We start from the raw sequence: 216,657 nt of genomic DNA on the forward strand, positions 1-216,657 counted from the left end.
GTGTGTGTGTGTGTGTGCACGCACACACGCTCACGCACCGAGCACTGCCCTTAGGCTTGCAGTTTACCGGTTATGGTATTGGGAGCTTGCGTCTGTTAAACTGGTTTTGGGGAGGCAGAAGTGCAAGTTTTAAAACTTAAGGGTAGAGAAGCTGCCTTCCAGGTGGGCCACATGAGTCTTCTGAAGCTGTCAGGTCCTGTCCCCCTGTGGTGTGTGGGTCCCTCCATGGATGGCAGGGCAGCCCTCCTCGTGTTGAAGCTGGCGCATGGCCCTGTCCACGGGGCCTGCCCGCAGAAGCAGCCTGCTGGGCTGGGCCCAGCGGTAGAACACTCGCCTGCCATTTCAAATACCTTAGCACCACGTAAAAATGAAGGTACTGTGTCCGTCTATAGCTAAAGATCATTTTAAGAAGTGCAGGGAGGTGTGGTCTGTCATTTCCGCAGCAGTTCCGCATGCAGGAGTTTCCCCTAAGCGTTAAGGCAGTGTCCCCCACGTCCACCTTGGAGATGGAGGTGTTTGTCGGGAATTGCCAACCTTGAAGAATTTTGAGCCAGCTGCCTTGGGGATCAGCACAGCCATCCAGGAGAGGGGCACACAGGTCTAGGGCTGCTCACACGTACTGCCGTTCAATAAATGTGTCATGACATAAAAGGATCAGAGGAGTGTGGCACGAGGAGATGAGGCTTTGGAGCTCGGTGGGGCTGCGTCCTCAGTGCGGTGGGGACCTGCAGAGGCAGACTCCAGTGTGGGTCTGTGGCTGAGGGGGAAAGTGAGTCCAGCGACCAGCTGCCACATTGGGGGCCTGCCTGGTTGTCCAGGGCCTCAGAACCACCTGTCGGCAGCTTCTCGGGCTCATGTTCTTTGGTGTCTGGGTCAGATGGAGATCTGCGATTGCTGAGCTGAGCCCTCAGGCGACAGCTTCTTAAGGCTCCATGAGTTACTAAAGTGAGGTGTGCAGGGATTTTTTTTAATAACGTGGTTTGGGTTTGACATTAGAGCCAGTGTTGACATATCAACCATGAAAGACCAGATAGTAAATACCGCCACTTGGGGCGTGTGACACCCGTTGCCACTGCTCAGCTCTGCTGCCCCGGCGGAAAGCGAGCACGGGCACCGTGCTGTTTGCAGAGCGGGTGCAGCCATTTGCAAGGGGGGCCATCTTCATGCTTGAAGTACGCCTGCAGGCGGAGGCAGGAGGGTGGCAAGCTTGAGGCTGGCCTTGGCAGTTTAGCGAAACCCTGGACTAGATAGATCCCTGGTATAAAAACTACTTTTCTCCAGTGGAGAAAGTTTGAAGTGAGATGGCCACCACAGTCCAAGTAGCAAGGAGGTCCCAAATGACCACGGAGCCAGGCCTTGCTCCTGGGGATAGCATCTGTAAGCATATTTCAAATACCATTGAGTTAGGACTCTGTCCCCAGGATTTTTTTTTTAAGAGAATTTTTTAATATTTATTTTTTAGTTTTCGGTGGACACAATATCTTTATTTGTATGTGGTGCTGAGGATCGAACCCAGCGCCCTGCGCGTGCCAGGCGAGCGCATTACGGCTTGAGCCACATCCCCAGCCCCTCCCCAGGGTTTTGTGGGGCCATTATGTGGCAGGGCCTGCCAGTCTGGCCCTTCATCTCCTTAACCCAGCACTGTCCAGCAGAACCTGCTGCTGTGGTGGAATGTCCCCTCTGCTCAGGGCAGTAGCCCCTGGCCACATGTGGCAGTCTGGTGTCGTTGGCTGAGGAAGCAGGATTCCAATTCTGACTCCAGTCACCCACGGCTACGGCTGCCGTGGTGGGGAGCACAGCGCCAGCTGGTGCCCTCGCCTGGAGTCGGTGCAGACCATGACGGCATCCCTGCCAGGCAGGCTGATCCTGCCAGGCTTGAGGGTAGGATGGCTGGTGACAGCCAGCACTCATGAGCACTGCACCCTGCCTTGAGTTCAGCAGTGGCATCTGGGCAGTTCAGGGACCAGAATCGGGGCCTGGTGGCAGCTCAGTACTTGCCCGGGCCAGAACATGTGTTGAGACCCAGTTTGACTCGCGCCTTCCACTGCTGCCAAGCTCACCTGCCAGGGCCAGGTGCTGCCTGATGGGCCTGAGTATGGAGGGCCAGGACGAGCTTAGGAGACGGTGCAGGAGGAGGCCACAGCCCCATGTACCCCAGCCTGCTCTGCAGCCAGCTGTGGGCACAGGAGAATTATGACGGCTTGCCGCAGTCTGGCTGGGTACAAAATCACGAGCCCCTCACAGCTTTGTAGATTCAAACAGCAATTCTTTATTCCCGAACTCACACCGGCACTCTAAAATTCACGTTCTGGGCCAAATTCACGTTCTCTACTAGGCTCTAATCAGCAGGATAGGCCCTATTCTCTGCAGGGTACACCTTAAACCTGGAACCGCCCTAAACCCAAGGACAGGATACTCTCTAAAACCTGATCCGCCCTAAACCCGGATCTGCTCTGGTCCTTGAGCAGGGTCACCTTTCTCAAACATACATGCAATGTCACAACAAATGTCCAAGGCAAGTCCATTTCCTCTAAGCAACATGGGGTACGCTGGCAAGGAAATTTCGATGCGTCATTCCTACTTGGCAATGGCTCTCAGCAATGGCTACCTCTATAGAGAGGTGGAGAACGTGGTCAAGCCTCCCACCTTCCTGCACCGTGGCCAGGTGTGGCTGGAGCGGTGGTGGGGAGCCTGGGTGTGAACTTGGGAATATTTGTTAAGGCTGAGTTGTGATCAGGTATGACCTTGGGGGTGAGCTAGGGGAATTCCATCATTCAGACACCTGTGCCTCGGGCACCTGCAAACACCTTGAAGAAGAAAAGCCTGTTTTCAGTGTCATTTCTACTTTTTAAGAGGTGACAAGCTGAGGTGTAGCTTAGTGGTATATCACTTGGCCAGCATGTGCAAGGCCCTGGGTCCTGTCCCCAGTGCTACAAGTAACTAATAACCAAACATCGAGAGACCTGGCAAGTGACACTTCCTAACCCTGGGCAATCTCCGTCCCAAGGGCGCGGGATGGATTCATGGGATCAGGAAAGAGTGCTTGCTGATGTGTAGTGACATCCCATCATAAGTACAACTATAATGCACCCATAAAACGTGGGGCAGGGTGAGGAGTGCTGGGCTGGGCACACCTGCAATCTCAGCGGCGAGGGAGGCTCGGGCAGGAAGATTGCAAGGTCAAAGCCAGCTTCAGCAAATGAGACCCTGTCTCAAAATTAAAAAGGATGGGGGTGTGGCTCCAGATTGAGTGCCCCAGATACAAAAAAAAAAAAAAGGAAAATTCTGGGTAGAACCTCTCAATGCACCGTGTATCTGGTCACCCTTGAAGCACGATGGCTACCTCTCCGGAGAGCTTGCCTGGTGCACCAGCAACCCACATACAGAGAACTGGAGTGGAGGACCCCGCTCCCGGCTGTGGACCTGGCTCAGAACCCAGTCAAAGCCAGCACGGAGGGTTGTGGCGCAGAACAAGGAAGGCCTTCGAGCTCAACTGCTGATGGGTCCAGTTCTGGGACCATGGCCTGGCCAGCAGGACTGCTGAGGTGAGCACCTGTGGAGCCACCACGTCCCAAACAAGGCCGTTCCTGGGGATCACTGAGGCTGGGTGGCCTCGCCTGGACCCGCCACTGCCCACGGTGTCGCCGGAGCCTTCTGCTGTGTCCTGACTTGACACCAGGGTCCTCAATTAGGACAGTCGGGACTCCCTCAGTCTCAGCCAAGCACCAAGGTCCCCAGGAAAGCTTCGTCACCGAATCCTAAATTTCTGTTTGACTGTGAAGCCCAGGCTCCAGGTACTGCGGGAGGTGCTGTCTCAGGATTCGGCTTTTCCTGTTCGCCAAGGGGAGTGGGAGAGGCTGCGGTCTGGGGCTTCCCACCTGGAGGAGTCCCTCTGTCCTTCCCTCTAGTACTGTGACCAGTCCTCTCTGCTTCCTGAGGCGGTACTTCCTCCAGCCGGGGCTCTGCACACGCACTGGCCCCCCCGCCCTCCTCCACACCTTTCCTGCCCATAGGGTCCTGTCCAGCGCCTCCTCCTCAGGCCTGGGGCAGTCCTGTCAGTGACGCCCACACCTCAGCCCATGCCCCCTCACTGCTCCCTCTGAAATTCATCTGTCTCAGCCAATTACTGAGGCCCCAAGTGACTGAGATTCACCCCACTGGGAGCGATGCTGACGGAGATGGCACTTTCATGGGTCACAAAGTCGAGAAACCGGCCAGTCTCCTTTATCCCATCCCCCTCTGTCCTGGTCCCAGACCCCAGTTTGCCCAGAGGGTCCCACTGATAAGACACTGAGGCCTTGGACCTCCATGGAGCTGGGATGGGGCCTCCATAGGGACTTGGCCCTTCATCTCCTTAACCCAGCACTGTCCGGCAGAACCTGCTGCTGTGGCGGAATGTCCCCTCTGTTCAGGGCAGTAGCCCCCGGCCACATGTGGCAGTCTGCTGTCTTTGGCTGAGGAAGCAGGATTCCAATTGACTCCAGTCACCCGCGGCCAAGGGCTGCCGTGGCGGGGAGCACGGCGCCAGCTGGTGCCCTCTGACTGGGGTCGGAGCACACCATGACAGCATCCCTGCCGGGCAGGCCGATCCTACCTGGCCTGGTCCCCTCCTAGTGTCCACAAGCCTCCACTCATCTCTGCCGTGTCTTGAGGTACCCACTCGAGCCACTGGCGCCCAGATCTAGGGACAGTCACAGCAGAGAGTACAGGACAGGACTGAGGGTGGGGGGGCTGGGGGAGAGGGCTGGGGAGGCCATGCTGGGGCCCCACGGAAGGTGCCCCAGGTGGTGGCTGCCCAGCACTTGGTTCTGGCTAGAGTGGGGGGGGAGGCAGGAGCCAGCTCACAGGTGTCCTCACGTGGCCCAGCCTTAACCACTGGAACTTGGCCAGGCGGGGTGGCCCACAGCTGTAATCCTAGGGATTGGGAGGCTGAGGCAGGAGAATCCTGAGTTCAAAGCCAGCCTCAGTCACTTAGCAAGGCCCAGTCTCAAAATTTAAGAAGATGAAATGTGGGCTGGGCCTGGGGCTGAGCAGTACAGCGCCTAGCACTTGTGGGGCCCTGGGTCTGGTCTTCAGCATCACTGAACAATGAATAAATAACATAAAGGTATTGTGTCCAATTACAACTGAAAAATAAGCACCCTTTAAAAAAAAAGGCGGTACCTGGCTCCGTGGTTAACTGCCCTTGGGTTCAATCCCTGGTACCAAAAACCAAAATAAAAAAACAATCTTGGTCTGAGGGTGGCAGGGTCTGGGCATGTGTCAGGCACAGTCCAAGCTGAGGTGACTGACCCTTGCCCAAACCAATCGCAGCCCCCAGGGGTGAGGAGGGCAGGGCAGACTTGAGCAGGGCCATTGCAGGTCCCTGCAGGGCAGCAGGGACAGGGCAGGGGTCTGGGGTAAGAAGAGGTGGTGCCCTCTGCAGCCACCCTGCCCCCAGGAAGGGAGAGGGAGCTCTCTGAGGCACCCAGGAGAGAGGCTGCAGGGTGCAGAGTGGGTGGGAGAGGAGACCCAGGGTGGGACCCCAGGAGGACAGCGCAAGCCAGGGAAGGGCAGCTCAGGGAGATGCCCACTGGGGTTGCACTTGGTACCAAGTGCTAGACCACCAGCAGGGCCAGCTGAGAGCCTGGGTGCGGGTGGGCGAGGGCAAAGGACAGGCCTCCTGGCGGACAGCAGGCTGGAGTCTGCGCTGGGCATCTCAGGGACAGGACCCTTCCCGTATCCAGCCAGCGCGGCCTGCGCGTCTGCCGTGCTCCAGGATCCTGTGGGCCACACCCCACCTCCCTGGTGACTGGAGTCAGAGGAGGCCATGGCATGGCCGGGCGCAGGACACACGTGCAGGAGCGTCAGCAGGTTTATTTCCAGGGCAGGGGTCACACGCGTCTGTAGTGGTAGAGATGGTGTTTGCACACGGGGCAAGAGTGGGTCACGTCCTTCAAGCTTCGAATCCAGAAGGGCACGAGGCAGCAGCCCAGGCAGCACCTGCAGCCATAAGGCATGGCCTATAAGTGCACCACCCTGGCCCTGGCCCTCACTGCCCTCGGGTGGCTGGCCCCCCATGAGCTGCTGGGCGCCTTCACAGGCCAGGGATTCCCCACGGTGGTGACAGGCACTGCTGGGAACCCTCACATGGCAGGCGTGACTGCCAGTCAGAGGGCATTGCCGCCTCTGAGTGTGGCAGTGGCGGACATCGGGACGTCCTTGTCCTTGCTCCTGCCTGTCCTCCACAAACTCCCCTGCTGCCCACCTGGCTGCTAGATGCCAGCCCTTTCTCCCAGCAGGGCCTTTTGGAGCCCAGGGCCAGCCACTCACCCACACAAACAGAGGCCTAAGCACATTAGCCAGTTGAGGACTCCATTGACAGGGGTGGTCTCCGTGACGATTTGGTTGCCACAGTAGGGACATGTGGTGCGCATTGGCAAGGAGGTGGAGATCCTGGGCAGGTTGGTGTATATTCCTGGGGGGAGGGGCGAGAGGCAGGTCAGACCTGCACCGCCTCACCCCACCCTTGGGGCCAACCTGGCTGGACACACCACCCCCGCTGTGACTGCTTGTCTTTTGGTTGTTCCTGGTGGTCATCTAAGCAACCAAGACCACCTGGCTAGGCTCGTGCCACCCGTCATCCACCTGCCCATCAGCCTCAGGCTCCTTCCCCCAGTCATGACCCCCTGGTGAGCAGGTGAAGTCAGGACCCAGGGGGTTTGGAGCACCTCTTGAGTCTAACCCAGGTCCCTCTGTCCAGCGAGTTGCCCAGCTCTACCCCCGCTCGCGGTCAGCCCCCTTTCTCAACCTGCGGGGTAGCCCGAGTCTGTTCCCATGCCTGTGGTGGGAAGAACAGCCAGCCTCGCCGCTGGACTTGCACCTGGACGTTGGCCCACAGGTGCGCCTAGCAGCCTGGGACGTCGGCCCTCCCAGTGTCCTTTGGTGGCTGGATTTGTCAAGAGCACGCTGCTGAGGCTCGGGCGCAGCTCAGGGAGCCTTCGCCCCGCGTGCATGGGACCCGGGGGAAACCCCAGCGCCTCAAAATAAGCCCCAGAGCAAGAACAAGAACGCTGGTGGCGCTCCACAGTGTCCTGGAGCAGAGCCAGGTCTGCCTGCACCCCTGCCTGGAGAGGGACGGGGCTGCGCCAGGGTGAGCTCCGAGGCAGGGGAGGGTGACGTGCCCCGCACTTGGTAGGAAGCTAGGATGGGGACTTCACGGTTGTCTGGCGCTCTCCAAGAGAGAGGTCTTTGTCACTGTGTCACCCTGAGGCTACCTGTGGGGATTTACTGTCCACTGTGGTCTGTGTGAGTGTCTCTCAAAGGTCCATGTGTCCAAGGCTTGGTCCCCAGGGTGGCGCTATTGGGAGGTGTGTGGACCTTGACTTAGGGGCCGTCCTCAGGTCACTGGGATCTGAGGACGCTGTAGGACCCCGGTCCTTCTCTGCTGCCCAGACCGTGATGGAAACGTTGGCTCTGACATTTCCTCCCTGTCATGGGCATCTGGTTTCTGCAGAGGCCCAGAGCAGTGGGACTGGCCAGCCGTGGACTGGAACCCCCAGGCCTGGGAGCCAGAGCAAACCTTTCTCTGTGCATTAGCTGCAGCAGCGTGAAGCTGACCCTCAGTCCACCCTGACCGTTCTTTGGAGTGCTTGAGAATTCCTTGGAAAATATGTAGAATCCCCAAACCCAGGCCCCTCCTGGGGGTCTGTGTTCTCCGTCTCTGGGATCCAGGGTGGAGGTGATGTGCTTGCAGGGAGTTTACAGGCATCTCCTGAGCACCTACTGTATGCCAGGGTGTCTACTAGTGACCACACATTGGACAGAGTGATGCTCAAGGCCACTGACATGGGGACAGCCTGTGGGAGCCACAGAGAGGCCCTAACCAGCTGCAGGGCCACGGAGCCATGGGGCCGGGAGGAGGGCTTTCCAGCGGGCAGTTTGGGCCCATGGTCAGGCCAGGGGCCTGTGCCAATCTGAGCGGGAAGTGTGTGCGAGGAGAGAGGTGGCTGCACTTTGCACTCACCTGTGGGCTGCTGAGGGCGGGAGCCTCCTGCAGGAGGGTTGTAAGGAGGCGGTGGCCCTTGAGGAGAGAGGAGGGAAGAGCACCCTCAGCTGCCAGGACTGAGTGCCCACGGGCAGGTGCCCACTCCAGAGGGCAGATGGGGCCTGGAAGGATGCGTCAGCTTCCATGGCTGCGTGGCCGTCGGTGGAGGAGCTGGATTTGAACCTGGGCACGTCTGACTGCACTGTGCCCTCGTGTCCTGGCATACAAGCTCTTCCTGGAGCAGCACCAGGTGGCCCAGGACACAGGAGCTCGGGGCCGTCCATCGCCAGCCGCGCTCAGAGCTGGGTGCTTAACACACTTCCTACAGTCCTCCTGCCCGTGCAGCAGGGTGCTCCCCTATTCCAGCAGCAGATGTGAGACTAGACTCAGAGAGCAGGTGGCTTTCCCAAGGTCCCAGTAAATAAGTGTGACAGCCCAGGATGGAGCTGAAAGGCCCGACTCCGGAGTCCACGCTGCCATTGTGCCCCTTGCCTCTGTCAGAATGGCTCCCACATGGGCTGCGCCCAACTGCTCAGGAGGAGGCCTTTATGGGTCCTGCCCTCCACTCTCCCAGACTTGCTCCCTGAGCCCCAGGGTCCTCCCGCAGTGTCGGGCTCCCCACCTGCTCAGCGGGCCCCAGCCCCTCCTCCCAGCCCCACCTTGCCCCACAGGCTCAGGAAGCAGCTCCTGCGCTTTCCACAAGGGAGTCCGGAGCCTGGGACCCGAGAGGTGGGCAGGAGAGGGAGCCCCCTGAGCGTGTGTGGGCAGAGGGTCCCGTGTCTCCAGGGACAGCCCCGTGGCTTGTCCTGCACAGGGACGCAGCCTTTCTCTCCACCACCGGCTCTTCCCGCCCCTCCCAGGAAGGGAGGCTGGAGGCTGGAGGCTGGAGGGGGCTCCTGGGCCTCCCACCAGAGCTTGCTGGGGTGGGGGCAGGCGCAAGCCCCTCCCCGTCCTGCCCAGTGGCTCCACTCCCCAGGACAGGGAGAGGTCCCCGCATCCACAGACAAAGGAGGGTCAGAAAGAAGTCCCCCGGGCCTCCCCCAGGAGTCACTCCCAGCTGTGAGCAGCACTGCCCATCAGTGCCCTGGGGTCCTGCCGACCCCTGCTGGCGCCACCAGGCATCAACAGTGAGAGGTGACTGGGGGCTCTCCAGGGCCGTGTCCCCCAGGCCGGGCAGTGGCCTGGCCCCGTGTGATGTCCGCAGCCTCCTGTCCTTGTGGGCTCAAAGAGAGTGTGTGCTGCCAGAGGCCTTGCTGCCCGTGTCCCTGTGGGGTCACCTGGGTGGTGGGGCGGTGGGACTTGGGGGGTGCTGATCCCGGGGATCAGCCCTGGCTGGGCCAGGTGGCCCCATCCCGCCTCCTGCTGCCCCTGGGCCCCAGCATCCCCCTGGCCCTGGCCACTCCCAGCCCCCGCCCCTCACCCTGAGGTTGGTTCCATTTTGGCTCCTCCTTGTTCCTCTGTTTCAGCAGTGGTGTCCTGGTGACCTGGGGTTCCGTGTCCTCATTCTCCTGGTCCTCATCCTGAGCAGTCCTCATGGTGAGGCCTGGCGGCCAGAGACAAGCAGGAGAGCAGCAACGGCCTCCCAGCTGCCGGCTGGGTGACTGACCACTATTGTGATGTCTGCATGAGGCCAGAGACTGCCTTGTCCCAGCTTCCTGTGGAAGGGGCGGGGGCCACCCACAGGCTCAGTCTCCACTGCCTCCCAGGCTGGGAGGACTCCTGAGGCCAGGGGAGTGACCGGGAGCCGGGGGCGGGAGTCCTGCCACACCTAGCTCTTCTCCGAGGGACCCGTGACCAGGACGTCCACGTCCTCGGGTTTAGAAACTTCTTTAGGTGTGGGCACATGTGTGCATGTGGGGGTCCACCTCACCAGGCCACCTGACTCTTGTGCTGTCCAGCTCTGGGGACTTGGGTGACACTTGTCTGCACCTGCAGCCCTCACCTCCTCTGCTGTAAAACAGGCAAAATAATAGCAACCCCACAGGGCCCTGGAGAAACAGGCTACACCACCTGGATGCGCCCAGTGGACGGTCATCTTCAAACGAGAGCAGAGCAGAGCTGGGTGTGGTGGGGCAGGCTGCAATTGCAGCCACTTGGGAGGCTGAGGCAGGAGGGTCTCAGGTTCAAGACAGCCTCAGAAAGTTAGCAAGGCCTTAAGCAACTTAGTGAGACCCCGTCTCAAAATAAAACATAAAAAGGGATGGGGATGTGGCTCAGTTGTCGAACACCCCTGGGTTCCGACCTCCTACCAAAAATCAATCAATCAATCAAATGTAAGAAAATAAAAGAAGGTTGGCTGGTGGGGACCAGAGGAGCTCCCGTGACCGTGGCTGTTCTCAATGCCAAAGGCAGCAGAGCCGCACACAGGGTCACGGCTACTGGGGAGCCAGGACCACGGGGTCCCACCAGGGACTGCAGGACTTCTCCCTTTGCCAGGGCACATGGGAGGACCAAGGAGAGCTCAGCCTGGGTGGACAGAACCCACGGTTATGCCAAGTCCCGGGACCCAGCCTCCTCGTGCCTCTGAAAGGCCACCGCTGGCCACACCTGGCAGTCGCAGACGTGGGACCCGGTCTTGCTCTTTCCAGAAACCCTTCCCCAGAGTGAGCTGCCATTTGTGACCAGGCACCGCGCTGTTCAGTGCAGTAGCTGGGAGAGCCCCCTGTGGCTCCGTCTGGAAGTCACCAGGTTCCTCCGTGTGGCTACTCCTCAGCTGCCAAATGAGCAAGAGAGAGATGGGAACCTGGCAGGATGTGTCAGGAAGGAGGGGAGAGGAGGAGAGGAAGAGGAGCTCCGGGAGGAGTGTCAGAGAAACACCAACAGAAGCTGGCAGGGCACACAATCTAATTCCAGCGGCTCAGGAGGCCGACGCAGGAGGATCCTGAGTTCAAAGCCAGCAGCTCAGCAGCTCACCAAGGCCCTAAGCAACTCAGTAAGGCCCAGTCTCAATATTTAAGATGATGAATTGTGGCTGGGCCTGGGGCTGAGCAGTACAGCGCTTAGCACTTGCGGGGCCCTGGGTCTGATCCTCAGCATCAAGGAACAATAAATAAATAACATAAAGGTATTGTGTCCAATTACAACTGAAAAATAAATACCCTTAAAAAAAAGGTGGGGGTTGGGGATGTGGCTCAAGCGGTAGCACGCTCGCCTGGCATGCGTGCAGCCCGGGTTCGATCCTCAGCACCACATACCAACAAAGATGTTGTATCCGCCAAGAACTAAAAAATAAATATTAAAAAATTCTCTCTCTCTCTCTCTCTCTCTCTCTCTCTCTCTCTCTCTCTCTCTCTCTCTCTCTCTCTCCCCCCCCCCTCTCCCTCTCTAAAAAAAAAGAAAAAAAAAAGTGGTACCGTGGTTAAGTGCCCTTGGGTTCAATCCCTGGTACAAAAAAAAAAAAAAAAAAAACAACCCTTGGTCTGAGGGTGGCAGGGTCTGGGCATGTGTCAGGCACAGTCCAAGCTGAGGTGACTGACCCTTGCCCAAACCAATCGCAGCCCCCAGGGGTGAGGAGGGCAGGGCAGACTTGAGCAGGGCCATTGCAGGTCCCTGCAGGGCAGCAGGGACAGGGCAGGGGTCTGGGGTAAGAAGAGGTGGTGCCCTCTGCAGCCACCCTGCCCCCAGGAAGGGAGAGGGAGCTCTCTGAGGCACCCAGGAGAGAGGCTGCAGGGTGCAGAGTGGGTGGGAGAGGAGACCCAGGGTGGGACCCCAGGAGGACAGTGCAGGCCAGGGAAGGGCAGCTCAGGGAGATGCCCACTGGGGTTGCACTTGGTACCAAGTGCTAGACCACCAGCAGGGCCAGCTGAGAGCCTGGGTGCGGGTGGGCGAGGGCAAAGGACAGGCCTCCTGGCGGACAGCAGGCTGGAGTCTGCGCTGGGCATCTCAGGGACAGGACCCTTCCCGTATCCAGCCAGCGCGGCCTGCGCGTCTGCCGTGCTCCAGGATCCTGTGGGCCACACCCCACCTCCCTGGTGACTGGAGTCAGAGGAGGCCATGGCATGGCCGGGCGCAGGACACACGTGCAGGAGCGTCAGCAGGTTTATTTCCAGGGCAGGGGTCACATGCGTTTGAAGTGGTACAGATCGTGCTTGCACACGGGGCAAGAGTGGGTCACGTCCTTCAAGCTGGGCATCCAGAAGGGCACGAGGCAGCAGCCCAGGCAGCACCTGCAGCCATAAGGCATGGCCTATAAGTGCACCACCCTGGCCCTGGCCCTCACTGCCCTCGGGTGGCTGGCCCCCCATGAGCTGCTGGGCGCCTTCACAGGCCAGGGATTCCCCACGGTGGTGACAGGCACTGCTGGGAACCCTCACATGGCAGGCGTGACTGCCAGTCAGAGGGCATTGCCGCCTCTCAGTGTGGCAGTGGCGGACATCGGGACGTCCTTGTCCTTGCTCCTGCCTGTCCTCCACAAACTCCCCTGCTGCCCACCTGGCTGCTAGATGCCAGCCCTTTCTCCCAGCAGGGCCTTTTGGAGCCCAGGGCCAGCCACTCACCCACAGAAACAGAGGCCTAAGCACAGAAGCCAGGTGAGGATTCCTGGAACAGGGGTGGTCTCCGTGACGACTAGGTGGCCACAGTAGGGACATACGGTACGCATTGGCAAGGAGGTGGAGATCCTGGGCAGGTTGGTGTACATGCCTGGGTGGGCGAGAGGCAGGTCAGACCTGCACCGCCTCACCCCACCCTTGGGGCCAACCTGGCTGGACACACCACCCCCGCTGTGACTGCTTGTCTTTTGGTTGTTCCTGGTGGTCATCTAAGCAACCAAGACCACCTGGCTAGGCTCGTGCCACCCGTCATCCACCTGCCCATCAGCCTCAGGCTCCTTCACCCCAGTCATGACCCCCTGGTGAGCAGGTGAAGTCAGGACCCAGGGGGTTTGGAGCACCTCTTGAGTCTAACCCAGGTCCCTCTGTCCAGCGAGTTGCCCAGCTCAACCCCCGCTCGCGGTCAGCCCCCTTTCTCAACCTGCGGGGTAGCCCGAGTCTGTTCCCATGCCTGTGGTGGGAAGAACAGCCAGCCTCGCCGCTCGACTTGCACCTGGACGTTGGCCCACAGGTGCGCCTAGCAGCCTGGGACGTCGGCCCTCCCAGTGTCCTTTGGTGGCTGGATTTGTCAAGAGTACGCTGCTGAGGCTCGGGCGCAGCTCAGGGAGCCTTCGCCCCGCGTGCATGGGACCCGGGGGAAACCCCAGCGCCTCAAAATAAGCCCCAGAGCAAGAACAAGAACGCTGGTGGCGCTCCACAGTGTCCTGGAGCAGAGCCAGGTCTGCCTGCACCCCTGCCTGGAGAGGGACGGGGCTGCGCCAGGGTGAGCTCCGAGGCAGGGGAGGGTGACGTGCCCCGCACTTGGTAGGAAGCTAGGATGGGGACTTCACGGTTGTCTGGCGCTCTCCAAGAGAGAGGTCTTTGTCACTGTGTCACCCTGAGGCTACCTGTGGGGATTTACTGTCCACTGTGGTCTGTGTGAGTGTCTCTCAAAGGTCCATGTGTCCAAGGCTTGGTCCCCAGGGTGGCGCTATTGGGAGGTGTGTGGACCTTGACTTAGGGGCCGTCCTCAGGTCACTGGGATCTGAGGACGCTGTAGGACCCCGGTCCTTCTCTGCTGCCCAGACCGTGATGGAAACGTTGGCTCTGACATTTCCTCCCTGTCATGGGCATCTGGTTTCTGCAGAGGCCCAGAGCAGTGGGACTGGCCAGCCATGGACTGGAACCCCCAGGCCTGGGAGCCAGAGCAAACCTTTCTCTGTGCATTAGCTGCAGCAGCGTGAAGCTGACCCTCAGTCCACCCTGACCGTTCTTTGGAGTGCTTGAGAATTCCTTGGAAAATATGTAGAATCCCCAAACCCAGGCCCCTCCTGGGGGTCTGTGTTCTCCGTCTCTGGGATCCAGGGTGGAGGTGATGTGCTTGCAGGGAGTTTACAGGCATCTCCTGAGCACCTACTGTATGCCAGGGTGTCTACTAGTGACCACACATTGGACAGAGTGATGCTCAAGGCCACTGACATGGGGACAGCCTGTGGGAGCCACAGAGAGGCCCTAACCAGCTGCAGGGCCACGGAGCCATGGGGCCGGGAGGAGGGCTTTCCAGCGGGCAGTTTGGGCCCATGGTCAGGCCAGGGGCCTGTGCCAATCTGAGCGGGAAGTGTGTGCGAGGAGAGAGGTGGCTGCACTTTGCACTCACCTGTGGGCTGCTGAGGGCGGGAGCCTCCTGCAGGAGGGTTGTAAGGAGGCGGTGGCCCTTGAGGAGAGAGGAGGGAAGAGCACCCTCAGCTGCCAGGACTGAGTGCCCACGGGCAGGTGCCCACTCCAGAGGGCAGATGGGGCCTGGAAGGATGCGTCAGCTTCCATGGCTGCGTGGCCGTCGGTGGAGGAGCTGGATTTGAACCTGGGCACGTCTGACTGCACTGTGCCCTCGTGTCCTGGCATACAAGCTCTTCCTGGAGCAGCACCAGGTGGCCCAGGACACAGGAGCTCGGGGCCGTCCATCGCCAGCCGCGCTCAGAGCTGGGTGCTTAACACACTTCCTACAGTCCTCCTGCCCGTGCAGCAGGGTGCTCCCCTATTCCAGCAGCAGATGTGAGACTAGACTCAGAGAGCAGGTGGCTTTCCCAAGGTCCCAGTAAATAAGTGTGACAGCCCAGGATGGAGCTGAAAGGCCCGACTCCGGAGTCCACGCTGCCATTGTGCCCCTTGCCTCTGTCAGAATGGCTCCCACATGGGCTGCGCCCAACTGCTCAGGAGGAGGCCTTTATGGGTCCTGCCCTCCACTCTCCCAGACTTGCTCCCTGAGCCCCAGGGTCCTCCCGCAGTGTCGGGCTCCCCACCTGCTCAGCGGGCCCCAGCCCCTCCTCCCAGCCCCACCTTGCCCCACAGGCTCAGGAAGCAGCTCCTGCGCTTTCCACAAGGGAGTCCGGAGCCTGGGACCCGAGAGGTGGGCAGGAGAGGGAGCCCCCTGAGCGTGTGTGGGCAGAGGGTCCCGTGTCTCCAGGGACAGCCCCGTGGCTTGTCCTGCACAGGGACGCAGCCTTTCTCTCCACCACCGGCTCTTCCCGCCCCTCCCAGGAAGGGAGGCTGGAGGCTGGAGGCTGGAGGGGGCTCCTGGGCCTCCCACCAGAGCTTGCTGGGGTGGGGGCAGGCGCAAGCCCCTCCCCGTCCTGCCCAGTGGCTCCACTCCCCAGGACAGGGAGAGGTCCCCGCATCCACAGACAAAGGAGGGTCAGAAAGAAGTCCCCCGGGCCTCCCCCAGGAGTCACTCCCAGCTGTGAGCAGCACTGCCCATCAGTGCCCTGGGGTCCTGCCGACCCCTGCTGGCGCCACCAGGCATCAACAGTGAGAGGTGACTGGGGGCTCTCCAGGGCCGTGTCCCCCAGGCCGGGCAGTGGCCTGGCCCCGTGTGATGTCCGCAGCCTCCTGCCCTTGTGGGCTCAAAGAGAGTGTGTGCTGCCAGAGGCCTTGCTGCCCGTGTCCCTGTGGGGTCACCTGGGTGGTGGGGCGGTGGGACTTGGGGGGTGCTGATCCCGGGGATCAGCCCTGGCTGGGCCAGGTGGCCCCATCCCGCCTCCTGCTGCCCCTGGGCCCCAGCATCCCCCTGGCCCTGGCCACTCCCAGCCCCCGCCCCTCACCCTGAGGTTGGTTCCATTTTGGCTCCTCCTTGTTCCTCTGTTTCAGCAGTGGTGTCCTGGTGACCTGGGGTTCCGTGTCCTCATTCTCCTGGTCCTCATCCTGAGCAGTCCTCATGGTGAGGCCTGGCGGCCAGAGACAAGCAGGAGAGCAGCAACGGCCTCCCAGCTGCCGGCTGGGTGACTGACCACTATTGTGATGTCTGCATGAGGCCAGAGACTGCCTTGTCCCAGCTTCCTGTGGAAGGGGCGGGGGCCACCCACAGGCTCAGTCTCCACTGCCTCCCAGGCTGGGAGGACTCCTGAGGCCAGGGGAGTGACCGGGAGCCGGGGGCGGGAGTCCTGCCACACCTAGCTCTTCTCCGGGGGACCCGTGACCAGGACGTCCACGTCCTCGGGTTTAGAAACTTCTTTAGGCGTGGGCACATGTGTGCATGTGGGGGTCCACCTCACCAGGCCACCTGACTCTTGTGCTGTCCAGCTCTGGGGGCTTGGGTGACACCTGTCTGCACCTGCAGCCCTCACCTCCTCTGCTGTAAAACAGGCAAAATAAGAGCAACCCCACAGGGCCCTGGAGAAACAGGCTACACCACCTGGATGCGCCCAGTGGACGGTCATCTTCAAACGAGAGCAGAGCAGAGCTGGGTGTGGTGGGGCAGGCTGCAATTGCAGCCACTTGGGAGGCTGAGGCAGGAGGGTCTCAGGTTCAAGACAGCCTCAGAAAGTTAGCAAGGCCTTAAGCAACTTAGTGAGACCCTGTTTCAAAAAAAAAAAAAGAATATTACTATATTACTTAGGAATAAAAGAGAATATTCATGGCATTTGCCCGTAAATGGATGGAGTTGGAGAATATAATGCTAACAGAAGTTAGCCAATCCCCAAAACCCAAATGCTGAATTTTTGGTCTGATATAGGGAGGCTGACTCATAGTGGGGTTGAGAGGTGAGAGCTTGGGAGGAATAGACGAACTCTAGATTGGGCAAAGGGGTGGGAGGGGAAGAGAGGGGCATGGGCGTAAAAAAGATGGTTGAATGAGATGGACATCATGACCCTAAGTAGGTGTATGAAGAGACAGACTGTGTGACTCTACTTTGTATATGACCAGAGATATGAAAAATTGTGCTCTATATGTGTAATATGAAGTGTAATGCATTTTGCTGTCATACATAACAAGTTAGAATAAAAATAAATAAGGACTGGGGATGTAGCTCCGTGGTAGGCACCACCCCCCTTTGGTTCAACCCACAGTTCAGGAAGATGATAATAATACTAATAATAATAATAATAATAATAATAATAATAATAATAATTTAAATGCGGACAGAGTACCTGAACAGGCATGTGACTTGCCAATAGGGACATGGTGAGAAGATCAGCATCACTAGTCTTCTAAGAAATACAAACTAAAATCCGGGCACCCTGCTGTGTGTGGGGCCATGTGTCTGTCATCCCAGTGACACTGGAGGCTGAGGCAGGAGGACTGCACATTTGAAGCCAGCCTGGGAAAGTTAGCGACTCTGTTTCAAAGTTAAAATCAAAAAGGGCTGAAGATACAGCTCAGTGGAGAGTGTCCCTGGGTTTAGTCCAGGACCAAGAGAAAAGCACGAGAGAAAAGGCCAGAAAAGAAAAACCAGGCACCACTGGAAGCTGACCTCCCTAAGAGAGCTGAGTCCTGGGGGCAGAGGGGCGGCCAGCGGAGCCCGCGGTGCTGTTCTGGTGCGTGCAAAGGGCATGTCGCTTTGTCAAAGGGTCTCTCTTCAAGTTCAGCCCGCGTCCACCTCTGACGGAGCGATGAGAGCACGTGTCCACCAGAGACCCGACTGAGGCTGTTGGTCGCAGCCAAGGGCAAAAGAGCCACAATTCAGAAACAGACCAAGCCCAGGGCTTTGAAGACCCCAGCATAAAGGAAAGAACTCGGAGGACTCGACCCAGAGATGTTGGACATTTCATCATGGTGTGCTCCTCCATTGTTGATGGGTCGTGCCAGGGAGGCCACCCGGGCCCTGCCAGCAGGGGGAGTCCATGAGACAGGCTGCACACGGGCACCCCCCAGGTGGTTCATGTTCTACTTTACAACCAAGGTCCCTGGGCTTTGATCCTCTCTGGGGAGAAGGGAAGTGGCCAGCCACCTTTAGACTCCGTTTAGAGTCCTGCTTATGAGGGGTGAAGGAATCACAGGTGTTTATACCCTGGAATATCGTCAGCAGTAAAAGGGACAGGCCGCTGACATACTGCACAAGATGCACCCACCTCAAAACCCATGTGAGCAGAAGAACCCTGCCCTAGAGGTACCCATACTCTACGATCCCGTTTACTTCAAGTTCTGCAACAGGCCAAGCTAAGCCATGGTGCTAGAAATCAGAAGAGTGTGTGTGTGTGTGTGTGTGTGTGTGTGTGTGTACAGGGAAGTGCAGGGTTGACTGCAAAGAGAGAATTTCCGAGAATGAAGGAAGTATTCTTTTATATTTATTTTATTCTTTGTTACCAGGATTGAAGCCAGGGGTGTTTAGCCGCTGAGTCACATCCCCAGCCCTTTTTTATCTTTTTAGACAGGTCTCACTAAGTTGCTTAGGGCCTCACTTCATGGCTCAGGCTGGACTCAAATTTGCGACTCTCCTGCCTCGGCCTCTCGAGCTGTTTTTTTTTTTTTTTTTTTTTTAAAGAGAGAGGAGAGAGGGCTGGGGATGTGGCTCAAGCGGTAGCGTGCTCGCCTGGCATGCGTGCGGCCCGGGTTCAATCCTCAGCACCACATACCAACAAAGATGTTGTGTCCACTGAAAACTAAAAAAATGAATATTAAAAATTCTCTCTCTCAAAAAAAAAAAAAAAGAGAGGAGAGAGAGAGAGAGAGAGAGAGAGAATTTTAATATTTATCTTTTAGTTTTTAGTGGACACAACATCTTTGTTGGTATGTGGTGCTAAGGATCGAACCCGGGCCGCACGCATGCCAGGCGAGCGCGCTACCGCTTGAGCCACATCCCCAGCCCTCGAGCTGTTTTTTAAAATTCTTTTTTAAGATAAAGGAAATGGCCAGTTGAGATGGCACACACCTGTAATCCCAGCAGCTCAGGAGACTAAGGCAGGAGGACCACAAGTTCAAAGCCAGCCTCAGCAATTTAGTGTGTGTGCGGGGGCGGTCCTAGGCAACTCAGCGAGACCCTGACTTTCAATAACATATTATGAGGGGCTGGGGATGTGGCTCAGTGGTAAAGAGCCCGTGGGTTCAATTCCTGGTACCAAATAAATAAATAATAAAATAAAACAAGGAAGTATTCCATCATGATTACATAGGTATATTCATTTCTGAAAACTCATCACACATGCCCACATGAATGATGAGAGTTTTAAAAGATTGACAGCATGAAATTCTGACAGCGATGGTCAAGACCCCCAAACTCCCAGTATACATTGTTGGTGGGGTTATGCAAAGGTCTCGAAGGTTCTTATAAAAGGAAACAGACATTGGGCTGTTGGTAGAGTGCTTGCCTCACATGCACAAGGCCCTGGGTTCAATCCCCAGCATCCCCCCGCCCACAACCCCCCCCAAAAAAAAAGAAAAGAAAAGAAACATCTACCCATGCTGCATAGCCTCTGCTCCTAGGTCCTAGGAGTGCCAGAGAAGTGGCACATCCACCCCCCCAAAAAAAAGGTAGATGAACAGCCCCAAACTGGAATCATCATCATCATCATCATCGCTGGGGTCTGTAAACAAGAGGATGGATAATGGTACCTCAGGCATTTGGGTTAATATGTAAGAATAAAAAGAGGACTGGCTGGGGTGTGGCTCAGTTGTTAGAGTGTTGCTTTGCATGCACAGGGCCCTGGGTTTAACCCCCAGCACCACTAAATAAGTAAATAAAATTTAAATAAATAAAAATCCTACCAGCAACGGCCTGGATAAGTCAAGGACACATTATTCTGAGTGAAGGAAGCTTCATTCACGAGTGCACCCCATCCAGGAGTGCACCCCGTGAGAATTCATGTGCATGGTGGAGCAAATCGGAACTCCTTGCCAGAAGTGGGGGCTAGGAAGGGTGGAGGGGCCCTCTGAGGGTGACGGTGATGGAGTCACACAGACATCTGCTCTGTCCAAATCCTGGGAATGGTGTGATACAAGATTTAGGCATTTCATTGTATGTGCACATCTTATCTGAAAGAGACCTGTCAATACATACTGAACTCTAATGATATGCAAACCGAGTGTTGAAGAATAAAGCACACAGGCGTGGACAACTTCTTTTTTTACTTTTTAACTGTGTTTGGCACTGGGGGTTGAACCCAGGAGCACTTTATCACTAAGCTACATCCCCAGTCCTTTTTATTTACTTATTTTTATTTGGGGGCAGGGCCTTGCTAAATTGGGTCTCAGTTGCTGAGGCTGGCCTCAATTTTGGGATCCTCCTACCTCAGCCTCCCGGGTTGCTGGGATTACAAGTGTGCACCATAAACCCTGTGTCAACTTACTTTCAAACTGGTCAACAAGAAAGAGGGGGAATAGCTTCTGAGATGGGCAAGTGTGTGCAACAGGAAATATAGTTGGTGCTCTGTATCAGATTACGGGGATCAACAAACCAGGATCACATGCAGGGTCTTCACTTTTTTTTCTGTGATTACTCCCTAAATCATAGAGTGTAACAATTACCTACATAGCGTTTAGAGTATGTATAGTGCATAGTTATTATAAATAATCTAGGGCACAGGGATGTAGTTCAGTGGTAAAGTGTTTGCCTAACACACACACACACACACACACACACACACACACACACACACACGTGATCTTGAGATGATGGCAGATGTAGGAGCACATCCTTAAGTGACTCAGGAGGCTGAGGCAGGAGGAGAAGCTTAGCAACTTGGTGAGCGCTAAGCCACTTAGGGAGACCCTGTCTCAAAGTTCAAAACAGAAAAAGCTAGTGATGTGGCTCAGTGGTTGAGCTCCCTGGGTTACATCCTTGGTACCAGTAAATAAATAAATAAACAAAACTTGGGGGAACTGCCTAGGTTATATGCAAATGTGCCATCTTCCATAAGGGACTTGAGCATCCTCAGATGCTTTTTGGTGTCCTGGGGGAATCCTGGAAGCCAGTCCCCTTGGATATAGGGGACAACCCTATGAACACTGACCAAGGCAGAATTATTTGAACTTTTCTGTACTTTTGTATATTTTTACAGTAAAATTGGGAGGGGACCAAGAAGAATTAAAAGAAAAAAAAGCAGTTCTAAAAATGGAAACAAATAACAGTAATTGAACCTAACAATGTAACCATTTGACCAAAATCCAAACAAAGAAGACTTATTTAAATAACGCTGTAACAGCATCGACATCTCTGTGGGAAAAATTGTATTTGATCAACACAATCTCCTGGCATCCGCAGGGTCACGCCCCAGTTTTGATTCTATGACCAAGGTTGCCTGGGTCACACACAGGCTGGGTCACTGGCTCGGGCTAGGCCACCAGACTGGGGCAGGGACCACTTGCCTGGGAGGGACTGGTCGACACAGGTTAGATGTGAAAATGAGCAGATGGACCAAGGAGTGGATGAGCTGCAAGCTCTGTCCACTACGGCCCACCCCATTGACCTGAAATGACATGGACATCACGCTCAGCGCCTGGGGTCCCTGCATAGACCTCAGGTGGCACATCTTAGGAGCGACCTGGGGACTGCCTTCTCCACTAGGGATTCTGAAAGGGACAGCCCCATCCCCACTTGGACAGAGGTCTGGGGTTCCCGCAGCCAAATCTGAGCAGGAGAAGTCCAGTGGGAATGAGTCGGGAGCCATCGGGAATGTGCTCTGCCTCTGCCTATCCCAGACCCGGCCACCAGAGGACAGCACCAGGCTGCCGTGTCTTGGTCTCTCTTCCACCTTCTGGGCTTGGCTGGGTCCCCCAGTCTGGCCTTGGTGCTGGGGACCCATTTTCCCATCTGCCATCGCCATGCCTGGCTGAAAGGATTGAGGTGGCACGAGACAAATCATGACACCAGCCCAAAGTTACACAGCACAGCTGTGACAAAGCCAAATTAGACCTCAGCCTCGGGGCCACCAGGGCACCCTTGCCCTGGGTTGGGGAGGCCGGTGGACTTGGGGTCCCCAGTAGGCCTCCTCCTGAGGATCAGCTGTCTTTGCAGGTCAGGAGTCCGTCCGGGAGGGCTTTTTTTTTTTTTTTTAACCTCTGCTCCTCCAAAATGAGGCTTAATGGGTTAGGCCTTGTTCTCCAGTCCCCTGTGCTACAAGAGTGTCACGGGGTTTCACTGCCTGTTGGATACAATTTAGCCCTTCTGCTGGGGGGAGCTGGTTACAGTCCCGCCACTCCAGCAGGGTACCCCAGGCAGGCATTGGCACCTCCCTGAGCCTCAGTTTTCTCCTCTGAAAATGGGTCTGTGAGGATTGGTCCCTCACAGTCTCCTTTCTCTTCAGTGCCAGCACCTGCTGTTCCTGTCATCTGGAATGCTGTCCCCTCAAATATCTGGCAGCTCATTTCCACTGCGGAGCTTTAAGCTCACTCACCGCTTCTTCATGGGGGGCAGCCCTGGCCCCTTGCCAAGAGGAGATGGTTCCTCTATCTTATGCCTGGTTCAAGTTGTGTTTGTTTTTCACAGTGCTGGAGTTTGAACCCAGGGCCAGACAATACTAGGCAAACACCACGCAGCCCCCAGCCCTGGTTAGACGACAGTGACAGTTACCTGTCTAGAGTTCACTGCACACATTCATTTGGTTTCTTTCTTTTTTTGACGGGGGGAGGGAGGGGGAGAGGCAGAGGTACTAGGGATTGAACTCAGGGACACTGAACCACTGAGCCCCATCCCAGCCCTATTGTGTATTTTATTAGAGACAGGGTCTCACTGAGTTGCTTAGCGCCTTGCTTTTGCTGAGGCTGGCTTTGAACTCACGATCCTCCTGCCTCTGCCTCCTGAACCGCTGGGATTACAGGTGAGCACTCAGCACCAGGGGCCAGCCTATTTAGCTTCTGATCATTGTTGTTCCTAAAGTGTCCCCTCTGGGAAGGTGGGGGTCTCAGTTTTTCTCACAGCCATCTACCAGGTACTTGGCACAGTGCCTGGCACAAAGCAGGCGCTCACTCAAAATGCCAAGCCAATGATCCATGGGAGGGCTGGGTGCCTAGCACACACAGGCTTGCAGTGAGCTAGCGATTAATAATAGGAAAGCCACAGGATGATACCTCACCAGGGTCACAAGGCCAGGAGGGGAGCAGGCCATCTCAGGAATGGAGTGAGCTTGGAGTGTTGACAGCCCTGGCTCCAGGGAGGCCCACCTGGTCCTTCTCCTGCTGTGCCATTCTGGACACCCTACTCACCCTCTCTGGGCTATGCTCTCTTTTTGAGCATAAGACACTGCAGCTGCAGCTGTTTAAGGAGAAAAGGGGACAGGGATATTTTTTTCCTTCCTGCTCATCCTCTCTTCCCAGAAGGGCCTGACTTGGGCCAAGCAGTGAGATGATAAGGAAAAAGGAATGCAGAGGAATGAGCTGTAACTATTGCACAATGCGAGGGGCGGGGCTGGAGAGAGGAGAGACCAGGGGGAGGAGAGACCAGGGGGAGGAGAGACCAGGGGGAGGAGAGACCTGGTGGAGGAGAGACCAGGGGAGGAGAGACCAGGGGAGCAGAGACCTGGGGGAGCAGAGACCTGGGGGAGCAGAGACCAGGGGGAGGAGAGACCAGGGGGAGCAGAGACCAAGGGGAGGAGAGACCTGGGGAGCAGAGACCTGGGGGAGCAGAGACCTGGGGGAGCAGAGACCAGGGGGAGGAGAGACCAGGGGAGCAGAGACCTGGGGGAGCAGAGACTAGGGGAGGAGAGACCTGGGGGAGGAGAGACCAGGGAGAGCAGAGACCTGGGAGAGCAGAGACTAGGGGAGGAGAGACCAGGGGGAGCAGAGACCAGGGAGAGCAGAGACCTGGGAGAGCAGGGACCAGGGGGAGGAGAGACCTGGGAGAGCAGAGACCTGGGGGAGGAGAGACCTGGGGGAGCAGAGACCAGGGGGAGGAGAGACCTGGGGGAGCAGAGACTAGGGGAGGAGAGACCTGGGGGAGCAGAGACCAGGGGGAGGAGAGACCTGGGAGAGCAGAGACTAGGGGAGGAGAGACCAGGGGGAGCAGAGACCAGGGAGAGCAGAGACCTGGGAGAGCAGGGACCTGGGGGAGGAGAGACCTGGGAGAGCAGAGACCTGGGGGAGGAGAGACCTGGGGGAGCAGAGACCAGGGGGAGGAGAGACCTGGGGGAGCAGAGACTAGGGGAGGAGAGACCTGGGGGAGCAGAGACCAGGGGGAGGAGAGACCTGGGAGAGCAGAGACTAGGGGAGGAGAGACCAGGGAGAGCAGAGACCTGGGGGAGCAGAGACCAGGGGGAGGAGAGACCTGGGAGAGCAGAGACCAGGGGGAGGAGAGACCTGGGAGAGCAGAGACTAGGGGAGGAGAGACCAGGGGGAGCAGAGACCAGGGAGAGCAGAGACCTGGGAGAGCAGAGACCAGGGGGAGGAGAGACCTGGGAGAGCAGAGACCTGGGGGAGGAGAGACCTGGGGGAGGAGAGACCTGGGGGAGGAGAGACTAGGGGAGGAGAGACCTGGGGGAGCAGAGACCAGGGGGAGGAGAGGTGTTGGCGGAGGGATCCGGCGCCTGGCTGCAGCCCTGTCTCGGGGCAGTGAGCCTTATTCTAAATGGCCAGTGAGGTGGCGCTTTGGTGTGACCCTTGGGCCCAGGTTCACCTCCTGGTATGACCAGTTATTGCCTTTGCCTTATGAGACTCGGAGTGAGTGGATCTGATCCTCGCTTCCCCATCTGCAGAAGGGGACAGTAGCTCTGCAGAATGGCGGTTGAGGCTTTCAGGAGTAAGACGCGCCCGGCTCGCAGCGTGACTGTGTGTGCACGTTGCCCACAGGGCAGGGGCCCCAGAACCTGGTAGCTGTGGATGTCCCCAGGGCCGAGTTAAAATATGAGCAACAAGTGTTGCCAAAGCGAACCTGCGTGGGTCCCGGGCGGCATGAGGCGTTCTGCACTGGACTCCTGCGTTTCCCTGCACCACTACCTTACTGGGGTGGCTCCTGACACTGCCCCATTTTAGAGATGAAAACTGAGGTGCCAAGAGGGGACGTGCCCCGTGGAAGGTACATCGGGACAGAGTATGGCTCCTCAACCTGCCACCTACCTGTCCTGGGAGCCTGTGTTCCTGGCCACACGGCTGGACACTCCCCTCCACATCCCAGGAGATGATGTCAAGTGGCTTCTCAGAATGATCAAAGAGTCAGAAACAGGAAACGCTGCAAAATGTGCCGCAGGGTGAAATCTCCAGTGCTGTCCCCCCACAACCTGAAAAAATGGTCAGATCTGGGCTAATTCCCATCACCTCCAGCCCACTGTGGGGGTGGTGTCTTCAGCTGTTCTCTGCCAGAAACGCCAAGATCCAGATGCCCTTTCTCTGAGGCACATTTGGCAATGGGCCCTTCACTATCCCAGATCGGAATCCACCAAAACACACGACCTCAGACACCCATCCACAGAATCCAGTGCAGCTGGGCACGGTGGCCCGTGCTTCTAATCTCAGCGACTCCGGAGGCTGAGACAGGAGGATCGCCAGGCCCTGGCCAACCTGGGCAACTACATGAGCCCCTGTCTTGCAGTACAAAGGGCTGGGAGTGTAGCTCAGTGGTAGAGCACCCCTGGCTTCAATCCCCAGTAACGAAAAACAACCACAATGCAATGCCCCAATTGTAACACAAAGTAAAAATGGAAAAGCAAAGATCTGGGGAAGTGAAATCCGCATGCATTGTGTCTTCCCAAAGTGTGATCAGTGCCACTCCCCTTTTTACCCCCCCACCCGACCCCAGGAGGAATGGGAAGGCATTCACCCAAAGACCTGCAGTGGGTGGGTGGCTCAGGGCAGCCCAGACCAGGCACAGCAGAGCTGCTGTCACAATAGGGTCCCACGCAGCAGGAAGAAGGGATAAACTGTCCATCCTGGGTGAGTCACAAAATGATTGTGCTGAGAGAAGACGCATGGGGCAGGCAGGGAAGGAGTCCCTTTAGAGCAAACTCATCCTCAGTGGCAGAGAGCAGATGTGTGTGGGGTGGGGGCAGAAGGTAGGGGTCACCAAGGGGCAGAGGACCCTTGTGGGGCACGGTCCTGTAGCCCTGTGTTTGCAGGACTGTACGGAAGCATTGAACCCTAACAGACTGTCCAGGGCAACGACGAGCATTTGACCTCAGGCTGGTACCCAAACAGGAGGGTTTTAAGGCAGGGACTCTGTGTGACACCTTGATGTGTCATCGTGTCTTGGTCCAAATCCACAGAACAGCAACACCATGGTGGGGGGGCCCTGATGTGAACTTGGACTTTGAGTGATTTTAAGTTTCACCACTTGGAATCCATGTCCCAGGTTGGTGCAGGGAGGTTCTGGAGATGGGGCTGTAGGGGACATGTGGGAAGCACAGGGGTACTTTCACCCAGTTTAGCTGTGAGCTTAAAATGCCCTAAAAAAAAAACAGCTTATTTAAAAAAAATATCCCGAGGGATAAGGCATCATTAAATCAAATATTGCTGGGACTTCGTTTTGACATTTTGAGATGAGGTCCCTGTGTTCACAGAGCCCCTAGGGGTGGGTGTGGCTCTCTTGGGGACAGGGTGTCCAACACAGTGGCCTGGTGTGGTTCTCAGCAACCCAGGCACATAGGGCTCTTGCCTCCCCCCAGATCCATGGATCTTCTGAATTTCCACTTGAGCATTAGAACAGGGCAGAGTACTCATGGGGTCCAGTGGGTGGAGCTGGAGTTGAGACTGGGACTATTCTAAGTGCCACCAACACGTGGGTAGGGCGTGGAGCTTGGGCTGGGCCGTCTTTTGTCTGCCCCCCCCCCCCCCCCCCCCCCGCCGCTGCTGTTCTCCAAGTCACAAGTCTCCCCCCAGTGTCCCAGTGGCTGGGACCACCCTCCAGGACTTCCTGCATCCCCCAAACACATCCCGGAGGTGATGGTGCGCCGTGAACCAGTAAGACAAGGGCAGGAAGAGAGGGGTGGTTAGGATGAGCCTGCTGCCTGCCTGGAAGGGCCCTGTGACACCTTCCTGAGCAGCACAGACTTCCCGCTCAGTGTTCAGCCCTGTGTCTGCCCTCTGGAATGCGGTCTGGGTGGACACTTCTTATTTCTAGATGGCCACTGCCCTGGAGGGATTCCCAGGATCCAAGGCTTGCTGACCTCCTAGTGGGTATCAGGGACCAGCCAAGGCTGCCGGCTGTTACCTCCTTACCACTCACAATGGTCATCTTACAGATGAGGAAAGCGAGGTCCAGAAAGGCCAATGGACCAGGAAGGGCTGTTCACCAGGGTAGCTCAGCAGACAGACCTGAGTTTCTTTATCTGTACAATGGGACAAGAACACATTCACTTTGAAGCATTCTGTGGGAGGACAGACAGACATTCCTACCCTGCTGCAGTGCTGGGGAGGAAGGGTGCACACCAAGGCGTCTTGACAGAGCCACAAGGGGAGCAGGGTTCAGCATCTTCTCTGGGGTTGCTCCCCAGATTCTGGACGGTACCCATAGAGTCAGGGTTATGGTTAGGTGAATGCGGTAGGCACTGAGAGGGCCCTGTTAGCACTCACCTGTATTTGAAAAGTTTATATTTTGCTAAGGGCAATGGCATCTGTAATCCCAGCATCTCAGGAGGCCGAGGCAGGAGGATTGCAAGTTCAGGGCCAGCCTTAGCAGTTTAGCAAGGCCTTAAACAACTTTAGTGAGCCCCTGTCTCAGAATAAAAACTGAAAAGGGGTTAGGGGTGTAGTTCTGTGGTGACGAACCCCTGGGTTCAATCCTTAGTACCAAAAAATATTTTTAAAAATAAAAATGAAAGTGTGTCGAAATGTATCATTTGTCCTGGGCTGATGAATTTTCATAAAGTAACCACCCCAGGGTGTCCCTGCCCCCAGACTGAGAGACAGAACCTTACTAGAAACTGGAGTCCCATGGGTCACTGCCCACCCCTGCCCAGGGGTCCCTTGTCTGATTTACAGCTGTTTTCAGTTACAGTTCACCCATGGAAAGTGTATAATTCAATGGTTTTAGTACAATCACAGAGTTGTGCAACTATGGCTTGATCAAATTTGGAGCATTTGTCCTACCTTGAAAAGAAACCCTGTACTGCTGGCTCTTAGCCCCTATTCCCCACCCCCACCCCCACCCCTGGCTTTTTTTTTTTTTTTTTTTTTTTTTTTTTTTTTGCATCACTGGGGATGGAACCCAGGGCCCCTGCATGCTAGGCAAGCGCTCCACTACTAAGCCCCAAATCCAGGCCTCCTAATCTACTTTCTGTCTTCATGGACTTGCTTATTCAGGATATTTGTATCAATGAAATCTATGCGTGTCTTTTTTTATTTTTTATTTGTTTTAATTAGTTACACGTGACAGTACAATGATCTTGACATATCATACATTTGAATCAGATGGGATATGTGTGTCTTTTTGTGTCTGCCTTCATTCATCTAGCATGTTTTCAAGGTTCACTCATTTTGAATCAATACTTTTTTTTTTTTTTTTTTGGTAGTCCTGGGGAATGAACCCAGTGGTCGCGGTGTTTTGCCCCTGAATTACATCCCCAAACCTTTTTTAAAATTTTGAGATAGACCTCATTCCTTTTTGTGATCAAAAATTTTCTGTTGTACAGATACACATCATTTGTTTATCCATTCATTACCTGATGAACATTCGGGTTGACCCTGGGCCTTGCACCTTTGAGTTACAGTCCCAGTCCTGTACTCTACCCTTAGCTAATGTTTTTCTTTTTTGTGTGTACCGAGGAGGGAACTGAACTCAGGGGCACTCAACCACTGAGCCACATCTCCAGTCTATGTTGTATTTTATTTAGAGACAGGGCTCACTGAGTTGCTTATCGCCTTGCTTTTGCTGAGGCTGGTTTTGAACTCCTCCTGTCTCAGCCTCCGGAGCTGCTGGGATTACAGGTGTGCGCCACCGAGCCCAGCCCCACTCCTTAGCTATTAGTAATAATGCTGCTATAAAGATCGGGGAACAGGTCCGCTTTTGCGCGATCATACACTTTTCCTTGGACATACACCTAGCAGTGGGTCTGCAGGTCGGGTGCTTCTAGATGTCACTGTTGGAGGTCCGTTAGACTTTTCCACGGTGGCTTTACCATTTCCCTTTCCCGCCAGCAGCATGAGGGCGCCTCCCCCTGTCGGTTTTGTTGCTGGGCCTCGGCCACCACTGGGCCTCAGCCTGGTGCGGAGTCTGGGGTCACCGGATGGCATCTCCAGCGGGACTGCAGCGCCATCCCCACTCCCGGGCCTGTGGCTTAGGAAAGCCACCGGATACCTCTCCTCCCTCCCGCCCCCGGGTCCTGGGGGCTGGGATCGCCTTCAAGGGCCGCAACCATCAGCAGGTGACCTCCAAGAGCCTCGGTTCCTACCCTGCAAAACCATCAACACCATTTGCCTCCTGAGATCGAGGACTGCAGGACGGAGTGGAAACAAAAAGAAAAACAAAGAAACAAAAGCAAGAGAGAGAGAGAGAGAGAGAGAGAGAGAGAGAGAAAGAACACACCAACTGCTCTCCCGTGGTTTTCCGATTTGGCTCATTTCTCCCCTTTCCTCCCCTCGGTGTTTTGCTAGTTTGTTTCCCTTTTGTCTCGTCCTTTCTGCTAAAACCCAGGGCCGGCACATCTGGACGGGGAGTCCCGGCAGGTGGGGACAGGCTGGCGACGGTGCGGCTCTCCACTCCCCGGGGCCAGGTTCCACCGCGGGCGCGGCGCAGCGGGGCGGGGGACGGCGGGTCCCTCCCGGTGGGCCAGCCCCCGCGTCCGGTCCCGGCGTTCCCCGGCCCACACAAAGGTCCAGCGCCGCGGGCCTGGCCCCGGCCCATTGGCGGGAGCCCTGGGGGCGGGGCCTAGGCGCCCCGCCCCGCCCCCGGCCCGCGCGGCTCCCGCAGTCGGAGCCCAGCCGCGGGCGCAGCGAACGCGCAGCCAGGTACGAGGCTTTTCCGGGACCCCGCGAGGGGCCTGGGGCTCCCCGCCCGAGCCCCGGGAGCGCAGGGACGGGGCCGCGGCCTCCCTCGCTGGTGCTGCCCCCCGCCGGCCCCCCGTGCGGGGTCTTCTGGCTCCCGGCTTTGGGCTCCGGGCCAGTTCCTCCCAGCCCCTGCGAGATGCCCGGCCTCCGGGGCCTGACTGGGAAGCGCGGGTCCTCTCCCCGGGAGGCAGGGGTGGGTGTGGCCGCAGCTGGAGGGATCCGAGGCGAACGTCGGGCAGCACTTCCCGCCCGGCCACCTGTTTTCTGCGCGCTGGGGACGCGCTCCCCGTCCCCCCACGGCCCTTGCCTGTGGGCTGGAGCGTGAATGGGGTGACTCGTGGTGCGGGGGTGGGCGCGGGGGGCGCCGCGCGCGGGAGGCGGAGCCAGCTCCCGGCCTGGCGGGGCCGCACCAGCTGTGGGCTCGCGGGTGGGACGGCGGCCAGGCCCGGCGGGGGAGCCGCCCTGGCGCCGTGCGATTGGCGGCATCGGGGGGAGGAGGGACCGCGGCGCGCTCTCGCTGGTGTTTTTGCGCCGGAGGGTGCTGGGGGGACGACTAGACGGAGGAGGAAAACTTCATCCGCGGGTACAGGCCCCCTCTCCAGCGCGGCGCTGGCCACCCAGGTGCGCAGGTCGGGGATGCACCATTAATTTTTAAGTTTTAAAAAGGAAAGTTCTGGTCCCACAGCTTTTGGGGGGTTGGAGTGGGTGCGTGTCCTGGGAGAGGTGAAGGGCAGCCCGCTCCGCTCCAGGCCGGGCCTCGGTTCTCCTGCAAAACAGGAGGCCTCTCGAATCCTCGTCTGCAGATTGGGGATAGAACTTTTCCTAGCAAAAATGGGTGCGTGGGAATAAAAGGGCTAGCCCAGGCCGCAGAAACGCTAGGTCCACTCTCCCGCTGTTTTGATATTTCCCAAGTCTCTTTTGATGTCTCATCTTGCCCTTCTAAAATGATGGCCAAGCCGAAGCCAGGTGGTGGTTGTAAAAACAATAGCTTCGAATTCAACCCTCCTGCTTAAAATTGTCCTCTGATGTCGCCATTGTATTTACCACAAGCCACAAACTTTTCAAGAGGTTTCCTGTGATGTACCCCCACTGCCTCTACAGCTTCCCTCGCTCTGGGCCTTTGCCCCTCTGGGCCTTTGCCCCTCTGGAGCCCGCGGCCTGGACTCTGCACCCATTAAAACATCTTTTCAGACCCGGCTCAGCAGGTCCCTCTCTGGGCCATCCACTCCTGGGCTGCCTGAATGCCAGTGGATTCTCCATGCTGACCCATGTGTCCCTTGTCAGCAGCACTGGCCTGGTCGCTCCTCAGGGGAGTAGATGCTCGGGATCAGATAAGCTGAGTTAGGCCTTGGGTCCTTGGGTCCTGCAGTGGAGGTGAGGGGGAGGTGAGGGGGAGTGGAGTCCCTGGGTCCTGCAGTGGAGGTGAGGGGGAGGTGAGGGGGAGTGGAGTCCCTGGGTTCTGCAGTGGAGGTGAGGGGGAGGGGGACAGCCTGTTTGTCCTGCTGAGTGGCAGACTGAGGGCATTTGGTCTGCGTCCCCCACACAGGGGCAGGAATGGGAGGGAAGACTCTTCAGCTCAAGGCGCCCCACAGCTGCACCATGCCAGTGCATTGATGTTGACTGGACAGGATCGTCGCACTGTCCACACATCCGCACCCCAGGATGCTTCAGGGTTCTGTGCATGATGGATTGCTGTCCCCGGAGGCCTCCTGGTTGAGTGCCTTGTGGGGCAGTGGGTAACTCTCTGTCACCTGGATGGTCAAGGCTTTCGGGGTGCTCATGGGGGGTCAGGAGGCTGGTGATGCTGGAGGGGCTGCCTTGGGGTCCTGGAAAGCTCCCCTTCAGGCTTCTGGCCTCTTTGCAGTCAGTGCCAGCAGGGAGTGGGGGGGCTGGGGCGTGGGCTGCAGCTGAGGAGGCCCGCCCACCCCTGCTGTCCCTGTGCTCCCCTTTCTCCGCCCTCACCAGACCCCTGCTCAACAATGGAGCAGAGTGTGGCTGAGCCCTGCTGCTGTGTCAACCTTTGGCTCATTCTCGGCCTTGCTTCCAGGGACCCTCTGTCCCAGGTCAGCTGACCCCGCCCCGCCGCCCTAGGCCAGTTCTGCCAGCCCCGGCTCAGTGGGGCTGACTGTGCCATCAATCTAGAGGCTGGCCCCAGTCCTGCTGGGCAAGAGAATCACCCCATGGACCAGTGCCACTCCCTCCCTGGGAGTCCCTTAGAAATGCAGACTGGGGGTGGGGACGGGGAATATACCTCCTCTAGAGGGGTTCTCTACCCAGCACCTCAGACGCCACCATCACCTGAGAATCAGAATCTGCATTTGAACCCATGAAGAGTGCACAGTCCTGACTGTGCCTGGGTCCTCACCTGGGAAACATGGCTGGTGGCAGTGTCTCCCTGTTGGGTTCATGTGAAGATTAATCTAGGTCATGTATGTAGGTGTCCCCTGGAGCCCACACGGGCCAGAGGGCAGTGGCTTTGGATGGGTAACAGCACAGCCCTCTGCCCCCACAGCGGGCCCTGCAGCCTGTCCTGCCCGCTTCCGCAGTGTGGCTTTGTGTCCACCCCACCTGCCAGAGTGTCCACACCATGGGCTGCAAGGTGGCTGGCAGGGTACCCGGCCCTGGCCTTCCCCAGCCAGAGACCCATGGAAGGTTCTGATGCCCGCCTTTTGTGAAACAGGCGGGGAGAGGTCTAGCTTTGCCCAGGAGTGGACGTCTGACTTGAGCCAAGCTCCAGTCCACTCCTGCATCATCTGCTTCAGGGAAGGGTCTGAGGCACAAGAAGGGTGCCTGGTGGCTGTTGGAGTGGCTGATGGCCCCTCCAGCTTCCTCCTGAGATGAGCACCTGGCTCCTTGGCTCCAGAGGCTCCTCCTGCGCGCGGCTGGTGGGCCTCCAGGCCAGGGCAGGAGCAGGACCTGCAGGGGGTTAACAGGGCTCTGCATGGTCAGGTTCTCTGGCTCCAGTTATGGGTGTGGGCCAGGTGGGGGTCAGGCAGGTTGCAGCCCAGTGCCAGTACCCATCTGAATTCCCAGAACCTTCCAAGAGGAGCTGTAGGGACTATGGAAAATTCCCAGGCTATTTTAGGCTGAGGCCCCCTCTGCCTCTGATTCTCGGGGTAAAAGCCCAGTGACAAACCCCTCCCTGGGGACAGTCAGGGTGGGGAGGGCTTCCTGCCCACCAGTCTGTGGGCCCTTGACACTCATCAGACATGAAGGGCATGCGGCCAGCTGCTCACCTCGCCCACTGCGCCCCCCTGGGGCAGGTGGCAGGCTGTGTCCTGGGCTGTTTCTAGCTCAGTGGTGGCTCAGAGGCCCATGACTGCAGAGGAGGAGGTTGGGGTATCCAGGGTCCCCTGGTGCCCTGCAGAGCCCCGCTGCTGGAGGCCAGGAGCCACCCAGTCTGTGTGCACGTGTGTGGGTGCCCGTGTGCAGACACCCCGCACACGGGCGCATCCCCCTGTACTTGTGCAGATGTACACTCGCACAAGCACATGCAGACACCCCCCATGCGTGCACACACACCAGCACGTGTGCACACAGCCCGGCAGTCATGACATGCCATGGCCATGACATTTGGTCCGAGTTTGGTGCAGGCCAGGGCCCCCCTCAGGCCCTGAGCCTGCTGCAGCCTGAGCTTCAGCCTCACCCCCTGCTGCTGCGGGGACTGGGAGGGGGCATGGCTGGTCATGGAGGTCAGCCCTGCCTTGTGCTCCGGGCTCCAAGGCCACCCTTGGTGTTGCGGGGAGCAGCTGGCAGCAGGAAGCCACCCATGCTGGTGGGTGGGGCGAGGGCTGTCGCACGCCCACCTGGGGGTGCTCCTGGGTGACTGGCTGGCTGCACAGCCCCTGTACAGACGGACTCTGACCCAGCTGTCCCCACAGGGAGGCCATCTGTGTGCTCCCCCTGACGGGCCTGTTCCGGCTGTCCAGGTGGCTCCTGAGCGGCTGGCTGGTGGAGGTTCCTCGGCCTTCCCATCCTTCGCACTCCGGGTGCCTTAGGGTTAGGGTGATGTAGGACTTAGCACGTGCCCAGGGCCCTGAGAAGCCAGGAGTGGGGGGCGAGCCCCTGGGACATGGAGAGACCCTGTGTGGTCCCCACATAGCTCCCCCGAGGAACAGGGATTTCCAGTGGCATCTCAGGGGAACTGGATACATTTGGCTCCAGCTGCCTTTTTGTGGTGCTGGGGATTGGACCCAGGTTGTCCTGCCTGCGGGGACAGTTGTACCGCTGAGGTGTGCCCCCAGCCCTGTGGGGCACGGTTGGGAAGTGAGAGGGCTGAGGTGGAGAAAGAAGGGGCTCCCTTGTTTGGGGCCTGTTTTGTCAATCCAGGGAGCATGGTGTGGGCATGTGTGCACAGAGGGGCCGCCTCCTCACCCACTTTCACCCAGCATCCCTCCCCAGAGCCTTCCTGCTGGCCTTGGTCACATGGGGCCACATGAACCTCAGGCCTTTCTTCCTCCTCCTTCAGGGGGCTAATTGGCTCTCAGCTCCAGGCCCAGCATGCCCCCCCCCCCAGGCAGGTGCACCCCTCTCTGCCCATCGCATTCTCTCCCCTCTGCCTGCCTGAGTCAGTGACAACCTGTTGATGGCTTTATTCACCTGTTTGTTCTCAGGCTCCAGGTTCAGCCCTGTGTCTCCAGTGTCCTGAACAAGGCCTGGCACGGGCATCTATTTGTTGAGCGACTTTATGATGGCCCTTACAGCTGACTGTTGCTGCTTACTCATTCTGGGAAGATTTGTGCCCCACGTTGAGCACACATTTTTTTTGTTCCAACTTTATGATGATGGTGTGAATTCAGGACTATTGTAATTTGCATTTACCAGACACAGAAACAGAGGTTGAGGGAGGTTAAGTAACTTGCTCAAGATCACACAGCCGGCAGGTGATAGAATTTGAAGTCAGGTGTACCTAAGAGAAGAGACGGGGGGAGGCTTTGCTTTGAAGGGTGGAGGGCAGCTCCCCACCTTACACTGGAGCCACTGGGTCATTGTGGTCCCACTTGCTGTCCCAGGAGGCTCGAGGGGGTCCTCCCGTCCCCTCCCCTCCCCTCCCCTCCCCTCCCCTCCCCGGACCCCCCTCCTTCCCAGAACTCCAGTCACGGGAACATTCTAGGACTCTATGACCTGTACTGCTGGCTCATGCTGGAGCCTTGACCTCCAGCCCAGCAGCGGGCCTTTCCGAGGTGGGGGCTCCCTGGACGCGTGGTCCTGCTTGGCTGCGGCTGCAGCGGAGAAGGGTCAGGAGGTAGCTATGTCACTCCCTGAAGAAGGCCAGCCGGCCCCCTCCTCTCCCAGCCCGACAGAACTGAGGGGAGTATGGGAGTGTTGGGAGGCTGTCTCCTTTGGAAGAGGAACCTCTTTCCCCTGAGGACGGAGGCCTGGGTCTTAGGTGGCCTGGGCATGGGGCCTGAGTCACCACGGACCAGTGGTGAACGGGGTCTGGGTGTCAGAGCTTCCTGCCACAAGTAGCTTGGTTCCCAGGCGGAGAGCTGGGATGCTCCAGATGGTTCCTATCTTAAACATGAAGCCCACCGGGTTGCTTCGGTCCACCTGCCCCTGGACTCGAGGGGACTTTTGAGCTCAGGCCTGCCCCGGGCTACCCAGCAGTGTCTTCCTCTGCTCCTGAGCAGGTGTGAGTGATGCCCATCGCGGCCCCTTCTCCAGTGTGGAAGGGACTTGACCCAGGGCCCCTGACCTGGGGTCGTGGCTCTTTTCGTGACCCTGAGCCGAGGCTGGCTGGAGCTGGCACCTCCACGTCCCGTCCCAGGTTTTGGGCATAGAGCCGGGTCCCATTTACCACCAAGTTGCTAACTGCCAGGGTACAGCTGTGGAGCGGCCTCCTGCCCGGCCACCCGGGGGCTGCTTCCTGGGGAGGCAGGCGGCCTGGCGGGACTGCCTCGCAGGCTGGTGGCTGGGCCAGCGGGCGAGCTCAGAGTCCCTGGATCCGCCCGAGGGCCTGGTGGACACTGCCTCTGGAGCTCTCGGAGGTCTCTGGGTGAGCCTGCCGGGCCTCTCGGCAGCCCCTCGGGGCCGTGTGCTGGGGTTTGAGCGCTCTGCTCCGCGGCCTCCTTTCCCCGCAGCCCTGGCACACAGTAGGGCGCCAGGAGTGTCTGTCAGGGGGAGTGGCCTCACTGGCAGAGGGTTCCTGGCCTCCCTCCCCTTCACGGCATTTGCCAAATGTCCCAAGTAGGCCAAGGTCTGTGCCGCGAAGGGGAGGGAGGCGGGACAGAGGGGACCAAGGCTGCCTTTGTCACTGTCCTTGTCTTGGGGGTGATCTGGAGAACGGTGACAGAGGGAAGCCTGCGGCCACATAAGAGCCCTGAGCAGGCCCCTGGCCCACTGGGGTGGGCACGGTGATGGTCAGGGGGCCGAGCGAGTCTTGGACGGCCACCTCAGGTGTGGAGAGGAGGATGTGCTGGCCCCACCTCCAAGGTCTGACCCCTGAGAGCTCCCTGTCTCTCTCCAGGTCAGCAATGTCATCTGAGCCTCCCCCCCCGCCACAGCCCCCCACGCATCAGGCTTCGATCGGGCTGCTGGACACCTCTGGGGCCCGAGATCGGTCACCATCTCCTCTGAGAGGCAACGTGGTCCCGAGCCCGCTGCCCACTCGCCGGACAAGGACCTTCTCAGCGTGAGTCTCGGGCTGGCCGGGGGACGCTTCCTGAGATGGGGCTCTTGCCCAGGGCCAGAGGTCCACTGTCCAGCCACAGCTGGGCCTCCGAAACCCCTGGGGAGTCTTGGGAAGGGGGTAAGGGCTGGTGGTGAGGACCTTCTGTCCGAGCTCTGAGGACACTGCTCTGTCCATGAGAAGGGCCACAGGCAGGGTGCTGATGGGTGGGGACTCCTGGGGCGTCAAGGTCATTGCAGTCAGCTGCACAAGGGCACAGCACCTGGTGGCCACAGGGCTGCAGGAGACCCACACAGCGCCTGGCAGGTGCAGGTTGCAGGCCCCGTGAGTGCAGCCTGCTCTGTAATTACGCACAACCTGTGTGACTGTACATGGCCGCTCCTTGGGCACAGCTGTGGGCAGGGCTGGGATGAGCTGGGTGTGTCCCAGGAGAGTGGGTGGCTGTCCGGGGGCTGAGGGGGCCTCTGGCACCTCCTTCTTCCGTCAGGACGGTGCGGGCTTCGCAGGGCCCTGTCTACAAAGGAGTCTGCAAGTGCTTCTGCCGGTCCAAGGGCCACGGCTTCATCACCCCTGCTGACGGCGGCCCCGACATCTTCCTGCACATCTCTGAGTGAGTCAGCAGCAGGTCTGGGCAGCCCTGGGCTGGGCCAGGTGGGGCCCTGGGTGTGAGGACATGTGGCCAGGCATGTGGAACTCTGCCCGTGACCAGCTCTGTCCCTGTGTGCATGTTGGTGGGGCTGTGACACAGATTGAAAGCAGGTGTGTGTGTGTGTGTCACAGCGACTGGGTACGCCTGTGAACAGTGCATTGGCTTTTGTGAGCGTCTCCCCGGCCACGGTGCCCAGGTGGACGGGGTGTGTGGGGCTCTGGAGCTGCTGGGTGTGCCTGAGCAGTTGGGGGCACCCCTGGGAGGCAGCTTCCTGCCTGGTTCAGGGGAAGTGGCCCCATGGGGGGGGGGGCTCCAGGAAGGAAGTCAGGGGCTGGACCCTTTCTCCTGCCGCTGGCTCATTGACGTCCTTCCTTCCTGAGTGTCTGGAAGCCCTTGGGGAGCCCAGGGCGGCCCCACGTCCCCAGGGCTGGGAGTGCCCCGCAGCCCATCCCCACAGCTGGCCCTGCAGCTTCTTATGTGCCGGGACTCTTAACTACACTTCTGTCCTAAGCACTTCCCAACCCCCCATTTTTTTTCAATTTTGGGGATGGAGCCGAGAGAGGGAACTGAGGGGGCCACTCCACACAGCAGACCTGGAAGGCATGGAAACTGTGCTTCTAGAACTGGGCCCCTGCCAGGTGCTGTGGCCGGCGCCTGGAATCCCTCTGACTTGGGAGGCTGAGGCAGGAGGATCCCTTAGCAATGTAGTGAGACCCTGTCTCAAAATAAAAAGTACATGGTGGGCACGGTGACGCATGCCCGTAATCCCAGTGGCTCGGGAGGCTGAGGAAGGAGGATCTCGAGTTCAAAGCCAGCCTCTGCAAAAAGCAAGGCATTAAGCAACTCAGGGAGACCCTGTCTGTAAATAAAATACTAAACAGAGTTGTGGATATGGCTCAGTGGTTAAGTGCCCCTGAGTTCGATCACCAGTACCTAAAAAATAAAAATTCAAAATGCTGAGAATGTGGCTCAGTGGCTGAGCGCCCTGGACTCAAACCTTAGTACCAAACAAAAACAAAATCAGAAACCAAAAATAGGCCAGGTGTGGTGGTACACGCCTGTAATCCCAGCAGCTGGGGAGGCAGAGGTAGGAGGATGGCAAGTTCAAAGCCAGCCTCAGCAATTTAGCCAGGTGCTAAGCAACTCGGTGAGACCCTGACTCTTAATAAAATACAAAATAGGGTTGGGATGTGGCTCAGTGGTCGAGTGCCCCGGGTTCAATCCCCGGCACCCCCTAAAACAAACAAAAGTAACTGGGCCCCTGTTGCACGTTTTTCTGCTGCCAGGGAGCATCAGCCCTGCCCCCCCCCCCCCCCCACAGCATGCCTGCATGACAGGGGTATTAAAGGGCCCTCTGCAGCGCAGACAGGAGGGGACTGCTGAAGCATTGCACTTGTGTACGTGGGTGTGCAACTGTGTTTACAGGCTGCCTCTTTTCAGAAAGAATGTCTCGTGGTTTACAAAAAAGTTAGGAAGACATGGGTTTGGGGGCATCCAGGAACGACGGAGATGCCGTGCCACCTGGTTTCACTGCAAGACCTGGGCTGCGGCTTTATTCCTGAGCTTCCTGGTGGCCAAATCAAACACAGAAAGCACTTGGACTCTCTAATAAAGCAGCCCAGTTCTGGGGGAGCTGGCTGGCCCTGGCCTTCAGGGTCTGAAGGGGACTTTCCTCCGGGGTCTCCTGGAGCAGCAGCAGCAGGATCCCAGCCTTGCCATGAGACAGTGACTCTTCCTGTCCTCGAGACAAGAGGGGGACCTTTCTGGGGATGGTCACGAGGGAGAGAAGCCCTCCTGGGACTAGCTGGAGGGATCACAGGGACTTTCTGGAAGGCTCTCTGAGTGTCTGGGAGTCCAGCAGAGGCTCGGCTGGGAGCCCTGAGCGGGGCTGGGGCTGAGGGAGCCCAGCATCACAGTCCCTGGGAAGGGGCTGGTGGGTCGGGGCTCCCTGGCCAAGACCTGAGGCTGGGCACAGGGTGGAAGGCCTCAAGGCAGTCCCTTGGGAAGGGGGCCTCTGACAGTGGGGTGCTGAGGTCTTGGGGGGCGTGGCGCGGGTGCTCCTTGGCGGGGCTCTGACTGCCTGCTCTCCTCCTGCTCCCGCAGCGTGGAAGGGGAGTACGTTCCCGTGGAAGGTGACGAGGTGACCTATAAGATGTGTTCCATCCCGCCCAAGAACGAGAAGCTGCAGGCCGTAGAGGTGGTCATCACCCACCTGGCACCGGGCACCAAGCACGAGACCTGGTCTGGGCACGTCGTCAGCTCCTAGGGGACCCAGAAGCACCCCTTCTCCTGAGCATGTGGGAGACTTTGTGGGGAGCAGGAGTCAGGGCCACACTGGAGATGATCTACCGCACGAGACGGGGCTTCTGGGGGGACACAGTCCCTTCTGAGTGTCTCTGGAGGAAGGGGTGGGGGCAGGCCTGGGCGCTCCCGGCCATCAGCAGCCTCCCTCCGTCAGCAAGCTCTCATCACCTGGAAAGCATTAAAGGCATTTAAAAAGGAGAGGCGCCTGCTGGTGGCTGAGCCAGGGTCCCAGCCAGCCTGGGGGGCGGGTCCAGGGTCACTGTCCCCCAGCTGCCCAGAGGAGCAGGCTCAGCCCACAGAGCCTTTCCCCCTTCTGGTGGGGGCTGGAAATCCCTGGATTGGGCAGGGGGTGCAGCTCCGGGGTAGAGTGCTCGGCTAGAGCGCACCGGGTTCTGGGCGCCATCCCCAGCCCCGCCGCCCCAGGTCCCCAGCTCTGGCCCACAAGAGGTGACGCGCCACTTCCCCAGGGTGAGTCGTGCCCTCTGGGAGCAGGCCAGCGCCGTCTTCTGATTCCTGGTTGGGTTGGCTCTAGGGAAGCTGCTCCAGGGTGGGGCCCTGGGTTGGAGGGGTTTTTGCTGTTTGGTGCCCTTGCAGCGGGACAGGTGGCACTGCGCCAGTCTGAGGAAGACCGTCCCTGGGTGCCCGACCCCAGGGCTTGGCAGCCTGTGCTCGGGCTGAACTTGGCCTTATTTTAGAGTCTGGTCTCCACCTTCTAGTCCAGCAGTCCCCATCGCAGCCGTTTCCCAGCCTGTCATTTTGGGGGTGGTTGGAGGGGCTGATGGGGGTGGAAGATGCCTTAGAGAGGGGAGGGTCTTTATTTAAAAACAGAACTTTTCCTGGGCAGGTAGGGTGACCACGCCTGTCATCCTAGTGACTCAAGAGGCCAAGGCAGGAGGATCAGAAGTGTGAGGCCAGCCTGGGTAACTTAGTGAGGCCCTGTCTCAAAATAAAAAATAAAAGGGTTGGGGAGGTGGCACAGTTGTAGAGCACTCTGGGTTCCTTCCCCAGTATGAGAAAACAACTCCAAAACAGAACTTTCCCCAGGTCCATCCAGAGAGTGGAGAGCTTGCTTCCTGACGGCCTGGGAAAGGCGAAAGTTACAGGTGGAAATGCACATAGTTAAGAGGTGCTTAGAGACTGTCTTCACCAGCTGAGCTTGCCCCACTGGGCCTGCCCTGTTTCTGCTGATGTGGCACCTTGGGTAGGGATTTCCAGTAAACACACCCTTGGGACTTTCTTTCAGTACTTTGGTTTGGCTTTGGTTGTGATTTGAAAGTAGAAGCAGTTGAGTGATTCTCTTAGAAGTCCACGGCCTCTGTGTAGTCGGGTGTTTGCTTGTTGGTGACGGACTGAGGGGCCCAGGACCCCACTGCAGAAGAGAGGGAAGACCAGTCCATGTGGGAAGCAGCCAGGACTTCATCACAGGCCTTAAATCTGGACTCGGGGGGTTAAATTTTGACTCTTCCAGCCGAAGAATGCTTCCTTTGAGAGGGGATGGAGGGCTAGAACTATTTGCTGGTGACCAGTGGAGTTTTTTTGTTTTTTGTTTTTTTTTAAAGGCAGGTAAGCCCAGCACAGTGGCGTGCACCTGAGATCCCAGCCACTTTGGAGGCTGAGGCAGGAGGATCAGCAAGTTCGAGGTCTGGGCAACTTAGCAAGACCCTGTTTCAAAATAAAAAATTAAAAGAAAAAGCTGGAATTGTGGCTTGGTGGTAGAGTACCCTGGGTTCAATTCCCAGTACTGCACAAAGGCAAAGAAGGTGTTGATCAGGTGTGTGCTGTGACATGCATGTGGTTCCATCCCTGTTAGGGTGACCTCCTTTGTTGCTTGCTGTGCCCCATGTAGGGTCCTTCCACTCTTGCCTGTCCTCTGCTGGGTAGAGGGGCTTTTTCCCTCCAAGTCTTGGCTTGTTTTCTAGGTTGCTCCCCTGGGTTGTCTGTTGGGTGCAGACCAGGTTTCCAAAGCCACTTGCTTCCTTTCAAGCGACTCTGGCTCTGCCCTCAGCTTGGTGGCCAGCTGGGACTTGGTGTCCTCCCACGTGCTGGCGCCCAGCGGCTGTGCCCACAGTAGCCTGGGAGCTGCGTTCTGCTGTCAGTGGACTTTGGATTCTCTCGCTTGGCAGAACCCTTTGTAAACGGTGCTTTCTGTGTGACCACATTGTTCAGTTGATGAGCATTCTAGAACCGAGGGATATTAGAGCTGGGAGTGACCCCTCTCCACTCAGACACAGAGTCTCAATTTGCAGATGGGGAGGGACGCAGCTGGGAATAGAATGCAGAATTCCCAAGAAGGGATCTTGCCTCCCTAAAGCCTGCTGGTGCGAGGCGGTGTACACGGGGTCTGGCGCATGGAAGCCCAGGTCAAGGCGGCTTCCCTGCAGAGGCCGGAACCCCGCCCCCCTGCAGTCGTTTCTCTGGTCCTCATTCTCCTGTGTGGGAGAGCTGTGCCGTAGATGTGGCCTCATGGCGTTGGCTTGATTGGTGGTGGATAAAGCTCTGTGGTGGTGTTTTGGGGTTGTGTGAGTGGGAGGGAGCCCTCATTCCCACTGTCCCCCTGCAGATAAGAGAATGGTCTCAGGGTTCCTGCTGCAGACACCTGATGGGGGTTGAAGTTCCCCAGATGCCAAAGGGGGGCTGGGAACAGATGAGGCCAGCCTCATCTTGGAGACCGGGACTCAGGAGAGTGTGCTGGAATAGATCTTCTAAGCCTTGGTGGACACATTGGTGGAGAGCAGCGGGTCACTCGTGGGACAGTTGTGGGGAGGCAGTCAGATTCAGAGGGTGCAGGGACTGAGGTGGGCAGGGTGGCAATCCCAGGTGACAGGGCAAGGGTAGCTTGGGGAGGGACTTTGAGCCTGGCCAGGTGGGTTTCACTCTGCCTAGTGTTCCCCAAGGAGGTGGATGATGATCTGATGCGGATGGGTATTTGTATTAATATGATTTTTGAAGTGTTTTGGGGGAAATTAGACTAGTCCAGTGTGTTCAGAAAGAGGTTGGAGTTGGCCTTAAGCTCAGAACCAACCGTGAACGAGTTGCCTTTTTACATCAAGGGAATGTTCTGTGCAGGTGCCTGGGGGAGGGAGGGCTAGAAGCTGCAGCTGGGTCAGGAGGAGGCCGCCTGGGAGGCTGTGAAGGTCAGCGAGTTAGGGCTGTGCAGGTGGGAAGAGCCTGGGGCTGGCTGCTCACTGGGCTGTGATGGGCCCAGCCTGGGCTGGGCTGGGGGAGCCTGGGAGTGGGGAGGAAGAGGAAGTGATTCAGGGCTCTACAGGCCTGGGCTGCGCCTGGGTCGGGTGCCATTGCCCAGCTCTGGCGATGGGGTGGGAGGGAGCCCTCCAGCCACCTGCTCCCCCAGCAGCTGCAGGACCTCCCGGAGGCCTGACACTGTGCCTGTCAGCCTGCCGACCTCCTGAGGCTGCTTAGACCCAGGTAACCTGGAGTCCAGGGCCAGCAGTGTCTTCAGATTTCTGAACAGGCCCAGCTGGCTTGGGCTTACCCCGTGCTTCCCTCTTGCTCAACTCCTACTGTGTTTAAATGTCGAGATGGCGACTTTATCCTGCCAACTCCCCAGGGCCGAGGGAATGACTGTGCTGCCCCCGGGCTGCCGGGGGGCTTGCAGAGCTGGCGACAGCTCACACAGGGCAGGCCTCCTAGACTGCCATCAGCTCCTTCAGTGTACCCGCCAGGTGGCAGGGGCCATCCCATTTGGCAGGTGACAACATGGGTCGTGCTCTGAGTCACAGCTGGTCAGCAGAACCAGCCTCACACCTGGCAGCCTGCGCCCACCTGGCCTCACAGACCCTGCTGCTCCTGGAGCTTGCTCCATCACAGCGGACACGGTGACCACTTTACTCCCACTACACCTTGGGAGGGTCGGACTGGGGTTCCATGGACACAGACCACAGGAAGAAAGGGGAACGCAGGAACCCCAGGTCCATTTCAGGCAGGAGGGTCTGAGGCAGCCCCCTGCCCAGGAAGGTTTACCAGTGAGTTCTGGACCTCACCCCGGAGCCACCTGGTGTGGGGGGCCCCGGGGAGAAGCTCGGAGCAGAGGTCTCAGAGCTAAAGGTGGCCTTCTTCCCGGAATATGGGGTGCAGCTGCCAATCCCTCTTCACCACTTGCTGACAATCAGGAGGGACAAGCATCAGAATGAGAGACAGGAAACGTCACTTTGGTGTGCTCCACTTTGTTTTGAAAGGTTGTTACAGTACAATTTCAAAATTCAACAGGGGCAGGTGACAAGATGGCTGGTCCTGAGAGCTGCTCAGAACCTGCCTGTGTGGGACAAAGGGCAGGCCTGCAGCTGCTGCTGGCCCTTACCCCCATGCAGCCGGGCAGTTGGGCTGACCGGGTGGTAAGCCCTGGGGTGGGGTGAAGATGGCCAGATGCTGGACATTCTCAGAGTGCTCCGGGGGCTGGGGGCGTGGAGCTCCCGCAGTCCACCGGGAAGGGTGGGTAGGAGCAGACTCCATGGGGCTCAGCTCCGGTTCTGTGTGGAGTTCTGAGGAACCAGGTCCCATCAGGAGGGTCCTCTTGGGAAAGTCTGATGACATCCCTGGGAGCTGCCCTGGTGCAGGGGAAGGGCTGCCGCCAGTGTCTTAGCAGGGTCTGTCCTCCTGAGAGCAGCTAGGCTGTTCAGAGTGAAGACAGGGCCGCCTGAGCGCTGGGCCTGCCCAGTGCAGACGCCATGGGTCACTTGGTACCAGGCCAGCAATCTGTCTGGCAGGCCCCTGAGAGATCTGCGGCTCACAAACAGGAAGCAGGCTGGAAAACCGAGCATCCCAGCACCCCCTGGGCTCAACCTGGGAGGGGGCTTCAGGAGGGAGGTGAGCCTAGCTGTGTTCCAGGGTCATGCAGAGGCTGTTGCCCTTTCTGGTGGCTACGCCAGGGTCCAAACACTAACAGCAGTTGTATTTGAGACCCGTGAAGAGGGCGAGCCTAGGCACATTTGTTCTTTCTGAATCCTTGAATGAGTTTCCAGAGCCCCATGTTAGGGTGAAAACGTGCCAATGCGAGGTAGGTCTGAGGCTGGGGATGGAATCTTTTCTTGGAGTCTCATCCCCTCCCTGGATCCTTCTGGCACTGCAAGAGCATAACCTGCTGGGGGTGGAGGCTGATCCTGCTGCCCAGTGTGGTGGTGTCTGCACCGTGCACAGCTGGACAGTGCAGACAGCTGGCCTGGGAGTGGGTGTGTGTGAGGAGGGGTCATGGCTTTGGCCCAGGGACCCCCTCCCCACCCTCGTTATGAGAAGAGCTCTTCACAGATCCTGCGTGTGTCCTCGGGCGCTGTCACAGTGTAGCCCACGGTTCTCGGGTCTGTGAAGATCTCATGGTCATTGCCGCCCTGCAGAGACACAAGGCCCAGATGTGTTAGGCTCTGCTGCCCAGGGTGCGGCTGCTGCGACCCTGGCGCTGAAGGCCGACAGAAGTGAGGGACCAACACCTCACCAGGGCAGGGAGACTTCCTCCAGTTATCTCTTAGTTTGCAGGGGAGGAACGCCGCGAGCACTCTTGGGAAGGATCGTAACCTCCTCTTGAACCCCAACTGGGCTTGGAACATGTAATCATCCTTGTGAAGGAGATCACGATGCTCTTGTGAAGACCTAAGGCTTACTTTGCTATAAAGCAAGCGCAGGAGTGACAGCAGCCTCATAGCCATCAACTGGTCTTACCTATGCCCAAGCTTCTCCATCACAAGGATGGGGCAGGGTGGAGAGCCGGGGCAGCTAGCTGTGACAGTGCGCACAGCTGTCTCAATGCTGACCACAGCCACACGGGGTCACTGGGCACTTAAAGTGTAGGTAGGGCCACAAGGAGCCGAGTTTGATTTTGATCACATTTAGATGGCCCCATGCAGCTGGTGGCTGGCCTGGGTTGGATCTTGGTTCTGACTGAATGAGGGTGTGGCTACAGAAGGCTCTTCTGCCCAGAATGGGGTAATGGTGGGACCTGCCCAAGGCCAGGTTGGGGAGACGGCAGGTGAAGCACAGCTCTGGTCTTGTTCCTCACCCGGTGTGCCTTCCTGCAAGTCTCACCCTGGCCAGGATCAAGAAACAGCCTAAAAAGGTGGCAGTCTGAGGAAGCTGGGCACACACTGCGATGGGGTGTGTCCAGTGGCTGGAGTAAGGGCCCCCACCAGCCCTGCTGGCCTTAGGCTTCTGAGTCAGGCTACCTGCTGCTCCAGAACCCCCGAGGACCCCGGCATCCAGCCATGTGCCCTGCAGCTCTGCTGGCTGCCAGGGCATCTTCCTCCCAAGCACCTTCCCAGCCACCCCAGGCCTTCCTTTCTCCACCAAGGGACCCTCTTCCTTCCAAGTCAGTTTCAGGGCAGGGGGCTCCTTCCCAGGCGCCTGGAGTCTGCAGCTCAGACAGAACCCAGCCCTGAGCTCCTAAAAGAGAATAAGGCTTCACGGAATTTCAAATGCTCGATTTGCATATGCACCAAAGGCTAGGGTTCCATTAGGGGAGGCTCCAAGAACAAAAAGCCTGTTCCCTGAGGAAAGGGGGAGGAGGGGAGAAAGCAGCAGATTTCTGTGGCAATCTATGTTACAGGCCCAAAGGAGGGGAAGTTCGCCCCTTAACACTCAAATCCCTTAAGAGGCCCAGGGCTCCCGGTCAGTTGCTGAGCCCCACAGTCAAGTGGTGAACCCTGGTGACCCTCTGTCGCGAGGGCCAGCCAGCGGGGAGCGTGAGAGGAGAGCCTGGAGTCAGTGAGGACCTGTCTCCTGGGACCTGGCAGGTCCCAGTCTCTGAGACCTCAGTAATGGCGAGGCTCTTGCAGCCCTAAGGGGTGCTCCACCACTGAACCTCGTCCCAGGCTTTCGGACACAGCTTTGCCACGTGGCCAGGATTCCAGGCACGGCCCAGCTTTTTCAGTGTCCTCATAAGGGAAGCACAGCTGGCTGCAGAGCAGTCCTCTGGCAGGAGCGGGCACACCCTGACTGCCCCTCTGAGCCCGCGGCTTGTTACCCCTGTCAGGACCTCACCGAGTCCAGTACAGCTGATTCACAGGGGAATGGAGCCTCGGAGAGACGGAGGCTTGTGTGGAGTCACTGCAGGGGCAGCTGGCAGGGCCACACCCATCTTTTTGGTTCACAAATCTCTTGACCCATGCTCTCAATTTTTTTTTTTTTGGGGGGGCCTTGTACGCAGGAGGCAGGCACTCTACCAACTGAGCTGATCCCCAGCCCGCAATCCAATATTAAAGATAGGTGGTCTTGTTCACGTTTCAGGAGAGTAAAGTGCTGCACACTTAGTGGGAAGGGAAGGAAGCCGCTGGCTTGCAGAGGTGGTGAGGGGAAGGGCAAGATGGGAACTGAGGGGCCCGTCTGTCGGCCGAGAGCCCAGCAGGACCCATGCCTCCTCCGCGTCCTCAGTGTCGTGCTCAGGTCTGGACTGAGAGGTGCCTGAAAACTGCAGCTTCCTCTCTCAATCTGATATTTTCAAAGTCTACTTCCAACAGATGGAACATTCTGGGATGTGGCTGTAGCTCAGTGGTAGAGCACTTGCCTAGCTTGTGTGAGACCCTGGGTTCAAGTCCAGGCACGACGACAAAAAAATCCTCAGAAAACAAACAAGGTCCCCATATTCACATCGTTCAAAATGAAGAGGGGTCTCCTGGTGCTTCGGCAGGCTGCACCTCAGACTGCCCAGAGAATGGGGGCCAGGGGACACACCTGCATCCATCTGTTTCCCCCACTTTAGACAAAGATGTAGCACTTTACTTAAATGGTCCTGCACTTTGCTTTAGGCACTAAGGAAACTGCAGAGATGTGTCCCCGGGACCACTGTGTAAGGGCTGGTCTCCTCAGTTCCCAGGTGCACACATGCCAGGACACCCAGAGCTCAGCTAGCTGCCCAAGGCGGAGTGTGGGGCCAGTCACCATGAAGTGTTTTCACATTTCTAATGCCCGAAAGCCACGGTGCTGCTTGCAAGCAGCTTTCAACAAACCAGGTCTCTGGGAGAAGCCAGAGTGGCTGGGGGACTCAGCAGGTGGACCAGGCTGGGAATGTCCCTAGGCTCTGTCCCTGCAGGCGCAGGCGGCCCAGGCCTGTCAGCTGAACTCAGAGCCAGGTCTGAGTGCAGCTGCTAGGGAGGAAGAGGGGTTTCTTGGAAAAGCAAGCGCCCGCCTTCAGTGCCTGCAGGGAAATAGCTCTTTACTGACAAAGAGCTCGGGCTCCTTCCCTGGGAGCCAGCAAAACTCATGCTCAGCAGGAACACAGCAGCCTTCTAGAGGGTCACAGTACGGAGGGTGGACACCAGGAGCTGGAAGTCACAATTGCTTTCACAGAACACTCACTAATACGGAGAAAACATACACATTAGGGGACAGAAGCTAAAGATGAAGGGCCACCCTGCAGGGAGCCGCCTTTGGAAACGCAGCAGGGAGAAAAGGCTGGGGGTGGGGCTCAGCCGACGAGCGGGATGACAGGTTACCCCCTTTCTTCTTCACTCTGCTTCTCATTTTCTTTTTCAACCCCCAGTGCTCATTTTTGGCACTGGGGGTTGAACCCAGAAATCCTGCCACTTGTGACAGCACAAATGAACTGGGGGACAATATCCAAGTGGAATAAACCAGTTACAGAGGACACATGTGCATGATTCCACTTGGTCGATACATTTTAAATGGTCAGACTAACAGAAGCAGAGTGGAGGAGTGGTCCCTGGGCTGGGAGGTGGCAAAGGGCAGCAGTTGTTCAGTGGGCACACAGGGTTTGTCAGCTTAGTTGAGGGAGTTCTAGAGACCAGTGACAACATGGGCCTATAGTTAACAAGCTTCAGCACAACTTTTTTTTTTTTTTTTTAATTTTGGCAGTAGTGGAGGTTGAACCCAGAGACACTCTACCACTGAACCCTTATTTTGAGACAGGGTCTAAGTTGCTGAGCATCTTGCTAAATTGCCAAGGCTAGCCTTGAACTTTAGATCCTCCTGCCTCAGCCTCCTGAGTAGCTGGGATTACAGGTCTGAGCCAACATGACTGGCTTCTATACACTTAAAATTCTTTTGAGAGGGCAGATATCACATTAAGTGTTATAAAACAACCACCACAACCACTAAACGCACCCCCAAAATCTCCCCAAAACAAAGGCACAAAGATTTCCAAACTTATCAAGCTGCGTATGTTACATGTGTGCAGATTTTCTGGTCAATTATACCCCAATGAAGTCATTTAAAACAAACAAAAATGCAGACAGGCATGTTCTGGTGCCACTGGCTCTGTCATTAGCTATGTGACCATGGACAAGCCAGTCACCTCTCCAATTCCCAGTTTTATCACTTAAAAAGCAAGAAGGGGGTCTGGACGCCCCTGCACTCCCCTTCATGAAGTGAGGACCTGGATGCCAGGCAGGCCCACCACAGGGTGGATCACGGTGTAGCAGCAAGGTTGTGGAGTGGAACAGAGATGAGAGGAATGAGTAATTCTGTACTTGCAGCATTTATGATGCACCTGCTGGGTGCACAATGTCCTAACAGACTAATGGGGACCGGGAAGTTGAGGTCATAAGACACCTGGGGCATCGTGTGGGAGGGAAGCAGAGGGGTAGGAATGAGAGGAATTTAAAGAGACACAGTCCCTGAGATATGGAGCCCCAGGACAGAGTGGACAGATGATGCTGAGGCTCTTGGGCCCTTGATAGTGGCAAGGGGATTCTCCAGTCTGGGGCAAGCCTGGCCCCCGATGCCAAAGTGGCTCTGGGGAAACTGCGGGCACTGGCCTTCACCACTGGGCTACACTTCCAGTTTCCAATTCAGATCTGGTACCAGGCTTGGGATTTCTGACACCCACCTCACTGACAGCCGGAGTGTGATACCTAGGACCCACTCCTACCTCCCAACTGTCCCTGATGCTCTGAGTCTCAGACTTAGGCAATTCCTTGTCCTTCCAAGGCTTATGATGCCTCAATGTATAACGTACACCTCAATGTACAATGTGGGGAGGATCCAGTAGAATAAGATAAAAATGATTAGGGCTTTGAAATCCAGAGCATTTCATATTAGCCCCAGAGACCCTGTTCTGAAAGGGCAATATTTAATTCAAAAGCCAGTTGAAAAGGACAGACTGACAGGCAGCTGATCCTCTCCTTCCCTGGGGCACTGGGTGTCTGAGCTCGGAGGCGACAGCTGGTCACTGCCCTTCCCCTTCAAGCCCAAGCTGAAAGTGAAGTCGCAAAAAACTCTTTCACACTTACTGGCATGGTTTTGTCTCCAAAGAAATAAATGGTTTTATAACCGTCATTTTCCACGTGTCTCAGGCAATACCTCTTGTCCCATCCATCAGGAAAGACGTCAAAGCTGATCTGGCCTCCTGCCGGGGACACACACACACAAGTTAACAATGGGGTCGGGTGTGGTGGTGCATGCCCGTAATCCCAGCAACCCAGGAGGCCGAGGCAGGAGGGTCATTAGTTCTAGGCCAACTTCAGCAACTTAGCAAGGCCACAAACAACTTAGTGAGATCCTGTTTCAAAATACAAAATAGAAAGGGCTTGGGATGTGGCTCAGTGGTTAAGTACCGCTGGGTGTTCAAACCCCAGTGGGCACGCGCGCGCGCGCACACGTTAAAGGGGAAAAGGGGCTAAGGAGGGCTGGGGTGTGGCTCAGAGGCAGAGCACTTGCCTGGCATGTGGAGGCTCTGGGCTCCAAACTTCATTCCCCCCAAAAGAAAGAGGCTAATGTCACTGAAGAACATTTATAATTCATTCTTTGTCAGCAACTAGATCGCCAAGGCTGTTTGATACCCTAATCTGCAACTTATACCACTTTAAGGACAGGTGCTAGAAACTAATCTACGTGACGTTTTTTCCAACATTATCTCACCTGGGTCTAAACATAAGATGCAGAACGCCAGCTCACAGTGAGGAATCTGTTAAGCACATGGGTGCAAATAAAGCCCACCTGGGAGGGCCTGAGGAGAAGCCTGGCAGTGGCTCCTCCAGGTGCACTTCCCTGCCCTTCCCAGTGCCCCTGGTGGGAGATGCCGGGGAGCAGGCTGCATCCAGTGTGTCTTGCAGGAAGTATGAAAATCACGTAGAAGGTGACTGGTTCATAGGCAGCTTCCCCCATGCCACAGAGACCCTTTCAAAGCTCTGTCAGAAGCCTGTCCATCTCAGTGTCTAGGAACACTCATGTCTTACACCAAATCCCTTGGCGAGTCTGAACTTCCTACAACCTATTCATCCATTGATTTACAATAAGTAATACTGGGGACTGAATCCACGGGTGCTTTACCATTGAGCTACATCCTCCATCCTTTTTATTCTGAGGAAGGATCTCACTAAATTGCCTAGGCTGGCTTTGAACCTGTGATCCTCCTGCTGCAGCCTCCCAAGTAGCTGGGATCACAGGTGTGTGCCACCATGTCCAGCTCAGGCCTTGGTTTCTTGCTCTGCAAAAACGACCCAGTTGACTGTGACAGTCCCTTGTTGGTGATACACTGAACCATGTTTCCAAGACATCGTGGTGTAATTCATCTCAGAGGCTCACAGCCCCTCCCTCTCTCTTGGAGTTCACTGCAGGGCGCCTCTCCTGTCCAAAGGCACGAGGGCAACTTCTCACTCTTCCAGCATCAAGAAGCTCCTTGTGACCATGAGAAGTGCAGGCAGGAAGAATCCCCAGTGAGGACTCGGAACCAGACCTGACAGTCTGGAAGCCATTTCCTGGGCAAGTCCTGCTACAGCCAATTATGCAGGAGAGAGTGGCTGGTTTCCTTACAGCCTGGACTGCCCCTGTCATCACCCACCCAGCTCAACAGCTCAGCAGCCCACACCCAACTCCTAGCAAATGGGTAGACACATCTTGAACGTTTGAATATACAATACCTATGGAAAACGTGAGGCCTCTGCCTGCAAACTCCTTCTGCAGATCTGCTACGAAGTTTTGTCTTATATTTTCTTTCTGGCAAAAAACAACAAAAACCTGTCCATTGTACTGCTTTGTAGAGGAGCACTTTAAGTCTTGGCCACAAAGTACGTGTCTACCTTATTTCCATTCCCCACGGTCAGTTCAGGACTCACTTTATCCAGTTCGTAGAATTCAATGCGTTCTTCTTGGCTGCAGCTTCTTCCAATAGGGGACACATTCAACATCCCGTTTCGGAATTCAATGAAAGTACCCCTAGGGAGGAAAAGGGACCGAGGTACCCCAAATGTCCTTATTTATTTGGGCAACATGGGTAGGTAAATAGACTAAAAGGTTGAGTGGTTTATGAAGTAGAGGGGATATAATCCATATTTCATTTTGTTGGTACAATATCTTTATTTTATGTGGTGCTGAGGATCGAACCCAGTGCCTCACAGGTGCTAGGCGAGCCCTCTACCACTTGAGCCACAACCTCAGCCCCTCATTATTAATGTCTTAAAAAATTTGAGACAAGGTCTCACTAAATTGTCCAGCTGGTGTTGAACCTGTGATCCTCCTGCCTCAGTCCCTCAAGTAGCTGGCATTGTGGAGGTGTGCGCCTCCCCTGGCCAGCGGTCCTGTTTCTCAGGGCTGTGCTGTGCAACACAGTAGGCCAGGAAACACAGGGGGCCATTGGGCCTTGAAATGCTGCTAATCCAGAATGAGATCAGATTTGAAATTTATTTATTTTTTTTAAAGAATTTTTAATATTTATTTTTTAGTTCTCGGCGGACACAACATCTTTGTTTGTATGTGGTGCTGAGGATCGAACCCAGGCTGCACGCATGCCAGGCGAGCGTGCTACCGCTTGAGCCACATCTCCAGCCCCAGATTTGAAATTTAGTATTAAAAAGGAACATAATTACCTTAGTAATGTTTTATAAGGACTACCTGTTAAAGCAGTTCTGAGACATTGGGTTGAAAAAAATTTAAAGCTACATTTGTGGCTCAAGTTATATTTCTATCGGACATCGTGGCTGCTTGGCAGAGAATTTTAGAGTTAATGAAGAGCTGTGAAATGCCTCAGCACCACAAGAGCAATCAGTTCCTCCCCACAGAGCTGGAAAACATTTCAGACACCTGTGTTGCTTGTGAGCGCTCAGAGATTGACTCCCCAAGCAGAGATACACAGAAGGGTTCTGAGAACTGCTCAGAGCCCCAGTAACCACCGAGGAAACTCAATTTACCCCATGGCAGACATTCCTAAGGATTTGACTTGATCACAGAAAATAAGAACGGCTCAACGAACGCCACCTCAGTGACTTAAATGAAGATGTTTAAAAACATTTTTTTTCCCAGGAATGGGGATATAGCTCAGTGGTTGAGTGCTTGCCTAGCATATTTGAGGTCTTAGTTTTATCCCCAGAACCTGCCCCAACAGAACCACCACCAACAACCAACCAACCCCATGTGTGCCCACCATGTTTGCACTTTCAGTCTCAGAATAGTTTCTTAAAAGCTGAGATAATTTGGAAGATAGACATTCATCTTGACAAATTAAATTTCAATATTTTGTGACAAACATGCACTGACACGCCTTCCATCTCTCAAAGGTGGCACTTGTGAACCTACGGAACATTTTCCCCGTCTCTTTCCATTATTTAATCACACAGCTTTGATCTCCAGCCACCTGCCATGGTAGATACTGAGAGGCCACCTGCCAGGTGCAGAGTGTGGACGCGATTCAAGGCCAGCTGGCCTCTTACTATGCTGTCTGACTCTGGGCACCTCTCCGGGCCTGTTTGTTTACCTATAGAGAGAAGCTAAAGGCACCTGCTCTGGTCACCTCCAAAGGGTCTAGTGAAAAGCAGACAGACAGTTTATGTAAAGGTGCTTTGTAAATTGGGAATGAACAAGTACTTATCAAGTCAAATAGAAATATCCAAGTCTCTAGCAGATGGATCTGGGCCCCTGCTATGCACGACTCATGGAGAACACAGCAAATGATACAGGAAGTGTGAACACCTAAGAAATGTTTCTAAAAATCCCATGTTTGGAGGTCAGGGGTGTGGCTCAGCAGTGGAGTGCTTGCCTAGCACATATGAGGTCCAGGGTTCAATCCCACTGCTGAAAAAAATAAAAAACCAAAAGACTCCATGTCCAGGTTGTCCTGAAACTGACAGAGACCTAGCCCTGTCCCTGTCGATACGGGGTTGGGGGGGTGGGGGTGGGGACTGATTCCCAGGGCTGACCCTAGGGCCATGGGGGTAAGCTTTCAGAAACAGAGCTCAGCTATTTCCTCTCAACTCAGACATTGTACTTATTCCCAATACACAGAGGAAGCTGACACATTTCAGAAAGTCTCTCAAAAACAGGGATTAGGCTGGGCATGGTGGCATAAACCTGTAATTCCAGTGACTCAAGGGGCTGAAGCAGGAGATCAAAAGTTTGAGGTCAGCCTAAAACTCTGTCTTAAAATAAAAAATAAAAAGGGCTAGGAGTGTTGGGCTGTGGCTGTAGTTCAGTGGTAGAGTGTTAGCCTACCACATTCAAGGCCCTGGGTTCGATCATTAGCCACATATAAATATAAATATATAAATAAAATAAAGGTATTGTGTCCAACTACAACTAAAAAATAAATATTGAAAAAAAAAAGGGCTGGGGTGTAATTCAGTGGCAAAGCGCCCCTTGGTTCAATCTCTAGTACCCCCCCCCCAAAAACAGGGATTAGGGTGGTTTATCAATACTCAATTCTCTTGTGAAGACTGGGCCGTCTAGGTCTTACGGCCTCTGCCTGAACTAGGCAGAGCACACAGTACTGATGCAAAATGTGGAAAAGCTGATCAACTGGGTCTCAGTTCTGGTTTCTTTCAGTGTTCTGGAACTATAGCTCTGTACTCCATTCTGCCTCACTAGATGATAAACTCTTTGAGGATGGGATCATGTCTCGTTTTTTTAAAAAAAATCATGCTTAGCCCATAGTAATGAGGTGATGGATTTGGGACATGGGTGTCTTTTGACTTTTTACTATGGGGAACTTAAACTTAGAACAGGAGAAGGAGCCCTAGGTGTGTATCACCAGCAGCAGCAGCACCAGACCAGCCCGTTTCACCCATAGCCTCTCTGGGGGAAGGGACCTGCATGGGCTGGAGGTGCGGCTGCTCTGCGGATCCCAACAGGCTGGAGCAGCCTCTGGAGTGCAGCCCTGAGACCCAGCTGCCCCTTAAAGATGCATCTCCCCCATGACAGTGAAGGTCTACCCAGGAAGTCCTGAAAACCGGAAAGAATCAGCAACCTCACCATCAGGCCCCGTCAGCATCTGGACCCACTGCCTGCCCATCTTTGTACTGGGGGCACTGAGACTGGGGTAAGTGCTCCAGGGTGGGGTGGGGCAGGGCAGCCCCGTGGGACCCAGAGCAGCCAGGGCCTGATTTGCCACAAAGTCAGAATCCAGATGTTTCAAGATCAGAAAACCAAATGTGAAATGATGGCAATGAGTATGGTTTTAACACTGTGGGCCAGCCACACTTGGCTCTGGGCAGGCTCCGCAGGCCTCCATTACACGTCCAGGTCTGGAGCCTCCCTTGCTCTTTGTACACGCCCTCTAACAGGTGCTCCCTCTCACGACAGCCTTGGAAGGTGTATGGTGTTCAGTGGCTGCACGAATGGCCTTCATGTGGACAGGCCATTTGCGTCACCATCCTACACTGTTGGCTTCACACACCGTTTCCAAGTGCTGGGCTTAGGGTGTAAATGAGCACTCACCCCACAAGACATCGTTCCCTACTGCAATAGCGCCTCTTTGCTGAAGGCAAACCTACCTTTTCTTGGGAAGTTTAATTTTTGCAATGTAGCTCAGACAGTAGTTGATCAAGTCTTGGATCAGAGCCTCACCCAGGTGACCTTGAATATTCTAGGTAAACAAAGTAGTGGAGTTATTTGGTTTAGCAGGAAGCATTTTCAAGACAGCTTTCCAGCAAGGCCCGTCTTCAGCCACTCCTGCTGGGAAGCTGCGAGGCTGAGGCAGTGGGGCAGGGCTATGGCCGGCCCCTGCTGTTTACTTCTTTCCCTTTTCCTCTGGCTGAAGACATGGGGCAAGCCACAAAAGCACCAGCCAAACACATTTTCTCCTCACTGCTTAGAGTTCTGTGTTCATTATCTTTCAAACACTTCCTGGAAGGTCCAGAGTTTACTGCTCTAGCTTTTATTCAATTAAGATATCTACAGTGATGGACCAAAACACACTCCTCTTCTGTCTGAACAGAATGATCCTAGACTCTTAAGAGCTATGTAGTACCTTTTTTTCTTTTCCTTTTAAATTGATCTCAGGGATGCTCTACCACTGAACAACAACCCCAGCCCTTTTTATTTTGAGACAGGGTCTCACTACGTTGCTGAGGCTGGCCTTGAACCTGTGGTTTTTTTTAACAGCTTCTTTTCTTCTTTTAATATTTTTTAGTTGTTGATGGACCTTTATTTTATTTGTTTGTATGTGGTGCTGAGGATTGAACCCAGTGCCTCATGTGTGCTAGGCAAGCGCGCTACCACTGAGCCACAACCCCAGCCCATAAGTTAAAATTTAGTTGTAGTTGGACACAACACCTTTATTTCACTTGTTTATTTTTGTATGTGGTGCTGAGGATCAAACCCAGGGTTTCGCACATGCAAGGCGAGTGCTCTACTGCTGAGCCACAACCCCAGCCCTCTTTTTTTAAAGAAAAAATATTTTTTGTTGTCTATGGACATAATACCTTTATTTTATTTATTTATTTTTTTGTGGTGCTGAAGATTGAACCTAGTGCCTCACACACGTAGGCAAGTGCTCCGACACTGAGCTACAACACAGGCCAGATATAAGTAGTCTTAAAAACCAATTACAAAAACTTAAATTATTACTTTGGAATATTTAACAGTCATATGCTTCAACATTCAAAACTTAATGAAGAATGGAGTAAAGATCCATTTCCCCCATTAATCAGCTCCCAGTGTCCCGCCCCAGAGGCATTCAGTATCAAATGCCCTTTAGACATCATTTTAAGTGTTATGTAGTTGTTCACATACTCAGAACCTACCTGTTTACATAATAGTTTCCCATCTTTGTACGCTACCAAGCCGTTTTCTGGAAACACATAATCGTATCTTTCAACCACTACAACCAAACCGAAACAAAAGGAAATTCAGAATGAATGAATGAAAATCTGTTTCTACTTCTTGACTAACATGCCACCAATAAAAGTACTGACCTCCAGTAAGAACCATGGAAGAACCTCATCCTAACCAAGCTCCCCAAACGAGGAAAGCAAGAAAGAAAGGCTCTTTGGTTATATTGAACGACAGCAGGCCTGGAGCCAGCCACAGGTCCTGTTCTGCATTTGCCTTCACCCCCTTGGTCTGGCCCAGTGGGCGCCCGAACTTGCCATGAGCCAGCATCACTGGGGCAGCAGGTGGTGTAGGTTTCTGAACTCTGACCTTGGGCTTTCTAATCATTAAGTGACAGGCTAAACATAAGATTTTTTTTTAAAGAAAAAGCTGTTTAGGTAATTCTTATAACCAGTCAGATTTGAACACTACCACACAGCCTTAATGAAGGGATTCTCAAACTTTAGGCACTTGTTCAAAGGCAGACCCCAGGCCCAGCGCCCCCTGTCCACATCTCCACGTGCTGAACGAGACCCTCGCACCTGTAGTTTAACACGGTGACTGTGACAGAGGTGGGTTTAACTTTCTTCGAGTTTGTGTATCGATTCTTGCTGCACATTCTGACTATGCAGACCCCTCCTGCACCTCTTGTACCAGGAGCAGGAGAGAGGGCAATCCCAACCAGGCAACAGGGTTTCCAGGCTAAAAGTGCCCTGTTGTGCTGTTTAGAGCATTTCTAAACAAAGCATCTACAAGGAGAATTAAACATAAGTGGAGTACAGACTCTTAAAGGAATCGTGTACATTATTCTTCCAGTAATGATAACCCAATAAATATGGCCTACACAGATTTGGAGGGTAAGATATGATATATGGAACAGGAGTTCCAAACAGGGGTGTCGCCACCAGGGGGTATTTGGCAATGTCTGGTGACATTTTGGTTGTCAAAATTCTGTGTGTGTGTGAACTCTGCTGACATCTAGTGGGAAAAGGCCAGGGAAACGGCTAAACATCTTCCAATGCACAGGAGGCCCCTATAATATAGAATTATGTGGCTCAAAATGTCAGCAGTCAACAGTGCCAAGATTGAAAAGCCCAAGATGTGGGGACTCTGGGGAAAACAGGGGTCAAAGCAACGATCTATTCGTCACCTCTCCACCCACTGTTTCTCACAGGCCAGGCCCCCCAAGGCTCTGGGAGCACAGAGAGAGACAATGACTGGTCTGGTCTTCAAGGCAGAGTCCAAAACTAACAGAGCACTGCACTGGCAGGGCTTTGCTGCGCCATCCCACAGAACTACGGAGCCAGAATCTCCAGGAAAGGAGTCAGTATGGTTCTCCAGCTTCCAGGGTTCTGTGCTGGAGACTCTGGATGGGGGGCAGGGAGAGCCATGACTCTCCTGAGTTGGGAACACGGATGAAGGCACTGGGGAGGAGGCACCAGCCCACGGGGCACTTCCACACCTGGGCGAGGAGTCAGAGCTGGGGCCTGGGCTCAGGCTGGAGGGCAGTGAGCAAGAACAGGCATGCGCTCGAGGCAGAAAGGTTTTTAAGTGCAGAGATGTGGACACTCACCTTTTTATGACAATCTACCTACACATCTGAGTAAAGTCTTTTCGTAAGTCAACTCTAGAACTTTATGGACAGGATTAAAAGCACAGGAAAAATAAAGGAAGAGAAAATGTTTCCTCAAAGAAGGAAACAGAAAGCTGACAGCAGATGGCTATAGTTTCCAATGCACCACGAGAAGCTCGTCTTTGACCAAGCATAATCGGCAATGCGTTAGTTACCATCATTTCCCAGTTGCTCCTGCACTTTTTCAAAGTCTGACCCGCCTACCACTCCTATTTTGATCTTCTGCCTCAATTTCTGTAGAAAGTCATCCATTTCTTTGGTAATTTTCTGCATTTCAAGAAGAAAAACACATGTCAGGAGCCACAAAATAATCAGCAGACTAAAATTGTAAGAAAAAGTAATTCTTATTTTTACACATGCTTACTCAGTTACTAGTCTGTAGATAAGTTCAAATGTTTTAGTTGTAATTTTAGGTGATATTTTATCAGAATAAACCTATTGACTTTTACTTACATTTACCAAAATTTATTCACATAAGCAATTTATGAAAAGCCGTATGCATTGTTACAGCTATTTTTCTATGAATTTACTAGATATAAACATGTAAAAATAGTCTATTTTTTTCTTTCAGTACTAAGGATTAAACCCAGGCGTTCTTTATCACTGCACTATATTCATAGTCCAGATTTTTACTTTTTATTTTGAGACAGAGTCTTCTAAAGTTGCCAAGGAGAGCCTGAAACTTGCAATCCTCCTGCTTCAGCCTCCTGAGTTGCTGGGATTACAAGCATGTAACACTTTGCCCAGCTGGCTAAATTGATTTTAAAATGAAAGACTACAATGAAATTAAATAGGAAGTTTAGAACTGATTTATTACAGTTATGTAAAACAAAGAGCTAGGCTAGGAATGTGGCTCAGTGGTTAAGTTTGTGCTTACATAAGTGAGATCCTGAGTTTGAACCAGGATCTCAAAAAACCAAAAAACCACCCCCCAACAAAGGATAACATTAGAATTTGTTAGTCTTGGGGGCTGGGGTTGTGGCTCAGTGGTTAAGTTTGTGCTTACATAAGTGAGATCCTGAGTTTGAACCAGGATCTCAAAAAACCAAAAAACCACCCCCCAACAAAGGATAACATTAGAATTTGTTAGTCTTGGGGGCTGGGGTTGTGGCTCAGTGGTAGAGCGTTTGCCTAGAATGTGTGAGGCACTGAGTGCAATTCTCAGCACTCAGTGCCTCACACATTCTAGGCAATTTATATAAATAAATTAATAAAATAAAGGTTCATCAACAACTAAAAAAAAAAAAAAAGAATTTGCTAGTCTTTTTTTTTTTTTTAAAGAAAAGCTCCTGTCTATAAACAGTAATCTTACTGATATAATTCTAAGCTCAATTCCAAATTGTATCATCATTCAAAATAAATCATAAACTACGATGAAAAGATATAACATCTACAGTTCAATGCTTTGTTCTTCCTCCTGCCCTGCCCCACACCCACACTGGGACTGAACACGGCGGCACCTTACCACTGAGCTTCATCCCCATTCCTTCTTTATTCTGAGACAGGGTCTTACCAAATTGCTCTCGCTGGCCAAGAACTTGGGAATCTCCTGACTTAACCTCCAGAGTTCCTGGGATTATAGGTATTGGCACAACCTTTTTTTCTTTAAAACACGTTTTTTAGATAAATACATTCATACTATTAATAAAACCTCACAGAGGGGCTTATAAAGAGTGAGATCTTCTCTACCTCTTACAGCAGAATCTTGACATATTGGGCAAAATCCAGAACTGCACGAGTGGCCTCTGAGTCAGTGAGAATGTGAAAACCTGTTCCCAGAGTCCCCAAATGGTTTGCTTAGACCCGGCATCAGCATGGGAGGAAGTGGGAAGACTGATGCAAAATATTAGAAGAACAATACTGACCAACAATGGCAGCAATACTTCCAGCTTCAAAGCCTAAGGAAGCGTAAGGGTACAACTTATTCCACTAGGCCCTGTGCACACTGATGAGCTAAGTGGTACCTCGGTCAGCCACTGTGACATGTCTTGCAATGTGAATGGGCTATAAAAGATCGCTCTTTGCTTCCAGGTGGCAGCAAATACTCTCGGAGAGGAAACAGGATCCACATGCTGTAACCACAGATGAGCATTTATACTACACTCTGATGCAGAAGAAATCTTCAGAGTGAAGCAAGTGCACAGCAGAATTATTTCAGTGTTCCTAAATAAACCTGTGCTCATGATTATACATTGCCCCACACAAAATGAAATAGAGGAAAATTCAAAAACTTAAAATTAAGATGGAAAAAAGTTTAAAAACTCTGAAAAAGTTTAAAAACTTAAAAAAAGTTTAGAAACTCTGAAAAAAATTTATAGAAGATTTCTGGGGGAGATGTTTAAGGAAACTTTACTACAGATATGAGGTGGAGCCAGCAAATGAGAGCCTGTGGGCCAGAATCAGGTCCACTGCCTGTTTATGTAATTACTGGAACACAGCCCCATCCGTTTGTGTGCAAGCTGCTTCTGTGCCACAAACACAGTTGAGTAGTTGGAACAGAGACCTCATGGCCTGCAAAGCCTCAAATATTTCCAATCTGTCCATCTACAGATTGAACCCAAGGGTACTTTACCACTGAACTACACCCTCAACGCTTTTTAATTTTTGAGACAGAGTCTCACTAAGTTGCCTATGCCGCCCTCAAATTTGTGGTCTTCCTGCCTGGGGCTGAGATTACAGGCATGCGTCCACACAGTCAGATACAAGCCTGATGCTAAATGAAACTTATCTGTGCCCAGAGCAGCAAAAATCTGGTAGTGGGGAGCAGGTTTCCAGGACCCATATAACTCTCAGCAGCAGCCTAAAGTGATCCAGGGTTCTTGGGTCACCAAGGTCCATTGCAGGGGCAGGGGGAAGTGTTCAATGTTTTGATATCCACTGTATGCAAGACACTTTAATAATTCTATCAGATCCTCACAAATACCATTTGGAACAGGTAATGTCCCTATTTAAGCTGTAGACGTTGAGACTCAGAGAAGTTAACTGACTGGCCCCAGGTCACACAGCTGTCAAGAGACGGAGCAGAGACTCCACTCAGTGTCTGACTTGGAAGCCTGTCTTTACTATCATGCACACAGCACAGCCCTGGAGCCACAGGACTGAGACGGTCACATGGCTGCAAGGGGTCCTGAGCTGGGGTTGAAACCCGGGTCAATCAGTGCCCAGGGCGCGCGGGCAAGTCCACAACGGTACTTCCCCGCCCAAAGCACGTTTCCTGCTCTTAAGGTTCGGCGCCACCTCTGAGCACCCGAGGTTCTGGAGAGCTGGTCAGTGCCTGGTCTCATTCCTCTACGGCGCCCAGAACAAAGCTCAGACCCCGGGAGGAAGAAAGGTCCTAAGTCGCCCTTCGGCGCCCACCCCGGGTGGTCGTTAGCCAGGTGTGCGAGCGGCGGGGTCCCCGCACCGGCAGCCACTAGCCTGCCGGGCGCCGCCTACCTGCCGCGGGGCCGTCAGGGTCCCATCCACATCGAAGAGGCACAGCACTGGGCCAGACGCCGCCATGGCTGCAGCTTCCGAGCGCACCCGATAGGACGCGCAGGCACCTGAGTTGGCACCAGGTACTCGACCCGGAACTTCCGGGTCCGGCACCCGCACCGCAGGGCACGCCGGGAAGAGAACCATCCGGGCTCCCTTGTTGCCCGGGACGCGCGTCGGCCCCATCCCAAGACCACGACTCCCGAGATGCAACGCGCGCCTCGTGAGTCTGAGCATGCGCTCTCAGTGTTTCCGGGGCCTGTGGCATTTACTTCCGGCAGCAAGGGATCTGCTCATGGTGAGGAGGAGGAGGGTGGTGAGGAGGAGGAGGGTGGTGAGGAGGAGGGGGGTGGTGAGGAGGAGGGGGGTGGTGAGGCGGAGGGGGGTGGTGAGGCGGAGGGGGGTGGTGAGGCGGAGGGGGGTGGTGAGGCGGGGGAGGGTGGTGAGGCGGGGGAGGGTGGTGAGGCGGGGGAGGGTGGTGAGGCGGGGGAGGGTGGTGAGGCGGGGGAGGGTGGTCAGGCGGAGGGGGGTGGTGAGGCGGAGGGGGGTGGTGAGGCGGGGGAGGGTGGTGAGGCGGAGGGGGGTGGTGAGGCGGGGGAGGGTGGTGAGGCGGGGGAGGGTGGTGAGGCGGGGGAGGGTGGTGAGGCGGGGGAGGGTGGTGAGGACGCGGTACGTGCCGCACTTGGGGCCGAGGTAGGCACGCCTGGGTTTCTGACTTGGGGCTTCCGCTGAGGAGGCTTCGGCTCCCCCGGGTCACGTGGACCCGCCGGGTAGGAGCCAACCTCGGAGCGCCGGCCGGGCGCAGGTGCTCGGTGGAGGGTCGTGTCGTGTAGTCATTGTCTGTTCCGCATCCTGAGTCTCCCTTTCAAAAGGTGAAGGACCGGCTGGGTGCGGTGTCCCACGCCTGCCATCCCAGCTGCCTGGGAGGCTGGGGCAGGAGGATCGTAGGTTCGAGGCCAGCCCCGGCAACTTAGTGAGCCCCTGCCTTAAAGTTAAAAAAGGGGCTCGGGATGTGGCTAAGTTTTAGAGCGCCTCTTGTTGGAAGGACGGAAGAGGCAAGGCTCCAAGAGAGCTGCAGCCAGGTTTGGGGGAACAGCTTTTGCTGTAATCAATCAATCCCCTGAACCCCGAGTTCAGGGAGTTTCAGAGCTCTATACCCATCATGTCAGGGGAGGGTTCAGAAGTTCACAGCCTGCAGAAGTTCACACAAAAGCAGCTTTTTCTCTCACTGTTCTGGGCACGTTAACCCTTCAAGGACAACACCTGAGAAGGGGAGAGCTGCTTCTCCCCTTTCTTTCCTCCCCCACCGGCTGTTACCATGGAGCCCAGTTGGCAACTTCGGTTTTCCTAGAAATGTAGACACCTCTGTGAAGCCCAGCTCAAGGCCAGAGGCCTTGTTAAACTTCTTTTTCTTTTTTTTAAAATCACATTTTGCATTTGCAACACACTTCTACAACTACTATACTGAATAAATGCTTGTGAAAAACAAGTAAAGGGGCGTCCAGCACCTGGAATGCTGATTTCTTCCAGGCCAGTGACCAAGTAATAGAGCAACAGGAAAGTAGGGTGTTTACCTACATTGAACTCTTTTGTAGATACTCTTTTGCTGATTGTCCTAAAATCAGTGATGGTGAAGATTTCTGGAGAAACGTAGTTAAGATTTTCTGTTGAGGAAGGGGTGCCACTACACTCTGGGTTCAGTCCCCAGTACCACAAAGTAAACCAATCAATAAACCAGTTAATGAAAATAATAAATAAAAGTGAAGAAACTGAGGCGCCTAGAGGAGGAGTAATCTGCCTGGGAACTCACAGCTAGTGACGAGTCAGGATTGGAACCCACATGTGCTCCAGAGCTTTTCGACTCAATACTTACCCACTAACGATCTCTGCCACGTGTTGGGGCCTCACTGCATCACTCTGCTACAAAGCTAGCCTAGTAGAAAATGGCAGTTTCCTCTGCCACCAAGATAACGCATAAACCAGGTGGAAAACTGGAAGATTACTGTTGTAAATATGGATTTGTTACCCGAGTTTCTTCCTAGGACATGATTAGTTTACTCCTTGGTAATCACACATTAGTTACATGGCCTTATGGATCCAGTGTCCAGTGGTGGCTCTCCCTAGCTGTTTGTTGATTGAAAGAAGCCTTCTTTTCTATTTTTACTTGGAACTTTCTGGGGGAAAGAGGACCAGTTTGAGAATCAGACACCTCCCCATCCCTATATTCATTCCACTGTGTGTCCTTGGGTAAATTTCTCAACCTCTCTGGGGTTAGTTTCCTTACTGGTAAAAAAAGAAGTAGTAGTACTCGTCCCGACTAGCATTTGTGCAGTTCCCATGAAGTAAAGCATCTGGCTTTGCCATTCTGTCTCCTTTGGCAGTACTGGTGACTTTGCAGGATTGGTGGGAGCCTCCTTGTGTGATGTTTTACAGATGTACATTGTGTGATTGGCATTGTTGAATTCCATGAGAAAATATCTCCTGTTTCCCTTCTAGGCTGCCCTCCTCCGAGCTGTGCCAAGGTTGCGGGGGCCAGCTGCTTGGGGAAGGCCTCTCCATGAGCTATGGTTTTGCAGTGGGAAGGAGGATCCCAAGAGGTGGGTGGGGAACAGGTCACCCACCTTGAAGGAGAAACCACCAAGTGAAGAGAATGAGAAATTCCAGATGGTCTACCGCTTTAATGCCATCAGAGCCTTTGGGTATGTGTCTCGGCTGAAGGTGGCACAGACGGCTCTGACAGTGGTGGCCCTGCCACCAGGCTTCTACTGGTATTCCCAGGGCCTCATGACTTTCAACTCACTGTGCCTCCTAAGTGGGATAGCTGGCTTTGCCCTGGTCATGCTGTGCTGGATGAGCTATTTCTTCCGGAGGCTGGTGGGCATCCTGTATGTGAATGAGTCCGGTACCGTACTTCGGGTGGCCCACCTCACCTTCTGGGGCTGGCGGCAGGACACATACTGTCCTGTGGCTGATGTGATGCCCCTGACAGAAACCAAGGACCGGCCCCAAGATCTGTTCGTACGGATCCAGCAGTACAGTGGAAAGCAGACCTTCTATCTCACCCTGCGCCATGGACGTGTCGTGGACAGAGAGCGTTTTACGCAGGTGTTCGGGACACTGGACAGACTCAAGTGAACAGCTTGGAGCTGATCTGGGTGGCCCGTGGCCACCTGGATCTCTCACAAGAAAGCTGAGGGTGAGGGAGCAGCTGAAGCAGGGATCTCCAGGACCTTGGAAACTTGTTTTTTTGGATGAAGAAATTTATGAAGTGGAAGTAGTAACCAGGTTTACGAAAAAGGCCTTCAGAGCAGAATCTTCCTATACCTGTATATGACATTCATTCAGATAATGGCTAGAATTTCTGTTAGGAGGCAGCTGTTGGAGGAAGCTGGGCGGGGTCACTTAGCCTCAGCTATGAAATTGGAAGACCAAGAGGCATGGCAAGGGACACAGGATCTGGAGTTAAAAGGCTTGGGTGCTACCAGTTCTCAGCTCTCAGCCTGGGCAGAGTAGTGTGTCTAAGTTCACATCTGTAAAATGGATGGGACTCTTTGTCTCATGGGTAAATGTGAGAATAACTAAATGCGGGCTGGGGTCAAGCTCAGAGGTAGAGCATTTGTTCAGCATGTGTGAAGCCCTGGCTTCAGTCTGTAAAACAAATATACAAAGAAACCAATAATTGGCAAGTACTTTGCAAACTCAGTAGCCCAGAGCAAATATGAAGCCTTTGGTCAGAGATACACAGTGGCATCCCATGGAGCTTCAAAGCTTTTAAAAAACAAGTTATGCTGTACTTGAAGTTGGTCTTTGCTTCATGTTATGAGAGTATCTCAGTTATGTATATTTATTTTAAAATATTCAGGAATTGCAAAGTATTACACTGAGTGGACGTAGCAGGTCCTTTTAACCTTTACTATTATGTTTGTCAGGTTTTCATTGCTGTGACCAAAATACCTGGCAAGAACAATTAGAGGAGGAAAAATTCACTTGGCTCACAGTTTCAGAGTTTCAGTCCTTGCTCAGCAAACTCCATTATTCTGGACCCAAGGTGAGGTGGAAGGGTGTGGTGGAGAAGAGCCTCTCAGTCCCTGGTGGCTGGGAAGCAGGGAGCCAGGGGTAATAGAAACCCCTAAGGTGTGCCCCCCCACCTACAGGTGCCACATGGTCAGTCCTTTCAATTACTGACCCATCAGATGGACTAATCAATTGATTAGGTTACAGCTCTCATAATTTAATCACCTACATTGTTAACAGGAGCTTTTAGTGGGGGGCACCTCATATCTAAACCATAACTAGATCATTCCCATTTTTTTTTTTTGTGTGTGTGTGTGTGTGTGTGTGTGGTGCTGGGGATTGAACCCATTGTCTTGTGCATGCAAGGCAAGTGCTCTACCAACTGAACTATATCCCCAGCCCCCCAATTTTTGAGTAATAATAAGAATGTAATATTTGTCCTCTGTAGGCTGAAAATGGTGTTTTGAGAAAAATGAATTTTTTTTTTTTCCATATATTGCAGTGTTGTGGATTGAACCCAAGGCCTTGAATGGGCCGGGCAGGCAACCTGCCACTGAGCTGCATTGCCAGCTCAAAATGACCTTTTCTTTTTTTATACATTACTAGGGATTGAACCCAGGGGCACTCTTCCCCTGAGCTACAACCTCAACCCTTATTTTTTATTTTGAGGTGGTCTCACTAAGTTGCCTAGGTTGGCCTCGAACTTGTGATCTTCCTGCTTCAGCCTCCCAAGTCACTGGGATTATAGGTGTATGCCACCACATTGGGCCCCAAAATGACTTAAAACAAAAATCAGTTAACAAAAGAAGTTAGGTGTTTTTGTTGTTAATTTTTTCATTTCAGAGAAAAGCAAATAAAACAATTCAAAAGAGTTTGCTCCTGCAGGCTTTCAAATGTCATTCATTCCACCTAAACTTTTACCAGTGTCTGTCTTGTGCCAGTTACTGGCTAATTCAAGATTTTCACCTTTGTGGAGCTTGCAGTAGGGTGTCTGGTACATGTGGCTGTTAAACAAATGAATGTATATCATTACAGTTGGTGACAAATGTGAAGAAAGGGTCAGATGGTCTGAGGCAGGACTGCAGGAGAGGCGTGGTGGGAGGGCCTTAGCCCTGGACTTGAAGCGGAAGCAGGCACAAAGGGAGCAGCAGGCCTGTGCTTCTGCACTAGACAGGTTGAGAGCAGTTGCCAAAGGGAGGAGCCTGACTTTCCTGCTGATAACCGTGGAAGTGGGTCCATCTGGTTTTCCTAGACAGGGCTGTGGGTGCCGGGCATGTTCTTGGTGTGCAGATTCTGTAGGTGTGACCCAGATCCTGGTAGTGGGTCTTGCTGGGCCTGGAGGCCCTCAAACCCATTTGGAAGTGCCAGCTCTTCAGGGTAAATGGCATGTGATTCCATTGACTTAGTTGTATGATGGCCCTACTTTCAAAGCATCACCCAGGCCCCTGACCTGGCATCACTATCTGTAAGTGATCCTAATGTCAGGGTTCGTGCCAACCCTGAAGGATCTTGTACTGTTCAGCCTGCTAGGGACTTGGCCTGGAAGGTGAGAGCCAGTTCCCGTCAGCTTGGTGCTGCATGCGTGGCCGGCCCAGGCAGCACCAGCAGAGGGCACACGGAGCAAATGCACTCTGAGCTAAGACCTCAGTTCCTGATGTGGGAATGCAGAGTGAGTCGTCTTCTGGAACACCCAATGGGAGAGTGCCTGGGAGCTGTTAAAACCCCAAATGAACAAGAACAGATAACACCATGTTCAACCTTGTAGAGTTTGCTAGACCGTTTCTGTGCTTCCCACATAATTCCAGTGCACCCCAATTTTGGGGAATTACCCAAAATGGGTGGGAATGCAGTTCTCCAAACACAGAAATGGTCTTCTATGCAGGTGGGGCATGTATCCCCCTTAAAAAACCAAAAATAATAATTGCCTTAGTTTCTTTGGGCTGCTGTGACAAACTACCACAGCCTGGGTGGCTCAAAATGATACTTATTCCTCAGAGTTCTGGGGCCCAGGAGGTCCAATCAGGCTGACCCTGTGTCTGGTGGGGGTCCATTTCCTGGTTCATGGCTGCCATCCCTTGGCTGTGTTCTCATGTGGGGTAAGGGGTGAGGGAGCCTTCCCGATGTCCTTTATCAAGGCACCAATACCTTTCATGACCTAATCAGCTTCCAAAGTCCCCTCCAAATACCATTGCACTGGAGATGAAGTTCCAACATGAATTTCTGGGGACAGGGAGGGCAGAGATTCACTGTGGAGTAGTAATTCACTGTAGAGTAGTAATCTTCACAAGAATGTGAAGATGTTCACTGAAATATTTCTAACAGCAAAAAAAAAAAAAAAAAAGTCTCAAGTTTCCCTTAGTAGGGAACATAGTTAAACAATTGTTGGGCCCATACTGTGGCATTCATGTGGCCCTTAAAAAAAGGGTGAGGTTGACCTACATCTTTAGGTAAGATGACTGTGGGGTGGCATGAAGTGAAGAAAGCAAAGCACAGAACAACATGGTTGGTGGTGGTCCCCTGGGGAGGGTGTTGGTGGATGAGACCGGAAGTCTTATGTTTTCAACTGGATACCCCTGCTGAGGTTTGAGTTTTCATCATGAGCCTGTCGCTGCCCTTAACACATGAAGAAGGATGCGGTGGTGTACACAGTCCCTGCCCAACTTTAAACGGGAGAAGTTTCCCAGCTATGAATTCCGATTCTGAACTCAGTGGCTGAGTGGGCACAGGAAACCCATAGTCAGTAAAGCATTTGTGACGTGACTTTGTTGGTCCCTTGTAGAGCGGCTTTCCTTCCTGTCTGGACGTGGCAACCCCTTCCACTCTGCATGTGCTATGGCCGTGTATCATTTAGATATGGAGGACAGGGTGGTCTGTGCCTTGTTGGTTTCCACGTGGTCGTCACTTGAACTGGGGACGATGCTTCTGGTTTGCACATCAGGTAGGTAGCACATGGAACTTGAAACCTGGTCACAGCTGTTGATCTTCCTACTGTTAACAAACCTGAGACTCACCTTGTCCCAGGGCCAGGTGTCTGCCCACCTCCCAGCCTCTCATTCAGTCTCCATGTTGAATGCGCTTCCAGGTGGATCCAGTGGGCACTGCTTCTGGCAGGGGACAGCCTGGGTGACTGCCCAACCATTCCAGTTGGCACTTGCCTCCAGCTGCTGTTTCATGACTTCCTTAATGGAAAGCAACAGGGTCCAATCAAGCCCCAGGCAGAGTCCAACTTTTATGGCCTTGTTTTGATCCTGTGGCTTTCAACCATAGAATCATGCCTGATTAGAACTAATCAGGCAGGGCTGGTACCATCTGGCCATGTTGGTACCAACTGGAGGGACAAAATATTCTTTTTACTGATCGACAGGGGAGTATTCCAGCATCAGGTCTGTACCTGTGTTGGGAAATAGATGTAATATTTACGAGTAGAAATGCTGCTCTATGAGGTTGGTAGTGTCCTATGTGAGATACACTCAGCTATTCATGAAGAAGCAGCATCAAAAGGAATGTTAAGCACCTACTGTGTGCTGACGATTTTTCCATGATTTTATTCAATTTTGCCAGTAGCCATTTGAATTAGAGAACCCCAGGGAGGCGATAGAATGCAGGGCAAAGCACAAAGCTTCTGAAGCTGAGCTTCTCTCTGTGTGAATCAGCCTTGCTGGGACCTCAGGGCAGTCGTATAACCTCTCTTTGTGCCTTGGTTTCTTCATTTGTGAGGTGAAGATAATAACAGTATATCACTGGGAGGACTGAACGACCACTATAGGAAGAGCACTGGAAATAGTGGTGCTTAGGCCAGGGAGGTGACCAGGAAACGTCAGTATTTACTGTAATCACCCACATTTGGCAGGCGAGGCTCAGAGAGGTAAAGTGCCTTGCTCAGTGTCACCCAGCTAGAAAGTAGCAGAGCTGGGTCATTCTACCAACCTGTCCTGCCTCACCAAAGGGGAGGGAGGGACAGAATATAGAAAACATTGACTTTTAAAAGTGTATTTGATCTTGAAGTTCTGGTACCTTTAATCCAGCTGCCTTAGAAATGTGCATTTTGGAGCTCACACTAATGCTGACCAGTTCTTGTTGACTTTCAAGGACTGCCTTTTCGGGTGGCGCACACCTATAATCCCAGCGACTCAGGAAGCTGAGGCAGGAGGTTCACAAGTTTGAGGCCAGCCTCAGCAACATAGGAAGGCCCCAAGAAACTTAGTGAGACCCCATCTCAAAATAAAAAAACAGGGCTGGGGATGTGGCTTAGTGGTAAGCGCCCCCGGAATCAATCCCTGGTAACAAAGCCAGGCTGGCTGAAGGAAAGCGCCCTGAGTACTCGACAGTCCCATCCTCAGCCAGTCCTTCATCAGCTGCATACAGGGGTCCACAGTGATCTTTCTTTCACAGGTTGTGTAGATCACATCCTGGCCTCCAAGTGGCAAGGTTTTGGGCAGGCGCGCCTAAGCTTTGGTTTCCTTGTCTTAAACGTAGGTCTACAAAATAAACACCTCATCGTTTCATTGTGAGAATTTTAAAGCACCATCAGAAAAGGAGGCTTGCCGTGAATGAATGACAATCAGCACTATTTACACGGGATTATTGTTTAAAAGTACGTTTTATGGTAAATATTGCCTTCCAGGCTAAATGGTTCATAGACTTGTTGGATGTCCAATTTGGAAGGACCCTGGAAAGGTGTGTTCCAAACAGTACATTTTACAGTTAGGAAAATAAGGACCTTGAGAACCACAGCTGCTGCTGGGACAGAGGTGGCTCCAGCTCAGGACACCAGAGGGGTCAGAGAGCCGACCATTTCCACAGTGTGTCAAAGCTTCCCTGTGCCTTCCCCCTCTTGCTTCTGCTCCTAGTTTATTCTGTTGTCAACCACCAGGGAATCTAATTTGGTTTGGAGTGATTATAGGATTTTTAAAAAACTCCTTAGGGTGAATCCTGATACATCTGGTGTTGAGAATAACTGTCCTGTTTGGCCTTTGCTTTTCTTTCTTCTCCAACCCGTCTCGCTGTCTCCTCTCCAGGCCACAGACCAGCTTCCTAACTGCTCTCGGGACTCCCTGTTCCTTGTGGAGAACCCTCAGGAGTCTTTCTAAAATGTGCCCTGGATGACTCCCTGCTCCAGACCTTTGGCCATGTGTCCCACATGGAAGGCTCATATTGCTCAGCATGGCAGAGAAGGTCCCAGGGGACTGAGCCCTGCCTTCTTGCTTGACCTGGTCACAGCCTCATCATGTCTCCCTGTTTGTGATCTAGCGATAAGGATCTCAGAGCTGCCTGTCCGGCTCTGCCTTCCTGCCTCTGTCTGGCTGTAATCTTCCTCTGAAATGTCCCCCATTGCTGGAGCATCCCTTCACCTTGGAGGTAGCCTTGTGCATCTGCAGCATGCAATGTCTGTCTGATCCCTACACTAGGTGGTCGTGACCTTTCCCGCCAAATGTGGGCTGAGAGAAGGATGGTGCCTCATCCACCCTGACATCTCTGTCACATGATATGAATGTAGTGAGGATGGCCTTACAGCACTTCTGAGCCCAGGGCGGCTTACGCAGGTAGGGCTTCCCTACGACGTCTCTACCAGGTGTACAATAGGTGTTTCCTAAGTGCTTATCAAATAATCATGTAACAAAACCATTTCTAACTCAGAAAGTCCACGTTCACGCTGTTGTTTCCATTATAAATTTTTTTTTTAATTTAAGAATACTGATCAGTCAACACAGGAAACATTTAATTCATGGAATTGTGCATGTGGTCATCAGTTACATTGTGGCATGTTAATTTCCTTATCATTTATTGGCACTGTCAACAGAATACTGTAAACAAGATCACTTTGTATGCATAAGTCTGCGATGCTCCCTAGCTATGGTTTCTACCATGAGCTGATATATAGAGATAGGATATATAGATATGTTAATGTGGAGCACAATTTTGCATGGTTACTGAGAGTCAGTAAAAATTATAAAAAACACCCATTTATAATAAAAGGGAGGATGTGCTAAGACTTGCTAGTACTGGACTTGGTTTTCTGTAAAAGTGACAAGACACGCTAGAGACATTCACCAGACTCGATGGTACTAATGGGTGATGGGTTCATCTCCAGACCCCCACAGAAGCACTTCCTCCTGGGCTCTGCCCTGGACAGAAGCTGTCCATTGGCTTACAGTGTCTTCTCCAGACCCTTCTCAGTTTCTGCCATCTTGAGCTCTGCCAAAAATTCTTTTCCTTGGATTTCCTCCAGTTCACCCCCCACCCCACAAAAGAGGACATCTCAGGAGCTCATCATGCCCCAAGTTGACAAGGGCTTGGTAAATGGCTTAAATATTTTACAAGTAACTTCCCTTGGTAAGGAGTGAATGATAAGTTCAGAAATGACTTTCCAGATAAAATGATCTCATTCTTCCATCAATGCCCCGTGGGGAGAGAACAGAATACTGGAGCCGTGCCCTCCACTGAAGAGAGCCAAGTTTCCCAGTGTTCCCAGGCTTAGAATCCTCAGGACTCCAAGAATCTTATTGAATATTTGCACCCGGTGCTAAAGTTCTCAGGAGAAAGCATACATAATCCCGTATATGCATCATGGTTGGGTTTGCATTTTTCTTGTTTGTTAAGTAAGGCTTGAACCTTGGGATATTGCCTGTGGAATCTGGCTCCTCAGTTAAAGGAATGAGACTGTGAACTTCTGTATGCTGTTCCCTTTCTGGAACATTCTTCTGTGCCCTGTCTGCTTGGTGAACTTGCTCATTCTGCAAAGTCCTGCTCCTTGAAAGTTCCTCTACACTTCAGGCAGATTGGGGTCCTCCCTCTGACTTACTGTGTTCCTCACCCGCCTCTGTCATTGCACTTGCAAACTCTGATATATTTGGTTTTAGAGTCAGTTGTTCCCCATGGATAGTGAGTCTTTTGAGAGTAGGGACCACATTTTATTTCCCATGTGTCTTCCAGGTGCTTAGCACAGGGCCTGGGGTGGCACAGGTATTTTATGATAGTTTGATGAGTGAGTAAAGATTGATGTATTAAAAAAAGCATACAAAGGGTGAGAGGGAGGCATGCCTCCTCACGTAGTTGGCAGGGCAAATATGACCTCAGACGTGGTAAAACTCCTTAGGAAAAGCGGCAGATTTGCCGCAGACTGCAGGAATGCAAAGTGACTCAGGACTTGTGTATCCGTCCAGCTCTTAACATTTCATCTCAACAAAAAAGGCTGATGATCAAGCATGAGGAAGAGTGGGAGCTGAATCTTTGGATGATTAGTTATTAAAAGGACAAAATGCTGAATTGGGAACACGTCCATCTTCCAAAACAGTCCACCAAGGCACCAGAGGCGCAGAGGTTTCCCTCTGGTCACAGAATACAAGCCAGACTCTCCGTCTACCCACTAGACCATGCCTTGAGGCTGCAGGATTCTCGAGGGCTCTTTTTAGGAGCATCTGAGGTCAGATGAGTTCCGAGAAGGTCTCGCCTCTGGCAGAGATGCTGGGCCTTGTCCACAACCTGCTCAGCCACATAAGAATCATCTACCTGTGATCTCCAGCTCCGGCATCTCAGGTAAAGCGGAATTCAGGGGCAAGTATAAGGAAGCAACCAACAGGTTGCTTTTCATGTGCAGGGCTCTGGTGTCTAATTCACAACACTTCCCTCAAGAAGAAAGCTAGTCCAGCAGTGGCTCCCGCTGACGAGTCAGTTCTGCTCAGAAGCAGAGTGAAGGCAGATGAATGAAAGCTGAGCCTCCCAGGAGGGGGGGGGTCAAGGGTAGACCTCAAGGGGCCCCGGGAGATGGGATGAAGTGGCTCTGGGCTTGTGCTCCTGGGCGGACAGACTCGTGCTTCTGACCTTCCAGCTCTTGTGTGTCCCCTGCATGCTCAGGTCACACTTTAGGCTGCACATACAACAGGGAGGATGGTGTGGGGATAGAGGGTGTCAGTAAGAACCATCCTCGATCCGCCTAGAGATCCTCCAAGGACAGAGGCCCATCATGGGTGGAACTGAGAGTTTAGAGGACCCCAGGAGCACTGAGAGGAGAGGACCTAGTCTCAGGGGCCAGAGGTCCCCTTTCCCCAAGTTCAGTCCTCCTGTGCCTGCTTTGTTGGTTCCTGGGAACCATCCAGTCCGGCACGGAATCATGCATGGGGTGTTCAGAGCTCCAGGTGCTGGGGAAGGAAGGGAAAGCGTGTTTGTTGCATAGGGTGAGGGGAAGCCAGCCATCTTTGATTATAGGACAGGGCATTTGAGATAGCCTGGAACCCAAGAACCCTGGCCACCAGCCTCAGGAGCAGGTGGGCTCCCTTGACTGGCTTCTAAAGAAATTGTCAGGATTGGGTGGGCTGAAATATGGCCAAGACCCACATGGCCCTCTCCAAGACCATGTGCAGGACTCCACCAGAAATTCTGGGCTGAAACCAACTGGTACCATTGGCTCTGCTAGGAGGAAAATCAAAGCCAGCCCCTTTCCCTCTCCCACAACCACCAAAACATCCCCTCCCCACAAATAACCCTTCAGTTTATGCATTCGCCTCTGATGCTTTTAAGTGGAAACATGAATTAGGCAAACTAATCAATTGACAACTGTTGAGATCGGGCTTCTCTGAGTGTAGTGGAAATGGCTTTTCTACTTGAAATCTGCTAAGATGTCGCTGAAAATATTGAGGAACAGGTGAGCATGGTGATCCCTGAAGACCAGTGTGGGACGGAAACGGATGGACTTGTCGCCGCAGCCCCCCAACACCACACCTGGGGGAAGAGGCAGGAGGTGGTTAGGCAGGGGGCTCCGGGTGGGTGTGCCAGGAGGGCTGGGAGGACAGTGACGCTCACCCACCACATGGTCCTCCTGGCCAGGCTCCCTCCTGACGTGCCCGCCCATTCCCCCACCCACCTCAGCCCTCCTCCGCTTCTTTCCCTCCACCTGACTCTGAATGCCTGCTTTCCTTGCCCTCCAGAGGCTCCTTATGTGCTGGGGAAGAAAACTCAGGCCATGCAGGCATGAGCTGTCCTGGCGGAGGGACTCTGCCTGGTGCTCAAGGGCAACTTCCCATCTGCAGCGGGGCTTGGTCCCACCTCCCCTTCCCCGCTGGGGAGGGAACCAGGGGTTGCACATACTAGGCAAGGACCCGACCCCCCAGCCCCTGGTTTTCTCATTTTAAAAAGGAGGCCGATTATCCCTGCCTGCAGGGCTGCTGCAGGGATTCTACAAGAAGGCATGAGAAAAAGATCTAACTTTGTGCCTGACACATAGTAGGTGTTCTGATCACATCATAATTCCCCCTCGCCCACTTAAAACCATTCTGAGGCTTCCCTGAGCTCCTAGAGCCTGGCATCTGGAGCCTGATGTGGGCCTGCATCCCACCCCTGCTGCACTCCGCCAATCCCTGTCTGTCCCCACCTCCCTCTGCTCTTTCTGCTTCTCTACCTGTTAGCTCCACCTGCCTCAGGTGTGCCTGCATGCTTTCCTTGCCCAGGATGTTCTTCCTCTCCTTCCCCACCTGGCCAAGCCCTGTGCCTTTGTCAAGGCTGGGGTAAAATGCCACCTCTTTAAAGCTGCCTTTGCTGACTTCTGGCCCCCACCATTTCCCCACCTGATCTCTCCACCCCTCCATCTCACCCCTTCCCCTTCCCCAGGATTTGTAATCGTAGTAGATTACAAAATTACAAATTACTGCTCCGCTCCCTGTGAGATTGCACCTCCCTGAAGAAAGGACCCTGAGGGTGTCTTCACAGTGACTCTGGACACTGATGAAACGCAAATGTCCATTCTGGGTCTCCTTACCTTTGTTTCTGGCAATTAAAATGAGTTTGTTCCTTATGGATTCATCTGGAGTGTCGAAGGAGCAAAAGGTGCCTCGTCCTCTCACCCTGCTGATGTACTGGGGGTACCGGGCCTGCAATGGGGTGACAAAGAGGGTGTCAAAGCCATCTCTTGGGCACCAGCTGGGCTCCGTGGCTGTGCTTTCTCAGATGCCTCTCCTGGTCCAGCCCTTGGGGCTCTGCTGGACTGGTATATCCCACTGTTGGGATAAGAGCTTGGTTCTGGAGACATCCAGGCCTGGGTTCAGAACTCAGCTGTCTCCTTCACATCGTGCAACCCTGGGTGGATCATCTAAGTGGCCCACACCTGATTCCTCTTCCGTAACCAAAGGTGCAAATGCCACTGACCCTAATAACCTGTGCAAAGATTTTAATGGGATAGGGTTTATGTGCCAAGTCCTATGCCCAGGGCCTGGCACTTAGTAGGTGCTCTTTATATGTTAGCCATCTCTATTATTAGCTATTCTGGAAACTACTATTCCTTCTAGAAGGAATGGTCCTCATTGAAGGCTTTGGGGTTGGGAGAGACACTGGGTTGAGTGGTGCCTGGTCGCACCATTTGGAACCTGTGCAAATAACCTTGTTCGGAATAGGGACTTTGCAGAGGTAGTTAGGATGAGTCCTACTGGACAGAGGTGGGTTCTGATCCAACGACAGGTGTCATAACTGATAAGATGGGCGTTTGGACACAAGCACAGTGGGGAGGAGGCCAGGGGATGGTGGAAGCAGAGACTGGAGGACACATCCACGAGCCAAGGACCAGCAGCCCCCAGAAGCTGGGTGAGGTGGAACCTCCTGGAGGAACAGACCCTCCCAGGACCGCATGAGAATAAATTCTTATTTTAAGCCACCCAGTTTTCAGCCATCTGGGAGGGTCCATCCCTCCCTGCTCTACACTGTCTACATGAAGGACAGCGGGTGAGGCCTGGGGAACCCTGAATCCTCTCAGGCACTGGGAGGGGCATTGCTGGAGCAGCTCTTCTCTCACAACAGTCCCTGGTGGAAACTGCAGACCCAGTCGTGCTCTGGTGGCGATGGAACCCCCTCCCACACCAGCGAGCAGTCTCTTGGGAGGCAGGGATCCAGGTCTGTTCCATTTGGACATAACTTAGGGCCCTTGTGACACACACACACACACTCTCTTAATGGCTATCGACTGAATGAGTGCAGGGCAGCAGGAACGACAGCCCCTGCTCCAGGCCGGGCTCTGATGGCCTGTGGTCTGCACGTGTGCATCTGTGTAGGCCTCTCCCTCTTAGTCACCCATTCCCCCCTAATTATTTTAGGGCATTCCTATAATCTCAACTCCTTGCCTATAGCTTTCTGAGATTCCAACAGGGACCCAGAACCCCTCCCACCCCTCTAAATTAGCCCCCATGCAGGTTCTCAAAAGCAGGATGCCAGGGAGTTCCCCAGAACACTTTTTGGCGCGTCTTCACCTGGGCTTGCTTTCACTGGGGAGGCTGGAGGGTCAGGAGGACAGTGCTTCTCTCCATGCCCCTGTGCAGCACCGAGACCTCAGGTCTGACCGCCTGTCCCGTTGTTCTCTGTCCCACTGGCCTATTTGGGGTCATCGTGGACTGTTCTGAACTTCTCTGTCTTTTCTCTCCTGGTGCCTTTTCTTTGTGTTCCCAGTCATGTCCCCACCAGGCCGTGTGCTCTGCCTGTCCCTTTTTATCTCCAGAGTCTGCAAGCTGCCCCATGATGATGTCTCATGAGGAGGGCAACCTTGGGTCCATGTGGACCTTTCAGGAAGGGAACTCAGCTCAGGACAAGGGGCAGCCCCAGGACACCAAGATCCCTGTCTGGTCTGGACCCTACATGATGTCCCGCAATTGACTAAGATGACCCCGAGCAGGGCCCAGATGCCTCCTGGGGCAATAAGTGTCACCTGTCACTTCTGCCCATGCCATTTCCCAGTGTGGAGGCTCCCAGCAGGAAAGGTTCAGCCCTGTTTGGATGATTTCCCTCTTGCCCTGCCCCTCTGCCACCCTCAGTTTAAATTCTAACTCAGCTCAAGAGGAATCCATCCAGAACACACCCACTGGGGGTCTCAGCTATCTTCTGAGTGACACTAACCCCTTCAGAGTCTTCATAGTCAGGCAGACCTGGCTTTAAAGCTTGGTTCCCTCACTGCTGCCTGGGCCTGGGCAAAGGACACATCTCCCCAAACCTCCATCTTCTCATCCAGAAAATAAGGATAGTCATATTTTCCTAATTTCAAGTCATTCTGAGTTAAGGTTTCCAAGTAAAACATAGGATGTCAAACTAAATTAGAATTTCAGATAAACAACAAACAATTTTATAAAATATAAATGTGTCCTAACTGTTGCATGCCTGGGATATGCTTCTGCTACAAAAAAAGAGAAAATCAGTTGCTGTTTCTCAAACTTAACTGGGCATCTTCTAATGTAATTTGCTAAATCTGTCCACCCTGCATGGGGATGGGGCTGGAGCCCCTGACTCCTCTTGTATCCAAATCCAAGTTCTGGACCTTGGATTTCTGAGACTTAAATTTAATGTTGGTCCTGTCTTTTCCTCATTAAATATGATAACTCTATTCTAAACATTAAATGAGATAAAGCCTTTAACACAAGATGTGGCATACCAAGTTCTCAATAAACAGAAGTTATCATTAGGTCCTTAATCATGACAGAGAGGTAAACATCAGCAAAGAACACAGACCATCAGCGTCACTACCACCAGCATGAAGATCATCAGCACCACCATGGCCACCACCATCACCATCGCCTTCACTACCCTTACCATCACTATTATCACCAACATTATCACCATACCATCACCACCACCACTATCATCATCACTATCACCACCTTAGTGAGCTTCTGCTCATGTCACTGCTGGCTGGATGTTTCAAGTACCAGGGGAGGGACCCTTTGAGATTAGCCACCCAGAGAAAGGCACCTCTTCTTCCCACTCCTGGGTTCTTCTGGCTGGTCCTGGAAACACTGGTTCTCTCCCAGCCACCTCCCACCTTGACCCTGAGTCTAGGAGAGGGCACTTGTGTGTGTCGGACAAAAAGCTCTAATGCAGAGCTGTCCTTCCCAGTGGCTGCTGAAACGTGATGAGTCCAAACTGAAATTTGCTCTAAGTTTAAAATATATACCAGATTTTAAAAGCTTAGTATGAGAAAAATAATCTGAAATAGCACATTATTTGTTTTCTATATTGATGACCTGTTGAATCGATAATCTTTTTGATATAATGTGTGAAGCAAAATATATTCTTAAAATTAATTTCACTTCCTCCTATCTACTTTTCGTGTGGCTTCTAGAACATTTAACATTACCTACAGCTGGCTGCAGATCACGGTGGACAGGCCTGCTAAGCTTGGGAATATGCAGAACAGAAGAGGGAATGGGGAGCAGCTGTGGGGCAGGAGGGAGTGTGCGCCAGCCTCTCCAAGGAGGGATGTCTGAGCTTACATCAGAGGGTGAGCAGGAGTCAGGAGCGGGGGAGGGGCTGTGTGGAGGAATCGGCGAGTTCTCTGCGGGGAGCCTGGAGCAGCATGGCCCGCTCAGGACCTCTGAACAGCAGGTGCAGTGCCATTTGAGGGTTCGGCTACAGCCCTGGGGGTGCAGGCGCCTGGAGAGTAGGTCTGAGTGGGTACCTGGAGGTCCAGCAGCCCCGTGAGCAGGGCCTTCCCGGCACGGGTCGCGTTATCCAACAGGTCCTCCCGCTTGATGACATTGATGACCTCGGCCAGCAACAAGTTCTTAGATGGGTCCCCCAGCCAGGTGTTGAAGATCCGGTAAGGCTGGAAGGAGGTGGAGTGTCAGGAGGGCTCACGTGGCCACTCCTTTGGCCCGCACTGTAGGGCCCGCACCTTTGACACACCTTCTTCTCCAGGACACCTGCCAAGGGCCAGGAGGGCAGTAGCCCTGATCCCCCAGAGTCCTCCCAAGTCCGCCCTTCAGGCATGCACACTGTGGGGAGACGGAGATGCCGGCTCCCTGGAGATGCCTCAGGCCTGGGGAGGTCAGGACGTGGGGCCTTCACTCGGGGCTTGCACTGAGTATCAAGAGATGCGTCCCCCGGTGGTTTTGTGACCATGAGGACATCACAGAGTGAGCGTACACAAACTAAGGCAGTGGAGACGCTGCTAGGTCATAGGTGCCACCACAAACATGAGGTGTGGTGTTGAGCGAAACCTCAGCCTGGGGTGCATGACTGGCCTGTGACCCTCATTTCACAGGGCAGGGAGCTGAGGTTCTGAGAGGGGAGGGTCTCACCCACGGCAAATGCAGCTCATGGAGGGGGAGCTGGACTGGGCTGTGGGCACTCTGCCCCTGATAGGTCCCCCACCTCACCCACCCTCAGCCGTTCAGGGAATAGGCAGGGCTGTGGCCAACGGAAGCACACCCTTCCCGGCCTCTGTGTCTTGAGGACTGGCCGGGTGACCTGGCCTTCTGGAGGGTGGAAGCGTCCTGAGGGATTTCTCAGGCTTCTGAAGACAGGAAGGGGCTTCTTTCCATCGCTCCTTTCCCTTCCCACTGCCTAGAACTGAGGTCTGACTCCTGGAGCTCCAGCAGCCGTTTCAGACCACAGTAACCTCCAGGGTAGGAATGATGGGAGGAGGATTCCGGGCCCGATGTTGCACACTCATCGGTATGTACACACAGCAGTATACTGTAGTGGTTTGGGGCATTTGAATCCTGGCTTTGTCACTTACAGGCCTTGTGACCTTGGACAACTTACTTCTCTGTGCCTGTTTCCCCATTCGTAAAATGGGAGTAACAATAACACCCACGGGTTAGACTGTTGTGAGGACTAAAAGAACCTGTGAAGTGCTCCGCACACAGCACGGGTCCCGTCTGCTGTAGCAGATCTGACTGACCTTACTAAGACAGTCTGAAGACGGACAGTGGACGGCTGTGCAGACCGGCTTGCAGAGGAGCTGGAGCTGGGGTAATCATGACCATCGACTAAAGTGACCAGCTGGGCCTTCCAACACCTCAGGGACATACCAGGTGCCCCAAGAGGCCTGGTTCTGGGGGTGACATGCCCTCGCCCACGGCCTGCTGGGCCCACTCACCGCGCTGGGCCTGAACTCCTCCTTGTGGAAGAAGCCCCCGGTCATCATCTTCTTGCTGAAGGTCATCACGTCTGCAGGGTCCTCCAGGCCCCAGTGCTCGTGGGCCCAGAACTTGCCTGTGCAGCCTCCTCCTGTCTGGACCTCATCCACCAAGAAGGCACAGCCGTGCTGGCCCCAGATGGGAGACGGGAGGGAGAAATCAACACCTGACAAGGCCAGCGGCCCCACCCGGCACAGTGACCTGCCATCAACCCCAGAACCCAGCCACAGCTCCTGCTGGCTCAGCTGCAGAGCAAACCAACGTTCTTGGGCTTTGCAAATCAGAACCAGACCCTCCAGTAGAGGAGCAGCTCCAGCCCGAGCTGTGCTGAGTGCTGCGCACGTCCTGAGACCGCCCAGCTGGGGTCAGCAGGGGCCTGAGAGCTGCATCAAGCCTGTTTAGTCCCAGGGTGGACCCTGGCAGGAGTGGGGAGGGGACGTCACCTCCTACATCAGTTTCCACGTTCTGCCTATCGCCAAGCCCATGGCTAACACGGTACTGTGTCTACACCAACTCACGACTTGCAGCGTTCATCTGCGGACTCACTGGTTTGAAGTGTGAGTCAGACACGCACAACCCGTTAAAACAGACACGGGATCTTAACACAGTTTGTCCATTGCGGCCCCATCGAGTATGGACCACAACTGACTGAAAGATGGGGTGAGGGTCTCCAGAAAGGAAAGGGAGGAGGCTGAGGCCTTCCCAGGAGCCGCTTAATTATTGAGAAAGCTCCAAATGAAGGCAGCAGATTGGTAGCTGATTTTGCAATAACATTTAAAGAAGCACCCCCCACCCCCCCCACCCACCTCCCCTATCCATGACGTGACCCCTGCTGCACATTGGGATGTTCCACGGGTTCCAGAGCCCACTCTTTGCTCCTAGAACCTAACCCAGAAACCCCTGTGGCCTTGCCATGTTCTCTGACCTTCCTAGCAATGTCTCTCAGCTTCCGGAAGAAGTCATCCGAGGCGTGGTTGTCTCCACCCTCAGACTGGATGGGCTCCACGATGACCCCAGCCACCGTCTTCTTCTTTTTCCGATATTTCACGATCAGGTCCTCCACCTAGAAACCATGGAAAATGACAGCAGCTTGCAAAGGTGGCAATGCCTCAGGGACGCTCCTGAGCTGTGTCCATGGAGGGGTGTCTGGGGCTCCATGAGCCCCTTGGAATGGTACTGAGAGTGCTGTGCCACTTTGGGGACCAGCATGGATCCTTTAGGAACAATTCGTCTGACCTGAGGTTGGCACTGGTGCTCGTGGGGAGCAAGTGAGCCCTGGGCCAAGTGACTGCACTTGGGAAGCCCCGTCCTGACCCACAAGGCAGCTGTGGCTGGCTGGAGAAGCTGCCGGCAGGGAGAGTCCCACTGCACCGCTGCACCTCGTCACCCTTACATTCTTGTTGCTCTCATCGTAGTTGTGAGCATCTTTTGGCAGAATCTGGGATGGCTCCTCTCTAAAACACTTTGTGAAGCTCATCTGCAGACAGCGACCCCACCAGGGCAGTGTGGAGTGGAGTCGGGGTAACACGGCATCGTGCTTGGTCCAAATTGAATTGAGCTCTAAGTATAAAATACACAGTGTCCCAGACTCAGTGTGGAAAGATAAAATGTCTCTCTGATCATTTAAAAATACTAATGACATACTGACATAGTAGGTTCAACAAAATGCTGTTAAAGTTAATGTCTTTTTAATTTTAGAAACCTCGATGTTTGGTACAATGGCGAACACCTGTAATCCCAGTGGCTCAGGAAGCTGAGGCAGGAGGATCCCAAGTTCAAAGTCCCCAAGCAACATAGTAAGACCCTGTCTCAAAATAAAAAATAAAAAGGAAAATAGGGCTGGGGATGTGATTCAGTGGTAGAGCACCCTTGGGCTCAATCCTCATCCCCCAAAAAATATGAAATTAATTTTAACAGCACTTTACTGAACTTAATCTATCCAAACTATTATGTCAATATGTAATGAATATTTAAAATTTACTAGTGATTTTTTTTTCATATTAAGCCCTTAAAATACTGTGTATATTTCATACATAGAGCACAAGTCAATTTGGACCATGCACACCAAGTGCTCCCCAATCCCACCTCCACAGAGCCCTGATAGGATCACTGTCACTACAGATGAGCTTCACATGTTAATAAAATGAGGAGTGACCTCGGGTTCTGTCCCCAAAGAAGTGTGAGTGATAGAGAAGCTGGTACCAGAAGTGGGGGATGGGTGTGGTGGCGAAAGAGGGTTTCACCACCCTTCCGGACACGGAACATGTGAGGATTGAGGTCTCTCTGTCCCCACCTCCTTTCCAGGGACCATGACCCTCATCCCAGATGAGACGTCTGTCCTCTGGGCCAGGCAGGCAGGGAGGAGAAGGGAGCGGGGAGGTGAAGGGAGGGGGCGGTACCTCCTCCAGGCAGCGTGCCTCCTCTTGCTCGTTCTCCTTCACAAACTCTTCCAGAGGATATTTCAGCCGCGGGAACGGTGCGATGGGCCAGTCGAAGGAAGGGATGTCGATCTTGTGAATTGCTTTGGAGTGCGTGGTTGCCAGACAACCTGAGCCCAGCGAGACAGAATAGCACACGCTTGGCTGGGGCAGTGGCATGGACAGTCTTTGAAGGGGACATGATTTCAGCCCCAGACCTGAAATGGCCAGGGAGTCTCTGGCCTGCAGATCCCAGCTCTTGTAACATCCTGAAGAGCCCACAAATGTGTGTGTATGTGTGTGCGCACACACACACAGGCACGGGCATGGGCACGTGCACGTGTGCTTTATGATTTGCCACTCATTACACACAAGCTCTGAAGATGAGACACAAGGGTTTAAATCCAAGCCTCTGCCACTGAATGGCCTTGGCAAGTTCCTTCTCTTGCTGACCCTCAATTTCCACATCTGCAAAGTGGACATAACGGTGCCCCTCTTTGGGGAATCGTCTGGAATCTACGAGAATTGCGTAAATCTCCAGCGCCAGACCAAAGGCAGTGGTGCTACTGCTGTTGCTGTTGCCATCACTGTAAATGCCACCCTGGGACCACATCCGTCCTCCTTACCCATGGTCCTCCCGTGGAAAGCACCCATGAAGGAGAGGATGCTGTAGTCGGGGCACCCAGGGGCCTAGAACCAAGAAAGATCAGCGTCAGTCATCCTTGTGTGGACTGGGGACCAGTGTGACCCTGCCAAATGGAGGAGGAAAGTCTTATCAGAAGAACCATGTCCTTCCAGGCCGAGAAGTTGTAAGCGGGTCCCTGAGGTCCCTACCCAGCCCCCAGATATTCTGTTCTGTTCATGCACTTAAAGAATTAAGAAAAAATAGTTATCAAATATAAGACCAATTTCACATATATCTGAATTTCTGGCTTCCCATGAGTTCTGCACAGGTGGGACATTTTTCTCCCTTGCAGGTGGCCACAGCGCTCATGCTGTGCTCCTCTCAGATGGGACCTCTGAACTCAGCCCCTGTTCTACCATCTCTGCCAGCTCAGCCCACACCCTGCCCTCCACAGCTCTTAGGGGGTCCCATGCTGCTGGGTGTGCTGTGAACTGGTCTGTGGGGGACACCCACCTTTCCCACTCCCCCGCCCCCTCTGCAGCTGCCCTTGGGTGTGAGGGTCAAGAAGCCAATGCAAGAGTTCCCAACCCCTGCCTGGCCCCAAGGAAAGGATGCAGCTGCCCCTGCTGGCATGGTTTTCTGGTCCTCCAGGGCTTTCTGGTCCTCCACTTGCAGCTCACTCTAGAGAACTGTTGGGCAGCCTCAGAGGCCACCTGCGCCAGTCTCTGGGAGGTCCATGCGGCATTTTCCCTGAGACCTCTGGGTAAAACTCCAAGACCTTTTCCCACAAATTCCAAAATACCCTCTTGCCAATTTTTTTCTTTGTCTCCAGTTTACAAATGTAATACGTACACATTCTTATGTGTATCTGAATACAGCAACTAAAGATGATGGACGGGAATCTGAAAATGCCCATGGGAAGGACATGCCTGGGTGTCAGGTGAGGGAAGCTCAGTCAGGGAGGGAGGTGGGAGAAGGGCCCTTAAGAAAATGGTCTGAAAAGAAGAAAGAAAGTAAATCTGAAGTGGAAGCAGTTTCCTGTGAATACGAGGAAGATGTGGATGCCTTCACCAGCAGGAGGCGAGATTAGGAGAAACGCATATGAGAAAGTCTAAGGAAAAGGAGCGAGCCAGCCACCGCCAACCCGCCAGCAGGACCTTCCTGCACACGAATTCACATGGTGGACAGCAGTGACCGTGTGGTTTACATAAAGTTCCAGCACCCGTCCAGGCCCGGAGATAGCCTTCCTAATTATAATTGTTTCAGCTGAAGAATATTCTGAGTGCAGGCAGAAGCTGATCAGGAGTGGGTTCTTTGTTTGCAGGGCCTTGCACATGCTACACCCCCAGACCCTCCCCACTTTTTAAAGCAGCAGACACTTATGTTTGAACTTCACACAAAATGAAGACAAGCCTGCTGTGGTTGGAGGTGGGTGGGAATCTTGCCTTCCTGCCATCTTTGTCCCCAAGGGCTCTGGTGTTGAAGGCTGGGTCCCTTGCCTGTGGTGCTGCAGGGAGGGGTGGAAGCTTTAGGAGGTGGGGCTTAGAGGGAGGAAGTTAGGTCACTGGGGGCATGTCCTTGAAGGGGATATTGAGACCAGGGCTCTTCTCTTTCCCTTCCCAGCCACCAAGAGGTGATGAGCAGTCACTATAGGACCTGTGCAAGAAGGACTGAGACCTCTGAAACTTTGAGCCAAAATAAACCTTTCCTCCCTCAAGTTGTTGATGCCAGGCATTTTGTGATAGTGACAGGAAGCTACTGATGCAGCCACCAATCTTATTTCCCTGGAATAATCCCCAGCCCCCGCCATCGCCCCAGCAGTGCCCACCTCGGTGTCTCTGTGAATGATGAGGGTTCGGTTTGCAACTCCTCGTTACCCAATCCTTCCTGTGTACCTAGGTGGTCTCCAGTCCTTTCTGGCTAGTGCCACCAACAGAACACTCTGTGTACACATCCATGCTGGTGCTTTGCATTATTCTAGAGAATACATCAATGGCCTTTTAGGATCTGTCAGATTCAGTCAGTTGTTCTGGGAAACTGGCGAAGGCTGGTCAGGAAGAACTCTACTCCATCTTGATCCCCAGGGAGTGGACTCAAGAGTGAGGAGGCTTGAAAAGGGCAGGCGGGGTCAGCCTGTGTCAGCCGAGGGGCTGGGGCGGCTCCCCGCAGATGGGTGACAAGGAGCCCACCGCACTTACCTGGTTAATCATGCAGGTGTCCAGCTCCTCTTTGGAGAAACTCCTTTGTCCTCTTTCCTTGCTCTGCCAAAATAGAACAGGACAAAACCTGAGACACTGAAGACGGGGCATCTACCTGGCCCCTAAACTCTTTCTTTAGTCCAGTCGACCAGGGGGTGCTTTCTGGGGAGCTGGTCTCCTGTATTGATCGGGGTATGTCTCCATGGGCCCCAGACTGTTCATTGTACTTGCAGTGAAATAGAGGGCCGTGCACCGCGCATCGCGATACGTTACTATTCTCCACGTAACACCTGTGCGTGGGGAGGGCGTGTGTCCCGCAGCAGAAGTAGTGCCGTCACACTGGGTGGGTTTGACGCCAAGACCTTTCCACCGCCCACACCAGGACGCTGGGAAGCTGCGTCCAGGCCCTCCCTGGAGTTCCCCCTTGGCCACTGCAGCTAATACTCTGGCCCGTGGGGATAACCGTCAGGCAGGGTGGGCGTGTGGGGGAATCCGAGTGTCTGTGCCCAGCCTCACCCGGTACCACATGAAGATGGTCTTGAAGGCGTTTTCGTTGGAGCAGGAGCCACAGGCCATAGTGATGAGCTGGGTCATGCCTTTGGGAGCCACCTGCAGTGAGGGAGTCAGCTGTGAGCCCAGGCCCGGGGACCCCAGCTGCATCTGTGAGGGGGCTGTGCCCTGGCTCCATCACCCCGTCACTCAGAGGCCAAGGACGGGAGGGATGCCTGGAGGAGCCGGGTTGGGAGGGTGGACTCAGGCTTCTCCAGAGGCAGAGGAGAAGCCCAGGGGGCCCTGAGGCCAGCAGAGGGAAGCCCAATCTGCACCTTCTGATGCAGGTGCCACCCACAGACACCGCACCCTCCAGGTGGGAAGTCAGGGTCCCGGTGACTTCAATCCTTGTAGCAACTGAAACTGAAAACCCAGGAGGACTGGAGACCTCGGGCCGCGCTCCTACCAAGGACAAATATCACACTGCCCGGTTCCCTTGGTCTTGCCCACAAAAACTCCTTCTTTCCTTCAAGAGGAAAATTGGAAATGGTCTTTATGGAAGAACAAGATTTTGGAAGCAGCTCCCCATCCTCCATTGCCATCCTTGCTGCCCCTGACTGGACCACCCCCGGACAGCAGGGTGGGAGGCGGAGGTGGGCTGCACAGTGACAGGATTGTCCCCCCACCCCACCCCACTCACAGAGAGCAAGGACTCCTGGAGCTTCTCCACGAAGTTCTCTGGAGGCAGGATGCCCAGCGCAGGTCTGTTGACGAAGGTGCTCTGCAAAGACCAGGGACAAATGGTTACTTCACCTTTCCACAGGTGATGGGTTCAGTGGGCTCCACAGGGCACTGCGGGCTGCTGCTGTTCTGTCCGGGCAGTGACACATTTCCCTGCACTTCGGAGTTCACGAGGCTGCTCTGGATTTGAAGAGGGCGTTCCTTGGTTGTGCTCTCCGTTATCAGACGCTGCAGGTGGGAGGTCTGGGTGAAAGGTAATGGGATCTCTTTGTACTATTTTTCGCAACTTCCTGTAGCTCTATTATTTTAAAAAACGCCATCAGAATGGGAAGAAGGAGAGTGACAGGTGCCATCCAGGATGCAGAGCCCTGGAACTCCCGTTCCCAGCTGGAGGGCGAAATGGTGCAGCTGCCTGGGAAAGCAGCGTGCTGGCTTGCTGTGATGCATCGTCCTGTGGCCCAGCAACCCGCCCCAGGTGTTTACCCAGGAGAAGAGGAAGCGCACACCCACATGGAGACAGGTGTGTGCACCTTTGTGGTGGCTTTTATTTCCATTTACCCCTAATTGGAAACTATTCAAATGTCTCTCCGCTGGGAAGAGGGGAACAGCTGTGGCTCGTGCCCACCACAGAGGACGACCCAGCACCATCAAGAACAATGCACGGGTTCGGGTTCGGGTTCGGGCGATCACGTGGGGAAAGCTCAGAGCCGGATGCCAAGTTAGAGGTAGAAGCAAAGGGCTGTGTGGTCTGTGTTTGCATTCACATGACGTTCTGGAAAAGGCAGGCCACGGGGAACAGGACAGCCATGGGTGGGCTGACCCAGCTGGGAGGGGATGTCTGGGGCAGGGCCCTGCTCTGTCAGGAGTTTTTAAAAGATTGGGGGAAAGCCGGGCACGGTGGTGCCTGCTTGTAAGCCCAGCAGCTCGGGATGCTGAGGCAGGAGGATTTCGAGTTCTACTTGGAATTTCCCAGTAGAACAGGGGCCTGATGTGGGGGTCTCAGCCTCAGCAACAGCGAGGTCCTCAGCAACTCAGTGAGACCCTGTCTCTAAATAAAATACAAAATAGGGCTGGGGATGGGGCTCAGTGGCCGAGTGCCCCTGAGTTCAATCCCCGGTGACCCTCCCACCAAGAAAAAGGGAAGAAAGTGGCCTGCACAGCTTGCTTGTGGGGTTGGGAGGACACCCCCAGGGGCTGTCTCTGCAGCAGCACCAGGCCAGGTGGGGCCGTTCTCCTTCCCAGGGAGGCAGGATGGGCCCGGACCGAGTGGACAGTGAGCCCCGGGGAGAAGCGTCACTGCACCGTGGGGCTCACACCTGGCCGTGTGGGCAGGGCCTTATGCATCCCTAGCTGACCCTGTCACTTGTGCTGACCAGAAGCACACACTGTGCCCTGGAGGAGAGCGATGCCGCAGAGCGAGGGGCAGTGTGCGCTGAGCCAGCGGACTCACAGTCCAGCTCGGCAAGCAGCAGGTGGCGGCTGCAGGGGCTACTCTAGGGGCCCAGGAGGGGCCTGAGCCAGGGACACACAGCGGGGGGCCCACCAGGAGCCAAGCCCTGCATTTCCTGGGGAAGTGGAGTCGGGACAGTCTTGGGGGTCCCCAGCTCCCCTGGCAAGCGCGGGAGGAATCTGGGAGGGCTTTAGTTTAGATGGACAGACTTATTCTAAAATACGGACGTTTAATTACAAAAGCAGGGTTGTCCTGGGATTTGGGGACTTCCTGGGTACCTCTCTCTCTCCCCGACATAATCAGTGTAATAAGCTCAACGCAAATCCAAGCAGTGACATCACTGTGTGGGGGAGGCTCAAGGACAGGGAGGCTCCAGAGATCATTGTCCTGGTGGCTTTGGGACTTGGCTTGGGTCACTAGAAATTGTGGCAGATTCATACCTCTGTTGCTTTTTCTGCTCTGTGACTATCCAAGTGGGTCTCAGATAATTCCTGGGGGAAAATAAGCTTCCCCATTGTAGAGTTAGCAAAACTGAGGACCAGAGAGGTCAAGCAACTTGTCCTAAGATGCACTGACAGAAAGGGACAGAAGAACCATGACACAGACCCAGGTTTGCTCGCTTCAGGTGCCACTCCCTCTGAGACATGCCAGGCAGCCTCACCAGGCAATATTAATAGTTCTGGGTACGAGTTGGCTTGGCACAACTGGAGACCTGGGCTTGCTTAGGGTCCTTCAGGGAATGTTTCCCCCTAGTTCTTCATAGAGCTCCTAAGAAATCTGGTGCGTCATGAGAGTAGGGTGGAAGCAAATTGCCCTCACCGTCACAGGCTGCAGGGGACGAGGCTCCCAGAGGGCAACAGGCAGGCTGGCAGCTTGACTGGGTACTGCCTATCTGGGCCCAGGAAAGCTGTGGAAGTGGTGTTCTTGTTCAGCAAAGCGTGGAATTACGAGCAGAAGGTATCTGGGACATCAGGTCTCAGAATCAAATGAGGGCAGGTGTCTGCAAGCCTCACTATCAGTCAGCAGTTTTAAAGTGCAGCATGGAGAGAATGGGCTTAGGTTTAAGTGGCTCTGCAACCCCAGGCAAGTCACTTAACCTCGCTGAGCTTCCGGGTCTTCATCTGCCCAAATGGGGTCAAGGTGTTTTTAAGGAGCTATGCAGTGACATGGCATTCAGAGAATGCTCAGTCTCAAACAACTGTGCAAATGGGAAGGCCTGGCAGTTACAGGTCTGTGTCCACGGTACCTGGCCAGGGACCCTTTGCTACGTTCATCCCCTGCGCAGGGAAGTCAGATTGCAGCTGTCTTTCACTGCACTGTGACTGTGCACACACAAAGCCCAACAACCCTTGCCCAGCTTGTGGGCAACACATTGAGATGGCCCTGGTGACATAAAAAATTGTAGCTGGGACCCACATTTTAGATCCAGGGAATGTGGTGTCATTTTTGCAGTCACCTGACTTCATTACGTTGGAGTCTCAGGGCGGTGCTGCTGGGGTGCAAAAGGGCTGCTGAGCTCCTTCGCACCTGAGCTCCTGAGCTCCTGGCAGGAAACTGTCGTGAAATACTGTAACCTGAGTGCATCTCCACTGGAGAACTGTCAGTGGGCAGCCTCCCAGCCTGACACCTGTGTGCCCCGCGGCGTGTCGCTGTTCGGAGTGGCGGTCAGCTAGTACTGCTTTAAGACTTGCTGGGTCTCCTCTCAGTGAGCTCCACTCAGGTGCCCTGCAGAGCAACTGCTGCAGCTGGGATAGAGGCAGTTCTCACAGGAGACCAGCGCTGGCAGGAGCAGGACTCAGGGTCACTGCGGAGGTGCACGTGTCAAGGAGCAAGGCCCAGGGAGAGAGCAGAAGCTGGTCACCAAGGGCTCTGCCCTGGAAGCAGAGGCCTCTGGTGGCATGTGAAGGTGGGGACCCTGGGAAGGGTTCGTGTGCACACCCGAAGCTCAGCTCGCAGGGTGCTTGGCGGAGAGAGAACAGAGGCCGGAGGGGCTGCTGGGGACAGGAGGGGCAGGAGCAGCCCTGGACGGGGGAGGATGGAGGGGGCAGGCTGGGGAGCCTCCTGGCGGGGACAGGGCAGTCCTCCGTGAACCGGCCTCCCTGGGCCTGGACCTCATGCGATGCTGGGGAAGATCCTTCCTCTGCCGGCAGCTGACACTGAAATGTGTTTGACTTGTTTGTTGACATGCTTCTCTGAGCACCAACTGCCGGGCGCAGCTGGGGTTTGCACAACACAGGGAATCAGAGCCCGTGAGCAGCACAGCCTGCCCCGCGCCCAGCAGACACTGTCCCTGGGACCCTCCTTCCTCGGCAGCAGCCCTGCCCCTGTCCGCTAACTGGAGGCCAGGTGTCCCCAGGTCCCTCCCGCTCCCCGCCAGGCAGGGCCACCATTTATAAGGAGGGAAGGTGCTTCTTTTTGACGGTCTTCAGTTTTGTCCTTGGAAAGGGAAGAACGTGTAAGACTCAGGTCCCGTGAGGGTTAGGCTGAGGTCCTCCCGGCCTGTCTTGGATTTATTTTGGGGACTCAAGCTGTTTGTCACGTGTGGAAGAGGATGTCCCTCTCTGGGGCAAACGAAAACGCCAATGACACTCCGTGTTGGCAAAGGAATGGGGGACAGCATCCCTCCCACGCTGCTGGTGGGAGTGGAGATGGGAGCAACCAGCTGAGAAAACGGGCAGGATTTGCTGAAGCTCCACCCAGACACCACCCAGGCCAGCGACTCCAGGCCTGCGCGGTAGCCCGAGGACCTGGGAGGTGTGCCCGCCCGCAGGCAGACCGAGAGCTCAATCTGGAGCCCACCACGTGCCACCAACAGCAGAGTATTCACAAGTGGGATTACAGCCAGGAGGATGGACAGTCTCGGCCACACAGGACACCCCCAAGATGAGTCGCTTAGACGTGGCTTTGAGTGGCATAAGACCACACTCCTGGCCACGGAAGCTGAGATGGTCCAGGGGTGCAGCTTTAAGCCACCTAGGTCGGGGTCATTTGTCATGGTAGTGACGGAAACAGGACATTTCCCCAACCTCAGGATGGGGAAGAACTGGGAAAACAACGTGGGTGGGTTGTGTGCATAGGCGCACGATGGCTTTCTAGCCACTCCCGGGGCAGACGAGCCCTCTACTTCACGGGCTCTCAGCTAGGTGTGTCTGCTGCGGGCCCCGGCCACGTCTGCAGACACTTTGGGTCAGGGAGGCACTGAACACCCTCCAACACACAGTTGTCCCCATAACACAGAATGTTTGCCTCCCTAGGTTGCAGGTGCAGAGTTGAGAGCCCTGCTGTAGGAGGTGCCTGAAGACCACGTGGCTTCCCTCAGGCCCTGGGTGTCACCAGGGGGTTGGGTGATTGCTCACCAAGTCATTCCTGGTGCCTCAGATGAGCTCAATCATTTTTTTTTTCTTTTTTTGGTACTGGGTGGGGATCTAAGCCAGGGGAATTCAACCACTGAGCTCCACCCCCAGCTCTTTCCATTTTTTATTTTAAGACAGGGTCTTGCTTGGGGACTTGCTAAATTGTTGAGGCTGGCCTTAAACTTGTGATCCTCCTGTCTCAGCCTCCTGAGTCTCTGGGATTACAGGCATGCGCCACTGCGCCCGGCTCAATAAATTTTTATGGAATGACAAATGAATGAAGAGACTATTTCTAAAGACACCAGGATGGCGGATGGCCACACACAGCTGGTCTTTACTCAGTGCAACAGGGAGACATACCGCGTTTTGAGGCTGCTGGATGAGCTTCATCAGGGCGGGATGGCTGTAACCTGGGGAGACAAGGGCACTGTTAGGGATGAGACTCCCCAGGACCCTCCCTCCCCTTCTCCTACCTGGCCTTCAGCCCTTTGACCTCTTCCCATGTCAAAGGAAGACGAGAAGATTCCCAGAGCCCTGACCACTGACTCTGAATCGCTTGGCTGGGAAATCTCCTACACCTTGCCCAGGCCTGGATTCTGATGCTCATGCAGGTGTGAGACCCACTGGAGCAGACAGACTTCAGAGGAAGTGAATGCAAGGTCAGGGCAAGTCTCAAGACTGGGCCAGGAGAGGTGCAACAGCACAGATGGCCCCGCCACTTCCCCAGGGCCCCTGGCTGGGGTGGCGCTCGAGGTGGCGCTCTGCTAGGGACCCGCGTGAAGCAAAGGCAGTCTGTCCAGAGAGGACTGAGGATATCAACAAGGCCCAGGGTGCTCTGGGATCCAGTGAATGCTCTCCTGAGAATTTACCCTTCATCTCTGGATCTTAGATGGGACCCTCTCTATCTCAGGACTTGAAAGCAACCTAACATCCATCGACAGCAGACCAGGGAGATAAACCGCCACTCATTCATGGGATGAAGGGCTTCCAGCATGCCCAGGCTGTTGCAGAAAAGCGTGAGTTACCTGTGCCGAGTCAGAATAACCTGAGGTCTCCTGCCAAGGGCAAACTAGGAGGGACACAGGTGTGCTCACACACTTCTCGCTAGAAGAAACAGTGATAATGGGGAAGACATAGGGGATGGGCTCAGGCTTGGGAAAGACACCCCCTCAAGTAAAATTTTAAAATAAAAATATTTATTTATTTAAATGAAAAAAGTTGAGACAGGTTCTCATGAAGTTGTTAGGCCCTCTCCAAGTTGCTGAGGCTGGCCTTGAATATGTGATCCTTCTGCCTCAGCCTCCTGAGTCATAAAAACACAAAATTTTTTAAAAAATATTTATTTCTCTCTTTTTTTTAGTTGTAGATGGACACAATATCTTTATTTTATTTATTTATTTTTATGTGGTGGTGAGGATTGAACCCAGGGCCTCGCACGTGCTAGGTGAGCGCTCTACTGCTGAGCCACGGCCCTAGCCCCACAAAGAGTTTTTTAAAGTTAGTCTAGAAGGCTTATTCCTGTGTGGCCAAGTTAGACTTGAGTAAGGCTGCTTTGCTCAGGGGCCTCTAGAATGAAGATGTCTCCGAGGTGCTGCTGCGGTTTGGCCTTCCTCGGGGAGCTGAGCTGGCGAGGACCCTCTCTTCTGGCCGCCTGCCAGTCGGTACTGAGAGACAGCACCCATCACACTGGAGCACCGGATGGCGGCAGGGTCTCTCAGGAAAAAGCACTCCACGCCTGACCTCTTTTTTTTTTTTTTTTGACATGTGTTTCTAAAAATCCCAGCCGTCAACCTGATGGACGTGTCCTCATGTTTGTGTGGCTTGAAGCCTGAGAGGTGGCAACAACACCCCTGAGACGCGTGGTGACACCCCTTCACCCTTCTGCCTCCTACAGAGCCCCCTGACTGTGGCGATCCTGTTCCACCAGCCCCAGAATGCTTTGTGGCGATACCTGGACCCCATGGGTCAGAGGAGGGAGTCTTGGAGGAGCCCCACGGTTATCACACCCTGTTCTGCTACTGGGGCCACCAGGTCTTGACCGCACTCTTCCGGGGCTGGACTGTAAAGGACGGTGATGCGATGGGAGGAGGAGGGGTAGGGGCTTAGAACAGGTTCTGGGCAGCCCTGGGGCCTTGGGCACCACCAGGCCCGGGAGGGTGAGGAGGGCCAGCCTGTGCCCTGGTGTGAGCTCTCCACTCCCAGGTGGGCAGCTGTGCTCTGAACACGCCTTCTGCACACTTGGCTCGAGCCATCCTGTGGCCTGGGGTGGCCCCCTTTCCCTCTTGCCTGAGGCCTAGGCGGGACCCCCTCCTAGGAAGCCCAGCTGACAGCGACAGCCCGTGCCACTCTCCTCTTCCCACCGAGTTTGACACCTCCGTGGTCAGCACTTGTCAAATGCTGCCTGAGGACAGCATCCCAGACCAACAGGACAAAGCCCCACATCACACGGACATTTCGACAGAAGCAGAAAAGCATTTGCCAAAACCCAATGTTTTATGATAAGACCCTGGATAAGCTGGGAGTACAGATATGCTTGATCCCCCGACACAGGGTCCCTCCCAGAGCCCACAGCCGCGTGGACGGTGAGAGGCTGCCTCCTCTCCCCCGCCCAGGTTCCAGGGCAAGACTCCCTCCTGCCACTGCTGTTGGACATGGCATCAGTCAGTGCACAGGCAAAAAAAGGAAACGGAGCGTTCAGACTGAAGAGGAAGAAGTAGAAGTGTCTCTGTGCAGATGGATGGCATGATCTTGTGCCAATAAATCCTGAGGAATCCACTAGAAACCTCAGTGCCAGCCAAGGCGCTCAGCACGGCTCGGGGAGGCAGGATCAGTGCAGTTGGATCACGTGTTTTCAAACACTTGCCGTGGACGATCAAGAATGAAATTAAGAAAACAGTCCGACTTGTCTGCCCCCCCCCGCCCCCCGAGTGGCGCTTCTTGAACACTGTTGGTCGAATGAATGAAAGCACCTAAAACACAGCTTGATCTGGCCCAATAACCTTGACAGATATTCTCAGAATCTTCAGGCTTTATGTATGAACTTCTGGAATATTAAAAAGAAATCATATAACTAATAATTCCCATTTACTGAGCACCAACTGTGTGCCAGGCTCTGTGCTATGCACTTCATATGCATGATCCTACCGAATCCCAAAGGGAGCCCGTGAGCAAACATTGTCAGCTCAAAGATGCAGATGGAAGCAGAGAGGCCCAGAGAGGGCAGCAGATGCCTGGCCCCTTGTCCAGAAGCAGGCTGTGGGCCCCACGTTCTAGCTGTGCAGCACTATCTCCTCCTTCTCCCTTCACGTCCACCATATCCACCCTCCCTCCTTTCATGACAGCTTCTGTTAATGGAGCATCTACTACGTGCAGGGGGCTTTCTGTTCATTACTGCTAATCCTGGCAGGAAGGCCACATCTGCAGGAGGAGGGAGGCACCGAGGTCTGCGGCGTGTTGAGGCCAATACATTTTAATTGAATGCATGAATCACAGAGAGGTTCAGGGACACAGGCCAGAGCTCTCAACTACCCAGTGCCTCTTAGAGGAGGAGTAGACTTTGGAGAAATAATCCCTGTCTGAAAGGATCACGATTTTTATTCCACATCCTGCTAGGGTCTGAAAGTCTGCCCCCACTGCCCCCAATTCCTCGGCTGAAATCCTAACCCAAGGTGGTGTCAGGGGTGGGGGCCTCTGGGAGGGGCCTGGGGGTGGGAGAGCCTTGCGAGGGGAGCAGTGGCCTGGTGAAGGAGGCTCAAGGGACCTCGTCTGTGGCCTCCCACAGTGTGGACCCAATGAGAGGTGCCGTCCAGGCATGAGGAAGTGGCCCTTGTTGTGCACCAACTCTTGAGTCCCTCTATCCCAGACGTCCACCTTCCAAACCCTCAGAGATGACTTTTGGCCTTGTCCTGCCACGGGTCTATGGCATTTTATCACGGCAGCCCCAGTGGGCCAGCACACAGGCCTTGTACCTATTTTCTTGAAATCAATTCACTTTTTAGCTGAGATGCATTTGCTTTGAAAGGAGGCCTCCCGTCACCCAGCTGCAGGCGGAATGCAGTGGGAACAATCTGTCCCAGCCGGGCTCTGGGTCTAGGGCCTGTTGTCCTCCCTAACAGAGATTGGCAGGTGTTGAAGACCCGGCATCACCCTGGGGACACCTTCTCCTTGACAGAATGCAGAAGGGCAGAGAGACTTGAAGAGCATCGTGGTCTCCCTCTGCTGGCCGCGGAGATGGGCTGCCAAGTGAAGCAGGGACAAGGGGACAGTCAACACCCTCCAGCCTCCTTCCTTCCCCGCACAGAGGCTCTCGGGGTCCCAGGCTGGACAGTGCGTGCACTCAAGGACAGAACGCTCTCTGGGTTTTTCCAAATGTTTTGGCCAGAGGTCGTTAAGCTCCGACTCCTCTCCCCGCCGTGGGGTGTTGAGGGCTTTCTGCCTCAGTGGATAAGCTCACTCCAGGTAAACCTCATCAAGCCCAGAAGCTGCTTGTCTGATTGACTCCTGCAGGAGGAAGAGCAGCAGAGCTGGCCCTGGTTAGGGGTGTCCCACCCTGGGCCTCTAGCCACAGGGTGGCTGGGAGGTGGCTCCCAGCTGGCTAGGAGGTGGAGTTGTCAGGTCCTGTCCCGCCTCAGCCCTGGACTCTCTGTAAGGTGCTGGACAGACCCTGTGTCCCCCTGAAACCTGGCAATGATGTAAGGTAGAAATGATGTTCAGAAACCCTGTTATAGGACGCTGTAGTCATTTAATGAGACAGCATGGGGTGCCTTAGCGATACACCCACCCGGCAGACAGTGAACTCTCAATTAGTATTAGCTTGGGAAAAATCATCTCAAAGACCACAGGCACGGGAGGGAAGATGGTTAGAGGGGGACCACACAGGGCCCTAGTCTTTCCAGGAAAGCTGCAGACCTGATCCTACGCCCTGCACATACTGATGGCTGGGGTTTCAACCTGAGGGAGCGCTGGGGATGGGCCCCAGGGTCACGGTTAATAAATGCGTCAGGATTCGAACCCAGGATGAGTCCAGAGCCTGTCTCTTGCACCCCACACAAACAGGAGATGCGGTTTGGTGGGTCTTGGAATCTAAAATGTCTTCAAAGGCTGAGGCACCTTGTATGACAGATGTTCCCAAATAATGAGTCACCTGTCTACTGTCTGATCACATCTTCATGGGAAATAGACAGGTTTGAGGAAACAGGCTGGGGACGAGAAGGAGGTGGACACCCAAGGCTGGGTCTCAGGGGAGGAGGGGGAAAGGGCCGAGGAGCGCAGTACCTCCCCACCCCTCCTGCTGCAGACAAGCCAGCTTCCTCTGCAAAGGGACAGGCTTCATCAGACACAGTCCATGGGCCACTGAGCACCGCCGGGATCCATCAACCAAAGGAACATTACCCATCCAGGCTGCAGATAGCCGCCACTGCGTTGGCAAATTAGCCCTGTCTCCCCACGGCCGTGCTGTGCAGGCTGGGAGGGGAGTCTGGAGGCAGGTGCTGTGGGCATCCCACCGAGATCCTCCCCTCCCAGCTGCTGTGTGTGCTGGCTGACGATGGCTCCAGCTGCCCCCTCCCCTGGAAGACTGCCCTGGCTCCATGGCAGCCACTTTGCAAGGAGATTGCCCTCATCCTCCCCCGGGCAGCTGATGGGCAACCGATTGGCACAGGGTGCAGAAAGGCAGCCCTCTGGCTCCTGTCTGGGGTTCAATTGCTCAGAGTCCCCTGGAGTCAGGCTATAGGAGAGAGCCCTCATTTTTAGCTTCCCCCTGCCCTACACTGTCCCCTTCCTCTCCTTTCCCCTGAAGGCTGTCCCTTAGCAGATGACCGGAACACCACTCCTGCGTCTGGCTATTCCTCCAGGAACCACCCCAGACCAAGACATGGGTCTGTGCACACCGGCCGCAAACACAGACTTGGTTCACCACCTAGCTGGGGTTCCTTTCCAAGTGCCACCTCCAAGCTTTCTTTTCCTATCTGCAAAGTGGGGATGTTGATCCATACCTTTGGGGGTGTGGGGAGGGGTGGATGAGGAACGACGTGCCTGTAACATGCCCTCCGCACACTACTCCCTCCTGGCTTTGAGGGATGGGCCTGCTGGGAGGAGCATCTAAAGCGGAGGGCTGAAGGCAAAGGAGGGAGGAAGGAAGGGAGAGAGGAAGGACATCAGAGGACCGATTCTCCAGCTCTTACCTATGGGGACAGAGGAGATCTGGGAATAAAGATCCAACATGCGGTTGCCGTCCACATCCACCAGGTAGTTACCTCGGCTCTCTTCGTAGTTGCAGAAAAAATGCACAGCCTCTGCATTCTGGGGGAAAGAAGAAACTAACTCAGGCTCACGGCGGCCCCCGAGGGCTTAGTCTTCAGGAACAAGCCCGAATCGGTAAAGTCAACTATGTTCTGCCATCCTGAGGACATGCAAGGTGCTTCTGGGTGCTTCTAAGGCTGCATTTCTTACTCTGGGAGTAACTACATGGGTGGCTTGCTTTAATAGTTTTTTAAAGTTGTGACTTTTGTATTTTGTGGATTTTTCTATATATGTTTCAGATATCACAATGAAAAAGGCTGAAATATAAATCTAACACAGAATTCCAAGAAGTTAGGATATATGTAGTAAACCTTACAGCAGCCACTAAGAAAACTAGAAATAAATAGTGAACATTAAAGAAATAAAAAGGTAATGGAGGAAAATATTCATTTGATGCATATTCCCGCTCTAAAGCAAAACCAACCCAACAAAAACCAGTAAAATAAAGATGGAGGAACAACAACAACAACAAAATACACCAGACACATGGAGAACAAAAAGTGAAATGGGAAACGTAAATGCAATTATGTGTGAATAGATTAAACTGTGAATAGATTAACTGTGAATAGATTAAAAACAGTCCAACCAGAGGTCAGAGATCGCCAGACTGGGTGAAAAGAAGCAACAGCATGCTATTTAGAGGGGACATACTTTAGATTCCAGACTACAAATAGGTTGAAAGAGAAAGGATGGAAAAGATATATGATGCACACCGTAACCATAAGAAAGCCTGATGGGCTTATGTTGGAACCAGACAAAACAGACTAGAAAACAACAAGAAAAAAGTTACTACAGAAAGACATTTTATAATGATAAAGGAATAATCCATTAAGAAGATACAACAATTATAAACATATTTGCACCAAACAACAGCGCCCCCAAACACATGAAGAAAAAATGGACAGAATTGAAGGGAAACAGTTCCCCTTTAAATAGTTGTGGACTTCAATACCTAGCATCCAATAAGGCTAGGACAGCTAGGCAGAAAATGAGCAAGGAAATAGGAGACTTGAGCAACACTCTAAAAAAAGCAGCTGTCCAACAAACATCAGCAGGACACTGCACCCGGCAGCCCAGCAGATGGCACCTCCCCCTCAGGCTGGCAGGGAGACTTCTCCAGGGCAGACCACATGCAGGGACACTTCTCCAGGGCAGACCACATGCAGGGACACTTCTCCAGGGCAGACCACATGCAGGGACACTTCTCCAGGGCACATCACATGCAGGGACACTTCTCCAGGGCACACCACATGCAGGGAGACTTCTCCAGGGAAGACCACATGCAGGGAGACTTCTCCAGGGCACACCATGGCAGCTCATCCAAGACGTTCAACACATTTAAAAGGGTTGATCTTGCACAGAATGTTTCCCAACCACAAAGGAATGGAATGAATAACAAAAAATTGGGAAGTTCACAAAAATGTAGAAATTAAGCAGGATGTAAATAATCAATGGGTCAAAGAGGAAATCACAAAGGCAATTAGAAAACAGGTTTAGAACAGAGTCGAGTTCAGCACAGAGTAAGCTACGCCCCTTGGCTGAGAGGAGGTGGAGAAGAAGCAAGCCGCGTTACCTGGCCCCACTCACCTGAATGACGTTCAGCTGCTCCATCAACTTCTGCAGGGGAGAAGGACGAGGGTGTCAGGCAAACACACTCTTGCCAGAACAGCTTGGAAATCTGTCCTGCTTTCCCCTCTCTTGCCAGTACCATGGTAGTTTATTAGTTAGTCATCAATATTATAAATAATTTTAAATTACTTAATATAAATAGTTGGCAGGAAACCATTCCATTACCCAGTTAAATTACAACAGGTGAGATTTAGATACCTGGAATATAAAACTAAATATTTAACAAAAAAATTTAAGCTGAAGGAAAGTATTTATCTAGTGTCCACCAAAACATGGATTCCTTTTTTATGAAAAGAAGAAGAAGAAGAAGAAGAAGAAGAAGAAGAAGAAGAAGAAGAAGCCGCCGCCGCCGCCGCCGCCTTTCACACTTCATTAGGAATAGAAAATAAAATCAACTAAAATATTATTTTGCCTATCAAATAACCATTTGTAATTATAATCCAAACATTCTAAAAACTCTACGTAGAAACTGGGAATTAGAAATTGTTGCTTTGATATGACAAACATCTCAGTTCCAAAAGTAATTCAACATAAAACAAACTTCAGCAATTAATGTTTTAAAATTATATATTTCCATGCAAAAATATAAAATAATATTACTGACAAGAATATGAGAAATCACTCTAGTGCTTTGCTATTATGAAGTTAGGATCCATCTCCCGATAGAAATATGTATGATGAAGTCTCTCCTTTTGTTAGCAAGACTCTCTCCCAAATAACTAATCATTTATACTCATACAGAGATTTCTGAATCCATAAAGGAGTTACAATGACAATAGGTGCATAGACACTCCAAGAAAAATGACTGGAGAAAATCTGCAAAATCTACAAAGAAAAGGTAAATTTGCACCACAAAGGGTTATGCCATTGTTCTGTGCCTCCTTCCTTATCCTTCCAGTTGAAGTTCAAGTTCAAGTTCAAGGCTCTGACCATCTAGGCCCCATGTCTATATATTGCCACATTCTTCCACTGTTGTTGATGTCCTGTCCAGCCTTGGACTCTAGACCCAGAGCACAGAGTCACAGGCTGGTGAGGACATCAGGTGGAAGGACTCGTGAGCCTGAGTGGAGCCCAGGCCTCAGCAGACTGAGCACGGGGGACCAAGCCCAGTCCAGTCTGCTGGAGGGTGGGACACATGCCGTACAGCCATGCCACTGCAGTGACCCCAGGTGAGACTACCCTGCATCAGCCCACCACCAGCTGTCCCCGGCCTGGAGGGGAGTCAGCAGAGCCGACTGCCCAGCCCCCGCACAGCCCCAAACACAGAAGCCGTCTGCCTGCTGTGTGCTCCTGGGCTCCTGCAGGTCTGCGTGCGGCATTATTGTGGCAGCAGATAAGGACCGTCTCTTGGAGCCTTCCTTACCTCCTGTGTGGAGTGGCCTAGTTTATTTTAATAGGAGCTGTCAGAAGGTAGCCAGCGAAGGCCCTGAGCTCCTCTGTGTTCTTGCCTCCTGGGTCCCTTCCCTCTACCCCCACAAACCACTCAGATGTGCTGGACTCACCCGAGACCTGGGGCCTGGGACCTCTGTCTTCATCAGGGGCCCGTCATAATCAAAGTCAACGTCCACTTTGGCTGCAGCTTGACTGATGTATCTGGATCCTGCAGCAAACAAAGAAGAGACCCCTGGTGATGAGGGTCTGCCCCAGCAGATGCCCAAGGTCCCAACCAGACCTCAGCCTCAACCTGGCCAGCTGCCCCACAACGCTCAGTCAGGACAGAGCTGGGCACTGCAAGAGCACCCAGATGTCACAAATGGGAAAAGTCAGTGGCATTGAAATTACAGGCAAACAGGCAGCTCCTGCCCTAGTGCAGTGAGGGTGAGTGGACACCAGAGTCCTGTCCCTTAAGGAGACATCCTCTAAAAGTATACATAGAGTATTGTCTACGGCCACAATGAAGGAGCAACAACTTAAGTGTGCACGGCTGGAGGGCAGCTAAGTACAATCAACATAGCCAACAATGCAATATTTATGCCCCTATTGTTTGAGGTAGAAATTTTGAATACAAATGGACTCAGGAAGATGCCCAATAGTATTAGCACATGAAAGATCAATTATAAAAATTACCTAGATTTTGTAAAAGTTTAGTCACCATTTAATCCGCCTCGGCTCTACTTGGGTTGGGTAACTCTTTGCTATCCCATTTGGCACTATAGGGTGCTCAGGGGCACCCTTGGCCACTGATCACTGCATGCAGGTGTCTCTGTCTTCAGCTGTGTCCCCAGCTGTGACGATCAAAACGACCCAGAAGGGAACCTGGGTGTAGTGGCTGCACCTGGAGTCCCAGCTAGTCAGGAGGCTGAGGCAGGAGGGCCACTTGAGCCCGGGAGTTCAAGACCAGCCTGGGCAACTAGTGAGACCCCCATCTCAAAAAAGAAGAAAAGAAAAAAAGAAAGAAATCCACCAGGAGAGAATAATTAAGTTTCTAAATCAAGGTGGCCCCCAGGTAACAGATGTTTTCTGTTTTAAAAAAAGTCTTTGTCACAAGTCATTTGTCTGGAACCATTTCACATTTTTCACGTACTGTAAACTCTCAGAGGGTGTTACGTTCCTGGGTGAGTCACTGAGGTGCTTTGGCTCAGTGTGTGGCTGAAACACAGGGGGTGGCCTCAAGCCCGCCCTGCTCATCCCTGAGTGAAAGGATAAGGGTGGAAGGACTTGGAGTGGCCCTCGGATTCCATCTCTCTCTTCACCTGCCTTCCTGGTATGTTCTTGCTAGTTGAGAAAGCCTAGTTCCTCTTCCTGGGGTGGCCTTTGTCACCATAATCATACCAGATGAGGGGATCAGCAGACACTTTCGACAAATCACCCGGGTGATGACATTTCTCCCATGAGCGTGCACATACATGTAATAGCTCTATCTCTTCGTCTCCGCTACCCAGAAGAGGAGACCAAGGTTCAGAGAGGTTATAGGAAAATGTCAGGGGCTTGGATGGAGCTCAGTGGAGCAGAGCTTGCCTGGGTTTGGTCTCCAGCACTGAAAAGGGGGGAAAAACCCCGCCAGGATTTCATGCACGCACACACACACTCACACAGATAGCGTGTCAAACCACACAGCGCCGCGATTTTTAGGAAACATTTAAATTCATTCTTCATTTTCTATGATTGCTTTGGATATCAAAGTTTCTGAATTAATTCCACAATATAATGCAGCCTTTTGAACATAAAGTCTAGTTAAAAAAACAGCACTGCACTGATTTAAGCATGAAGAAAACAGCCTTTATTTTCTTCTGTTTGATCTTAAAAAACGAAATTCCTGAAGAGTCTATTCTGCTAGAAGAGGGTTAAAGGTCGTGGGGTGCACGGATGATCTTTTTACATTAACTGTGTCTCCTCCCTGGTGGAACTCGGGGTTGCCACACAGCTTTGATACCAATGTGACCCCGTAAAGCAGAGAGGGGTATTTTGGTGAAGACAGTCCTTCACCAGCGTTGAGCTGTTTCCTTTCTAACGAAGGGGACAGGTGAAGCCTTCACAATGAACTACTGACCCCACGAGGGCACAGAGTCCTTTATGTTCCCCAGAAATTGTCTTGGTGTCAGGTTGTAGCTCAGGCTTCTTGGGGCCCGGGGTGGGAATGGGGGCCAGAGGGTGAGGCAGGGTGCACCAGAGCTGCCCTGGGTGGGTCCTGGAAGAAGGGCCGGGGTGTGGAGCTGCAGACAGGGGGACCCGAGGCAGACAAGCAGGAAGCAGGGGAGCTGGGCAGAGCGGCCAGGACCAGCCAACGGGGCTCTGGGCTGCGGGATGCTGGGGCCCGGTGGGTGCAGCACATTATGAATTATGGCGTCAGCTTCTGCCGCGGGCCGAGTCTTTGTGCGCAGAGGAAGGAGGAGGGCAGGGGACTGCCCTGCAGAGACCCTGAAAGTCAGAGCCTGATAATTTGTTGGCAACTGTGCAATCGGAGAAGGGGGGAAATGGACAGAGTCAGCCCTACTATGTGCTAGGCAGGCCCCACCCAGGCTATCTCCTGGGTGGGAGAATCCACAACTCCCTTGGGATGAGGAGCAGAGCGATTAAATGACTTCTCAAAGTCACCCAGCTAGTGAGTAGCAGAGCCAGGTGGGGACCCCCAAATTGCCAACCCCGGTATTTCTGCCCTTCCTTCTGTGTTTCATTTTGGCTTTTGATATGGAAAATGACCAAATGACACTATAATGAATGTTCTATAATAATGACAAAAATGCCACACCCCATAAGAGAACAGAATAAAGTTTGGAGCCTCATGGAACCTTCCCTTGAACCCCCTCTATCAAGTCACACAAGCAGATGTCCTGTGTGTATTGTCCCGTGGGGTGAGTGTCCCAGGAATCATCCTAAGTGGGTGATGTGGACTATCCCACTCCGCCCTGTTCTCATGTCCTAGAAGGAGACACCAAGGCTCACAGAAGCTGACTAATTTGCTAAAATTTAGCTAGCAAGTGGCTGAGCTGGAGATGAGTCTGCTGCCCTCTTTCTTGGATACTGTGAAGGTAATGGATATTTTTTTGCCTCTTTCCTTTCTTTGACCTTTGAAGTGAAACATCTACACCAAACAACCTACTTCTCCTAGGGGGAAATTATTTCAGAAGCACAGAGAAGCGACAAGAAGCAAATTTGCAGTGACATGGAATGATCTGGCTTCATTCATGAGTAAGAGCACAGCGGGAAGGCAGAGGGGTACTGTTGAGACAGGAGACAGACACAGGTCAGCCCTCTGGGTCAGACAGTGAAGGTCATGGCCCTCCGTGGCCACACCAACCCAAAGAGTCGATTCTTGACTCCCACCCACAAAGCAGCACTGAGCATTTTCAATGTCCTCTCAATTTTATAACTGAGAGAATGTCACTTTACCTAAAGGCAAAGATCCTACAGGTGAGTCTGGCCGAACCCAAGGTCAAGTCCAGCTGGAGCTGTTGGCTCTGCTTTTCTTTTTAAAAGCATCTTCTATGCCCCTTATATGCTCGCATGAGCTCGTTGAGGATACGATACTGTGAATTTTCTACCCAGACATGACCCCTGAGGCCTAGTCTCCCCGTCTCTGTACACTATTTATCAATATAAGGTCACAATTTAAAAATTTTTTTTTCCACAAAATGATGGTACTGGGGACAGTCCCTCCAGCCACTAACCATCATCATGTTCCTGGCTTCATGGTGCCCCATGGGTAGAGAGGCCATAGAGAAGCCTCCCACACCGTGAGGCCAGACAGCCTGTGGGTCCCACCCGGCGCCACGCGCTAGACGTCTGAGCATCAAGGGCGGAGGGTGGCCTCCTGCCGGCAGCCTCCAGGGACTGAATCCAGCCCCTGACTGTGAGCACGGGTCACCTCAGGCTGCTAAACCTGCGGCCATCGTCACGTGCACACAGGGCCTGGCACCCGACTGGCTCCCCCAAAGCCTGGCTCAGCCACTTGCTATCCCAGGGCAAGTCACCAAGTGTCTGCGTTCAGGTCCTTCTGCCGTGGGGGCTGCGATGGGCGCTGGAGGGTGAAAACTCAGCAGGAGTCCTGTGGGGTTTCCCTCAGAGCCCCCGTCCCCCTGTCGCCCGCCCGAGGTGCCTGAGGCACGCGGTCGGCTCTTTCCCAGGACTGTTTACAGAGAACAACTCTGCGCTGCCCACTAGGTAGGCCAAGTTGAAGGCCAAAAGGAAAGGCCAGTGTCTCGTTGTGTGGCTTTCTGAATCTGGCTCCGCGCTCAGAAAGATGTGACTCCCCCAGGACACCCACAGGTAGAGCGGGGACTTGGCCATTTCTTCTCCGTGCTTGGGGCCTCGTCTCTGTGCTGCAAAGTGGGTGTTGGGCACCCCCCACCCCACGCAGACACACAGGAAGTGCTTTCACGGGAGCCGTTTCCTGCGAGGCCAGGCACCTGTGAGACAGGCAGCATCTCTGTGCCAGGAGAAAACAGGCTGGGGCTGGACTCCAGGTCAGGCCCGCCTGGAACTGGGGCTCCTGTGAGTCTTATCCTAGGACCCTTTCCACGTGCCCCTTTGGGAGGGCTCAGATGTCCTTGAGAATGACCTTGAGAGATGGTGCCACGTTTTGTCCTAGGCTGGAGCCCCAGAGGAGCCCCAGAGGGGGTGCCCTCTGCAGCTGGCACGACACGAGGCCTGCGGTCTATGCCCAGCAGTGTTGGGTAGGCGAATGGACGCCCTGCCGCGGCTCTCCCACTGGGACACACTGTGCCTGGCCCGCCTGTTCTTGGGTTGGGATTATTTTAACATACTTATGGGTCAACATTAATATGTTTCTTTTGTAAGTACATAAGACAAAAACTGCCTCAGAGCCTGCTAACGACTCCTCAAAACCATCAGGCTCGAGGAGAATCAGGAAAGACAGGAACATCGCAGACCAGCGAGGCCAGACCTGGGGCTGGGTGTGAACACAGGTACCAGGAGCTCCGTCCCCAGGGATGCTATTGGGAGGCAGTGAACCTCTAAGAGTTGGGGCCAGGAGAGGTTCTAGGTCTCTGGGGTGCTTCCCAGGAGGAGTTGAGGCAGCTCTCTTGAGGGCTGTCTGAAAAGGAGCAAGCTGGCCCCGTCCAGCTCTTTCTGCTGGCTGGCTTGTGATGTGACCATTATCCTAAGGTGCACTCTGCCTCTGTCACCCACCGTCCTCCATTCGCCATCCCCTACAGGGCCTTTGCTAGACTAGAGTCTGCACCATGCCATTTGGACATTCAATCTCCAAAACTGTGAGCTAAAGAAACCTCTGCACTTCATAAGTAGCCCCCATCAGATTTTTCATCATAGTGACAAAAAGCTGATCCCGATACCTGACAACTAAGGCAATGTGGGAAACTAGGTTGACCCCGGGACAGAGAAAGGCATTAAAGTAACACTGGTGAAATCTGAGCAGAAGCCTGGAGTCTGGTTAGTGCTCATGTACCAGTGAAGTCAAGCCCTTTTCCTGGAGCCTAGGAGCAGAGGTCCAGGCAGGAGAGGGCAGGCCCAGCAGCCAGAGCCAATGCAAGCCAGGTTGTGCACACCTGTCCCGTGGGGCAGGTGCAGACTCCTGCTTCAGACCTCCCTCAGCCCCCACACCCTAAGCATCCAAGATCCACTGACTTCAACCTCTCAGGGGCAGGAAAACCGAAGTGGGGCAGACCCAAATGGAAATTAACATGAATTCTAACCAGTAACGTTGATGCTTTCCAAGACCTGACTAGCAGACATTCCAACCAAAGCTGTCTCAGGTGACTCATTGCAGTGATGCAAAGCTGATGAATGTACTAACCACTGCCCATCATGGCCTGGCCCGGCTGGCGTTAAACACGCTCAGAACACTGCCATCAGCCTGCAGGGGTGCCAGGGCCCCCCACGTGAAGCCTGTTTATAACCAAGTGTCGACTCTCCTGTGATCCACGGACTCCTGTACTGAAGGTGAGCAAGGGGGTGGCTGTCTGGGTGCTCACCCAGGATGCGCACGGCACAGAGCACACGCGACCTGGAGAACCTGCACCGGGCTGAAATCAAGGGCCATGTGACAGGGATGCTACAGCCACAGGCCATCGATGGCTGCCACTGCCACCCAGCTTCACTAGAGCCTGTCACACTGCATAGCACTCAACGGGGAGGAGAGCAAAGTTCAAACCCTGGTCCTTTACCCACAGTGTCTCCCTGCCCCAGGACCAGGTCTTGCCAACCTGCCCCCCACCCGGGCTTACCTGGCACTAGCAAGTGGTGCTTGTGCTGGGAGCTGCAGACCAGCCGCCGGGTGAACAGCATGAAGGCCATGACCCCTCCTTCCAGAACAGGGACCCCTCACTGGCTGCTGCCCTGAAAGAGACCACAAACCCAGATTGAGGCCCACAAAGAATTCATGCTGCAGGCTGTGGGTCTCACCTCCACCTCTCCCCAGCTGTGGAGAAGGTTCTGACCACCAACCCTTTGCTATTAAATATTCACCTTAATCCAAGCCAGTGCTGTGCTGCCTAGACACTTTAACTCAGCGCGTCTTCATTTGAGCTGTGCTACACTCTGTACCCACATGTAGGGGTGACTGCCCATTTTCTGGATGGGAAAAGAAAGCAAGGCTTGAGACCCCCTGTGGGTGAGGACGGGCCTGTGCTCTGCAAGATGGACAGACTCAGAGCAGACATCCAGGCATCACAGTGTGAGGAGCGGAGAGTTCCCACTGCCCTGTTCCCAGGTGATACTGGGCACCCAGTGAGCATCTGGTGGCCCATTTTGGAGGCTGAACAGCCCCAGCGTGACTAACTGTCCCAGTCTGCTTGGAACCAAGAGGTTCAGGATGTGAAGCTTTCCATTTGGATACCAGGACTGTCCTGGGCAGATTGGGATGGTCACCCCATCCCAGGTATCTCAAGGCCAAGGTCAAGTTGACCTTGGATGCAAGTGACAGTGTCTCTTCCACTGCAGGCCAGTAAAGCCAGCAGGGAGCTCAAGATAGTCCTCAGCAACAGTGTCCCCTCTGCAGGCGGAGGTCCGGCCCCAGAACCAGCTGCGCTGTGCCCTGGAGACGCTGGCTCCTTCCTCCAGGGTGAAAGTGGACCCAGCCTGAGGCCTTTGGGTGAGGCGCTCTGCAGGGCACTGCCCACCTTCATCTGCCCCGCCCTCCAGCACAGAGGCATCTCAGGGCAGAAAAGGAACCATCAGAGGGCTGATGGAGTGGGCCGACCCCAAAGCCCTTGATTTCGCTCCTGTATCAGTTAAGTTACTCTAGCTGCAGCAGCTACGGGGCTGCAGGAGTAAAACTGCTGTCGTGCAGCGAGTACATTTTCTTTCTTTTCACCAGAGAAAATTTTGGCAGGGAAAAGGTAGGCTAGGAAAGTGTGGCCATGAGCTGACCGAGGAATCACACTCCCCTCTTGACGATTTAATGGATTCTTAAAGATCTCTTCTGCTATACGCAGCTCAACGCCAGCCTGGCAATTTAGCAGTGTACACAGAGGGCGCACTTGCCGTCTCTCACCTCCAGCCCTTTGTCTCAAACGCCATGACTGAGGCTCCCCACAGTTCCCTTTCTATGAAGTACATCTTTAAAAACTCGAGAATCTGGGGAGAATCTGAGCGTTAACATTTGAATATTCTGCACAAGTGAGAGCCACATACGCACAGCACACTTGCAACTGCAGAATGTCATACTGGAAAACTTATCTTGGTGACATGTGACATTTTGGTGGCCTGAGGTTGAAACTGACCTTATAACAAAAGGTGATCTCCATCAGACATTAATTCTTAACACAAAGTATTTCAAATCATAAGAAAGGAGGCTGTTGTCCACTCATTCTGTCACCCATTAATTCACTCATCAGTTAATTAGGCCCCTGTTAGAGGCAAGGCCCTGTCATTTAGGTGCGGAGAATGGAGGTTGGAAAACACACTGCTCTCCTTCTGAAGCTCATCATTTAGTGGCAGGGGACTACACTGGGGGCGGGGGAAGTGGGAGAATTTAATGTACTAGGCTGCTTTCTCCAGCCTGTCCTTAAATTCTTAAAATAACCTGGCAAGACACAAACATAAGAATTTTGCAGCTCTCTGTCAACGTGAGAGACAGAGAGGAATCCCCACTCTGGGCCCTGTGAACAGGGTGCTGAGGCAAGGTGGAGAGAATCCCTCTGGCCAGGGGTAGGATGCCAGGGAGGTGTCCCTGAGCTGTTCCATGGACATTCCAGGGTGGTTAGGAGCAAACTCTCAGAGGTGTGAGGGTTCGGCGCAGAGAGGCGGGAGGATGTGAAGTCATGGGGGCAGAGGGAAGCTGGGGACAGGACTGGCTGGAATCCATCCAATCCCCAGGAACAGAGCCAGTCCCACCTGTCAGTGGGCCCCAGGGAGGCCCTCTCCAGGGGAGGAGGGTCCCAGATGTTCTCGTCTTATCCAGAGGGTCTGTGCTCAGCCAGGCTGCCGGGTGGGGCAGGGGATATGCACTTGGCATGTCCACGAGATGTGGGGGTCACGTGAGCTCAGGAGGTGGGTTGCTGGAGGGCGTGGGCTGGAATGGTGGGAGCTGGTGGGAGGGAAGAAGCCTGATGATGGTGATGAGTCACACCCAGTGAGAGAATCCAGATGTTCAGGGCACACGTGGCCTGATACCATTTACACGCAACTCCCAGAACAGTTTACAGGCCGCCAGAGGCTGGGGAGGGCAGATAGGGCAGGACTGCTGGATCCGTGGGGAACCGACTGGGGTGATGGAACATTCCAGAACTAGACAGAGATGATGGCTGGATGACATTGTGTCACCAAATTATCCATTTAAAGTGGTTTAATAGTTAAACTTGTTATATTTATCTCAACAAAAAATGAAAAGACGTGTGGAGTTGGCCCTCGGCTTTTGTGGGAGAGGAGAGCCAGCCGTGAGTGGCCTGGAGTAAGGACACTCTCTCATCACAGAGGTCGCAGCCCTTGTCTGTCCCAGAGACCGAAGACCCTACCTCTTCTGGTCTCGGTTTCCTCAGGTGTGAACGTGTGTGGGGCCACACTCTGACCCGGAGAACCATCTGGAAGCATGTGGAGGACTCTCAGGACACTGCTCCCAACCCTGCTCCTCTCCAGAGTGGCCTTAGTGTCTCCCCGTCCCTCCCACCAGGCCCTCTGCCATCCCATGACCTGGGATCTGCACGTCTGGAAAATGGGGAGGGGGACCAGGGAGAGCCCAGTCTTAGGGGGTTGCTTTCAGGACCCTGGCACACCACGAAGCTGTGACTACGAGGTGACGGAGAGACCCCCAGATCTCAAAGGAAAGCAGGCTGGCTGCCCACCGTCCCCATCTGTGAAACCCCCCATCTCCCCGGTCCCCAGGCCTGTTCTCGCAACTTGTGATCCCTGAGAGTTTTTCTTAAAATCAACTTGTTTTCTAAACAGTTTTAATTGGGGTTCTTTTCTGATCCCGCCCCCCCCACTTTGATCTGCTGCCACAAAGATGACGGGAAAGAACAGAAAATTGACTTAAAGGGACAGCACGGACTCCCAGAGGTTCCGGCCCCCCCTGGCCTCTCCTCAAAGGGTGCTGGGGATCAAACCCAGGCCCTGAGCATGCGAGGCAAGCCTCTGCCACCAGCAGGTGTGAGGTGTCACAGACAGCCTGGCACCCAGTGGGGGCTTTTTCCTCTAAGTGATCAGATCTGAAAGAGTCAATCCATACAGTAAACAATGGAATGGCCAGGGTCCAGGGCAAGCGAGGGTGATTTTGGTTTTGGCCGTGCACTGGATCTGCAGTAAGTTCTGTTTGTTCTGTGTGTCTCCAGCAAGACAAGTGGAAAACCCTGCTCTGGGCAGATAGTGGACTCCTCAGCCCCACCCACTCCTCCCCATCCCCTTCCTTTAATTAAAATGCTAATGAGTTCTCCCTGCTTCCTCTTATCTGCCTAGTGCACAGGGAGCTGGGGTGGGGTGGGATCGGTGAGGAGGCGGAGTTCAATGTCTAAATCAATAAGATGAGAGGCAGGCGGGTGAAAGGGGAGAGGTCCACCCATTTTGCCTGGGATGCCTGCTGCCGTTCACTCTCACCTACCACAGGGGCCGCTCCTCGCAGTAATTTCAGGCATTTGCAGGGTTTGCCTTGAGTGACAGGCTCAGAAGTTTACTGGGCTTGTTGAGGTATGAGAGCTCACAGGCCAGAGCTTCACAGCCTTGACCACCCCTGACCGTCACGTGGAGCTAGGCAGGGACTCCCACAGCACCCCAGCTTGAGTCTCGCAGGCATGAGCCCTGCCCTGGGAGGTTCTGCAGGGGAGAAGCACCGTGGACCCATGGGCCCTCACATCCCCACAGGCCTGTGTGACCCCAAGGCCCTGGAAGTGGTGGGGTTCTGGCCTTGAAAAGTCAAACAACTCAGGAAGCCGGGATGGCCCCTGGGGGACCCACCGTGAGGGGCACTGGACATGAAGCGGCCTCTCTTCCTTCGCTTCCACCTGTCATCTTTCAAATGTTTGCATCCTTCAAAAGAAACACACCCCAGAGCAGCCTCTGCCGGCTCCGCATTTACCAGCTGTGTGACGTCAGGCATGTGAAGTCACCTCTGTGCCTCAGTCTCCTCGTCTGTAAAATGGGAATAATTACAATGAGCCCACTTCCTGAGCTAGCAGAGGGTGGACGAGACCTGGGGCTTAGTCGGTGCTGTGTCCCAGCCCCGAAGCAGTGCTGGACGCCTGACAGATGTGCTGTGCCCAGGGTGTCCTGTTCCTGTGCGGCTTCCCAGGCCTGTGAGAGGGAAGTTCTGCATGCATCGTTGGCTAGAAGTGAGCCCCTGGGCCTCTCTGGGGCCTCCACGTGCTCCCTCTCACGGCCCTACCTCAGCTTGAGACACAGCACTGGCAGGCTCTCAGGACATTCCTTTCCCGGCAGCCCCAACAGTCAGCTTTCCTGCAGACTCAAGGGGACACAAAGACACATTTGGCCAAGGGTGGCTCTGTTGTCCAGGCCAGGGGTTGCCATGACAACCAATAAAGCCGAGCCCTGGGCCTTTGCGGAAGGCTAACAGGGCCCCATTCATGGGCTCTGATGGATGGCCTTGGGACGGAGCTAATCGCTGCCGGCTTCCCTCCCCACCCCTCCCCACCCGTCCAGCAGCCCGTCCTGGTTTCTGTGCAGCCTGGGTGCCAGCCCACCCTCCCTGTCCGCATGGTTCCCTGCTCCTGCCTCTTGGGGCGAGAGACAGTCTTCAGCCCCTGTCCAGCAGCCCGTCCTGGTTTCTGTGCAGCCTGGGTGCCAGCCCACCCTCCCTGTCCGCATGGTTCCCTGCTCCTGCCTCTTGGGGCGAGAGACAGTCTTCAGCCCCTGGGGGCAGGAGAGAGGGGGACCGTTCCTGGAAACAGGCTGAAGGGGCGGCTGAGAGGAACAGGAGCCGGAATAGATATTATCCTGGTGACTCTGGGGCCTTGTTCTCCCCCTGGGGCTTCCGTTTCCTCCTCTGCAGGATGGGAGGAAGGAAGCTGCCCACAAGCTCAGGAAGCACTCAGTTTGGGAAGATCCAGAATGAACCCGGAGCCGCAGGAAAAGTGCCCCGTGGGATTTCTGCTTCCAGGAGCTCTCTGGCCTGGGGAGAGGCGTTTCCTCCATGGCCTGTCAGGAAGGGCACCTGCAGTGGCCCTGCGACAAGCCCGAAGGCCCAGGTCCATAGTGAAGCTGGTGGGCCCCGGCCTCCCACCCTCCTGCGGCCGTCTCTGGGTCCTCCTGGCCCAGGCTCCGTGGGCAGGACGTGGTGAGCTCACATCAGACACTCAGGAGAGGTTGCCTGGGGCAGGTAGAAACCCATCTGTGAGCAGAAAGACCAGGCGCAGTGGCAAGTGGAAGTCCTCGGCATGGGAGGGACATGGAGCCTAAACCCACGGGAAGGAGGTGCGTGGCCAGGTGGGGGCTGGATTTCAGGTCCCGTCTGGAAGCAGGAGAGCAGCACAGAACCTGGGCCGGCGAGGTGCCCCCCAGGTGCTGCGAGAGCCGCCCCGGCCCAAGCCCCAGAAGGTCCTGCTTCTCGAATCTGTTGGGTTCCCTAAATGTTCACCGAGTACCCACACCAAGCCCTGGTAACCCGGGGTGAGCCGGCACAAGGCCGCGCTCTCTGGGGCCACGTGCTCCATGGGAAGGACCAGCCACCCGCAAACAGAGTCGGTGTGGCGGGAGCAGCCACAGCTCCCTTCCAGAGAAAGGAGGCCACCTGCACATGCTCTAGGAACTGCCAAGTGCGCAAATCCCGCAAATCCCGTGACTGTCGCCAACGAGACCCTCCTCTTCAAGGACTGCACGGTGTGCGAGCTGGATACGCTCTGTCGGTGCTGGTGACGGGATCCTCCCTCTGTAATTTGCAGGGTATTGCTTCACGTGCACGTCTGCAGGAATCCGCTTGGATTTCACCAAGGCCTGCCACGTGGAGGCTTCTCACACACCCTCTCGTCTCCTCCTATCTTTCAGGTAAGGAAATAGGCTCAGAGGGGTTCTGCTGTTTGCACGTGAACACACAGCTGGAGAGGGCGGAGCTAAGGTAGTGTCAAGGCTGCTTGGGTCTGAAGGCCACCATCTTGACCCAGACCAGGCTGGCAGCTCCAGCCCCCACTCAAAACAACACCAGGCGACTCAGGCCAGAAAAAGGCACTTCAGCGGTACCACTCGAAACGGCTTCCTGAAGACCAGCTCTCTGGCCACACACCCGCTGCCTCTGAGAAACCCCGACCTTAGCCTGCATCTGGCATTTCCTTACACCCCAATTCTTGGTCCTCTGCCCCTTCCAGGAAGCAGAGGCCCAAACTCCATCCCTCCCAATGGAATGTGAGGTCCTCACAACAGCCTGATGTGTCCCTCAAAATCCACAGGTTGCAGCCTAATCCCAGGAAGGGCCCTGGGGAGGTGCTGGGGTCAGGAGGGCGGGGCTGGGATGGACAGGAGCAGAACCCTCGCAGAAGGGGCTCCAGAGAGCTCCCTGCCCCTGCCACCCAGCGAGGACAAGTGCGAGCAGGAAGGCGGCCCTCATCAGACGCAGAATCCGCTGTGCCTCAACATGGAAGTCCCAGGCTCCGGAACTACAAGGAATAGCCTTTGGTACCAGGGATTGAACCCAGGGACACTTTACTACTGAGCTACATCCTCAGTCCTTTTTTAAATTTTGAGACAGTGTCTTACTAAATTGCTTGGAGTCTCCCGAAGTTGCTGAGGCTGACCTCAAACTTGTCATCTTCCTGCCTCAGCCTCCTGAGTCTCTGGGATTCTAGATGTGCGCCACCACGCCTGACCTATTCTCAACTTTTATGAGATCCAGTTTTGTGGATGCCACATAGAGTGAGATCACAAAGCACTTGTCTTTCTGTGCCAGGTTCATCCAGTTCTATCTATTTCATTACGAAGGACAGCATTTCATTCCTCTTCATGGCTAAATGGTATTCCACGTGCATATGTGCTACATCTTCTTTATCCCTTCATGAGCTGATGGAAACTCGGGTTCTTTCTAGGACTTGGCTATTTTAAATAGAGCACAGAAGTCTCTGTGACACACTGATTTCCTTTCTTTGGCTATAAACCCCAGTGGTGAGATGGCCAACGCTGGGGTCGTTCTCTATTAACTTTCTGGGGAGCCTCCAGGCTCTTTTCCATACCTGCTGTGCCAACTCACACCCCTGTCAACCCCGAGTGAGGGCTCCCTTACTGCAGACCCTTGGGACCCTTGTTACCCTGGTCTTTTTGGTCATTCTCATGGCAGGGAGGTGAGACTCACGTGGTTCTCTCTGACACTGCCCCGGGGTCACTGATATTGGGCATTTTCTCAGATACCATTGGCCACTTGAAGGCCATCTTTTAAGAAGTGTCTATTGAGGTCTGTTTTCCATTTTTTAGTTGAATTTTACTTTTCTATTATTGAGTTATTCGAGTTCCTTATACATGGTGGGCATAAGCCCCTTGTCAGGTGCATGTCTGCGAATGTTCTCACGTGCTCTGTAGGCTGTCACTTCACTCCACCCGTGACTTCCCTTGCTCTGCGGAAGCTTTTTAGCTTGGTGTCATCCATTTGCCTATTTTTGCTTTTGTTTCCGATCCTCTGGGGAGTCTTATAAAGAAATGTCCTGCCTGTTCCAAGGTCCCGAGCGTTTCCCTACGTTTTCTTCTAGGAGTTTCCTATAGTTTCAGGTTGTGCATTGAAGTTTTCAATCCCTTTTGAGTGGGTGGGTGTGTGTTTAATATGGTGTGTGTGTGTGGGGGGAATAGCTTCATTCTTCCGCACGTGGATATCCAGTTTCCCCCAGGAGTGTTCTCAGGTCTCTGCTGAAGATCAGCTGGCTGTAGGTCAGGGGTTCGCTTCTAAGCTCAGCATTTTGTTCCATTGATGTGTTTGTCTGTTTCTATGTCAGCACTGTGCTGTTTTCATTCCAGAGGTATGGTAACGCTTCATAGACACACACACACACACACACACACACACACCCCTCTAGCTGGGCTTCAGACTTGTACGTAGGAGCTCTACCACGGAGCCTCACCCCAGCCCTGTTGCACATTTTGAGGTCAGGTAATATGATGCCTCCTGCTTTGTTCTTTAGTTCAAGATCGTTTTGTCTATTTGTGTGTGTGTGTGTGTTTCCATGTGAATTTTAGGATTGCTTTATCTACTTATGTGAAAACTGTCATTGGAATTTAGATACGATGCATTTCACTGAATTCGCAGATCACTTTGGGGATTATGAACACTTTAACAACATTTACTTTTCCAAACATGGGGTGTCTTTCTGTTTTTCATGTGTCTTCTCTGATTTCTTTCATCAATGTTTTATGGTTTTAATTGTAGAGACATTTCAGCTCTTTGGTTAAATTTATTCCTAGGTACTTTATTTTATTTTTTGGTAGTTATTATAAATGAAATTGCTGCCTTGACTTGTTCTGTGGGTAATCTGCTATTGGAGTATAGAAAAGCTTTTAACTTCTGTTGGGTTGTATCCTGTAGCTTCGCTGAATTTGTTTTTTAGTTCTAGTTTTTGATAGTCTTTGGAGTTCACTATCTATAAGACCATGTCACCTACAAACAGTGACAATCTGACTTGCTCTTTTCTAATTTGGATATGCCTTTTCTTTCTTTTGCCTGATTGTTTGGCCAGAACTTCCAGAAGTAGGTTAGGTAAAGATGGTGAACATGCTCACCCTGGTCTTGATCCAGAACTTACAGAGAGAGCTCTCAGCTTCCCCACGCACTATGATGTCAGCGGAGAGATGGTTACTTAGAGCCCCTTCTTTCACTTTTAAAGAACTTTATTATATGGAGGTATCTTACTCCTATACCTGATTTTCTCAGAGCTTTGATTATGAAGAGATATTGAATTCCCCCTTCCTCGTCTTTTTTTACTGCTTTTGGCTTAAAGTCTATTTACCTAGTACACATCCCTCTACCTCTACTTTCTTTTGGATCCCATTTGCATGGATTATCTTTTTCCATGGCTTCATTTTCAGTCTATGAATGTCCTTAGAGGTGAAGTGAGTTTCCTGTGAGCAGCATACAGTTGGGCCTTCGGAAAAAAATCTATTCAATTGCTCCATCTTTTAATTAGAGAATCTAATCCATTTACATCAAGGTAATTATTGATAGGTAAGATCTTACTACAGATAATTTGTGATTTGTTTTCTAGTCTTGTGGTTATTACTTTCTTTATTTCTCCCTCTCTTACAATCTTCCTTTGTGGCTAAGTTCTGTTTCTCTAGTAGTGGGTTTTGATTTTGGGGTTATTATTTTTGGTTTGTCTATTAGAGATTTTTGCTTTGTGGTTTCAAGGAGGCTTACAAAAAAATCTTCTGACAAGCTATTTTGAAGTGATAGTAACTGTTGTAAAGAAAGGAAAAGAAACAACAAAAACCCTACTTGCACTCTATTCCTCTCCACATTTTGAATTTTTGCTATTCTATTTTACATTTTTGACATTGTCTCTTATCTATCTCTTATCATATTAATTTAGTTATTACTATTTGTACTTAATTTGTTCTTTAGCACTGAAGCTAGACCAGAGACCCTACACCTAATAGAAAAAAAAGTAGGCCCAAATCTTCATGTTGGATTAGGCCCTGACTTCCTTAACCAAATGCCTATAGTGCAAGAAATAAAATCAAGAATCAATAAATGGGATGGATTCAAACTGAAAAGCTTCTTATCAGAAAAAGAAATAATCAGTTAGGTGATGAGAGAGCATACAGAATGGGAGCAAATTTTTACCCCTCACACATCAGAGCACTAATCTCTAGGATATATAAAGAACTCAAAAAACTTAACGTCAAAAACCCAAATAATCCAATCAATAAATGGGCCAAGGAATTGAACAGACACTTCTCAGAAGAAGGTGTACATTCGGCCAAAAAATATACAAAAAAATGTTCAACATCTCTAGTAATTAGAGAAATGCAAATCAAAACTACTCTAAGATTTCATCTCACTCTAGTCAGAATGGCCGCTATCAAGAATACAGACAACAATAAATGTTGGCAAGGATGTGGGGAAAAGGCACACTCACACATTGCCGGTGGGACTGCAAATTGATGCAATCAACCTGGAAAGCAGTATGGAGATTCCTTAGAAAACTTGGAATGTTTGACCCAGCTATCCTACTCCTTGGTCTATACCAAAGGACTTAAAATCAGCATTCTATAGTGATGCTGCCACATTAATGTTTATAGCAGCTCAATTCACAATAGCTAAAATGTGAAACCAACCTATATGCGCTTCAATAGATGGATGCATAAAGAAACTGTGGTATATATACACAATAGAGTATTACTCGGCATTAAAAGAGAATAAAATCATGGCACTGCAGGTAAATGGATGGAGTTGGAGAATATCATGCTAAGTGAAGTGAACCAATCCCCAAAACCAAAGGCCAAATGTTCTCTCTGATAAGTGGATGCTGACCCATAATGGGGAGGGGGAGGCATTGGAAAAATGGAGGAACTTTGACTAGGCAAAGGGGAGGGAGGGGAGTGAGGGTGCATGGGGGCAGGAAAGATGGTGCAATGAGACAGACATCATTACTCCAGGTACATGTGGGACTGCACATATGGTGTGACGCTACATCATGTACAACCATTGAAATGTAAAGTTGTGCTGCAATTGTGTACAATGAATCAAAATGCATTCTTCTGTAATATATACCTAATTAAAACAAATAATTTTATTTTAAAAAAGACAAGGCATTTGGTTACATAATGGCCTATACGTCCTATGACCTCTAAAGTCAAATGGAAATAATGTTTTTTTCAAAAATAACCTTCAGAATAAATATACAAATAAAAGAAAAATGCAATTTTGGTGAAGGAACTGGTACAATATTAGAAGCTGCTGGTCTGCACATGCAAAGCAAATAATTATTATATTAAAAATACAGTTTTAAAAACACTTATTTCTCATCTGGCATTAAATAAAGTTTAATTACAAGTTGTTTTACGTGATTTTTCTCTTGGGGATATATTTTCAAAAAGATATACAGGAAGTTCATCTCATTATTTCTAAGTAGAATTCATGTTTGAGCTTGATTATGATATGTCTTGGGGTAGACTTCATTGAATTGAATCTGACTAGTCACCTTTGACCTTTCTGTACCTGAATATTGTAACTTTCTCTGGATTTGGGAAGCTTTCTACCCCTTTGGCATTCTTAAGTCCCTTTTGAATCCCAGTACATGAACATTTACTCATTTAATGCTATGCCAAATTACCATAAGCTTTATTTCTCTTCAGTATTTTTACATTTTTCTCCTCCAACTAAATTTCCAAATAGCCAACTTTCAAGGTCACTGATTCTTCTGGTCTATTCTGCCACTAATGCCTTCTATAATGATTTCCATTTCATTAGTTGCTTTTCAACTCAAAGGTTTTTAAAAATTACATCAATGTTTCTGTTAAATCTCTCTGATAAAGTATTGGATTATTTCTGTTTTCTTGCAGTCCACTGAGTGTTCTTACGTCAGCTATTTTAAATCCTCTGAGAGGACATCTACATCAAGTGGTTTGTGGTGGATTGTGGGTGCCTTATTTTGTCCTTTAGTGAGATCATGGTTCTCGGAAAGCTCTTGATGGGTGTTGGCATGTGACGACGTGTATACACTGGAGGGTTAGGGGCAGGAAAGATGGCGGTTCACTGATGCCTGTGCTTGCACATTCCCAGGCTCCCAGCTACCCAAGGCTAGAGCCCAGGTGTTGGCTGGACACGCAGCACCCTCCACCTTCCTGGCTGTGCCTCCTGAGGGGTGTCCTCTTGTCCGTGCGTCCTTTCTGCCTCGCCTCCTGCCGACATTCCCTGAACTGCCTGCACCTCTTCATGGTGCCTCAAGTTATGTCCTCCGAGAAGCCTTCTTGGCCCTGGGTTCAGAGTCAGAGGCCACTCTTCTGAATTTCTCAAGTAACTGATCACTTTTTGTTGTTATGAAAGTTTTCAGATACAGGTGAGCTGAATGAACTTGGCTACGCTCACCACCAAGTCTCAGCAGTTACCGTGGCTGGGGTCTCCGTGTTCATACACACAATCTCACAGTTTACCGTGGTCACCTCTCTGCTTCTCCCTTTGTCCTCAGAGCCCTCTTCCTCCCTCCCTCCCCTGTGAGGCACTGGTATCTCCTCACCACCTGAGGGCCCCGGTGGCAGGGAGGTGGGACCACACAGGGGATCTCTTCCTTCCCTCCCGGCACAAGAGCCAGAACACAGACAGGCAAACACGTGAGATCATTGCACAGCCTGACGAGGGTTGTCAGCATAAGAAGACACAGTGACCGGTCCCTCTGCACAGTCCCAGCGTGTGTCATGCCCAGTGGAGGTCATCACATCTGCTGTGCTCCAGAGGACTGAGCGTCCCCAGCGCGGGCCCCACTGTGACAGCCTGGGTTCTGTGGCCACCGCGGCAGGAGTCCTTTCCTTTCTGGCTCCTTGGGGGAAGACCAGGACCACCCCTCTGCTGCTGGTCAGGACTTCGGCCACCCTCCTTCCTGCCCAGTCGCAGGATGGCTTCTTGAATGTGTGGACACCTGGGTCACAGAACCAAGAGCCAAGGGCGTCTGCAGACAACGCATCTGGGTTGTGCCTCGCAGCTCCGAGGAGCTGAAATGCCAAAGAGGGGGAATGACACACGATCACCTGAGCCTGCTCCAGCCCCTGAGTCTGTGTGTACGCGGATCCACCAAACAGAGGCCCTCGGTTCAGTGGAGTCTCCATCATGGAGGTGGGAACTCGGAGGGCAGTGCTGCCCTGGACGGAGGCCGAGGACGAGGCTTCTAACCTCTGTGCCCAAACGGAGACCCCAGGAGGCCACCATTTAGGAACTGGCCACTCAGAGACAGAGGCTGGCCCAGGAGCCCTGGGAGGTGGTTCTGAAAAGCGCACACCTGGAGGGGCACATTCCCAGGGCCAGAATGGGGCGTGGCACAGCGGTGCTCAGGACACCGTGGGGTCCCGTGATGGACCCACCTGCATTCTCGTGGCCACGGAGCTCGCCACTGGGAAGCTGTCTGGCGGTTCTGAGCCTGCTCTTCAGGCCGGCGCCCTGCGGGTTCTTGGTAAGGCCGCGGACGTGCTGCGTGTCTGCCTCTCTGCACGTGGTCTACGGACACGAGGAGCAAGGGTCCTTCCTCCCCACAGTCCGAGTTTGTCCTCCTCGACAACATGGATCCCGTCTCCAACACAGGGATCAGGGGCACAGCCCCCATGTGCCGGTTGCTGGGCTGGCACTCCGTCTGCTTCAGCTGAGCCTGTCCTTGCAATGGTGTGACACACCAGATGCTGTCCACTCTACCGCACAGATGGGGCTGGAGTCCAGAGAGGGCAGTGACTGTCCCATGTCCCTGAGCTTGTCAGTGCCAACGTCGGCTTCAAGCCCTGGACTGTGAGGCCCTGAGGGCCGCGCCTCTCGGCACCGAGAGTGGAGCAGGGCCAAGGGTGATCTGGGATTTTAACTGGATCCCCCAGTTAGTCCTCCCGATTCCCACTTCAGAGTTCCTCCTGTCGCCCGCTGCCTGTGAACGTCCTCAGGCCTTCGGGGGCTCTCAGGAAGGAGAGGGAGAGGACAGCAAGCACCCGGGAGACAGAGCCTGCTGACTGGGGGACTCGGTCAGGCCTGAGCGCCAGGGCTGCAGCGAGTCACCTGCTGTCTGGTTCAGGTCGGAGCCAGGACCAAGTCACAGGGACACTGGTCTGCGGCGGGGCTGCCCACCAGAAATGCAGCGCAGGTGTCCGATGCACGTCTCGGAGGAAGCTTCCCATCTTCTGGTCCCCACGGCCTGTGCCGTTCTCACAGTGCATCTGATTTACCCTGAGGTTCCCAAAATACAACAATCCAACACCATCCCCATCAGTACTAACAAGAGGGTATTTTATGTTTTTTAAATACTGAGTCTTCAAAATGACACGGGCATCTCAGTTGGGATCAGCCCCACCTCAAGTGCGCCATAGCCGGCCTGGACACAGGTGGCCGCTGTCCTGAACCCTGTGCGCTGAGGCTCAGGCCAGGGCTGGTGTGTGGCTGATGTCACATAGTCTGACCTGTGGGCTGCAGGGACAGGTGGCACAGCCTGACTGCTGCCATCAACGGGGCCGCATAAGGAGGTGACACAGGACTGGCTGAGTGATTGGTGGGACCCATGCAAAACAGATATTCCAGGCCCCTCACCAAACAAGTGACTGAGAACATCAAGCTGGTGACAGCAGAGCAATATTCCAAGCACAGGCTTCTGAGTGTGGGACCCAGACTGTCCACAGGCTGCAGACCCAGGGAGCCCTGGGGACAGAGGAGGCCCCTCCAGGTTTGTCCAAGGGGGGGGGGACTAGGGTTCCAATGACAGCAGTTACTATAGGAGTGACAGCAACGACAGCAGCCATGGGTCAGTGAGCACTTACCCATGACGTACTGAGGACCACACCCTGCTCTAAGTATCACACAGAATGCCCTTAAAAACTCACACCAACTCTCCAAAGTAGATGTAGGGATTATCGACTCTTGAAAGAAAGAAAGAAAGAGAGAAAGAGAGAGAGAAAGAAAGAAAGCAGGAAGAAAGGCCAGAGAAGTCAAGTGACCTGCCCAACCTCACACAGCTGTTAAGTTCGCTAGTCGGGCTACGAACCCCAGCTGGCAGCAGATCCAGCGCCCTCACCCTCTACCATGTGGCAAAGCTCTAAATTCAGACCCCAGGTGCTTCTTGGACAGGTACAGGACTGCTGAGCTACCTGGGGTCACTTCCCAATAATCAGGGAAGTGTCTCTTAATAATGCGGTCTTGCCTTGGGCTTGAATCTGGCCCTGCCTCTGTTTGCCCACCTGGAACATGGGTACGGTGGGCCCCACCCCGGCTGCTCTGGGGATTGAGATCATCTGTGGATAAAGCTGGGAAGCGCAGCAAGTTTTGAGCCTTCAGAAAAGTCACAAGTGCACTCAACAGGAACTGGACATCCCCAAACACCAAGGGTTCGTGCCTGGCCATGTCCACACCACTCTGGCTATCCATGGGCCATTTGAGAGCTAGTCACGGCCACTGTGATATTCACCCCTCCAGCCTTTGGCTGGTTCCCCCAAGAGCGAGGACACTTCCCTGTGCCACCTCAGCAGGAGCCATCTGAGACACAAAGCATTTCACTCTCAAGAAATGTGTCACTGATAAAGCACCCGTGTCCTTTGTTCCCCTGATTCAGGCCTTGCCCAGGATCCCACGCTGGGCTTGGGTCTGTGGCCCTTGAATCTCTTTTAAGCCAGAACCCTTTCCAGCCATTTTGTCTTCTGGGACGTGAACGTGTGAAGAGCCCAGGGCACCGACTCAGCATGCGTCAGTCTTAATGTTTTAATTTAATTCCCCGCAAATCAACGGAAGCTCATGAGCAAATGTGGGAAAGGAGGCTGCGGACACAGGAGCCAGAGGTCACTGTGGAGGGCCCAGGAGGACGGTGGACAGTACTGGGGGTACTTGGTGGAGGGTAAAGCTCTCCTGGGAGCCACAGAGAGGAAGTGGAAAGGTAGTTAGGGCCGTGGCAGGTGGGCAAGAGTGGCCACGGCAGCCAGAGGCCAGGGCAGGGGAGGAAGACGGCCCTGGGAGGAGACAGCCGTGCCTCCGTGTGGCCCCCCTGGGATCGGGGCTGTCTCCACTGGGAGCAGAAACTTCCTGAGGTTGGCGCTTGGGTCTGGCTCTCTCCTCCCTCCCCGGTGCCCAGGCCACCATCAGTATTCACCCAGAGCAATGGCTTCCAAGTCTTCTGAGGGCCCGGGGACAGGCCACACACAAAGGATTCCCTTCTGGGTGACCTGGCGGCCACCTCGTACAGAGCGACCGCGGGATCTTGAAGGCAAGCCTCCAGGATTCCCGCACCTTGCGCTGCCCATGAGATTCTGTTTGTAAAATTTCTTTCCTCTGCTGCCTCTTGGGACACGGACTGCTCCCACGTAAAATTCCAAAATGAACTTTTGAATCTTGTCCACAAGATGCGAGGGGAGCCGCACTCCTTCCTCCCACCCCTCTGGGCGTGAGTCCTGCAGGTTGTCAATTGAGATTCTCCCTGCAAACTGCTTCCGTCTGGTGGAGGGAAGGAGGCGAGATGCCCGCTGACAGCGCCTCCCGATCTGCCGGCCTCGCTCGCTCGGCTTCAAGGAGAAAGGGATGCGAGTGCTGTTTCAGCCCCGAGAACGGGAGGGAGGGATTTATTTTGGGGCTTGAGTCAAGATGCTTTTCAAGGCGACCCTTGTTGCATTTCCGGGGACCAGATGCACGCAGACTTTTCTGCAAGCCTCTGGGGGAAAGCAAATTGCTTACTTATCATCTTTGTATCTATCTTTATTTGGTTGCTGGTTCAAAGAGGCTCAAGAGAACATCCTTGAAAAATCTGTCATGTATGTCTGTGTGTCCTTCACACAGAAAGCCTCACATAGGTGTGTCTGCACACATACATGCACGTGGGCACACACACACGGACTTGCACACCCCAGCACTGCATTGAGACACCTCCACATACCAGCACACACACCTGCACTCACGTGCCTGGCAGTCAGGGTCCTGCAGCCTGTTCTGCTTAAAGCACTCCCTCTATGTCATGCTGCAGAGCCCCAGACACGCGGCTCACTGGGCTCATCCTCAGAGCTGCTGCCGGGTACCAGCTCCCACGGTGGGAGGGTGCTCCGGACCTCCAGGCAGTCGCCAGAACATGGGGTCAGGTTCAGGAGGGAGAAGAGGGCCCTTGGGAAGCAAGCAGTTTTGGGATCCAACGAGTGCTCAGGGAGAGGACGAAGGTGGAGGAGGAGGAGGAGGGAAGAGCCAGGGACTGCAGAGGGTTTGGAGAGAGAGGGCTCTCGTACAGAAACGGAGGGGAAAGAGTCACAAGAGACAAGGGGAACCAGGGACAGGAAGGGAGAGATAAACAGGGAAAACGGAACACAGTTTTTTTAAAGATGTTTTAAGCCCCGTTGGTTTAAGCCAGAAAGATGAGTGGCATCTTCTCAGACCTTCAGAAACCAGCCGTCCCCACCCCTTCCCCTCCCAGGCCTCCTCCTAGACTCCTAAATGGCTCCCCCAGGACGCCCGTGTGGGCTGCTCAGCAGAGCCAGGCTCAGCAGAAAGGGGCTGAGCCAGGAGGGGTGCCAAGCCACTTCCAAGACCCCGCGGGGAGGGGCTGTTCTGGCTTTAGGGTCCTCCGAGCCCCTCCCGGGGACTTGGGGTAACCTGGGGATCAATCACTATCCCCCACAGCCTTCGCTGGGGTCGACGAGGAGGAAGTGGGGGTGATCACGGGACAGGGAGGGGGAAGGAGGGTGACACACAGCTCTCGGTCATGTGCAGCTCACCAGTTACCATGACAACGGCAAGGGGTGGGGGCACCCAGACTGTAGGCTGCAGGAGACGTGTTGGTTCTAAATCACCGTGACAGCCCTTCAGTTGAGCTATTACGCCGTTGCCCCGGCAACCAGTGGGATCAGATCGCAGAGGAAATCTGTAATTATTACCAGCCAGACACCGGGTACTCGGCGCAGTGATCAGCACATTAGGGCCATTCCACCTGATTTCTGGGAGGGAGAAAGGCGGACCCCTGCCCTCCAAATCGGGGGAGAATAGGCCAAAGGAGATGGTAGCAAGGCAGGTCTGTTGATGTCACCGATTGGGAACCCGGAGGAACTCTTGGCAAATGAGAAATAAATATTGGGTGGAACTACATGAAACTGCCAATAATCACCATTGGGAAACATTTCCCAGGAATATGTCATGGAAATTTCCATTGTATGGGAGAGTTGAAAGAATCTCACCGTGAACACCCACAAGCCCAACACACCACTTCCACCATCAACATTCCCGGCCTTGCTTCACCACTTGACTACCCTCCATCCATTCTCAATCCTATTTTTCGATGCATTTCAAAATAAACTGCAGACATCAGCACCCTTGCTCTAAAATACTTTGGCCTATATAAAACAAAGATTTGATCATTTAAAAAAAATTTTATAGTTGTAGGTGGACTACATACCTTTATTTTATTCATTTTTTATGTGGTGCTGAGGATTGAACCCAGGGCCTCACACATGCTAGGTAAGCGCTCTACCACTGAGCCACAGCCTCAATCCCAAGATCTGATCATTTTTGAACAACAAAAATAGCAATTTCAGGGGCTGGGGTTGTGGCTCAGCGGTAGAGCACTTGCCTAGCAAGTGCAAGGCCCTGAGTGTGATCCTCAGCACCACGTAAAAATAAATAAAGGTATTGTGCCCAACTACAACTAAAAAATAGATATTAAAGAAAAATAGCAATTTCATATGGCTCAATCTAAACAGAGTAAAATCTAGGTTTCTGTCTACTTATACATCTATCCTTCTCTTCTCCCATCCACCTGTCCATCTTTCTGTCCATCCATCCATCCATCCATCCATCCATCCATTCATCCATATTTTCTTCTATCCATCCATACCCTCTTGGATTCATCTTCTCATCTATGTGCCCATCCATCTATCCATCTTCTCTTCCATCCATCCATCATTCATCTTCTCTTCCACCCTCCCGTCCATCCATCCATCCATCCTTCCATCCATTCATCCTTCCATCCATTCACCTTCTCTTCCACCCATCCACCCCTCTTCTATCATCCATCCATCTCTCCAACAACTCACCCATCTCTGCAAGACCTCAGGCACACTCCTGGTTTCCACAGTGGTTCACCATGCCCCAACAGGAGACCCTGCACACCAAGCTCAGCGCAGCCTCAGCCACAGCATGGCCTTTCCCTTACAACACCCGTTCCCTTGCTGTGTGCGGCATCTCAGTGAACAACCACTGTGTGCAAGCCAGAGCCTCGAGGGACCCTTGGTTCCTCACCCCTCCACTCACCCCCATGCCCTGGGCATGGACTTCCACAGGAACCCTGGGCTCCGACTCCGCTGCTCTTTCTCTTGTCCCTGCTCTTAGCTGCCCACCTCCTGACTGGCCTCCCAGCTGCCCTCTCGCTCCCTCTCTGCGTTCTCCACACTGCCTTATTATCATGAAGTATCAGGCCACGCAGATCGTGTGGGGCTTTTCACACGCTGCTGGTGGGAAGGCAGTTTCTGCAAATATTTCAGGGAGCAATTTATCTAAATCTATAACATTTTAAAAACACAGACCATTTTCTCCAGCATAAATCTACTTGCAGGAATTTGTCTCATTGACATAAACTGAAAAGAACCTAAGTGTCCATCTGTGGAAACTGTCTTAATAAATTTTGGCACACCCGTGATATAAAATAGCATGCATCCAGTAAAAAGAGTGAGGGGGGTGCTCTATGTGCTGCTGTGGGAAAGTGCTTCATATACTAAGTTAAAACGAATTGTAAATGAGCAGGTGTGGGGTGCCCCCCCCCCCCCGCCAGGCAGCTCCTTATTCTTGGTCACTACATTGGTTTGAGGTAGAAGTGGGTACTGATTTGTCCAGGAAACATGTCACAGGTGTTGAGATGACTTTCCACCTGGTTGGAAAACAAGAGTGGGCACAGGAGTGGCATCTCTGCCCGCAGGTCACCCTAGGTAACAACAGCACGGCACCAGCAGGAGAGTCAGCCTCGCCAGCTGCTGGGCTGTACTGCGGCTGCTTTTCTCGCCTGTTCTGGGGACCGCTACGGGAGCTATTTAATTGGAGGGCGAAGGAAACACAGAAATGCACCTTGGAGGCTTGGAAAGTTCTGAAAGAGTCCGGGGAGGTTGGCAGAAGAAGGCCTGGGCTAGTTCCTGCTCAGACCTGGAAGTGCTCCTAAGCCTCAGCTTCCTCATCTCCACGCGGAGCTGCCCAGCCTCCCGAGCGGCTCTGAGGGACCGCAGGGGGGAGGTGAAAAGGGCACACCGCAGCCCAGCTTGCTGGACAAAGGAGAGTCACTGCATTCACCCCGGAACGTCCTTAGCCCATTCTGCACACGAGCAATCCCAGCACACGCACAGCAGGCCACGGCCTCTGTCTGTGCTGCAGCACCCACTGTGCGCCCAGGGCTGCGCTAAGCCTGATCGAGGTCCCAATCGATGCCTTTGTGTGGCCTCGCTCCCACTTCACAGATGTTGGCAGAGGCCCGCCCAGGGTAGGTGACACCCTGCCAACTTCCCCAGAGTGCTGCTCCCAGGGCAGGCCGGGGCGTTCTGACTGCAAAGTTCATGCCCTTCCACTGCCTCCTCCTCCTCCTCACTTCCTCCTCCTCCTCCTCACTTCCTCCTCCTCCTTCTTTTGGCACTGGGGATTGAACCCCGGGGTGCTCTACCACTGAGCCACACCCCAGCCCATTTTTATTTTTCATTTTGAGACAGAGTCTCACTAAATTGCTTAGGACCTTGCTAAATTGCTGAAGCTGACCTCCAACTCGCAATCCTCCTGCCTCAGCCTCCTGGGTCACTGGGGTTACAGGCAATGTGCCACTGTGCCCACCTCATCTCTGCTTCTTAAATCATGCCTTTGGACCAATGCTCTTGTAAAGACGGATATATGTGAGTTATATGTGCTAGTTTAGGCTTTCTAGGTCATATTGAAAAGAAACAGATGGAATTAATGTTGTACAATCTAAGTAACCTACATATAATGTATACCCTATGTATAATGTATGATCTATTTAACTGATATGTGTAATATATAAAAAACATTATATGTAATGTATAATATATAATATGTATAGCACCCCATTTAACCTGTGTATAGTGTTATATATTCCATTTAATGTATATTTTGTGTGTGATGTATATAATTTTATGTATAATGTATAACATATAACATAAAATATATATAATGCATAACATATACTATATATGATAACTGATGTAAATGTTGTATATCCTTTTTAATCTAGGTCTAACATATCATTTCAACATGTAATCAATATAAAAACCACTTGATGAAATTTTTATGTGATTTTTGGCAAATTAAGTCTCCAAAATCAGGTGTGTATTTTATGCTTCTAGCACATCTGAATTCAGCCTACCCACATCTTGGGTACTGCGGCCATGTGTGGCTCACTGGAGAATGTAGCCTAGGTGGGAGGGCTGGGACATATCTGGAAGGAGGTGAACCCTTAGCTAGTGACCAGCACTGGCTGATCCCCTGGTACCTCTTCTCCTGCCCTGTGGCATAGGGGCTCTCACAAGCTACAGAGGAGAAAAGAGCTCATGTAGTGGAGGAATACATCCACCATCTTGGAGCCCATCTGAGGAGCTGCAGTTCAAACCAAGGTTAACTGAAAGCCCTGATCTCATGTCGCTGCTGACTAATAATAAATGTTCTAGAATGCTCTGTACATCTTGCCAGAAACATGAAACTTTCTTGCCAGAAACATGAAACTCCAGAGAAAAGCACTTGCCCTGTAGCACTTAATTTTAAACAATCTGATGAATCAATAGGTCAGATCATTTAAAAGATCGAAGGCATGTGACCGACCTGAACTTCTCACCTGCAGAGACCTAGGGAACCCGCCAGGTGATCCGTGCCACCCACGCTCTTCTTCTGTCTCCATGGGACTGAGATCAGGTTCAGTTCCGACTCCCTCGGGGCAGGTCCCCTGGGAACACAGAGCTGCTGGGTTCTTTCTGTCCTGGACTGGAGGGTCGTGGGAGGCTCTCTCCCCCAGCCAAGCCCCACCCTCATTTTCACTAAGACACGTGAGTCAGGCAATGTCCCTGTGGAGACGGGCATGGCGGTAGTAACTTTATGACGGGTCCTGGTTCTGGGGTGATTCTGGGCTAGTCCAGAGCCTGGGCGAAATGTGAACCTGGGGTGGGCATCATCCTGGAGTGCTGGTGAGGTCACGCAGGGTTGGGTCCCGCCAGCTCCCCTGGTCTCACAGTGTGGCCACGTTTAGAAACGCCCTTGTGAAACGCCGGGGCGGTCAGCCCTGACTTCTGCGACTGAACCAGGACCACTAGAAGTGGAACTCAAATTTGCCTCTGAGGTGTCTCCAATCCATCTGCTGGTCTCCTCAGTCCCACCCCTCCTCCTGGCCACCGTGGTCATTGGTGATGGCTCAGCAGAGCCATGCAGGGATACGAGGTCCCCGAGGGCACATGGCAGGACATGCAATATTTGTGGAATAAATTCTTTCATTCCCATTTTACAGGTGGGGGCGATGAGGGCTCAGAAAAAAAGTTACAAATATATGAAGCGTCTATCCTAAGAGCCTACTGTGCGCCATGATACTCAAGGGCACACAGGCGGGACCGAGACGTGGGCAAGTGGCTGGCATACTGAGTCACACTCACTCCACGGCGTCACTCACTGCAAAGGGACCATGAAATGTGCCCCCTCACTTAATCCTTTGTAAAACCCAGGGTGCGTCAGGTGTGGCGCCCACAGACCAACCAACCAGCCAACTCCCTGAGAGTGGAGCCTCTGTACCTCTGGCCTCAGGGCCGAGGGTCAGAGCGTCACCCCCAGCTCTCTGTCCAGATAGACACTCCTGGGGGCTACCCGAAAACCATGGGGCCACAGGGAGAATGAGATATTAAAATTTTTAATGTCAAAGAATCCCAACTGTAGAAATTGAGCTAATGCAAATAAACCTGAATGAGGGAACAGTTCTGTTGAGAGATGTCGAGCGTGGTGTCAGTTAGAAGAGCGCACAACCAAAACCAACGTGAACACCAACAGCAGAGGACGGTTGGGGTAGAACAAAGACTTGATCATACTGGAATTTACTGGAAACTAAGTAAAAGACAGGCAAATGATTTCTGAATCAATGTAATGAGAGAAGGAAAAAAAATCACATAAAATTTCCTACGCAGCCTGGCTGTAATTTTGCAGAGGTGCGAAAACAAGATCATAAACCGATACCTGATGAAGGAAGTCTGGAAAGAAGTGGGCTTTCTGTTTGACCGTGTTTTGTCTTGGACACGAGGCTGTTTGTTCCCCTATGTTCTTGCAGTTTCGGATTCTTTGTGAATGATCTGTGTGATTGATTTTACCCCACGTTTGGGGGAGAGGGAGCCTCCTGACCGTTCTCAAATAATCCAGAGAGAAACCTTAACAGGGCATGAGGGGAACGTCAGGGGACGGCAGCGAATGTGTCTAGACATTTAATTATGGGACAACAGCTACCGAATAACTCAACGTGGCTTTGACAGAGAGCCCCAGAGGTACCTGAAAATTGATCTGTGTTCCGTTTGGATCCTGAAGGTGTGGAAAGCGGAGACGAACCTCCAAATGCACTATAAAAAGGACGTTAGTTTTCTGGCATTGAACCAGGTCAAATTGTCTTCCAGTCCCCAGGTGGAAATGCTTAGAGCGGGAAGTAGGTCGCCAAATCCGGGAGTTCAGCGCATTTGTTTCACGGGGAAACCAATCCCAGGACAGTGGAAGCCAGGGAAGCTCAGAATTGAGCTTGGAATTCCTTGAAGGCCAGGAACAAGGATATCTGGGGGCTAGGCTGCCCTGGGATCCGACTCTAGACCGGGGTCTGAAAACCAGGGCTATGGGCCCGATTTTGTTAATAAAGTTTTATTGTAACCCGGCTACACCCAGAGTGCTCTTGTAGCTGGGAGAGAAACCGTGTGACCCCCCCACCCCAGGCCGAACATATCATTTACAGGAAAAGTCTGCCCGCCCCTGCTCCAGGCATTCGGAGCCTTCAAGCCACAGGTCTGTCCTACTTCCTGACAACCAAGTTCAAGTTCAGAGAAATCTCCAGACCCAGTTTGGCAGGGTCCCTTTCGGCTCTTTTTTTCCCTGACACATCAGCATTCAAAGAGCATTTATCCAAAGCCCATGCTAATTTTTCCCCCGTGTTTACCACCATTTATCAGACTTGTCCTTGAAACGATCTTGCTTTCTAGGGCAGGGGAGGTGGCCCAGTGCGCTGAGTTCCATCCCCAGCACCCCAAAAGAAAAAAAGTTCTCTTGTGTTTTTAACAGCAATGCAGCAGGTGGCAGCCTTCCCATCACCATTCTGTCTAGAAAGCTAGCATTGTTTTCTATAAATAGAAGGTACCCGTAAAAAGTGACACTGTGACTGCAGAGTTGTTCTCCAACTCCACCTGAACGCTGCTCCACCCTCCAGAGCCCTCTCTGCATCACGCCTATTCCCCAGGTACACCTGACAGACAGATCCAGATCGCTCCCCTTCTCCACCCCACCAGCACCCCTCCACCAGGCCCCTCGCCAGCAACCTGCTCAGTCTGTGTCCCACCCACACAGAGCCCGAGGCACTGTTTGCAAAGGTTCAGATCTCCTCAGTCCTCCCCTGGTCAAAGTCCTCCAATGGTCCCCATTCCAGGGGAGAGGCCAAACAGCCTCCAGGAAGCCCGGCAGGCCTGCTTGTCCTCCACCCCGCTCTCCTCTTCTCCCCGCACCCCCTGAGGCTGTCTCTCCAATCCCAAAGCTCGAGACCCAGGTGGATCCCCCGCCCTCCTCCTCCGGTCTGTGCTGTCCAGTTCCGGGCACCCTGCCCTCCCTGGCCCTTCCCCCTTCCCACCTTAACATGGGTCTTGTTTGACTCATGTCTCCCCCATCCCCAGAGACCTGCGGGCTCAGGGCGGCATCGACCCACCTGCCGCAGTCCCCGCGAAGCTGCAGCTTCTCTTTCCACCATTTCAGTTACCTGAGGTCGACCAGGGTCTGAAACGATGGGTGCAAAGTTCCAGAAATCACCAGGTCACAGTGTGCGGAGAGTCAGGGTGGAGCCTCGCAGGGTCCCGCTCTGTCCTGCTCAGATTCAAATCATCCCTGGGAGCAGCTGCGCATGTCAACCACCCATCGGCCTCTCTGTAGCGGCCTCAGCAATCAGAGGGACTGTCACAGTGTCACAGTGCCACAGTGCTTGTGTTCAAGGAACCCCTACTTTTACTTAATAATGGCCCCAGGTGCAAGAGTATCGGAGCCAAGGAGTCACCAGGCATAAACCACGGAAGACAGATGAACCCCAGGACTGTGTGGGCAGGCTGCCAGGCATCAGGAGAATTTGCAGTACCTCCAGGGTCTGATATCACCTGCTGTCTCAGGCATCCCTGGGGGTGTTAGGATGTATCCCCTGCAGAAAAGCAGAGGACTACTGTATTTTGATCACTGAGAGATGTGGCATGATACACTATTATATTTTAATTTTACAAAAGGGTAAACTGAGGCACAGAGCAGCAAAGACACCTGTCCAGAGTCACACTGGAATTCCATCTTTGCCAACCTTTGAAACTGTGAGCCAAAATGAATCTTTCCTCCTTTAAGTTGTTTATCTCAGGTATTGGGTCATAGCAACAGAAAGTGAACAAACATGGGGAGAGGGAAAGGGAGTTATTTTTCAATGGTTGCAGAGTTTCTTTTTAGAAGTTTTGAAAACAGTGGTAATCGTTGCACAACAGTGTGACGGCAACCGAAGCCACTGAATTGTACACTTAAAGTGGCTGAGACAACAACAATTAAATCACTGAGTGTACACTTTAAGCAGGCAAACTATGTAGCAGGTGAATTATATCAAAACAGCTGTTGTAAAAAACCAATGTGGATCAACAAATAGATGAAAAAATGTTCAATGTCTCTAGCAATTAGAGAAATGCAAATCAGAACTACACTGAAATTCCATCTCACTGCAGTCAGAATGGCAATTATCAAGAATACAAGCAACAATAAATGTTGGTGAGGATGTGGGAAAAAGGCACACTCATACATTGCTGCAAATTGGTGCAACCACTATGGGAAGCAGTATGGAGATTCCTCAGAAAACTGGGAATGGAACCACCATTTGACCCAGCTATCCCACTCCTCAGTTTATACCCAAAGCATATTACAGTGACACAGTCACATCAATGTTTATAGCAGCTCAATTCACAATAGTAAACTACAGAACCAACCTAGGTACCTTTCAACAGATGAATGGATAAAGAAAATGTGCTACATATACACAATGGACTATTACTCAGCCTTAAAGAAGAATGAAATTATAGAATTTGCCGGTAAACGGAGGAGCTGGAAAACATCATGCAAAGTGAAGTAAGCCAATCCCCAAGAGCAGGCTGACTGCTTTCTCTGATCTGAGGATGCTAATCCCCAATAAGGGAGTGGAGGTTAGGGAAGAAGAGAGGTACTTTGGATCAGACAGAGGGGCATGAAGGGAGGGGAGGGTGTCTGGGGGTGGAAGGACAGTGGAATGGATCGGACATGACTACGTGTGAGGTGTGATTCCGCATCATGTGCAACCAGAAGGATGAGAAGTTACACTCCACTTTCGTGTGAGGCGTTGAAATGCATTTACTGTCATGTGTGACTAGTCAGGACGCCACCACCACGTGGCAGAAGCAGTGCTGGGCCAGCTCCTGGCACCGCTCTTACCAGGGTCAGCACTGCCCCTTCCTGCCCTTGGAGGCTAGCCTCCATGAGAAGGGAACTGCTCTGAGACTGCTGAGCCAGGAGAAGTCCGAGCCACACGGAGAGCCGGGAGCAGGAGACCCGTGCACAGAGAGAAGCCACCGTGGACGTTCCGCCCACTCGAGCCGCCCATGGGCCACAGCCCCAGGTGGAAGTGGCCCTAACTGCACGACAAACCCCACGGATAAAGGTGTGACCCCAATCCAGGCTGCCCTTGAGCCCCTGGGGCGAGAGAGGGTGACGGATTGCCGCGAGGTGCCGAGTTCATGCCAGGGAGGGAGATTTCTCGCCAGGAGCCTCGCATGGGAGGGCTCTGCACCGAGGGCGGTGCCGCCGCTGAAACACGGGCGCGTCCCGCCACCTCCTGTCCCTCTGGCAGGTGGCCTGACCTCTCTCAACCTCAGGGTCCTTGAAATGGGGATCACACGTCCTTTATCCGTGGGTCTAAGGGGATGACACCTGGAGGGACACTGCCCCATTTTGCCCACCTGTCTGTCAGCCCTTGCTGGTCTCTGGTCCATCTCCTCCTGTCTGCAGGGAGCTTGACGGGGTGGCCTCCAGGAGCCATGGGACAGGGGTGAGAAAGCAGTTGCTGGATAGGAACCGTGAGCTCAGGGGTTCTCGATTCTTCCTCTGGCAGCCGACGAGCCTGGAAGCCTCCGGCCCTCAGGGAGCGCAGGGCCCTGTGGACACCTAGACCTCGAATCTCTGGTCTCCATAAGTATAAGACAATGTATTCCTGTTGTTTTGAGGAACCCAGCTTGTGGCGATTTGTTACAGCAACCCCAGGGAATGACTGCACAGCTGTCCCTCAGTATTCATGGGGGCTTGTCCCAGGACCCCCCTCAGCCACCAAGATCCATGGATGCTCAGCCCCTTATAAGAAATGGCACAGTATTTGCATATAACCTACATGCATCATCCTATTTATTTATTGGTACTGTGGATGGAACCCAGTATCACTACCTCTACCACTGAGCTACACCCCCAGTCCTTTTTATTCTATTTTGAGACAGAGCCTCAGTAATTTTCCCAGGCTAACCTTGAACTGTACTCCTCCTGCCTCGGCCTCCCCCACAGCTGGGATCCCAGGCCTGGCCCCCTGTGTCCAGTTCTCCCATGTACTTTAAGTCATCTCTAGATTACTTTTAATACCTAACGCAATGAAGCTATGTAAACAGCTGTTCTATGATAAAGTTTAAGGAAAAGGAACAAGAAGAAAGTCTGGACGTGTTCAGATGAAGTTTGTTTTTCTGAATATTTCCGATCTGTGGTTGGCAACCATGCCAGAGAGGTGCTTATCACCATCTCCAATCTACCAACCTTCATCTTCTGCAATTGACGATTCACACACCAGGAAAGGAATGCAGGTTCCCACACCCAGCGCTGGCACGGGACACGGGAAGCACCTGCCCGCACTCTCCTGGACTCTGTCCAGCAGCGTCCGGGTTCTCTCTGTCCAGAGAAAGTTTTCAAGTCACTTTCTCTTCCTGTCTCCACCTGGACCCAAGCCTCCCCCTGGGTGGCTGCAGGAGCCTCCTGGGTTCTCTGCCTTCAATCCTTCAATCCAGCGAAGCCCATCATGGAAGCCACTGCAGCCCTCTGACCACCAAGAGAATAGAACCAGCCTTCCAAGGAAGACCTCAAGTCCTGGGGCCGGGGCTGGCTCAGCGGTAGAGCGCTTGCCTTGCAGGTGTGAGGCACTGGGTTTGATCCTCAGCACCACATATAAATAATGAATAAAATAGAGGTCCATCAACAACTAAAAAATATTTAAAAAAACATTTCAAGTGCCCCTGTGACATGAGGACAGGGCCCTGCTGCGGCCCCGCCTGGAATGAGCTTCTCTGAGGCCTCACAGCTTTTCTTCCTGACCCCCAGCTGGCACTAGTGCCATGACTTCAGGCCACCAGATTTTATTTCTGTTGGAGTTTTTTATTCCTCATTTTCTCGTTCCTTGATTGACAGCTTGATTGACACCACACAAACTCCCCCCCCCCCCCCCAGTGGATGTGAGATGGAGTGTCAAGGTGAATGTTGACAAGTTCCTGGGTTGCACTCGCCCCTGCGGACAGGAGCCACAGGCCGACTACAGGCATCGGCTCCACCGAGGCGCGTCCCCCGCAGGGATGTGAACAGCGACTCTCGGTGTGGACAGGCTTGTCCACATGGGCCTGCCTAGGTCTGCCCCTTACAGTGCCTGGCTGCTGGAACACTCCCTGTTAACCTGTCCACATCTACAGGAGTCAAGGACCACAGTCAGACAGCCGAGACCCTCAACTTCCAGAGGGCTCCTGGCCGAGGCAGCCGCCTTCCCTGTGAGCGCCCCGCGGCCATGGGCACACCGGCTCTTCCTGACCCCTGCCTGTGCCCCACCTGGTGAGTCCTGGGCAGAGGGGGGGGGCAAAAGGAACCTGGATTACAGAGGAAATGGGGCCCAGGGGTCATGGGCGTGAGCCGCGCAGCCAGACCTGGTTCTGCTCTGGCTGCCATCTTCCATGAGCTGTAAAATGGGAAAGAAGTAACCAGAAGGCAGATTTTGGCTCAAAAACTAAGAAAGCTCTCTTGCTGGACGGGGGATCACCTCCAGAGGCACACGGGAGGGGCTTTAAGCGGCTGGTGAAGGGACTTGGTTTGGAGTTGATGGCTCAGAGATTCCCGGTGTCCAGGCCTGAGGTTCTGTGTGCTGTCTGCCTGCCCAGGCCCTGGGGTTAGGGCGAAGTCCTGAGGAACGGCAGGTATCGGGGCAAACCCATCTCTACAGTTACCACCAATAACTGCTCTCTCTACAGATGGTAGATGCTCTTCATTTGAAGACTTAGCCTCTCCCCATCACAGGACAAATTTCTCCCACATGGCAGATGAGAAAACTGAGGCAAAGAAAGCCACAGGGCCCTTTGGTGGGCCAGGCTTTATCTACACTCTCACTGTGCAGATGGATTTCCAAACACCACCACCAATGGATGCTCTTAAACATCTTGCAAAGCCATGGTGGTCTGGGCTGGGGTTGTGGCTCAGTGGTAGAGCGCTCACCTAGCATGCACGAGGCCGGGGGTTTGATCCTCAACAGCACATAAAAATAAATAAACAAAATAAAGGTATTGTGTACAATTTAAAAATAAATATTTTTTAAAAAGCCGTGGTGGTCTGATTTTTTTGCCCATGAGTTCACTGAAGCTCAGAGACGGTTAAACAAAACGTGCCCCTGTTCTTGCACCAAGAGGGTGGCAGTCAGGATTGGAACCGAGGTCTGTCTGGCTGCCTGGTTTTTCTGCAGAAACCGAGCATGATGCCTAGGGTGATTCTGCAGAGGCAGAGAAATGCAATCTTTACCATCATTTGCTTCCTGCAGCAAATTAAAACTACAGCCAGGGGCCCGCTTCTTATCACAACCACCAGGAGCCATCTGCTTCTCATTCCAGTCTTTTAACAGAGATTTCTGAGGACTTCTCCTCTCTCTCCGCGAAGCCAACTCATGTGGCACGATGTCTTGGAGACTCAGCAACTTTCCCCTGAAGCCACGTGGCATCAGCGCGATGCTCTTGCTCCCAAAGGACGTCCCCAGATAAACCTGGGCTCTGCATCTCAGGCTTGAGGAGACCAGAACAAAGAACCAAGCTCACAGAGATGCAGGTGTGGGGCAGACAAGGACCGACATCAGTGTCCCAGGTAACAACCCTCTGGGCCCCAAGTTGGAGCCAAAGTGTCAGGAAGCAGGGATCTACCGGGTTTCCCTGTTTTCCTCTCTGCCCATGAACTCCCACCTGGACCTAGCCCAGCACAGACAGCTGAGGTACTCCAGGGGCACCTCAGCCTCAAGAATGCGCCTGTCACAGCCAAGCCATCATTCCACCGGCATGCAAGCCCCTCTTTTAGCAAAGTGGTTGTGACAACTGGAATTTTCAAATCAAGAACTCTTTCATAATTGCTTACAAACCTCATGGAGATCTTGCCCAACTCTTCCACATAACAGGGGGAAAAAAAACAAGGCTCAGAGAAGACAAGCAATCTGTCTGATGCCACAGAGCAGGCTCATACCAGGGAAGGGTTTCTGGAGGGGGCTCACTACGTGCCACGATACTTCCGTCGGAGGTTGCTTTACCACGCCCATCCTCCAAGCAGGGAGGCAAAGGCTCAGAGTCATGGGAGTTGCCCGACACACACAAGAAGGCACCCCCAAGTTGCCCTGGATTCCTGGTGATGGGATTCATTTCCCAAGAGAAAATAACAGATGACACATTTATCTCAATGGCAATGTTTTCCTTTTAATTGCATTAAGATTAAAATAAGAGAGAGAGAGAGAGAGAGAGAGAGAGAGAGAGAGAGAGAGAGAGAGAGACACCTGGCCTGCACAGATCTAGCTGCTTAAGGTGAAGCTCAGTAAACACAGCCGACCAATTTGATTTAAAGAAACAGTGAGGGACCACCAAGAAGATGTTCACTGAGCAACTTCTAAGCGCCAGGCCTGTCCTGCAGGCTTCCCCTGGGCTCCACCTTCAGCCCCACAGTGAACACGAGGTCCATGAGCTCATCACACCCACTTACAGACTCGGCACCCAGCGCAGACCGAGCTGCCTAAGTGTTCACTACTGGAAAGCAGCCCAGCTGGGATTCGAACCCAGAAGCAAGGGTTCGGGCCATGCTCGGCTAAGACGAAACTCTGGAACGAGGGATGAGAAGGACTGAGCCTCAGAAACCACTGAGCTGTAAGCGGGACGCCTGCTGGATGGCACCCTAAGTTCTCTCACAGCCCATGGTCTGCGCCCCTCTCCGTCTCCCTGCGGCTGTTTGAGCGGTCTGTCCTCCCACGCCCTCCTCTTCCTCACTCTTCAGGCTTCAGATGATTCTTCCGGAGCCCACTCTCCAGGGCCCCCACTCTCAGGCAACGGGGCCCTGCAGGGCTGCCCTCCTCGCCACCCGTGGCCTCCACCTCCCAGCACCACCTCCAAGCCTCTCGGAGTCAGGCTCTGAGTCACCCAAGACTGCTGCCTTCAGGTGTGAGCCAGTCCCCTGTGAGACCGGCAGTTGTTCAAAAGTGTGCAGGTGGGGGCGGAGGCAGCTCAGCAGAAGAGCACGTGCCGGATGTGCACCAGGCCCTGGTCTGATCCCCAGCAAAACCAAATAGCCCCCACCCCCCAAAGTGCAAAGGAATGCACGTAAAACTGAAGGAATCCCAATAAGACAGGCGGATGGCGTCCATGCCAGTGTGTCCAGGCCAGCAAGATGGTGTCACTGGGATACGCCGCAGCAAGGGCACCTGGGATCTCTCGGTATTACTTCTTACCACTGTGTGAGAATCCACAGGGATCCCAAAGCAAAGGGCTCATTGAAGAGAAAGGCCAAGGTAGAGCAAAACAAATCCTCCCAAGCAAATTCAGGACCTAAATAGGCACCAAACCTGCTCAGGAACTTCTCGGAAAGTTGATCTGACGACACAGTCGCAGTCACTCAACAACTGCTGACCTCACGTTCCCTTGGTACCAGGTCCCAGGACAATGCTGGGGCCCCAGGAAGGACACAGTTGAGTTCGAGGGACTTACCAGAGTTCTGGAGACCGTGAAGGAGCTGAGAATCTCAACAGCGTGATAAACTCACGCGAGAAGGCGGCCACGGGAGAGTGGCTTCCTCAAGAGAGGTGGGGGACGCGGCTGGGGCACCGAGAAGGCTTGAATGACAGGGGACCTGTCCTAGGCCAGAGGGGGCTGCCTCTCTGGACAGATGCCCTTGACCGATTCTCTCTCTCTCCCTTACTCTGTTTTGCTGGGGATGGAACCCAGAGCCTTGCCCATTCCAGGCAAGTGCTCCACCATGGGGCACTGCTCCAGCCCTGGCCCCAGGCCATCCAAATACAGCAAGGTGAGAGCTTCTGCCACACTTGACCTTGGAGGTAGGCTCCTTCACTTCTCTGTGCCTCTATTTCCTTGTTTATAAAATGTTGCTGAGTTCAGAACTACCTTGAGGGCTCTTGAGGGTTAAATGATAAATGCAGGCGAGGTGCTCTTAACAGACGGCAGGGCAAGGGCCCTTTGGTCCCCTATTAAAAGCCGAGCCCCGCACAACCTTTGATTCATTAGCTTGTTCATGGCTCTCCGGGTGGCCAGCTTCACCTGTGGACCTCCCTGCACATGCAGCCAGGCGACAAGTTGCAGAGGGGCTGCCCACTGCTCTCCACTAAGCCTTTGCAGGAACAGAGCCTGCAGCCCTGGAAGAAGAGCAGGCTCGGATTTGCAACCTCCTAGGTTAAAGATTATCTTGGTGAAATTCAGACGCAACCTATTATCACCTAGGAAATACCTCTGGACCCTTCAAAGGTCTGAGCTAAGCAAATCTCCCGTTAAATGTGCTGGGGAAGTGCTCAACCCCCAGGTAGCAAAGGGCAAGGACCTCTACGTTGGCCTGTCCTTGGAGATGGACGTGCATAGTCCACCCGGGCAAATGCAGTGACCTCTGACATGCCGCACGCAGCTGCAGTGGGCTGATGACAGGAACGTGCTCGTTCCCATAGAAGGAACAGAGAGTAATGCAGCACCGCGACAGTTTCAGGCCCTTCTGGGGGTGGGGGGACCTCCCTCTCAACCCCGCCCCGACACAGATATGAATCTGCAGTACTGGAGACGTCTTGGGATACCGCTTCCAAGAGCCAAATGTCACCAGGTCCACTCTTCCGCCTTGCTGATGCTACCTTGGGCCTCTCAGGGACGCTGGCTGGGAGTCGTCTGCCACCCATCCCACAGACGAGGAAAGGGAGGTCTGCAGAGAGGAGTCGCTGGCCCTGGGCTCTCGGGGAGCGGGCAGCATTGCTGGTTTCCAACAGAGCCCTTCTTCCTTGGCCTACAGGGCCACGGCGGGCCTCCGTGTCCGCACAGGGACAGATGGGTTGATGGTAGGCTGCCGTGGGGAGGGTGCACTCAGCCTAAACATCGGCCACTGCCCAGCTTCAGAAAAGGCCAGAACAGGGGGACGAAGACCAGAGCTCCTGCCCCGTGGGTGGGTGGATGGATGGCTGACCACTCTCGGCAAACTTTGCCTCCAATTGTCTATCCCCACCTCGGGGTCCCTTTTTCCCTCTCTCCTGGGACCCACTACCCAATCCTCTTAAGAGAGAAACCAAAGTGACCAAAATGGCTCCCAAAAAACCAGAGCATGGCTTCCTACCCATCCTTCAACAGCCACCGTTCAATGCCAAACCCTGGACAGGAAGCAAGTGTCCCTGACTCTGAAAGGCCCTTGCAGCCCACTCCCTGTCTCCGGGTCTTTGGAGCATGGCCACTGCTTTCTCCATAATCGCTGCGTCTATTCGGCATTTTGGACTCTCCCTTTGAATTTGCTGTGGCAGCGGGTCCCCCCGCCCCCAGCCCTGCTGTGACCAAAGCAAAAGACATTGCTGCTCCACGGAGGCGGGGGGCAAGCACGCGGGGGCCACAGACAGCACCAGCACACCAGAGGCCTCCCTGGGCTCCGAGTCTTCAAGCCTGGCTACCCTCGCTCCACGCAGCCGGTCACCTCGAGCTGCTTTTCCCATCTCTGAAATCTGACCGTCTCGCCTCATCAGGTCGCTGTGAGCAGGCAGACGCGCAAGCACCTGCCGGGCTCTGAGCACACCCTCCCTGCCCGCTCAGCAGCCAGTGTGGGCGGGTCACTGTCATCTCGATGGAACTCAGCCCAGTCCTCTGAACGTTCCTCGACTGAGCGTTGACCCGGCCTGGAACCTCTCCCTAGGTCAGAACGTCCATGCTCTGCTCTGTGCAGCTCTTCCCTGGGCCCTGCCTTGGGCGCCCTGGAGGACAGTGGCACCGAGGCAGGGCGGGGTGCCAGGCATGCGAATCGGCAGCGGACAGTGATTTGCACGAATGTTCCTGGGTGTGCTCATTTCCAGCCTGTCCCCGGACACGCTCAGCCTGCAAAGCTGGCAGGGAGCTATTTGCAGCTCTGGACAGGGAGAGGGGGCCAGGCTGGTTTCCCCCGGGGACGGCCCTGCCAGTTGGCGCTTTGCTCTTTTGGCTGCTGTTCAGGAGCCTTGCCCCGAAGGAGCTGTAAGGCCTTAAAAGCTTTTGCTGAATGGCCAGCAGCCTGCCTCTGGGATTGGCTGGCTTCCCTCATGGAACCTGGGCCCAACGGGGGGAGAAGGTGTTTGTCCGCTGTCTGCCCAGCTTCCAGAAGGATCTCTCTCAAGTGCTAATAAAATAGCATCATCACCTTGCTTAAAACTCCGCCACGGCTCCCCGTGGGTCTCTGAGCCAAGTCCAGACCACGGCGGTGGGGCACTGGGCTGGTCACGACTGGGCCCTTCCTGGAGCCTCCCCTCCATCCTGTGTCCTGCTGAAGGCCTCCCTGTCCTCTGGACACTGGTTTCATAAGGAGAATAAAGCCATGTGCCAACAGAAAATTATGCACGGTCTACGTGCCACACGAGCCCTTTGGTTCTCTGATTTTTAGCTCTGCTCGTGAGATGGAGACCATGTTCCTTTGAAACCCCTTTGTAAGTTGTAGGAAAATGTTAGACCAAGCAGATTTTTCCTTGTCTGACCAGTCTGCCTCCATTTGCAACGCATGTCCACCTTTTTTTAAAAACTCTGTACACATCTGAGCTTTATTTGGCTTTCCCTCTGAACTGGTTGTAACATCTGCTTAGAATCAATACCCAGGGCTCCTTTCCTGTGTGTAAGAGAGTCGTGACTCTACCCTGAAGGTTTCCTTATCGCAGTTCATGAATGCTTCAGGCCTGTGCATGTGCTGCTCTCTGCCCAGAAGGACTGTCCATCTTTTCTAACTTTTCTCCTGCAGCTTCTTCCCCAGCATCCCAGGGACAGGTACCCTCCTTGTACCTTGACCCTCAGGACAAGGCAGGTCCATTGTCTGAGGGCCTCTGTACCCCAGAGAGCCCAGGATGCTCTGGGCATTCTGTCTCCCCAGAACACACACACACACACACACACACACACACACACACACTCACTCACTCGCACACTTGCTCCTTGTACTGAATGTACACAGCACACAGAAACCTCGCAATAAACGAACACGGTCGTTAAGGACTAAAGTTCAGGTGTACTTTAGCCCCACTGATAAGGCACTGAGAAGGAGCCTTGTTCTCCTGTTCAATACTCCACTCCAGGTAGCAGCATCTGGGCTCTAAGAACCCCATGCACACTTGCCAAATAAATGAGAGAAGCCACATTAGGTCCTGGTCTTTCATACACTTGGAGGTCACCTCCCATCTCCCCACTTTTGGAGAACAAAGCTAATGGCTTCGCAGTCCCCCTCCACATTTTCCCACATCACTGCTGTGGACGGCAACCCCTTCTCTCTCACTCCCCCTTAGGGAATGGATGGCAGTCTCTCCTCGACCTCATGGTCATCGTGTGACCTTGAGCAAGACACTGCCCCCGGGACGTTCTCCATGGAGAAAGCAAGGCCAGCTCAGGCATTCCACGAGGTAGAGCATGTCGGGTAAAGACACGGTGGCCAGTATGCCTTAGGGATGCTCCAGCCCACACTGGGAGAGACGCTGTCCACCGGACTCGTCAGCAAGGCTGGTCGGTCCCAGCCCTGAGCGTGAGAGTTGTGGGAATGTCCAAGGGCAGGTTTCAAACTCCAGGGTGCCCAGGAAACATGCCAAGAATAGTTTTTAAATGCTGATTCAGCTCTGCAGGCCTGGGTGGGGCCGGAGCTTCTGCCTTTTCCTCCAGCTCCCGGATGACACAATGTTGCTGGTCATGGTTAACAAAGCACAGTGCCTTCAGCCTTGAGGAAGTCAGCACAGCTGAGGGGCAGATCTGCAGCATGTGCCCAAGTTAAGGCAACAGACATTAGCACCTGCATGGATTAGGACCTCTGAGAGCTCACAGGTTGGCAGGGTGGAGGCTGGTGGTTCTCAAAGAACAAGGATACTGGGCTGAGAGCCTTTGCCAGGTGGGTGATTCTACTGAACCATCGATTCTGGCTCGGATCATCAATCTGAGTTTTAGTGAGCCCTCCAGGGGTTCTGATGCAAGTTAAGGACCACCATGCTGAACAGAGAAAGGGTAGAATATTGTAGCTGGAAAAACAGGAGAGTTGTAGGCACAAACCATAATTTACAAGTTGCATTGATTTGTTCATGTATCCATTCACACACTCATATATCATCTATCCAACTGATGATGGGGTTGTCTGTCCCTCTGTCTACCCATCTACTCATCCATCCATCCACCCGGCCACCCACCCACCCATCCATCCATCCCACCACTGATCTATCTACCCACCAATCCATCCATCCATCCATCTACCCATCTATCCAACGTTCAATATGTCCTGAATACCCAGTGCGTACCTGTTTGGCACAAGAGCTCTCACTGCAGTTGTAAATATTCACGCCTGTTTCAGTCTCTAACAGTGATTCTCATCACGGATGATTTTGCCCCGCAAGGGACGTTTGGCAATGTCTGAAGACATTTTGGCTGTCTCAACCTGGGGGGAGGTTACTAGTGACATCTGGTGAGCAGAGGCCACGGATGCTTCCAAACACCCCATAAAGCACAGGACGCCCCCCCACCCCCCTCCGTGAAGTCAACAGTGTTGGGGCTGAGAAACTGCTTCAGACATGGGCACAAACAGTGCTGGAGTCACCTGGGTATCCCACGGTCACAAAACAGACCTTGACCCACAGGAGCTGAGTAGAGTTTAGATGGACAAGGAACTGGAGCTACCGAAGCACACTTGTGTGTATACAGAACTGTTACAACTCCACCAGAAAGAGCAACCCATCAAGCACGAGGGGCTCGAGCGGATGCTTCCCCAAAGGTGGCTCCAGAGGCAGCAAAGTCCCTAGAAGGTGATCGATATCACTGGCTGTTTGGGAAATGCAAGTCAAAACCACTTCGCACTCTCCGGAAAGGCTACCATAATAATGAAGCAGAAAATAACAAACGTTGGTGAGAACGCAGAAGAGCAGGGAGCTCCCCACACTGCTGGAGAGGGCGAGTGTGTTGCTATGGAGGACCTCGGTCAGGGAGTCCCTCAAAAGGTCAAACAGAAGGAGTTACCATGTGACTCATCAGTTCTACTCCTGGGCCTGTTCTCCACAGAACCTCAAACAGGTCTTCCCATCAAAACTCGTGCATGCAGGTTCGAAGTCTCAAAGACGTGAAACCAACCCAAGTGGGCATCAACTGACAGATGGATAAACCAGTTGTGCTCTCTCCATACAACAGAATATTACCCAGCCATCAAAAGGAACCAAGAACGGATACACGCAAAATCATGGAGAAATGACACCAAAGGGTATTTACTGCATGACTCTATTTATGTGAAATACGCAGGCACATCCACAGAGGTGGGAGGCCACTGTGGTTGTTGAGGACTAGGGAGTAGGGACCGCACATGCAGTTTTGAGGTGATAAAGTATTTTGTGAAGGTGCTCCATGTCCTTGGGCTGGGTACGTTAAAATGGTTACAGTGGCCTATTAGTGGGCATGGCGGTGCACATCTGCATGTCCAGCTACCCAGGAGGCCGAGGCACTGGATGGCAAATTCAAGGCCAACCTGGGCATCTTAGTGAGACTCTCAAAACAAAATAAAAAGGCTGGGGGGTGGGTAGCTGAGTGGCAGAGCACCTGCCTAGCATGTGCGAGGCCCAGGGTTTAATCCCCAGTACCACAAAAACAAAAGAGGTCAATTTTATGTTCTGCAAGTTTTCCCACCAAAAAAAAAAAAAAATGCATTCAATAAATGCTCCCTGACTATCTGTCACACGGCAGAAACTGTGCCGTGCATCTGGGACAAGGGACGGCCGCAGCAGGTGTGATCTCTGCTTGCCCGGTATACAGAAGGACGAAAACCCGGTCCCACTGATGGGCCCCGGAAGGCTGGGTGTGGGCAGAGGCTGGGGCAGGGAGGGTCAGGGATACGCTCCTATGAAGGACTGGGCTGTGGTAGCTTCTGAAGGGGAATTTGCCGTTGGAAAGTTGTCTTATGGAGGGGACGTGTGATTAGAGGTCATACCCTGTCACCCACCGGTTCCTGCCATGCGCGAGCATCTGGAGAAGGCACGGAGAGCTAGACAGGAGGGACGGGGAACCCACCCCAGCCCTGCTGCCCCCAACTGCTCCCCCCTGGAGGCATAGGGGACAAGAGGGAGGGGGGACACTGATTCAACCCAGCGAGCTTTCTCAGAGGCCTCAGGCTCCCCAACCGTCACTTAGGAAGCTTTTGTTCTCTGCCTCCTGACAGAGGGCAGGCAAGGGGCAGTGGGGCACTGGACAGATGCAAAGAGATCAGGGCTCACGTTAATTAAGTGCCGGCTGTGTACCAGGGGCCTGAACACAAGGTTCCATTTGATCCTCACAATCACCCAGGGAGACAGGTCCTGAGAGTGGCTGGGCTGAGGCTGTCCCACCTGGGGAGCAATCGGGCCAGTCTCACAGCAGCTGCACCTCCACAGGGCGGGAAGGAGGTCCCCACTGCAAGGGAGCAGGCTCCTCCTCCTGGGGCCTCAGGTCCTGTGTCTCCAGCCCCAACCTCTCAGGAGGCTCAGAGGCCCCAGTTTCTGAGAACCGCTGACAACTTCTGGTGCCAGCAAGTCCCTGAGACCCCTTTGGGCTGTACTTTGCTGGCTGGGGCAGGGACAGCTGGCCGGGGCAGGGACAGCTGGCCAGGGTGTTCCTTTCTTTATTCTTCCCTCAAAAACGCATTCACATAAATATATGTGTCTCTTCTTTGCCCCCCACTTCCCTACCCATCCATTTTCATGTGTACTTACAAATTATCTTTTCTTTTCCAATCTACACAGATCATCCTGTAGGTATCGATCCCGTGACTTTATTGTTTTCACTAAATTGTGTCAGCAACATCGATCTACCTCATTCTTCTAGAAACACTGTCCATTTCCCATGTGGATGCACCGAACATGAACCCTTCCCAGAGTGGTGTGACAAGCGCGGCACTGGACACTCCCAGGTCATCTTTGTGAGCATCCCACAGCAGATTCCTTGAAGCAGGGCTGCTGGGCCAAGGACCTGCAGGAGGTTCAGGTTGTGGGAGAGTCTGCCAATTATCTCCCCAGGAAGGCACCGAGCACTCATGTTTCTGAAGCTCCTTTGGCCTGGGCAGTTTCTCACCCTCCAGCAGAGAGGCCAGACACCCTCAGGCAAGTCTTTAAACCTCAGTTAAAAGCCTTGGTTTCCTGGTCTGTAAAATCGCAAATCTAGTGTAGCAGACCTAAAGGTGTCTGGAAACCAGTAAGTGCTATTTAAATGTGATGGGCTAAAATTGTCATCAAACTGGGAGGCGCAGCAGCTGGACAACTGCCCACCCCCCCCAACCCCCGGTCAAGCAGAAACCAGAGCCAGGAGCTTCTGCAAAGAAGGGAAGCGGTCTTCCAGGCTGTGTTCCACCCACCCATCAGACCAGTGGTTCTCCCTGGTGAGGAGGGGACATCCAATCACGCATGGAGACACTTTCTATCAACAGAGGTGGTGTTGTGGACATCTCGCCTGTAGAGGGCCAGGAGGACGACCAGCATCCCACCATGCACAGCAGGGAAGAGCTCACCCCAAATGTCAGCCTGGGAGGATGAGACTCCTGATGTAGACCCCCCTCTTATCAGATGACCACCTACAACAGACCTCTTTCAGAGCTGCAGAGCTGGGGCTCAGAGAAGGGAAGGGCTTGCTCCAGGCGCCCCAGGGAGCAGCTGCGGGGTTCCTCTCAGCTTTATCTGACTTTGGAGTCCAGGTCAAGCCCACACCCTGCACTGCCTCTCAGGGAAGAGACTGCTGTGTCCACTGGCAAGATTATCTACAGCAAAGTCCTGAGTTCTGGAAGCGGAGCTGCCCCCACCCACTGGCTTTAAAGGTTTATGACTTTGCACTTGAAATCGTCATCATGGCTTCTCCCCATTAGCTGTGAGCTATTAACTCATTTAACCCTGAGGATGATAACAGAGAGGTGAAAGATTTTCCCAGGACCACACACCATGGGGCAGATTGGAGATCCAAGGACCTATATCCTCATCTCTGGACTTTCACCTTGAACTTGGTTCTCAGCTCTTAGTTGAAGCATGACCACAACCCTTTCCCTTGGGAGCTGGGCAGAGGTAGGGATGAGGAGAGCTGCTACCCCTGACTCTCCCATCGGTAGGAACCAGGTTGCTGCTACCTGGCTGGGTGGTCTGAGAGATCTGCAGACAGTTTCCCCCTTGGTGCCCCTGCAGTGGCGCCCTCCCCAGCACATTGCCACCGATGCGCTCTGCTCTTCTGGGCCAGTTTGGAGCCTGGCAAGCCTGGATTCCACAGAGGGCTCAATGAGACCTTCAGACGGGTGAGCACTGGATGCAGACACCCACGAGGGGCTCCTCCAGGTGCTGGCTGCGGGTGGCTCTGAGTTCCAGTTCTGCCCGTTCCTAGCTGCATGACTTTTACAGATCCTGGGTGCTTCCTCTGACAAGTGGGGACACAGTCCCACTTGAAAAGGTGAGGACTGCAGCTAGCATGGGGACCCTGTGGCCCTGTAGGAGCGGTGGCTGGCTGTCACTTACTGGCTGGGTGACCTTGAACAAGTCTCTTCCTGTCTTTGTGCCTCAGTTTGTCCAACTGTCAGGGGAAGGGTCGGAGTCCTTAATCAGAATCCCTTTTAGGTCTTAGGATGCTAGACTGGCTGTTTGCCTCTCCCTGGGGCCGCTCTTTGGCCTCCAGGAAGCACATTCTCAATACTTCATGTTGTGGTGCCAGCTCCAAAGAATAAGGCAAAACTCATTTGCTTTCCCTCCCTTGCCCAACCAACCTGGTCTACCCGAGAGCTGTCCCCAAGCCCCCCTTAGGTCACAGAATCCTGCCTTAGTCCAGCCTCACCAAAATAGCAAAGCCAATTTTGTCCCTAGCCAAATGTATGGGCCCAGCAGCATCCATCTCTCTTGGCCGAGTGCCCAGGGAATTCCGCTAGGCAATGCCCACAGGAGATCTGAGGGGCAGACCCAGGGAGCAAGTGGGGGTTTCTTGGAAGAGGGCCAGCAGCCCCTCTCTGCCCTGACACCCCTTCTCTCGGAGGGGGAAGGACAGCCTCAGAGGAGGTGTGTATGTGTTGGTAGAGGTGGGGGGCAGGGGGTCCTCTCTGGCCCAGCTGCCTGAGGCCATCTCCATTGTTAGAAGGGTCTCCAGGCCTAGGGTCACAGTGCCCAGGGCTTCAGGTCTTCTCCCGCCCCATGAGTGCGGGAACTGGGGTGGGATTATCAGTGGGGCAGTGAGGTCCGGAAGGAAGAGCTTGAGAGAGGTGGGAGGGTGGGTGTGGGGTCTTAGGGTGGGATTTGGGTGAAAGGGTTAGGAAGAGGTGGAGAATTCAGGGATTGTGGCCAGACCTCGGCCTTGTTCCTGGGTGTGAAAGGCTCTCCTCAAACATCCCCATTCCAGGGGGAAGGGGGACAGCCCCAGGTGCCTTAGTGGAGTGGAGGGGGCAGCTTCCCCTCTCAGGGGTGGGGAAGGGCAGGGAATCATCCATTTCCAGTCTGGTCTCCAGAGTCTGGTTTCTGAGGTGGGGATGCAGGGAGATGCGTATGGGGTTGGAAGGTGACTTGCAGAGTCTCTGTCCCAGGATGTCCTTGTCTATTGAGGGGCTTATCTCCCAGGACCTCCATATTTTCCACGGGTGGGGGAGGGAGAGGACACTGTTACCTACGAGCTAAGAAGACGCTCATCATTGTGAAGGGGATGAGAGGAGAAGGAAGAGATTCAAACTTAGTTTATTTGGGATAGGGAAGGGGCGTCATCTCCAAAGAGGGCTCTGATACCCAGGAGGTTCCTGGATCCCACTTTGTAGGGTTAACCTTCTATTCCAAAGGGTAAATCAGGGAGGGCAATCCTATTTCAGAGCTGGGCCATGAGGAGGGAAAACGGAGCTATTTTGGAAGGAAAGGAAAACGGAGCTATTTTGCTCAGTGGAGGGTGAGAGACCCTTTCTTTCTCCGCGTCCTGGGAGGATGGAGGGCCCGTTTCTGGGAGAAGATGCTCCGTTTTTGCAGTCTGGGCGCAGAGCAGAAGTACCCCATCTCGGCTCTCCTCGCAAGAGCCCGCCCCCCGCGACCAGGCGCCTGGTCCTTACCTCCAGGCCCGGGCTCGAATCCGCTGGGCTCCGACTTACGGGTCCACGATGTGCGCTCCGGCTGCGCCTAGTGTCTGCTCGGCTTCCCCCAGCAACTCGCCCGGCTCCCAGGCTCCGCCGAGCCGCCGCGGCCAATCAGCGCTGCCGGCCCTGGCCCTCGCTCGCGCCGCAGCCAATGGGCGCGCCCGCCACGGGCCACCGCCCCCGGGGGGGAGGAGGAAGGCGGGGCGGGGGCAGAGTCCGGCCTCCGCGGGTGGAGGAGGCTGGGGCTCCGGCGGGAGGCACCAGGGGTCCCGGAGGAGGGAGCGCGAGGGCCGGGAGTGGGACTGGGACTGGAGAAGAGACGGCCATCAAGTTGGATGGGGAGGGGATCTGAGGTTGGTTTAAGGGAGGGGGCGGCTCTGGAGGTTGATTTAACTGGATCTTAATTACCACCCCTCGCCCTCCTGCTTTAGACCTTCCCGCGGTGGCCGAGTTTAGTTGCCCCAGCCCCACTTCGTGCCTCGAATCTGGTGTCGAGTGTCCTGGAGTCCCAGTCAGAAGGTGCCATATGAAATGGGGTGGGGGGAGCTTCGGGCCTCCCCAGGATCACGGCTGCGGCGCTCTCCCGGGCCTCCCAGATGCGCTCTCCACCGTCTGGCCATCGGATCAGGAAGACCAGTAGTTTGTGCAAGGCAGGGCAACACGAGAGCCCTGGACTAGGAGTCAGACCACCGTTCCTCCTGCAAGATCCAGGGCAGGTCACTTCGCTGCCCTGATCCTCAATGGACGGTATGATTGCACCTCCTTTATGGGTGTAAAAGAGACCCAGGTGTCTTGAAGATGCTTTCATACAATTAAAATTGCGCGTGAAAACTAGGTAATACTACCGTGGGGATGACCGATAACCCCCTAACGTTCTAAAGGTCACAGTCATTCAGTGGTAAAATCAAAGACACAAAAATTGCCCATCAGCACAACCTACAGTCAAGTGCTCATAATGAATGGCTGAATGGAGATGCCAGACCTTCAAGGGCCAAGGAAGAATACAGCTCGGCTCTTGCCACTCCACCTTACGGCAAGTGACTGTTTCTCTGGTTGGCTGGGGTCTGGCAGATCCTTCTTGCTGTCCAGGAATCTAGGTGGCTTTATATCTGATTAGACAAGAAGGGTTGTATCCTAGGAATAAAGGAGTTAAGATGAATTCAAGTTAAGTCAACTTCTAGATAAATTCACAAACCACCAAACAACCACCTCCTAGGGTGACCCATGATTGTAGGAACCCCAAAGAAATAATAAATAAGGATAATTCAAAAGGACAGAAAACTTCATGGACCCTCGGTCTGTTGAAAGAGAGAGGGCTTTGCTCATCTCTCTGGCATGTTAATCCTGTCACCTTGCTTGAAGAACTTAAAGGACTTGAAGAAGGGGGCAGGTATTGAAATCTAGCAAGTTTTCCTTAAAACCTAAGCCACACAGAGGCCTCCCTTTACTGGCCAAAGACCTGCCCAAAGAAATCAAATGGTCGGCAAACACGGGAGAAAACGCTTTGTCAAGGAGAGTCAAGTTAAAACAAAGAGATGGAACTTTTTCATCTACAAAAATTGCCTTGTTACTATAATTGCTATTGTTTGTGGAGGTTTCAAGAAATTGCAGTTTCATAGATTATTGATGGCAGTATGTATGATCACTGTCTTTCTGGAGAGAAACTGGGCGTTCCTATTTTTAAAAAACTCCTAAACATGGGCTTACCCTTTGACCTGGCTGCCAAACCTTGTTGATTTACCTCAAAACAATGAAGGGTGCAAAGGTTTGAGGATAAAGTGCTTTTGTGCCCTTGTGTCTATTAGAATCCCAAACTGGAAACAAATGTGCAGCGGGAACCCAGAGGGGAAATCCGTTGCATGAAATCGAACACTACACACAGGCGCTGAGACATGAGTAGTCCAGAATGTCACTCTAACATAGCAGGTGAACACAGGTACTCAGAAAAGCAGTGCATTTGGTATTGTCCTATTTTTTATTAAATCTACCTAAGTTGATATAAACAGATCAGCGCTGTCTAGTAGAACCTTCTAGGATGGTAGAAATGTTCTGTTCTGGGATATCCAACCTGGGAGCCACCGTCACACGTAGGCACTGAGTGCTTGAAATGAATAGTGGACCTAGAAACTAAATCCTTAATTGTTTCTGATTTTAATGGTCACATATGAAGTGGCTAGGTAAGGAACAGGTAAGGAACAGGGTTAGACTAGTGAGAACCTACGTACCCATTGGAAGTAGTGATCTCTGTGTTCAAATTAGGAGTGATTCTAATTTTATTTTAATTAATTAATTTGCAATTTACAGATTTCTTTTGAGTGATTTTTGTTTTCAGTGCTGGGGATTGAACCCAGGGCCCCATATATGTCAGGCCATTGTTCTTCCACTGAACCACATCCCTCGCCTACAATTTATAAATGATCTCTAATTGCTCTGTAATGAATATCTATTATTCCTGTACTAAGAAAAAAAAAATTAAGCCTAAGTTTGGCAAACTATTAACTCATACAAACAATAGCAAAGGCAGCCTGACACATTTGTTTCTGTGTGAACCATGAGCTAAGAATGTTTTTTTTTTTACATTTAAAATGGTTGGAAAAAAAAACAATCAAAGACCTAAATTCTTTGAAATGAATGAAATTTATTGGAAATACAATAAGTGTGCATATAAATAAAGTTTTATTGGAACACAGCGGTCGGATTCATTTCTGCATCGGCCAAGGCACTGCAACGGCAGAGCAGAGCAGCTGCCATAGGCCCCTTTGGAAGTCTGCCTCCTCCTGAGCTACGGCCATCAAAGGAGCGTGCAGCTGTCTCCTCTGGTCATTCTCCCACCCAACCGTGTCCTGAGCGCCACTGTGGGTCAGGCCTGGTTCAGGACTTCCAGTGGGGGCCGGGAGGGAGCTGCTGTTTCTGGGTAAAGAGGCCCGGGAGAGGGATCTTTGCAGCAGGTGCTTTGCAAGCTGAGTCTCTAATAGCTTCCCTGTGACACTGTGAAGAAAACTGTCAGCAGGCGGGGAAGCCCTTGCACACCAGCCAGCTTGCATTTCTCCAGAACAGTGGCTTTAACTTCCAGGGGGGCTGGGAGTGTTTTCCAGAGGAGGCCAAGGGGGGGCGGTGAGACCTCACTCACAGTCGGGGATGAAGCTCCTTCTGGAGGGCTCCCACTGCACACCTCAGAGGGGACGTCAGACAAAGGCGGTGGGCGGTGAGGCTCAAGGGAAGCCAGCCGTCTGAACAGGAATGACCCTTAGAGACCAGCAGCTCCCGTACAGGAAAGAAAACCAAGGATCAGAGAGGAGGAAGAAGTTGTCCAGAGCCACATTAGCATGTCCATCTGATTTCCTGGGCCTGGGGGCGGGGGGATGGAAAGGGGACCAGCTTGGGAGTCAAATCTGATATTGAATTCCAGTCCCACCTCTCAGCTCTCGTGGCCATTGGACAAGACGTGTGCTGCCTCTCAGGCTTGTGTTCTTACCTCTAACTGGCCAATCAACGGACCCACCATGATTTCCACGTGTAGAGGAATGAAGTCAGACCCTTACCTCACACCATACACAGAAATCAACTTGCAATGGGTCAAAGACCTAAATATAAGACCTAAAAGTATAAAATTCTTAGAAGAAAACATTAGGGTGAATCTTCATGACTTTGGATTTGGTTTCTTAAATATGACACCAAGAACACAAGCATCAGGAGAAAGTATGGACAAATTAGAATTCATCAAAATTAAAAATGTGTGCATCAAGGGGCGCTATGAAGAGAGGGAAAAGGTGACACACAGAAAGGGAGAAAGTTCTTGCAAACCATCCCTGTTAAGAGTCTAGAACACAGATGCGCTTACAGCTTCAGAGCAAAAAGACGATCCCATTCTAAAGTGGGGAAAGGATCCGAACAGACGTTTCTCCAGAGATACACAAAGGGCGACGAACACGTGAAAACATCACTAATCACCAGAGAAATGCAAATCAAGACTGCAATGAGTTGCCCCTTCATAGTCACTAGGATGGCCAGAGTCAAAAAGCAGAAAATCCCAGGTGCATTTGACCCATCTCTCCCACTCCTCGGTTTATACCCAGAGGACTTAAAAACAGCATAGTACAGTGACACAGCCACATCAATGTTTATAGCAGGTCATTCACAACAGCTAAACTGTGGAACCAACCTAGGTGGTCTTCAGCAGATGAATGGATACAGAAAGTGTGGTGTATATATATACAATGGAATATTACTCAGCCAGAAGGAAGAATGAAATTATGGCATTTACCTGTAGATGGGGGGAGTTGGAGAATACCTTGCTAAGTGAAATAAGCCAATCCCCCAAAACAAAGGCCAAATGTTCTGATATACGGATGCTGACTCACAATGGGGGGTAGGGGTAGGGGAGGCTTGTTGAGAGCCACAGCCGAGTTGGGATGGTGCCTAGCATTTTGCCAGTACTTTTGAGTTCTCGAGGAGTTCCCGTTGAGTTCCGGTTGAGCTCTCGTGGGGATTCCTGGAGAGTTCGTGTTGGTTGGTGAAGTTTCCGTGGAGGGAGTTCCTGGAGGAGCCGCGTGGGTGGCGTTCGGGAGAGTTCCAGGGGAGTGTGCGTGGAATGCTGTGGGAGTTCGGAAATAAAGTTTGTTCCTGCTTGAGTGGCTCGTGATTTGTGCCCAGCCAGACTGCGGCAGAGGCTCACCAGACTGAACATGGGGGAGTGGGGAAAGGGAGGGAGATGGGAATGGGAAAACAGTGGAATGAGTGGGACGTAACTTTCCTATGATCATCTGTGAATACACGACCATTGTAACCCCACACCATGGACAATCAAAAGAACAGGAATTTCCTCCATGAATGTATGATATGTCCAAATACATTCTGCTGTCATATATGACCAAAAAGAACAAATAAAAAGTTTTAAAAAAAATGGTGAGGATGTGGAGATGCTGGAATTTCCACACATTGCTGAGAATGGAGTGGAGGGATACAAATAGTGCCACTATTGTCAAACACAGTGTGACAGTTCCTCAGTAAGTTAAACGTAGGATTACACCATCATCCACAATCCCATTCCTAGGCACTTACCCCAAAGGAGTGAAACCAGGTGTTCCAATGAAAACTTGTACTTGATGTTCACAGCAGCACTCTACGTAACTGTCTCAAGGTGGAGATGACCCAATATCCAGCTGATGAGTAGATACGTAGATCATGGTCTACCCCTACCACAGAATATTATGCAGCCATGAAAAGGAATGCAACATGGAAGAATCTTGAAAACAAAGTCTCCATTTATATGAAACACCCCAAACAGGAAAATCCACAGAAACAGAAAGCAGATTAGCAGTTGCCAGAGGATAGGGTTGGTGGGTAATGGGAATGCCAGCTTAATGCTTATGGGTCTGTTGGGGTGGTGAAAAAGTCCTGGACTTAGGTGGTGGCAAAGGTTGTACAACATTGTGAATGCACCAATGACACTCAATTGTACACTTTTAAGTGCATAAAATGTTAAATTTGTGTTGTGCTTTAATACCATAAAAAACAAACAAACAAACAAAACCAGAAAAGAAAGACCTGTTCCAGTGGTCACTAGGCAAAGGAGAGCCGTCCACTCCTGGCCCCTGGTGGACATCCCTGCACTGGCAGCTGATGCTTCTGCTGGTTCTGCCTGCTTCCCCGCTTGGTGGAGGGGGAGGACCACAGCGCACGCACTCACTCGCATAGTAATCTCCCATTCGTTCATCTCGTCAGCCAAGGTGCACCCAGCACCTACTGGGTGCGGGGGGCTGAGCTGCTGTGGGCATCAGGGACTCGGGGTCCTGCCAGGGGGTCCCATTCAGAGGCTGAAGACGGTCTAGGAAGAGGCGAGCGGGAAGCTCAGAGGCTGGTTTCTGACAGCTCTTGGAAGGAAAGGAAGGGGTCGTGCCTGGGATGGGAGGGCCATCCGTTGTGATGTCGTGATGCCGTGATGTCGTGACGTCGTGACGTCGTGATGGTCGGGGCTCCTCGTTTTCTCCGAGGCCTGAAGGAGGCTAAGAGGAGGCTTCTCTAGCCCTGGGCTGCCTGGACCCCATCACAAGGAACAGCCTGGGGACTGAGCCATGCCCTGCGGAAGCTGCATGGCTTCTGACGGGACCGTGACAGCTTTCCTCCACGGTCACCATGAGCCCCAGGACCTTTGGAGCTGCCAGCTGGACAGAGACACAACTGCACAGTCCCTTCCCCTCGCCCCAGCTCAGGGCACGTGGAATGACAGGGCCACCGGGTCATCCCCTCTTCCTAACTTGTCACCAGGGGCAGAAAACGGAAGGACAGCCCTGAAGGGGACCCCACTCTAACTGCCGGTGGCGCTGAGGCTGAGGCTGCAATGACACTGAGTTCAGAGTTCTAAGACCTGGGCGGAGGTCACAGCTTGGACCCCTTCCTCCTGTGGCCACAGGTGCCCTGCGTATTCCCCCTGATTCTTGTCGACACAGATGTCCCCGACTCACGTTGACTCAACTCACAGACTCTCATTTGATGATGGAATCAAAGCCCGTAGGCATTCAGCAGGCACTGACCTTTGAATTCTGACCTTTGGGGGGTGGGGCTCACATGGTACAATACCCTTGAGGTGCCGGGCAGCAGCAGAGAGCCACAGCACCCAGCCAGGAACTGATGACCCGTCGCGGGGGCAGCCCTGTCATGCGGCCAATTAACCTGAGTTCCATGCCACGTTCTCCAGGCCTGGTGTGCCCTTGGCTGTGGGCGTCAGTGGTGCGCACCCAAGTCACCATCTGCTGTTCACCTGCAGCTGAGTGTCCGACACTTGACTATAAAACAGGCTCGTGTTGGATGACCTTGCCCACCTGCAGGCTGATGTCCGAGTGTGAGCTTGGCGGGGCGAATTACTGTCACTCGAGCTACGTTCACCTCACCATGGGCTCATCGTGGCCAAGCACCTCCACTGGGATTGGAGGGACATCTGTTGGCCTGGAGCGCCACAGGGTGAGCTGGAGTGTGGCTGAGGCCGGGGTCGGCTCAGTGGCACGGTGCTTGCTGAACATGCGCGAGGCCCTGGGCTCCATCCCCAGAGGGGAAAAGTAGAAAGAAAAAATCCACCATCTTCACCGCTCGAGAAAACAGCTGACCTGCATGTCCCTCCTGAGGCCCTCCTGACAGTGTCCAGCATGCAGCAGGTGCTCTGCTGATACTTAACCATTTCCCTGCCTGCCTCCTCTCGCCCCTCCTTGGGGTGCTCTTGGTCCCCAGGGAGCTCTCCAGTCACTCCCTCTGAACTCCCAGAGGAGAAAACCCAGACAGAGGGGACCCTTCCCCCCAGGCCCAGTAAACCCAATGTCCTTCCTCTCCTTGTCCTCTCTGCAGACGATGGCAGACAAAAACCGAGGGACAGTGGTTATGTCCTCAGCTCCGGAGTTAGAGCTGCAGACAGCTCATATCTGGGCTGTGACAGTGAAGCCTTGTATGGCTTTACACAGATTCTCTGTGACCGAGTCCCGGTTCCTCACCTACAGAACGGGGTGATGGTATCATGCCTGTGGGACAGGCCCTCACCGGGGCTCCAGGGCGCAGTGGTCCGAGTTCACGCTCGCAGTGTGAGTGGTTGACCCCATGAATGTGCTAATGGTACGCACCCCATCGTGACCATCAGTCTCGCCGTTTGGGCTCCTCAGGAAACAGATGACCAGAGAAGAGGATTTGAGTGTTTTTTTGGGGAGGTGACACCAGGAGACACTTGTGAGTAGATAATAAACTTCGGGCTTCCTAGCCCAGGACGGTGGTGGGCAGCTGCAGCTCCGTCCCCTTCCACCCCGGGGAAGCCGGGAATGGTACAGAAGGCTCTCTTCAGGGTCATCCCCCAAGGAGCGGTGATCCGGGTGTTTAGACACCAGCGTCGGCCAGCCATTGGTCCCCAGCTGCTGGCCCAGGTGCCCACTCTCCAGCAAGTCTAACCTGTTCCTCTCAGGTTGAGTGGCTCAGGTGACAGAGGCTCTGGCTGCGTCTGAGAGCGAGTGTGGGAAGGCGGGTGAGCGTGCAGGGAATCAGGAGCCTGGGCAGGCCGGGTCTCTTTCTCCTCCTCCGTCACGGTGACTGTTGTCCACCACCGTCGTCATCACGGTCGTCATTGCCCCTGGTGGCTGCGAGGGCTTTAGATGCCTCCCTACGGGGCCTGCGCAGTCCGTGTCCACTCGGTCACACCACTTACCAACTTCCTGATTCAGCCTTTCCGCCACTAGATCTCCAGTGGATCCAGGTCCTCATGTATTCATCCACTTTCTGGCTCGTTCTTTCTACGGGGCGGAATTCTGGCAGGGCTCCCCTGTGTGCAGGACAGGCTCTTCAGTCACCAGGGGTGACTCCACCTGGCCAGGCAGCTCCCTGGGGACAGGCCCCAGCTGCAACTCACCGCCCCAGGCCTGGTATTTCGAGTGGCACCGGGCACACAGCAGGGCTCAGGACGCACTTGGCTCAGGTGGAGAAAATGACAAGAGGAGGATTTTTGTTTGCTTTTTCTTTTCTGAACCGAGCACAAGGACCCAGGGGCTGTGGACCATGGGTGCTGACGCAGCTGGCGTTTCCAGGGCCTTCCTGTGGGAAAGCCTCGGCGGACGGGAATCTCGGAGGTCGGGCACGCCAGGTGTGGAGGGTGTGCCGTGCTCGCTCTCCTCCTGCACCCAGAGGGTCCCAGGCTTTGGGCCGCTCCCAGGGGCAGGTCCCGTGTGGCTTCACCAGGGCTGCAGGCCAGCGCTGCTGTGGCCTCCCCTCTGTCTGACTCTCCCTGAGCCTCGGCTTCTGAACAGGGTGATGGTTTCTCCGGCTGGTGCTGAGCAGAGGAAGCGATCAAAGCTGCTTCAGATGTACCCAGAGGAAGGAGAAGACACCCTGCTCCATGCCTCTGTCCTATGTCCCTGAGGGACTCAGGAGCCTGACCTCTGCCATCGTGGGTGCCCGTGACTGTAGGCTGGGCCTTGGCCCCACTCAAGTCTGTGATGGAGCACAGAGGGCTGAGTGGGCATGCTGTGTGGACCAGTAGGGATGGGGACCCTCAGGGACCACAGTGGAGACAGTTGGTCTGTGCTCCTGTTCCCTCCTCTGGGACCCTCGGTTTCCTTGACCTTAAAGAAGCTGCTGCCCTGAGGTGGGTCTACCAGCAAGCAGGTACGGCGGGCCAGCCGGGGGTCTCCTGAGCACCTGGCTGCACCCTGGCTCCTGACAAGGACCGTGGTGTGAGAGCCTTGTCATGTGACCACACGCTGGAGCACTGTATGAGAGGAGAGGGCTGCTGTCAGCTGGGGACCTCCAGCCTGGTGGGTTTTGGTCTTCACCCTGTGGTGTGGCAGGAAGGTGCTCCACGCTTGTGGGTGGAGTGACGACTTATCCTCCTGGGCCTGGGAGGATCATGCAGCCCCACACCTAACAGCACAGAGGTGGAGAAAGCCTGCCCTTGTGGGATCCTCCAGTCGGACCAATAAAACCCCGAGAGGCCCCAATTCACCCCGTGTGTGTTCAGCAGGTCGGGACCTCTCTGAGCCTCAGTGTCTTCATCGGTAGAAGCGGGGTAAGAATAACAGTACCCAGCCTGTGGGTCATGGGGGTTGGAGACGCTGCGTGACGCCGGCCAGCTGCAACAGTCAGTCTATAAGCATGGCCGGAAACACAGAGGGGGAGGACACCCCCTTCCCCCATTTCTTGATTTCAGTTCTGAACTCGTCCCCACGGGCTCCCCTCCCACCAGAACCTCCAGGTGTGTGTTGTCATAGAAACCTTTCAGGCCGAGTGCACTTAAGAGCTCGGCTGATTGTTTTTTCTCCCCAAAATAACCCACCTGTCAGTCAAGCAGCGCTCAGGTGACGTGGTGAGACAAGTGACATTGTCTCACCATCCTTAACTGCTGAGGGAGGAACCTACTTGAGGAATTTCCATCCCTCCTGAGGCCGGCAGTTAGGAGCAGCGTGACAGATAATAGTAATGATGGCAGTGACCACGGCCACCGTTTCTTGAACTTCCCCGGCCGGGCCGTGTGCTGGGCGTCTCACACGCACCGCCAAGTGCCACCTGGAGAAGTGAGCACTAGTCCCGTGCCGTCGCACAGGCTGGGCATGGAGGCTCGGGAGGCCCAGGGTCAGGCTGGTGTGGGTTCAGAGGCCAGGCGCCGTCTGTTCTAACCTCCAAATCTCTTGCCTCCAGGGGAGCGCCAGAGGAAGGGGCGTGGGGCCAAGCTGCCTTTGGTCCTCGTCCCCTAGCACCCTAACTCCACTCTGCCCCTTCTCTTGGGCAGCTCTGAAGCTGGAATGCCACTCCCTGCTCACGGAGGCCATTTTGAAGCTGCTCCTTCCTGGTCCACGTGCCCACCCCAGGAGTGGCTCCTGGGTGGGCTGCAGAGCCCGAGGCTGTGGGCGTGGCTCAGCCTGGCAGCAGAGCTTTCCATCCACCCCAGGACAGCGGCCCAGGACAGCGGCCCAGGGGTGTCCTGACTCCTGCTGACAAACACCACCCTCCTGGCAGGCGGAACAGAGCACCGCGTTCTCCTGCAAGGGCTCTACGGGGGGCAGACACACCCTGCCACTTCTGTGCCTTGAGAGTCCACACACACGAGCTCCAGCCTCAGCTCCTCTCTCTCTAGCATGGGGGACAACGTTGGTAAGGGCTTGAGAACTGAGGTCTGCTCTCAATCAGGGCATGAGGTCAGCTGGGTGCAGGTGGATCTCAGAACTAACACTGGGTCACTCTATGATGTCCAGAGCTTAGCGAGGGTCCCCCATGGGCACTGGGGACCGTCACTGTGGAGTGGCAGCCAGTGGCCTTGGAGGCTGTGACTTCCATGAGGCCTTTCATCTGGCCCTGCTGATTCATGAGGCTGGGGTGCCACCGCGTGGTGGAAGTCAGCCAGGAGCCGGTGGGGACGCCTGGCGGAGAAGGTGGCCTTTGGCTCCTCGGGAGGCAGAGGCTGGCGGGGTGTGTGTGTGTGTGTGTGTGTGTGTGTGTGTGTGCATCTCCAGTCTTCCATTGGGATCCTCCACTCCTCTACCCCCACTCTGCCCCGCTCAGCTCCCTGACACCCCCGCATGCACTTGGCTCTCTGGCCCCAGAGGGCTTATCTCTCCCTGGCATGTGTCAACAGGGCCAGCATTATGATCCTCAAACCATGAAACAGCCCTCTTAAAATCGATGGCAGGCAGGTGTCAAAGTCTTATTTACTTTGCTAATGAGATCTGTGCAGGAGGACAAAAGAACACAGAGACCCAGACTTCCTGGCAGGGAAAGCAATCAGATCCAACTGCCTGAGACATAGATTTGGCTAACGTCCTACCAGGCAAAAGCACTGACCCTTGGTGTCTCACAGGTGGACCGAAAAGCAAAGGCCCACGCGGCTTTGGCTTCCAGGAGCTGTGACATGCCGTGCCCTGACTGGTGGTGGACTCGGTTCTCCACGGTGCTTCAGTCTGGGGTCACCTTTTCGCCTTACTTCTAGTTTGGGGTCACTGTGCCTTCCCCCACGTCACAGGTGTGTACCTGATCCACTGAGCTTTGCAGCTTAGCAACAGTGTGCTGTGGTGCACATCGCGGCCCAGAGGAGGGTCAGAGCTGGAGGATCACGCCCTCCCTGGTCCTCCCCGCCACCTAGTGACTACCCGGCACCTGGGAGGGGCTTGGAAAATGTTTACAGGAGGCCTGCGACCCGGGCTGCCAGTCCTGTGTCACGGAACTCAGCCCAGTAGGGACCGAGAGTCACCACGGGTGGGTTTGAAAAGACCTGTGATGTGGGAAGGCTCTGTGGATGGTTTGGGGTGGGGTGCGTCCAGGCACACAGTGGCAGCAGGGGCCACTCTGTTATGGTGGGCAGGCGGGTGAGAAGGGCGGCAGAGTGCAGACCTTGGAGGGCCTGTGGAGGGCCGGGGGTCACACCATGGCTCCTCACGGCCATGTCCACAGTGCAGCCTTGACACCCCCGCTGACCCACCAGCCTCGAAAACCAAGCCCCCGTCAGAAAGGCGGGGGTCAGTCCGCGGCAGGGGGCTCTCCTGTCACAGTCACGGGCTGTAGAGTAAGTGAAGGCCTCACACGTCAGCCTGGGGCGTCCTTCTGACCCGCACCAACTGCACCTGTGGGCTCCAAGGCATCCAGGGTCCACCTGGCCTTCCCAGACCCAGCAAACTCTCCGCTGCGCCCAGCCCTGGGGTCTGAACCGGAGACCTCTTCCTCCCCTTCTGGCCTCCTGCAGCTGCAAAAGGTTTGCAACCCCCCCCCCCCCCGCCCCAGCCCCTGTGCATGGCTGAGTGCACCCTTTAGGTCCTCTGTGATTCTCCTGTTGCACAAACCGGGGATTTGAAACAACAGAAGTCTGCTCTGGAGTGTTCCTCAAGTCCAGAGTCAAGGTGTTGGCAGAGCCCCACTCTCTGGAGCCTCTGGGGTCCCCCTTCCTCGTCCAGCTGCCGGGGTCTCCAGGTGCTCTCCCACTGGACCTTAAATCCAGTGACCGATGTCCACTTGTTTCTCCTAAGTGGACATCGGTCACTGGATTGAAGGTTCACTTGGAACCCAGGATGAGGCCCCAGTCCCAGGTCCTGGGGGTTAGAACAGGAACGTGGGGCGGGCACTAGTCAACCTGCTACCATTTGTAAAGGCGGAGACACCAGTTTTCTTTTGTTTCTCAGGAATGACTAAGTCATCTGGAGCTTCAAAGTGTAGAAAGGGGCCAGGTTTCACAGAGGAGGGGTCTTCCTGCCTTGGTAAAGAGGGGCAGGAGAAAGAAGGGACCGCAGCGTCTCTCCTGCTCCAGCCCCGTCACCCCCTTCACGACACTCGCTGAAGTGCTTCCCACGCACGTTATATTGACTCCGTAGTGTCTAGAAAGTCTTTAAAAATCACCAGCTGGGCCTCAACCAGGCAATGCCCTTCCTGTCTCGGGTTTGCAACCCCTAGATAAGTCCCCCTCCCCCAACACACAGCAGGGTGCAGAGGTAGGGTCTGCTGCTGGACCAGCCCCAAGGGTGACTCTAAACAGGTTTTGTGGGACCTTGTAATGACACAGATCCACCCAAAGTGGAGACTTCGTCCCTCCTCTTGCTGTGGGAAGGGTCCCCCGAGTGATCTTGGGGGTGGCAGCAGTCACCAGGACACAGGAGCATCCCTCACTGCTCCTGCGGAGGTGGGTGATGGATGGCTGCTGCTTCTCCTGCCCCACAGCAAGTCTGCATCAGGATCACTCTGTCCCCTGCCTGGCCCGTGGCTGCAAAGGAGCCTAGTCTTCCCAGCTCCGGTGGCTGGTTGTGCAGTTGATACCCAGGTCTACTGTGTCAGCCCGGGAGGAGGGCAAAAGGACCCTCAAGGTCCAAATGGAAGATTATGGGGAGTTGGGGCCATGGAGAGGAGAGTCCCTGGAAACACCATCTGCTGCACACAGACCCGGGGGTCAACTTCCCTCCTCACTTACAACCTGCCCAGTAGCACGGGGTCAGAATCGGCCACACTCTGGGAGATCGTGTTCAAGCAAAGATGAGGTGGTGAGGACTCATTTTGGGGTGTGTGTGGTCTTCCCAAGGTGGTCCCCAAGCTGGAAAGGCCAGCACCCACCCCCTTAGCCCCTCGCATGCCTCAGGAACGGTCCTTGGCGCACAGGCCTGGGGTTAGGAGGCGCAGCACCTGATGGCGGGCTGGAGGAGGACCCCGCCTCCGTGTGGGGGCAGGCCCCGTGCTGCTTCAGGGAGGGATGTGTCCCTTGTTCTCTCTGTGGGCAGCCTCTGACATGGTCCCCAGTGATCCCCCTCTGGGTGCTCCTGTCCCCTCCAGTGTGGGCTGGACTTAATGACTCACGTCTAAAGGACTGGAAGGACAAAAGCCATGGGGTCGGACCTGAGTCCCTGGGTTCGACCCCCAGTCTCAGAATGGGGGAGCGATGGGTGCCCCCTCTGAGAGCACAGGAAGCCTGGTCCTCGTGAGCATGCTCTGCAATGTCGCCGTCAGGTCAGGGAGTCTCGGGGCCCACTGGACAGGGCCCTGTGGCAGGGAGGGAGGGAGGGCAGCCTGGTCTAGGGCAGTGAGGAGCTGGTCCTGCCCACCACCAGAGGGCGCCTTGCAGAGGACCGGCCTTGGAACAGCCCTCCACATGAGCCCAGAGCCCTGCTGGCCTCCTGCGGCCTTCCAGGACCTCAAGGCAGAGGCCCCAGTAGGCCAAGCGGTTTCGGGCCCCCAGAAGCCAAGCGGTTTCGGGCCCCCAGAAGCGGTGGGATAACTGTCTGCAGTTCTGTCACACACAGAATGGAGAACTAGTTCAGTTTCTGTCCCCAGCGCCCCCGCAGGGCTTGGCTGATGTGGAGGGGGCTGGGTAGTCGCGTGGCCCCCTCTTCTGTCCCCTTCTCCGTAGGGCTGGACTTTGGATTGCTCTTGTGGCCGTCAGCACTTCTTGTAAAGAGTAACAGGCTGGAAACAAGGGTAAGACCTACCGTGGGCTTTAGCTGTCATGCCTGATCTGGAGCCGTCCTGTTCTGTCTCCTCTGGAGGAGTGTGGTGCAGGGCCTGGCAGCCCCAGACCCTCCTGCGGACTGGTTTTCCCTCTAGATTGCTTCTCTAGGTCTTTCTAGAATCTTTGGGCCATAGTTGATTTTATTTTTCTAAACTGGCTACAAAGTCATATTTCAAAGGTTGGCTGGTTTGACCCACTTGCCTTCAAATGTGCTTCTTGGTGCAGGGTGGCTTTTGGGTGTGTGTATCGTTATTTTTAGTAAAAAAATCAAAAACAAAAACAAAAGCAAGACATAGAAACAACCCACACTGGTTGTAAAAACAAACCATCAAGGGCATCAACGGCATCAAGGGTGGTCTCTTGGGCTGGGGATGTGGCTCAAGCGGTAGCGCACTCGCCTGGTGTGCGTGCGGCCCGGGTTCGATCCTCAGCACCACATACCAACAAAGATGTTGTGTCCGCCAAGAACTAAAAAATAAATATTAAAAAAATTCTCTCTCTCTCTCCCTCTCTCTCTCTCCTCTCTCTTAAAAAAAAAAAAAAAAAAAAAGGGTGGTCTCTTGACCATACCTCTCCCCACCCAGTGCCCAGGGCTGGCCACGACCAGTGGCCTGCTGCGGGGTTTGCACATACCAACTCATGTGAGTTAGGCCCTGGTGGCCAGGTGACCTGGAGCCCCAGATGGCCTGGACCCTGGAGCCAGACTTCCTGGTCCAAGTCCTGGCTGTAGCCCTCCCCACATGAGACCCTTGGCAGGTCACCAAGCCCCTGTGCCTTAGTGTCCCCCCTGCAGATGGGGCCTACACTGGCTCAGGTGGGAGTGGGGCTTCACTGGGCAGGTGTGCAAAGGCTGAGAACAGCTGGCGTTGCTGCTGCCATCCTGATGTCCCCTGGCCTCCCACAGCGCGTCCTCCTCCAGCTGGTCTGGACCCAGGCTTCCCCCAGACTTCCAGTGGGAAATGGCTCCGCAGTGCTCCCGTGCGGCACTGCCAGGCAGCGGGCAGTGGGTCAGCTGCTCTCGGCCTCCTGCCGCCTCCCCCACGTGGTCCACGGGCCCAGGTGTTTAGGTGCAGGGGGTGGGGACCACGTGCTGGGAATCCCGTGTCCACGTCCCCGTCCTGCCCACCTCTAGAGCCTTGAGCCAGCAAGCCATGGGGCAGCAGGTTTCATGAACCGCATCTGGCGAAGGCCATCCTCAGCAGCAGGAGGACAAGGTGCATTTTAATCCCACAACTCGGCTTAAAACCTCCGAGCCCCTCTGCCAAAAGCCAGCTCAAGACCATCCCTGCTGGCCTCTCGGCCGAGGAGATGGATTGTTGCTTAGTGTGCCTGTCTGCTGCCCTGTGCTCAGCCCTGGGTTCCGCTGCCGTCAATCGCCCATGGTGGCTCTCCCCCCACTCCTCACACCCCTCCTGACATCTCAGCCATACTTTCCTGTCATTAGGAATCACAGTCCCCAAATGCCAGACCCATGTGACAAGGGTCGGTGATGCTGCAAGGACAGAAGTCAGCCACCCTTCAGAGCCCAGGGCACCAGTTTTGAAGCAGGCCAGCGACCCCCACCCAGAAGACCCTTACCGTAATGAAGCAGAGACCCCACCATGTTTGTGGCATGTGAGTTCCTCTTCTTATCAGAGGGCTTCTGCACGGGACATAGGCTCTCAGCCAAAATCTGCAGAAGGCAGTGTGGTCTGTAGCTTCCTCTTTGTTTTGGGAGACCCCCGGCTGTCTAGAGGATGGAATGAGACGCCCTTGTCATGTGACCCTCAGAGCCCCACCCCCCCACACTGGGTATCAAGTTCAAAGACTGTCCATATCATGGTTCAGAGGAAGAATTCTTCGGTGAGAGCCACCTTGGAACCCTGTAGTCAATACACCTGCTTCCTGAGAATTCCTCCTGTGTCCAGCCTCTCCTGTCCTACTTCAGTTTGAGGGGTTGGCTCTGTCCCCTTTTGATTGAGATCTTACCAGAGCCCTTTGTGGTCTTTAAAGTTCACAAAACTACCAGGGGCAGACACATCCACTTTTATCTTAACTCTGATCTGAAGAACACACCTGTTTGTTGAGAGGCCATCAATAACAATGACTGGTGCATGGACTTAGAAATGACCAGGTGGCTTCCCCAGAGAGCCTGGGCAGAATCACTAAGCAGTGCTGGAGAAGCCAACGGTGCTGGCACCCATTGTGGGCCACCCTCGGGGAAAGGCGTCTGGAAGGGCTCCCGCCTGGAGGTGTTGCGGGCCCTGACCCGGTGCACACCCCAGATGTGGAAGGCTCCACTCTCCTTCACTCTGCCCAGCGCCCAGAAGAAGCAGACAGGACACGGCACCACCCACCTGGAGCACCAGCTCCCAGCCACCGGGCTTTGTTCCCCTGGGTACCACTCAGGGCTGCCGCAGTGGGCTGTGGAGGGCAGACACGGCAAGTCTGCTTACCCCACAGTCACCAGGGGCTAAGGGCTGTCCCCAACCCATGGCCCCTGGTCTAGGTCAGCTCTGCATGAGTTTCACAGGACAGGGGCAGACACGTCGACTTTTATCTTAACTCTGATCTGAAGAACACATCCTTGATGACGTGTGGGGGAGGTGATTTGGGCTGCTTCTGGCCCTGGGGGCGTCTCCAGTAGGTGTCAGATACTGTCCCGAGGCAGAGTTCTTTGGTTTGGGAACATTTCCAAGTGGGCACCACTGGTCTGTGTGGTGGTAAGTCGGATTTGCCTGGCATCATTGCCTGCTGGAGAAATCACCGTGAGCAATCTCTCCCCATCGAAAGTCACCTCCCGGTGGCATTTCTCTGCCAAGGTCAGTGGTGTGGAGAATGACTTGCTGTTTCTCTGAGGGCCTCCAGGGTCCTTCCAAGTGACTTTCGAGTCCAACAAGAAGCCTGGTTTGAAATCAGGCCTGTTCAATTTGACTTTTCAAATCTGTTCTTTCTCCAGCAATTCCTCGAGGATGGGGGAACGACTGGGATTCATTTTATTTCTGGAGGTGGGTTATGTGCGGTTCAGAGACCACCACAGAAAGTCTTCAGGAAGCTTCCAGCAGCCATCCTTACCATGGGGCCCTAATGGCCCAAGAGGGTAGATTCAAGTTTCAGGCCACATGACAAATGGTGGACGGATAAAGAAGTAGAGACCAAGGTGCCCCATCTCCTCTTAAGGAAAGGCCTCCAGATGGCTCCTCGACACTTCCTCTCACATCCCTTTAGCTGTGGGTCATGCTAGTTGCAAGGAGGGCTGGGGAATGTAGTTTTTTAAATTCTTGGTAGGCATAAGTCCAGCAGAGCTGTCAAACAACCATGGGAGAGGAGGGGACTGGATACTGCCCATGCCTCTGGGAGCAAGGTGAGGCTGGAGAGGTCAGCAGGACCCAGATGGAGAGTTTGAACTTGACCCTAAAGGTGACGGGAAGCCTGTGAGGACATGAGTCACTTTGGTATCATAGTGATAAGCTTCCCAGACCCCAGCCACTCTCTGATCAGCTCCATAAGGCACCTGAGCCCCCGAGATGGCCAGTGACATCCAGTCTGCTGTTCTCCACTTTCGTTCAACAACCTTTTGCAGCTCTGAGCACTTCCTATGTGCCAGGCAAAGTGGACAAGTCTCTCTGCCCTGCTAGAGCGCACAGTCAGGTGGGGCAGGTGGACATTGAGCACTTAAACAGGTAAAATATCTAGTCTGCCAGAAAGTGAGAAGGCTGGGGAGGACAGGGCGCGCTGGGCTCGGAGAGATGGCTGGACATACGATGGTCAGGGGAGGCCTCTCCACAGAGGCAACCCCGGAGCCAAGGCCGGGACGAGGTGGGGGAACTGGGTGAGGCAGGAGGGCGTTGAGGGATAAAGCATCTCGAGCCCGAGGAACAGCCCATGTGCAGGACTTGGAGGGGATCAGGCTGGGGCTGGAGGGGCTGAGTGGGAGGTGAGATAGGGAGTGGACGAGAGCCAGAGGAGGGAGTTGATCCCATCTTTGGTTTCTTTTGTATTGATTTTTTTAAAAGTTGGCTTATTGCGGTTATAGTGTGGAATTCACTGTGACTTTTGTTTTTAAAGATCGCTCTACTTGCTTTATTCCCCAAGTTTAAAGTCAAAGTCTCCCAAGGGTGAGGACACCACCCCCCTCAGGCCCTCCCCACCAGAGCAAGACCCCTGGGGAAACCTCTCAGCGGACTAGAGAGAAAACCAGGACCTGACTCAGGTCCCAAGCTGCCCTGCTGTCTCGCTTCTGTACTGTCCTAGGAGATTTCAGGAAATACAATCTGTTTCCTTCAAAATAATTTTTTTTTTTCTTATTTGCGTTGCTCGGTCACCCCATCAACCCCCGTGTTTTATCAACAATAGCCATGAAATGATGTTGACTCATTGCTGTTTTGAAAAGAGAAATCTATTTAGAAGTAATTAATCAAAGGGTGCCAGCTGAGGCTGTGTGTGTGTGTGTGTGTGTGTGTGTGTGTCTTCACGCGCTCAGACAGGCACAAGTACTCTACACCTGTGAGAACTTCCTCATGCCAGCAAAGTGGACGAGTCTCTCTGGCCTGCGTGTTTCCGATCGTGTGTTCGCTGGGTTGTGAGTTCTGTGGTGGGCACAGCTGTGTGTTTCACCCACCTCCGCTCACCTCTTGCCAGGCCACTTGATCCCCCTGCACTCCCCAGTCCTGTTTTCTGTTAACACCCATTGCTACCTGGCACACTGTGCTTCTATTGTATCTCTGGCCATCACTGCCTCTTCCCCCACAGAATAAGGGCAGGAACTTCCTCTCCTTCCCTCCCGCCCTGCACCTAGGATAGTTGATACCCGACAGGCACTGGATGAATACTTGTTAAGAACAAATATCCCTCAGTAAATCCTGGGGGCTCTGCGGATCTACAGGTGCACACTTGTGTGTATCTGTCCTGGCACCTGCATGGGCACACGGGTGTGGAGTGTCCATCTGCACGTGTCCGCATGTCTGCTTGAGCCTCGTGCCTGTTAATGTGCCTCTGGGGTTTGCTTGGCTGCTCTGGTGGAGTACAAACCAGACGGATGCTGAGTTGTCGGCCAAGGCTGCAGTGTTGGCAAACATGGGTGAGGCCGCTTTGGGCACTTGCAAACCTGCGGCTCGTTGGCCAGGACCAGGTGACAGTGATGACCCTCTTGTTCTGGGCAGGCTCCATCCTGTTTTTAGCAGCAGAGATGAAGTTCACCCCGGCCTGAGGCCTCCCAAGGGCTCCCCTCTGTCGTGTTCTCTAGGCCCCCTTCTCCAGGAGCCCTGGTGCTCACAGAGAAAACGCCCACAAAGAGCCCCTGGATGATGCTCAGAGGCTACGGGTTTCACATCAAGGCCTCCAAAAACCATCAGGAGCTTTATGGTTTGGGGGTTGTGAGGTGGCCTCAAAAAGTTCATGTTAGACAATGCAGGAATGTTCAGAGATGAAACAATTAGCTTGTGAGAAATGTGACCTAATTAGTGGATTGATCTACTTGATGAATTAATAATTAGACAGTGAAGCCAGATTTAAAGATAGGTAGTTAGTGTAGTTAGGTAAATTGGGTCTAATATGGAGTAAGACAAAGAAAATGGCGGTCATTATAGAGAATGGAGTCCAGGAAAGCAGAGAGCACTTGGGAAAACTGAAATGTTGATGTCCCCAGCTCTGGGAGCCCATTCTCAGCAACTGTTAATGAAATAGCTCCCAGCAAATAGGGTCCTAATCAAACCACCCCAGGCTCTTCCTGCCCAGACTACTTCTCCAGTCCCCCTATGTCCCACCTTCTGGCCTTCCCACCTGCATTCTATCACTGCAGGACAGAGGGAAACCAAGGATGAGAATGTGGGAAGACTAAAAGAAGACCTAAGATACAAAAAGGGGAAGACTTCCCCCTTTCACGGATTCCGCCTGTTGGGTCCCCTTCTTCCTCCTGGAGAAGTCTTTTCTGCTGTCCTTTAATAAAGCTTCCACTGTCCACTGTCCACTCGCCTGGGCATGCTTCTCTGGTGTTATACTTCAGCTTTCAGGGAAGCAAGGACTCCAGTCCACAGCGGTAACAAGACTGCTGGACTGGGTGATAACTGCAAGGCCTGGCTGGGGAAGGTAGGTCCCTGGGGGCCTGCCCCAGAAGTGTTTATCTTCTTTGCATCCCCTCTGGGCTTCCCAGGAGTCACCATCTGAGCAGCTTTCCTCCTCAGTGCCCTTCTGTCTCACCTAGAATCCTAAGCAATGGAGTTGGCCCACCATGGACTACGGTCTCTGAAATCGCGAGCTCAAAATTAAATTATTTCTAAGTTGTTCACGTTTGGTATTTTGATCACAGTCACAAAAAAAGCTAACGCAGGCTTCTACCACGTTCAAGTTGACTCAAAGTTTCACTCCGGCACTGGATTTTATCCTTGTCCCTTAGACTCCCACAAAGACTGCAATGCTGGGTTGGCCCTGGTGTTGGAGACTTCGGGAGTGGATGGATGAATGAATACCAGCTCTAAATAGTAACCAGCACTAGGGGCAAGGACAGGGTGGCCCCAGTGGTAGGGAATAAGCCAGCACGTGGTGACCGGCACAGGCTCTGGAGCTGTGCACCCCGGGCTGGAATCCAGACAACACTACTTAGGAGCTGGGTGGCCTTGGGCGACCTATTTATCACCTTTAGAGGGCTGGGGTCGCACACCTTCGGGTAGAGGCACCCCCGGCCAGGCCAGGCACAGCAGCAACGCAGGACTGGCAGCTGCCGCGCCTCCCAGGCACCGCAGGGCCGGCAGCCGGAGCAGCCACCCCACACGCATGCGCGGCCGGCAGGTGGGTGGGGCCGCGGTTGCGCGGGGCGGGACGGGAGGGACGGAGCCGCGCCTGCGCACGCCGGCTGTCATGGCGGCCGCCTGAGTACCGCGGCGAGCGTCGGGTGGGCTCCCTGCGCGGGCTGCGGCGGGTACGTCCCTGAGGGGCGTGGCAGGGTGGGGAGGGTGACCGGCCGGCTGGTCCCCAGCTGATCTGGAGGTCTGGGCGGCCACCACCGGAGGCACTCAGCCTCAGTGTCCCCTCCTAAAGAAGGGTGCGGGGGAGGCCTCTCGTCCTCCGGGGTCCGGGAATGCCCCGTCGGTCGCCGGGCAGGACTCCAGGGAGCAGCGTCGTGGTGATGGGCGGCAGGGCAAAGGCTACGGCGGGACGTGGCTGTGGTGCGTCCAGGCCGGGGCACGCGTGGTCAGTTCTCCCTCCGCCCTTCTTGGCTGTTGGAAGTTTCCATAGTGGAAAAGTTGGGGGAAAAGAGGAGAACGGGACTTCATCACCGGTCACAGGTCTCCTGCCGTAAACAGAAGGTTGCTGTGGCAGTGGACACGGTGCGAGCAAGAGACCAGATTCCCGCTGGATTCTTGTCCCTGGCCAAGGCTCTGAGACTTTCTCCTTAGAACTGGGAATTGGCAGGGGAACACCCTGGTGATAGTGGTGGTGCACAGTCGCTTTCCTCCGGAACCTGCCTTCCTGAAGACCTGTTCTTGCCTCTCAGGTGCTTCTGCCCCAGGAATAACTGGGACCCGACCATGGATGAGGTCACCTTCAAAAGTGACACTGTGCTGTCAGATGTTCACCTCTACACTCCAAACCAGAGACACCTCATGGTGCGGCTAAATGGTGTGGGGCAGCCTGGTAAGGTCCTGGGTGGGGTGGAGTAGCTCAGCACCCCCAGAGTTCTCACTTCATCTTCTGTTTTCCCCTATTAGTCTTTTTTGGGGTCGATTGGGAAGACAAGATTGTTTAGTTGCCATCTTCACCGTACCAGGTCAGCTCGCCCTTGTTGATCGAGGTCCTGCACTTTCCTGAGCACCTGAACCTGTGCTGTGCCAGGCCCAGGATTTGATGCTGGGAATGCAGAAGTGAGACAGACTCTACCTTCGGCAAATTCACAGTCCCCAGAGGGACCAGTGCTGGCTTGTTCTGTCACTGCACCCCATTCCTCTGCCCAGCCCAGCGTATCCACCTCTGTCTGCCTGGCTGCTCTGTTTGCTTACCCCAGGCTCCTCAGCTTTTCTTCTACATGTCTTCCCCCATCTTCTCTCAGCAGCCAAGAGGTTTGTTTGAAAATGCAAACCAAATCACAGCACTCTCCAGACTCAGATTCCCATTAGTTTCCCTTTGCTCTCAGAGTAATGTCCAGACTCCTTGCCTTGGCCTGCAAGGCCCAGCCTGAGCCAGCCTGGGCCTGCGTGTCTGCCCAATCACTCCCCCTCCCTTGCAGCTCCATGGCCACTTCAACTTCTCCCTCAGACCCGCATCTGCTTTCCCCTTCCTAACCCTGGCTCTGCAGGGATCAGCTCCTCAGACAGGTTCCCCGATGACCCTCCCAACTCAAGCTACCCTGTATTGTTTTTTTGTTTGATGTGATTATTTATTTTTTTAAATACATACCCTGTGTTTTTTTAAAAATAATTATTTTTAGTTTTAGTTGTCAATACCTTTATTTTTTTTATTCATTTTTACGTGGTGCTGAGGATCGTACCCAGGGCCTCACACATGCCAGGCAAGCGCTCTACTGCTGAGCCACAACTCCAGCCCCTTGATGTGATTATTAATAACTCCCATTTCTCCCCTGTTCCAAATTGATGATTAACCAGTGGTCACAAGCTTTACAGCTTGTAGGCTGTACCTAGCCATGGCTTGGTTTCATAAATAATGTTCTATTGAAACACAGCCAAGCCCACTGTTTCTGTTGTTGTAGCTGCAGTGGCAGAGTGGACTAGTTGCAACAGTGACCATGTGGCTCACAGAGCTGGAAATATTTACGATTTAACCTGTTGATCTCTGAAAATTTTGATGATCCCTACATTATATGGTTGCCATATCTATGCCACATGGGATAAGTTTTGCAGAATCCATGGGAGTTCACACACAATCCGTAATCTTGGATAATGTTTCCTCATCATCACGCCTAAAATGTAGCCCCTGCTTTGTATCCTCAGTCCCAACATGGCACTCAGTGCAGTTTTGGTGAATGTCTGTGGGGCGGGGGTAGGTGGGTGACTGTTCCAAACTTTGGCGTAAGCTTGGGATACTGTGGGGGCCGCAGGAAGGGGCAGCGGAGCTCAGCCCTAAATGCTGAAAAGGTCTTTCCAAACAAGCAAGGAAAGGCATCCTAGGCAGAGGGGACAGCTGGTATGAAGGTGTGGGGGCAGGGCTCTCCTTAGGCCCTGTGCTGTGCCTCCTGTGATGCCCAGGTGGTTTCCAGGGGAAGATGTAGGGCAGTATCCTCCATCTCACGTGAAGTCAGGGTGAAGGGAACCCAGGGCAGAAGAGCCCTAGATCACAGGTTGGGTACCCACTCAGCCAGGGTACCCAACCACAGCCTTGGATTCCCAGGGGTGGACACTCTTGTTCTCCTGAGGCAGATGAGTAAGTTTGGGGGCATCAGACCCCTGGGAAGATGGAGGACTCAGCCCTGGGCACCCTCTGGGAAATCTTTGCTCCTCTGCCTCCAGCCCACTCCTCCTGGCATAAGCCCTTATTGAAACTGTCCCAGTGATTTTCTGGTCACCACATGGTAAGGGATATCTCACATCCTGTCACCCTCCAGACCTTCAGAGGCGGAGTGGTGTGGTGAGAGGGTGTCTGTTGGAGTTGGCAGGCTGTCTGTTGCCTTGGCCGCTTGGCTCAGCCTGGATCTCCACGTCTGTGAGGTGGAGCTGACGTGCATCCTTCGCTTGGTGGTGAGGGTCAAATGAAAGACCTGGCCTGCACATGGGTGCTCATAAAGCAGAGGCTGCTCTCACTGGTGGCTGGTGCTGAGTGGTGGCCCAGCCAGTGATCAGTGCCCAATGCAATGGGCCCTTTCTGCTGGTGTTAGTGTATCTCTCATTGCCTTCGAAGACTCTCCCAGGTGGTAACCAGACTTCTCAGAGAGAGGACATTTTAAAAACACCCCTTGAGTTGCTCATTTGTGTTTTGTCTTGCCTTTCAGTCTTCCTGTCTCAGTTCAAGCTTCTGTGGAGTCAAGACTCTTGGACAGACTCGGGGACTGAGGGTGGCCATCACAGAGATGCTCACTCATGGGAGTTCCCTCCTGCTGGCTCAGGCAGCCCAGGGTCCATTCCTGGAAGTGGCCACAGCCGTGAGGGTTCCCCTCTCCAGGCAGGGGCTGATACCTCTGGCCAGGAAGGGGCAGGAGCTCAGCTGGATGAGGATGGGGATTTGGACGTGGTGAGGAGACCACGGGCCGCCTCTGATCCTGACCTGGAGGGGTCTCCAAGAGACAAGGTACATCCCATGATTCTAACACAGGAGGAAGACGACATCACGGGAGACAAAGCACCAGAGAGTTGCCCCCACAGTGTCATCCGAATAGGTAAATAAAGGTCAGTCTCTCCTGCCACCGGGGCGGCTCCCCAGCAGCAGCCAGGGCGCAGGAGCGTCAGTGTCAGCTCTGGCTCAGGCCCAGGCAGGATAGCAGCAGAACGGCAGGTGCAGCTGGAAGCAGGTGGTGCCGCTGCTGGCCCAGGCTCAGGACTCCGCAGTAGCTCCCCTTACCTCAGAATACGTTTCAGATGGCTGCTTGCCAGGCCGTGTGTGACGTGGCCTCTGCTCGCCTCCGCAGCTCAGTTCACACCGCCTTCAGCCCTCCTCTCTGCGTGCCTCCTTGTGCTGTGCTGGGTTCCTGGGTGCTTTCCTAACACATCCCTGTTGAAGACTCCCAGCTTAGCCATCGGCTTCCCCAGGAGGCCGGGCTCCTGCTGCCTCCCACGTCCAGGTTCTCACTCGGCATGCTGGGGTCGGGCAGGGAGGCTGTGAAGGCTCAGCCAGGCTGGGCTGGCCCCAGGGCCCCGGTGATTGCTTACTTCATACTCTCAGCCCTCACTTCCCTGCCTCCCTGAGGGGCACTGCAGCCTGGTACTCCACAGTGAGGCTTTGGCCTCCAGTGTGCGGGCATTTCATGTACTAGGATTTACTGTCCTCCAGGCCGAGAACCCTATGGGAAAGGGCCAGTGTGTGGTGGCCCACCCAGGGGCAGAGCAGAAGGTAAAGTTGTTGAGCGTAGGTCATGGCTTGTCTTGTTCCATTCTGGGCTACAGCACCATCTTCTGCAAATCTTGGCTGATGGGGGGCTGGACCGTGGCCCTGCAGAGCTGGATGTTGAACCCGTCTCCACCCCTCACCAGCAAGTGACCATGGACAGGGTCCTCCCACCCAGAACTTCAGTGTTTGCACCTATAGAATAGGATCAGGGATGTGGCCCTCCAGAGTTTGGGTGGCAATTTAGTGAAATAATGCCCAGGAAGTCCACTTCTTATTGATTCCTGAATGAGACTCCCCCAGAGTGCACAGCTGCTGAGCCCTCACTCTCTTTGGAGCACCATCCAGCTGTGCCTTGGTCAGCACGTCTGTGTCTGTGAAGTCGGGAGGCCGCAGGTCAAGGGGAACCTCTGAGGTGTGAGGTTGCCATGCACCCACGCCACCCACCCCTGCCAGAGGTGTCTGGCCAGCACAGGTACAGGGAGCCAACGCGACCTCCGTGGGTGGGGTGTGGACGCACTTCTGTTCTGGTTTCAAACCAGATGGCCTAACACTCCCATCAAGTCCTGAAAGTAACTTCAAACGGTGACGTCAAGCCCAGCCGGGCGCTGGCGGACAGCGCATGGGCCTCTGTAGCCTCAGAGCCCACGTGGGAAGTCCGCATGCTGTACAGAGATCTTGGCCAGACTTCTCCTGGAGAAGTCCTCAGGCCCACTCTCCTGGGGGACTCCTCAGTCACTGTCACCTGGCTTGGGTACAGGGTGGTTGGCTTGTGTTGGATAACTTGTTGGGGTCCCAGGAGCCCTGGGCACAGTGAGGAGCTCACACCAAGAGCTCACGGGAACCTGAAGGAGCCAGGCTCCAGGGCTCCAGGAGCGGCAGCACCACCCACCTGCAGCCCTGCACTCTCCACCCTGGGCCCCTTCTTATTTCAGTGACATCATGGCTTGGTTTTGTGTGAGTCTGATGAGCAGTGGAAGCCGCCCACCCTCGTGTGCCGCGAGTGTTTGAGTCTGGTTGCCCTGTGGTCCCGCTGAGGTGGTTGGGAGTTCTGATCTTTCACCAGAGACTGGTACCCTTCCTCTCCTCCTTCCACCCTCCGTGCCTCCCCACCACCAGAATCGTACCCCAACGTGTTGTGCCCACACGCTGTGCTTGGGAACACTTAGACTTCCTTAGCATGCTTCTCTTCAACCTTTGGGAAAGGATAAGAACTCAAACTAATTTTGTTACCTTCTGGCATGGTTCTAAGTGTGAGAAGGTTTTGGAATGAGCCGTGGTTATTACTAGCACATAAACAAGGTACAGTTTTAAAGATGCAGTACTGGACTTGGGGCCTCATGAGATGCAAGTGTTTAATGAGGCTGGTCAAGCACTGTTGTGACCTAGTCTCCAGCCACAGGTGGGGTCACCTGGTGACGTGAGGAGAGGGAGCCAGGGGCCTGCTCCCGAGGGATGCTTGCACACTCCTGCCTGGTAGCGTGGCCCGAGCGTCCGCTTCTCTCTGGAACACCTAGCCCGGTTCCCATCTGACTGCGTTGGCAGGTGGCCATGCACCCACGCCACCCACCCCTGCCATCCGGTGGCTTTCTGTCTGTCCCCATTCACAGTGGGCATTTCTTTCGGTTTCCATCCTGTCCAGAGCACACCATGGCCACCCCCCTGGAGGATGTTGGCAAGCAGGTGGGTAGGCCCTGTCCATTTCCTGTGGCCCTGAAGAGCCTTTCTCTGGAGCCTCACATCAGCTGGTGCTCTCGTCCTCTCCCCTCCAGGTGTGGCGGGGCGCCCTGCTCCTGGCGGACTATATCCTATTCAGGCGGGACCTCTTCCAAGGACGCACGGTGCTGGAGCTGGGAGCAGGCACAGGGCTTGCCAGCATCGTGGCGGCCACTGTGGCGCGGACCGTGTACTGTACAGGTAACGGGCGTCGGCTCAGGCTGCAGGGAGGTGGCGGTCCCCACAGTCGGTGCTAACCCTGTTGGGAAAGGAGACGGAGACACCGGGAAGGGGATGTGGCTAGTCCCTGGTTTGTGGTGCCCAACAAGTGGCTACAGTATCGCCCAGCAGGCACCAGATCAGTGGTGTCAGTGTGTGATGCCCTTTGATGCTGACACCTAGAAAGAACAAACTTCTCAAGGATATTCCCTCTCGTGAGCCTTAAAAACACCACAGACATCTTGCCTGTTCTTTGGGAAATTAGTGAAACATATTGAAATAAAGTCACTCATAATTTTACAGTCCCCAGATTTATGCAGCAGTATGCAGTGTATTCAGCACCTCATGGGCCCAGTATATGTGTGGGTGTAGTCAGGCCCCTAGTGAGTAAAATAACCACGTCGCTGCCCTCGGGCTACTTGTACTTCAGAATCTCTGCTTAACCTGTTCATATTTGCTTGCATGTGCACGACCTTGCACCCCCCACCCCCACCACACACAGTCTCTTTCCTTTTAGGAATATGTACAGATTCCCAGAGAAGAGCTGAAATGCAGTGTCTGGGGCTCTGTCCTGCCAGGTGCTGGAAAACATTTTCCAGAGCATTTTCCTGTCACTAGCAGTTATTTAACTATGGCTTTGAGTAATCAGATACTTTCTCACCTCGTTTTCAACCCCTCAGCTGCTGAGTGTTTGGGTGGTTGTGTTTCTCTCATTTCCATGACACTGGGGTGAAGCCTTTGCGTGTTCGGATTCCCTTTGTGCCATCTGATACCCATTGGGCCAGGTTTCCCGGAGAGGGAGGGACTTATCTTACGCTGGTGCTCCTTGTTGTCAGCTGATTTCTTTTTATTATTATTTTGAAATCTCATTAGACTAACACAGAAGTCATTAAAATACTCTGCAAAGTGCCATATACTTGTTTTAGTCAGCTTTTCCATCACTGTGACCAAGAGACCCGACAAGAACAACACAGAGGAGGAAAACTCTTTTGGCTCACAGTTTCAGAGATTCAGTCCACGGTTGGCCAGCTCCGTAGCTCTGGGCCCAAGGTGAGGCAGCGCATCATGGCGGGAGAGTGTTGAGGAGGAAAGCAGCTCAGGACACGGCACTTAGGAGGCAGAGAGTGAGTTCCACTCACCAGGGGTGGAATATAAACCCTGGCACACCCCAGCCGCCCGCCTCCTCCAGCCACACCCAGCGTGCCCAGGTACCAGCCAGCTAGTCCATTACAGTCAGTGGATTAACCTGCTGTTGGATTTCAGCTCCCATAGTCCAGTCTTCACCTCTGAACATTCTTGCATTGTCTCACACATGAGCTTTTGGGGCACCTCGCATCTAAACCCATTGCTAACATCTTACACAACCATAGTGCAGTGGTCAGGACCAGCAAACTGACACGGGTGGGTGCTGCTGGCAGAGCCAGCCATGCTAGAGTGCCCTGCTGGAGTGTCCTGGCTGTGAGAGGTGTCTTGTCAAATGAGCATGATTACCCTACTTCAAACCTGTAGTGTCTGCTGGGGAGAGGGAGGATTTGCTGATGGGGTTTGCATTTTGTTGCTTCCTAGTGAAGATTTTCACGGCACAGACTTTTGCTTCTGAGGTGGGGAGGGAGTTGGAATGACCTGGCACTCATAATGCTGAGTCAGCCACTGGCAGGGGTTGACCAGCCACCTGAGTGCTGCCTCTTGACAGTTTCATGTAAATTGCAAACCAGGAGCATCACTGGGTGCCTGGTGCCTAGTAGCAAAATAGCATCAAATTGTCTTATCCTGAGAGAAAAAATCTCCAACATAGAGAAGAGAACTTCACTTAGGTGGCATGTCACAGTTAGCAAGACCCTGATGGTCAGCCACATGATGAGTGCCTAATTGTAACTTAACAGTGACAGCCAGAGAGCCAGTTTTCATTCCTTTTGTCCAAAGGGGCACAATGAGGCTAAGGTTGAATGGCTGGTCCAAGCTCATGGTCACGCTGCTGATGACAGCCAAGACCCTTGACCCAGACCTCCTGGTTCAGGGTGCAGTGCCTCGATCACTGGCAGGTATATCAGACTCTGTTCCCCGGAGCAGTCCCTGCAGAGGGGTGACGTGGCTTCTCCAGGGCTCCATGCTCCTACTGCTCGGTATTGTTAGAATCCCTTGTAGGATCTCTTGTAACAAAAACTACCATGAGGATTTAAAAGCTGGGGTTCTGGGAGTGTCGCTCAGTGGCAGAAAGGGAGCTTAGCAAGCACAGGCCCTGGCTTATCCCTGGCACTGCAGCGTAAAACAAATGCTGTTGAGGGCTGGGTTGTGGCTCAGCAATAGAGCACTCACCTGCGTTTAATCCTCAGCACCACATAAAAATAGATAAATAAAATAAAGATATTGTGTCAACTACAACTAAAAAATAAGTATTTTAAAAACACCTGTAGAAGCAGTCCTGCACTGCCTCAATGTCCCCTTTCCTCAGTGGCCAGGACAAGGGTTGGGTCTGAGCCTTGGCTGAGCAAGCTCTCTGCACTAGGCTCCGTGTGGCCTCCAGCATGCACCGTCTGGTCCCAGGGGTCGTGGTGGCAGGGTGGGTTGAGCATTGCCGATGGCGAGACGTCCCATGCTCCACTCGTGCATTCTCCTAGTGAAGATTGATTTTTTGCAATAATCAATGAGAATCCACTGTGTTGGTCCTGCTGAGACGTGAGAAATGTCGTCTGTCTGAGCAGCAGGCCCCCAGCAGTGACTGGCAGGAGAGTCCCTCGCTGGTCACAACCTGCTGCATCTCCAGTGACTGTCACTCGCCCTCTGACTCCAGCGGTTTTCTGGAGTGCCAGAGACCCTGGAATCGGATCCCAGCTCCTGCTCCCACTAGTTAGGAGACTTGCTCAGGTTGCTCAGTCTGTGACACGGGAATGCTGCTGCAGGAAGCCATGTCTGCTTTGCATACTCAGGGATGGGCGCTCAGCCTGCCTCCAGGCATGCCCACAGCGCTGTGTCCCCAGGACAGGATTCTCACAAAGGGAAGACAGTGGGAAAGAGCCCGGGTGCCCCTGTGTGGTCCGGGCGTGGAACTCAAGGGACAGTGCAGCTCTAGTGTCTGGGTGGTGCTCTTGGTGGCCGCTCTGCAGGCACAGCCTGGAGCTGTGTCCTAACCACCAGCATGTCTGTCCTTCCAGACGTTGGTGCAGACCTCCTGGCGATGTGCCAGCGAAACGTTGCTCTCAACAGCCACCTGGCTGCCGCCGCCGGAGGTGAGGCCCAGCTCTGAGGGAGGTTCCTGTTTGTCAGGCAAAAGAGGCTGGGGTGGGGACACTGGGAGGAGGAGGAGGAGGCTGGGTGGATGGAGGAGCAGGCTCCACTCAGCTCCGGGGCACAGTGCTCTGTCCTGGGGATCCACATCCTCCCCTAGCTTCTTCTGGCCTGGACAGCGTCCCCTCCCCTCATCTCTCTAGCTCCTCTTCTGACCTGTCCTGCTGTCCTCCACGTGGCACCCAGTGTGGCCTTGCAGAGTTGCAAGTGCTCCCCCCCCAGCCCTCGGGATCCCTCAGGCCAGGGGGCCGCTCCTGCTTTCTGAGCCTCTCCAGCCAGGGCTCGCTGCCCAGGCTGCGCTCTGCCCTCTGCCAGGAGGTCCCAGCGGCATCTGCCCAGCTGCCCAGTCCCTGCACAGCCTGCAGGAGGAGTACACACAGTGGCCTGGCTGGACTGCCAGGCAGGCAGACCTGAGCAGCCTGCGGCGCCCCCCACCCCCAGGCCTCAGGCCCCCCAGGTTTGCCCACCCTGAGCATCAAGGTGAACTCCTTGCTGGTCTGGCCCTCCGCCTGGGCTCTCCAACTCAAACAGCACCCCCATGACACTGCACTTATCCCTTGCTTGTTGGCTGGCTGCCTGGTGTTGTCCACCACTAGACGTGAGCCTGGTGGCCGGGCCCCTTGCCTCCCCAAGAGGTGATGCGAGACGATGCTGAGCATCCTGAAGGCAGGGAGGACCGACAGCGGGTTCCACGCCCTCCTGCCCTCCACGCCCTCCTCCCTCACCGCCTCACACACCAGTCCAGTCCCCTCCCCCTTGCCTTGCAGCATTGCCCTGACCACAGCAGTCACTCCTTAGGTGGCTGGTCCCCGACAGCAGGGGCCAGGAGTCTCTCTACAGTTGCTGACACTTCACACTCAAAAAATGCAGGAGGGAGGGAAGGAGCAAGGGGAAAGGGCCGGGTGGCTGGTGGCTGGTGGGCGCCCCGCCATGCGGCCAGCCTGCAGCTGGGCCCTCTGTGTCTGTTCTCACAGGTGGAGTGGTTAAGGTTAAGGAGCTGGACTGGCTGAAGGACGACTTCTGCACAGGTGTGTTTCCTCGGGTGTCGGCCTGGGCTCAGGGGTCCCCGGCAGCACCCAGGGCATGGCATGGGCGCCGTGTTGGTTGAGCAGCAGAGCCCGGCTGCCACCAACCCCAGCAGCCAGGCAGGGTCCCTCCACTGCCAGTGGGTGATAGTTGTTGGTTACCGAGCACCTGCCGTGTGTCGGGCACGTCATGTCCATGCCGTTTCCAGACTTCCCAGTGCTACCATGTGTTGGGTGTCAAAACCCCTGGGTCTTGGGGCTGGGGCTCAGCGGTAGAGCACTTGCCTAGCAGGTGCAAGGCCCTGGGTTCGACCCTCAGCACCACATAAAAATAAATAAGGTATTGTGTCCAACTACAACTAAAACAAATATTTTTTAAAAAACCCGAGTGCTGCCTTCCCTGGGTCACATAGCTGGTACTGGGCGGGGCTGTTGACCTCGGGCATCCGCCATCTCCCAGCAGGTGGTGGTTCTGGGAGACCCACTGGGGGAAGAGTCCTCTGAATTTCCTTACAAACTACTTCAGACCCTGGTGCTTGGTCTTTACAGAGGCTCCCGCAGGTGGGGGGACCATCCCTGAGGACCTGTCACCTGCCGAGTGCCCTGCATACTGTGGGTCCCTTGACCCTCCCAGCAACCCCGTGGGAGAAGTGCTGGCCCTTTCTATGTGCACAGAACCAAAACCCAGAGAGTGAGTGGGTCACACAGCAAGTGAATGGGCAGGGAAGACAGTCAGACGGCTGGCCGAAGGGGAGGGGAGGTTGGGATCTGCCTGCCTGTCACTGGCCCTCACTGGCCCTCACTACAGTACAGCTGTCCCTGGGGCCCTGAAGCTGGGAGCTGGGACTCAGGTGTGGCCGGCAGTGCCCCCTGCGCTGAGCTGCTCAACCCTGTCTCCTGAAGCTCCTTTTGGTCATCTTCCAGTAAGAGTTGGTGGCCGGCAGAGACAGGATTGAGCCCAGGCCCTCCCCTTTCTCTGGCAGACCCTGAGGCCCCCTTCAGCTGGTCGGAAGGGGACATTGCTGACCTGTACGATCACACCACCGTGCTGTTTGCAGCTGAAGGTGAGCGAGCTCTGCGTGGTCACCGTGTCCCTGTCCTCACCTGGGAGGTGGAGCGCCTTATGCCTCCACTCTGCCCTACCTCCCCAGCGTGTCCCTTCCTCAGTGTTCTACGATGACGATCTCACGGACGCGTTGTTCGCCACGCTCTCCCGCCTTGCCCACAGGCTGAAGAATGCCTGCACGGCCATCCTGTCCGTGGAGAAGAGGTGAGCTGGGCGCGGGGTCTGCAGCGGGTCTCCACGGGTCATGCCCTGTCCAGCTCCTGCTGCTGCCAGGCTAGGCTCGTCCCTGACACAGCACCTTTCCCAGTCCCCTGGGTCCCCGTCTGCAGATGAGGAAGGAAACTGACAGCATCAGGGGACTGTCCAGGCCCCTACTAGGTTGTGACAAGACCCTTGTCCTCTGCCGTTGGCGTTACTTGCGTTTTGGGTTTTTATGAAAAGAAGACATTTTTCGCCAGGCGTGGTAGCACCCACCTGTAATCCCAGTGGCTCTCAGGAGGCTGGGGCAGGAGGATCGTGAGTTCAGAGCCAGCCTCAGCAACGGCGAGGCGCTAAGCACCTCAGTGACACCTGTCTCTAAATAAAATGCAGAACAGGGCTGAGGATGGGGCTCAGGGGTCGGTGCCCTTGGGTTCAATAAAAAAAAATAAAAAAATAAAACCTAAAAAATGAGAAGCTGAGTGTCTGGTGGTGAACGCAGGTGGAGAGGTGGCTGCACTCACCACAGCCGTCACGGAGGTCGCTTGCTGAGTGACACAGGCTTCACCTCCCTGCACGAGACTTTTGTCCAGAACCGCAGGTTCTTGCACACTCGTGGCAGCGTCGTTTGTGCCGGTGGTGCCGAGGGCCCCGTCCAGAGACACGCCAGCCCGGCCTCGTTGGGATCTGGCATTGGTCAGACCAGGAGGGGTGCCGTTACCAGAAGGGGTCACGAGATGTGCTGAAAGGTCACCAGGAACGTGTCTGGCAGAGGGTCCTTAGTGTTTGGAGTTGCGCTGTTTACAGGGACGTGCTTGTTCATCTGGGAGGGAGCTGTTGTGAGGAGGGCCTCGGAGAGCGGAGGGGACACACTGCCCTCGGGTGACAGTGCTGAAGCTGGGTGATGGGTCCATCATGGTTTATGTGCTGTCCTCCTTTTGCATGTTTGTGATTTAAAAAACAAAAAAAGAAAAAGAAAAAACAGTGTTTAGCACTGGGGTTTGAACTCTGGGGCCCCCTGCCGCTACGCTGCAGTTTTTATTTTTATTTAAAACAGGGTCTCTAAGATGCTGAGGTTGGCCTCAAACTTGAGATCCTCCTGCCTCAGCCTCCCAAGTCTCTGGGATTACAGGTGTGCGCCACTGCGCCTAACATGATTTTTCATAATAAAAGATTTGCGAAAGAGATGAAGAGCTTGAATTTCAAGCCAAATCATCTTGCAGATTCTGGTTTGGAAAGGTGCAAGAAGAGAGGGTTGGGAAACTCAGTTCTGAAGTCCTGCCCCCTCTCTCCCTCCTTCTCTCTCTCACCTCCGTAACCCAGCAACTTCCTGGCCATGTCATTGCGCTCGGCTGTGCTCCCAGACTGCACCTGCCTCTGCTGTGGCCTCTCCCGTTCATCCATAGGTAGTCACAGGGCCACTCCACTGGGTTCTGTGCTGGCTGCAGGCTGGACAGGCGGCAGCACCTGCAGAGACTGGCTGATAAGTCTTCCCTTGGCCAGTTTTCAGCAGCTCACAGTTGGAGCCTGTCTTTCCAGGGGTGTGATCATGGACACACGACCAGCTTCCTAAGCCTCAGTGTCCACATCTGTAAAATGGAGCTGGTAACCAGCTTTCGGGCAGATCCAGGAGGGCATTTGTAAAATGCTTTGCACATAATAGTCACTCAGTTAAAAAATGAGAGGAGTGGGGCAGCAGGAAGAGGCTGAGGAAGTGACAACCCGAGGGTGGTGGCTGTGTGCTGGCTGCCTGCAGGCTCAACTTCACGCTGCGACACCTGGACGTCACCTGTGAAGCCTACGACCACTTCCGCTCCTCCCTGCACGCCCTGGAGAAGCTGGCCCACGGCAAGCTGCGCTTCGTGGTGGAGCCCGTGGAGGCCTCCTTCCCGCAGCTCCTTGTGTACGAGCGCATCCGGCAGCTGGTAGGTCCTGTGGTGTGAAGCTGAGGCCGCTGGGCCAGGCAGAGGCGACCCAACCCTGGCACCCAGGCCCCCGCCCGGCAGTCCAGTGGTGGCTGCAGACGTGGTGCCCCCTGCAGCAGAACCTGCACTACGCTACGTCTCCAGCGGTTTTTATTTTTATTTAATACAATTAAAACTTATTTTAAATGGGCAGCCCCCACGCAGACCCTTGCTTCCTAATGGCCATGTCCACAGTGGCCTGGGCAGCAGACCTTCACCTGGCTTTTTAGCAGTGTCTTTCCCTGTGGGCGGTTCAGGCCCAGAGACACCAGGCCCTGGCAGGACTTGGGAGCTGGAGTCAGTGAGGGGAGCAGGGGCCCCAGAGCCCAGCACAGGCCCTGTGTGCTCTGTGGAGAGACTGCAGCCCGGTGTCATCGTCCTGGCCGCTCCGGCCCAGGCACAGCGGGGCCCCTCACGTCAGGCCTCTCACGACCACCCTGAGGTGAGAGCCTCACATGCCGGGCACCTTGCTAAGCACCTCTCGTCCACCACCTGCCTGATGCTCAGGGCAACAGCCGAGGCAGATGAGTCACCCTGGCAGGAAGTGGCAGCACTGGGGACTCAATCCTATTGCCACGTCACTTCTTATTACGGCTTTTCAACCCAGCACTTAGGGAATAGCCGCAGGTCCAGAGTCAGCCTCCAGTTTCCGGGGCTGGGCTCCTGGGAGTGTGGGGTGGAGAGTCGACATCTTTGTTCCCTCTGCCTTTTGGCTGTGGCCTCTTTCTCTGGAAAGGGGAGGCTGGGGACAGAGCCAGCTCTCATCTCCCTGTCCGTTTCCCGAGCAGAGGCAGCGCTGCATTTGTCTGGGTCCCGGGTGGTGGTCCAGAAAGGCCTGCTCGCTGCCCGGCCACCACTGGGCAGCTCCACGCAGACCCAGCTGGTCTGCTCGTGAGGACCCGTGAGGCTGCCACAAGAGCGTGGTGTGTGCCTGCATGTCCACCTGCTGGCGGTCAGAGTGTGTCACGTGACCAGAAAGCCAGCTCCTTGGGGAACTCGGCAGCCACCAAACATGGAGGCTTCCCCAGTGGAGAGGTTGTGGTGACCTGCTGCCATTCCCCTGGTCCCTGCAGTCATGTGACATCCTGAGCCCTTTCAGCTGGCTGGATTTTGGCCACCCAGCCTCCCTGTCCAGTGAGGCCCAGGAACAGCGCAGAGCTCCAGAGGGTAGGCAGAAGCTCGTGCCCCTGTGCCGGCTCCGTGCCACCCCTGGAGCTGTGGTGGCATCACCCGCACAGCTCAGCAGCCTGTCCCTCCTCTCTTGCAGGAGCTCTGGAAGATCGTTGCAGAACCAGCAGCGTGACCAGGGCCTGGGCAAGGCCAGGCGGCTCAGCTGTTCCCATGATCTGCTTCTAATAAAACCAGAAGCTCACGCAGTCGTTGTCTGAGGTCCTGTCATTTTAACATGGTAAATGTGCCTTAGGTGGCACATTTCTGGGGCCTGTTGCTGCCTCCCAGCAGCAGCCAGAGAGCCTGGTTGCTCTGCGTGGGAGTTGACTCAGGCCCGTGGGCCTCGTGCTGGGCACTGGGGCTAGGGAGTCCTGGGGCCGCTTGGAGAGTGCGTGGTCTTTGTGGCCCCCGGGCGCACCCCCTGGCTGGGCCGGGTGGTGCGGTGGTCCTTCCCTTCCTCTGAGGTTCACCAGTGTCTTCAGTGCCATGATGGAGACTGCCTAACAGCACTGGCAGGGAAGCTCATCTCCACCCAGGCTCCATGTTCCCAGGGACCTGTTCCTGCCTGCCCTGGGCCTCCCTCTCCACCTGTGCATGGTGGGTACGCTGTGTCTGTGCCCGCTCCCCTCTCCGCGCTCCCTTGCTCCTCTTGGTCCCTCTCACCGCCCCTCCTGCTCCACCCTTGGCACTCCCTGCCTTGCCCCTGCTGTGCCCTGTCACCAGGGTCCAGCACAGCCCTTCCTGCCTGCCCCGGGAGGCACATCTGCCTTTTCCTGTCCAGCTGTGCCTGCCCACAGCTGCTTCTCCCGAGCAGCTGGGGCCAGTTCCTGCACTCGCCGTGCTCAGTCATCAGCTTATCCCCAGGCCAGGCGATTGCAAGTCCAGGGTCACATTATCTTTCCAGAAAATCAGTCAGCAGCGGGTTATACCCATTGCACAGTTGAGATGACCAAGGCTTCCAGAGGAAACCCCGTGGGGCCAGGGGCCTAGTGTGTCTGAAGCAGCTCTGGCTCCCGAGCGCCACCCGGCCCAGAGCAGGGCCTCACACTCAGTGTGGAGTGAGCTGTCCTCTGTTACTTCCATCTTAGTTCTACCTAGTGCTGGCTCCTTTTGACATAATGATAGAGGCACGGAATAGCGTTTGCTCCACTGCAGTCCCCGGTGCTGCCCTCTCCACCGCCTCCCTTCCCTGTCCCACCCCTCTACTGATCTTTCCTCTTTTTATTTGTAGTTTTTTTTTCACTTTGTGCATTATAGATACACACAAAGGTGTGTATCTGTGTAGCAGAGTGTGATCAGATTCATTGTTCGGTGAATTTTCAATATAAATTACCACTTAGAACAGTGTTTTCTCAATGTGGGTCATTTTGCCTCCAGGGACATTTGGCAGTGTCTGGAGACATTCTTGGTTGTCACAGTCAGGGAGACGGGTGCTACTGGTGTCTAATGGGTGGAGGCTAGAGATGCCACTGAACCTCCCGAGTGCACAGGATGCCCCACAACAGAACGTGGCCCAGTCCAGCCATCAGGACTGCCAAAGCCCAAAGCCCAAAGCAGGTCACAGTGTCCCCTGTGAAGAGCCCCAGGGAGCCCTCGGTGCTACCGAGATCTCCTCCTCCTCTCCTGACCACATTCATGCCCGTCCCTTTAGGGCCAGCTTCTTTCACTCAGCACAGTGTGTTCAAGTCTCTCCCACCTGCTGGGATGTGGGTGTTTTTTTTTTTTTTTTTGGTACCCAGGGATACTTAACCACGGAGCCAGCCTGGCTTTGACCTTCGATCCTCCTGCCTCAGCCTCCAGAGCTGCTAGGATCACAGGTGTGCCTCTGCACCTGGCGTGCTTTCTGTTTTGGTTTCTTGGAGGACCTGCTGCCATCTGGAGCGTCCTACACATTGTTTCTATTTTTTTATCATCTGTCTCTTGCACGAGGATGAAGCTGCGTGGGACGAGGGCCTTGGAGACCCACTGTGAGGCCTGGGCTGCTCTCTGCCCAGTGGAGGGGATGCTGGAGATGCCCGGCCAGCCGCTGGAGGTGCTGCTGCCCTGGTGCCTCGGGAAGAGGTGGCTTCAGAGGCTTTTGCAGGCCGCCCGCTGAGAGGGGAGAAGAGGTGTCAACCATCTGCCAAGGTCTGGATCAAAGTGTTCCCTCCTGAGATGAGCTGGAGGAGTCGCCCTGTTCTTTCTGTGTCTGCATCTGGAGAATAATAAATATTCCCAGTGGTCACAGTCCACTCTGCTTTCGGCCTTCTTGTTGACCCCAGGACCCTGGGGAGGCCACAGAAGCAGCTGGAAGAGTCTGAGTGGCTCTGTGCCCTTCCAGCCTCTGCTCTACCCAGCACTCGTAGGACCCCCTCAGCCTGCTGGTAGTGGGGGGGGGGGGTGCATCGCCTGTGGATACGGCCCAGCAGGAGTGGAGGCTAACATTTGCCCAGCGGCCCCTTTGGGTCTCCCATCTGATTCCTTCTTCCCTTCCTTAAATCTAAAAAAAAAAAATTTTTTTTTTTTTGCAGTACTGCATTGAACCCAGGGTGCTCTACCATTGAGCCACATCCCTGGTCCCTTTTATATTTTTTGTTTTGAGACAGGGCCTCACTACGTTGCTGAGGGTCTTGCTGAGTTGCTGAGGCTGGCTTTGAGCTTGTGATCCTCCTGCCTCAGCCTCCCAGCCCCTGGGATTACAGGTGTGGCCATCTCATCCGGCTTTCCCACCTGGTTTCAGATCCTATTTATTTAGACTCTGTTTCCTTCCAGGTTGGACACTGGTTACTGGTTTTGTTTTTGTTTTCCTAGCCACACGAGGGGGCAGTGACACCAAGAGGAATGGAGCATCTGCCTCTCGTCCTGCGTATTTTGTGGCTTTTTCCTCCCAATGACCCTATGAAAGGAGTGTTGTTGGTCCTCCTTTATGGACGAGGCGCAGAGAGAGTAAGTTATATGCCTAAGATTCTTGTCTTCTGTTTCCCTTTCTTTTCTTTCTTAAAACATTTTTAAAAATCAATAAACTTTTGTTTTCAGAGCAATTTTAGGTTCACAGCAAGGTAGAAAACGCAGAGATTCCTTGTGCACTCCCTGGCTCCCCCCAGCTTCCCCGCTACTGACATCCCACGCCTACAGCCCACGAGCCATCTTGGCGCCCGGCTGTCACTCAGGGTCCACAGTCTCCACGAGGGCTCTCTTGGTGCTGGGTCCAGAGTGTGGATTGGAGCACTGTGACAGGCACCTACCATGGATGTCCCACACAATAGCGCGGCTTCTCCGGAAACCTCCACGCTCCACGGGGTCGTGTCTGCCTTTCCCCAACCCTGGCCACCACCCATCCTTCTCCTGACTCCACAGCTGGCCTTTCCCAGAAGGTCACACAGAGCAGGAGTCAGCCACACACCCTTTTCAGGATGGCTTCTTTTCCCTGGTGACACACACTGAGGTTTCTTGTGTGTCTTTTGGTGGCGTGATAGCTCACCCCTTTCCAGCACTGAGTAGTATTCCATCGTCTAGATGCACCACAGTTTGCCCACTCCCCTCTGAAGGGGTTCTTCCTTGCTTTCAAGCCTCGGCAATCATGAATAAATCTGCAGGTTTGTGTGGGACATAGTTTCCAGTTCATTTAAGTAAATACCAGGGAGCCCAATTGTTGGGCCCCATGGTAAGAGCACAGTCGGTTTTGTAAGAAGCCGCCCAACTGTCTGGCAAACTGTCTGCCGTTTTGCAACTCCCCCTCCCCCCCACCCCCACCCCAGCCATGAAGGAGCCCTTGCCACCTCTCCTCCTTGCCAGCTCCTGGTGCTTCCGTGTTCCAGACGGGGGCCACTCTGAGGGGCGTGTAGTGGGGTCCCATTGTTCTCTAATTTGCAATTACCTAAAACATTCCCATCATGCCATGTAACATATCCATTGAATAGAACTGTGCAGAACAAATAGCTACAGAGCCAACCCCTATGTAATCGCCGACCAGTTACAGTGGCCCCTGATTATTCCTACTCCCTCCTTTAGAAATAACCAGTATCCTTCTCTTTGTGGGCCTCAGTTGCGTTCTTGTCTTTATAACAGTGCTTCTAAGCGTGAGTCCCCCAATCCAGTTCAGTGTAGCATCGTGCCGTGTGTATCCTTTTCTGTTTGCATATTTTTTGCTCGTTATTATAAAACTCATCTATGCCATGTCCAGCGAGTTTCATTTGTTGTCATTGCAATATGGCATTTCATGGAATGAACTTAAGAGGTAAATGTGATGGATGCTTGGTTGATTCTATTTTAGCTACCTCGCCTGGCCCTTTCCAACATGTCAGCCTGTGTGACCCCACGAGGGGCAAAGACAATACAGCCGATGTGTTCAGATAACTGCAACACCCCTTGGAGCCATGCAGGGACACCTAGGGACGGTGACTTTTTTTTTCTTTGTTTGTTACTGGGGATTGAACCCAGGGATGCTTCACCACTGAGCTGAGCCTTTTTTATATCTTATATTTTATTTAGAGACAGGGTCTCACTAAGTTTCTTAAGGCCTCACTAAGCTGCTGAGGCTGGCTTTGAACTTGTGATCCTCCTGCCTCAGCCTCTGGAGCCGCTGGGATCACAGGCGTGCCCCACTGTGCCCAGCTAAGTTAGTCCTGCCCCACCTGGGAGATGCCCTGCGGCGCAGCCTTGAATGTCTTTGTTCCCTCCAGCAGATTTCTTGTTCGTATGAGGAATGAAGCTGGCTTCAGAGAGCTTCCTGTGCTGCCTTCCCAGTGGCAACTTGAAATCTGTGTTGGTGTCCTTCTTGATGTCCAGTACCGTGGTGGCGTGACGGATGACGGCCATGGATCCTGCTCATCATGTGAAGGACAACGAGGGCCGCGCTCATGGAGATCTTTCCTGCTTGCTTCGGAGGGTCCTCTGGGTGTCTGGCTGCACTGAGCAAGAACATGCTGTGGTCTGACGTGGCGGGTGGGGCGTACTCTGCAGGATGCAGAGAAGAACAGAGTCAGGAGATACACCAGGCTGTTGAGGGGCCCTTGGTCTTGAGCAGAGGTGGGGGCGAATCCTACCTGTGGGGCCTCAGGCAACCCGCTGGACATCAGCTTCCCCTCCAGCTTCCCCGTGGGGGCGGGGAACCCAGGACAGGCTTTCTCAACGCCTCCCCCATCAGCAACGCCGACCCTGGGAGTGAGGGCCATGCTGGAGGGTCACTCTCTTCCCTGTTTTTGTGATCTTTTGTTCTTTTTTCTCCCAGCAATTCGCATTTTTCTGCTTTCCAGAAGATGATGCACCTTCAGATCTCACAAATGCACTTTGATTATGTGGCTCACCAGCGGCTCCTTTCATCTCGGGAACATTTTGCAAACCAAATCTGATTGACAGCGGAGCAGTGGAGGGCTTGTGGAAGTCCACGTCTCTCCAGGGTTGGCTTCCAGAGCTCTGTGTGGGGTGAGATCTTATCCCCCCCGCCCCCAGACCCACCCGGTGGTGCCGCAGAGCCCAGGCGGTGACACCTGCCGTGCTCTTACATGCAGTCATCTCAGTTCTCCCAGCAGCCTCCCGGAGGGGATGGCAAGATGGCTCCATTTTGCAGAGTCACTTGCCCAGGGAGGGATGCCAGGCTACCTTGATCTCCAGATGCCCACCCCAAAGTCCCTTTTCCTCTTGCTGTGCCAGCCACACCAGGCTGTCAGGTGTCCTGCCAAGACCATGCCCTTCCTCAGGTCTTTGCCCTGGGAATGCCCATTCATTAATTCCCCCATGTCCTTCCAATCTCCTTCCTTGGGACTGTCTTCCCCACTCCCTTGCAGGCTGAATTAGGGGAACTTTGTGCTCCCTCGGGCCAATGCTCACTTCTACCAACTCCATAAGGAACCTCCAGCTCCTCCCTCCTTGTTCACCAGCCCCCGGCCAGCCCCTGGCCAGCCCCTGGCCAGCCCCTGGCCAGCTTGGGTCCACAGTACAAGCTCAGTAAACCTTGGCTGAAGGAGGGCCAGTCTTCAGTTTGACTTGTCATGATGGGCAAAGGTGCGACTTCTGCAGTCAAGGGGGAGAAATAAAGAATGTCCACAGGCTTCTGCCCTTTTCAATGCTTTATTCACTCAAATCTCTCAATACAATTCACTCTATAGGTTCTTAATCAAGAAAATGACAATCCTTAATGCTGGGCACCACAGTAGACATAATCAATTCAGAGCAAACAATTCTAGGTTAATTCTAAGCAGTGCAAACACACTTAGTCATGTCAGGCTCATGACAGATATTCCCTCTGCATGCTAGGCTCAAGGGCCAGATCTAAAGTCTCAGCAGATGCACAGTCTCTCAGACCAAGGTGATCAGGTCAGGAACTGATGGAGGCTTCTCCTGGGGTGGAGCTGATGGCCAGCTGAGAAAAGGGTGGTACGGAGAAGTCGCCGTTCTCACCAGGGTCAAGACGTGGCTGTGGAGTTTGAGAGTGGTGAGGATGATGCAGAGGAGCAGGCAGATGGTGAGAAGACTTGGATGCCAGCCCAGGTCCTCAGCAGGCTCTCCGGCATGTGGGCATCGGTGTCGGCGGCTGAATGTCTGTTCATTGGCTCCACTGTTTATACTAGATTTTGGAGTTTCTGCCCACCCTTTCAGTCCCTATCAGCTGTTACCTGGGTTCTCAGTGACATCTTTCATTCTGGGGTCAGGACATCTGGTCTGGTGGTTTCCGCCCTGATCTCTCACCTCTGACTTTATCAGGGCAAAGGCAAATGATAGTTACTTCACTCTGAGTTTTATCAGCTTGTGGAAGTGACTTGCTTTTACCAGGCTGTGCCTGATGACCACATTGGAGGGCTCCGTGGTGTCCCTGAGGGGGACTGCGGTTTTGTTTCAAGATGGAGTTACTTAGGCTAAGGCCTTTCTTAGGTTAGGGCCATCCTCACACTTCTGTATAACTTTGGAAATCATTGCTCCTCTGTGGGGAGGTTTAGCCACGGGTGAAAAGGATCACTTATGCCAGAACATTTTCTATTTCTTTTTTCCCAGCCGGGAAAATGTGTTCCCAGCAGCGCTGAGCTCCGTGAAGAAAGGGAGGCCAGGACAGCTCAGGCGGGGCCTAGGGAAACTCAGAGTGGGAACGGGCGGGAAGGGACCACGGGCCCCAGAGGATCACCAGCCCGGAGGCCCTGACTTGTCCTCGTGGATGAGGGGCTCACGTGGAGATGGATTAACTGGTGGTAACTGTGGGTAGACAGAGTGTGGCTGCAGAAGGTGGGTCACTGGGGTGAATCTTCCGGGTTTATATTTTGTCCCTGGTGAGCAGAGCTCTCTCTGCTTCCTGGTTGCCACGTCCTGAGCTCCTTTCCTCCTCTATGATGTTCCACCATGCTGTTTGTCCATGCTGTTCGGCCATATGTTCCGCCATGCTGTTTCTCCAAGATGTTCGACCATGATGTTCCGCCATGCTGTTTGGCCATGCTGTTCAGCCATGCTGTTCCGCCATGATGTTTGGCCATGATGTTCCACCATGATGTTCGGCCTCACAGGCCTCACAATAGTCCTATAAGAGCCCAGGGCTATGGAGGCAGCCGAACCTGGACTAAAACTCTAAAACTCTGAGCCAAAATGAGTGTCTCCTTCTCTATGTTGTTATCAGGTATTTTTGTCACAGTGACAAAACTGACTGAAACTGTCATAAAGTGAAGCTGTCAAGTGGAGAAAAGGCATTTATTCTGAACTCCAGTTAAGCCTTCTCCCTTGGGGCCATCAGACTGGCCAAGGAGAAATGGACACGAATTGATTGTCCTGTGGGGTCTGGGTGAGGCCATGAGGCCTAGAAGTTAATGCGTTATCCGGGTGCAACTCTGGGCTTTGAGGAGGTAACAGGGCTTCTCCTCCTGCACCAGTTCCCCTCCCTACAAGCTGGGGAGGAGGACAGCACTTTCTTCGCAGGGCTGATGGGGTCCAGGACAGGGTCTGTCACACAGGAGGCTCTCACCAGCCTCAGCCATCATGGTCATGCCTTCACGATGGGAGGGCAGGGAGAGGCGGGCATTCCTCGCCCCCCTCCTGGGCTCACTGTCCCACTGACAATGTCAGGGGCAGCACAGGAGCCGTGAGTGTGTGGCCCCGTGGGCATGTCAGCTCGCGGGGCCCTGACCTTTGCATCCAGCTGGCCACGCGCATCGAGACCGTTCTTCAACCGTGTTCACTGTGTTGGGTGGAAGGTTGTTTTCCAAGCCCGCCGACAGCAGCCCTCTGTCCTGGTGCCTGAGCTGCCCTGGAGTTTGAAAAGGTGAGGGGAGGAGGGGGAGGAGGTGTGTGTGATGGAGAAGATGTCTCTCCAGGGGGAGGGCCGCGGGCAGGCTGCAGGCTTCACCTCTCAACACGCACGCTAAGTAACTGCCAAGTGGGGAGAAACCCACCCTCGTAGATCAGAGAGGGGCTGTCAGTTATGACAATAGTGCCCTCGGAAGGGCATCCTGTGATCCAGAATGGCCAGTCGGAGAGCCCCAACTTCCTGGCGACAGAATTTCAGAAATGGGCATGGGATGTGGCCAAACAACCAATCAGAGTCTTCTCTGGGATCAGTCTATGGGTTTGGGGGGAGGGAAGCTTTTGTTCTCCCAGGCTTTGTAGGTCAAGAGGAAGCAAGTCTGGGATCCTTGTCTGGGAAACAGATGCAGCTGAACTGAGACTGGTAAAGATGGTGCCTTGATGATAGCTTTCCTGCCCCTGGATGCAGCCATGCCTGGAGGCACCTGCCCCACTGAATCCTTTTTGGCTTAAAACACTTTGGGTTAGGCTTCTGTGTCTTGAAGCTGAATGATTCCTACCTGTGAAGGACCTGTCATGCACCAACCTCGTACGAGACACTGGACCCAGAATTCAGTGAGCGATGTCTGGTGGGTGTTGGGCAGGTCACTTCCTGTCTTGGAAGTTGGGGGTGCTCTGAGAGGAACAGGACTGTTGTGGGCCTTGGAGAGCAGAACACACAGAGCTCCTGGAAGGAGCCCGTGCCCGTTCGACATCAGATACTTCTGCCTGAGTAGGGAACTCTGGGATGGATGCCCTCATGCAGGAGTTCAGGGCAATCGCCTCCATCTTTCCTTAGCAGAAATGCCTGATGCTGAATTGCAGAATCAAAGGCTGTTCACTTCTCAACGTCCTTGTCACACAGGGCCCAAGGGCTCTCCAGAAACAAGCTGACCGTATGAGCTGTGTAACAGAGAGCCACGAGGAGTGGCTTGAAGAACATCCACGTTCTTGTCTCACGGTTAGGTCTGAGATCCACTTGGAGTTACTTTTCGCCTGTGGTATAAAGTAAGGATTGAGGTTTACTTTTAGTTTTGCCCATGATTTTCCATCGAGCAATGAGATTTTAGTCAAAGAGCGCAGGATGGAAACCGCACGCAGGTCTCAGCTCTGAGCGTCGGCCTTTCATGAGCGCCTGCTGCGCGTGCGACTGAGTGCTTACCTGCATTGATTCATGCGCTTCTCACAAGGACTCACGGGGGCGGAACCAGACAAACGTCATCTCAACATGATGCGGTCGATAAGTTAGAACCAGCCTTGGCTGATACGTAATGACCCATGAGATATTTTAGAAATCATCTGAATTCTGAGTGTGTAGTCTCTACCCCGTCTGTTCTTGTTTCAGTCACATTTTCGTGGCTGTGACCAAAAGACCTGATGATAAAACACGAGGAGGTGAAGTTTATTTTGGCCCATGGTGTCTGTCAGTGGCTGGCCGACTCCAGAGCTCTGAGCCTGAGGCAGGACATCATGGCGGAGGCTGTGGTGCAGGAAAGCAGCACGGGGCATGGTCACCAGGAGGCAGAGGGAGCTTGGCTGCCAGACAGCACACAAACCCCAAGTCACAGCCCAGGGACCCACTGCCCCAGCCACACCCTGCCTCCTGCATTTACCACCCAATTAATCCACGTAGGTGGACTAACCCCCCCCCCCCCCCCCCGATCAGGACACTCCTGTCACTACCTAATGACTCTGGAAAGACACCAACTTCAGTTGCTTCTGGGTGGCCGCCTCAGGAGGGGGGGGGGGCTTTTGATGGGAGGGCATCCTGTGCCTTTTGGATTTTAAAACTTGTATTTACAATTTGTGTCAATATTACCTATATAAAGACTAGACAGAGTTAGCAAAAAATAAAAAGGACCCCTAGTTGTCTGCCTCCAAAGTCTAGATCCTTATCTACCACATGGTCGTGTTTGCATTCATTTATACTCTCGCTTCCGCCACGTCCGTGGCCCCCTCCTCCTTGCTGGGCGCTCTCCCCTGTCAGTGGAGGTCCTCAGAATCCCGTGGGGTTGTGGTGAGGACCGAGGCCTTGCTTAGGAAGCACTCCAGCAGGGTCCTGGGCCCAGAGAAAGCTCAGTCGTCGCTTGTATCATTATTCTATTCATGGAAAAAACATTGCAAAGAAACGGACCCAGACAGATTAGTAGAGGTGTCTCTGGTTGTGGGATAATAGTTGACTTTTATTTACCCCCCTCCCAAGATTCAAAAAAAATGTAACGCACTGTGTGTGTGTGTGTGCGCGCGTGCGCGCGCGCGATCATGTGATTTATAATGAATGTTTGTGCTCCTTCCCAGCTCATGACTCGGAGTCTCTGCCCTCCAGACCTCTGGGGGGTTCTGCTGGAGCTGGAGGAGATGGCACGGCGGGAAGGCCGGGCTGTGTCTAGACACTTTATTGCCCACGTCTGCTGCAGAACTGGGCACTCCTGCGCATTGGAAGCGCTTCTGAACAAAGCCCAGGCTCTGGCGATCGTGCCGAGTTGATGGAGGTGCCTCAGTTGTCCCCGGGGAGCTCTTGGTGGGGGCCATGGATGAGTAGGAGGCTGCACCTGAGTGGGGTAGGGCTGGGGAGTCTCCGTACCTTCCCTCAGCTCTGCTGCCAACCCACAACTGCTCTAAGACAAATAAAAAGTTATTAAAAAACAAAACTAAACAAAACCCAGCTGCTCTGCGGGGCCAGGTGCAAGAGTGGACGTGGTGGAGGAGGGTCAGGGTGAGGGCATTGACAGGCATCATGGTGCCCACCCTTCAGGTGGGAGACGATGCTCAGAGACACCTCAAGCCCTCGAGTGGGTGGGGGCCTGGGGGGCCGCCCAGTGGGAGAGCGTGCGCCTGGCCCTGGCCACTGGCCTCTGCCCCCCAGAGCCGTGAGAGAACAAATCCGTGTTATTTCAAGCCAGTTATTTGTAATGACAGGGCACAGCCACCCTAGGAAGCGAATCCAGGGCTACCGTGAGCATGAAGGGCGGCAGAGGGTGTGAGGAGGGCCGCTGGGGGTCGGGGAGCCAGGAGGGGGCCTCCCGGACCCCCGGCTGGAAGGGCTTTTAAAGTCGGCAGCAGCAGATGGTGGTTATGCCCACGGCTGGATGTGACCTGCTCTGCCACTGGGCCGTGAACCTGGAGTCTTCCCTACTCTTGCTGCATCCTAAGAGCTGGGCATACAGTAGGTGCTCAGTGAACTAGTGCTCACCAGGTAGAATGGGGAGGCTCTCTCTGTCCTCTCCGGGTCTCACTTTCTCTGTAAGGTGACAGGCCGAGGCTGTGGCTTCTCCTAGCTCCACGGTTCCCGGCCCTGGCCAAGGCCCTGTGGGCAGAAGACCCCTGCCTGCCTCTTGTGGTCTGTCGTTGTGGGTCCTGACCAGGGAGGGGCATGCCAGGGGCCCCAGAGGCTGGCAGATCTAGGCGACATGGTTCCCGAGAGCTGGCCAGCTCTGGTCTTCCCACACTGTCCCTTGTCATGTTCAGACTCTCTACTGGTGAATTTCTAGCGTGGCCTTTCTGTGTCCCCGCTCAGAGGCTCTGGGGAGCTGGCTGGAGGCTGGCGCTGGGCCCTGACGTGGTAATGCTGGCATTAGCAGTCGGCGGAGGAGCCGGCTCCTGGAGAACTGGGCGGGGTGGCTGGTGGCTGGCTGCTGTGCGCGGTGCTGGGCAGGGAAGATGTCAGACCTAATTGTGGAGATTAATCCCCGGCCGCGGCGCCAGGCCTGGGTGTGAATGCCAAGTGCTCCTCTCGTCCCCGCGCGGCCCTGAGGAGCTCCTGCCACCAGCTGTGCCTAGGTGGCCACGTGGACCTCGGCTCACACCTCACTCGGGTCCTTCCAGGCCATGTCCCCGAACACCAAGGTCAGGGCACCCTCGCACCCCCTCCCGATGGAGGACCTGGGCTCTGGGCAGTCTCCGGCCTGGCTGAGGCCCGAGGCTAGAATAGGGTGCAGCTGTGGGGTGAACTGGCAGTCGGCGCCTGGGCCTGCAGGCCGACTCTGATTGTGGTCCGTCCCCGGGCAGGTGGGGGTGTTGATCCAGTGTGGTGGCTCCTGGCACACAGCAGGCTGAGCCAGGGTGCTGCTGTGAGGACTGCCATCGTCACCTTCACCTCCATCTCACCTCTGTCCTCACACCCTCCTTCCCGAGATCTGGGTCCCGTTCCCTGGTTCAGGCCTGGGTCAGCCAGACAAGGCTTTTAAAATCGTGTGCGTGCGTTTGATGACTGGCTGCTTCTTAGTGCCTGACAGAACTGTGAGACTGATCGAGGTCTCATTTCAGAGCAGTTGTCCCCACCCCGCCCTCCTGCCATTCACGGTTATTCTCCCCCCTTCCCTATGCAACCAGGGACCTATTCTGTCCCTCCTGTCCTTTCTGGACCTGCCATGTAGATGGGATCCTGCAATATGTGACCTTTCCCACTCCCCCGACTTGGCCCAAAGGTCTTGAAGGTCATCTATGTGGACATGAATCAGCACTTCATTCTTTTTTCTTAGCTGTGTGATATTCCGTCATACAGATGGATCGCGTTTTGTTTATCTGTTCGTGTGTTGATGGGAATTTTGGGTTGTATGAACTTTTTGGCTGTAAAACATCTGTTTTGCGGAAGAAGAAAACAACTTGTTTAGTGTTGCTTTGGCTACTAAGCAGTGAGGAGACATTTGAGGTGAGGTCTCTCTGATTCTTTCATTCTTCTTACTACATCTCCGATATTAGGCGATTGGAAGCCATTACAATAACAGATATCAATCAGATACTGATCATCTCTTAGATGTCAGTCTTGCTTTAGGCTCTTGTTACCCGAAGGCCTGAAACCCATCCACATTCAAAGTGTGTCTCTAGGATCAGCCAAACCTGTATGTGAATCCTGGTTCCTCCACCTCACGGCTGTGTGATACTGAGCCACTTACTCAACCTCCCTGAGTCCCGGTCTTCCCATGTGCACTGTGGTGGTAGTCAGCAGGCTTCTGTCAGGGTTGGTCTAAGAGAAAGGAACTGCACCCGCAGGTCGTCACGACTCAGCACAAGACGACTTTACCCTTCTGCGGAAGAGGAAACTGAGGCTCACAGAAGGGCAGCCCCTGGGGGGTCTTTCAGCAGGCTGGTGGCAAGCTGGTGCTGGGTCCCAGGTGTGCCGAGTCCCGGGTGTGCTGGCTGCAGTCTGAGCTCCCTGCCGTCTGCCGCGCGGCCCCTGACCACAGCTTCTCTCCAGCCCAGGGCACTGCATTCCAATCTGGGGAGGTCTGAGTGGGTAGAGCCTCCAGCTTCCTCTCCTGGAGCTGCGCCAGGCACGTAATGGGGAGAGGGGCCCGTGGGTCTGTGGTCCCTTTTCACTCAGGGCCATCTACTCCAGGGAGGCGGGGAGAGCGGCAGCCGGCTCCTTTGACTCTAAAGGACGGGAGGCTCCTGCACTCACATGGTCACACAGGGCTCCGGTCTTTGGGGTCCAGATGGCCAGCAGCACATTGCGACCTTGTGAAAGTCAATCAGCAGGCATTTCTCGCAGTGCGGGATCTTGAGAGCTGAGCAGATAGCCCAGCCACGTCTCAAGTCCTCAACTGGCCACCGATGGGTTTTGCCTCACAAGGTAAGCTCTGTGCTTGCGAGGTCTTCTTTGGGGCAGAACTCATTTACTGAATCAATGTGTATCACCCACCCACAGCCTGTTGGCTCTAACCTAAGAGCCAACGACATGCTGGGTAGGCTAATGCCATCCCTGTCTGACTCAATTCACAATGTGTTCAGTTGCAAATAACAGGCAACCTTAAGATGGGGGCTTGAATACATACAGGTTTATTTTTATCTTCTAAGAAGAATTTTGGAGGCAGGCTTCTCAAGGATGGGCAGCTGGTGACGATGCTGTAAGGGACTCAGGCTTTCTATAGCATTGTATTTTTTGCCACTGACAAGGAGGTTTATCCTTATGGTTACAAAATGGCCACTGTACTTCCAGAAATCACACTTACATTCCAGGTGAACCCCAAACCTTCTCCCAAATCCTGTCTTTTTTTCTTGTGGAAGTCCTTCCTACAGGTTTTGTTTCTACCTCATTGAACAAAATTATGTCACATGGCCATCACCCGCTGGAATGTGTCTAAGAGTGTGAAAGGGGGAGATGGATCAGAATGGTGTTGATGAACCTTTTGATAGTATCTATCATAATGTCTGAGTGAGGTCTACAGGAACAGACAGGGAGCAAACACTTCATCATCAAACATTCCTCGATCACCATTAGGAAGGTCTCTATGCAGGATCAAGGACATAAAGATAGCATGTCTCTCAGGCTGAGTATCTCTTGAAGTAGACACGGAGATAAGGATTTGAGGGCGGTAATTTTATTTTGAGGGTGATCCTGGGATGTGAGTGGGGAACTGAGGTGGAAAAGGGAGAAGGGAAGGCAACTCAGGTAAGACGCGCCAGTTTTGGTCCTGAACGATGCGTGTGTGAGTATATGTCATGCACACATGTGGACTTTTTTCTGTAGATTCCTGCTATTTCAGATCAGGAAAGTTCTGCTACCACCACTTCATAGGAGACTCCACCGCATTTTAAAATGAGCACATGTTTGGTAGTGACCCACCTGCTCCATACCCTGGGCCACCTCATCTTCACAACCCGCTCAGACTCACTTAGTTAAAGCCTGTGCGTGGAATCAAGGAATCAGTACCTGCCACGGCCCTGATCCCTGATCTGTACCCTCCCACCTCCATACCAACCCGGGTAAAAGCACACAGCTATGCTATACCAAATCGGCAAAACAACTTCCCGGGTTTGTGAATCACTTTAGAATTTTTGTTTTTAGAACCATGAGTTGAATAAATGATTCTTCTTCTTCTTCTTCTTCTTCTTCTTCTTCTTCTTCTTCTTCTTCTTCTTCTTCTTCTTCTTCTGGCACTGGGAATTGAACTCAGGGGTGCTTAACCACTGAGCCACATCCCCAGCCCTTTTTATATTTTATTTAGAGACAGGGTCTCACTGAGTTTCAAGTGCCTAGCTAAGTTGCTGGCGCTGGCTTTGAACTCCTGATCCTCCTGTCTCAGCCTCCCGATTGCTGGAATTACAGGTAGGTGCCACTGCATCCGGCTGAATAAATGATTCTTTATCAGAGAAGTGAGATGTTAGCTTGACCCTCTACTTTTAGGAACCGGAGATTTTCTTATAGGAAATATTTCAATTGCTACTTTCCCCACTTTCTTTGAATGCCGGGACACTCCATCCATTCTATTCCTTGGCTTAGGAATTTTTCTTATCATCCAAGAATTAGATTACTCTTTTGAAATTTAGACCTATGAATAATACATAAAATATCACACATGGTACTTACTGTGCAGTCACATGGCCACTTTTTATATATCCAAACTGCTACGTACACAGTAGCTCACAGACTTCTAATCTTATGTGTGTGTATATTTGTGTGTGTGTGTGTGTGTGTGTGTGTGTGTGTGTGTGTGTGAGAGAGAGAGAGAGAGAGAGAGAGAGAGAGAGAGAGAGAGAGAGAGATGCTCAGGCAGCAGCAGGCCCAGAGCTGACGGCATGGGCGTGGCGTGGGTGTGGCTTAGGTGGTGCTGCCAATGGAGGTCGTGGTCACAGTGAGAAGGTGGAAGAAAAGCCCTGAGTAACAGCTGCCAGGGAACTGCCCCTCTCCTGCAGGATGCTGGTCAAGGGGTGACGAGCATATGGTGTGCAGAATCAGCCGGCTGTGATCTTGTTGGTGACAGCTCTGTCTCTTGCTGACGCCACTCATGATGAGGATGAGTAACAAGGATGGTGTTGGAAGGGTCCAGCGACAGGCAGGAGCATCCTCCCTGCAGCCCACCACCCCATCCCGTCAGCGCCACTCCCGCAGTTAAAGAGAACCTTTCACCTCCCCTGGCTCCGCAGGCCACCACCCCAGCCCAAGCTGGGACCATGATCATGGGCCTCTCGCTTCCCTCCATTCTGTGCTGCACAGTGAGCCCCCAGAGGGATGGAGGTTTTTAAAAAGTGAGTAGGAGCATTTCAGTTCCCTGCTCAAATCCATTTAGAGGTTTGCGCTGAAATCCAAACTCCGTCCTGGAGTCCAGGTCTGTTCCTCTATGCACCCCTGCCCCATGCCCTAGCCTGGTTTCCCTCCTCTTAGAAGGTATGTCCTTCAGCCTCAGCCTCCAGGTCACTTCCACAGAGTGGCCAGCTGAGCCTCCCTCTGTCCCTTCCCCTGGGTGCTCAGACAGCTCCACGTTTGCTTATGGATTCTCTCCCCGGCCCAAGCAGAGCGCAGCAACTTGTGGATCTTCTAATGATGGTTCCTTGAGAATGTGTCATGCAGTATCTGGTCAGTGGTGCACACCTGTAACCCCAGCGACTGAGGAGGCTGAGGCAGGAAGATCCCAAGTTCAAAGCCAGCCTCAGCAACTTAGTAAGATCCTGTCTCAGAACAAAAAATGAAAAGGGCTGGGGAAGAGTTCAGTGGCAGAGTGCCCATGGGCTCAGTTCTCAGTAGTGGGGAGGAAAAAATGTCACGATAGGCCAAGACTCTGACCTCCCAGTCGAAAGGGCAGCCTTCAAGGGGCTTCACTGCAGCCCCTGAGGCTGGCCAACTCCTGGCCTCTGGAATCCTCCTCGTTCATCCGTCTGTGCCACACAAGTATGAGAATTTTCTCTGAGAGCCTTGCCTTGAAAAAGCCTGGGCAGCTGCACTAAACACTTGTCAGGACAGGCCTTGCCAGGGGTGGGGGGTTGTTCACGGCTGTATTCTTAACATGAGCCCAGTGGCAGGCTCTAGAAGGCTCAAGAAGTATTCCTTAAAGAAAAGAAAGGCTTTATGCTGGTGACGAAGATGGTGGAATGATAAGGACGTTGGGGTTGATAAGAAGAGAATGGCCATGGTGGCACTGAAGGAGACGGTGATGATGGGGGGATAGTGAGGGCTGGGACAGTGGTAGCTGGGATGGTGGAGGCGTCCTGTGGTGGTGACGGTTAGTGGTCGTGGTGTGGTCGTGGTGGTGGTGATGGTTATTGATGGGGGTGATGGTGGTGGTTAGTGATGGTGGTGATGGTGATGGAGATGGTGGTGGTGATAGTGGAGATGGTGGTGATGGAGATGGTGGTGGTGATGGTTAGTGATGGTTAGTGATGGTGATGGAGATGGTGGTGGTGGTGGAGATGGTGGTGATGGAGATGGTGGTGGTGATGGTTAGTGATGGTGGTGGTGGTGATGGTTAGTGATGGTGGTGGTGGTGATGGTTAGTGATGGTGGTGGTGATGGAGATGGTGGTGGTGATGGTTAGTGACGGTGGTGATGGAGATGGTTAGTGATGATGGTGGTGGTTGGTGGTTGTAGTGGTGATGGAGATGGTGGTGGTGATGGTTAGTGATGGTGGTGATGGTGGAGATGGTTAGTGATGGTGGTGATGGTGGAGATGGTTAGTGATGGTGGTGGTGGTTGTGGTGGTGATGGAGATGGTGGTGGTGATGGTTAGTGATGGTGGTGGTGATGGTTAGTGATGGTGGTGGTAGTCGTGGTGGTGATGGAGACGGTGGTGGTGATGGTTAGTGATGGTGATGGTAGTCGTGGTGGTGGTGGAGATGGTGGTGGTGATGGTTAGTGATGGTGGTGGTGGTGATGGTTAGTGATGGTGGTGGTGGTGATGGTTAGTGATGGTGGTGATGGTGGAGATGGTGGTGGTGATGGTTAGTGATGGTGGTGGTAGTCATGGTGGTGGTGGAGATGGTGGTGGTGATGGTTAGTGGTCGTGGTGGTGGTGATGGTTAGTGATGATGGTGGTGGTGGTGGTTGTGGTGGTGATGGAGATGGTGGTGGTGATGGTTAGTGATGGTGGTGGTGGTCGTGGTGGTGGTGATGGTTAGTGATGGTGGTGATGGTGGAGATGGTTAGTGATGGTGGTGGTGGTTGTGGTGGTGATGGAGATGGTGGTGGTGATGGTTAGTGATGGTGGTGGTGGTCGTGGTGGTGGTGATGGTTAGTGATGGTGGTGATGGTGGAGATGGTTAGTGATGGTGGTGATGGTGGAGATGGTTAGTGATGGTGGTGGTGGTTGTGGTGGTGATGGAGATGGTGGTGGTGATGGTTAGTGATGGTTTAGTGATGATGGTAGTGGTCATGGTGGTGGTTGGTGGTTGTGGTGGTGATGGTGATGGTTAGTGATGATGGTGGTGGTTGGTGGTTGTGGTGGTGATGGAGATGGTGGTGGTGATGGTTAGTGATGGTTTAGTGATGATGGTAGTGGTCATGGTGGTGGTTGGTGGTTGTGGTGGTGATGGTGATGGTTAGTGATGATGGTGGTGGTTGGTGGTTGTGGTGGTGATGGAGATGGTGGTGGTGATGGTTAGTGATGGTGGTGGTGGTCGTGGTGGTGATGGAGATGGTGGTGGTGGCTATGATAATGAAGAGACTTTGGCGGCAGAGAATCAGCGCTACCCTGTTGCTTCATTGAACTTTTATAAAACAGGAACCTGCCTTTCCCTCTGTGGCAGCCCGGAGAGACCGCTCCAGGTGGGGCTTGAAGCAGGGTAGTTGGAGCTGGAGGGGGGCGCCCTTGCAGAGCGTCTGCAGACCCTGGCGGGACCCTGGGGCCCAGCGCCCCTTCCCGCTCCCTCCCAGGATCCCCGTGGAGCCTGCGGGGCACCGCCCACGACCAGGCTGCGTGGCCTGGGCTGGGTCCTCAGGCTGAGCCAGAGCTCCGAGCGGGCGGGCGGGGAAACTCCCTGGAGCACGGGGTTGGAAGCGGGGAGCGCGGCGGGGACGGGAGGCCGGGGCGGGCGGAGTGGGGCGCTGGGGGCTGGCGGAGCGGAGGGCGCGGGGTCCGGGAAAGTGAGGCGCTGGCGATCCGAGACGGGAGCGCGGAGGCCGGCAGGAGGAGGTGGGGAGGGACGGGCCCGCGGAGCAGGGGCCGGGGGTCTGAGCACCGCCGAGGGGGCGCCTGGGGGCTGGGAGCGGGGTCCGAGGGCGGAGCAGGTGTGAGCCTGGCGGCTGGTGAGGGTGCGAGGGCGGAGCCGGTTCCGGGTCGCGGTCGGGCTCGGGTCCAGGTCCGGCGGGGAGGGTGGGCTGGAGCCGGGAGCTCGCGGCGGGCGGCGGGCGCTGGCAGCGCAGAGGGGCCGCAGGGGCGCGGTGGGGTCGGAGCTGGCGATGCGGGTGCGCCTGGGCGCGCTGGCCGGCTCGGCGGCGCTCACCGGGGCGCTCAGCTTCGTGCTGCTGGCGGCCGCCATCGGCACCGACTTCTGGTACATCATTGACACCGCGCGGCTGGAGAGAAGCGGCCCCGGCGCGCAGGACCCGCTGGGGACAGCCAACCGCAGCCGGCCCGAGTCTCTGAGCTCGCACTCCGGGCTCTGGCGGACTTGCCGGGGTAAGGCGCACCAGGGACCCGGGCGGTGGTCGAGGGCCCCTGCTCACTGGGATGTGTTGTTGAGCGCGAACCCCTCCTCCAGCCCCAACCCCCGAAGGCAAGGTCCAGGGGAGCCGGGGAAGGTGGGTAAAGAACTCGGGCTCGAAATTCTTGCTGGAGCTGCCCAGCCCTCCTCCGGCCCTCCCGGGGGAGCATCCAGGGCGCCGGCAGGGACCAAGCCCTGGGATGCTCAGCTTGGTCACTGATTCCTCTGTCCCATCCAGTGCAGAGCTCGTGCACCCCGCTGATGAACCCCTTCTGGCAGGAGAATGTGACAGTCAGCGACTCCAGCAAGCAACTTCTCAGTGAGTACAGCGGGGAGGGGAGGTTGGATCCCCATCCAACAGCAACCCCTGCCCAAGCTCAGTTCTGGAGCCTTTCTGCACACAGTGGGACTCTGCAGAGCGGGCAGCTGGGGTGGCTTGAGAAGGGAGTAGGTTAAGACCAGGAAGCTGGACTCTGCCACTCTGTCTGCAATGTGTGGTTAGGGTTCAGTCCATCACTGACTGGTGGATTCTATGTGCCTAGCCCCTTGCTGATGGAGGGTTAAGATTCAGTCCATGTGCTACAGGCGCTCAGGACTAGCTGGGAAGAGAGAGGTGGCGATGTAGTTTTCTTTTGGAATGACGAGCACCATGAAGGGTATAGGAAGCCCAAGCAGGCACCTAAGCCAGCCTGCAAGCTGAACGTGGACGGAGAGTTCTTATCCCAGAGCCGGGGCTGGCCTGGCCGTGGTGGGGTGCTCAGCACATGATGAGGAGTCAGCAGCAGCCCTCCCCGGGACCATCCGGTCTGCCTTTGGTGGTTGGCTCTCCAGTGCCAAGCCCATGCATGGTGCTCAGTAGGGGGCAAGACTGGCAAAAAGGGAGGAGAGCGAGCTCCGCTCCATGAAGGAGGCTTGGGACCAGCAGGCGCTTCAGGACTTTCCCTCTGTCTCTCTCTGGTTCCTGCACCGCCTGTGATGTCATTAGCTCCACTTACGTGTTCACAGTTCCAGTGAGGAATTGAGGCCAAGGGAGAGGGCCTAGAGAGGATCTGATGAGGAATGAGGACAGGGATCCCCAGACCCTGAACAGTGTGGAGAGCCTCAGGTACAGTTACTGAGGCTCCAGGATGGGACTCAGAATAAAGAAGCCGGGCAGGGTCCCTCTTCAGCCACAGTGGCCTTGGGCCACTTCCTGGAGCGTGCCATTCTTCTCTGTCACAAAACTTGGAATGCATTGTCCCCTGCACCCGGAGTCTCTCTGCTCCCGCCCTGCCAGCCTGGGTTGGCTAACTCCTACCCATAGCACAGGTGTGTGGCATTTTTCAGTTAAAATCTGCCTCCCTCAGTAGACCGTGGACCCCTGAGGTCAAGGATCAAGTCTAGTTGTGCACTCTTGATACTTAACCCCGGACCTGGCATAGTGTGGTCCTGAGTTTGCTGAACACGCATAAGAACTATTTAACAACTGGCTCTCTGGGAAATAATCTTTGAAAAGCCCCTGGATTGCAGCATTTGCCAATTACTGTGGCGTAAATACTTCACCTGTGGCGAATTTCAGGCTGCAACACAGCAGTACCTGGCTAAAAAAGTTCCCAGAACTGGCTCTTGTGAGATCTGTGTGACCCCCAGCACCCCTCTGGGTAAGGCCCCTTGGAGGGGACACCTCCCGGGTGCCTGGGCTGGGGAAGAGGGAAGAGAGGTGGGGACACCATGCACTCCTCTTGCAATCCAGGTGCATGGGGTGGAACTCTGGGTGTTCTCGGGGCACGGTTTCTAGCATCATCAAGAATTCCTGTGTTTGAGGTGAGGGAGATGAGGGTTCATCCGGCTCGGACCCTCACAGGAGCCGCACTGGTCCTGAAATCGGTGTCTTAATAACCTCTCTGAGCCTCGTTTCCATCTTGATCATAATGAGCCATCAAAACCCTGAGGGGTGTGGTCAGGATTCCATGGAGAATGAAAATGCATGAAAAGATGAACGTCACCAGGACCTTGGGTGGTGCTGGGGTGGCACTGGGAGCTCCAGGTCACATGAAGGAGTGAGGGGACAGACACAGGCCAAGAGCTCAGTAGGGGTCAGTTCTCTCTTCTTAGCTGAAGTTACACCATGGAGTGCTGACCCTCTGGCAGGCTGGGTGCTGTCATGTAGCCACCATGTCCCAGGGAGGGGTAGGTTGCATGGCTAGCTGTCCTTGGCACGGGGCTGGCTTCCTTTGCAAACTTGGAAATGCAACAAGCCTGCTCATTCCAGGATTCTGAGACACAGGCAGAAGTCACACGGAGAGGCTCCACGTCCATTCGCCCTCAGATGTAGGTCTCATCATCTGGGCGTCATCACCAGCTAGCCATCTGGCCTTGGATGTTCCGACACCCCTGAGCCCCAGCTCCCTCACGGGCAAAGTGAAGGCAACTGTCGATCTCCCTCCTGAGGCTTCCGTGAGGATGGAGCTGGAGAGCACCTTTACAGACTAGGGCAGTGCGCGGCCTCCGTACGTGGCCACGAGCAGCGCTGCCGTTATTGCCGTGTCTCCTCCAAGAAGGAGGGCGAGCTGCCCCTTCAGACCACAAGTTCATTGAGAATCACCCCCAGAGAGAGCTCTTCCCCCGGAATCTCTTCTTCCCTCAATGCATTTTGAGTTTGGTCCAAGTTCTTTCATTATGTAAAGGCTTGTCTCTCCCTCAAGGAGCTGCTGCAGAGGCCAGAGAGAGAGGCCACGCGCTGATGAGCGTCACGGTGCTGAGTCACCTCCTGGGCAATCCTGGTGCAGGGTGTATGGGAACAAACCTTGATCTCCTTCCTCCAAGAACCCAAGCAGGCCGACAGAGAGCTGCTGGGCAAACCGCCCGGCCCCCCGACTCTGTTGACCTGGTGGTGCGGAAGCTGAGGAGGAACATCAGGGTCACGAACAGTGTGCCCCAAGTGCTCAGCAAGTTCAGTCAGGTGGCAGAGCGGGGTTTCCAAGGGACAGTTCCCTGTCAGCAGAATCCCCCTTGCTCAGGGTTCCGGAGAGCTCTGGGGAGCCATGGGTTTGGCTCCTTGGCCAGGGACCAGAGGATTTGGGGTGGCTGGGAGGTCTTCCAGCTCAGCACGCTGTGTGGAGAAGAGCCAGGCTCCCCAGCCAGCCCGTGGTCGCAGGGGACGGAAACTCAAGGTCACTGGTTTAAAGAAGAGGAGCTAGGAGCCCAGGCAAGGGAAAGGCTGAGCCCACCACCATCCAACCCCTCTCCCCTTGCCTCTGTGGGCTGGCTCTCTTCAGCCCCAGCAGGAAGAGATCTTCCACCTCTCAGCAACTTCGCACACTTCCAGCCAGCCTTTCTTTGGCCCAGGTTGGGTCACATGCCTGATCTGAGCCAATCACTGTAGCCAAGAGGATGGGGTGTGCTGATTGGTCAGGCTGAGGCAGTGCCCACCTGTAACCACAGGGATGGACCAGCCTATAGCTGATGAGGGGTGGGGCCTGGAGTCCCCTGCCCTCCACTCAGCCAGCCTTGTGACTTCTTATGGGTCAGCTGTGTCCATAAACAGGCTTTTCTGGGAAGAAATGAGATCACACATGCAAAGCACCCCAGGATGTGCACAGTAGGAGCTCAATTATTGCCTCTTTCTGCTTGGAATCATGTTACCTCTCTGAACCTCAAGGTTTTCATCTGTAAAATGGAGCTAGCGATCACAGACCCACTAGACTCATTTATTTACTGAGTTATTTAGCCCCCCCTACCCCCAGCACTGGGCTGGCTGGCTGAACAGAACATGGGACCCATGGCTGTTTGTCAAACACGGCTCTGAGCTCTCTCATGTATGTCCATCAGCTCCTTTAATCTTCTCAACAGGCAGTACCCGTATCATCCTCAACTTTGCTGGTGAGGAAACTGAGGTACAGATCAGTTAGACAGTTACCTGAGTTTGCACAGCAACTGGCAGATCTGGGATTCGAACACTGTTTGCTTCTACCTTGTGAGAGCAATGCTACGCTGAGTTTCCTCTCAGTGTGCTCTGTGTACATTAAGATCGGAGGCCTTGGCAGCCCCGAAGAGGAGCTTCGTGCCTGCTCTGGGTTCAGAGTCCTGCCTCCTTCACACTGGGAGCAGAGATGGGCGTTACAAAGATGGCTGGCAGGGGCATCCCGGAGGCAGGGCGGAGGCAGGGCTGAGCCGGTGGGCTCCAGGAACCCCCAGGAGGCTGGCATTCCTGGAGAGTGTGGCCCAAAGTGCTTCTCAGGGGCGCCCTGGTCTTTCCGGATCCCTCCTCTGCTGCCTCTCCCGGGAACCCATGAGGATGACCAGGCTGGTTGGATTGGACCAGAGGGGTCAAACGCTTGGCCCAGCACAGTGCGCCGTGGCTGAAGCTGGACCCAGGTCAGCAGGCTGGCCAGGCTGGCCTCTGAGCAGGAAGTTAGGAATTACCAGTCTGGGTTTCTAGTCTTGCGGGTGCTGGGCTGATGCAGTAGCATGGAAAATTGAAATCAGCCCTCCCACGGTGCCGGTGCTGGGTGCAGCTCCAGAGTGGAAGTGGTGGGGGACAGAAACAGACAAGGGACGGGGACATGTCGTGCGGAGTTCAGAGGCTGTCTGGGCCGGGAGGGAATGCTCCGTGTGAGTTACACACAGCTGGGCTGCAGATGGGAAGGGCGGAGGGAGGGGGGCAGGTCCCTGGGCCAGAGGCCTGCGCTTCAGGCTGGCTATCTGGAGTACCTGTTGAAAACTAAGACCAAGAATTATTTTATATAATTCTACTTCTAGGGTTTTCCACGTGAGACTCCTGAGAAGTTCACTGTGCCATATAAGAAACAATAAGATACAGCCTTGGTGTCCCTGGATGACGTGTGTGTGTGTGTGTGTGTGTGTGTGTAATCATTTTAAGAAATATTATATAGCCAGTAAGACAAAGCTAACAGGGTAGAACCCCAAGATGTAGAATAAAGCAAGCAAGTTACAAAGATTGTAGGCATTTATTATCCCTCCCCGAGGAAGCCATGTTATATAACTTTTCTATGGTATTTAACAAAACTTTAAGATGCCCCTTTATTTTGTGTGCCATTAAGACAAAAAAAAAAAATACTATCAATTATGACCGAGGCAAAGGAGGCCAACTTTCCTGTTTTCAGCTAAATTAAAGCACGACCGAGCAAGCGTGGGTGTAGACTTAGGAAAACATGTCGATGTATAGAAAATAGACAGAACACAGAAACAAGCCGCGCGAGTCCGCACCAAGCCGTCCTCAGAGGCTGCTCTGTAAGGGGAGGGAGGGGCGGAGCTGGCGTTGGTCAACTGGGTCTCGTCTGAAGTTTCTCTAGGAAGGTTTCACATTGGGGTAAAAGCCCCCCAGAGGGCTGCCTGCGCCGGGCTTCTCGTCAGTGGGCCCAGGGACCCCCTGTGCCTCCCACCACCCCTCCAGCCGCAGGAGCTGAGGTCACGTTGCTCCCAGGGCCTCCCGCTCCTGAACGGTGGCAGTCTGTGTCCTCTTCTGTGCCCACCCGCCCACCTCTCAGCCCAGTTCACGCCTCCTGCCCTGACCTCGGGTCTCAGCCGGGACGCTTCCCCTCTTTCCTCGCCCCCACCCCCTGCTTGGCTGAGTGCCCCTCTCTGCAGCCCCATGACCCTCTCTGCCAACCCGCTTTGCCGTGGATTTCAGAGGGCCCTTCACAGCACGTGGGCAGGTGGCCTGGGTACCTGGGGCCTCAGTCTGTGAATGGGAATTAAAGCTTGTTCCTGGTGGAGTCGCAGTGTCCTCGGTGCAGCTCCGCCAGCCCAGCATCCAGGGTCCAGTCCACAGGTGAGGAAACCGGGCTTTGCAGAGATGGTGCTGTGCTCAGTGGGAGGCGGACTCAGGATTCGAATGCGGGACTTTGCCGACTCCTGCTCTTTCCATGTCACGGTGCATCACGGAGACCATGAAGGCAGCAAAGGGCAGCCCTGTACTCAAGACAGACTCAGGGGCAACTATTTACCAACATTTAAAAAGCCATGCCCCTCCCGGCACCATAGGACCAGGTGTTTCTGAACCTCCCTGGAGTCCCCAAGTCACGGTGACACGTGGAGGCAAAGTCGGTGGCGGGGTGGCCCTTTGGCGGCTGGTTCTGGAGCCTTTCTTCTGCCAGGGCTTGGATGGCTCTGGTTCTGCCTGGAGCTGAGCATCCTCCCCCACCACGACCTTCCGCCATGGCGATCTGCCTCACCTTGGGCCAGCACTGGAGCCAGAGGACCATGGACGAAATCTCTGAAATTGAGCCAAAATAAACCTTCCCCCGCTGAGTTGTTCTTGTAGGTGTTTGGGTCACAGTGGTGAAAGGCTGATGGGCACAACATGTTGGTCACAGGGAAACACAGCTGTCCCCTGGCAGGAGCGTCTCATTTCTCTGTTCTTTGCGGGTCGCTTGCCCCTGACTTACTGCAGCAGACGTTTCTGAACTGAAAAGATACCCTCACTTGGGCATCCACGTTGACCTTGATGAGACGCCTGTCGGCATTTCATACCATCAATCATCTCCTGTGCCGCTTATGAGGCTCCTGCTGTATACCACACAAGACAGTGGGGTGGGACATGGTGCCACCTGCAACCAGATGTGCCCGCGTCCTCAGCCCCAGAACCTTATTTGGAAGAAGTGCTCTGCAGACGCACTCGGGGATCTGGAGACGAGATCATCTTGGATGCTCTGGGCGGGCCCTAAATCCAACGACAAGGGTCCTTATACGAAGAGGAGAGAAGAGGAAGTGGAGACTCAGTGGTGTGGCCACAGGCCCAGGAGGGTCCAGAGTCCCTGAAGCCACAGGAAAGTGGATGAGGCCAGGGAGGCGTTCCCTGGAGGCTTTGATGGGACTCGGTCCTGTGACACCTTGGTTTCAGAATTCGGCCCTCTGGGACTGTGAGGGAGTAAGTTCCTGTTGCCTGTTAGCTGCCCAGTTTATAGTGGCAGCCTCATTATCATAGAATAAGCCCCCACCAGGCCCCCTGTCCCCAAGGCCCCGTGGTGAGGAGGTGTGTCTGCTGGTCTCAGGTCAGGGACGCTTTCCTCCCAAGACCACCAACAGGGAATGGCATGAGATTGGAGTCCAGGAGTTGGGATTCTTGCTTCCGAGTCCGCTGCTGTCCCTGTCCTGTGTCATCTCTGCCCGGTCTTCTGGCTCAGCTCTTGGATCTTTCCAGTTTGCAGACTGTGCACGTTGTCGGCTCCCCAGGACGTGTAGAAATGAACCACGAGGAAGAAAGCTCTGGGTCTCTCTGGCCTTCGGTTCCTCCTGCCCTGCCTGAGTCCATCGCACCCTCCCCTCCCAGTGCCTGGGACAGCCCTTGGCCACTGCTGGTGCCCTCAGCCTCAGACCACGGGAGACACCTCTGTAGCTGGACAAGTGGCTCACTGCTCATTGCAACCAGGTCGACACGCACCACGAGGACTCTGGGCGCCTCAGACACAGGCTTTTAGAGGGACCAACAGGACCAGGGATTTGATGGGTGGTTTTGGGAGGGTCCAAGGGTTTGGTCTGACTGGGCAGGGTCAGAAGTGGGGACAAACAGAGCCTGCCTGTAGGGAGGGAGACCGAGCAGGACCAGGCAGCCAGCCCCTGTGCTGGGGAGGGGCTTTGGCCTCTGAGAGGCGCAGGCCTTGATTTGCCTGTGAGATAACCTTGCCTGGCCTCCCTGGGTCATGCACCATGACCTTGTCAGGTGGTGCAGCTCTTGGAGGTCACATCTAGGACCCTGCAGAGGCTGGCTATGGGCCCAGAGCCCTCCCAGGCCTGGGGCTCTTCTCTTCCGCATCCTGGGAGGTCATGATGGGAGGCAGGCCTGGGGCTCAGCCCCAGGTTACAGAATCCCTGTCTTCCTAGGAGTTCAGAGGTTTCCATGCTTCCTGTGGGTCCCCGGGGCCACCCGGCACCTGGGCTTGGCTGGCAGCGCTGCGCGGGAGGGGCTCTTTGACCCGGTTCCCATCCCTGGGAGCCTGGAGACAGGGTTGCAAACTTGGGTCATAACCTGCCTCGGCCGTGGCTGGAAGCTGCCGGAGCTTGGCGCTTGTAGGCGGCAGGTGTTGGGTGTTTGCTAAACACAGGGGTGGACACGGGCCTGACCCGCTGTCCTGGTTGGCCCTGACTGCTCCCGGTGCATGCTGCGGTCATGGTAGATGGCTTAGTGACTGCCGATGATTATTTGGCTCTCAGAGTGTTTGGTTTGGGTGATAAGCCCTGTGGGTTCTCTGTCTACATAGCCACAAGGGAGCGACTCTCTGTGACTTATGCGTTTTTGTGTGCTGAGCTCTGTGTGTCTGCTGAATTTAATAAGTCCTCGGCAGTTGGAAGGCAGGAGTTCTCATCTAACCCATGAGGTGCAGAGTGGTCTAGTCGTTCGTCCACAGTCACACAGCTTGTATGCCCTATTAAGTGGTCTTTTGACTGATTACCCTCACTCCAACCCCACAATGATATCCCAGCACCATCCAAATATCCCAGTTTCCAGAAATCTATCACTCTGCCACATCCACACTCTAAGCACATTCCAAGTTGTGGTTGGAGAACGGTGCAGTTTGCAGTAGAACAAAACTTGGAATCAATATTCATGTTCCACGACTGCGATTCTGGGAAAAAAAAAAAGAAAGACAAACCCAAACAAAATAAAGAATATGACTTCACACATATGCACACAGAGCTCGACCAGATTTCTGCAGGAGATTGTACAACCCTCCCCTGGGGAGCTGTTCATACCCAGACATTTAATTGAATGCGTAGGTCAAGTTGGCTCGTGGGGTGTCTGGGGACTCCAGGGGGCCTGGAAACCTCATTAATTTCTATATGAGAAATAATCCCATCTCTCAGCTGCGGATGGGGGTGGAGCCGCGCAGGAGCCTGAGCTTGTGGGGCCAGGGTCACACTCCAGCAGCTGCACTGAGCCGCTGGTTCTTCCTTGGACAGGAGGAAGGAGGGCAGCCACGCCGTCCAGGCCACGGTGACAGTACTGCCATCTCTGGTGGTCCCGGGAGGGAGTTTAGCCTGGTTTTCTCCGCCTGCCAAGGATGGTGGCTCTTTGGGGACCTGAAGACAGAGCGGTGTGGTAGAGGCTGGACGGCTATCTTCACCATCTTTATTACTGTGGACGGGTCAGTGCGTTTTCTGTTGCCCATGACAACCCTCCCTGTCCAGTAGGTTTTAATGAAGAAGCTTATTGTGGCTCACATCCTGTAGGTCGAGGTCCAGGGGCCGCTTCTGGCCATGGTGTCTTGCCGGCAGAACCCTGTGGCAGCCTGTGTCTGGCCAGCTGACCTTGCTGTCCTCTTGCTGTCCAAAGCTGGTGGGATTCTATCTTGGGCTCCACCCTGACGGCTTCTCCAGTGGCCCCCAGGCCCAGCTCCAACCCGCTGGCTGGATTACACCATGGGGGCCCTAGCGTCCCATAGGGCCACCTGTGTGACTATCTGCCTGTGGCAGGACTCCTCCCTTGGCTGTGGGCTGAGCCGCTGCTGCTGACCCCTGGCTGCAGCCGCTGGGTATCTGGTCGTGAAGAGGGATGTCCAACCACCGCTCCCCCAACCCAGGGCCACTCCACTTCCTGCCTTGTCCTTTGCCTTAGTGTCCTTGGGCCACCACAAAGTCCATGGCCTAGGACAAAGCTAGCTTTGGGCTCCTCCAGGCTCGGCCTCCGCCCTCTTGTCCCTCCACCTCCATGTCTCCAGTCTTCTCTTTCTTCAAGGAGACACTCGTGCGACGCAGGGACCTTCGAATCCAGGACAATCTCACTTGCGCTCCTTAACTTTAAGCGTCTGCAAAGACCTTTCAAGACCTTCCTGGGAGCTGGGCGGTGTCAGTTCCAACCAGCACCCAGGGCAGTCCTGCAAAAGCCTCCGCAAAAGGTGGACCCCGCTGTCCTCTGCCCCGAACCGTGATGACTCTGGCTCCCTGGGAGAGAAGGGCCAAGGCACCTGCGGGCTGGCCCCGCCCAAAGCTCCGCCTCCGGCAGGCTCCGCCCCTTGCCCCCTGGTCTCGCTGGCGCCTGGTCCCACCCTGCCCCGCTCGGCACCCCTCCCGTGCTGCCCTCAGCGACCGCCGGGGGCGCTGTTGCCTGCCTCCTTTGCTACTGGGCGGCCCCGTTGGTCGCCGGCTCTAACTCCAGTGGGTAGAGTCTGCTCACGGCTGGACTCCGCTCGCTGGCGTGTGGCCGGAGGGCAGGATCTTGGTTTCTCCGCTCCTGAGTGGGCACCGGGGATAAGTGAGGAGTCCTATAACAGCACCTCCGGGTCCCCAGGGCGGATGGCGGGGCTCAGGGCACGAGTCACTGTCATCAGAAGCAGTGGTGGTCATTTCCCCAGCTTGGGGTGCGGCCGTGGTGGGTGCTCAGTAGCTGTGGGCGGGGGGGACGGGGCATGTTAGTGACCTCTGCTGCCCGTGTCCCCTGTCTCTCTCCTAAAGCTATGCACGGGACGTTTGTGATTCTGCTGCCGCTCAGCCTGATCCTGATGGTTTTCGGGGGGATGACGGGGTTTCTGAGCTTCCTCCTCCAAGCTTACCTCCTCCTGCTGCTCACTGGGACCCTCTTCCTCTTTGGAGGTAGGTGTCCACCCTGCGGGTGGCGGGTGCTGGGCCGGGACTCTCAGCAGCTTGTCAGTTGAAGGGATCAGGGGTTTCCAGCCAGGACCCAGGGCCCGACTCCAGGAAAGAAGCAGGGGTGGGGACAGCTTCTGGGGACTGCTCCGCAGTTCCAACAGAGCCCTGTGGTGCCTTTGCCTGGCCCTGCCAGCTCCGCGCTTTCAGGCTGTGGCCTGGGAAGGGGCCCTGGCTCCAGCCATCCTGGAGAGCCACGTGGATGGATTAGAAAGAGGCACCACTGGCTCAGAAGGACAAATGCCACATGATCTTGCTCAGACCTGGTCTCAACAAGCCAAGGTCATAGAGAGGGGGCTCTGGGTGGGGCCAAAGAGGTGTCAGTCAAAGTTGGGAGGAATGAGTTCCAGACCTGCTGGTGCCATTAATAACAGTCGGATATGTACTTGAAACTTGCCAAGAGGGCAGATTTTGAAAGTTCTCACCACAAGAAAGGGTCAAGTGCGGGAGGTGACATGGGTGGCAGACAACTTGGCCAGCCCATGCCAGTGTGCCTCGATCACAAGAGTCCATAGTGGTGCTTACAATTTCTATATGCCTAAAAAGACTCAGAAAAACTAAACAAAGGGAAAACCAGTCTCGGCCGGGTTGATTCTGTTTGTTTGGCTGAAGGAAGGGCTTAGAAACTGGATCAGGCCACCGCAAGCCACCTGTGGCTCGCTGTGCTCTGTGCTTGGAGAGCTTCCTCATTAAAAGAGGAAGAGAGAGCTGAGGCCAC

General features: G+C 54.1%; 6 protein-coding genes across 15 annotated transcripts in view; 4 read left to right on the forward strand and 2 right to left on the reverse strand.

Moving 5' to 3' along the window:
• Positions 1–29,485: 29,485 nt before the first annotated feature.
• On the forward strand, positions 29,486–39,452 carry CARHSP1 (calcium regulated heat stable protein 1). Of its 3 annotated transcripts, none has more exons than XM_081298261.1 (4): positions 29,486–29,634; positions 36,140–36,304; positions 36,789–36,911; positions 39,054–39,452. In XM_081298261.1, the coding sequence occupies exons 2-4, from the start codon at positions 36,147–36,149 to the stop codon at positions 39,214–39,216; spliced, it is 444 nt and encodes a 147-aa protein (XP_081154387.1). In that variant the 5' UTR covers positions 29,486–29,634; positions 36,140–36,146; the 3' UTR covers positions 39,217–39,452. The 3 variants fall into 3 exon arrangements, with proteins under 3 accessions (XP_081154387.1, XP_081154386.1, XP_081154385.1); XM_081298260.1 differs by lacking the exon at positions 29,486–29,634 and adding an exon at positions 30,199–30,294; XM_081298259.1 differs by lacking the exon at positions 29,486–29,634 and adding an exon at positions 30,208–30,302.
• Positions 39,453–43,418: 3,966 nt separating this feature from the next.
• PMM2 (phosphomannomutase 2) lies at positions 43,419–61,511 on the reverse strand. The gene is made up of 8 exons (XM_081299596.1): positions 61,300–61,511; positions 58,020–58,131; positions 56,165–56,241; positions 54,914–55,005; positions 51,269–51,368; positions 51,074–51,149; positions 49,445–49,560; positions 43,419–44,596 (listed from the first exon to the last, which is right to left on the reverse strand). Exons 1-8 carry the CDS (start codon positions 61,483–61,485, stop codon positions 44,495–44,497), a joined length of 861 nt encoding a protein of 286 aa, XP_081155722.1. The 5' UTR covers positions 61,486–61,511; the 3' UTR covers positions 43,419–44,494.
• Positions 61,512–61,573: 62 nt separating this feature from the next.
• TMEM186 (transmembrane protein 186) lies at positions 61,574–66,221 on the forward strand (the record flags this gene model as incomplete). Its single annotated transcript, XM_081299602.1, has 2 exons — positions 61,574–61,636; positions 63,835–66,221. The coding sequence occupies 2 exons, from the start codon at positions 61,574–61,576 to the stop codon at positions 64,471–64,473; spliced, it is 702 nt and encodes a 233-aa protein (XP_081155728.1). The 3' UTR covers positions 64,474–66,221.
• ABAT (4-aminobutyrate aminotransferase) lies at positions 65,662–149,831 on the reverse strand. 5 transcript variants are annotated; one of them, XM_081299598.1, is made up of 17 exons: positions 149,694–149,744; positions 148,138–148,192; positions 107,083–107,194; positions 100,942–101,039; positions 99,398–99,427; positions 97,693–97,810; positions 91,871–91,920; positions 86,667–86,747; positions 85,994–86,086; positions 85,478–85,540; positions 83,281–83,344; positions 82,637–82,785; positions 81,163–81,300; positions 80,198–80,365; positions 78,773–78,919; positions 75,104–75,215; positions 65,662–73,490 (listed from the first exon to the last, which is right to left on the reverse strand). In XM_081299598.1, exons 3-17 carry the CDS (start codon positions 107,150–107,152, stop codon positions 73,261–73,263), a joined length of 1,611 nt encoding a protein of 536 aa, XP_081155724.1. In that variant the 5' UTR covers positions 107,153–107,194; positions 148,138–148,192; positions 149,694–149,744; the 3' UTR covers positions 65,662–73,260. The 5 variants fall into 5 exon arrangements, with proteins under 5 accessions (XP_081155724.1, XP_081155723.1, XP_081155726.1 ...); XM_081299597.1 differs by lacking the exon at positions 148,138–148,192 and having other exon boundaries at positions 149,694–149,831; XM_081299600.1 differs by lacking the exons at positions 148,138–148,192; positions 149,694–149,744 and adding an exon at positions 123,830–124,059.
• A 21,115-nt stretch (positions 149,832–170,946) lies between these two features.
• On the forward strand, positions 170,947–185,968 carry METTL22 (methyltransferase 22, Kin17 lysine). 3 transcript variants are annotated; one of them, XM_081296931.1, is made up of 12 exons: positions 170,947–171,049; positions 171,626–171,765; positions 174,071–174,309; positions 174,391–174,454; positions 176,762–176,802; positions 176,892–177,036; positions 180,207–180,281; positions 181,314–181,367; positions 182,348–182,428; positions 182,532–182,634; positions 184,385–184,553; positions 185,860–185,968. In XM_081296931.1, the coding sequence occupies exons 2-12, from the start codon at positions 171,660–171,662 to the stop codon at positions 185,893–185,895; spliced, it is 1,113 nt and encodes a 370-aa protein (XP_081153057.1). In that variant the 5' UTR covers positions 170,947–171,049; positions 171,626–171,659; the 3' UTR covers positions 185,896–185,968. The 3 variants fall into 3 exon arrangements, with proteins under 3 accessions (XP_081153057.1, XP_081153055.1, XP_081153056.1); XM_081296929.1 differs by having other exon boundaries at positions 174,071–174,454; XM_081296930.1 differs by lacking the exon at positions 180,207–180,281 and having other exon boundaries at positions 174,071–174,454.
• Positions 185,969–205,051: 19,083 nt separating this feature from the next.
• The window catches only part of TMEM114 (transmembrane protein 114), a gene marked incomplete at its 3' end in the record, with an annotated part of 14,329 nt that continues 2,723 nt past the window's right edge, over positions 205,052–216,657 (forward strand). Inside the window, exons 1-3 of one of the 2 annotated variants that reach the window (XM_081300350.1) lie at positions 205,052–205,330; positions 205,594–205,674; positions 215,748–215,885. In XM_081300350.1, coding sequence (XP_081156476.1) covers positions 205,111–205,330; positions 205,594–205,674; positions 215,748–215,885 — 439 coding nt within the window. In that variant the 5' untranslated portion in view covers positions 205,052–205,110. The remainder of the gene's footprint in view (positions 205,331–205,593; positions 205,675–215,747; positions 215,886–216,657) is intronic. The other variant, XM_081300351.1, reaches the window with a different exon arrangement.

The sequence above is a fragment of the Spermophilus citellus genome, assembly GCF_964194105.1.
Source record: "Spermophilus citellus genome assembly, chromosome: 6".
Classification (NCBI taxonomy): Eukaryota; Metazoa; Chordata; class Mammalia; order Rodentia; family Sciuridae; genus Spermophilus; species Spermophilus citellus.

Bases quoted from the DNA above. Each gene is read 5' to 3' on its own strand.
- CARHSP1 (XM_081298261.1), top strand. From the start codon at position 36,147: ATGTCATCTGAGCCTCCCCCCCCGCCACAGCCCCCCACGCATCAGGCT. The intron at 36,305-36,788 runs GTGAGTCTCGGG...TTCTTCCGTCAG, and splicing joins CGGACAAGGACCTTCTCAGC to GACGGTGCGGGCTTCGCAGG. The intron at 36,912-39,053 runs GTGAGTCAGCAG...CTGCTCCCGCAG, and splicing joins ATCTTCCTGCACATCTCTGA to CGTGGAAGGGGAGTACGTTC.
- PMM2 (XM_081299596.1), bottom strand. From the start codon at position 61,485: ATGGTTCTCTTCCCGGCGTGCCCTGCGGTGCGGGTGCCGGACCCGGAA. The intron at 58,132-61,299 runs GTAGGCGGCGCC...CTTGAAATGCAG, and splicing joins CCCTGACGGCCCCGCGGCAG to AAAATTACCAAAGAAATGGA. The intron at 51,369-54,913 runs GTAGGTTTGCCT...TTTCCTCCCTAG, and splicing joins ATTAAACTTCCCAAGAAAAG to GGGTACTTTCATTGAATTCC.
- ABAT (XM_081299597.1), bottom strand. From the start codon at position 107,152: ATGGCCTTCATGCTGTTCACCCGGCGGCTGGTCTGCAGCTCCCAGCAC. The intron at 99,428-100,941 runs GTGAGTCCAGCA...TCTCCCCTGCAG, and splicing joins TCCCAGGCCCCAGGTCTCGG to AAGTTGATGGAGCAGCTGAA. The intron at 82,786-83,280 runs GTAAGGAGGACG...CGCTGGGCTCAG, and splicing joins TTTCCACGGGAGGACCATGG to GTTGTCTGGCAACCACGCAC.
- METTL22 (XM_081296929.1), top strand. From the start codon at position 171,660: ATGGATGAGGTCACCTTCAAAAGTGACACTGTGCTGTCAGATGTTCAC. The intron at 171,766-174,070 runs GTAAGGTCCTGG...CTTGCCTTTCAG, and splicing joins AAATGGTGTGGGGCAGCCTG to TCTTCCTGTCTCAGTTCAAG. The intron at 180,282-181,313 runs GTGAGGCCCAGC...CTGTTCTCACAG, and splicing joins CCTGGCTGCCGCCGCCGGAG to GTGGAGTGGTTAAGGTTAAG.